General features: G+C 41.8%; 2 protein-coding genes and 1 long non-coding RNA gene across 3 annotated transcripts; all 3 read right to left on the bottom strand.

Annotated features, from left to right (window-relative positions):
* Positions 1 to 97,239: 97,239 nt before the first annotated feature.
* Positions 97,240 to 211,180, bottom strand: LOC121286122 (mucin-2-like). Its single transcript, XM_041203110.1, has 131 exons — positions 211,052 to 211,180; positions 208,961 to 209,042; positions 208,629 to 208,682; positions 202,582 to 202,641; positions 202,138 to 202,197; positions 201,526 to 201,585; positions 200,795 to 200,851; positions 199,480 to 199,542; positions 199,138 to 199,197; positions 198,525 to 198,584; positions 197,746 to 197,808; positions 197,407 to 197,466; positions 196,795 to 196,854; positions 196,015 to 196,077; positions 195,673 to 195,732; positions 195,060 to 195,119; positions 194,280 to 194,339; positions 193,938 to 193,997; positions 193,325 to 193,384; positions 192,545 to 192,607; positions 192,203 to 192,262; positions 191,592 to 191,651; positions 190,812 to 190,874; positions 190,470 to 190,529; positions 189,857 to 189,916; positions 189,077 to 189,139; positions 186,393 to 186,452; positions 185,614 to 185,673; positions 182,924 to 182,983; positions 182,144 to 182,206; positions 181,189 to 181,248; positions 180,409 to 180,471; positions 180,067 to 180,126; positions 179,454 to 179,513; positions 178,676 to 178,738; positions 177,721 to 177,780; positions 176,942 to 177,004; positions 176,600 to 176,659; positions 175,987 to 176,046; positions 175,207 to 175,269; positions 174,865 to 174,924; positions 174,252 to 174,311; positions 173,472 to 173,534; positions 172,517 to 172,576; positions 171,738 to 171,797; positions 170,783 to 170,842; positions 170,003 to 170,065; positions 169,661 to 169,720; positions 169,048 to 169,107; positions 168,268 to 168,327; positions 167,313 to 167,372; positions 166,534 to 166,596; positions 166,192 to 166,251; positions 165,579 to 165,638; positions 164,799 to 164,861; positions 164,457 to 164,516; positions 163,843 to 163,902; positions 163,062 to 163,121; positions 162,720 to 162,779; positions 162,107 to 162,166; positions 161,327 to 161,389; positions 160,372 to 160,431; positions 159,592 to 159,654; positions 158,636 to 158,695; positions 157,856 to 157,915; positions 157,514 to 157,573; positions 156,901 to 156,960; positions 156,121 to 156,180; positions 155,779 to 155,838; positions 155,167 to 155,226; positions 154,388 to 154,450; positions 154,051 to 154,110; positions 153,438 to 153,497; positions 152,658 to 152,720; positions 152,316 to 152,375; positions 151,704 to 151,763; positions 150,924 to 150,986; positions 150,582 to 150,641; positions 149,970 to 150,029; positions 149,191 to 149,253; positions 148,854 to 148,913; positions 148,241 to 148,300; positions 147,461 to 147,523; positions 147,119 to 147,178; positions 146,507 to 146,566; positions 145,727 to 145,786; positions 144,772 to 144,831; positions 143,993 to 144,052; positions 143,038 to 143,097; positions 142,258 to 142,320; positions 141,916 to 141,975; positions 141,304 to 141,363; positions 140,524 to 140,586; positions 139,569 to 139,628; positions 138,798 to 138,857; positions 137,844 to 137,903; positions 137,065 to 137,127; positions 136,723 to 136,782; positions 136,111 to 136,170; positions 135,331 to 135,393; positions 134,376 to 134,435; positions 133,596 to 133,658; positions 132,641 to 132,700; positions 131,861 to 131,923; positions 130,906 to 130,965; positions 130,126 to 130,188; positions 129,171 to 129,230; positions 128,391 to 128,453; positions 127,436 to 127,495; positions 126,657 to 126,719; positions 125,538 to 125,597; positions 124,758 to 124,820; positions 124,416 to 124,475; positions 123,791 to 123,850; positions 123,010 to 123,072; positions 122,668 to 122,727; positions 122,043 to 122,102; positions 121,263 to 121,325; positions 120,921 to 120,977; positions 120,308 to 120,367; positions 119,603 to 119,659; positions 118,337 to 118,731; positions 115,767 to 115,941; positions 115,426 to 115,658; positions 104,404 to 104,587; positions 104,083 to 104,293; positions 102,190 to 102,365; positions 100,110 to 100,179; positions 99,877 to 99,983; positions 98,128 to 98,227; positions 97,240 to 97,622 (listed from the first exon to the last, which is right to left on the bottom strand). Exons 1-131 carry the CDS (start codon positions 211,178 to 211,180, stop codon positions 97,442 to 97,444), a joined length of 9,270 nt encoding a protein of 3,089 aa, XP_041059044.1. The 3' UTR covers positions 97,240 to 97,441.
* Positions 211,181 to 212,944: 1,764 nt separating this feature from the next.
* LOC121285637 lies at positions 212,945 to 220,403 on the bottom strand. Its single transcript, XR_005944731.1, has 3 exons — positions 220,348 to 220,403; positions 218,805 to 218,864; positions 212,945 to 212,979 (listed from the first exon to the last, which is right to left on the bottom strand). It is a non-coding gene; the product is annotated as an uncharacterized LOC121285637 (long non-coding RNA).
* A 115-nt stretch (positions 220,404 to 220,518) lies between these two features.
* LOC121286120 (mucin-2-like) lies at positions 220,519 to 286,334 on the bottom strand. The gene is made up of 45 exons (XM_041203109.1): positions 286,286 to 286,334; positions 278,986 to 279,211; positions 274,143 to 274,260; positions 273,320 to 273,398; positions 273,073 to 273,164; positions 268,420 to 268,621; positions 266,365 to 266,485; positions 266,126 to 266,264; positions 265,907 to 265,999; positions 265,750 to 265,822; positions 265,236 to 265,373; positions 258,846 to 259,001; positions 257,866 to 257,960; positions 257,342 to 257,468; positions 253,707 to 253,953; positions 253,570 to 253,625; positions 253,374 to 253,459; positions 252,853 to 253,004; positions 251,771 to 251,909; positions 245,801 to 245,905; positions 245,481 to 245,672; positions 244,361 to 244,600; positions 244,110 to 244,266; positions 242,604 to 242,729; positions 242,062 to 242,203; positions 240,894 to 240,919; positions 235,309 to 235,356; positions 234,652 to 234,699; positions 233,957 to 234,016; positions 233,524 to 233,580; positions 233,346 to 233,408; positions 232,277 to 232,609; positions 231,990 to 232,049; positions 227,631 to 227,693; positions 227,336 to 227,425; positions 226,593 to 226,652; positions 225,860 to 225,916; positions 224,398 to 224,739; positions 224,109 to 224,171; positions 223,764 to 223,823; positions 223,145 to 223,204; positions 222,475 to 222,531; positions 220,979 to 221,320; positions 220,692 to 220,751; positions 220,519 to 220,622 (listed from the first exon to the last, which is right to left on the bottom strand). The coding sequence occupies exons 1-45, from the start codon at positions 286,332 to 286,334 to the stop codon at positions 220,519 to 220,521; spliced, it is 5,403 nt and encodes a 1,800-aa protein (XP_041059043.1).
* Positions 286,335 to 288,358: the final 2,024 nt, after the last annotated feature.

Genomic DNA, 288,358 nt, shown 5'->3' with positions numbered 1-288,358 from the left:
GGTGATAGTGACCATAGCTCAGTAACATTTAAGGTAGTTATGGAAAAGGACAAAGGTGGACCGTAAATAAAGGTTCTGAACTGGGGGAAGGCATATTAACATGTTAAGACAGGACCTGGCCGAAGTGGACTGGGAGCAGCTACGTGTAGGAAAATCTACAAATGAGCAGTGAGAATCATTCAAAAAGGAAATAGTGAAAGTGCAGGGCCAACATGTTCCCATAAAGGTGAAGGGTGGGACCAACAAGTCCAGAGAACCCTAGGTGTTGAGGAATGTACAAGATTGGGTAAGGTAAAAAAAGCAAGCTTATGGTAAATAGGAGGGCTCAAAACTGCAGAAGCCCTAGAGGAGTATAGAAAGTGCAGGGGGTTACTTAAAAAAGAAATTAGGAGAGTGAAGAGGGGACATGAAAAAACACTGGTGGGTAAAATAAAAGAAAATCCAAAGGTGTTTTATAAGTATATAAGGTAACCAGGGAAAGAGTAGGGCCCATTAGGGACCAAAGTGGCATTCTGTGTGAGGACACGGAAGACATAGATGAGGTTTTAAATGAGTACTTTATTTATTATACAGAAGGACAAGGTAGATATAGAAATCAGGGAGGGGGGCTGTGATATACTTGGATAAATTAGCGTTGAGAGGGAAGAAATATTAGTGGTTTTAGTGGGCTTAAAAGTGAATAAATCCCCAGGCCCAGATGATATGTGTCTCAGGCTGCTGTGGAAGGCAAGGGAGGAGGTTGCAGGGGCCCTCACATTAATCTTCAAATCCTCTCTGGCCACAGGAGAGGTGCCAGAGGACTGGAAGACAGCAAATGTGGTACCATTATTCAAGAAGGGTGTAGGGATAAACCAGGGAACTGTAGGCCAGTGAGCCTAATATCAGTGGCAGGGAAAGTTTTGGAAAAAATTCTGAGGGGCAGAATTAACCTCCACTTGGAGAGGCAAGGATGAATCCAGAATAATCAGCATGGCTTTATCAGTGGGAGATCATGCCTAACAAATTTGATTGAATTTTTCGAGGAGGTGACTAGTTGTGTAGATGAGGGCAGTGCAGTTGATGTAGTCTACATGGACCTCAGTAAGGTTTTTAACATGGTCTCACATGGGAGACTGGTCAAGAAGATATGAGCCCATGGGGTCCAGGGCAATTTCGCAAATTGGATCCAAAATTAGTTTAGTGGCAGGAGGCAGAGGGTGATGGTCAAAGGTTGTTTTTGTGACTGGATACCTGTGTCCAGTGGCATACCGCAGGGTTCGGTGCTAGGTCCCTTGCTGTTTGTAGTGTACATTAATGATCTGGACATGAATGTAAGAGGTGTGATCAGTAAGTTCGCAGATGGTATAAAAATTGGTGGTATGGTAAATAGCGAGGAGGAAAGCCTTAGACTACAGGATGATATAGATGTCCTGGTCAGATGGGCAGAACAGTAGCAAATGGAATTTAATCCTGAAAAGTGTGAGGTGATGCATTTTGGGAGGACTAACATGGCAAGGGAGTACACTATAAATGGTAGGACCCCCTAGGAAGTAGAGACGATCAGAGGGACCTTGGTGTGCATGTCCATAGATCCTTGAAGGCAGCAGGAGAGGTAGATAAGGGGGTTAAGAAGACATGTGGAATACTTGCCTTCATTAGTTGAGACATTGAATACAAGAGCAGGGATATTATGATGGAGCTGTATATGTGCAGTTCTGGTTGCCACACTATAGGAAGGATATGATTGCACTAGAAAGGATGCAGAGGAGGTTCACCAGGATGTTGCCTGGGCTGGAGAGTTTCAGCTATGAAGAGAGACTAGATAGGCTAGGGTTGTTTTCCTTATAGCAGAGAAGGCTGAGGGGGGACTTGATTGAACTGTACAAAATTATGAGGGGCATAGATAGGGTGGATAGGAAGAAACTTTAGTGGGAGGGTCAATAACCAGGGGCATAGATTTAAGGTAAGTGGCTGGAGGTTTAGAAGGGATTGGATGAAAAACGTTTCCACCCAGCGGGTAGGGGGTATCTAGAACTCACTTCCTGAATGGGTGGTAGAGGCAGGAACCATCACAACATTTAAGACATATTTAGATGGACACTTGAAATGCCATAGCATACAAGGCTATGGGCCAAATGCTGGAAAATGGGATTAGAGTAGATAGGGGCTTGATGACTGGCATGGACACTATGGGCCAAAAGGCCTCTTTCAGTGCTATAAAACTCTATGACTCTATGAGTAAGGTGCAAGATGGTCACAGTCGAAAATAAAGGCAAGAAAAGCAGGGCTGACTGTGGACCGACTTTCTGTCTCAGAGCTTTTTTTGGAGACAACAACAGAGGCAAAGGCTGCAGCTGGTGTAGTCAGCAGAGAGAAGAAGGCTGCGAGTCCTCTGTGAGCTACCAGGCAGAATGTAGTAGGGAGGACCTTCTTTGATTGAAGAGCCACATCCCATGGCAATCTAAAGACCCTGGAAGATTTATCCTGGTGAGGTCAGCCCATCAGAGTAGGCCTTGCTATTGAAAGTCAGTTCAGGAACTTTCAGAGGGCTGAGGGAGAGGATCTTCGATGGTCATTGGGCTCTATGGGTCAGTGAAACAGGGAGATGTGAATGCATTGGAAACTGTGAGTGACTGTGGACTGTTCTCTATTAAGACTGTAATTATGTGGAGAGCATGCTGTAAAGTACCTATAAACAGTGTGGGGTTATCAGTCATGTTAAGGCATTAATACAGGGCTTTATTTCTGTAGTTTAGAGTATTATTTGGCTACTAAATCATGTTTAGTGAAAGTTGGTTTTAGTTGTTTTGTTACAGTAAAAGTCTTAAAACTTGAAATCTTGTCACATGATTCCTTTGACTCGGTCACTGGTAATTCAAATCTGTTTTTAAAAGGAACAGATGGCATATGGTCTCTGGCTAAACTTATGATTTAAGTTTATACTATTTAATTGTTTTGGTTTTAGCTATTTGTGAGTATTGAAATATTTCTGTACTGCACTGTTAAACTAACTTAAAAGTCAGTAGGTCATGCTTAATTTAAAAGCTGCAGGCACTTTATGAATTAAATACATAATGCTAATTCATGTATTAACAGCTTCTGACTTTACATGGCTTTGCAGGCTTTCATTCTTTCCACAGAATTCTTACCTGATAATATTTCATGTAATCCACTGTCGAGTGACACATGGAGAAGGCAGCCACTGGATCTTTTAAGTAGGAGCAATGTTGTTTGGCGTAGTGTTCTGCAAGGCAAATTTAATAATGTTATTTTTCATCAGTATGCAATTTAAATACATAATTCAAATGTTCTTAATGCATAAAATAAATTAATCTATAATCTGTTAAAATAAACCTTTGATCTACATGCCCTCCCTTTCTGCATTACTTAGCTTCCTTTTGTCATGCTTTTGTCACACTTTGTATTGACATTTCTCCTTTATAAAATCTTACTTTAATATTTTTAATATATTCACTCATGTAGACTTGTCACACTGTAGTTTCATCCTCCCTTCAGTTCTATCTCCCAGCTCGAGCATCACCTATGATGCTGTGGTGATTTATCCTTCGACATAAACATGATGAAGAAATGTTTGCTTTGCAATAAACAGTTGAACAGTGCTGTGTTCAATGGGATTAGTGAGTGGCAGGACAGATGCAGAAAGAGATGAATCAAATGGAGGGTGAAGCACCAGGAAAGGACAGAAAAACCCACAGAATTTGGGAGACAGAGAGACCTGGAGACATTGGGAAACACTGGAAGAAAGATTAAGGAATTAGCCACCTACACTCACAAGGGACCAGGCATTGTTTTAAAAAGAGAGAACAATCAGGGCCTTTAAAAATCACAAGCTGAAAGAAATGAATTGAGGCACTTACAAACATTATGCCACCCTGTCCCCATGCTCACATATCCAATCCACAATCAAGATTTCAGGACACCGACCTGCTTTCCACATCCCAACGCTAACCTCCTACCAGTACTTCATATACTCATACTCCTTGCTTTCACTTTCTTTCCCAATGTGCACTACCACTTGCTCCAGCACTAAGATTTCCTATTCCCATTGCAATCTGCTCCTTCAATCTGAACACCGATGCTTCCTCTCCCTTTTCATTAACCACTGCACAGTATCACCTCTTGATAAAAACAAAAAAACTGCGGATGCTGGAGATCCAAAACAAAAACAGAATTACCTGGAAAAACTCAGCAGGTCTGGCAGCATCGGCGGAGAAGAAAAGAGTTGACGTTTCAAGTCCTCATGACCCTTCAACAGAACGAGTTCGAGTCCAAGAAAGAGTTGGAATATAAGCTGGTTTAAGGTGTGTGTGGGAGGGGGGGGGGGTGCGGAGAGAGAGAGAGAGAGAGAAGAGGAGGGGGTGTGTGGTTGTAGGGACAAACAAGCAGTGATAGAAGCAGATCATCAAAAGATGTCAACAACAATAGAGCAAAAGAACACATAGGTGTTAAAGTTGGTGATATTATCTAAACGAATGTGCTAATTAAGAATGGATGGTAGGGCACTCAAGGTATAGCTCTAGTGGGGGTGGGGAGAGCATAAAAGATTTTAAAATATTTAAAAATAATGGAAATAGGTGGGAAAAGAAAAATATATAATTTATTGGAAAAAAAAGGAAGGGGGAAACAGAAAGGGGTGGGGATGGGGGAGGGAGCTCAAGACCTAAAGTTGTTGAATTCAATATTCAGTCCGGAAGGCTGTAAAGTGCCTAGTCGGAAGATGAGGTGTTGTTCCTCCAGTTTGCGTTGGGCTTCACTGGAACAATGCAGCAAGCCAAGGACAGACATGTGGGCAAGAGAGCAGGGTGGAGTGTTAAAATGGCAAGCGACAGGGAGGTTTGGGTCATTCTTGCGGACAGACCGCAGGTGTTCTGCAAAGCGGTCGCCCAGTTTACGTTTGGTCTCTCCAGTGTAGAGGAGACCACATTGGGAGCAACGAATGCAGTAGACTAAGTTGGGGGAAATGCAAGTGAAAAGCTGCTTCACTTGAAAGGAGTGTTTGGGCCCTTGGACGGTGAGGAGAGAGGAAGTGAAGGGGCAGGTGTTGCATCTTTTGCATGGGCATGGGGTGGTGCCATAGGAGGGGGTTGAGGAGTAGTGGGTAATGGAGGAGTAGACCAGGGTGTCCCGGAGGGAGCAATCCCTATGGAATGCTGATAGGGGGGGTGAAGGGAAGATGTGTTTGGTGGTGGCATCATGCTGGAATTGGCGGAAATGGTGGAGGATGATCCTTTGAATGCGGAGGCTGGTGGGGTGATAAGTGAGGACAAGGGGGACCCTATCATGTTTCTGGGAGGGAGGAGAAGGCGTGAGGGCGGATGCACGGTAGATAGGCCGGACACGGTTGAGGGCCCTGTCAACGACCGTGGGTGGAAAACCTCAGTTAAGGAAGAAGGAGGACATGTCAGAGGAACTGTTTTTGAAGGTAGCATCATCGGAACAGATGCAACGGAGGTGAAGGAACTGAGAGAATGGGATGGAGTCCTTACAGGAAGCGGGGTGTGAGGAGCCGTAGTCGAGGTAGCTGTGGGAGTCGGTAGGTTTGTAATGGATATTAGTGGACAGTCTATCACCAGAGATTGAGACAGAGAGGTCAAGGAAGGGAAGGGAAGTCACCTCTTGACTTTATTTATTCCTGCATGTCCTCTCTTTCCTTTCTCCTTTCCCAGCTTTCCTCCTCCATATCCAATTGTGTTCCAACCATTTATCACTCACTCCTGTTATCTCCTGCATGAATCCCTTTTATCTTCCCTCTTTCCCACCCTTTCATACCATCTTTTGCCCCGAACACCCTTTCTTCCTTTCCGCTCTGCAATAACCCCCAGCTCCAATACTATCCCTCATTGTTACAAAATTCAGCCACACCTCTCCTCCAACAAACCTAACACAAACTCTCCTGGGTCTACTAAGCTAAACACTGACAACACCAATTCTACCAGATGCAACAATACCTGCTGCTTCCTGAATAGGAAAATTCCCTTTACTGTTTCAAAATCCCACAAATCTCGTTATAGTACAACGCCAGTCTACCTAGGACAGGTAATTTCTTCATACCTTTCTATGTTTATTCAGTTTTAAACAATTTAAGTGAAAAACATTTAGGGCCTGACATTTCAATTGTGGCAGGCAATTAGGCTCATATTTATAATGCAAAATACCTGTGAAAACTTGTGTTATAATTACAGCCTTTTTTTCCCCTCAGCGTTCATTTCTCTACTCTTTGCATCAAGATAATGCAGTTAGTAGAGAGAAGCTGGTGAAATATGGTGGACACCCAGATGCAATGTTGCAGAATGACAGGATAAAACAGAATCTCTCACTCTGCTGAAATCCAGTGATGTTGTCATGAGAAAGTGCTAGGTGAAGGCCAAGTTTTTTTTCCCTGTGGCTGTTCCTGTGCTTTTGCAAGCCATTGACCGAGAGTGATGTTTGTAGTGTGTTGCTCTCACTCAATCTCATGTATATCCACGGAAATCAGTAAACAGAGCAAAAGGGGGATGTAGAACCATAAATTGCAAGCAGGTCTTGAAACTCCTTATATGGATAATTCACAAATCATAACATTGCCTCAAAAAATCGTTCTATTTGACCAGTCAATTTCTATCTTACATTATTTGTCCAGAATACTGCGATCTAGACATATAACCAAGGTTAAGTTCGGTCGAAGGGTCATGAGGACTCGAAACGTCAACTCTTTTCTTCTCCGCCGATGCTACCAGACCTGCTGAGTTTTTCCAGGTAATTCTGTTTTTGTTTTATATAACCAAGGTTGATTGTTCTTTGAGTCAACTTAATTTGGCATAAAATAACCTGACTGAAAAAAAGTCTAAATGCTGATTTAAGCAAAAAGGATAGTTTGTGAGAAGATTTCTACTTGGTCAGATTTCAAATTGCAGCAATTTGTGACCATAAAGTTTTTTTATTTTAAAGAGGATGAGAAATTCACTATATCCATTCATTAGATGCTTTACTACAACATGGCTGAGTAAAATCAATTTTTGTTATAGGTTAGAGGATTTTCCATTTCATATTACCATTTTCTGAACTAACACATGGAGCTAGTATCTCTGTTTCAGGGCAAGCACTTTCAGCTTCCCAGGAATTAACAAAAGTAGGAGATGCCTCTTCCACAATGTTATATGCGGACAGGAAGTCATCATTTGCATTGTCATTGAAGGTGCCACATAGTCCTGTGAAACAGAAAATATACATCATCAAAAGAAAGTGCTAATTTGATAATAGTTTTCATGCTAATGCGATCACATCGTTAATTCATACCACTTTCAATTTGTACTGAAAGTGTCAGTCACTGCTCAGTTGATAGCACTCTCACTTCTTAGTCAGGAGGCTGTGGGTTCAAATCCCATTCCATAGACTTAAACGCATAAACCAGGCTGACATTTCAGAGTGGTACTGAGAGAGTTCTGCACTGTCAGAGGTGCCATATTTAGGATGAGATGTTAAACCAAGGCTCCATTGGCCCTCCCAGGTGGATGTGAGAACTCCCATGGCACTATTTTGAGTAAGAACAGGAGAATTTATCTTGATGTCCTGACCAATATTTAGCCCATGGCCAACATTATTCAACAATAAGATTATTTGGCCATTATTGCATTGCTGTTTGTGAGACATTGCAATATGTAAATTGGCTGCCATTTTTCTTACATTACACCAGTGACTGTAGCTAAAAAAAAATAGTGCTTTGTGGTGTCCTAAGGTCATGAAAAGTGCTACATAAAATGTAGGTCCCTTTTCAGAAAATACATATACCACAATAAATTATCTTCACACCCATACAGCCACACTAAAAGCCAAAAGCGCTTGACATTGATTGCAGCACACTTTATGAATGTCAAATTGGTAGATTTTAGGCATTGGGCAAGTCATTGTAAATTTTACAAGTTAAATTGTAAAAAAAAACTGGTAGATGCCTGAGGGCATTAAGCATAAAATGAGAGAGAGAGGGGGAGAGGATGGTGTGACAGACCATTTTCACTGTAAATGTTCAGGCTGCTTAAATGCAATATCATAAAATGCATGGAAAATATGAATAGCATAATCTGGAGCATAGCCAAATGCTTTTCCTAATTTTTTTACAGGCAATTATTTAAATGCATTTTGCAGGTAATAAACACGTAACCTTTTGTGCTTCCCTGGGCATCTTCAGGCAGTGATATGTAAAGCTGCATAATAGGAGATGTCTGTATTTGCATCTTCATTCCAGATTTTATTGCCACTTGAAGGAACATTGAAGACTGTTGGAATATTATTAAATCACCTGTATGAAGAAAAATAATTCAGGTTAGCTTCATTATTATTAATTCAGTAAATAGAATGAGATTATTTATTTTACCTCTTGCAAAGGGAAGTCCAACTTGATTCCCTTCAGAATAAACATTGCCATCATTTGTGAATGCATACCAGGTCTGCACAAGAGATAAAAAAATTATTTGCATGATTTCTGGCTCAGAAACACCACTGAAAGAAAAGGGCATGAATAAACAACATTACAAATTCTGCTGAAAAGAGAATCATGCTGCTGAAGGTTGCACTCATCAGGACAAATTCAAGAATACCAAATTTCAAATGATCACAACAATTTATACTACAGGGGAAAGGGGTGTTGATTGATTGGTTGGCAAGTTGACTGATTGGCTGAGGCATTGCCATGGAGAAATCAACAGGAACTATATGCTCCCAACTTCCCGGGTAATTCAAAAAAGGTGCAAGATATGAATATATTCCTTTTGGTCCCTGCATATAAATGTATGTCACTTCTAGCAAGTGTAAATTATCCGTGTTATGCTCATCTTATATTGATTGGTAGTGTAGCTATTAGCACACTCAGGATGGCTGGGCAACTGGTGACCAATCACGGAATCACCTCTAACAGTAGACATTTTGTTTTGGATTTTCTCCATGACAATGCCTTGGCTAATCAGTCAACTTGCCAACCAATCAGCACCCTTTTCCCCTGTAGTATAACTGTAGTAGTGATCATTTGAAATTTGCCATTCTTGCATTTGTCCTAATGAGTGCAAGACAAAAAGCTTCAGCAATATGTCTCTCTTTTCAGCAATATTCAAGTTCTGTACTGCCAAGCAACTGATTACAAATTCTCACCTGATTGTTGGTGAACACCACACGCTGTAAACATGACTGTTTAAATGCGACTTGACATGGCCGCAGCTCAATCTTTACAGTCCATGCTTTTGTCTGTGGATGAAAAGTTACAAAATACAATAGTCTGAACCCTGTCAAATAGACATGTAGGAATTAACATCTAATTAAAATCAAAATCTGAACTAGCCTGAATTCCAGTAGCTCAGATGTAAACCTATCACTAAATAATTTTTGCTTGTTCTTATCTCTAGGTTTATAAAAAGTGCTGCAGAGCGTCAATCATTACCATAGGAATAATTGTACCTTTTAGATTTAGTCAAAATATGAATTAAGTAGAATTCACAGCACAGAAACTGATGATTGGGTTCAGCAGGTCTATGCCAGTGTTTGTTGTCCACTTGAGCCTGCTCCCACCCTACATAATTATGCCCCATCAGCATAACTTTTATTTCTTTCTCCCTTATGTACTTAACTAGCTTCCTCTTAAATGCATCTATACTATTTGCCTCAACTACTCCAAATGGCAGCAAGTTCCATATTCTAATCACTTTCTGGATAAAAATGTTTCTCCTGAATTTCCTACTAGATTTATTAATAACTATCTTATATTTATGACCTAGTTTTGGATTCCCCTATGATTTTTTTATTTTCTCCCAAAGAGGCTTCTGCACACTATAAGGTTCATTTTCTGCTTGTGTGTCTCTGGCATGTGCTCAGAATTTTACATATCTATCATAAGATCGTGTAACTCTAATTAATGTTTTTCTACTCATTAAAATGAACAGGCAGGATTTGAGATATGTGCTGCCAGTATGCACTATAATTGCAAAAGTGTCTATGTTATCCTCTTTTTGTTATTTAATGGATGTGCCAAGACGTATTCAAAATGGATAAAATACAATATTTGGAAATAAACCAATTTTTCTAATTTCATACTCTCAATGTATTCTTATCTTTTCAATATTAAATGTAATGAAATCTCACGTACAACAACAGCATAGTAAGTGCAATCTCCTTTCAATGTGTAATATTTATTATCAAACGTTGTAAAATGGGATCCTTCTTCAATTTTGCATCTTCCAGGGCAACTGATATCCGAGCACTCCCACATTCCACTCTGACAAACACTAGCAAGGAAATGCAATAATTAGGCAGGCAACTAAACACTCCAATATTCTGCCAAAAATCTGACAGGTGAGTTGTTGAAAGGTGTGTGATCTGAATGGATATAATTACCATGAATGACAGGAAGCGTTTCTTATTTGTCCAGGATTATAAATCATTCCACCGTATTCACAGGGACATGCTGTTCTGCTGAGGCACCTGCCTGTGTCTCTTATATCATCAAGGACAGTGCCTGAAGCATAACATAAATGACTAAATTTATTTCCCCATGACAAAGGCAAAGAACGTGGCTTTCATTTAAAATGACAATTTGTTGTGACATTGCTGTCCCAGTGTTGTTGCAACAAATGGCAGATTTGAATGAGGTTACAGTTATTAAACCTACAAGCAGATCTCTTTAATACTTAGAGTATAGTAATGCATAAATATACAGTTTCCAACAAATTGGTTTACAATACTGCCCTTGCGTTGAAGTTAGATAACATTGTGTAAAATAAAAATTTAGACTCAGGGCCTTGACTCTGGTCCCGACCCTGACCCCAGCATTTGACATTCGATGAACTGGTTTAGTTTGAAATCACAGATTATATCCTCTGGTTTTGAACTGTTTCCTGTCTGCCCTATCAATTTCCATGGGCCTCCTTGGTTACAGCTTCGACTGTATAATGTGCAAGTTGCATTGACAACAAAGCACCTGCTGTATGTTGTGGGATCTGTACTTGAAGTACGTTACTGTTTAATCAAATATCAACAGTGCTATCAAGTAGCACTTGCTGAGCAATAACCTGCTCATTGACGCTCAGCTTGGGGTCCTCCAGGGTCACTCAGCTTCTGACCTCATTACAGTCTTGGTTCAAACATGGGCCAAAGAGCTGAGTTCCAGAGGTGAGGTGAATGTGACTGCCCTTGACATCAAGGCAGCATTTGACTGAGTGTCACATCAAGGAGCCCTAGCAAAAATGGAGTCAATGGGAATCAGGGGGAAAACTCTCCACTGGTTGGAGCCATACCTAGCACAAAGAAAGATGGTTGTGGTTGTTGGAGGTCAGTAATCTCAGCTCCAGGATATCAATGCAGGAGTTCATCAGGGTAGTGTCCTAGGCCCAACCATCTTCCGCTGCTTCATCAATGACCTTCCTTTCACCATAAGGTCAGAAGTGGGATGTTCGCTGATGATTGCACAATGTTCAGTGCCATTCACGACTCCTCAGATACTGAAGCAGTCTATGTCCAAATGCAGCAAGACCTGGACAAAATCCAGGCTTGGGCTGACAAGTGGCAAGTTACATTTGTGCCACAAAGGGCCAGGCAGTGACCATCTCCACCAAGAAAGAACCTAACCATCACCCCTTGACATTCAATGGCATTACCATCGCTGAATCCCCCCACTATCTACACCCAGAGGGTTACCATTCACCAGAAACTGAATTGGACTAGCCATGCAAATACTGTGGCTACAAGAGCAGATCAGAGGCTAGGAATCCTGTGGTGAGTAACTCAACTTCTGACTCCCCAAAGATAATCTGCCATCTAAAAGGCAGAAGTCAGGAGTGTGATGGAATACTCCCCATTTGCCTGGATGAGTGAGCTCTAACAACACTCAAGAAGCTCAATACCATCCAGGATAAAGCAAACTGCTTGATTGACTCTCCAACAAACATTCACCCCCTCGACCACCAAGGAACAGTGACAGCAGTGTGTACAATCTACAAGATGCACTGCAGAAACTCACCAAGGCTCCTTAGACAGCACCTTCCAAACCCATGACAGCTACCATCTAGGACAAGGGCAGCAGACACATGGGAGCACCACCACCTGGAAGTTCCTTTCCAAGCCATTCACCATCGACTTGGAAATATATTGTCATTCCTTCACTGTCGCTGGGTCAAAAGCCTGGAACTCCCTCCCTAACAGCACTGTAGATGTACCTACACCACAGGGACTGTAGCGGTTCAAGACAGTAGCTGACCACCACCTTCTCAAGGGCAAAGAGGGATAGACAAGAAATGCTGGCCCAGCCAGCAACATCCATATCCCATAAAATTAATTTTTTAAAAATCAAATATGGTGCATATTTTGCAGAAAAAAACAACAGCTTATACTGTTCTGTTGGGAGATATCCTTCTACCAAACCGCAACACACACCAGGATGGACAAATGGACCATTGTTCAATCAAAGGACACCATTTCTAATAAGACAATGCCTCAGCCCTGCACTTGTCTCATACTCAAGATTAAGACCAAAGGAATGACTGACTGTCTTTCTGTAGTAAAATGGAGTGTTCTGTACCTTTAAGAGAATGTAGTTAGTTGACCATATGACTATAGTGACCAATCGCTACACAGTGCAGACTACTTGGGTAACAGGAATTCTTGAGCTGGAAGTGATTGACGAAGCACACATGGTGTTAGTGCTCTGATCTTAAGTCCAATAAACTACCAGTGCTCTGAAAAAGAGTCATACAGACTCAAAACATTAGCTCTGTCTTTCTCTCCATAGATGCTGTCAGACCTGCTGTGTTTTTCCAGCATTTTTTGTTTTGGTTACAGATTTCCAACATCCACAGTATTTTGCCTTAAACTACCAATGTTTGTTTAGTTAATTGGTCTCTCTGCCTATATTGTTTCAAGCACCAACTAATGTGTTAATATCAAGGGCATAGCTAGCCACATAAAGCAAGCCTGATAACCAAAAACATAAATCTGGCAACGAGGATAAACCGGATCCATTGGCGGCAACCAAGAAAGCCATGTTAAGCCAGCTACTTTATTTTGCCACTACCTTGAAAGTTGTTTGAAAGCGCAGTTTCCTTAATCACCGAGTATGCCGTGGTTTGGACCACTCGACCCCGTTTCTGATGACTGGTCTCATTATGTTGAACATCTAGTGTTCTTTACCGCTAATGATATCGCAGGGGAGGGCAACTCTTTTGTCCACATGTGGGGAGCAAAATGTATGGGCTGATCCGCAGCCTCACGTCACCTAACACCCCCAATATGGAGACTTTTGATGTGTTAGTAACCATTGCAGAAAAACACCTGAAGCCAAAGCTCTCAGTCACTGTGCAGCGTTTTAAATTCAATTCGAGGAATAGGCTTCTAGGAGCAACAATCACTGGATTTGTAGCTGCCTTAAAGGAATTGATGCAATACTGTAAGTTCGGAACTTCAATTAAATGACATCTTGAGAGTCCGACTGATATACGTAATCAGGCCGATGATATTCAAAAGTGATTGCTATCTGAAACTAATCTAGACTTCAGTAAGGCATTAGAATTGGCAACAGTCATGGAGAGTGCTGTTAGAGACTCGGAGGCAATAAAGGTACACAAAATGGCGCCGTCCATCGTGTAGGGCGGGAAGGACCAGTAACAAAAGGCGCAAAAACATCATACTCCGCAGAAAGGCAGGGAAGGCCCACTAGATACAGACCATTGAAGAACAACAGTCCTACAGTGAAGACCCACAACATTAATGAGAGAAGTGCATCCAGGCAGCCTGCAGGCGATTGACAATTCAGAAATATCAAATACTTTTTCTGCCACTACAATGGTCACATAATGCGGTGCTGTCAAGATAGGCTGAGACAGCACTTTAAAAACAAAGGTAGAAATTGCAAAAGCTGCTTTGTTGAAGAACCAGAGGAAGCAGAATCTGACATCTATTCATTATACAACCTAAAAATGGGTAAAACTGAGCCAATCCAAGTTGTCCTAGAAAGCTCTAGGGAATTCATGACCATCAATACACCGAGAATTGTATCAAAATACTCGAGTACCATTTGGGGTCTCATTGGCATGTGCTACTTTCCAGTGTACATGGAAAATCTCCTTCAGGGACTGTGCCATGTCGTTGTTTATCTGAATGATGCCTTAGTCACTGGCCTAACTCACAAAGAACACATAGCTAATTTGGAGGAGGTACTGAAACACTTCTTACAACTGGGGTGTGCTTGAAGCGTGAAAAATGTTTTTTCCAAGCCAAAGAGATAGTTTATTTGGGTCAAAAGGTCGACGCGCAGGGCCTGCATCCTGTAGAAGAAAAGGTCAAGGCTATTTGAGAGGGACCTGCACCAAGATACACTACAGAACTAAAAGCCTTTTTAGGCATGATAAACTACTATGGGCTATTTCTCCCAAACCTATCAACCGTCCTGGCTCCATTATATGCATTGCTTAAGAGAAACAATAAATGGATTTGGCAAGCTCCGCACCAGGATACGTTTCTGAAGGTGAAGCAATTGTTAAGATCATTGGCTCTACTGGTCCACTTGGACCCAAAGAAAGAATCGATTTTAACTTGTGATGCATCCCTTTGTGGAGTAGGGACTGTACTTTCACATCAGATGGCGGATGTTTCTGAACAATCCATTGGTTATACATCTCACACGCTCAGTGCTAAAGAGCGATGATATTCTCAAATTGAGAAGGAGGGCTTGTCTGTTGTGTTTGGAAATTCCAACAATACCTCCACGGTTGCCATTTTCGTATTATATCAGACCACGAGCCCCTGCTGGGATTATTTGGAGAGGATAAGGCGATACCCCCTATCGCATCTGTTCACATCCAGAGATGGGCACTGATGATGGCTGCTTACGAATATACTTTTATTCACTGACCGGGAAGCCAGATCACACATGCTGATGCGCTGAGCCGCCTCCTCCTGCCAGATAACAACATAAAAGTTCAATTCTCCAGGAGCTTGTCTTAGCACTAAATTTTTTGGATTCCTCCCCTGTCCATGCCAAACAAATCTGTGAGTGGACAAGCTGAGATCCACTTTTATCTCGCATCCGGAGCAGATCTTGAATGGATGGTCAGACGAGCCAAAGTCTGATGATATGAAGCCCTATTTCAATCGCAGATATGAGCACACCTGCCAGGATGGCACATTGCTCTAGGGAGCAAGGATTATTGTGCCCCCGAGAGGGCGAAGGCCATTACTGGTCGAATTACATAGCATTCACCCTGACATTAGTAGGATGAAGATGCTTGTGTGCACCTACTTGTGATGGCTAGGGGTGGACGTGGACATCAAAACCCCAGTCAAAAGTTGTTCTCAATGCCAGCAGGTACAAAAGCTCCTCCCCTTAGCTCCATTGCATCCCTGGGAATGTCCAGAATGACCATGGTGCGTCTCCACGTCACCCACATGGAGCCCTTCTTGGGCATGATGTTCCTTTTACCAATTGACGCCGACTCTGAGTGGAAGGATATCTATGAAGTCCAGTCACCCATGTCTGCTGCCATCATAGACAGTTTGTGACAGCGTTTTGCAGTGCACGGATTACCAGAGGTGCTTGTGTCAGACAACAGGACTGCATTTCCCAGCGGGGAGTTCCACAGGTTTACAACCCTCAACAGAATAACTCAAATCAAAACCTCGCCTTACCACCCCACCTCTAATGGTTTGGCTGATTGGGCAATCCAAACTTTTAAGTCTGGGATGAAAAAGCTGAACGGGGATTCCATCAGCACCAGATTGTCATGGTTCCTGTTTGCATACTGGACGATGCCACACATGACCACTGGTGTTGCCCCCGCTGAATTACTAATGAGGAGACGTCTCTGTACCCATTTAAATCTTATCAGGACGAATTTAGGGGGAGGGTGGGGAGAAGCCAAGATGCCCAGAAGGCTAGACATGATGGCTATAATCATGAAAAAAATTTCACGGTGGAAGACACAGTTCTCGCGAAGAACTTTGGAGAGGGGCCCAATTGGCTATTAGGCGAAGTGACTGTCATGACAGGACCTCTTTCCTATAATGTGTCGGTAAATGGCCGAATAATTAGACGACACGTGGATCATCTCTGGAGAAGAGAGACAGACCCACAAGAACGAATGCAATCATCTTTTGTGTTTGAGTCTGCTCCATACATGGAAGAAATGTCACATGATTTGGTAGCACCAGTGGGGCCTATTGGACCGAGAGGGTTGAAGACACAAACTTGCCCACTTCCACCGAAGAGCATGGTGGACATTTGACCCCGAGAAAGGGGTCTTGGAAAAACCAGCTGAGGCCGTTGAGCTATGATGCTCAACACGTCCGAGGAAGCCTCCTGAGAGACTTGAATTGTAGTTATTTATGTAACTGAATACATGAAGGTTGTGAAGATTGTCGATTGTACGTTCAAGTAAAGGAGGAGGGATGTAGTAAAGTGGAGTGCAATGTACCTTTAAGAGAAATTAGTTAATTGACCATGTGACTATATTGACCAATCGTTACATAGCATTGGCTACCTGGGTAACAGGAAGCCTAGAGCTGGAGGTGATTGAAGAAGCACACATGATGTTAGTGCTCTGTTCTTAAGTTCAATAAATCACCATCCATTCTTAATTGGCACATTTGTTTAGATAATATCACCAACTTCAACACCTCTGTGTTCTTTTGTTCTTTTGTCTGTGACATCTTTTGATTATCAGCTCCCATCACTCCTTGCTTGTCCCTACAACGACACCACCCCCCTCCACTTCTCTCCCCCCACCCAACTCCCCCCCGCCTTAAACCAGCTTATATTTCACCCCTCTCCTTGGATTCACCCAGTTCTGTTGAAGGGTCATGAGGACTCGAAACATCAACTCTTTTCTTCTCCACTGATGCTGCCAGAACTGCTGAGTTTTTCCAGGTAATTCTGCTTTTGTTTTGGATTACCAGTAGTTGTTCAGTTAATCGGTCTCTCTGCCTATATTGTTTCAAGCACCAACTAATGTGTTAATATCAAGGGCGCAGCTAGCGTTCACTGGACGAAGTGAACCTGATTAACAAAAACATAAAACTTTCTTATTATTACCTTCTGGACATTCACAGGTATTCACGCACTGATCACATTGTTGCTGTGTTTCTGGGTCAGAGCAGGCTGGGACACACATGGCACCACATTCCTCATAGAACTGATTTTCAGGGCATTCAGGACTCACTGAAAGATAGGTTACATGGCTGTGTATATCTTGGATTTATTCAACGAGTGAACTAAGAATTTCAGTAATTTAATTACTTTTCTTACCACAACTAGCCTTTGACCTCCATCCTTTCCAATTTATTCCAAAGAAGATGTCTTCATAAATTCTGAAACAGTAAAGACTTTCAGTAAACTGAGTCACACAGCAAAAGTAATTGCATTTGAGAATTAATTACATTTCTATCATGATAATATTGTGGTGTTGGTTCAGGGGTAAAAAAACAAACACATCTGCACTGATTTGTAAACACATCTTAATTGCACAGCTACCAGGACTGATTCGCACCACTTCCAGCTTTAAGATTTCAAGTTATTATACCTCTCTTTGTCTGAATACCCTAGGAACACCAGACTAGGTATTCTGTACAGTGGGACAGACATTTCTCCAAACAAGAGCAACACAAACTGCTCTTCAAAAGACTTGTGTCTGTCATCCTCTGATGATTCCAATTCAGGGAAGCATCTACTTGTTTATTTAGATTATCAGAACACAGGGCTGTAACTAACTGAGGGCTATTGGAACCAAAGGAAATCACTGCCCCATCATCACAGTTATACAAGTAGTTGTTTGGTAGTAAAGAACTTGAGTATTGCTGAAAAAAGAGACACGTTGAAGCTTTTCATCTTGCATTCATCAGGACACTTTGCAAGAATACCAAGACACACAATAGTGATGTCCCTTTACGCCCAGTCTTACTTATGACCAGTTCTGCACAAGATAAATTGGCCAAATAGTGGAACAAATTGTTACAATGAGTTTTGAGCAAGTCTTCCACATACACGGTGAAGGACTCCTTCACATTTGCGCAGGTCATACAGGACTTGCATATCGATAGCAATACTGTGTCCATGTGCTCATTTGACATTGCTAACCTATTCACCAAAGTTCCACTTAAGGAAGCCACAGATATTTGTGCTGCAGCATTATATCGTGGTGATCTAAACCCGCCACCATTGTGCGAATCACAATTCATTGAACTTAAGAACTTGGCAACTCATGCAGTTGAGTTCAGTTTTAATGACACCATGTTTACCCAAACAGATTGTGTTGCCATGGGACCTCCTCAGGATCCAGCTCTCGTAAACATCTTTGTTGGGTTCCATGAAAAATGTGTCTTCGATGGAATGCCACCTAACCTCCTACACCTTGCATATTTCCGATATGCTATATCTAAATCCATAGCAGCATGTAATAATTTCCTTTAAATGCCTTAATGGGCTCCATCCTGCGCTCAAATTCACTTTTGAAATGGAGCAGTCAAATTAACTCCCTTTCCTTGATGTACTAGTTGAGAAATTTGCCAGGGGGATTCTTTACCACAGACTACCACAATTCTCCTTTCACTGATCAACATATGCATTGGGATTCTTGCAGTTTTACACGCTATAAGATTGGCCCTATCAGCAACCATGTAAACAAGGCTCACCATGTAAGCTTGATGCCGAAATAGGGCACATCAAAGACATCCTGTGGAATAATGGCTACCCTTATCAGATCATTTCATGCTGTATATCACGCAAGCTTATGATGGGTCTAAGACCGTTACTTCCGGTCCTGAAAAGTACCCAGTCTACCTCAGATTACCTTGGAAAGGCAAGGTATCTCAATAATTTGAGCAACAGATGAAACTAACTGTTTCATGTTGTTACTATGTAATAACAACACAAGTGGTATTCACCACTAACGGGATGCTGCTGCCAAGCCAAAAAGATGTTCTACCTATCACACAAATGAATAATGTGGTAAATGAATTTCAGTGCCAGTATGATGCTAGGTGTGTAGCATGTATGTCCCCAAGACTAATGGATTGTATCAAACAGCATGTCCCAGCTGCTGCTCGAAATGAGCAAGGTATGGACTGTACCCAACCAGCCTGTGCTTGCAAAACTCAAAACACAGATTTCAACATTAGACATAATTCTGTGATTGGACAACACTTGCTAAATAATCCTCAGTGCACTAAAAATTGCACTGACAACCAATTTAAGATTGTCAGTTGGGCTCACAGTATAGTGCATTTGTGGGCACTGCAAGTTAGATATATTAATACACAGGGCCCTGTTTTTTGCAGACAGAAAGAACATGTCCACACATTGCTCCTGTTCCAGCTAAACAAAATAAGTGACAGCCATTCGCTGACTCATTCCTCAGGACAATGCCTTGACCTCTAAAACTAGTTGTCACTGTTTAAAAATAAGGGGTTGCCCATTTAAAATGGAAATGAGGTAAAAAAATTTTCTCTCAGAAAATCATGAGTCTTTGGAACTCTCCTCCTGAAAAGACAGTGGAAGCAGAGTCTTTGAATATTTTTAAGGCACAGTTGGATAGATTCTTGGTAAGCAAGGGGATGATAGGTTCTTGGGGTAGGTGGGATGCAGATTTGAGGTTACTATCAGATCAGCCATGATCTTATCGAAAGGCGGAGCAGGCTGGAGGGGTCTACTCCTGCTCTTTGTTTGTATGTTTGTATGTACCAATCGGGGTGACACTGTCTGGTTTAAATTTCAAACAATGCTTGGCAGCTAGCTGTCAGTAATCATCAATTGGTACATTCTCCATGGCACCACCTCTATCAATCAGAGTTCACTTGCCAACCAATCAGCTGTCTCCTGTCATACAGTATAAATTCTTGTTTTCCCCTTTTATTGGTATTCTTATGAAGTGCAAGATGAAAAGCTTCAACATATTTCTTTTTTCAGCAATACATCATCACAGTGGTACACATAACTTTTAACCATGTTATTACAGAACAGAACCTAACACTGAGCTGTAACTTCCAACTAGTATCAGAGAGAGATGGCCCACATCTCTTTTGGGTGGATGGGGGTTCAGAGGTCGACGGGTTGGGGATGGCGTACGGGTCGGAGGTTGGGGTGGAGAGGGTTGGCGGTCGGGAATGGTGAGCTTGGAGGTCGGGGGTGGGTGTTTGGAGGTCAGGTGGTGGGTGGGGGTCGGAGTTCGGTGGATTGGGTGGTGGGTGGGAGTTTGGAGGTCGGGAGTGGGGGTCAGAGGTTGGGATGGGGGTTTGGAAGTCGAGGTTTGGGGGTGAGATGGAGGTCAGGTTGAGGGGAGTGGGCAGTGGGTGGGGGAGTCAGGGGTTGGGGGTGGGTTGTTGGAGGTTGTGGGGATGGGGTTTGGAGATTAGGAGGTTTATGAGATAGGTGGGGTTTGGATGTCAGGTTGGTCAGAGGTCAAGGGTTTAGAAGGTAGGTGGGGGGGCGTCAGGGGGTGGGGGTGTGGGATGATTGGAGGTTGGGGGTTGGGTCGTGGGAGGTCAGGGGTTGGGGCTGTCAGAGGTCAGGTGCTGGGGCCGTTAAAGATCGCAGGGTTGGAAGTCAGGTGGAGTCGGGGGGGGGGGGTCGGAAGTCGGCTGTGTGGGACGGTGGGGCAGGGTAGGAGGTTGGGGTGGTGGGGCGGTCAGAGGCCAGATTGAGTGCGTGGTCCAGAGTTCAGGGGTGTGGGATGTTGGAGGTTGGGAGGGAAAGGGGCTGGGGGTTTTCGGTGATCGGAGGTCAGAGGGCGGAGGTGGTCGGGCGTGTGGGGTGAATCCCATGTGGTTCGGACTGGGTGTTTACAAGAGTTATCCAGAAGTTAGAAGAGGTTTAAATTCTTCTAACGTTTTCTGGGTAACTGTTGGTGTAATCGTGGTGGAACAATCCAAAATTTGTGATTTAAATCGCATTTTTGGTTGGTTCCCAGCATGGGGCAATTGTCAGAGGAAGTTAGCACTTCTGGACAATTGCCATGCAAACCCTTACCTGGGAACATCTGAGAGGAATTCCCCAGTGCATTTTTGGTGTACCCTCCCAAATCTGACAATGGGGAGCTCGGTAGTTATGGCCCGCTGTATGTATTTTTTTCAACTTTATCCTTATTCACAGAATCACAGAATTGTTAAAGTGTAGCAGGAGGCCATTTGTCCCATTGTTTCTGCACCGGCTTTCTGCACATTTTAATTTAGTGCCAATCTCCTGCTTTTTCCCCATAACCCTGCACATTGTTTCTATTTAAATAACCATCCAATTTCTTCTTGAATGCCTCAGTTGAACCTGCCTCCACCACACCTCCAGGCAATGCATCCCAAATGCTAACTGCTCGCTGTGTGAAAAAGTTTTTTCTCGCCTCTCATTTTCTTCTTTTGCAAAACACTTTAAAACTGTGGCCTCTGGTTCTCAATCCATTTACAAGTGGGAATAGTTTCTCTCAATCTACTCTGTCCAGACCCTCATGATTTTGAAAATTTCTATCAAGTCTCCTCTTAGCTTTCTCCTCTCCAAGGAAAACAGTCCCAACTTCTCCAATCTTTCCTCGTAACTGAAGTGTCTCAACCCTAGAACTATTCCCGTAAACCTCTTCTGCACTGACTTCAGTGCATTCGTCTCCTTCCTATAGTGTGGCACCCAGAACTGTGCACAACACTTCAGTTGAGGTCTAACCAGTGTCTTATATAAGTTCATCATAACCTCCCTGCTCTTGTGCTCTATGTCCCTATTAATGAAGCCTAGAATACTGTATGCTTTAAAAACAGCTCTCTCTATCTGTCCTGCCACCTTTAATGGCTTATGTAAATATACACCCAGGTCTCTCTGCTCCGCCACACCCTTTAGAATAGTATCCTTTATTTTATACTGTCTCTCCATGTTATTTGTACCAAAGTGCATCAACTTACACTTCTCCGCACTTAACCTCATCTGTCACCTTTCTGCTCACTCCACCAATGTGTCAATGCTCTTTTGAAGTTCTACACTGTCCTCTTCACAGGTTACAATTCTCCTAAATTTGGTGGCACCTGCAAACTTTGAAATTGTACCCTGCACATCAAGATCTAGATCATTGATATATATCAGGAAAAACAAAGGCCCCATTACCGACCCCTGGGGAACTCCACTACAAACTTTCTTCCAGCCCAAAAAATACCCATTAACCATTGCACTCTGTTTCCTATCCCTTAGCCAATTTTGTATCCATGTTGCTACTGTCCTTTTTATTCCATGATCTACAACATTCCTCACAAGTCTGTATCGAACGCCTTTGGAAGTCCATATACACTATATCAATGGCCTTGCCCTCATCAGCCATCTCTGTTACCTCTTCAAAAATCTCCAGCAAGTTGGTTAGACAGGATTTTCCTTTAATAAATCCATGCTGATTCTTCCGAATCAATCCACATTTTCCATGTGACTATTAATTCTATCCCGAATAATTGTTTCCAAAATTTTCCCCACCACTGAAGTTAAACTGACTGGTCTGTAATTGCAGGGCAGATCTTTGCAACCTTTTTTGAACAACGGTGTAATGTTTGCAATTCTCCTGTCCTCCAGCACCTTCTCCAAATCCAGGGAACAGTGAAAGATTACTGCCAGTGCCTCTGCAATTTCCACCCTCGCTTCCTTCAATATTCTTGGATGCATCTCATTCGGTTCCAGTGCCTTATCAACTTGAAGTACAGACAGCTTATCAATTAACTCTTCCTTATCAATTTTAAGCCCTTCTAGTAACTAAGTTTCCTCCTCTGTCTCCATGGCCTGGGCACCATGGCCTGGTAAAGACAGAAGCAAAGTATTCATTTAATCCCTCAGCCATGCCTCTTGCTTCTATATGTAAGTCCCCTTTTTGGTCCCTAATCAGCTCTACTCCTCCTTTTACCATCCTTTTACTATTGATGTATTTATAGAATACTTTGGGATTTCTTTTTATGTTAGCCGCCAGTCTTTTTTCACAATCCCTCTTTGCTTCTCGTGTTTGCTTTGCTCATCCCTTCTCAACCTTCTGTATTCAGCTTGGTTCTCAATTGTATTTGCTACCTGACACCTGTCGTAAGCACACTTTTTCTTCTTTAACTTAATTTCTATCTCCTTTGTCATCCAGGGAGCTCTGGATTTGTTTTTCCTACTGTTCCCTTTTGAGGGAATATATCGTGACTGTGCCCAAACCATCTCCTCTTTGAAGGTAACCCATTTATCAACTACTGTTTTCCTGCCAACCTTTGGTTCTAATCTATCCGGCCCAGCTCTGTTCTTGCCCCTTTGAAGCCCACTCTGTGCCAGTTGATTATTCTTACTCTGGATTAACCAATGTCACTTTCCACATCATCCTAAACCTTATGTTACCATGGTCACTATCACCTAAATGTTCCCCCACTGTCACTTGATCTACTTGGCCCACCTCATTCCCAAGAACCAGGTCTAGCAGTCCCTCCTTTCTTGTTGGACTGGACACATACTGCTGTGGGAAATTCTCCTGAACACAATTTAGGAACGCTTGTCCCTCGCTGCCCCGTACACCACCACTATCCCAGTCTATATACGGGCAATTAAAGTTCCCCATTGTAACTGTCCTATGATGTTTACATCTCTGTAATTTCCTTGCAGATTTATTCTTCTACTTACTTCCCATGAGCAATGTAACCCTGATTTAGACTACAGTACTTGTTCCCTTACTCTGGCTCCAATTATTAATTTACTGTTCTCTATTTTAGTGCTATCTGCCTCTCCCAGCATTCCGTGCACCCTGGTATTACTTTCCAATATTCTCTCCTGGTTCCCGCACCCCTGCTGAGTTAGTTTAAACCCTCCCCAACAGCACTAGCAAGGAACTCAGTCCTGGCTCTGTTCAGCTGCAACCTGTCCGGCTTGTACAGGTGCCATCTCGCCCAGAGCCAGTCCCAATGCCCCAAGAATCTAAAGATCACCCTCCTGCACCATCTTTTCAGCCAGGCATTCATCTGTCTTATCTTCCTATTTCTGTACTCACTTGCACGTGGCATTGGGACTAATCCGGAGATTACTACTTTAGAGGCCCTGCTTGCTAATTTTCTGCCTAGCTCTCTAAATTCTGATTGCAGGATTACATCCCCCTTCCTACCTATGTCATTGGTACCAATGTGGACCACAACCTTTGGCTGTTTGCCCTCCACCACAAGAATATTGTGCAACCGTTCTGTGACATCCCCAACCCTAGCACCAGAGAGGCAACAAACATCCTGGAGTCACATTGACGACTGCAGAAAGGCTTGTCTGCTCCCCTAACTAAAGAATCCCCTATCAGTATTGCCTTTCCGCTCTTCTTCCTCCCCTCCTGTACAGCTAGGCCGCCTGTGGTGTCACAGGCTTGGTTCTTGCTGCACTCCTCTAAGGATCCATTGCCCTCACCGATATCCAGAATTGAAAACCGGTTAGGGAGCGGGACCTCTGGGGACTCCTGCACTACCTGCTTGTTTCTCTTAGACTGCCTGGCGGTCACCCATTCCCTATCTGCCTGCTTTCCCCTAACTTGTGGTGTGACCACCTCTCTGAATGTGCTATCCAAGTAGTTCTCTGCCTCACGGATGCACCTCAGTGACTTCAGCCACTGCTCAAACTCTGAAACGCGGAACTCAAGCTTGTGCAGCCGGTGACACTTTCTGCAAATGGGCTCATCTGGGTCACAAGAAGTGTCCATGACTCACCACATGCCACAGGATGGGCAGTCTGCTTGGCTGAGCTGTCCTGCCATACCTTAAGCTTAAATTTGTAAATCACTTCATTTACCTTAACTTTTCCTTGTTGACTGGCTTTCAGCAATTGTTACTCTAATTGTTTATCCATTCCACCAATTGGTGAAGTATTTACCTTGTTACAGGTAGATTAGTACATTGCCGTGATAATTCTTCAAATGTGGCACATGCGCATTCTTCCTTATTTCCACAAGCACATACATCCTTTTGGCATAATTTCAAGTATTCATTACCAAAGGTGGGGTTTGAAAAACATGTCAAAAAGTACCGAGATATGGGAGAGATGCAGCTCTGAAATAATAAAACACAAGGGAGAATCAGAAATTTGTGTGACATCCTTTCATTCTGTGGCTCCAACATAGCAATAAAATGGCGGCTGCTGCTAGTCAAAGTAATGCTGAATGAAAGCTCTGCTGATTTTGGCAACACTCCTTCACGCAACCTTAATAGTGACAGAAAACAATGTACTTCACTAAATTGAAGTAGGTTTGTTATATTTTAATATTCATGTAGATCAGCTCTTAGCAGTATGAGTACCCTAAAATTTGGCATGTTGATTGACCCTCCAATAACTGAATGCCCTGTAAAAATATTTGGCGCACTGAATAATAAAATTAATTTTCAAATGTAGTTGGTCTCCTGCAACAAATTTAAAAAGTGGAAGGGTTCAGTTGTTAGGGGCGAAGTATCGTTTTGTGCATTTATCTTGTGAAGGCGCAATGTGTTCATTTGTGCCACTGAGTTTTGAAGTTTATTTAACCTGATTGAAATTGGTCAGGTGGCTAGATGCCTGGTCACTATAGAAAAAGTTAAATGAAACTGAAGAGCAGGGGCCCAGTCAAATTAACCACTGGTTAACATCTGCAGAGTGTAGCTCTAAATACAAAGGTGGGGAATTGCCCCAGAGATGCTCCTGTCCCCCACCGTAACTTCACTGGAAAGCCCATGTACGTCAGCAGGGTTTCTGCCGAACCTCTGGCAACGTTACTGTGGAAAAGAGGGAGCAGCTGTGGGGATGTTCCAAGCTGAGTGTGGGATGAGGTGTGCAGCTGGAGTTGGTGAATGGGGTGGAGGGTTGAGCTAAGAGGGGATGAAATGCTCTGTTTGGGGAAAGGCTTTGCGTCTGAATGAGAATCATTAGTATTTTGTTGGTTGATCAAGGTTGGGCAATTCTTCAGAGGATACCTTGGCTCTGAACATCAATTGAGAGAATGAAGAGTTGTTTGTGAGGGGCTGATTCTGTGAGAACCAAGATAGCTTGATTGTTTTAACATTATGAGCAGAACTTTACATCCCGCAGGTGGTACCCGACTCGATCGGGCATAAAATACACTCATGCGATATTTCGGTTGACAAGTATGTGTGAGGGTTGGCAGCGTGCCTGCCGACATTTAAAGGACCTATTAAGGCCATTAAAGTTTTAATTAACATGGATGTTTCGCTGCCCGTCTAACATTATGGTTGGCGGGTGGGCAAATCGGCCAGGCAGCCTTTGGATTTTTTAGGAAACCTCATCCGCAGGCGGGATGAGGTTTCCAACATTAATTTTTTTAAAATGTTGACATCATTTTATGTTAGTGTGAGTGAGTAGAATGTTGGGACATTTTTTTCTGATTTTAAAAATCTTTAATTTTGAATTTAAAAATTGTTCAGTCCCCTGAGGCAGTTCCCTGCCTTCAGGGAGCTTTTAGTGTGAGCTCCCCTGCGCATGCGCAACTTCTGCGCTGGCACTCCTCCCGCCCTGACCCTGACAGTGCTGAGCTTCTCAGCGTGCCTTTCATGCTGGCTGTCCGTTAATTGGCTAGCCAGTGTGAAATCGCGTTTGGGGGCCGATCGTGGGTGGCGAGCCGTTTCCCAGCTGCTCCTGGGGTGGTCCGCTGCGCCCGCCTGATGACATGGAAATCCCGCCACATAAGACCATAAGTAACAGGAACAGGAGTAGGCTATTTGGCTCATCAAGCCTGCTCTGCCATTCAATAAGATCAAGACTGATCTGAATGTGCCTTAACTCCACTTTCCTGCCTGCCCCTCATCCCCCCCCCCACCCCCCCAACCACATAACCCTTAACTCCATTGTCAATTGAAAAGCTGTCTAACTCAGCCTTGAATATATTCAATGACCCAGCCTCCACTGCTCCTTGTGGAATAGAATTCCAAAAACTAGCGACTCACTGAGAGGAGAAATTCCTCCTCATCTCAGTCTTAAATGGGAGACTCATTATTTTTAAACTGTGACTTTAGTTTTAGATTCCCCAACAAGAAGAAATATCCTCTTAAAATCTACCCTGTCAAGCCCCTTCAAAATCTTACATATTTCAATAAGATCACCTTTCATTCTTTTAAACTCCATTAAGTATAGGCCCAATCTGTTTAACCTTTCCTCATAAGACTACCCCTTCATCCCAGGAATCAACCTAGTGAATCTTCCCTGAACTGTCCCCAATGCAGGTATATCCGTCCTTAAGTAAGGAGACCAAAAATGTACACAGTACTCTAAGTGTGGTCTCACCAATGCCCTTTCCATCTGTAGCAGGACTTCCTTACTTTTATACTCTATCCCCCTTGCAATAAATGTTAACTATCCATTTGCTCTCCCAATTACTTGCTGTACCTCCATGTTAACTTTTGTGATTCATGTAAATGACACCCAGATCCCTCTGTACTGCAGCATTCTGCAATCTCTCTCTATCTAAATAACATTCTGTTTTTCTATTCTTCCTACCAAAGTGGATAACCTGACATTTTCCCACATTATGCTCCATTTGCCAATTTTTTGCTCTCACTAAAGCTAACTATATCCCTTTGCAGACTCTTTGTAGCCTTCTCACAACTTGCTTTCCTACTTAACTTTGTATCGTCAGCAAATTTGACTGCAATACTGTCTATCCCTTCATCCAAGTCTTTAGTATAGATTGTAAATAGTTGAAGGCCCAGCGCTGATCCATGTGGCACTCCACGAGGCACATCCTACCAAACTGAAAATGACCCATTTATCCTGACTCCCTGTTTCCTGTTAGTTGGTCAATCCTCTATCCATGCTAATATTATCACCCCCAACACCATGGACTCTTATCTTGTGCAGTAACCTTTTTATGTGGCACCTTATCGAATGCCTTCTGGAAATCCAAACATGGTATATTTACAGGTTCCCGTTCATTCTTCCTGCTTGTTACTTTCACAAAGAAGTATAATAAGTTTGTCAAACAAGTTTTCCCTTTCACTAAATTGTGTTGACTCTGCCTGATTGTACCTAGATTTTCTACAACCTCCCGAATATGGATTCTAGCAATTTCTCAGTGACTTATGTCAGACTAACTGGTTTAGTGCTCCCTGCTTTCTGTCTCCATCCTTGTTGTATCTAGGGTTAATCAATGTGCTACCCTGCTTGTGGCAGCACAGTCTGGTGCTGTGGTCATGGTGTTGGCACTTCTTATAGCTGCTAAACCATGCACCTATGCTGTGCTCAAAATATCAAGTTCAGTTTACAGGAGGACATGTTATACGTTGCAAAGGTAAATACAGAAAAGTAGTGCAGTTAGCTGACTTTTCCAAGATGTGGGCTGCAATATCAAATCTGCCCAGAATGGCAGCATAATGACACCTCTGGTATTGAACTGGCAGACACAGGTTGTGAGTTCTTACCATGGCAAGTTATGAAATGGAATGAAAAAGATTTGATATTTTGTGGGTGATCGTAAGATGAAATGACTCTGAAAGTTGTCGGTTTGTTATTAAACCCCAAATGGTATGCTGATGACCTGGGGGATGCATTGGTGTCTTGTAAATGTCACTGGATTATTAATCGAGAGGCACAGGCTTATGCTCTGGGGACACAAGTTCAAATCCCACTATGGCAGCAGGTGGAATTTAAATTTGAATAATAAATCTGGAATAATCTAATGGTGACCACAAAGTCATTGTCAATTGTCATAAAACCCAACTGGTTTCACAAATGCCTTTTACGGAAGGAAATTTGCCGTCCTTACCTAGTCTGGCCTATATATGACTCTAAGTCCACAGCAATGCCTTTAACTGCCCTCTGAAATGGCCTAGCAAGTCATTGTATACAACTAATCTGTAACTTCATGGCCCGGCATATCCCCCACTCTACCATTACCATCAAGCCAAGGGATCAACTCTGGTTCAATGAACAGTGCAGGGGGGGCATGCCAGGAGCAGCACCAGGCATACCTAAATATGAGGTATCAACCTAGTGAAGCTACAACACAGGACTACATTGCATGCCAAACCGTGGAAGCAGCATGTGGATAGACAGGCCTAAGTGATCCCACAACCAACAGATCAGATCAAAGCTCTGCCACATTCAGTCATGAATGGTGATGGACAATTAAACAACTCACTGGAGATGGAGGCTCCACAAATATCCCCATCCTCAATGATGGGGGATCCCAACACTTCATTGCAAAATACAAGGCTGAAGCATTTGCTACAATCTTTAGCCAGTAGTGCAGAGTGGATGATCCATCTCAGCCTCCTCCGGAGGTCCCCAGCATCACAAGTGCCGGTCTTCAGATAATTCAATTCACTCGACATGATATCAAGAAACATCTGAAGGCAGTAGATACTGCAAAGGTTATGGATCCTGACAACATTCCAACAATAGTACTGAAGACTTGTGCTCCAGAACTTGCTACGCCCCTAGCCAAGCTGTTCCATTACAGCTACAACGCTGGCATCTACGCAGCTATGTGGAAAATTGCCCAGGTATATTCTGTCCACTAAAAGCTTGACAAATCCAACCTGGCCAATTACCATCCTATCAGTCCACTTTCATATGTCAGTAACGTGATGGAAAGTGTCATTGACAATGCCATCAAGCAACACTTACTCAGCAATAACCTGCTCACTGATGCTCAGTTTGGGTCTGACTAGGGAACTGAACTCCTGACCTCATAATAACCTTGATCCTAACATGGACAAAAAGACCTGAACTCTAGGGGCAGGATTTTACCGTCAGCGAGCGGAGGTGGGGCCCGCTCGCCAATTGAGGCCATTAACAGATCAATTAAACTAATTAGTGAACCTGCCCGTCCAACCTTAAGGTTGGCGGGCAGGCCAGAAGCCCAGACGGCAACTAGAAAATACATGAAACCTCATCCATGGGCGGGATGAAGTTTCATGTAGGGATTTTAAAATTTTAATGGAGTTTTTTTGGAAATTATGAACATGTCCCAACTCATGTGACATTGTCATGTGAGGGGACATGTAAGGGAATTTTATTTTTCTATTTTTAATATTTCTGAAAGTAGAGGCGATCTCCCTGAGGCAGCACTTAGCCTCAGGGAGATGAGTGCATTCGTCTGTGCACATGCGCAAAAGTGCGCACTCTCGATTTTTAGGGATTCCCCCCCCCCCCCCACCCACACAGGGAGCGCATAGCGCTTCCCTGCGGATGTCATTCTGGGCAGGCCAATTAAGGCGTAAAATGGCGCCGCACCTCTGATCGGGGGTGCCGATCGGAAGTGCACCTGCATGCACCCACCCATCAACATCCCCCCCCCAATAGGGGGAAAATACTGCCCTAGAGGTGAAGTGCGAGTGACTGCTCTCGACATCAAAGCAGCATTTGATCCTTGTGGCATCAAGGAGCCCTAGCAAACTGAAGTCAATAGGGATCAGGGGGAAAACTCTCCACTGGTTGGAGTCATACCTAGCACAAAGGAAGATGGTTGTGGTTGCTGGAGATCAATCATCTCAGCTCCAGGACATCACTGCAGGAGTTCCTCAGGGCAGTGTCCTCGGCCCAACCATCTTTAACTGCTTCATCAATGACCTTCCTTCCATCATAAGGTCAGAAGTGGGGATGTTTGCAGATGATTGCACAATGTTCAGCACCATTCACGACTCCTCAAATACTGAAGCAGTTTGTGTCCATATACAGCAAGACCTGGACAATATTTAGGCTTGGGCTGTTAAGTGGCAAGTAACATTCACGCCACATAGGTGTCAGGCAATGACCATCTCCAACAAAAGAGAATCCAACCATCGTCCCTTGATGTTGAATGGCATTACCATCACTGAACCCCCCACTATCAACATCCCGGGTGTTACCATTTATCAGAAACTGAACTGGACTAGCCATATAAATATTATGGCTACAAGAGCAAGTCAGGAGCTTGGAATTCTGCAGCGAGTAACACAACTCCTCAGTTCCCAAAGCCTGTCCACCACTACAAGGCACAAGTCAGGAGTGTGATGGAATACTCTCCACTTCCTCAGGAAGTTCGACACCATCCAGGACAAAGCAGCTCGCTTGACTGGCATCCCATCCACCACCTTAAACATTCACTCCCTCCATCAATGATGCACAGTGGCAGCAGTGTGTACCATCTGCATGATTCACCAAGGTTCCTTCAACAGCACTTTCCAAACCCGTGACCTCAACCACCTAGAAAGACAAGGGCAGCAGATGCCTGGGAGCACCACCACTTGCAAGTTCCCCTCCAAGTCACACACTATCCTGACTTGGAATTATATCACTGTTTCTTCACTGATGCTGAGTCAAAATCCTGGATCTCCCTTCCTAACAGCTTTTTGGGAGTTCCTACAGAACATAGACTGCAGTGGTTCAAGAAGGCAGCTCAATACCACCTTCTCAAGGGCAATTAAGGGATGGGCAATAAATGCTGGCCCACCCAGCAAAACCCACATCCCATGAATGGATGAAAAACTCCTATCTGCCCACCTTTGATGATTGAACCATGTAAATGGTTGACTCATTCTTCTCAGGACACTGACGAAGGAGCAGTAAATACTGCCTTCACATTGTAAACTGCAAATAAATATAAAATTAAATTCTTTGCCTTTTCCCGCAGCTCTGCTCCTAATTTAGGCCATAAAATTCAATGTGAGAGGTAAATATGTTGCAGATTGTCAATTCTTAGATTCATGTTCATTATTGGAAATTGCTCACAAAGGAAAGGTGACTCATTTTTACAATGACTGTGAAGAAATTGCTTTACAATGTTTAAAGTAATCTGATTGTAACTTACATTAGCTGTTGTGCATGTTGAACCTGTAGGTTGATCATCAACACATACATGACCCAGAACATCCAGCTGATTTACAACCATGATGTTATGTATAGCATCATCAGAATCTGCTCAAACCAAGGGAAAGATACCATAAGATGACAGGTGCTGCAAATCAATGAAATGCTAACAGAAATTTTATATTTCTTAGGAAATATTAAAAAATCATCTGTATCTATCTATTTATAATACCCTGTAGATTTAAAATCTGGTATCTGCACACACTTCCTACAATTTGACTTCCTATTATCACTTTTTTGCATTATGAATTCTATATCCATGTTCACTATGGACTTTGCCATGTAAACTTGTCTGTAATTACACATTGAGGCGAATTTTCTCCCTGTCAGGGGGGCGTTGGGTGGGTGCGGGTGCGCAGCCATTTTATGTGAGCGGGCCAGTTAAGACCCGCCCAGCGTGTCGCGCATCTGGAAGTGCTGAACGCTCCCTGTGCAGGCGGTGGGGGGGAGGAGTAGGCTGAATCAGGGCCTGCGCTCTTTTGCGCATGCGTGTGAAAAAGCGCAGAAATCTCCCTGAAGCACAGATCTGCCTCAGGGAGGTCAGTTCGATTATCAAAAATTTCAATAAATTAAAAAAAAATTTAAGACATGTCCCCTCATGTGACAGTGTCACATGAGCTGGGACATGTCAATGAATTTTATTAAAAACTTTTATTAAACATGAAATCTCATCCCGCCCATGGAAGTGGTTTCATGATAAATGCGAAGGCTGCCTGGCCTCTTCGCCTGCCCGCCAACCTTGAGGTTGGACGGGCAGCTCAGTTAATTATGTTAGTTGGTTTTTAAGTGGCCTTAACAGGCCTTTGACAGTTCAGCGGGTGTGCAGCTGACTCCGATGCGCACCTGCCGAACTGAGGATCTGAATGAAGTGCTGTGATGTCGGGACGCACGCCCAGTGTCACCACGTGTCATTTTACGTGTCAGCGAGCAGGGCCCGCCCCCGCTTACAGACCCAAAGATTCTGGCCAATGTGTCCACTGGATGGCCAATGCTGTTTTTCAATGCTCAGGCTCCATTTCTAAAAATGTTCATTTTGTCATATTGCTTTCTCTTGTGCTCTTTACGCAAGTTTTAGCTTTATGTTATCTTTTCCTTCCACACTGGTGTGTATTTTACACTGATTAATTATATTCTTAGCTTACTCACTGATATGTTACCCGACTAATACATTCTACATTCCAACATGTACATCCTTGCTCTTTAAAACAGCTTATCCCCTCTAGCTGTGAATAAAATCATAGGAAATCTGCAAGTACAATACTAAAATTTGGTTAATCTCTTTTGCGTCTTGGTGATCTTAATTACCAGTTTTGATTCCAGTTCCTTCTTGAAAACTCCCACAAAGGCCACAAGTTTGATTTTTGTATTTAGTATCAAGAGTTATCTGTGAATAAAAGATAAGAAATTCCAAATACCTAATGAAAATATACACGTTTTGGTAACTGAATTTCTTTCAGAAATAATTCTGTGAACAACCATCTGCAACTTGTGTATCTTGTGGACCAATTGCCTGGATTTGAATTGAAAGAATTCTGTGGTGATAGGGTTAGTGATGAATTAGCATCACTATAGCAGAATCTGAAAGGGTCAGCTATGGCTCAGTTGGTAGCAATTTGCCTCTGAGTCCGAAGACTTGGAAACAAGTCCCACTCCAAGACTTGAGCACAAATGAATTTCTGTATAGACAATCAAATGGTCCTTACAATGTTTTCAATTCAATTCCAAATTAATTTTGGGCACAGTACATTGCTCATTTATTATATTAAAAGGAATATAAATGAGTAATAGTGATAAAAGAAAGAAAATTACCCTATAAAAGAAATTTAACTTTAATTAAATATGTATTAAAACCTATTCCAATGCATTAAAATAAACAGCGAGTGAGTCCCACCATGGGTGCATAACCTCGCCCATACATCAAAGTCCTGTTAAAAGTTCTTACAGAGAAGGGCACAAACAAGTTTAGGAACTGATTTTACCTGCATCTAAGGGATTGTAGTCTTTACCCTGAATGCATCCACAGTAAAACTGAGACCATGGGTGATTCTCATTGTTCATGACACAGTTTACTTAAGTCAAAATTTTTCAAGAGCAGGTTTTATCGAGAAAGCTCTGTTTATCAAAAACCCTTCCTGCCTGGCTCCTTCACTATGTTCTCTGGCATCCCCCAAGATTCTATCCTTGGCCCCTTTATTTCTCATCAATATGCTGCCCCTCAGTGACAGGATCTGAAAACACTGTCAGTATCCACATGTACACTGATGGCACTCAGTTCTACCTCAGCAGTACTCTATTCAGCTCCCCCATTGTTGCTAACTTTCTGCTATATTGTCAGATGTGTTTTTTTGGTTGAGAAGTTAAGCTCAGGCTCTCTGTCCTCAAGAAGCCTGCTGAACTTGGTTGTTTATGTTCAAATATGAAGAATGGACATTTGAGTGAACTACTTGAGGGAGCACCCATGGCACTATGCAAGACACAGTACTTCACTTGCAGGAAGGTAGACATATATCAAATTTTTGCTTGAATTGTCCATATAAACCACAATAAAAATGCATAACAGGCTCTCTGCATTATCTTACCGACAATGAATCACGGTGATTCCAGATCAGAGATATTGTATGTTTTCTGTTTGAAATGCGTGTGTAAACTCCATATTTCTGGATAGTAATGATTTTATCATCGTACGGCAGTTTTATTCTACAAAACAATTGAGTGGAATCAATAACTTATTAGGAGTAAAAGAGAGTCTGACCCAGTTAACAAAAAACAACCCTTCTCTGCTACAAAGAGAAATATACATGAAACTGTCAGCTGTTTTATGTGCTTGGTTTTGTTCTAAGGGTTTAGCTTTGTGTAATAAAGACTCTCCAGATATTTGAGAAGCTTTGTATTACTATTATCTATTTCTAAGTGATAAGAATTTTCCAAGCTTTGATATTCAGCCTCCATAAAAATATATTGAAGAATAGGTAACTTGGGCTGAAGGTTTTGTAACTAAACCCACAATAGATCATATAAGGGCATCTGTGGAGGGAGAGACAGAGATAACGTTTCCAGTCCGTATGACTCTTCCTCAGACCTGAAGAAGAGTCATACAGATTCAAAATGTTTTTCTGTTTCTATCTCCACAGTTGCTGTCAGACCTGCTGAGTTTTTCCAGCATTTTTTGTTTTTGTTTCATATTTTCAGCATCCACAGTATTTTGCCTTTATTATTGATCATATGAGTATAGCTTACATCACATCTTTAACTCTAACTGTTTTATTCTCCGTAATAACAGAGACACCTTCAATTAGCATGTGAATGTGTTCCAGATTGCCATTTGATCCTCTGCGGATCTGTATGTTAAAATCCTCTGCAGGACCCTTGCACTGACGACTCAGTATGAAGTTGCACTTGGATGTGAAATAAAAAAAATCATCCTGAAAAGTCCTGAATGCTCCTCTCCCCCATGTGTAACAGCTCCCTAAAAGCAAAGAAGAAATAATTAGCTCTGATATTTTAGGGGCAAGAATTTCTCCTTTAATTAGGTTTAGTGAGATGCACAAATATGTTAATCAAAATAATAATGACCACTAACCAAAACTGTCATGTGGTGGTGTATTGTCCACAGACCTGGGAACAAGGGAATGCACAGAGCCATCTACACCTAATGTAGGAGAGACATTTAGACTTGTAAATGCGAAGCACAAAAATACATTTTATTTTGAAAATTATTACAATTAATACCATCTGTCTGAAGTGATCCAACTGTTAACTATTTCTTCAGTGAAATCTCAATGTCCCTTTATCAATATGTCCTTCTTAGAATCAAACATACTTCAGAGTCTTTAACTAATTGAGCCACAAGCCTGGTGTCTGCTGCAAGTGTGGTCTTAGTCCAATGGGAGATTGAAACTAAGCAGAACAAGTGATTCTGTTGAAGTTGGTGCATAAAAATGTGAACATCCAAAGTAAATAATTGAAGGAGAAGATCTAGCTCTTGTTTTAATTAAGTCTCTCATAATAATCTTAATGTTTCATTCGAGCTCCAGCCTCTATTAATCTGTGACCAAACAAGAATGCATGGGAGGTCTTCAGAATTAAATTAAATAGACAAGGCAATGCTGAATTGTTTACATCAGTTCTACACCTTTTTATAATTTTTTTAGATCTGGTGATGCCAATGTCTGAACTACTGAGTTTCTGCTCTTTCCTCCCTTCTAATAGGTTATTTTTAACTTTCATAGTTCACCTTGTGCACATCTTCTCTACTTTAAATTTTCCCCGAATCACATTACAGCAAAATTCATTCAGCTGAGATCATAAGCAAAATCCTAAGATCCATCACAAGACTCCAGTTGGTCTTCTGGCTGAGATCAGCGAATCAGCACAGTTCCCAATGAGCCACCAGGGGAATCTCATGTGATAAAATTGTGATTGTGATAAAACCTCTTCATAAGCATTCACGGTTTTATATGTTAATTTTGTTAGATTATCAAACCGAATATCGTAGAGAAAACAAAAATCTATAAATTAATCTTTAGCTAAAAAAACAGCAATAACTTGCTGGAAAGGTAGAGGTCTGAACTTTTAATTTGTCTGGTCCGCGTGATTGGTGGGCCTGGAAGCGGATGCGAAATGCACTTCCACCCGCAATCGGCTCGTGAACGCAATTTCACGCTGGCTGGCTAATTAACAGGCAGCCAGTGTAAAACGCATGCTGAGAAAGTCTCAGCGCTGCCGGGGACAGGTAGTGCAGGAAGAGGGTGGGTGCCGACAAAAGTGAGGTTGCGGGTGGGCGCTTAAGTGAGCTCCCTGAAGGCAGATGGCTGCTGCTGTGAGCTGCTTCAGGGACCTGCAGACCTGGACAGATTAAATGACGGAAAAAAATGCACCAAACTGTGTCCATACTGCACATTTAAGCACCTGACAGCAGAACTCAAAAAACATCAGTCCCCAGGTATCGAGGTTGCGGGTGGGCGCTTAAGTGAGCTCCCTGAAGACAGATGGCTGCTGCTGAGCTGCTTCAGGGACGTGCAGACCTGGACAGATTAAATGACAGAAAAAAATGCACCAAACTGTGTCCATACTGCACATTTAAGCACCTGACAGCAGAACTCAAAAAACATCAGTCCCCAGGTATCTTTTTTTGTTACGTTTTGCCCTAGACATTTCATCCCACCCTGGATCGAGGTTTCAGCCAGTCAGCAACTGTAAGAGTGGACAGGCCATGTAAAATTGATTTCAATTGTTTCCTTAATGAGCTTAACTGTTGGCAGGCATGCTTCTGACTGCTATGCGTGCCCACCAAGCGAAATATTGCACAAAGGCGCGATGATGTCGGGACGCACACCCAACATCTTCTTGCTTGATTTCATGCGCTGTCAGGTTGGGCGCACGCCCTCACAACCAGTGTAAAATTCTGGCCTCGGGAATTATATGGGTAGTAGTACACTAGGTGTCTCATAACATCAATCCTTTATTACCAGCCTTATTCCAAATTTAAAAGAATTGAATCTGAGTAACAGGAAAATTTATTCCCTCTTAGCAAGCTAAGGAAGTTCAACCCTGCAGATTGTCATTCCCTTGACTGTGTTGGCTGTCTAAGGGTTAGATCTGTTGTGTATTTCCTTGAATGGGACATGCCAAATAAGTGCCTCGTTCCCAGTGGGGTGGGGGAAACTAGTCGGGCAGGGTTGAGGGTTACACTGAGTTGACCCCAGAATAACAGGTGAAGTTATCAATGCTTTTGAAGCCAATGCACACCACAGTGTCACAGTGCTTCAGCACTTAATATGACTGCCTTGTCATAACATAAACCTGACCCCACCTCAGGCTGATAGATCCAAGTCAGTGCATTTAACTTTGTTCACTGCCTGCTGACACAGTGGAAGTACTCTCCAGTGTATTAATATAATGACTGAGAAATAGATGGTTCAAATTTGCACTGATTAATTTTGGAGTTTTGACCCAAGTTCAGATTTGAAGAGTCCTAAACTTGGATATCCTACAAACCACTTTGCAGCAATAACACATGAATTACAACAATTCACTTCAATAAAAACTGTTTTGCCATGCAATAGCTTAGTGCAGGAACATGTGAGAATTTTTAAACATTCTTTCATGTGATTTGGACATTGGTGGCAATGCCCATCACTAATTGTCCTTAAGGTGGTGGTGAGCCAACTTCTTGAACCGTTGCAGTCCATCAAGTGCCAAATATCCACGTTTCACAGACATGGGGTGGTGGTGGGTTGGGGGGTACGGGGGCTCAGAAACACACATTTTCTCTAAAAACCACACTGATTACAGGCAGCTCAGGAAGGGGTATAAGGGTTTCGGTTCACTCCCAAACCTGTCCTTAACAGACTTACATTCATAATGTTTGCCATGGGCCTCAAGAGCCTCTGGTCCTCCATCACCACATTTACTATTTGTGCATATGCGGTGCTTTAAATGCTTTTGGAAAAGAGATAATGAAGAAAGGAGAACACTTACTGCAGTGCATTAACTCATTGAAATTCTTTTGCTCATCCCAATGAACCACTAGCAAATTTAGCCAACTCAGTTTGCTGCCAATTCTTACATAAGTGAAGTAATGAATGTCCTGTTTGTCAACAAAACATGTGAGCGAACAAGTGAAAGGTTTTCATGGATCACTGGGTTTCTACAATTGTTTGGAGCAACTTTCAACCCACTGAATGATATTAAGGGATTTCCTTTCATTTCCATTAATGCGAGGCTATCTTTCTGCACATCCACACCCAGACTGCAGGAAGTATCTGTAATTCATTCATCCTTGTGCACGCCAGTCTTCCTGCACTCTCTTGGAATCAAGTACAAAGTGCTGTTGGCTTCTTGGAAACTAGAGGTATTAAAGACTGTGGTTTCTGACACTATTATGAAGGATCACCATCAGAAGCTGAGGAATGGAATAATGGGGCTCAATTCTGCACTTGCACTAAAATTCAGCAGGTCATTGACACACTGAAGGGAAAACATGGTGCCTAGATTAATCTGGGGACTCTCTCTGCTTTGTTCGCGGTGTCTTTTAGATTGTGGTAATCTGTTGTGTTCTGCACAATCACACTCTGAAAATGGCCTGGAAATTGAGGACACGGCCTGGGTGGAATTTTCCGAGCCCGCTGGCAGCGGGTGTGATAGGTGGCCTGTGTGGGAAAACATGGCGCGACCTGCTTCATGACGGTGGGAAGGCCAGGTCGTGATCATCCACTCAGCCCGCTGGCGGCAGGCCGCATTTCCCGCCATTGGTCGGCAGGGAGCTAATTATAATACATCAGCATATAATTAAAAGGCTATCCCGCCAGGCTCTCGAACCACGCCATATTGAACATCCATGTCGGCAGGATGTTACACAACAGCACGCAGGCAACGTGCACTTGGCGGCCTTCACTTTGGGAGAACTGAGGTGAGCGAGCAGCAGCGTTCTCCACAGCTCACCTGTTGTTTACAGACCTCAGGGGTGCCAGGGGGCGGGAGCAACTGAAGTCTGGCCCTGGAGGCGACTGCTGAGGGGGCTGAGTGTCCGGGGGCAAGTATTGGCCAGCCTCAGAGGTGACCATTGTTGGTGATGGGGTGGGGGGGGTGGTCAAGTGCTGCCCTGGTGCTGCACCCTGTGCACAGGCAATCAAGGTGGGGGGGCAGGGTAAACGAGGGAAGTGGCCACACAATAGGGACACCTGTATAAACTGACCATGCCTCTGCAACTGAGACAGATCAGGCGCAGCCACAGTGATATGATTAGGGCCGGGTGCCTAGCCTGCCCATCCATGCAAACAATGCAGAAGCACCAAAGGCCCACCTAACGCTCCATACCTTACCTCCCCCATTAACCCCAGCCCGCACCCACCCCCATCCCAAAGCCCGGCACAGTCTTCGAGTCCACCACCACTTTATTGGACCGCATTGCAGTTGGACTGTTCACGTTGTACAATCTTGTCGCTAACGCTGGCCATGTAGCAGTCACTGCTGGAGGCACTCATAGCACCTTGCAATCTCAGCAGCCTGCTTTGGACCAGTGTCCCCCATGTTGCAGGTTGAAGGGCAGTCATGCAGCGCACTCATCTCTGGCCATCCGAGGGGTGACCGGCACTCTCCGGGAAGTGTTAAGGGGTGGTCACACAGGGCCAGAAAGGTGCTAAGTACAGCTATGATAACCACACCTCTCCCTCTCTTTCATGCTGCAGAAGGACCACATCAAGATCATGGATCCTGGTGACCTAGCTGTATGCCCAATGGCCTACAGAAACCATAGAAGACGGAGGAGGGTGTGACTGAGGCTCCTGGCTGTGCAAAGGTAGGAGCAGCAACCTCATGAAGAAGGGGCAGCAGGGGTTCCTGCACATGCTGTCCAGGAGTGACAGCAACCCATGGCCTAGCGACACCCAGGGTCTATAGATGCCACCTGACATTCCTGCAGATGACTGAGAACCAGTGTCGCCAATGAGTGCGCATGTCTAGGGACCTGGTGGGTCACATCTGCCACTTAATGCAGGACTTGGTGCCAAGGGGACATGGAGGGCATCCACTGACATTGGCTGTGAAAGTGACCATGGCGCTTAATTTCTATGTCAGTGGCTCCTTTCAGGGCTCAACAGGTGATCTCTGTAGGATTACACAATCTGTCACCCACAAATGCATCCATGAGGCCACAGATGCCATCTTCTCCATGGCACACAATTTTGTGCATTTCGCCTGGGACTGGGACAGCGAGGATGCAAGGGCCATTGGATTAGCCTTGATCTAGGGTTTCCCACAGGTGCAGGGTGTGATTGACTGCACTCATGAGGCACTCAGGTCTCCATCGCTACACTCAGTGGACTACATCAACTGCAGGGGCTTTCACTCACTGAACATGCAGCTGGTATGCAACCACCAGAAATGCATCCTGTAGGTGTGCTCACGGTTTCCAGGGAGACGCCTACATCCTGAGTCGCTTGCAGATCCCTGCAGTCTTCTAGGGTCCACAGAGGTTGCAGGGTTGGCTCGTTGGGAACAAGGCTCACCCACAGAAGCCATGGATGATGACACACGTATGGCAGCCTCAGACTGCAGAAAAACGACGCTATAATGAGGCTCATGTAGCAGCTCGCAACTTGGTCAAGCAGACCATCGGGATGCTGACGATGCGGTTCTGGGACCTGGACCGGTCTGGTGGAACTCTGCAATATAGTCCGCAGTGGGTGTTATGCATCGTCGTCGCCTGCTGCACCCATTACAACCTAGTACTGCAAATGGGAAATGAGCTGGCTGAGGAGGTGGTGGAGGAGCTGGAGGTCTCCAGGGATGAGGAGGACGCCGACGGGGATGAGGGTCAGGAGGTCCTCGATGGTAACGATGATGGGGATGAGGCTCTCGCACTGGCTAGATGAGGCAGGCGCACTAGGGAGGCCCTCACAGCTGCCATATTTGTGCAGGATGATGAAACATGCAGTGAGGTGGCCTCATGGATCCTCATATCACTGTTGTGAATGTTTGACTCCAGTCTGGCTTATGGCAGTGCCACTACCCTCTGTGATAAAGCTCCTGTCATGGAAATGCAGTGGAGGCCCAAATAGTCACTCGATCACAGGGGGATGATGACAACATGCAGTGAGGACACTCCATAGATCTTCACATAGCCTCTGAGAATGTCTGACTCCTGTCTGGCTTGCGCTCCATGAGCAGGGCCATCTCAGAGATGCAGCCATGAAACTTTAGACGCATCTGATGCTTTGTCCACCTTCAGCAACAGAGTCCTTCAGGAGCTGATGCACAGCATCACTGGTCACAGATGCTGGTGTGATGGGGGTCAGCCCCACCTTAAAAGTGCTGAGAGCATGTTAAGAGTATGAGAGAACACTATGGCGCATGCCCACGACATTCTGACAGCAATGACCAGCACCACAGAGGTGCAGGCATCAGTAATGTTTCCAGGGAGTGTGAGGCTGGACCATCACTATGGTCTGAAGGCTGCACAGAGCACAGGGAAGTGGCCCTAGGTTGAGACACCTGCCATTTATCTTGTGCAGAAAGGTTTCACATCTGAGTGACAAGGAAACTGCTCGTCAGGACAAGAAGCCATAGTCAGGGAGACATTCTTAGGAGCTAATTGACAAAAGTGAACAGTATGTACAAGTGATCAACACCCGTGCCCAGGCTGTGCATCTACTTTTATCTCCTAACCCTGCTGCTACATCTTCGTGCTCCCTGGGCATCCACAGCAGAGGCAGAGACAGCCTGCTGACTGTCTGTGATGATTTTGTTGGGCGTTCTTTGGAGGGCCGAGACTTGGAGGGCCCCGGCCTGCTTTCGGGGTCTTATGGTGTGGCAGTGGCTCCCTCCTCGGTCTGTGAAGCTGGAGCTGCGGAGGTCACAGAAGGAAGGGATTCAGATGGATTGGACACTCCCGGAGTCACCTGGGTGGATGATCCTGGAGTGTGCATCTGCTGATCCTCCTCCCTATGGGTGCCCAAGGGCCCCTTGCCGTGAGTGGAAGAGGTAGCTGGAGCACCCAGCACCCCTCTTCTGTGCACACTGTTGGAGGCCAACTATGGTATTAGCAATGGGGTTAAGCCCACACAGCAGGGCAGGAGTTAGGTCGTGGACCACAGTCTCCATGGCTGCCGCTATCCTGCCAGTGTTGACCTCGGTGCATTGCAATGCTGGCACTATCACATCAGCCTGAAGACAGACGAACTCCTCCATCGTGCCTTGGAATCTGAGGAGTGCAGTAGATGTCCCTTCCTGATGTCCCTAGCTTGCCTTTGTTTCTCCAGCAACTGTGACATGATCAAGTCCAGAGGCTTGTCATCTGACTCGGACTCAGCAACATTCTGGCCTCCAGCGGTCCCCTGAGTGCTGGGATCCGGGAAGTCCCTGCCTCTGCCTGCTGTGGATCAGAGAGTGCGATGTTCTCACCAGATTGTGATCCCGAGGCCACTCTAAAGCTAGGCCCCACCGAGGTGTGTGTCTCGGCGCTGGTGGAGGGTGTGAGTGAGCTCTGTGACGGGTCTTCAGGGAGGGTGCATTCAGATTCCTTTCAGCGGTTTCTTCGGGGCTTATTTGGAGATCCTGGGTCATGGACTCTGTCGGCTGTTTGGCAGATGTGCCTGCGAAAGCAAGGGGAGATAATTAGTGCTTGGCAGTGGCCTGTGAAAGAGGACACATCACTCACGGCATAGTTGTCTGATGGATGTTGCACTGCTGGATCCTCACTTGGTAGAGTAGCGCCAACCTCGCCATCAGCACAGGACCGGTCCTGGTCATCGCCGGCCAGCTACATGGCTCTGTTTTCGAACTCTGTCAGGATTTTGATCTCCGGCATCCTTCCACCTGTCTGCGACCTTTCTCTCCTGTTGTGAGCCAGTTTGTCCTGCATGGATAGAGATGGACAGAGTGTATCAGAATGCCTGCCGACCAGATGATAAGTATGCCTGATCTGTGTGGTTGGTGAGTGGTCCCATGGATGGGATGAGGACAATGATGTTGTGTGTGAAAGAGTGAATGGTGATGTCTCTTGCACTGGCAGTGAGTGAGGGCCCTGTGGATGTATGATGGGTTTGTGAGTGTGTGAGTTGGGGGTGATGAGAAGAGTGACTTACCCTGGGTAGAACAGAGATCAATGATCCTTTTGCAGCACTGGGTGGCTGTCCTCCCTTGAAGGGCATTTGCGCTGACCTGCACTGCCACCACCTCCCAAACCAGGTTGGTGACTTTGCTGCCCACCCTGCGGCCAGAGCAGGGTTAGAGCATATCCCATCGGGCCTCCATATCATCCAGCAGTCGCTCGAGGGACCCGCCATTGAAGAGGGGGTGCTGCAGTCTTTTTTCCTTTGCTGGCCGTGTCTCCCGGGTAGCAGTGATGAGCTGCTGGTGATGAGTGCTTTGCTGGTTGCTGCCTTTTAAAGATGGCAGCCGTCGTGATGAACCAGCAGTGCGGTGGTGGGCGGGCGGGCATATGAGAGTCCACCCAGCATGGAAATGGTGTGTTTTGCTGGAATGAATAAATAATGAGGTGGGCTCAGGGCAATACGGTGTGAAAACCCACCATTTTCATTGGCGGGTAGGACTCCATTTTACCCGCCCGCTACAGCACTTAGTGAAATTCTGGGAAAATTCTGCCCTTGGTCTCACGAATGCCATGTATAGTTGAAGCATAACATCCTTACTTTAATGTTCAATTCCTCGCATAATAAGGGATGGCATTCCATTAGCCTTCTTAATTACTTGTTGAATCTGCATACTAACTTTTTGTGACTCATGCATTAGAACAATTGTATCCCTCTGCACCTTGGAATTCTGGAGTCTTTCTCCGTTTAAGTCACACTCTGTTCTTCCTGCCAAAGTGAACAACTTCACATTTTCCCTCATTATACTCCATCTGCCAGATTTTTCCCCATTTACTCAACCTACCTATATCTGCCTGCAACCTTCTGATGGCCTCTTCACAACATATTTTCCTACCCAGCTTTGTATCATCTGCAAATTTAGTTACAATACCTTCACTCCTCTCATCTAAATCATTGATATAAATTCTAAAAATTCGATGCTCCAGCATAGACGCTTGCAGGATTTCACTTGTTACATGCTGCCAATCAGAAAATGAGCCATTTATGCATACTCTCTCTTTTCTGCCAGCCAGCCAATCTTCTATACATTACCCCCTACACCATGAGCTTTTATTTTCCACAGTAACCTTTAATCTTGGAGTTTATCAAATTTCTTCTGGAATTTCAAGCACAGTACATCTACAGGCTCCCTTTTATTCACAGTGCAAGTTACTCCTTCAAAGTACTCCAATGAATTGGTTACACATGATCTACCTTTCACAAAACCATGCTGACTCTTCCGGATTACCTTGAATTTCTGTAAGTGCCCAGCTATAATCTCCTTACTGATTGATTCTAACACCTTCCCCAGAACAGACATCAAGCTATCTGGACTATAGCTTCCAGTTTTTTGTCTCCCTCCCTTCTTGAATAGAGGGGTTATATTTGCTACCAACCAGGCTGATGAAACCTTTCCAGAATCTAGCCAATTTTGGAAAATTAACACCAACACATCTACAACTTCATTAGCTGCCTCTTTTAAGACCCTAGGTTGAAGTCCATCAGGACCTGGAGACTTGTCAGCCTGCAACTCCATCAGTTTGCTCAGTACCGCTTCCCTAGTGATTGTAATTCCATCAATTTCCCCACTCCCTTCCACCTCTTGATTTACAGTAATTACTAGAATATTTGTTGCATCCTCTAAAGTGAAGAAAGAAGCAAAATATTTGTTAATTTCACCCGCCATTTCCTTATTACCTAATATTAACTTCCCACCCTAACTCTCTAAAGAACCAACACTCACTTTACTTACTCTTTTCCTTTTTAAATACCTGTAGAAAATCTTGCTATCCATTTTTACTTTTCTAGCTCGCTTCCTCTCATACTCTAATTTCTTTCTCCTGATTAACCTTTTGGTCATTCTCTGCCATTCTTTACATTCTGACCAGTCATCTGACCTGCCACTCATCTTTGCGCAAGTTATGTGCTTTTTCCTTAAGTTGATGCTTTCCTTACCTTCTTTAGTTAACCACGAATGATGAGTCCTCCCCTTAGAATATTTCTTTATAGTAGGATTATACTTATTCTGAATATTCTGAAATATCCCCATAAATGTCTGCCACTGCTCCTCTATTGATCAATCCTCTAACCTGGTTTCCCAGTTCACTTCAGCTAGCTTAGCTTTCATGCCCACATAGTTGACCTTATTGAAGTTTAAAATATTAAATATTGGTATTGTGTAATGTGCCAGGATTAGTTAATGACCTCAGAGTAAAGGCCTAGGTAGCAGCAACGACAATATAGTTGAATTTTACATCCAGTTTGAAATTGAGAATGACAGAATAACTGCTGCACCAGTGTCACCTTTGATTAAAATGCTACCAATCCTCCTTTACCTAGCTTCCAATTCTTCTTGAATGTTGTATACCCTCAATGTTTAGGACCCAATCCTTGTAACCCTGCAAGCATGTCTCTGTAGTGGCTATCAGATCACATTTATTTACTTCAGTATGCGCTATCAATTAGTTTACTTTGTTATGAATGCTACACGCATTTAGATACAAAGTGTTTAGTTTTGCCTTTTTGTTATCTTTGTAACATCTAGTCTTGATTGTTGGTGCATCCTTAGATTTTTTTCTCTCTGTCCCTTCCTGCCATTCTCTGACCCTCATTTCCCATATTACTATTTTGCTCTCCTGCGTGGACTCTACCCCATGATTTGCAACATCTAGCCAAGCTTGATCCCTCATGCACCTTGTTTAGTTTAAAGTCCTCTCTACTTCCCTAGTTACGCAGCTCGCGACATCACTCATCCCAGTGTGGTTCAGGTACAGACCGTTCCAATGGTATAGAGCCCACTTTCCCCAGTACGGATGTCAGTGCCCCACAAACTAGAACCCACTTCTCCCACACCAATCTTTAAGCCATGCATTCATCTCTCTAATCTTGTTTGTCCTATGCCATTTTGCACGTGGATCTGGTAATAATCCAGAGAATATTACCTTTGAGCACTGCTTCTTAATTTGGTACCTAGCTCCTCACACTGACAATGCAGAACCTCTTTCCTAGTTCTACCTTTGTTATTGGTACCTACATTGAGCATGACAATTGGATCCTCCCCCTCCCATTCCAAGTTCCTCTCCAGCCCTGAACAGATGTCCTGAACCCTGGCCCTGGGCAAGCAACATAGCTGTCTGGACTCTTGCTCTTTGCTGCAGGGAACATTGTCAATCCCCCTCACTATATTGTCCTCTACTACCGCTACATTCCTATTTGCTCCCTCTGCTTGAAAATTTTCCTGTACCATAGTGCCATGGCCAGCCTGTTCATCCACCCTGCAGATCTCACCTTCATCCACACAGGTTTTGAGCAGCTCAAACCTGTTTGAAAATTACAAAATCTGAGGCTCCTCCACTCCTGTCTGCTTGGTCCCTTTGCCTTCCTCATTCATGGTCACATCCTCCTGTTCACTGGCGTAGGGCAGAATTTTACGACAGTGGGAATTTACCTTCCCGCTGTTGTTAGCGGCATTTATAATGGCCCGCTGCATTTTACGGCCCCGTCCCCGTCCCCGCTGAAACGGAGCCGTAAAATTCTGCCCATAGACCTGATGGGCTGAATGGCCTCTTCTAGAATGTAAATACTTGTAGTTACACCTGATCATATTATACATACAAAACAATAATCATCATGCTTCACATATTTTCCACGTGCAACCCTTCAGAACACTTCATTCCTCTTTGAAAACAAAAGCCTGGTCAGAAGCCTCACATCCACAATTATTACCAGTTCCAGTGCAATTTAGTGTTTAGAACAGAAAGTAATGAGCATCAGTATAATATTTATGATAACAGCGGTCATATTGGTTTCCTGGAAATTTCTACCTGAGTATCAATGCAACTCACCAACACACTCAAATTTGTGACTTTTCAATTTTTCCTATTTTAAGAAGCTCTTGAGAGCCTGGGGTCTGAGATCTGTATGAAAATGAGCTTCTTAGGACAGAATGACTCTTGTCTCAATACAAAGATTGGGTAATGACAGCCTGCAACAGCCATTGTTGCAGACCAAGTAATCATATTTTTTGATTTTCCCTGAAACTTTTGACACATTTCAAGATAGAAGTCAACAGAAGTTGGGGTTATTTTGCCTTCCACAGGGGGTTTTGAATGTCTGATGAGTGTCTGGCTAGCTAGCAGTTCCAATTGTATTGATAGAACTACAACTGATCAAGATCCAGTACTTTGCATTTTTAATGCCTTCCTTTCAAGAGACATCCTGTTTGAAGTGGACCTTGACACCCCCAGGTGTGAAAATCCATGCAGCAGGTCTGCAACACAATTCATATGGAAACTTTCCAGAGAAGTGGCCAACTTACAGTATCAGATATCAGGTGACTCATGGCAGCCATTTTTTGATCAGTGCCTCTTCTTGTTTTATTTTTTTTAAACAGGTCTTCTTTAAACAGTTTAATATGTCTGTAGTTAGCTGATGAAGTTGTAGGTAGATCTCACTCAGTCGTAGTTTCCCCCCATTATGACAATATCCACACACATTTTTGGATGCCACCATTATAGAACAGGCATTAAAGCCATGGACAATGTAGGAGATAGATTCACCTGGGTGATGTCAGGATTGGAGAATTATAGTCATAGGGAGAAGATTTTTTAACTGGACAGGAGGAAGCTAATAGAAATTTTAATAAAGGCTGTTTTTTTTTGAATTGTAGAAGGCTTTTGATAGAGTTTATGGGAAAAGACCCGTTCCTCTGCTTGGGGACTGACTGTGTGTCCAATTGAGAATTGCCACTACAAGAATGAGGAAAGAGGATTTGAGAAATATCTTTAAAATAGACCATTGTTTGATAGAGCAATGCACTGCTACAAGAGTGCTTGGGACAGAAATCATTCTATCTTAAAAGGAAAAGTTGGATGACTACTTGAGCCAGAGATACAGAGCTATGTGGGGAGAGCAAGATTCTGGGATTAGTTTTGGGTTGCTCCAGAAAAAAAAACTCTGAAACGTTGGGCTTATATACTCTATTCAGTCAATGATCTGGGGGTTTCAGGCCTTTGTTTTGGGCTATTTACAGTGTGATGCTGTTTCTTTGAGTTTATCTTTATCTGGGGCCATATTAACTTCTTTGCAGCTGTCCATCCAATTTTATGAATTTTATAGATAGATATGCATGTAGTGGCAGATGAAACCATCAAGTGAGTGAAGACCAGCAATAAATTCTGTTAATCACCTCCATAGGTAGAAAAGGAATCTCATGATTTCAGAAGTAATGATAAGGTAAGGCTGATTGGAAAATGGCACTCAATGGATTGTCAGCCCATTATAGAGCCTACCAGGTTTACATTGTATTGATCTCAGTGTGTTGGAGAAGGAAGCAAGTCTTAACACAAAAGAGATTTCCCTGTATAATTGAATATTGTTAATGGGGCTCACTATGAGCTTACATTCTTGAGAAACAACAGCAGGTACAGAACAAAAACAGAATTACCTGGAAAAACTCAGCAGGTCTGGCAGCATCGGCGGAGAAGAAAAGAGTTGACGTTTCGAGTCCTCATGACCCTTCGACAGAACTTGAGTTCGAGTTCCAACTCGAACTCAAGTTCTGTCGAAGGGTCATGAGGACTCGAAACGTCAACTCTTTTCTTCTCCGCCGATGCTACCAGACCTGCTGAGTTTTTCCAGGTAATTCTGTTTTTGTTTTGGATTTCCAACATCTGCAGTTTTTTTGTTTTTAGCAGGTACAGAATATTGTTGACCCAGGGATGGGAAGCATTTCAAAACTACATCAGCTCATCTCCACATTAGGGAGTCTAGTGGAACCAGGGAAATGTTCCTCACCTCTATATAGAGTTAATTGGCCTGGATTCTGTGATTATAATGATGGTGAATCTGTCAGCATTCATTGCAATTACTCTGTGAAACTGGCAGCAACTTCTGATGCCCACCATGCACAATTAAAAACAGAAATCCAGAAATTGTTTACTGTGTCTCCCCACTCCACAGATTGTGCTGTTGACATCCTCACAGAAGGAAAGTTTCAAAGTTCCTCGATTTGATTTCCACTGTTTACAAAATTAGCTCGGTGTAAAATCCCTTGAAGAGGCTGTGTCTTGTTGAATGAGGTGTAACTGGGTTTTTAACTACATGTTAACTTCATAATTACTGCTGAACAACATATTTGGCCCTTAAAAAACTAACTTCTTATTTGTGCAATTTCAATTTTCTCCATTCCGAGCCTGAACTGCCAGTTATCTAACTATGTCATAATCTCAGGATGTAATATTAATACACCATTGTGTTCTCAAATGGACATTTATATCTTTCTTACATACACTTCTTTCCTTGAAGATAAACTGAGAAAATACTTTTTGAGACAAGGTGAATCATACATTGTTCAGCTACTTTAGTTAACAATGAGTTAACATATAGAATAGCAGTTGTATTCATAGCAGTTTAGTTTAATCATGGTTATACGCCTTTGCCTATAATAATGCAAATAATGAACATGCTATGTTTCCGCACACTAGCTGAACAAAATAGCTTCTAACTACCCATCTGGATGATATACATCAAAGCCTCACCAAAGCTTTCCCCAAAATTTAAATTTAATATTTTGTTTTGTGGCCTTTGTAGGACCTAACATTGCCCAGACAGATCTTCAGGGGTTCAGCCCAGAATCGGGGTCCAGGGCACCCAGAATCTAAAACCCACTCCTTGACAGCTGGCCTGCTGACCTCTGCAGTTATGCCGATATCAACTGTATGGGAGGTCCAGAAGAAGGTTTGGGGCACATGAGGTCTGATAATTGGAATCCCTGCCCCACCTCTTATGCTATGGATCTTGAAAGGGGTAGACTGCTGCTCCTCCCTTCAAACCCATTGCCAAAGTTTTAGTGCAGGCTCAGACTTCAGCCTTGTTTCTCTCTGTTCTGGCAGGCTTCCGCTGAGGTTATGAAAGGAGTTTGCTGGAATACAGTGGATATCCAGAACCTACATTACATTATAGGGGACCAAAAACAAAAATACCTGGAAAAATCAGCAGGTCTGACAGCAACTGTGGAGAGGAAGACAGAGTTAACGTTTCAAGTCCGTATGACTCTTTATCAGAACTAAAGAGAAATAGAAATGAGGTGAAATATAAGCTGTTTAAGGGGGTTCGGGAGGTGGAGCTGGATCTCAGCCTAGTGAAAAACCAAGCTAAATTCCAGCAAATAAATACTTAAACATATACAACTTTTAAACAAAGTATGGAAATTCCAGTTTTGAAATATAATATGTTTATAATTGAAAAAAGGATTTTCTTATCTACAATCCTACTTCTAACATTTTAATATCAACCTGAATTTATCATTTTAATTATTTCCTTTTCCTCTTGAATGCGTAAAAGGATAGACTCTTAAAACTCAAGCTTCAGTAGCCTCCATGACCAAACAAAATAGTAATTCATTCAATGGATAAGGCTGAGATTCCTTTCAATTTAAAATTTCACATTCTTTCCTTTTTTTACACAAGTGCACACCAAAACCACAGAACACATCATTTCATAAAGTTTTATCAAACGTTTTTCTCCATCAAGTACAGTATAGAAACACACCGATATGTTAGCATCAAGAACATCTGAAATGCATCAGAAATGCTTTATATACAACATAAGCATAGATTTAATTAAAATATGCAATTGATCTGCAATGTTATAGTGTAAGGTTCATTTTAAGTAATTTTAGCATTTAATTTGTAACTTTTTAAAATACATTCCAATTTTACGACAGGAGTATTGCATTAGGACAAGGTATGGAAATCTCAGAATGTACAGAAACAATTTCTGCAGCATTATTAATGCATGTTTCTCAATATTCCAGATAAGTTATCACAGAACCTTAAGCAAATGCATAAACCAAAACAAATTCCTATTAAAACAGTTAAGCACTTGGTTTCGGCTCAGTGACTTCTGAAAGACTACCTAGTCAAGTTCAAAATTCCTTATATAAATTGATGCTTTCACAAAACAATGCATGCATTAACAAGATACTATGCAATGTTAAAATTGTTTACAATATCATACATATAATCACAAATCTACACTTACAATATCAGCAAACATCGACCAGGCAGTGTTTTTCCCTTTGCTGCAATCCAAAAATGAATTGTGTGGAATATTCATGGAAAATATTTCTTACCTTTGAATGGGCTCAGAACCACAATAACAAGTAGTAAAGAGTGTTTCATTGCAACAGTTGAAGACTGAGAGAGAAATGACCATTCCAGTGACTTGCTTCCATTAACAGAATTTCCTTATTGAAGCCATTTATATTCTTGCAGGTAAGTCCTATTTGAATAGAATGAGGAAGTTAAAGAAATAAAGCTTTTTAACTTTAGGGAATATTCCCACCCTATAGGTATTTTAATGTGGTCAATTAATCATCTACCTAAAATAAACAGTTTTTTTAAATTATAAAAAAGCCAGGTACATTGCTTAACCACTAAAGATGCAGGGGCTGATTTCCCCTTTGGTGGGATTATGGATAACAACAGGAATTCCTATCACCAATGTAAAATTTAGTGAATGACCTGGAGATAGCTGATATATTTCTAGTCCAGCCACTGATAATATTTATTGGGGGAAATTATATTTTCCTCTCAGTCAATTCAAATTTGAAAATATTTCCATAGATCTACAGTGTTCAACTATGCACAGAGTACAAGTGACATGGTTTACATAGTTGTTTAAGTTTCATATTCAGCCACTAGCTTCTAATTGGCCAACACCTCTTAGTGGGTTGGGATTTCCATCTCCAGTGTTCTACATTTTGGGGAAAGACCACCGATGGCCAGTTAAGCGCCACTTGGGCACTTAATTCTGGCAGACATTCTCCAACAGAGGCAACATGGGGCTCCTGCCAGTTCTCCCAAGTGCTGGGCATGACCCCCATTGCCAAGATTAAATCCTGGCCAACATTTCAGGTTGATGATCTTTGCTGAGAATCATTTCCATTTGTCAGATTGTCAATGTATACCAACTGCTGATACAGACAAAGTAACTTAAACCCTGAGAACTCAAGTACAAGTTGGCAAGAGTCAAAGATTGGGAATGTGAAAATGTGTGCAGAGGAAGCTATTTGCCTAACTAGACTCACTTGACCCATTCCTTAAGAATAGAAGATTTAAGAAGGTGCTTAAGATGACTAAATAAATTAATAGAGTAGATAAAGGAAAACTAAGGACAATGATGTGTTTCTACACATTTAGGGCACCTAAATGTTCCAAAAGAACGTTCATCATGTGCAGCTTTTAATTTACAATAAGTTTAAAAACTGCAAAACTGTCAATGCAGGTTGCAGCAGCGTTTGATCTCCATAATAAATGACATTCAAAATAACATACAATTATCTTCTAATCACCCTGATAATATTCTTGATTGCTCAAATCTTATAATGGATTAAGTACAATAAGAACACATCCAAAAATTTGTTTCCAAATGTGATTGTGTCCAAAATGCATCTGTATTTGTTAAAGATCCAATTCAAATGACTTACTATGTGGAAAGGAGCTACAGGATGAATAGTTTTCAACTGGACAAATTTGGACAGTATATTGACGATACACAAAAGGGCCTATGGGACACATATACATCCAATTCATCAAGAACAGACCTCATATAGTATTGATTGCCAAGCTGAGTCTTGTATGATCTTTTTAGTTTTGTGGAAACAAAGACAGTTAATGGTCAAAGGGAAAATAGGATAGAGAAGTGGTCACCACTAACTTAAACGATAGGCAGAAAAAAATCCTTGAATTCTGTGATAGGCAGAAAAAAATACTTGAAAGTGAAAATAGATTGACGACATTACTGGTGGCTTTAAAATTAACGATGTACCAAGTGCATTAATATTTTTAGGTGCTAAAGTGATACAGTGTAACATGTGAATTGATAAGATATCAGTGCTAAATGGTAGAATGCAGCAAGAACAGTGAGATAGCTAAATGGTAACATTGTGTAAGCCATATTGCAAAACACTATGTAAATTTTAAATATTTTACAGATTCCTCACGTTATTATCCAAAGGTCATTAGAGTGAATGCTTTGGAGATGCTTCCACTGGATCACTCTATGAGGCAAAGGTCTTTCAGTCCATCAGTCAAGATGACATTCAGTTAATATTGACAGCCGTGCTTCAAGTCCCACTGCTGAATTTGTCTTGTCCTGAGAACGACACAGACTGGTGCATGGACCAACTGCTCTGTTAGCTTGCCACCAGCATAAGGCATGAGTTAAATCATTCCCCCTCCATGTCAATATTTATAGATCTGGATATTAATCGAGTGTAGAAAAAAACTTATGAAGTAGATTTTCAGCCAAAGGCTTATTTTCGCAAATTAGCTTCTGTTTTCAAAATGTACAAACAAGTGGCAAAAATGGTCCTGAAACCTCCTCTCTCCCTGAGCAGAACACTTTCATGTGCCTTCATACTAAATTGAACATTTGTATTACTGTAATAGAGTTATTCAAATATTACTGTAACATTAACTCTGTGATGGCACTCTTTGCCTGTATTTGTTTCTCACCACTTTTATTCTCTTGCCTTTCATCTTCAGTCTTTTACTTTAACTTCAATGTTGCTTTTTTGTATTTACTCCAGCCATTTAAGCGTATTTTTTGTTCATCTTTATTCTCCTATCTCCCTATTCTTACCATCCATTTTGGAGTTGGGAACGATGTTAAGACTTGCCCTTGGCTGAAAATTAGCTATAATGGCTGAGGTTGTAGAGATTGAAAGCAGATCAATCTTTGGAATGATAAGTAAATTCAAAGTGAAATATGCTCACCATTGACTATAAATTAATCTAGAGGATTCGGAAAGTTAAAATCTTTTCTGGTGTCTGGAAAACTTATTGGACTACTCTGGGAATTCTGTCATTTTCACCTTTAATAGTCTCAATGAAGCTCACAACAACAATAACTTGTATTTATTTAGTATCGTTAACATGGAAAACAACTGAAAGAGCTTCAAAGGAACATAATCAAAAATATTTTTGACATTGACCCATATGAGTAGAAATAGAAATAGGTGATCAAAAGCTTGGTCAAAGAGGTAGGTATTAAGGCGTGTCGTAAAGCAGGAGAGAGAGAGAGACAGAGAGCCTTACTGAGGGACTTTCAGAGATTTGGCCTGATGCAGCTAAAAGCAGGGCCACCAACGAAAACTGGGTCTGCACAAGAGGCCAGAATGGAGGAGTACAGAGATTTCAAGGGGTTGTAAGGCTGGAGGAGGTTACAAAAATTGAGGGGGGTGAGGATATGGAGGGATTTGAAAACAAGCATGAGAATTTTAAACTCAAGGTTTTTGCCAGTCTGCGAGCCAGCAAAGGGTGATGGGTCCAGGAACGTCGGGCGAGTTAAGATGCAGGCAGCAGCGTTTTGGATCAGTTTAAGCTTACAGAGGGTGTAAGGTGGAGAGCTGACTAGGCTTGCAGGAGACCTGCTGATGTCCTAGGAAGGTCCTCAAAACTTTGATTTGCTGAAGGTGATCAATTCTAAAATAATGGGCAGAATTTTATGTTCGTCAGTCGGACGGGCCCGACCGACTCGGCGGTGGGCGGGTGGCCAATTGCCGCTGGCGTAACAGGCTGCGTCGCCATTTTCCACGGGCGGGCGAATTAAGGCCCGCACCGCAGCTTTGCGACTCCCGTGGAGAACGGGAAAATAAGCGCAGGGACGGGTGGCCTCAGACTGCCGGTTCCAATAGGGAGCCAGCAGCCTGCATAAAGAGTGGCCAGGCAGCCTGCTTGAAGCAGTGCACCATGGCCACTCAGAGAGGTAGAAATGCTCCAAGGAGGGCAGAGGAGGAGGAGGAGCAGGAGGAGGGGGGCAGGCTGCAGGAGAGGCCAGCGGGTGGGCCAATGTGCACCCAGATTCTCGGATGCATGCCTTGCTGTCCTCCTGGAAGAGGTGGGCCAGCGACATGATGTGTATTCTGAGGATGGGAGGAGGAGGGCCCCCCATGTTACCAGACAGGCGTGGGAGGAGGTGGGCGAGGCTGTAAGTGCCCATGATGACATCAGACACACTGGCACACAGTGCTGAAAATGCTTCAATGATTTGCTGCGCTCCGGACGGGTGAGTACCATGTCTGTCTGGGCTATTTGAGGCAGAAGGCAGCCTTAGCCTTTGCCCACCACCCGAAGACCCCACCCCCATGTCTTGCTGCCGTTACTGCATAGGGCATCTGTCGCACGCTGGGTGGGCAAATGGGTACTGATAATGCTTACATCAGCCTTAGTGGTTGAGGAGAAGAAGGGCTTTCTGGGCAGCATATGTTGGTTTCTGTGGCATTTGAGTAGCTTGGGGGCAAGCTGCAGAGGAGGCCAGTAGACACATAGTCAGAACTCCAACACATGGCATATTGATGGTAATGACATGGTACAAGGGATGCCTCAAGGTCTTTTGGGCAAGTCCCATCTGCTGGCATCGGCGCCGCACCTATTTGATCCTCCTTTCCATGGGCGCAAGGACCCGTGTGCTATTCAAAGTGATGGACGCCGAATGTGTCCAAGGGGACTGTTGGGGGAGGGGTTTGGGACCAGCCGTACTATCTTCTGGGGACTCATCACTAGTAGTGTGGACAGGAGCCACTGGAGGCCTCAGATGGCCCACTGTGTTTGGGGTGTGGCGTGTGTGTGCAGACTACATGAGCGACCTGCCCCAATAAATCCTCTTATGTGTTTTACAGGCAAAAAGTAACCACAATGCCCGGGAGCACCTGAGGACTGGTGGTGGGCGCAGCCTCCTCCAGCACCTCACCCCATTCAAGGAGCAGGCCATGGAGCTGGGCAGGAGGCAGGAGGCCAGGGTGGCCAGGGACAGTGAGGCTGGGGTCCAGCAGGCAGATATTTGAGGTCCACAGTCCCATCCACTCTGTCTGCCTACCATCCAAACCACTGATGGTTGCTGTAATCGTTAATGCTGCAACACTGCTCATTCACAGACTGAGACATTCTGACGCCTGGGTCATACAGGAGGGACCCTCGTCCCCTTGAGGAATAGCCTCTCCACCACCTTCCAAAGTCACCTTATCCCATTTGTGACCACGATCACCATGGTCTCACATGCCATTGGATTGCCGCTGCACACCCAAAGACCTGTTCCATTTTTGGGGGTTTGGGACCTCCTGCACCCTTTCAGCCAGTGCGCCCCACATTACTCTGTCCAAAAGGTCCTCAGCACCTCAGCTGTGAACCTCATGGCACTCAACTTAGATGAATGTCATCACGTTACTCATCCCTGCGCCAAGGGGAAAGGTTGCCTTCTGGCCACCCGGTCTATACCCCTCCTTACAGAATGACGGGCAATAATATGACCTCTCAATCTCCTGAGCTTGGTGGAAAATGACACAACTGTTTGAGATGTTTCCTCAGCCCCGCAACTATCCAGGCAACAATGCATCCACATCAGATACCACTACACTCTCCCCACTCCTCTGATTCTTTACAGGCCATGTGCCATTTGTGAGGCCATCTAACCAGCCTGTTTGCATGTGCATTTAATGCTTGGGGCCTGTCTTGACTAATTTGGATGTCACCAATGTTCTTTTAAGGGTCTTTAAGGTGAGCTACTTATGAGGCTGGAGGGGAAAAGGGATGAAAGGTTGAACTGAATATACTAACTGATGCACTGTCCTTGTTGTTAATTTCAGTATCATCACCAGAGCGACCCGCACGTTGACACCGCAGCCCCCCCTCCACACCTGAGGGCCAACATTTGCAACTTGCAGCACATCATTTCAGCCACCAAGGCACCAGCACGGACACACACACCTCGGTGGGGACTTTACCGTCGGCTCGTGTCTCGGGTCACAGTGGAGAGGGCACATCACAATCGCTGGAGGAGATGGTAGGGGCAGAGAGTGCCGATGCCTCCAGCAGCCAGAGGGCTGCAGGGGGATGAGGCATATGCTGAGTCTGGCACTGATGACGTGCCTCTGGAGTTGTCCCCATTGCAGCAGCTGCAGGAAGGCAGCAGGAAGTGTATTTGCATCTGGCAGGGTTGCATGAGGGAATAGTTCAGTTGCTCTCTGCGAAGGAGGAGTCTAGGCAGAGTGCAACGAAGAATCTGCCCTCAGGGCAGAGCATCAGGATTCCTTCAATGAGAGATTGGTGACTCTCATAGAAGGGGCTTCCACCAAATGGATCAAAATATGATTGGGTTACACTCTGACCTGCAAGCCCTCACAGTGGTTCTGGCCACAGGTGGTGTTTTCCATTGTGGGAGATGTTGTGGACACCAAGCGCCAGCACTTGGTGCCCATGCATCTGCGGTGAGCAGGGAGGTAGATTTGGACCTCACGTCAGTGCAGCAGCTGCCTGTCGTCGCTGCGAGCTCCTCTCAGGGCACTCCAGATGAGGGCAGCAGTTCCTCCGTGCCTCTGCCAGTCAACGTTGCTTCCGTTGAGGCTGCGACAACTGGGGAGGTGCCAGTTCAGGCTCCACGGGCCAGAGGATGCCTGCCAAGGTCATCGAGGCCAATAGGACAGCAGTCAGCAGGCTGTCTCACAAGGCACTCTGAGTGATGAGGCGGCACCTGGACGTAGCACCCGAAAATGAAAACATAAGGCACCTTAGGCACTCCCCAGTTTTGTCACTGGTGATTTTGTGTTGGCCTTAGAATAGGGACCCCTTTTTGTAACATTGTCGAATAATCATGTGGGTTTTAATTGTGGACAGAATAAATTCCATCTTTGTTACCATGGCTGAGCGTCTTTTCATTGTGGTGTTTTTTTACATTTTCACATAATTATCATGAGCGTTAGAGTGGAGACTGATGTTTCTGTACTAAGGTCTTATTTGCAGCTGATCAGATGGAAGAGGTAGCACCTAAGTGCCACGTGTTCCAGGCAATGCTGCTCCTGCTGATCCATGTGTGTGGAGCCAGCTGAAAGTTCTTTGGATTAAATTGTCCCGGGTGTCCCTGCCTCCTTGGTGTAAATGCAAGTCATCGTTGTGGCCCTCATCATTGCCCTGTGCTTCCTCATCCTCTGAGGCACTGCTGGATTCATCATGTGCAGCCTCACCCAGGGCATCAAGGCCTTCATCATCAACTGTATCCCCACCATTCCAGCACAAAATTGTGCAGAGCGCAGCATGCTACCACTATCACAGAGACACAATCTGTGGGGTACCGGAGTGCGCCCCCTGAGTGGTCCAGGCAATGGAAGTGCATCTTGACAAGACCAATGGCTCTCTCCACCACAGCCCTTGTGGAGGCGTGGCTCCTATTGTACCACTGCTCAGCTTCTGTTCTTGGATGGCGGAGAGGCATCATGTGGCACCTTCTGATGGGATAGCCCTTGTCACCCAGCAGCCAACCATCTAGCCGAGCCAGAGCACTGAAGAGCCCCGGCACCTGGGAGTGTCTGAGGATGTAGGCGCCTTGGGAGCTGCCTGGGAACCTTGCACAGGCTTGCAGAATCTGCATCCTGTGATCACACACTATCTGCACGTTCATGGAGTGTTGATGAAGGCACCGAGCTCACCTGCTGGCGCCTTGATGGCCACATGTGTACAGTCTATAGCACCCTGGACACGGGGGAAGCCAGCAATGGCCGCAAAGCCTCTGGTTCACTGTGCCTGACTTGTCTGGTTGCAGCAGAAATGGATAAAGGTGGATACCCGTCTGACAGAGCATCTGTAACCTGCTTGACACAAGTGTGGACAGCTGATTGGGAGACACTGCCAAGATCACCCACCAAGCCCTGGAAGGAGCCAGAGGCATAGAAGTTGAGGGCAACTGTGACCTTCAGAGCCGCTGGCATGGGGTGTCCTCCCACACAGTTAGGGGAGATCTCAGGGCCAATCATCTGACAGATGTAATTGACTGTCTCCCTTGAGAGTCGGAGCCTTCTTCAGCACTGCACCTCAGTCATATTGAGGTAGCTGCTTCAGCGCCTGTGTACCCTGGCAGCAGGATAGTGGTGTCGTCTGTGGCCCCTTCCACCTTGGACAACCTCTTGACCCTGCACCCCTTGTGCCTGCGCCTGGACACCCAAAGGTGCCTCCTTTGATTGCCCAGTCCTGGCCTCCTCCTGATTCTATCCCTCCCGTCCTCAGGGGAGCTGCCTCCATTGGAGAGATCAGAACCCATAGCCCCGGGCTAAATGGAGGCCTCCAGAAGGCTGCAAGGCTGAAAAAGAATGCTGTCTGCAGAATGCTTTCACTTTACACAAAAACCTCTTGGACATCGATGAGAACTAATAACAATCACATAGGTATACTTTAAACACTTTTATCAATTAAAACATTGTGCAAAACATGAACAACCTTAGCCACCTTGCCCCTCATAACTCTGTAATTGGCTTTGCTTAAATTTGCGATCTGAGTTTCAGATTTAACAAGATCACTGTCAAATTTATCATGAAATTCTTACATGTTATGATCACTCTTTCCCAGCGGATCCTTTACTGTAATATTAAGATGAATTAACATTCATTGCTTGATACTAGATCTAAAACAACCATTTTTCCAGTTGATTCCTTGACATATTGGGCTGAATATTTTGGGAGAGGACCAAATCCTGCTGCTGGGTCTGAAATTAGAGCCAACATTGCATTGGCAGGAAGTGGGACCCTGGTGCGAAATTTTGCTGGCAGTAGCCAAATAACAGGTGCCATCAGGGCCACCATCCAATTGAGGATACCACCCTACCTCCTAGAGCTGTCAGCCCAATCAGGCAGTTTAGCAGACTCGGCAGTGTTACCCCAATGCTGTGGTGCCCTCGAAGAAAGGTAAGTTCTTTAGAGGAAGCCGGGCCAAGCAGACAAGCCCTGGTGATCAGGGAGGTAGGGTTTTTCTGGCAGTGGTGCCTTGGACGTGGACACAGCCAAAGCCACTGAAGCCCCTCTATGGGCCATGGCACACCCATCAAGGAAGACCCCCCTTCTGGAACCAGCTCGGAGGCTACCAGGATTCATGGGCAGTCTCCCCATGCAGCAGCAGGCATTCTGTGGCTGGCAAAATGTGGGTAGGGACAGGAGGTGGCCCATTATTGGGAAATTAATTGCTCCAATTGGCCAGCCAGTGGGCTATCTTTCAATCACTCTCCCCTGCCTGATGCCTTCCTGTTGCATAGCCAGACTCCAAAGGGCTGGGAAAATTCAGCCCATTGTTCCAGAAAACTGTCTCAAATACTTTCCATGAACTTGTTCCCCCAGCTACTTTGACCAATTTATTTTGCCCGGTCTGTGTGAAGGCTAAGACCCCTCCGCCGCCATGATTATTGCATTACCCATGTTACATATATACAGATCTAATTGCCTGATTTGCACTCTCTCCAACACTATAGCCACTGTTAGTGGAGCCTATAAACTACTTTCAATAGATTTTTCTGCCCTTTATCATTTCTTAGCTCCACCCTTACTAATTCTCCATCCTGATTTTCAGGACTCAGACCCTTTCTCATTATTTTCTTTATCCCATTCTTTGTTGTCAGGGCTGCCTCATTTCCTTTTCATTTTCCCTATCTTTTCCAAACCAATTTTTCAATACCTTGGAATATTTACTGCTCAACCTTGGTCACCTTGTAACCTGATCTCACTAATGGTGATGAGATCAAACCCATTAATCTCTGTTGTGCCATTAGTAATTTAGATATGCTGCCCTTGAATAGACTATAGTCAGAACTTTTCCCTTGATGGGCAGGTGGGCCCGACTGACTCGGATGCGCGCAAAAGAGTGCACTTCTCCCTGGGGCAAAGTCCTGCCTCAGGGAGATCGCTGAAAGGCAGTGAAACAAGAAAAATAAAAAAATTTAAAAATCATTAACATGTCCTCCTCATGTGAAAATGTCACACGAGATGGGACATGTTAACGAAATAGACAAAAACTTTAATACACATTTTTAATTCCGATATCAAACCTCATCCTGCCACTGGATGAGGTTTGCAAAAAAAATCACTTACCTGCCTGCACGTTGGGCCCATGCGCCGACCCAAAGTTCACACGGGCCCCTCAAAATCCTGGTCGACTGGTCACTTATTGGCCTTAACAAGGAATTTAATTAATGGCGGGCACGCGTCACGCTGCATAGCGCGCCCGCCGACCGAAACATCGTGATGCTGCGCGCTGATGTCGGGACACTCGCGCGACATCAGCATGCGACATTTTAAACGCTGACATGCAGGCTCTGCTACCCACACGTCAGCCAGAAGATTCAGCCCTATGGGCAGGATTTTCCCCTTGGTAATTTGGGGGCGGGGCCCACTTGCTGAGGAGAAAATGATGCGGGATGACGTTGGGAGGAATCCCTGACATCATCCCAGTCCCTTTAAATTTTCAGGAAGGCGGGCGGACAGTGAAATCAGCTGTCCGCCCGCCGACCTGTCAATGGTCAATTGAGGCCATTGACAGGCTCATTAAGATAATTAAAGACCTGCCCGTTCAACCTTAAGGCTGGCAGGCAGGCCAGGAGCCCCAGTGGGCTGCAGATTATTCATGAAACTTCATCCACTGGCGGGATGAAGTTACATGTCCGTTTTTTAAACATTTGATAAACTTTATGTGTTTATTATTAACATGTTCCATCTCGTGTGATATTATCACATGAGGGGGACATGTTAATAATTTCAATATTTATCTATTTTTAGACTTTACTTACCTGTCATGAATCTCCCTGAGACAGGACTTTGTCTCAGGGAGCAGTGTATATGTGCGAAAGAGCACACTTTGACAGATGGGGTATCCCTACTCCCCCGCCACCCCCACCCCTCCCCCCTTCCCCGCACAGGAAGCGCATAACTCAAAATGGCAGCGGGCCCCATTTCGGTGGCGGGGGTCGGCTGTCTGCCCGCTGCCGAGCTGGTGGGGCCCACACGCCATCCGAGGGCAAAATTCTGCCCTATGTGTGTGTTTGTGTGTGTATGTGTGACTTAATTTAATTAAAGGCAGCTGGTCTGAAGGCTTTGATGTATTAGAAGAGAAGCTAGGTTTGAAATGCTAAATAAATAAACATGGCTGAAGTTTTAGAATGTGAGGTATAAAGGAAAATTTGTACTTTTCAATAAACCAGAGAGGTTTGAATTTCAAAGGAGAGTGTGAAATGTTACAATTAGCCAGAAGAAGCCAAACAGTGTGTTTATTTTTCCCAACACTTACTGATAAAATTGGTACTATGGAAGATTTTTATTGTTAGTAAGGTAAAGTCCAAAGACATATTGAAGCAATGAAATTTGCATTCAAAGGGGAAAGTATGTATAAAGGTGAGAAGGCTATGTGTAAGCAGAAGGAATTTTAAGATCTAACAAGTGTGAAAAGCCTCCAGCCTCTATGTACCAAGCTGCTGCCTACAGGAACCGAAGCTAAGGGAATTCATTATGAATATCCCTGTCTAGAGCATTGTGTGCTTTGCCTGGGCCTGTTAAAATCTATTTTATTTTACAGTTGCCTTAACGGAGATGTAACTGGGAGTCAGATTAATTAGGGGAGCTAGGAGTTATTATAGTAGTAATTTGCAGAGCTATGCATGTGCTTAAAATTATTTAATTTATTAATAAATGTTAATTTAGTTTTTTACAAAACCTCTAAGACTTAGTGGACTGAATTCCAGGCACGCATCTCAAAATAAAAATAAAAATTGCAAAACAGTTGAGGCAGTTGTTTCAAGTTTCCCTCTGGAACTTGAGTAGCTTAACATTTACCATCCACTGTGCCATAACATAGTTTAAAGCCTTATCAGTGGGGTTGGGATTTCAGGTTGCAGAGGTTATAACTGTCAGCGTCCAGAAGTCCTGCACTTCCATTAGCAGTGCAGAGAGCATAGAATACCTAACTAAATTTTTCAAATTTATAGATATTTGTAGTAGGAGTTAATATTACGTTAATATATTTACTCCTTTACATATGACCATTAACGTAAATTCAGTGTGTCTTTTAATATTTTAAGTTTGAGCTGAAAATATTTTTAAAAATCTGTCTGGATGTTTGTAGATCCCTGGACCTGCCAGCAGCCTAATTTAGGCCAAAGGGAACAATATTTTTCTTTATTGGGATGTGGGCATCATTGGCAAGGCATTTGTTGCCTGCCCCTAATTGCCCTTGAACTGACCTTGCTAGGTCATTTCAGAGAGCAGTAAGAGTTAATGTGGGTGTTGCTGTGGAATCACATGTAGGCCAAACCAGGTAAGAATGACAGATTTCCTTCCCTAAAGGTCATTAGTGAACCAGATGGGTTTTTACAACATTGATGATAGTTCCATGGTCACCATTACCGAGACTAGCTTTACATTCCAGATTTATTAGCTGAATTCAAATTTCACTGACTGCAGTGGTAGGATTTGAACCAATGTTCCCAGAGCATTAGTCTAGGTCTCTGGGTTATTAGTCCAGTGATATTCCCAATTTGCCACCATCTCCCTTTATTATATGATTTTGAAAATATTCAGGTGTTTAACCTGCATTGGTAATGTTGTCGGCTTTTGTGGTGATGATGCTGCAATCTATTGTTTAGTGTTGAGGGTGTGGTTGAGTGGAGTGGAGTGGAGTGGGGTGGGGTGGAGTGGGCTAGCAATGTATTTCTCTTATACTGTGGACTGTTTCACAAACAGCTATAAATCTTTGCATTGGCTTTCCAGGTGGATGCCTGTTTCTCCTTACTTCTGACACTAACAGAATGACTTGACTCATGTCGCATTCCAATAGCAAGACTTTTCATTTCACCCAAAATCCCACAAACTAAAAGGACGCAGTAAAGTCAGTGGAAGTGGGCATCTAGTAATGAACCCTGACTTATATTGCTTTGGAAATTTGTTTGATTGAAATGGAGGTCCTGGCCCATGTGCTGTGAAGACTCATTAGGGATTCCAATTCCATTGGTACATAAACTGTTGTCATTTTACCACTGTTCACTTTCCACTCAGCAAAGAAATGCTAATAGGGAAGGTCCAGGTGGCTTTCAAGCAATTTTGTGAAGGGCACACCTGCAAATGTTGGCACATTCTTGTCCTAACCTCTAAAAGATAATGTGTGGAATTGTCTGGTCCCGTTGGCTTCGGTGTCATGGTGGATGGCGGGGGTTAGGGGAACAATATGGCAAGAAGACTAAAAATCAGTTACACGCCATCGTGAAACCAGTTTGCAATCATCCCCTCCACTGGCAGGCTGTGTTTCCCACCCCTGCACATGGGAAACCTGATTTCAATACTTTAGCATCACATTATAAATCCTGCTCGCCAGGATCATCCCCCCATGCCAAATTTACCGCCAATGTCCGCATGATTTCAGAATGGCGTGCTTCACGACAGCCTTTAAAAGGCGTACACTTGGCGAGCTGAACTTTGAGGGTAACTCGGGGGTGACCCTTGTGCAGTGCTCGTGAGCATCGCCTGTAGGTCGTCAAGGAAGAGGCGCAGCCCATTTGTGGGGGGCACAGGCAAGTCGCTTTTCCTGGCTGGCTTTCAGTGCAGGTCAAGGGCTCGAGTGCAGGCCAGGCCAGGGGATGTGGGGGTAAGGCAGTAAAGATTGAAGGAAGTACATAAGCAGGGGGTTGGTGGGAGGAGGTGTAGAAAGCAGCCATGCACTTGGAAAAGCTTGTCAAAGGTGAGCATTCCTCCGCAGCTGAGACTGTTCAGTTACAGCTCCATTGACATGCTTGGAGTCGGGCCTCTGAAGCTTTTCTGCCCACTTAAGCAATGCAAAAGCATGAATGTGTCACCAAAAGCTCCAGAACCTTTCACCCCTCGGTCACAGACTGCAAATTAATGTGCATTTTAGGGGGCTGCAGGGCAATTGGCTGATTGGGCAGGTTGTAGAATCCTCTTGCGAATAGTAGCCATGGTGCAGTCACTGGTGGAGGTGCTCACAGCCCCTTGCAATGTCTTTACTAAGGTTTGGATCGGTATCCATTATGGTTCAGGCTAACAATGCAGCCTTGCAGTGCCGGTTAGGAGAATGCCTGTGCCTGAGCTGAGAGCACAGCATGCAGTCCAGTGGCCAAAGCTACCGCCAATCAGTAAAGCGGAGTGGGGCAGAGTTGGGTAGGGTTTTGGACAGCCAATGAGTGTACTACACAGTGACCATACAAGTGGTGGCCAGCACTCTCTTACATGCGTGAAGGGGCCTTCAGACATGCCTGAGAGAGGTTCTGAGGATGCTTATGCTAACCCACACGTCTCTCCCTTTGAGCCTGCAGGAGGAGAACATCAGGATCATGGAGCCTGGTGATTTAGAGGTATACCTCATGGCTTACAGAGAACAGAGAAAGAACAGCAGAGGCACCTGGTTTGGCAAAGGGAGGAACACCTCCCTCAAGGTGAAGGGGTGGCAGGGCCTGCTGCGCATGCAGCTGAAGATCCCCAGTGAGCTGTCACTCATAGGTCCCGGGTCTATCGACAGCACTTGTTATTCCTGCAGATGACTGAGAACCAGTGTCGCCGAAGACTGTGCATGTCTAGGGAACTGGTCAGTCACATATGCCAGCTGTTGCAGGATTTGGCCTCATGGGGACATGGAGGGCATCAACTGCAATTGGCCTTGTAAGTGACTGTGGTGTTCAATTTTTAAGCCAGTGGATCCTTCCAGGGCTCCACAGGCTCCACCTGTGCGGGATCTCACAAGCCTCTGCCCACAAGCATATCCAGGAGGTCATGGATGCCATCTTCACGAAGGAACAGAACTTTGTACATTTCAACCAGGATCAGGTAAGCCAGGAAACAAGAGTGCTCGGATTTGTGCAGATCTCTGGTTTTCCACAGGTGCAGGGTGCAGTTGACTGCACTCACGTGGTGCTTAGATCTCTGTGGTAACAAGCAATCAACTATGTCAACTACAAGGACTTCCACTCGCTGAACGTTCAACTGGTGTGCGGCCACCACAAATGCATCCTGCAGGTCTGTGCATGATTCCCAGGGAGTGACCATGACTCTTACATCCTTAACAGGTCTTGGATCCCTGACATCTTCCAGGGTCCAGAAAGACTGCAGGGCTGGCGTCCCAGGGACAAGGGCTACCCACAGAGAATGTGGCTGATGATACCTGTGCAGCGGCCTCAGACCTTAGCAGAGAGACGGTATAACGAGGCTCATGCTGCGACTTGGACTTTGATGGAGCAAATGATAGGCATTTTGAAAATGAGGTTCTGGTGCCTCGACAGGTCCAGTGGAGTATTGCAATACAGTCCACTGGGGGTGTCACACATCATTGTAGCTTCCTGCGCGCTACACAACCTGGCACTGAAACGGCAGGAGAACCTGGCTGAGGAGGAGATGGAAGAGCTGCATGTCTCCTCCGTTGAGGAGGACGTCAAAGGGGATGATGGTGATGAGGCCATCACACTGGTCAGATGAGGCAGATACGCTCGGGAGGCCCTCAAATCCCAAGAATCGTGGAGGATGATGACAAGATGCAGTGAGGATAGTGCTGACATCCTCACCTGCATTTCTGAACATTTGACTCCTGTGTGGCTGATGGCAGTGCACATACCCTCAGTGCTCAGGCTCATGTCATGGAAATGCAGCGGAGGCCCTAATAGTCGCTCAATTCCCAGAAGGATGATGACAAGATGCAGTGACGGCACTCCATAGATCTTCACATAGCCTCTGTGAATGTTTGACTTCTGTCTGGCTGAGGGCAGCTTGCTTGCACTCTGTGATCAGGGTCATATCATAGAGATGCTGCCATGGAACTTTAAATGCACCTGATCCTTTGTCTGCTTTCAGCACCTGACCCCTTCAGGAGCACAGCAGCATAGGTCACAGATGCTGAAGAGATGTGGGGCCAGCCCCACCTCAAAGATGCTGAGGGCACACACAGAGAATGAGTGAACTCTGTGACGGCTGCTCACGACATTCTGACAGCAATGACAAGCACCATCGAAGTGCAGGCATCAATAATGTGTCCAGTGAGCGTGAAACGGGACGATCACTTTGGTCTGAAAATTACACACTGCACAGGGAAGAGGCCCTGGACTGAGACACCTGCCTTTATCGTGTGCAGAAAGGCTTCATATCTGAGTGACATGAGCATTGCTCACCAGAACAAGGAGCCAAAGGCAGGGAGAGGTTGTTGAGAATTTATTTACAATAATGAGCATTAGGTACAAGTGATTAACACCCATGCTCAGGCTGTGCACCTTCATTTTCTTAACCTTCCTACCTCTGCTGCCATATCTTGGTGCCCTCCCGACATCCACAGCGGAGGTGGAGGCAGCCTGCTGAATGGTACGCCTTGTCTGTGATGTCCTTGTTGGGCATGTTCTGGAAGGCCAAGACCTGAAGGGCACCAGCCTGCATTGGGTGTCCTGCTGTGGGCCAGCAGTGCCCTCCTCGGCCTGTTGAGCTGGAGCTGCAGGGGTCACAGGAAGAGAGAAATTGGGTGTGCCGGATATCCCCGGGCCATCCAGGCTCCGGGGTGTCAAGCTGCTGATCTTCCTCCTTATGGGTGCCCGTTGGCCCCTGGCTGACTCCTTGAGGAAGAGGGGAAGCTGGTGTGAGATCGAGCTGCCCCTACCCCCTCTCATATTGACACTGCTGGAGGCCAACTATGGAATCAAAGATGGAGTTCAGCCCCGGCCTCCAGTGTCCTGGACCAAGGTCCATTGAAATCTGATAATGGGTCAACAGGCTCCTGCTGATCCCCTTGGGATAAATTCTGAGACCTGATGAACCTAGTTCCAAAAAACTATGGAATATGACAGCAGAGAGATGAAATTCCATTTTTTCCTCCCTAGGATTGATTCTATGGCAAATGTAATCAAAATATCAGATGCAACACCAATTTTCAAAAATTTAATGGTTTGGCTATATCAGTGAGTAGGGCATATTTTTGTGTAAGACATGAGTAACTAAACTTTCTTCTGCTGTTGTTGCTTCAACTATGTTGTCCACCTGCTTATTGTTCTATGGGGAGAAACTAGTATGTTGGAGAAAAATAAAGTGTATGTACAGAGGAATAATTGATCATTACAGGTGAGCAACCTGTTCTTGCATTAATAGCTGTATCGAACCTCAATCTGGATTAGCCTAAATTTGATAACTTTGAGTATAAAACATCGTTAGACGCTTGTCCCAAGTAAGATATACACTATTTTCCATATATCCCGAAAGCAGGAAATAAATGGCAGGATTTTCCCCTTATTGTACTAAGTGCAGTGGCAGATGTGAGAAACAGCATTTTACCTGCTGGCCGCAATGGTGGGTTTTTGCGCCATATTGTCCACTTCCTGCCGTATTAATTATGCATGCATGGGAAACACGCCGGATTGCGGGTGGGTAGCCTCTGATTTGTCAGACATGCCATGAGCTCACCACTTCCTCACTCTGGGTGCCGTATTTAAACGGCACCTGTGCACAGTTTTTACAATGTTTGAATCCCACATATGACCGAGTTGGCCCCAAAAGGGAAGAAAACAGCTGCGCCCAAATTCAGTGGCACCTGCTGGACACAGCCTAGGCCTGCCTCAAAGTCCTCTACCCCTGTGATGGCTGGAGGGGGTCCAACAATATTATTAGGAGGCAGTGACAGCAGTGGTCAGTGCCAACGCAGCACACAGGTCAGCCACCCAGTGCAGAAAGATGAATGATCTCATCTGTGCCGACAGGGTAAGTCAATCATTTCATCATTCTGAACTCACACACTCACATGCCCATTACACATTCACTGACATCTCACATGCTGCCAGTTCAAGGGCCATCACCACTCACTGTCTCACACACACCCTCACATCTCCATCTGGTCTCATATCCTCTGCAGTTTGTGTCCTCATCCTGTCCGTGGCTGTACTCGCCACCCTCGCCAGGCAGGCATCCTTACCGTTCGCCCTGCCATGCGCCTGCTCAAACTCTCCACCTGTCTTTGTGTGCGAGCTTGTGCTGCATAATCAGAGGGAGAGGCCTCAGACCGGGGAGGAAGGGGTGGTGGTGGAGTGACCAAAATCATGGTCCTCACTCCCTACAAAAATTGAGCCATTGAGCTGGCCGGAGAGGACGTGGGCCATGCCTGTGGTGGCAGAGAGGTGGGCGGTGCACACCCAACTGAGGATCCTGCACCATCTCATCCCTCAGACAACTATACTGTCAGTGCATTGTCCTGTTTTACAGTTGCTTGCCTTGCACTAATTATCTCTCTTTTCTTTCATAGGCACCTCTGGAAAGTGCCCAAGGGTATCCACAAGCCAGGCTCTCAGCTCCAGCCCCAGTGACACCTCGGGTGAGGAACCTCAGGACAGCACCCTTGCAGACCTGTCACAATGTTCACCCACACCCTCCCACATCACACAGACACAAATCTCGGTGGGACCTAGTCCTAGAGCAGCTTCAGTGTCACAGTCTGGTGAGTACAGCATAGAATCTGGTCCAAAGCAGACAGAGACAGGGATATGCAAGATCAGCAGCACTTGGTGGACTTTGGAGGCCAGGGATCTGCAGAGTCTAAGTCAGTCTCCGGACTCTGTCATAAATTAGTTGCCGGAGCTGCAGAGACAATGACGGGAACATCAGGACTGTCAGCTGCATTCCTCAGATTACAATGGTCAATGGAGGAGTCCATCCACCTTCGCTCTGAGGTGATAGCGCCAGCATACCAACGCATCGAGGTCAACACTGGTAGGATGGTGGCCATCATGGAGACCTTGGTCCAGGACATCGCTCCTGCACTGCTGCAGGAGTAGCACTCTATCACTGTAGCCATTGGTGGTATCCATCAGTGGCTATGCAAGAGGGGGGCAGGGCAGCTAGCTCTCACTCTATCTGCCTCTTCTCATCAAGGAGTCAGCCAGGGGTCCTTGGGCACTCATTGGAAGGAGGACCAGCAGCTGGACACCCCAGGGCCATCCACCCAGGTTACTCTGGAACCGACCAGCTGATCCCAATCCCATGTTCCTGTGACCCCGTCACCTCCAGCTCCACAGGCTGAGGAGGGTGCACCTGCCCCACAGCAGGGCTCCCAAGGCAGGCTGAGGCCCTCCAGGTCTCAGCCTTCCAGAGGATGCCTGCCAAAGTCGTCACAGACAGCAGGGCGTAGCAGTCAGCAGCCTTCCTCTACCTCAGATGTGGAAGTTGGGTATGCAGCCAGAGGTGGAGGTAGGGTTAGGAAACTTTAAAAAAGCTAGGAGCACAGTGAAGGCATGGGTGTTCCTAACATGTATATTATGTTCACAAATATAAATAGAATCGCACCCATTTCACTCATCTCGTGTGCCTCCTTTTTATGGTGAACTGTGTTGCAGTCAATCAGGTGATAACATGGCCCCTCCCCCCACTTATCGCAGACGTCACTATCATGGGCCTCTCGTCTGTGTAGTGGGCTTCCGTATCACCACAGTGTGTGCCCCTGTTTCAGATCATTCCCAACATCAGTGGTGCCTCGACCTTAATGTAAGTGTGCTTGTGGAAGGGACCTCGTTCACATGCTTTGCAGGGTCATGTCATGTTTGTTCTTCACTGTTAGATTGAGGCAGAGGTGCTCTCCTATCTCACCTGCATTCCTGGAAGGTGAAGATGTTGTGTACAAGGAGAGATGCATTTACGCATGGAGAAGGGTCATATATCGTGCAACTTCATGTGCACTGTCATCCGGCAGGATTTTCATGCTATGAGCCCTTACTCAGGCCTCAAGCATGCTCCTGTTTGCCAACCGCATTCCCGACTTTCTAAGTGTACATCTGCCAAGCTCACAAATAAGTGGGGGCACCTTGCCACCTCAAGGTGCCGAAGCTCTGCCCCTCTCAACCATTTTATTGCAATGGTGCTTGACCCTACAGCCTTGAGTGTTTCTCAAGCTGTATTTGTCTGTGCTATGGCCAAAAGGCTCTCGTCGCAATGTTGGGATGCATTACTGTCTGCCCTATCACCTAAACACTTGCTGAGATCAATGATGCTAATTGCAAATAGTGGTATTTGTTGGTCAATAGAACCTTTGAGCATGCTCTGGAAGCGCACATTGTAGCTTTAGTCAATATTGAGGGGACCAATTGGATAAGAGCGAGGATGCACTGCGTCATTGCTGCAGGTTGGGAGATGGTGGTGCTGAGCTCTCACTGCCAGACCAGCTTGGATCTTTCCTGTGTGAGTGCGAAAACCCCTCCCATCATCCTGGAGGAGCTTAATGTTCAGGTTTCCCTCCCTCCAAGAACCTCTCAATCCTCCTCCTGTATTCCTTATTCCCATCGTGATTGTGGTGGATATCCGTTTGTTAGCCCCTAAACATTTTGAGGTGGATGTGCCTACATCCTGTGTGGACCTCACCCCTCCCCATCTTGAGGCTACTTACACAGTTAAACATGTACTCCTCCCCACACCCTTGAATGCTCAACAATGTAAACTGAAGTGCTTATTCACTCAGCAATCCTCCCATTCTGGCCCCCAGTGGCTTATGTTGTTATGTAACGTACTTTTTCCCCACCCTGGTACTGAAGATACTAGCCCCCGCAACCACCTGCCCCTCACCAAGTCATGCATCTGAGTGCAACCTTCCCCACTCTTACCTCCCAGTGGAGCCCTTGCCCTGCAGCCCCTTCTCATGCCTCAGGCCTGTTTTCCCCCCTTCCCCAGTGGAGCCCTTGCCCTGTGGCCCACTAAAAGTTACCCCCACCTTAGCTCTGGTCTAGTAGGTAGACATCTGCTATGATAACCCTCTGAATGCGATGTGGTGCTGCCTGCGAAGCCTGGCGCTGAATACCATGAGCGCTGTGCGGTGCAATGTTGGTGAACAAACCGAGAAGTCAGGTTGCCAGGTGCAAGTCTCTTATATACCGTTGTGAAACACATCGTTCTAATTGCATGCCGACGTTCCCTGATGGAGCGGCGTGGGGGATGATTCTGGCGAGCAATCCTTATAATGAGATGCAAATACATTGAAATGACATTCCTGACATGCCACAGCGGGAAATTCGACCCGCCGTTGAAGGCTGCTGCAAATAATTGCAAACTGGTTTCACAACCATGTGAAACCAATTTCTGTCCTCGTGATATTTTCCGCCTTGTCCGCCATGACACCTGCCGTGGGCGGGAGGGAAAAGTCCTGGCTAAAGTCTGGAATTTAATGTGAAAGCATTAGCCCTGCTCAACCACTGGAAATTCAGGAGTGAGTCTGCTTCCACTGTTCCTGGAAGCCATAACTAGATTTTGCAATCGTCAGGTAATTAGTTGCCTGAGGTTGTGGCTTCCTCCTCCTTGAGGTAGGATGTCCCAATGCCAAGAGCAGACAGCCAATCAGAGGGCCGGCAGCTCTTCAGTCCCAGCAGCACAATGGGGAGTGGTGGCCTGCAGTAGGCCCAAGACCAGAGGCAGTGCTGGAAGACCACAGTTAAAGTAAGTGGGGCGGACTTTCTGGAGCCAGTCAGGCAGACCTTGATGAGAGAGGTGGAGGGTTGATTGAGAGGCCGGGGTAGTGCAGTGGGTGGTGGGTGTTCGTCAAGCAGCCCTTATCACAAAGGGGGCTTCCTTTCATGGTGTACAGAGTACCGAACAGGAGGTATTCCTAACCTCACAGTCAGGCTGCCAGGTATAACTGGTGTCCTTGCCACTTAAGGGCCTCTACCATCTGGAAGGATAAGGGCAGCACATACATGGGAACATCACCACCTGGAAGTTCCCTTCCAAGCCACTCACCATCCTGACTTGGAAATATATTGCCATTCCTTCACTGTCATTGGGTCAAAATCCTGGAACCCACTCCCTAACAACACTCTGGGTGTACCTACACTACATAAACTACAGCGGTTCAAGAAGGCAACTCACCACCACCTTCTCAAGGGCAATTAGGGATGGGCAATAAATGTTGGTCTAGTCAATGATACCCACATCACATAAATGAATTTTTAAGGGTCACCCACCATGTACCCAATGTTGGTAACATACCAGTGGAGATGGTGGGTGATAACCATGGCAACCCCTGCCATCTCACCCAATTTTATGCCTTCACACACCACAGTCTGCTCCCATTTGGGGGAGGGGTTGGGGTGGGAGTGGTGGTGGCAGGTTGGTGCTATAAAACCCTGACAAGAGAATGTAAAAGGGCTTTAAAAATATATTAATCTGTAAACAGATCTTATTTTTCATTCATTTCATAGTTTGTTAGCTTTTTATTATAAATATTCTTTCCAGCCATAATTCACAGTATCTAAAGGTGACCTTGAGTGTTACAGATGATGGCACAGAAGGATATCAAAGAGATTTATGCTGTAACTGGTCATGCATTCAGAGAGAGTTCAAGTAAATTCGATTGCCAGTGATCATTAACTATGAAACTGAAATCAGTTCCTTGATCTGGAATTAATTTTCAATACTTTAATCGCTTGGGTTTAATGCGGAAATAATCTATTTAGTGCACGAATGTTTAAATACCTATTTTGACATATGTTACCGTTTCTAGTTTTAATTATTCCTCACTTGACTTCTTTAAAGAGACAATTATGCTAAAATGAAAACTGTGCTACTTTTCTTAAACTAATGGTGACTGAATAGAATTAAGTTACCAAGTTTACCATTACAATGAAAGAATATGAAGGAATAAGACTTTTTTTCAATGTGGAACTGAGGTCATGATGAAACAAAGATTACAACATTTTATAACCTCAAGTTTTATTGATTGTCCTTTTCCATTTAATTCCTTTTTCATAAACAAAGACTTGATTATGAAATAGTGGCCTGTAAAACCCATTAAAACTTTGTTAAATATAAACCCAATTTACGTATCTTTCTAAAGCTTCAGTAAGCTATGTTTAACTTGAACTAAATATAGGTACAACGTGCATTTCTAAGCACTTTTAAAATTATCTAATTTAGAAGAACATTTATCCATTGTACTGTTTTGAAATATGATGGTCAACAAAGTGTTTCTCTTATTTTTCACAAAAACTTCATTAACATCATGGGATTGATTATCTGTTGTTTTTATCAATGTTGGTAATACAGTGATTGAAACTATCGGTAATGAACCTGAATTAACGTTGACATTGTTTGGGCCTCACCTCTCGCACCCTCTGCATCTTCTCTCCTGTTATTTTTGCTACCCAACATGTACTTTCATAGTCTCCACTCTCCAGCACCAACGCATCATTCCTGCTCCCTCCTCTCCAACATTGGTGATCCATCTTTCATCTTCAACCTCTGACTCTCAGTACTTCTGACTTATTATGCCCTCCCTGCTTTTAGAAGGCTCCTTTGATCATGCTTTTGCCCTCCGCCAATTCCTCTCTTCCCTTTTTCCTCCTGCACTTGTTTTCCAAAACTTTGTAACTTCTCTGAGACATCTCTCTGTACAAGGAATGCTATAGAAATATAAACTGCTGTAAAAATGTTAAAGATATACCTATACCATTCTAATAAACGTGGAGAATGCAGGACGGGTTTCTTGAAAGAAACAGTGAACTTTATTAACGGACACCAGGGGAGACTACATGCTTGTTCCAAGACCAAGGCTAAAAGGTCTAAGCCCTAAGCTTCCCCACGCTTAGGGCTGATTGGTCTATATAGTCACATGAACCCCATAATAACAAGAAATGTTTTAACTTACAATCATTACATTCCTCTCCTTTTACTTTTGTTTTACCTTCATACTTACAAACATCTTAACCCATATTTTATACAATTCATGCCATTATAAATTTATCTTTGAGGAGGTTATCAGATTCGGGTAGAGCATCACAACTCTACAGCTGGAGGTTCTTCCATTGGATCGACTTGCACAGGAACTGCAGCTTCAGGGACATTCCTAAACAATGGCAGTTCAGAATTATTTACTTTAACAGGGACATCAGGTATGTCTATTCTTTGTTAATCTGGTACCTCAGGGGTTGAAGTTTCGACTTCAATTTCAGGTGGATTAATTGGTTGTTGGAGGGTTTCTCCACTTCTGAGATCATCCATGTGTTTCCAAACAATCCTGTTTTCCACTTCTACCTGATAAGGTAATGGTCCTGTTTCAGAGACGATTGTACTAGGGACCCATCTCAGTCCAGTTGCAAAATTTCATACAAAAACTGTCTCTTCCACAGTAAACTCTCGATGTTTACTGTGAATGTCATGATTCACTTTCTGACTACCCTGGTTTCTCTGCACCTTCCTCTCTAAATTAGGGAATATTGGTCTCAATCTAATGCGAAGTCGGTGCTTCATCAACAACTCTGAAGGTGTTAAACTGGTGGTCTCATGAAGAGTTGTGCAATAACTGAATAGGAATCTTGAAATTTGTGTTTCCAATATTTCCTCTGATAGTTTCTTCATGTTTGTTTTAAAGGTTTGTACTGCTCATTCTGACAAGCCATTAGACAAGGGATAGTACGGTGCTGTTCCGGCATGTTCAATCGCATTTAGGTTTACGAATCTTTGGAATTCAGGGCTAGTGAAAGCTATACTATTGTCTGACACAATAACTTCAGGTAAACTATGAACACAGAAACTCTGGCGCAGTTTTTCAATGGTTGCAGGCAAAGTAGGTGGTCTCACTTCAAACACGTCCATCCATCTGGAGTGTGTGTCAGTAACCACAAGGAACATGGTACCTAGAAATGGACCGGCATAGCCTATATGTAGTCTAACCCAGGGTTGACCAGGTGACTCCTACAGATGCAGTGGAGCTGAAACGGGCAACTTCTGCTGTTGCTGACACTGACATTTTTTCACCATTTTTTCTATATCACTGTCTACACCTAGCGAGCATTTTCATTTTCAAAATACCAAGATGTGCACTATGATGTTTTTCTAATTATGGTTCTCCTCCTTGGACAGGATAATGGCTCTTGCTCCCCATAACAAGATACCATCTTGACAACTCAGTTCGGATCTACGTACAAAGAATGGTTTTAATTCTTTAGGAGCTTGTGCATTTCACCATCCTTGTAATACTTGCTCAAGGCCTCTTGCTTAAATTGGATCCCAATTTGTCCAATTCTTTATCTGTCTCATGCAGACTGGTGAGGAGTCCAGGAAATTTAATGCAAGTACTACCTCTTGAGATATTGGAACATGTGTAATCCTACCTGGCAAAGGGAGATGACTGAGGATGTCATCATTTTCTATATGAACACTCGGTCGCTGCATAAAAGTGTACTCGTATGCCGACAAAATTAAAGCCCATCTTTGAATTCTAGCTGAAGTTATTGAAGGGATTGCCTTATCTTCACGAAACAAACCCAACAGTGGTTTGTGATCTGACACTATTGTGAAGTGTCGATTGTGCAAATATTGATGGAGCTTCTTTACTACAAATACAATTTATAATCCCTCTTTTTTCAATTTGTTAGTATTCTTTTTCGGCTGCAGGAAGGATCCTGGATATATATCCTATCAGTCCTTCAGATCCATCCTCCAACTTGTGTGACAGGTACAGAGATGATGCCTTTCCTGAAGAGGTATTGCTTCTCCTGGAAATGTTTTTAACTGAGCAGCGGTTTTCCCCAATGGCTGGGAACCTTCTCTGAGGTATTTTAAGGTGTTATCTCCTGCCACTGTGGTTGATGCTCCTGTGTTCACCTCCATGAGCAGAGGCTTTCGATTTACTTGAAGTGTAACAGTGAAAGGTTCAGTTTTCTTGGCCTTCAGATTGTGTAGGGAATAAACGTCAGCCTCAGTAACTTCAGGCTCATTTATATTGTGCATTTCATTTAACTTAACATGATGTCTGAATGGCCAACTTGATCAAGTCCTGCATTGTTTAACAAAAGCCCTTTTTGTGGCAGCAGTGGCATTCTGCCTCTTTAAATCTACAGACTTCAGGTGCATGATTTCCCCCACAATGGTAACACTTTAACTACTGGGTTACTGGTGAGCTGCTTCCAGCATTTCTTTTTGTTTTTCTAGTGTTAGGGACTGTATCCCACTCACTGAAGCCTCCCTGATCTTTGGCAGCAGGTTCCCACCCTAGGTGCAAAACGTCGCCATGTTGCACACTCTGCAGAGCCTGCAAGTCCCTCTCAGCACTCTCCATTGGTCGTGCTATCTCCATGGTGCGCTTCAGGTCTATCTCAACTTCTGCAAGCAAGCGGCGCTGAATGGCATTGTCATTTATGCCGCAAACTAAACAAACTCACAACATGTTGTTTAAAGTATTACTGAAGTCACAGTGCTCCATCAAATTTGCAATGTACATTGCAATAGACTCACCATGGGCCCTTACTCGAAGATTAAACTTGAATCTTTATATGATCAAAGACGGTTTAGGCTGAAAATGTCCTTTCACTAGGTCGACTAGCTCTGCAAAGAATCTGGAATTTGGCACATTCTGAGCCATCAAGCTACAGATTAAGTTCTGGATTTTGCTCCCGCAGACTCTCAGGAGAATTGCCTCTGTTTCTCCTCTGCCATTATTTCATTGGCTACAAAGTAGAACCCTAATAGCTCAGCTCTAGTCCTCAACAGATGAGTTGTACGGGTCAATTCTGCCAAAGTGAGACATTGCTGGAGAGTATACTTCTTTTCTTTCCTTAAAATATCAGAATGCTCAGAGTCATGAGGTGAAGTGCTGTGTCGATGCTATTTATCGTAATAAACTTGGAATGCAGGACAGGTTTCTTGTGGGAAACAGTAAACTTTAACAGATTTCAGAGGCGACTACATGTTTGTTCCAAGATCAAGGCTAAAAAGGCTCCGCTCCTAAGATTCCCTGTGCTTAGGGCTGATTGGTCTATATAGTCAGATGCTCCCCATAGTGGTAAGAAATGGTTTAACTTACAATTATTACAACCATCCATGCTTATGAGCAACTATATATATCGGGCAACTAACCCTAACCATTTGCCATTAGTTGCTATTGCAACTTGCTAATTTGCTATTAGGAGACAATGACAACATATTAGATATGCCAACTACTTTGGGTGGTTCAATAAGTTATATGCATCTTGTTATCCTATTTGTAATTAAATCCCTCCTTGGATTATTTTGTGCCTGTATCTGGTTTGAATCCACAATCTGTCATTGTTAACAATTACCTGTTCTGAATTAGAATCCCATCCACGCTCAGCAATACTGTCCCTCCTGCATTTCCTGGTTCTTTGATTATAAATTTGGGGATGATGGAACAAGCTTTGGTTTAAATCCCACACAATCCATCTCTACATCTCTTTTCACATTAAGTCCTGTTAATGATACTCTAGGGCGTAGAACAGAGCTCCAGTCCATCATTTGTTATTTTATTTACTGCCTATATTAACAGGAGCATATGACTTAGGAACAGGAGTAGGCCATTCAGCCCTTCTCACTTGCCCCACTATTCAATGAGATCTTGCCTGATCTGGCTGTGGTCTCAACTCCATTTGGCTGTCGACCCCCCCATAACTCTTGACTCCTTTGTCTATCAAAGACCTGTCTAACTCTGCCTTGAATAAATTCACTGACCCAGCCTCCACTGCTTTCTGGAGAAGAGAATTCCACAGATAGGACTAACTTACTAGTTCCTGTTCTATCTTGATGCATCTGGAAAACTGAACATCATCCAAGACTTATGATCCATGACCAAAGCGACAAATGATCTTATATCAACTGTGTGCCAGACTTTCACCCACCGAAAACCCAAAGGCCCAGTATGGATTATGGTGTTTTCCAGTCTGAAAAGTGGTTCCTCCAAACGGTGGTTTTACACCAGGACTCATTGTCCTTTAAGGTGACAATGATTAACTTCTATTATCAAACTACAGGAGAAGTTAAAAAATACATTGGACAAAGATGCCCCACTTTGCCCTCTTAGACCAAAGAGTAAATATGCTAAGTTGTTGTTGTACAATTGATATTCTCTACAGCAGGTTTAGAATAATAAAAATACAGCACACACAAAAAAAATCGAATTGAGTGTTGAGTGCCAATATTTGGCCTATGCTGGCAGGAGGGTGTTTACATCTAATTTTCTGCCTGGTGGCCCACCTCCGAATTTGAACAGACTACGGGCAAATAAAATAAGAGGATATTTGGTGGAAGCAGCATAAATCCAGAGAAGCTTTTAATTGCAGGCACTGCTACAGCAGATACATATGGGCAGCATGACATTTGATGCTGAAAGAATGGATGGTCAGGTGTTCCAAAAGAAGATGGGGCTATATGAGAGCTGCAGGCCATGGTGTTGTCAAAGGGCAGGTATTGAGGGATGTTGCCCACTCAGTCAATGCAGTCACCCAAGCCCTTTACCCTGGCTCTAAGTAAGAAAGAAATTTGCAAAAGCAATGTACTGTGGGGAAGCCCGATAGGGGGGAGGGTTTGGGGGGGAAGTACTAAGTGGCGGGGAAGGGGTTCCAAGGAGGGAAGGAGTTTCGGGGGGGAAGGAGTCTTGCAGTGGAAGGAGTTCCAAAGGGGGAAGGAGTCCAGAGAGGGGAAGGAATCCAGAGTGGGGAAGGATATCCAGGTGAATGTGTAAGGGAGGGCTCTGATGAATCCATGACTGCCTCATGGGAAGCGAAATGAGGGTGGGCGTGGTACAAGGGAATGGTGAGAATGTCCAAGGGCAGAGTGAGGCAGTAGAATAAGAGGGTGGCAGTTTGATGGTATTGGTTAAAGGGACAGTAAGGGTGGTTGGTAGGGACTTAGAGGCAGACACAGACCCTGGATGTTGGGAAGGAGGAGGTCGGGCAGGTTTATGTGGATGGGGGTGGGATTTTCGGAAAGCAAGGGAATGTGTGCATTCACCGGGACATCCGCGAAAGAAAAGGGTTGTGGCTGGTAGGTAACGGAGGGGAGGTGGAAGGGGTTGCCAGTGGGGTCAGGGCGACAGTGATGGGGGAAAGGAAATGGGTGACTGGAGGAGGGGAAAGGATGGGGGAAGCAAAAGAAAAACTGTAGTACTACCATGCTGGCTAAACCAACAGTGAAACGAGAGTCGTGGTGGGTGAGATCAGGTGCTGCAAGGGGGTGCGATCAGTGGGTGGGTGGAGATGCAGGTCGGCTCAGATGGACAACTGAAAGAAAACCCCAGCAGGCAGCATTGAAAATGTGCAGGACAGTGCGATGAGTGTGACACGAGAAGGATCTGCATGTGTGGGAGAGTGCTTGGACGAGTGTCCCAAAACCCCTGTCACACATACACACACTCTCTTTCCTCCAGAATCACTTGTGGGCCAGCTGCGTGCAGCTGAACTGCATCTTGTGGGGAGTGGGGCGTGGGGTGGGGATGCAGTAGGAGGATTCATGAAGCCTGTCAATGAAGCTGAAAGACAACATTACACATTATTAAGTGAAAGTGAATAATTTTCCAGATTGTAAATTGATAAAATGTGTTCACCCGTGCAACCAACTGTGATCAGAATTTCTTAACTTTTCAACACCTTAGACTTTTAGTTGCTGCCCTGACATCCGTAGCAGGAGCAGAGACAGCCTGTGCAATTGTTGGCCCTGTTGCCTCTGATGCCTTTGGTGTGGGTCCTCTGGAGAGCCAAGGCCTTGAGGAGCCCCGGCTTGCTTTGGCTGTCCTCCTGTGGGTCAGCTGCTCCCTCGGAGGGAGCAGTGGATGAGGTTGAAGGGCTTATAGGCAAAAGGGACTTGGACAGAGAGTACAGCCTCTGCGATTCCTGAGTGGATGACCCAAGGACGTCCAGCTGCTGCTCCTCCTCCCTTCAGATGCCTGGAGCCCTGGCCTGACTCATTGACGGGAAGGAGCACCCAGGGGGACATTGAGGCGCCCAGCTTCCCTATCACATCGCCACTGCAGGAACTCCCCCCAAGTCTTTCACAGTGGAGTGCTGGTCTGGACACATCTCCATGCTCTGCTAAGAGGCTTTTGCCATCCTCCACATGGAGACCTCCATACGTGCACATATGGGCACCTCTTCATCAGAGAGCAGGTGGACGCACTCTTCTGACTCACTTGCCACCCTGTTGAGGGCTCCCAACAGCTCTACATGATGTTCACCCACCTTTTGCTCAATCTCCAGGATGAGTTGGAAGGCCAAATCCAGAGGCTCGTCATCTGACTCAGGCCTTGCAGACGCCTCTTCCCCAGCAGTCCTCCAAGTGCCAGGGAGCTTGGCTGAACCAACCTCTTCCTCCTGCAGGCACGGGTCCATGCGGTGACCACCAGATTATGAAACTGAGCCTGTTCTAGATCTAGGTCCCACCAAGATGTGTGTCTCTATGCTGGTGCAGGGTGTGACTGGTCTTCCAGGCTGCTTATTTCCAGTTCTTCAATGGAGGAGGTGTCCTCTTAGCTGGAGGTGAGGACGCGGATGGAGCTGAGGGACAGGCTTCTGAAGGTGTTGGTTGCTTGTCAGAGCTCCCTCTGAACCAAAGTAGAGATAATTAGTGCATGGCAGCAGAGTCAAAAACAGGAGAGAGAGCACTCCCATTTCTGTTAAGAGAGGGATGATGTGGTGCAGGATCCTCACAAGGGTGTTCACCACCGACCTCACCGTTGCCACGGGCATAGTCCACATTCTTCACCAGTCAGCACGATGGTATGCTCCTCAAAGTGAGTAAGGAGCCTAATGTGGGATACTCCACGCCCGATCTTGGACCTCTCCCTGCTGTCCTCAGCCAGCCTCTCCTGAATGAAAACAGATGGGGAGAGTGTGAGCAGGACACTTGGCACTGTGTGGAATGTTTGTGTGGTAAGTGGAGACATGGATGGGATGAGGACACGGGTTCCACAGGATATGAGCCTGATGAAGATGTGAGGATGTGTTTGAGAGTTAGTGGTGTTGTCCCTTGAGGTGTGAGATCCCTGTGGGTGGTTTTTTTTTAATTCATTCATGGGATGTGGGCTTTTCTGGCTGAGCCAGCATTCCTAATTGCCCTTGACAAGTTGGTGTTGAGCTGCCTTCTTGAACTGCTGCAGTTCATGTGGTGTAGGTGCGCTCACAATGCTATTAGGGAGGGAGTTACCAGGATGTTGACCCAGCGACAGTGAAGGAATGGCGATATAATTCCAAGTCAGGATGATGAGTGATTTGGAGGGGAGTTTCCAGGTGGTGGTGTTCCCATCTATCTGCTGCTCTTGTCCATCCAAGTGGTAGTGGTCTTGAGTTTAGAAGGTGCTGTCGAAGGAGCCTTGGGTTTGTGAGTGTGGAGTTGAGAGTGAAACGAAGAGTGACTTACCCTGGTGGAATATGAAGAGACCATTCATCCTGTAGTGGCACTGGTGGTTGTCCTCTTTTTCAGGGCATTGGCGCTTAACACCACTGCTACTGCTGCTGTCCATCTTGCAGCCAGTGTGGGGGTAGAGGACATAACGGCAGGCCTCCATTGTATCCAAAAGGTGCTCAAGGGATGCGTCATTAAACCGGGGAGGAGGAGCTGCAGTCTTACTGCCTTTCGGGGCCGTGTCTTCTTTGCAGTAGCCGTGGGCTGGAAGCACTGAAAGCTGTGCATGTGGCTGCACTTTAAATATGGCGCCTGATGTGATGAGGTGGTGAGCTGATGACCTGGCAGGTGAATGAGAGCCCGCCCACCATTGAAATGGCGTGTTTCCCAGGAATGCATAATTAATGAGGCGGGATTGGGACGGTGTAGCGTGAGGAGCCCCCATTGCGGCCAATGGATAAAATGTCGTTTTACCCGCCCGCTACCGCACTTAGTGCAAACCTGGGATGATTCCACCCAACGTTTCAGGTTGATGACCCTCCATTATTTCAGATTCTCTAATGCTGTCAGAAGTGTTGAGTATTTGGAGCATTCTCAGTTAAGAAAAATATGCTGGTTTCAGAAGAAAGACAAGGACAAATGTGATTTGCAATTTTGCTTGCATTTCTTACAGGATCCATCAGCTTTGATTGATGTGAAGTTTCCTGATGTTGCCATGGGCACCTTGGAGATTGTTTTTCTGTCTCAGGTACTTGTCCAGTCCTTTTGATGGACTTTGGAGAATCACTGCAAGTGTGGTTGATTTGTTCCTGGGGTTTGATTCTCTATGAAAAGAATTCTTAGCCTACACATTTAATATCCACATCTCTTAAATAACCATCATCTCAACGAACAATTTTCTACTGCAGACACCATATTGAGAGACAATATGCCATCAGTGGAGTATTTGCAAGGGGCTTTCTGCAATTTTATAACAAAAGAATTACAGACTGCAATGGGCAGTGCTATGCACACTTCTTTACAATTTCTTTCAATGTTCTGAGGATTGTTTAGAAAAAAATAAATGTTGCAATTATCATATTTTTAGGTCTTTAGTGACGAGATTTTCTCGATCTGAATTAACTTCAACAGCACGTTACAGTTTCCTCTGCATTAGCTTCCAGTTCAGGATTTGTGGAAGACAGTTACCCCCGTCTTCTTTTCAGTTATCTTTTGCATTTTTTACTGCCCCTATACCAAGAAGCTGCCACATTTATTTGCCTGTATCTCCATTTGTTGGCTGGTTTTCTCATTAGTATAATACTTCACTGCAGCAGGAGGTTTGTCCGCTAGGTAATTGAGTGTGCTAATTTGACACTACGGTAAAATAATCTGGATTTTTGCAAGATTGATGCTGAAGCTGCAATTAGTGTTGTGGATGCTCCATCACTGAGCACATTTTTGATGTCTCAGAGAATTAAGGGATATAGGGAATGGGCAGAAAAGTGGAGTTGAGGCAGAAGATCCTCCATGGTCATAGTGAATGACACAGGAGGTTTGACGGGGCCACATGATCTGCTCCTGATCCTATTTCTTAGGTCTTATAAAGGAATTTACCCCAGTGAGACTGAGGGCAGAATCATCCCAGGTTTGCATTAAGTGCAGAAGTGGGCGGGCAAAAGGACGTTTTACCTGCTGGCCACAATGGCAGCTTTTCATGCCATATCATAGAGTTATAGAATCATACAGTTATACAGAAAAGAAACAGACCCTTCAGCCCATCGTGTCTGTGCTGGCCACCAAGCATCTATCTATTCTAATCCCATTTTCGAGCACTTGGCTCTTAGCCCTGTATGCTATGGCATTTCAAGTGCTCATTTAAACACTTCTTAAATACTTCCATGCCATCATGTCTCTGCTTCATCACGCTGGGCACCTCATTTCAAGTGCAGCTGCGCGCACACCTCTCAGTGCTTCCATCCCACGACTGCTATAAAGAAGCCATGGCCCCGAAAGGCAAGAGGGACCAGTTTAGTGAAGCGTCCCTTGAGTGCCTTTTGGATGTCATGGAGGCTCACCGTGATGCCCTCTACCCCAGCTCTGGCCGCAATAGAGGCAGCAACATTACCACTCCAGCTTGGTGGGTGGTGGTAGTGGTGATCAGTGCCAATGCTGCACAGAAGAGGTTGGCCATCCATTCAGAAAAAGGGTGAATGATCTCATTTGTGTCACCAGGGTAAAGCAACCACATCATCACTCTAAACTCAACACAGTCTCAAGGCCATCACACATTCACTGGCATCTCACTGCCAGCTCGAGGAACATCACCACTCACTCTCACACACACGTCCTCACAGCTCCATCTAGCCTCATCTCCTCTGGAGACTGCCTCCTCTGCCCTCACCATCTTGAGACAACTGGCACAGATCAGCATGTGCCCCCCTATGCCCCCCCCACATTCTCGGATATCCCCCTTCTCAATACAGCCCTTGTCCTGCAGCCTCTTCCCTTGCTTGAGGCCACTTCTCCGCCTTCCCCAAGAAATCCCTAGCCCTTCAGCTGTTGAAAAGCTGGTCTGGGAGGTAGAGACCTGCCCATAAGCCCCCTAAAAGTGATGTGGTGCTCTCTGCAAAGCCTGGCGTTGATGACTGCGAGTGCTGCCTGAATCAAGATAGGCAAACAAACTTCAAAGTCTTGAGCGAAGTGCAGCTCACCAGCTGCACGTCGCTTATGTTGTGATGCTCCAGTGTGGGGGGGCTGTTCTGGTGAGCCGGGTTGATAATGACATGCAAATGTATTATAATGAAGGTCCAATGTCTGATGGCAGGAAATGCGGCCCACCTTTCACGAGCAGAATGGACAATTGCAAACTAGTTTCACAACGTTGTGAAACCGATTTTTGTCCTTCTTGCCATATTGTCTGCTCTCGCTGGCAGATACGCCCAATGCCAGCGGGCACGGGAAATTCCACCCTGAGACAGACCTCAATGTCTGAAAGTCAGGGTAACTCGGAAACTATTCCCAGAGTGTTCCATATTTTCTCAAAAGGTTTATTGAACTTGTTTAAGATGCAGGAAATTAAATATCATAATTTGATAAAGACTCTTCCTCCTGGCATTTTCAATTTTCCTATAAACGTTTGATTTTAATGATATGATTTGCCCATCAATGTTACCACATCAGAGAGAAATTTTAGCTTTGTTCTTAACAATAAGTGTAATCAACGATTTCATCATAAGGAAGGGTTGCCAGCTTAAATTTTTGGACAAAATCATTTCTTTGTATCTGTTTCTAGATTAATATCTTTCTGGTAATGATATCCCAGTGCCGCCAACTAATTAAATAGAGAAATTTGGCTTTGTTTATTTTCTATTCTATGCCAATGTTCTATCTGATAAGTGACAAATATATGCCAGAGTATCAGAATCTTGCTTCAGTGCATTCCTTTAAAGCAAAGCAATTCACTTGTTGCAATGAAAATCATTAGGAAGTTCTGAGGAACAAAGGGACCTTGGCGTGTGTGTCCATAGATCTCTGAAGGTGGAGAGGCAAGTTAGTGGGGTGGTGAAAAAGGCGTATGGGACACTTGCCTTTATCAATCGAGACATAGATTACAAAAATAGGGAGGTCATGTTGGAGTTGTATAGAACCTGTGGTGAGGCCACAGCTGAAGTACTGTGTGCAGTTCTGCTTGCCACATTATAGGAAGGATGTCATTACACTGGAGGGGGTGCAGAGGAGATTCACCAGGATGTTGCCTGGGATGAAACATTTAAGTTATGAAGAGAGGTTGGATAGACTTGGGTTGTTTTCGTTGGAGCAGAGAAGACTGAGGGCGACCTGATCGAGGTGTACAAGATTATGAGGGGCATGGACAGGGTGGATAGGGAGCAGCTGTTTCCCTTAGTTGAAGGGTCAGTTACAAGGGGATATAAGTTCAAGGTGAGGGGCAGGAGGTTTAGGGGGGATGTGAGCAAAAACGTTTTTACCCAGAGGGTGGTGATGGTCTGGAATGCACTGCCTGGGAGGGTGGTGGAGGCGAGTTGCCTCACACCCTTTAAAAAGTACCTGGATGAGCACTTGGCATGTCATAACCTTCAAGGCTATGGGTCAAGTGCTTGCAAATGGATTAGGTAGGTAGGTCAGGTATTTCTCATGTGTCGGTGTGGACCCGATGGGCTGAAGGGTCTCTTCTGCACTGTGTGATTCTGTGATTAACACAGTTGGCACAATTTAACAATTTTGCCTATTAATTTAAACTGCTACAGAGGGCTAAACATTAGAAGTATGTCACCATGGATTGAGTTAAACAGTGCCACAAGGAATGGGTCAGAGCAATGCTCTCTTGCCCTTGACATCCAGTTAAAAATGGTAGTGAGCAATCAACAAATGATGGAAGGAGGAAATTCTCTCTCTTCAGCCATGGAACGGATGCAGCAACTGAGGGCAAGAATGAAAGCTGCAAATTGTGCAAATCTCTTCAGGCTGAAACACTGAGTGGATGATCTTTTTCCATCTCTTCCAAAAGACACTCCCTCACCACCCCACAACCCATCTTTGATATCAATACTAATGCCTGGTCAATTTGCTTCACTTCATATAACATTAAGAAGCCCCTGAGTGCACTAGATACAGCAAATACTTTAGATTCTGACTTCTCAATTGCAGTGCTGGAGGCGTGCACATCAGAACCAGCAGTGCCCTGAATTGTACGGTGATAGCTTGATTAGGGAACAACTGGTTCTGGAAGCACTTGGCCATACCTGGGCAAGTGTCTCCATTGTCAGGTAGATGCAAGTGTACTACATATTCTGCCATTTAGCTTGGTTATGATCCTTGCACCTACCTGGAAATGTGGAAGCTTACTCAGGTATGACCTATCCACAAAAAAACAAGACTAATTTGACTTGGCAAATTATTGTTTGATCAGCCTCTGCACATCATTAGCAAAATGCTAGAAGTAATTATCAGCAGTGCATCAAGTATGCATACTTCTGCTGAATTCTGGTTCCACATGATTTGACTTCAACTGCTTTACAACTTTTCCACTTTTGAATTCCGATCTGTTTCTATGCTACCACAATTGCCAAGTCTCCACCATTAATGTCCTTGGGATGGTTAACTGGAAAGTCACATAACATGATGGGTAAAAGACCAGGGGAGAGGCTGGGTACTCTGTGATGAGCATCTCACCTACTGATTCTTCAAAGCTTCTGTATAAGACTCAAGTCAGGAATATGATGGAATACATACCACTCCTTTGGTGAATTGTTATGACGCTGGACTTTGCAAGAAGGTTATGTTTTAAAATTCCTCCTTTAACTTAAGATAAAACTTGTAATTCCCAAAGTACCCCAGCTCATAGAGTATGTTTTCTGATTCCCATGGGGGTGAAACTCAAACAGAAACCTTTTGGAATCAAGTAACAGTTTTCGCCTCAATAATTTACAGAAATGGGACAATTGCTTTGTGAATTGCAGGGAAAGAAAGAAAGGGACTACTGCTGTGTAGAGAGAAAGAGAGAGAGACAATGCAGTTTCTACTGTGAAGAGCAGAGAAGGACTGATTTGTGTTAGTAAACAGGCAGGATGCTTGTAAGTGTTGGTTTCTTGTTTGAAAGGAAGAGAACAGAATCAACAGGACCTTCGGGGATTTAAGGAACAAGGAGCTGCCGTGGTGGGCCTTGCTCTGGTGGAAGCTGGCCCTAGAAAACTCAGGCTGAGTGGAATAACTTTTGGAGGATACTGGAAGTTTTGGCCTAGTCTGGCAGGGAGAAGTGAACCTGCTGGACTGCCATGAGTAACTTTGGACTTGTTGTTTAATGTTATGTATCTGCTAGAAGTGTGATGCATAGCAAAAGAGGTCATAAGATGTACCTTCATTGCATTAGTAAGTTAATGCACAAGTATCTTTCCTTTGGCTTAATGTATTGGTTGCATGTTAAGTAATGTCTGATTTATGGTGCTTTTAGGTTGTTACAGTAAAAGTCTTAAAATCTGGAATCTTGTCTGACAGTTATTTCTGTTGATCGTTTGGGAAATTCATCTCTATTCAAAAATTATTGATCACTTTGGGAATTGTAAAGAAGAAGTTTAATTAACACCATCCTGAGGAAACAGCTGGCTTGTCTTTGAACTCAATATCCACAACCTCCATTAGGGGCACATACCTTGGTTGCAGTATGAACTGAAACAGGATGTGCAATAACAATTCACTGAGCTTACCTTGAGAGCATCTTCCAGCTTTTTGACCTCTATCACCACAAAGGACACAAGCAGCAAGATCTTTGGAACAGTATGACTTGTAAGCTCCCCTCTAAGTCACACACCATGCTGACTTAGACAGATACATACATAATAATTTCATAATCAGCATTGGGTCAGTATCCTGGGGCTGGATTTTTCCGGTTGGGTCCCGACCCTGAGGTCAACCTTAATACTGGATCAGGAGCTCAGAGATGGCCATGCAGGACTTAGGTTGTCATCTTCCTAGAAGTGATCAAATAAGAAGCTGCCTCTGGGAGCCCCACCCAACTAAAGACAGCAGGTGGTCAGAGGATGTGGAGGCCTGCAACCTCACTGGTAGAGATAGGCATTGTTGAAGCAGGCGGGCAGCGGAGAGCGTCTCAACATGGGGGTGCCCTCGGTTGCCTGCAGAGAAGTTAACAAACAGAGGCCTGAAGCTGTTAGGGCCACCAAGGTAGAAAGGAAACCCTTCTGCAGGAGTAGTGACAAATTAGATTGTGGCATTTGATCTCAACAGTCATGTTTTGGGGGATTGATCCTATGGCCTGGATGACCACCTGGACTGCCACTGGGAAGCCAACCCCAGTGAGTTGGCATCTAGTAGGGGCCACTCTGACTGTGGGAAAATACTGGAGCTGTTGCAAAATGGCCCCTCAGTGGGATCTGAGTTGCCCTAATTGGCTGCACATCTCTGGGAGTAGGTCCAAGCCTGCCCCTGGGCAAGTCCCTGGAGGTGGGAATGCTTCAGGGAGTCACCTTGATAAGTCTCCCCTATTTTCACAGCCCTTCCACCTCCAACCCTATCTCCATGAAGTTGGAAAATTTCATCCCTGAAATTCCCAACCTATCGAAATATCATATCAGCTCAAGAACTCAAGGAAAGGATCACCCAGCACAATCACAGGTTAACTGGGATGGGCAATTACCAGCATTGCCCACACACGTAGAACAAATTAAATAAACTTCCTTCCTTATTGTAAAAACGATTATTGATTTTCTTGACTTGAACTGTGAGCATAGATCTGAGAGACATAAACAGAAATTAGGCCCAAGAAAATTTACTCCTCCTTGACAGAGTCACTGATATGTGAAAGAGTCTATCAGCAAAATCGATTAACGTTGGTTCAATTTAAAAAGAGACTGTTTAAATATCTATTTGTGAGTAGTATCCTGGGTCATAGGGACAGAGGTGGATTGAAATGATACGATTCCACAGGAAACAACTTCACCTAGCTCAACAAAGGCCACCATTCTGGTACTAACAGGCTACTGGCTCCTTGCCAGTCCTCCAGTTAAAGCGTTCGATTCTGGCTAATAAAACACAAGAGAATCATCCATGGCCTAGAGGTAGTTCAAGCCATGAGGCTACAGGTAATGCTGTATTATCTTGCAATATATAACCTGAGATCTGTAGCTGCAGAAAAGCAAGAGGCCTTGGGCAGGAAGGCCAATGTCTGTGTCCCATCCCTTCTGGCAATAACATGGATTATCCTCCCCTTCCCTCAGTGGGGATGGTGACTGGCTACATGCTGGGCAATAGAGGTTGAGAAACCTGGCTGAGTTCCCTGTCTTGTATCATGGGGCAATGATAGAAAACCTACTGATGTCCCATATGTAGGGAAAGAATCTTCAATGTACAATTCTGCCTATTCTCAAATCCCAGAAGTGGTCGATTATCTCACTGAAATATGGTTGACAGACTTTGGATTTCATTTTAGTCACCACCAGGAGGTTTGATGACTACTGCCGTGTGTTGCAGTGCTTAAGTCCCCAATGCACCCCTCTCCCACCTCACACAACCCTTCCCCTATCTTTTCCTGAAAGATGATTATGAACTGAGGCTGGATTAGAATTAATTTAAAAATATTTAAACTGACCTTGTCTTCAGCGGTTTAGGCTCTGGACTGAATCCCTTTGATGGAGGCCCACTTTCATTCTTCAGCTTCAAACTTTCACTAGTTCCTTTTTTTTCATGAATTCAAAGATTAAAATTAAACTAAAACTTAAAGAGCAGGCGTGTAATGAAACTGGAGCTAGTGCAGAGGTGACAAGGGAGATGAGAGCTAAAGAAAATATTAAAAAAAGCTAGCAAATAATATGGGGAAATAGTGAGGGCCTCTATGTATATAAAGATTATAAAGAATAGGGATGTTTAGAAATATTGTGGAAAATATGCTGCGAATGATTTGGACTTGGGCATAAGGCACACAATATTGAAGCTTTTTGCTGACAGAAGGAACAAGCTAAGTGGGACTGAAATACTTTGAGAGAAGATATAAATAGTTTAGAAGAATGGGCACAGTGGTGGCAGATAAGTTCAGTATGGAGAAGTCTAAGTTATACTTTGTTTTAAAAGGCAAAACAAGGATTGGGAACAAAATCCACTCAATGGAAAAATGCACATTGTTCCTTGAAAATGTAAATGCAGGTATGTAAAGCTATACAAAAGGTCAATAGCATTTGATATTTTATAAATGAGGCTATAGAGTACAAAAGCAAAGTGGTAATCATAAATTTGTAAATGGCAATATTGAGGTCCTAGTTAGAGTGCTGTGTGGAGTTTTGGGCACTCCATCAGGGAATTAACATTAAAGACATGGATTCATCAGGATGTTGCCAGGGATGGGAATTATAGTCATAAGGAGTGACTGGACATATTCGGGCTGTTTCCTTGGCAACAGAGAAGCCTAAGTAGAGATTTAATACCGGTCTTTTGAAATATGAGGGGATTTGACAGTATGAAAGATAGTCAGTGCTTAGAGTCATCAATGTAAAAGTTCACACACTTTGAGGAGAGAGATTGCCAGAAATGACTTTTTGCAGAGCCGAGTTAAGTGTTAGTGATTTCAAGTAAACTAGTATCTGATACGAAGAAAATAAATAATTGCTACTCCCTTGAAGCAGAAGTCTTGTGCCTCAGTAGGTAGCACCTTTGACTCTTGAGCCACAGGTCTGATTTCAAACCCACTCCAGAGCTTGTTGCCCACAAAAAGAATGTTCCTGATGTGGGTCAGCAGGTTAATAATCAGTTTGCTGATCAGGTTTATTTCCCTACTGTTGCCCAAAGGGCAAAAACATGTGTGTGAAGATATCAAACAAACTATTTCCTTGTGCAATATGAGCTTCTTGGATGTTGTTTATTTGAGATCAAGTGGCATATACCAGTCTATCATAGCTGTACTTTTAATTGGGTCAATGCAATTATAGAATTACATTTTATAAAGAATCATCATAAGATCAGTATCATGAATATAACAAGATAATAAAGTTGGGATGTAAAAAGCGTAAAGAATCTGAATTATTTCCAACTGAATGCTTGAGTTTGTTTTTTCCCCATATTGAGGGTTGACTTTTATATCAGCACTTTTAATATGCTGGAAATTCTTAGCAGGTCATGGTATCTGTGGAGAAAGAAACAGAGTTAACATTTCAGCTCAAACTTCTGACGAAAGGTCATTGGCTTAAAATGTTAACTGCTTCTCTCTCTATAGATGCTGCCTGACCTGACTATTTCCAATAATTTGCTTTGATTTCATATTTCCATCTTCCACAACACCTTGCTATTTTACTATTACAATTATTAGATTTATGCTTTTGTTGCTAATACTTTATGTACCTTACCTCTCCTGAAGGTGTTGGATCCTTGCAGGGGCACCATTTAACCTCCTGCACAGCCATCATTCACTTGTGAGCCACATTGTGAGTGATAATGAGTGTTGGATACTGCACTCCTTTGCAATGGAAGCTGGTTTAACTGTGGTGAGCTCAGTGAGTTGGGTGAGCTGCCCACATGTGTTGCAAATAGGGATCATTAGGTAGCAACCAGGAATATGAACACTGTTTTCCTTTTGCTTTTCTCCATTCTCTAAGCAAGGGTGTTGAAGCTAATTAAGGTCACCATGCCTGAGATTCAGCTAACTCTACATAGACTTGGTTAATCCTGATCTCTACTAGTTTTCGTTGCTCAGTAATTCAATGGTTAAGCTCACACAGCCAATGAGGGAGCTGCTCTCACGAATTATGCAATTTTTTATATTTGTTCATGGGACGTGGGCATCGCTGACTAGGCCAGCATTTATTGCCCATCCATAATTTCCCTTGTTGAGAGGACATTTAAAGGTCAATCACATTGCTGTGGGTCTGGGGTCAGTAGGCCAGAACAGGTAAGGACAGCAGATTCCCTTCCCTGAAGGACATTAATGAACTAGATGGGTGTTTACAACAATCAGCAATGGTTTTGTGGTCATCATCAGAGTTTTAATCCCAGATTTTTATTGGATTCAACTTTCACCATCTGCCGTGGTGGGATTCTAAGTGCATTGAGGACCCTGGTGGTCATTAATGTGTTATATAAATGCATGTCTTTCATTTTTAAATACATGCCTTTAATGTGCCTGCAATATTTAATGTTTGCAACTTTAATATAAACATCTGTGTGTCTTTATACAATGTACAATTATTCTTCTAAAATGACAAACATCGGTGTTCAATAAAACATTCTTCGTTCAAATAAATGTCAAATATTTAGGATAGAAACTGTTAAAATCCCCAAATCCCAAGGGAAATGGCTTTTGCTGGACTAGCTTAACCTGACATGGCTCTTTGGAGGCATGCATGAATGATTTACTTGTTGCAATTGACTTTTTGTGGAGAGGTAGCTTGTGATCAGAATATTAAGTATTTTATTGCCAAGAAGTTGTACTTTGTATCCAAGGTAGTACACATGACTTCAGAAAATTGGTCAGCGATTCAAAATATGTAGTTAATACTATTTATTTTAAAACTTGTTTTAAAGGACAAATATGGCAATTACACCAGTAGGCAACTCATATCATTTCAGATAAAATTTTTGCAACCCAATTTTAGCCTGCTTCAGTATTATGGAATCACTCAGGCGGACTGCAGTAGCCTTGTGTCACCCTGCGTATTCCTATGTTCCTATTAATAGGTTTTGCATGTAATGTTTTAATGTTCCCATTAGTGCTCCAGGAATCTGTAATAAACTGACGTAAACATAGAAAGTCCTTGTAGTTTAGAAATGTTGGCACCACCGATACATTTTAAGATAAATGTTAGCAACTAAATTAAGAAGAAGCCTCGAGTAAGTACCGATCAAGATACAGTGACTTGAAAAGCACCGCCATCGGTTTCTGACACAAAAACAGGCTCGGCTCTTGTTTTCAGTCTCCAAGGGGGAAATCAGGCCCCAGGTCCACAAAATTCAAACCAGACAAACCAATAAATCAATAATAGAGCAAGTATAACAGTAAAAGAGTTGACTTTCCAGGCAACCTTTTTTGGTGGGCACATTTAACTTTATTTACATGACAGCAGCAGCAACTACATGCGTGCATCAAACTCTATAACTAAAGAAGAACTCTTTCCTAGAGGTTCCCTGTGCTGCTAATTCATTGGTTTACACAGACCATGTGATCTCACAACACAGGATTATTCTTAAAGCTACAGCCCTACATTTATCCAAACTATAATTACTACGTTCCTCCCCCTTTACCTTTTCTGCACATTTCGTATTTACAAGGATATTTATCTCATGACATTACAATATTTACACAGGTCATGAAATTACAAGTTCAGCCTTTCAAGTGCTTTCCTTATCCATGTGGAACGTCGTAGCTCCACAATGTCCGATTCTTTTGCAGGAACCACATTCTCTGGAACTGCATTAACATCAGGTACCTCATTAGGTATATGCAGCTCAGTGTCTTCCACTTTGACAGAGACGTTGGGCATGTCTATCTTTGGTTGAGCAACTTCAACAGGAATAGGTTCAGCAATGGTTACAGGTGGAACATCATTTTGTTGGGTAATCTTCATTCTTCTTAAATGATCCACGTGCTTACGGGTGATCCGGCCCGCCACTTCCACATGATATGACAATGGTCCGGTCACAGAACTTACTTTACCAGGTAACCACTTCGGTCCTCCACCAAAATTCTTTACATAAACTGCTTCTCCAACAGCAAATTGTCACCCACGACTATGCAACTCATGAGTCACTTTTTGATTCACTTTACTTTTCTCCACTTCCTCTTCCAAATTGCTAAGTATCAGGCTTAGTTTTGTTCAAAGACGGTGCCTCAACAATAATTCTGCATCCTCTTCCTACGTGTCATCTTCTTTTTACCACAGAGTTTAGCCTCAGCCTTCTCTTTGACTTCACTGTTCGCCAGACTTTTCTCAGGTGCAATCCCAACTTTCTTAATTCAATAGTTGAGCTACCCATGACTTAATTATCTACTCGTATCTAGGAAAGTTCTACGACTTTTGCTTTCAAGGCCTCTTTAGCTTCATTTAGATGATTCTTCACTCTTCTGTCTCCTTCTTGTATCTGTTGGCTTCCTCCTGGAACCTTGAACATTGCTGCGTCTTCTCTGCCAACTGGTTTTTCAGTTTGTTCAGAGTGACATTAAATTCTTCCTGTTTCTCTTCATAATTTTTCAGAGGTACAAACTTTGACCTGAGGGGTCTTTGACATGTGTGAATGTCTTTCAACAGGTTTTCCTTTTCTTTGCAAAGCCCACCCACTTCACCTTGAATTCTGTAATTCAGCAGAGTCCTCTTGAGTTTCTTCTGCTGTTCTTCCATGTTGGTGATTAAGACAGACATTTCTTCAGGTTGCTGAATGCTTAGAACTCCTTTATCATCCAGTTGCGGTCCTTGGACTCTCCAAGCTCTTTCTGATGTGCTTTGTTCCTTTTTCAAGACAAGAACTCTTCCTGCTTCCTTTTGAAATCTCACTGGTCAACCAAGGTTAATTTCCCTCAACCAATTTGGACTTAGAAGGCTTGGCCCTCTGCCTTCTAATACCATCATGGCTAGTTGTGTTGTTTGGTGTCTATAATGAACAGTACAGGGTGATACCTTTTTCCTGGATTTCTTCACCTATGTACGTTTCCAACTTCGCAGATGTTTGTTCCAAATTTAATTGTTGATCACCTTTACTTAAATATCTGAAAGAGTGTTCTCCTATTATAGAGGTAGAAGCACCCGTGTGGACTTCCATTTTTTTAGGGTTTACCATTCACTTGCACTGTGACAATAATTGGCTCTGACTTCCCAACTTTCATGTTAATAAGGAATAAATATCAGAATTAGTTGTTCCTGGCTCTTCCACATTATATGCTTCCTTAGACTTCATTTGTTGCCTGGAAGCCTGTTTTAATCTCACTTTGCAATGTTTCAATATGTGTCCACTTCTGTGACAAAAATAACACTCTATCTTTTTAAATTGTCAATTGTTAGGAGTATGATTGTTTCCATGTCGATAAAAGCTAGTTTTTGACTTTGCTGCTAAGCTGTTTCCTCTAATTTTTCGGTTAGCTGTTTCCCACTTCGCGATGGAGTCCCTGCTTTTCGTGCCACTTTCGGCTGACCGTTCCCACCCAGCTAGGAGAATAGTGCACCATGAATTGCTTACAGCAGTTTCCATCGCTAGCGCTATTTCTAACGTTTCATTAAAATCAAGGTTCACTTCAGCCAGTAATCATCGCTGATACCATCCCCCTTCACACCACATACCATATGGTCCCTGAGCATATCATTCCGGGTTTCACCGAAATCACAATATTCCAGTAGTTGTTTTAATTTCATCACATAGGCAGCAATGGTCTCTCTCGGGGCTCTATTCTGTGAATTGAACCTGAACCTTTGCATTGTAACTGAGGGCTTGGATTGGAAATGTCCCTTCATGAGATCAACTAATTCACTGAAAGTCTTCGAATCTGGGGCACTGGGGTCTGTCAAGCTTTGAATTAAATGGTAGGTTTTGCTCCCACAAATACTCAGGAGATTAAAACAAATTGTTAATAATCAGGCTTAGTTTTGTTCAAAGATGGTGCCTCATCAATAATTTTGCATCCTCTCCTCTTTTCCGTCCCTGTGATTTTGTTGGCTTGAAAGTAGAATGCAAGACGTTCTATATACTGAGACCTGTCATCTGTGGCTGGTTCGAAGGGATCAATTCTGCCAAACTGTGGCAGCTCAGATGAGTATATCTTCCTTTCTTTTTAATTATCTTAGATACTCACAATTGCTGGGTGAGGGATAGTACCAGATCTGATTTATGCTCATTGCCAGTTTGTTATAGAGTTGATTTTCCAGGCAACTTTTTTAGGTGGACACATTTAACTTTATTTACAAGACAGCAGCAGCAACTACATGTGTGCATCAAACTCTATAGCTAAAGAAGAACTCTCCCCTCGAGCTTCCCTGTGCTGCTAACTCATTGGGTTACACAGATCATGTGATCTCACATCACAGGATTATTCTTAAAGCTATCGTCCTATGTTTAGCCAAACTATAATTACTACGTCGCTTGGTCTTCAAAAGTCTTATTGCAGGGTTTACGGGTGGCATGTGGCCCTAAATCTGCATATTGTTATTCATACTCTAAATAACACCAGACGTGACTTTAGGGTCATTGTATAAAGTATTGAAGGAAAAGTAAAGGTAGAAAATCCACTTGTTAGCAACTGAAAGCAAATGTGGGAGCTTGGACTAAAAAGCAGTCTTAGTAGACACAGAAATTTCTCACTGTTCCATGCATCATGCTCACACACCTCTTGCATAGTTTAATCATGAATTAGCTTTACACGTTCAATTTTTGCTTCAAACTAAATTATAACTCAGAATAAAAAGAGAGAGTTTGGTTATTTGAAAGGATGTTTATTGATTCACATTTCTAATAGTACAGTCACTGACAGGTTTCAGAAAGTAAAAATTCAAAGATGCTACCAGCTATTGCTGAAAATAGCGCTAGTACCATGTGATGCTAATGAGAATTTTAGGATACTTTTTGGTAATGGATCTGATTTACCAGTAATATGGTAATACAGAGCAATTTAGACTAAGACAGCTTTCTAGATAGGTTATTGAAATTATGACTTTTAGTTCATAACAAGTATCATTGCAACTGCTGGCCATTCTCATTTTCATCACCTTCACACATGCATGACTTGATGTCGATATACTTATATGTCCTGGTAGCTCCATTCCTACACTGTAGTTTCACTGACTTCTCTTCTGTCTCCCTTTCACGGCAGCACTGACAAAAATGTGTCAAGGCATTTGTATCAAAGTTAAATCTGGAAAACAAAATTACATTGTGTTGTAAACATTTCCAATGAACACAAATGGGGATAACCATATTAGCTGATAAACAATACATTTATTGACATGACAGCTTTCAATAGGACTTATACAGACACAGGGGAAAAAAAGGACAGATGGAAACATCTAGCCATGCATACACAGTTTGTGAATGGAAGTACCAGGAAGACACAAGTGTGACCAGTTTTACTCTTAGAATGTACAACTTGCTACCACATGGAGTAGTTGAAGTGAATTGCAGAGATGCATATAAGAAGAAACTTGGAAATACATGAGGGAGAAATGAAAAGAAGAATATGTTGTTACAGTGAGATGAAGTAAGGTATGAGGAAGCTTGAGTGGAGCATAAATACCAGCACAGGTCAGTTGGGCTGAATGGCCTATTTCTGTGCTATAAATACTATGGAGTTTGAAAGGGGATCAGAGACATTTTACACTGCCTTATATCAGTAAGTATAAGTAACTTAACAATCAACTTACTTAGTGATTGAAAAGCATTCCCCTTCACATTGGTTTACATTAACATTTGCTTCACAATCATCCTTGACAATTTTTTTAGTATATGGCCTGGCCTTGCAACCTGCAAAGGAAAAGAAAGTTAGCAACTCGTTCACAAAACACTAGCCAGTGATCAAATAACTTTATCACACCATAAATAGAAATCTTAGGTCTTTTCAATACAATGTTAGTATACATCTGCTCTTGTGTTAGAATTCTTTCTTCCCCCAGCCAGTTATATTGCCTCATCAAATACCTTGCTTTTCTGACTGAATGATGAACACCACTTTCTGCGTGAAAATGAGGGAAATACTTAATAAAATTGCACCATTGGGTATTCGTCAATGCACAATTTTAATCTCAAGATCACCACTCAATGAGAGAGGGGGTGGTGGGGAGACAAGAAAATCAGATAGACATACCTGTACTCTCTCAGTTGAAGGAGAGATGGTGTATAACATAAATGAAATATAATTAATGGAAAGACATTAATTAAGAAGAGAAGTCAACCTGAATAAAAATGCCATTAGTAGAATTTAGTGCAACCAGGACTTTGATAAGTATCAACTGTGAACCTGATGCATTGGGCCGGATTTTCATGGAGGAGGTTGGAAGCTTATGTCGTGAAACTTCCACACCTGGTAGACCATCTCATTTAAAGGAGCCACCGCCCACCAGATTTTAATTCTGGGGATGCATTTTAATTCTGGGAATATGGAGTTGGGATGAAATCAGGCCTGCCACACTGGAGGTTAGGTCTGAGGCAATAATGGAAGTAGGCAGATGGCCAGGCCAGCATGCTGGAATGCCTCCCTGTGTTCACTGGGACATTGGCCCAGTTTTAATGATGAAGGTCAGGCCCAAAGCCCCTCCCACAACCAAGCTGCCTCCATATCCTCATGTCACTTCCATGGCCGCCATAACCCTTGCCACCTCCATTCCTGTGATACCCCTTTGCCACTTCTATCAGTGAGGTCTGGCTGAAAAATGTTCCATCAGGGAAAGGAATGGGGATTGCTGATTTTCACCAGGAGATATGATGCTCTTGACCCCTAATCTTAAAACTAAAAAAACGCTGAATCTTTTAACATTTTATATATTATTGCTTTCATGTTTAGCTTGTTCCATATTGAACCCAGTTTCAGAGATGTCGGAGAGCTATAAGGATGTCCAGATTCATTTAGCTCTTTGAAAATTTCTGCAACATAGAGGCAGTGAAATGTGTTTAATTTTTGTAATGCCTTCCTTATGTAAGCATATGGTTAGAAACCAATTAAACTTTCCCTATTAGTTATGTTCATTCATCAATTATCAGATATTAGTTTTCTGGAAGCTGAAGGCAATATGGAGTACGCAAGTGTGGAATGGTCTTCAAAATACATTGTCACCTCAACTATCTTGAAACTATTTAAAGACTGTATAAAGGATGGCTTATGTAAACTGCTTTATTCATAAATACAAAATATAATTCTTTAAATTTATTTGGCTGTGATCTATTCACTAAATTCTGGGGTTCCCTCCCTCAACCTCTCCACCTCAATACTTCTCCTTTAGGCACTCATTAATACTTTGGCCATGCTTTTAGATCCCATTATGTTGCTTTGTGTCAAAATTTATTTGATAATGCTCCTGTGAAGTGCCCTGGGATGTTTTTGTTGCTGCAGGTTGTTGTTGTGGTGAAAGACATTATTAATAAATTATCTCATCCTCATTGAAAATAAACCAAAATACCTTTACATGAAGCAACACATTTAGTACCATCTTCTGCCAACTTCTTTCCATCTGGACAAAAGCATCCTTCTTGAGCAGAGGGAAATTTTATCCCAGGCTGAACCATGCTGAAAAGTGATGAGGTATTTTTTAAAGATTATGAGTAGCATTATAAAAAAAAAGTATTTTTTAAAGTTCTAACTTTAAAAAGAATTGTTAAAAAACAGGCTATTTACAGTTGGGAATATACTTACTCATTCACACAATAATCGTCTCCCCTTCCCTGACATGGCTTATAAACTAAATCTCGGCGACACGTGTAGTCTTGAATTTAAAAAAAGCATTTAGTGTAGAAATTAATAATGTGAATAATTGCAGTAAAGCCATTGCATAAAGCATTCAATTAACAGCTAAAAGAATCACAATGTCTTATGTATTATATGCATAATAAAATTACATAGTAATAAGCTTCCTCTTTGGTTTATATTAAATTGTGTGTTTTGAATCAGGTTTCTTGAAGAATGGCAGACAAATAACTCCTGGATAAAGTTAGAAACCAGCAATCATAAAGATGACTGCACTTGGTAATGTAAATCAGAAACCAGGTGATAGAAAGCCATACACTACATACACATGTGCATACACATACACACACTCAACATCTATGATGAAGAAGCTATTAGTCTATCATGTCTAGAATATTAGTTCAGCATCAATCAGAAGCCTTCAATTTTTTCACAGTGCTCTTTTTTTCCTGTGATTTATAGAAATGTTGGATAGTTAGAGACAAAGGTTTTTAATTTTTTGACATTTGGGTTGTGAGATAAGCTGGTGTTTTAATTATGTTATCAGAAAGACTAAGGTCCCCATTGCATTATCTCAAAGACTAAGGTCTCTATGCTGTATCTTGCAATAAGGTCAGAAACAAGTGTACAGTTACATAATTTTACTTTTAACTCATTCATGATTAAAGATGTCACTTGACATTCCAAATTATACTGACTGGTCTGGAGCTATGTCCTTTGTTGTCATGTTTCATGTGGGAATGGGTAGTGATGTCAAAGTAGCAGTGTATGGTAAGCAAGCGACATTGCAGTATAATTCTAAGTATTCGGCGCACAGATGAGATTATACCTGAATGTGATACAGGCCACCTAGTTAGACTCTGATTATGAGAACATCAGGTAACGGAATTTTTTTTCTCAGTATTCTATTCAACTCTCATGTATCTCGGTGTTTGTAATTATAATGGATTTTTTTCACTCTTTCACAGGATGTGGGTGTCGCTGGCTGGGCCAGCATTTTGATAGCCCATCCCTAATTGCCCTTGGGAAGGTAGTGGTGAGCCACCTTCTTGAACCATGCAATCCATGTGGTGTAGGTACACTCACAGTGTTGTTAGAAAGATTTTACATTAAAAGTTATTAATCAGGGTTCCCACTGTCCCTGAAAAGCTGAGTTTGTAGAGTCAATGGAAGGGCACCTAATTTGCATGGGGTGGAGAGGGCACAAGTGGCACAATATCTCTAGTGTCCACCTGCCCATGAGAGCAGAAAATCTGGCAATTGCCATTATGGACATGCAGTGAATACTCATGTCTCTGCCCATGAACACAACTTTGTGTTTCTTGGCTCAGTCAATCAGACCTTATAATAGATTCCAGTAACTTCCCCACAACAAACATTAGACTAAAATGTCTATAATCTCCTAGGTTAACATTTCTACTCTTCTTAAATAACAAAGTGATTGGCAATTTACCAATCCAAAAGGGACAACTCCTGAATCAGAGTTTAGGAAAATCACAACTAGAATATTGACAATTTCTGAGCAAGTCTCTGGCAGATTCATTGTCAGGTCCTGGAGATTTGTTTATCTCATTATTCTCTCCATTGCCTTTTTAAACTTATATTAAATCTAATAAGTTCACCCTTTAATTTATTTTTAGCTTTTTTCTCATTTCTCTGCTACTCTGTCCTGATCCTCCACTGATCAAGCATTTAAACAAATAATATTTATTTGGAGGACTCCCCTGTGGATTCCACTGACACCCAACTGGAAGCTGTTATCTCACCTTGGCATCTGCCAATTTCCAATGTGTTCTGCCCATCTCCCATTGGCATAATGATGTGAATTTGGTAGAATTTGCAAGGAGATTTATGGTCCATATGTCACTATCATACCAACTATCATTTTTATTTTATGGGAATCTGATTTGGAGTAGGATTTGTCTACAACCATCCAATGTGAAGAAAATAATTCTCCTGGATTTACAAGTACTTCTTTGTTATTTTCTAGAATAGGTATTTGGTCATTTTCCAGATTTGAAACACTTACCACATTGTTTATTTGTGAAAGGTCTCCAATTAACACATATGCCTATACTTGCACAAACTGTAGCAGCAGCTTCCAGGCTAGAACAATCAACAGTGGAATTTATCTGGCAATGGTCAAAGTGACAAGTCTTGATGTACTTTTCAAGGTTGATCTTCTTTCTGCATTGTTCAAATGGCCTGAATAGTAATAAAGAGAAACATGCTTAAAAATTGTGAACGATCCATTTTCTTCTAATTCCTATAAAATAAGTTTATCTAAATTTTTAAGTTTCTGATGCTTGTTGCAACTAGTCAATATTTAATTGGAAAGCTATTTTCTTCACAGCTTTGCTTGAATGTAAACCGCCATTTACTGGTTATGTAATATAACAGATTTCTGTGACTTTAAGTGCACCTACACACATAACACATAAGTTGGCCTAAATAGCCAAGTGGTTATGGTACTGGGCTTGTAACCCCAAGATCAAGAGTTCAAATCTCACCATGGCAAACTATGAAACAATGTAATTTCATCTGAATAGGATCAGATGGAAAATGTGTTTGTACTCGAAAGAGTTACACACATACACCAATGTAGCCTATTTAAGGCTACAACTACTTTTCAGGGATTCTGGAATTTTAAGCTGACTCCAGGAGCAAGTTGGCAGGCAGTGAGTGTGTAAAATTGGGCACCATGGAAGCATGCCATGCCTCTTGCCCACCCACCCCTACGGGTATTTACCCTTGGTGGGGGACATCAGGTGGCTCACTCACTCTTGGGCGCATTGAGGCCAATTAGTGTCCAATTAATGACCACTTAAGGGTCTCCTCCTGCCGCCTCTGGGATTTTTCCTGTGGTGGGGAGGCCCATGCCAAGTATCTAGATCGGGAGGTAAAATCTGGTGGCCTTTTTGCCAGTTGGGTCAACGTGCTTTGGAGGCCCTCCCTGAAGGGCCTCCCACTCCCTTCACTGCATTTTACCACTTGTTGGCCAGAAGATCTCGGAGGTGGGACTCCCTTTGCAATGGGGGCAGAAGTCACACCTCAAGTCAATCAACAGCTCGATGGCCATTAAATGGCTGTGGGTCAGACTGGCCAAGCAGGGGCAGGCCCATGTTTGGATTTTATACTGGAGGCAGGGCTACCATACCACCCTCCACCCCATTCAAAATTAAGCCCGAAATGTCTAAATTTCTGCATGAGCATTGAGAGAAGGAGGAATTTATGTAAATTGGTATTGATATTAAATCAATAATGAATTAATAGTCTAAAACACACATTAGGAAGGATGTCAAGTGCTTGGCGAACATAGAGGTGTTTTACTAGAATGATACCACTGAAGAGAACATCAGTTATAGGGGCTGAATAGAGAAGCTGGGATTATTCTCCTTTAGAGCAGAGAAAGCCCAAGGGAGAATTTAATAGAGGTGTTCAACATTATGGGAGCTTTTGATAGATTAGATAGGGAAAGATTATTTCTACTGCCAGGAGGGCTGGTGATCAGGGACACAGATAATGACAATTGGCAAAAGAACCAGGAGTCATGAGAAGAGTTATTTTTACACTATGAGTTGTTATGATCTGGAATACACTTCCTGAAAAGTCAAATTGCATGAAGAATTCAAGCTGCAAAAGTCAGTAGAGATCTTTTAAATATGTGCAAGAAATTTAAGGAAATCCAGGGCAGCTAAGTAAGCACATGAGGGAGGAAGGAATGAGGTTATGCAAATGGTTAAATGTAGAGGGGTAGGGAACCTTATGTGGAACATAAACATAAACCAGTAGAGATCAGTGGGGTGAATGACCTGTTTCTCTACTCCAGACTCGATGCAATTTGACATAATTTAATACATTTGTAGATTGTCTTTCAGGTAGCTTTTTTGAAAAGAAAAATTGGAAGAATGAGTTTGCTTACTTTCCTCCAATGATATCACAGATTGTATTCTCAGGTCTACATGTTGGTGCAGGAGTAGGTGGGATACAAGGAACATTAGGAGGAGGTACTGAACAATAAGGTTTATTGGGATCATCAACTCTCCAGTCATATGCAGTGCTGGGGCAGCAGTCAGGTGGTTCGACTTTCCCATTCTTTCTTGTGCATTTGGATTGGGAGTGTGAGCAGGATCCTAAGACCAGAAAAAGATGATGCAGCGTGTTATGTAGCAAAGTTCATATTACTAACAAAATTACCCAATATATAATTTTATATAAGTCTATGTAGTCACAGAGCACATACCGCATTGGCCTTGGGTGTTATTAAAGAAGTATTGTTCTGGCACTCTGATCCGAAAGTTATTGCGGACAGCAGTAATAAATGTTCGAATATCAGGAATAGAAATATGTGTGATGCTGCCCAGATTAATAATATCAAATCCCTTTGCCTTGTAGGGAAGACTCACTTCTTTTTTGTTGACAGTTAACTGTGAAAGTAAATAATACAAATTTAGGAGAACTTTGCAAGCTACAAGAAAGAAAGCCAAATCAACATATTTTATTAATGCAGTATAGCCTATGTTTCAGGGCAATTAGTAGGATTGGAATCTCCTCCAACTGGGAAATTTATGGAATAAAAAAATCCAAACACACGGACATGTTTTGACCTCATGTTTGGAACTATAAAACACAAAAGTCCATCAGCAGCCAACAGCACAGGGCTGAGCAGCAAGGAGTTAATTCGGACAATGGCTGGGATTTTCTGTGCCCGCTGCCATTGCACATGTTCGATGGCGTGAGCGGACAATATGGCGCGAGTTTAGAGTGATGAGATGGTCGACTTACTCTGGCAGCACGGATGAGATAATTAATTCTCTATCTGCTCTGGATGGCCAACCTTTTCTGTGCAGCATTGGCAATGATCACCACTGCCACCACCTGCCATGCTGGATCGGTAGTACGGGTGCCCACCCTGTGGCCAGAGAGAGGGTAGAGGACATCACGGCGGGCCTCCATGGCATCCAAAAGGCATTCCAGTGATGTGTCATTAAACCTGGGGACTGCAGTCATTTTGCATATCTTGGACATCTTCCCCACAGTAGTCGTGGTCTGGAAGCACTGAGATGTGTACATGCAGATGGACTTTAAATATGGTGCCTGGTATACTAAAGTGGTGAGGTGATGGTGTGGCAGGCGAATGAGAGCCCACCAGCCATGGAAATGGCATGTTTCCCAGGAATGCATAAGTAATAAAAACAAAAAACTGCGGATGCTGGAAATCCAAAACAAAAACAGAATTACCTGGAAAAACTCAGCAGGTCTGGCAGCGTCGGTGGAGAAAAAAAGAGTTGACGTTTCGAGTCCTCATGACCCTTCAACAGAACTAGGTGAATCCAAGGAAGGGGTGAAATATAAGCTGGTTTAAGGTGTGTGTGTGGGGAGGGGGGGTGTTTGGATGGGGGGAGAGAAGTGGAGGGGGGTGGTGTGGTTGTAGGGACTATCAAGCAGTGATAGAAGCAGATCATCAAAAGATGTCACAGACAAAAGAACAAAAGAACACATAGGTGTTGAAGTTGGTGATATATATCTAAACGAATGTGCTAATTAAGAATGGATGGTAGGGCACTCAAGGTATAGCTCTAGTGGGGGTGGGGGGAGCAGAAAAGATTTAAAAATAATGGAAATAGGTGGGAAAAGAAAAATCTATATAATTTATTGGAAAAAACAAAAGGAAGGGGGAAGAAATGGAAAGGGGGTGGGGATGGAGGAGGGAGTTCAGGACCTAAAGTTGTTGAATTCAATATTCAGTCTGGAAGGCTGTAAAGTGCCTAGTCGGAACATGAGATGTTGTTCCTCCAGTTTGCGTTGGGCTTCACTGGAACAATGCAGCAAGCCAAGGACAGACATGTGGGCAAGAGAGCAGGGTGGAGTGTTAAAATGGCAAGCGACAGGGAGGTTTGGGTCATTCTTGCGGACAGACTGCAGGTGTTCATGGGCCCCAGCTATGCCTGTCTCTTTATGGGGTATATGGAACATTCCTTGTTCCAGTCCTACTCCGGTCCCCTTCCACAACTCTTTCTCCAATACATCAATGATTACTTCGGTGCTGCTTCATGCTCTCATCAGGACTTGGAAAAATTTATTAATTTTGCTTCCAATCTCCACCCCTCCATCATTTTCACGTGGTCCATCTCTGACACTTCCCTTCCCTTCCTTGACCTCTCTGTCTCGATCTCTGGTGATAGACTGTCCACCAATATCCATTACAAGCCTACCGACTCCCACAGCTACCTTGACTACAGCTCCTCACACCCCGCTTCCTGTAAGGACTCCATCCCATTCTCTCAGTTCCTTCGCCTGCGTCACAGCTGTTCCGATGATGCTACCTTCAAAAACAGTTCCTCTGACATGTCCTCCTTCTTCCTTAACCGAGGTTTTCCACCCACGGTCGTTGACAGGGCCCTCAACCGTGTCCGGACCATCTCCCGTGCATCCACCCTCACGCCTTCCCCTCCCTCCCAGAAACATGATAGGGTCTCCCTTGTCCTCACTTATCACCCCACCAGCCACCACATTCAAAGGATCATCCTCCGCCATTTCCGCCAACTCCAGCATGATGCCACCACCAAACACACCTTCCCTTCACCCCCCCTGTCGGCATTCTGTAGGGATTGTTCCCTCCGGGACACCCTGGTCCACTCCTCCATCAGCCCCTACTCCTCAACCCCCACCTATGGCACCACCCCATGCCCACGCAAAAGATGTAACACCTGCCCCTTCACTTCCTCTCTCCTCACCGTCCAAGGGCCCAAACACTCCTTTCAAGTGAAGCAGCATTTCACTTGCATTTCCCCCAACTTAGTCTACTGTATTCGTTGCTCCCAATGTGGTCTCCTCTACACTGGAGAGACCAAACATAAACTGGGCGACCGCTTTGCAGAACACCTGCGGTCTGTCCGCAAGAATGACCCAAACCTCCCTGTCGCTTGCCATTTTAACACTCCACCCTGCTCTCTTGCCCACATGTCTGTCCTTGGCATGCTGCATTGTTCCAGTGAAGCCCAACGCAAACTGGAGGAACAACAACTCATCTTCTGACCAGGCACTTTACAGCCTTCCAGACTGAATATTGAATTCAACAACTTAAGGTCCTGAACTCCCCACTCCATCCCCACCCCTTTCTGTTTCTTCCCCCTTCCTTTTGTTTTTTCCAATAAATTATGTAGATTTTTCTTTTCCCACCTATTTCCATTATTTTTAAATATTTTTAAATCTTTTCTGCTCCCCAACCCCCACTAGAGCTATACCTTGAGTGCCCTACCATCCATTTTTAATTAGCACATTCGTTTAGATATATATCACCAACTTCAACACCTATGTGTTCTTTTGTTCTTTTGTCTGTGACATCTTTTGATGATCTGCTTCTATCACTGCTTGATTGTCCCTACAACCACACCACCCCCCTCCACTTCTCTCCCCCCACCCAAACCCCCCCCACACACCCCTTAAACCAGCTTATGTTTCAGCCCTTCCTTGGATTCACCTAGTTCTGTCGAAGGGTCATGAGGACTTGAAATGTCAACTCTTTTCTTCTCCGCCAATGCTGCCAGACCTGCTGAGTTTTTCCATGCATAAGTAATATGTTGGGTTTGGGATGATACGGTGTGAAAACCTGCCATTGCTCCGAGATTCTGCCCAGTGGCTCATTAAAAGGGTTTGGACACTGACTGATTGTATCGTGGAACAATGGTACCAGGGAAATGCCATTGTCTGCCTTTGACTCATGCAATTAAGAGTCTGATTATCCAATACAGTGGCACAAAGAGCATGTCATCATTACAATACAATCAAAGGATGGTACTGCCACTAAGGTCTGCACCATAAACAATAGTACTGGAATCTGGCTTTGCAACTACGATTGGTTCCTCCCGAGAAGAGGAGAATTAACCTTGGAGCCAGGTGCTATTCTTGTGTTACCTCAAGCAGCAGGAGAATTGTTCATACAATAGAAACTGATAATATTTGTCTGGGATATATCTCCCAAGGAAAAAACCTATCTTGTTTCAACCAGCATGATCTAATCACATTCATCTGGACTCTGCGTGTAAGAGTGCTGACTACCAGACATTGGAGCAGCACTAACAATAGGAAATATGTTTGATATGTCTGTGCTTAATTATTATAAAAAGAGCATATCGAGAGTGTTTTTGCTACAGTTGCAAGAAAGGTCAGGGCTGATTACCTTGACTCAGGACCTAGAATCAACATCGGACAGACCAGCCATGGTGGGGGTTGTAAGTGATTTCAGCCAAATTGTAGCAATATTGGCCTGGGGCTTTCGTAAGGGTTTGGGCAAGTGTGGTGTTTTTGCCGGTAATCTGTAAATGTTTTTTCTCCAGCCATATCATTGTAAGATTGGCCTGTGAGTTTTGGAAAGTTTTGGGACAAGATGTTGTGTTTTGCCTGTATTTTGTAAGTTTTAAACCGAATTGTGGTGACTTTGTGTTTGGATTAGCTGGGAATTGGATTGCCAATTTCAGCCAGCCGCAGGAAGTTTTGTACTGAGGGCGGGTTGTTTTAATTTTGGGGTTTTCCTGTGTTGCTTTTAACTAACGTTAGGAGTATCTGTATTAGGGACATTAGTGTGTGCAATAAAACATCAAAATCTTGATTGAGCTGAACATTGTGTCTCTGTAATTATGTTTTTTATAAATCCTAAAATCTAAGAACTGTTTAAGGGGGGCTACGGGAACCCCTGCAAACTTCATTAACTGGAGCTTATGAATCAAACAAAGTGAGAGATAGAAATGAGATACACCAGATGAGTAATGACAGGGGGCTGTCGTGATGTTTAATACTCTTAATGCTTTGCTATATTGGTCATTAGTTTAACATAGTGATAGTACTGTTTTTAAATCCCAGGATCTATTGTTCTAACAGCAGACGGGAATCCAGAAATTAAGGTTATTTTGATCAGTACTTGTTTCATGATAGATTTAATATGGTGGTAAACACTTTGAGCGGAATCGTCCCAGGTTTCCACTATGGGCCATATTGCCCCAAGCCCATTGCATTAGGAAACACCATGGCAGGCGGGCACTCATTCGCCTGCTATGCCATCACCTCACCGCTTCATCACGCCGAGCTCCATATTTAAAGTCCAGCCACAAGCACACATCTCAGTGCTTCCAGCCCAGGGCTACTGCAGGGAAGATATCCACAAAAGGCAAGAAGACTGCAGCACCCAGGTTTAGTGACGCATCACTGGAACAACATTTGGATGCCGAGGAGGCCACCGTGATGACCTCTACTCCTGCTCTGGCCGCAGGATGGGCAGGAGTGTGACCAACCAGGCTTGGGAGGCGGTGATAGCTGTGATCAGGGCCAACACCCTTCAAAAGAGGACAGCCACCCAGTGGCACAAAAGGATGAATGATCTCCTCCGTTCCACCAGGGCAACTCAATCTCCTCATCATACTCAACTCACACATTCACAAAACCATCATAGATTCACAGGAATCTCACTCACTGCCAGTACAAGGGACATCGCCATTCACTCTCTCACACACACCTTCATCATCCTCATCCAGTCCATGGGATCACTCAGCTACCACACATGCCAGGCTTACTTACCTTCAGGCATGGCAGGCATCCTGCTTACACTCTCTCCATCTCTATTCATGCAGGACAAGCTGGCACACAACAAAAGGGAGAGGTCACAGACCAATGGAGAAATGTCTGAAATCGAGGCCCTCACAGACCTTGAAAACCGAGTCTTCCAGCTGGCCGGCGAGGAGCTGGACAGTGCTGACAGTGAGGTCGGTGCTGCTCTACCAAGTGAGGATCCAGCAGTGTAACATCCATCAGATAACCATTCTGTGAGTGATGTGTCCTGTTTCACAGGCCACTGCCATGCACTAATTATCTCCCCTTGCTTTCACAGGCACTTCTGGGAAACAGCCGACAGAGTCCATGGGCCAGGGCCTCCAATCAAGCCCCAAAGAAACTTCTGAAGAGGAATCAGAAGGCACTCCCCCTGAAGTGCTGTCACAACACTCATCCACACCCTGCACTATGCAGAGGCACACACCTCGGTGGGACCTAGCTTTACAGAAGCCTCAGGATCACAATCTGGTGAGCACATTGCACTGTCTGATCCACTGCAGGTATTGGCAGGGACTTTCCAGGTCCCCAGCACTCGGAGGACTGCTGGAGGCCCGAAATCTGCTGAGGCCGTGTCAGATGACGAGCCTCTGGACTCGGTAATGTCAAAGTTGCTGGAGCTGCAAAGGCAAGCTCGGGAACATCAGGAAGGGATGTCCGCTGCACTCCTCAGATTGCAAGGCATGATGGAGGAATCCATCCACCTTCAGACTGAGGTGATAGCGCCGATGTGCCAATGCACCAAGGTCAACACTGGTAGGATGGTGGCCGCCATGGAGACCTTGGTCCAGGATGTCACTCCTGCGCTGCTACACGGTCTTAAATCCATCGCTGAAGCTATATTTGTCTCCAACAGTGTGTATGCGAGAGGGGTACTGGGCAGCGCGATCTCACTCCAGCTACACCTTCTCCTCAAGGAATCAGTCAAATGCCCTTGGGCACCCATCAGTGTACCCCCGCCCCCCGCCCCCCCGGGGCCGTCCATCTAGGTAACTTCGGGAGTGTCCGGCCCATCCACATCTGATCTTCCTGTGACCTCCGCAGCTCCAGCCCCACAGGCCGAGGAGGGAGCCACTGCCACACCCGGAAAGCAGGCCGGGGCCCACCAAATCTGGGCCTCCAGAGGACGCCCGCCAAGGTCATCACAGACAATATCAGTCAGCAGGCTGCCTCCACCTCTGCTGTGGATGTCCAGGGAGCACCAAGATGTAGCGGCAGGGTTAGGACAGTTAAGGAGAATTAGTTGTGCAGTCTGGGCACTAATGTTAATCACTTGTACATAATGTTCACTATTATCAATAAACTCCCAAGAATGTCTCCCTGCCTGTGCCTCCTTGTTCTGATGAGCAGTGTTCTTGTCACTCAGATGTGAAACCTTTCTGCACAAGATAAAGGCAGGTGACTCAGTCCAAGGCCTCTTCCCTGTGCTTTGTGCAGTCTTCAGACCACAGTGATGGTCCGGCCTCACACTCCCTGGACACATTATTGATGCCTGCAACTCGATGGCGCTTGTCATTGCTGCCATAACGTAGTAGGCAGGCATCACAGAGTTCTCTCATTCTCTCTGTGTGCTCTCAGCACCTTTAAGGTGGGGCTGGCCCCCATCTCTTCAGCAACTGTGACCAGTGTTGCTGTGCTCCTGAAGAGCTCAAGTGCTGAAGGCAGGCAAAGCAGCAGATGCTTTTAAAGTTTCATGGCTGAATCTCTTTGATGTGACCCTGATCACAGTACGCAAGCGAACTGCCCTCGGCCGGACAGGAATCAGACTTTCTCAGAGGCCATGTAAAGATCTATGGAGTGTCCTCACTGCATCATCATCCTCCACAAATCTAACAACTGTGAGGGCCTCCGAGTGCACCTGTCTCATCTAGCCAGCATGAGGGCCTCATTTCTGTCATCATAGCCATCAAGGACCTCCTCACCCTCATCCCCATTGGTGTCCTCATCAGCGGAGACCTCCAACTCCTCCATCTCCTCCTCAGCCAGCTCATCTCCCCGTTGTAGCACCAGGTTGTAAAGGATGCAGCAGGTGAAAATGAAGCGTAATGCCCTCTGTGTTGCAGGACTCCACCAGACCAGTCCAGACACTGGAACCTCATCTTCGCATCCTGAAGGTGTACTCGAGCACGAGCTTCATTATACCTTTGCTCTGCTGCAGTCTGAGGCTGCCAAACGGGTGTCATCAGCCATGTCTTCTGCAGGTAGGCCTTGGCCCCGAAGAGCCATCCCTGCTGTGGACCCTGGAAGACTCCTGGGATCTGTGACCAAATGAGAATGTAGGAATCATGCACACTTCCTGTAAACCGTGTGCACACCTACAGGATGCATTTCACATGGTTGCACACCAGCTGCACATTCAGCGAATGGAATTCATTGCAGTTGACATAATTGACTGCTTGTTGTGACGGAGACCTGAGCACCACATGAGTGCAGTCGATTGCACTCTGCACCGCTGGGAAACCCGAGATCTGGGTGAATCTAATCGTTTTTGCATCCTGGCTGTCTTGGTCCTGGGTGAAATGCACAAAATTGTGTGCCCTCGTGAAGATGGCATCCGTGACCTCATGCATTTGTGGGTGGAGGCTTGTGAGATCCCACAGAGGTCACCTGTTGAGCCCTGAATGGAGTCACTGGCATAGAAATTGAGCACCGCAGTCACTTTCACAGTCATTGGCAGTGGATTCCCTCCATGTCTCCGTGGCGCCTAATCCTGCAGCAGGTGGCAGATATAACTGACCAGTTCCCTAGACTGAGCAGTCTTTGGCGACACTGGTTCTCAGTCATCTGTAGGAATGAAAAGCGGTGTCTATAGACCCTGGGTCTAGCTAGGCACCGACTAGCGATGGCTCACTGTGGCTCATCAGCAGCATGTGCGGGAGCCCCAGCCACCACCCCTTCTTCCTGAGGGTGCTGCTCCTGCATCTATAGAACCAGGCGCCTCAGCTGCTCTCTTCTCAGTCATTTTCGCTCTCTGTTAGCCACAAGGCATATAGCTAGATCACCAGGCTCCATGCTCCTGATCTACTCCTCCTGTAGAATGAAAGAGAGAGACGCTTGGGTTAGCATGGGTTAACCTGCCTTGGTTAAGCCTGAAGTCCCTTAAAGATTCCAAGAGAGTTCTGGCCACCACTTGGATGGCCAGAGATTAGTGCACTGCATGGCTGCCCGAAACCACGCCCACCTCCGCCCCACTCCAACCGATTGGCGGCATTTGCCCATTGGGCTGCATGCTGTGCTCTCAGCTCAGGTGCAGGCATTCGCCTAACCTGCACTGCAAGGCTTCCCTGTTAGGTTGAGCCATGGGGTAGACTGGTCCAAACTGGATGCTGACATTACAAGGATCTGTGAGCACCTCCAGCAGGTGACTGCTCCATGGCCAGTTTCAGCAAGAAGATTGTACAACATGTGCAGTCGTCCAAATGTTCTGCAATCCACTAAAATGCTCATGATTATGCATCTGTGCCAGGGGGGTTGAAAAGCTCTGGAGCAGTTGGTGACACTTTGGTGCCTCTGTGTTGCTTGAGTGGGCACATAAGCTAGAAGCCCAACTCCGATCATATCAAAGTGGCTGCGCCTGAACAGTCTCAGCTGCAGAGGAATGGTCACTTTATACAAGGATGTTCCTAATGTGTTGCCGCATCCCTTGCTCACCACGCCACTCCCCCCACCCACCATGAATGATTATACACTACATTCAACTGCATGGCAGCATTTGCCCCCCGACCCCCCCAAAGTCACTCAACCCTGGGGCAACTCTTGACCCCTCCCTGCTTCAAGTTGCCTCAATCTCAGGGAAGCCCTGCCCCACTCCCAAAGTTGCCTCAACCTTGCAGTCCAACAGGCGACCATGGTGAGCACTGCACAACGTTGCTGTGTACTCACCTCCGAGTTCCCCTCAAAGTGCAGGCTGCCAAGTGCATGCCTTTTGTATGCTGTTGTAAAATGCATAGCCGTGTTTTCCAGCTGACGTGGACAAACGATCCAGCGGTGGGAGGGGGGAGCGATTCCGGTGGGCTGGCCTAATAATGATATGCAGATGTATTATAATGAGGTTCCCGGCGTCCGATGATGGGAAATGTGGCCAGTCATTGGCAGACTGAGCGGCAGACTGAGCACTCACACCACTGAACGTGCCCAACACCAGTGGGCACAGAAAACCCTGGCCTCATGTCAGTGGACTAACGATATGAAGGATGGATGAAATTAACTGAAATCATGTTGCATAATTTATATTCTAAATTCTAAAATAGGGCCCGATACTAACACCAATCTACATTAGTCTAGTATTTGATAATGATAAATAATTTCAAAAAGTACTCTTTAACATGAGGAAACAGGAGTGACTTTAGTACATAATTTATATTAAAACTGTGACTGCACTACAAAAGTACTTCATTGGTTGCAAACTGCTTTTTGGATGCCCTGAGGTTGTGAAAGGTGTTATATTAATGCAAGTTTGTCTGTTGTCTGTTTGCTCTAAGCTGTCACAACAGTGCAGTGCTGAATGAATGTTGCATTGTCAGGGTTGCATTCTTTTGAATGAGGTGTTGAACTAAGGTCCCATCTGCCTGCTCCATTCGTTCTGGTGAATACTAAAGATCCCATGCTACTGTTTAAAGAAGGGCAATGTGTTCTCCAATGTCTTGTTCAGCATACTTCTCTTAGCCAATAGTAAATTAGTCTTTCTATGATGCATGTTTGCCTGCATAATAGGAACTACTACACTTCATGAATGAGTGAAAGAAAGGTGCTCTCATATGTTTCTGAGTAATATATAAACATAAGTTTTTTTCTTAAGGAACAGGGTAAAGGATTGCTGGAGAAAGGAGAGGGTGTATTGGTCTGACGTACGTGGGCCTTTCAAAAAACTAGTTCATAGTGGTTTAGGCTTTCTTGGAAGATGCTATCCGAGATATGTGAGTTAATAGAAATCCTCAGTGATTCCATTTGTTCTACCTGTAGCTATGCAAATGTCAACAACTATTAATTTCTGGATGCTGACTGAGCCTTTCCAGTTATCAGGAGATATTTTCTGGCACTGGATAATTCTTTTGTCTCTACTCCTAAAAGCATTAAATGATACTTGAGTATGGTTCCAAAGTCTCTGCTGCCTTTTCTAAGTAACCATTCAAATTTATGATTCTGTCAGTGCACGTTTGAAAGCTACCTAAATGTGAGTGCACCACAGTTAAGCCCATTTATGTTCTAAAAGTTCATACTGTCAACTGTCAAACAAGAATTACTGATAGCAATCTGGAGCAGGACACTGGCTACCCATTCCCTTTCTGTAATCCCTATTACCACCATCTGACTAACTAGGCAACTAGTTTTATGAACTTCTGCTTTGTATGACTCCAGGCAATTTGCTGGTCCATCCATTTCTACAGAGACAGTTGAAAGGGCACCAACAAATTTATTTCATTTTTGGGTTTCTGAAGAATAGTCATATTGGGCTCGAAACTTTAACTATTTCTCTCTCCACAGATACTATCTGATTTGTTGAGTTTCTCCAGAACTTTCTGCTCTTATTTCTGATTTACAGCATCTGCAGTATTTTGCTTTTAAATCTATTTTATTATTGGCTTCCTAAATGTGTTAGGCTTAGATTATAGATTTAATTGATAGTATCTGATCATAATCCGCTGTACTCTAAAGCACTTACCACATACTGATCCCCAGTTGAAATAGCTACAGTATTTCCATTGTAAAATATAACTAGCCCTTTTGGACAAGATTTAGGCACACTGGGCCAGCAAAAATAATTGTCCAATAGAATTCTTAAATTGTATTTTGGAACTTGCTCTTCAACAAGAATATATGTGCAATTCTCAAAGAAGTCGTATTGCAGGCCATCAAATGTACGATAATGTGGCTCTCCCCATACTTCACATTCACCTAAAAGTTAGAAAAAGATAGAATTTCAATATGGCAGTAAAGCAAGAACGCTACAATTTTCCAAATGGGCATTTAACTTAAATTGCTGAACAGAGAAAGGATACTAACAATCACATTCCCATTTCTCACAACAGCCATTTTTAGTTCGGACTTTCACAGGCTCCATGCCACTCCTGCATGTTGGTTTATTCTGTGGTGATGGACATGTCATGTTTACTGTCAAATAGGTATCTTCTCTCAAACAAGTAATTTTGGAGCAACCTTCCTCCCAAGTTTCATTGCACTAGAAAGAAAATGAGCAAAAGTTCATAGAAAACTTTAAGTTGGTTTAATTATTAAGCATGGAAACTATGCTTATCCCTACTTGTACTCTAACTAGCAACATTAGCAGTTTGTACACAAGAGTAAAAAGCTGCCTATCAAATTCAATGCTATCTCTGCTTATTAGTATTTGCTTATTAGAATGCCTGAAAATAACTGAATAATCATTGCCATTATCTGATGTGGTTTCTGTTTATTTTATCCATTTTTAAATAATCTTTTCTGCTTGGAATAAATTGCTTTGTTGTGCTTTTTCCTGCACCTTCATTCATCATAATCAATTCTTGTTTTCTCTGCTCCTCCATCTACTACTGGGCACCACAATACTGTCCTCCTATGGCAGACTTGGGTACTGCTGCCATACCTGCCATTACACAGCAGCACAACATTCACGGGAATACAAAAACTTAAACATGAAGGCATACAAATCATCTGGCACAGGTACATTCATTAAAAACTACACCACTCTTCCTCTGAAGGAGTCTGGATAAAAATACTACCCCAGTATCTGCAAGACTTCCTTCTCATGAGGCTTTCCCTTTAATGCCCCCTTAATGAGTGCAGGTGCCCCAAACTTCCTCCTCTGTCTAGCCTGGCATCCAATAGATCACCATCAGGTGCAACTGAAGCATGCCAATGACAAATGATGAAGTGTTAAATGGAACTTCTTGACAGAGCACTGCAATATACTCCAGTTAATATTACTGCCACACCCCCAGAGAGGAAAACTGGGACAATGATCCTTTTGGAAAATTGTTGGGGAGATGTTCTATTTTTCAGTGCCACCTGTTCCTCTCTCCATCCTTTCACACAGTAGGAGCACAAACTGGTAAATCATGCTCTCCATCCATTGATTGTAAAGGTTGGAAAAGCAGGGGCAGACAATGTGCAATTTCCTGATGTGTGCTAGAGGCACAAAAATGGTGTCTACCTTAATGATGTTGAAATGACTGGCTCTTAGAAACCCAGTCAATGCTAAACAGGTAAAGAAATAAACAGGGATGTTCCACTTCAGCGAATTTGAGCCCAAAGATGCAGCCCTGACACCAGCTGATCTTCTAGTTGGCATGCCATAGTTTTTTTTTAATTCATTCATGGAATGTGGGCATAATTGGCTAGGCCAGCATTTATTGTCCATCCCTAATTGTCCTTGTTCATCAGAGAGCATTGCTGTGGGTCTGGAGTCCCATGTAGGCCAGACAAGGTAAGGAGAGCAGATTTCCTAAACCATTAGTGAACCATATGGGTCATCATCATTTGACTTTTAATTCCTGATTTTTCCACTATCTACTATGGTGGGATTTAAACCCAGATCCCCAGAGCATTATCCTGGATCTTTGGATTACAAGTCCAGCAACAATACCACTACACCATCACCTACTCCCAAGGTGAGCTGGCTTCCACTGAGCAATGTAGCCAGAGTGTTGCACAGCTTAGAAGCTCAAATAACTTACTTAGCTAGCAGGTGTCTGATTGCCGTTTTGGGGATCATTTCAGAGTTCAGTGCATTTCATTTTTCAATTTCCCTCCCATTTCTCTTAAGAAATGGTGGCCCCTCCTGGGGTTGGTTTTACAGGTGCTGCAAGTCTTCTGGTGCCTTGTTAAAGCAGTTACTTCTGTTATATTTTTGTTATTGCCCTGTCATTCTTACGTACAACTGTGGATCTCAACCTCCATCTCATTTCCACTATAGGGTAGCTTGCAATCTCTATTGCAAATTGCACCAATTTTCTCCATAATTCTCACTCTATCCATGTGGAGTCTATCTTCCAACAATCCCCTAGGAAAGCTTTATGTTCAAGTGCTATGCTACAGCCCTTCATTAACATTTCCACTCTATCCAGCTTTTTGCCTTACTTATTCTCCTGAAAGTGGTGTATCCAGGGATATTAAGTTCGCAGTTCTGTTCAAATATAAGCCATGTTCCTGTGTTAGCTAATAAATCATATTTCTCTATTGTTATTAATATTTACAATACCCTAATTTTATGTTTAAGGTTATGTGTATTTATGCGTACTAATCAATCCCAATTCCAATTTATTTGGAACGTTGGTCCTTATTCTTTTTCTTGGTTTTCTGCCTAAATTCTTTCATTAGCATTCCTTCTTCCAACAGTGTTTTTTTCTCTGTCATCATTTCATAATTTCCTTCTTTCCCTTTGTAATAATGTTTTCTTTCCATTTATTTCAACAAAGTCTTCTGCTTCTGTGATAACAGTTTTATAAGTCTTTACCGTGAGTCACAAACCTAGACTTTCCCCAGAACAATCATCAAAACACAATGAAGTTGAAATTAAAAATTATTGCTTCCAATGTCATTTATATTGACTATCAGAACTCCTGCAATGAGAAGCTTACTTTTCTAAGAGGCAATCGATTACAATAACATCCCTCGTCACTTGTCGTTGAGCTAATTATTGATGTTGGATAAACTGTGCTCGGGATCGAAGGCGTTACAGACTCACAGCAGACTCGAATTCTATAGTCCAAACACATCATGGCGTTCAGAGAAGTCTCTTCATTGAAACTGCAAATCAGTCCCTTCTCTACATCGCAAGTGACATTGTCCTTTGTTTCACTGATTGGACGCTGTGGGAATTTGACAGCTTCACATTCAATGTGGCTTATTTTATTAGTGAAAATAGGGCACAATTTGTCACGTATTGGCTCCAGTAATTCGGAATCATTTTTGTCAAAAATAGATGGCGTTTTTCCATTAAACCAGTCAGACCATGCACCATTGCAAATCACTCCTGTAGGAAAAGATAGTGACAAACTTAATATGGAATATAAATAGGCAGCTGACAAAATCGTTTCCAAATGTTGACTGAGATGAACAGACTGTTAGGTGGAACAAAGATGAAAGTAGGAGGGAAAGAAGAAAACTTTCCTGTTAATCTGGTTACAGTACAACATGAACAATTTTTAAAGCACTTATGAGTAGTGCCCAACAGTAAACACAGTTGTTGTTGCTATCACTGTTATACTAATTCGCACTGAAGAACAAGAAAAGCAATCAATACCACAACACTGCAAATTTCAGGCATTGGAAAGAGTATTTGAAAAGAGAATTGGGATCCAGTATTACAAACCTGAGACGAAGATCATCCTCTCCCAAGCCAACATGTTGAGCAGGGAGTTGACAATTACTCAAAACCAGCCCTGCTGGGCAGGAGATGTCATATAAATGCCTGATACTAGCTCCAAAAGCTTCAGCTGGAACTTGGTCGCATCAGGAGACTCCCAGGAGGGAAGCAGAAACACTTCAAGGATGTCCTCAAAGCATCCCTGAAGAGCTCAAATATCCCGGTGGATCCATGGGAGTCTCTGGCCTGTGACTGACCAAAAATGGAGATGTTTGGATTGGGAAGACATCGGACACAACGAGAGATTCATCGCAGAGACCAACTAGAGTCAATGGAAGGAGCACAAGCACCTCCAAACAAGTCATCCATACGACCATCCAAACAACAACTGCCACGCATGTGGCAGAATCTGCAGACGTTGCATTGGACTTATCTGCCATGGCAGAGCTCCTCGAACCGGAATGGAAGCAAGTCATCCTCAAACCCGAGGGAATGTCTGACAGGCAAGAGGGAGATATTGAAAGAAAGCATCACTTACCAGTTGTAGAACTGGCTGTAGACACAGTTGTTGTTACGGTTGATGGAGTTGGCACTTCTGAAGGTAAAGGAAAACATTGAAAACTGCTGCACTCTGATTGCAAATTCAGCAGCATTGATACAGTTCCAGCATTTGGTTATTTAATTGACAATAAGGAATAAAGAATGAGGAAAGTATTGACAACAGCTACTGACTACCCCAATGAAATTCGAGTACAAAGGACCAAAATTAAACTGGAGAAAGACAAATCAATATTTGCATATTTGGTTTTATTTCAAAACTATTCTTTAAAGTTACAGGTGAAAGAAGAAAATGGAAGAATATGAACAATTGAAGGATTCTAAGGGGAACATCCTTTGACAAGATATATTTTTGAACCCACTGGCTTTGAAAAAGATGCTGTCTATCACCATCAACGTGCAAAGAACATTTTCCATCTTATGTAAATGTCAGGCAATTATTTAGGAAAAGATTTGCTAAACATTGGTGAGCAAGTAGACTCCATGAGAGAACGGTGCATACAGAAACATGGATAAAACGTATTTCCTCATGTGCACATTCTGATTGAGCTTCATCTGAACGTGTCAGTTATCAACCAGTTCACTCTGAAAGTTCTGGATTAAATATCGACAAGTGTGAAGCAATGGACACCCATTGTCATGACATTGGTTTTGCTACTGTATATCGAAAGAAGCCATCACTCACCTGGTGTGGAGCTGGTAGTGGAGCTGGTTGTAGCTGATTTCACTGTTGTCGTGGTCACTTCTGAAGAACAAGAGACATAATCATATCCACTGCAATACAACATAAAGGCTAATCGTGTTCCACCGTAAGATTTTTTTTATTGGCTTTGCTGCAAATATGATGTGTAGAATAGTACATCTGGATTCTGATGTCTACATATATTCAATCACTTCCACCCACATAAGGTCCACATGACTGAACGGACTGACATTGCCTAAAAGGCGAATTTGAGAACAACGCACTGGTGTGAACACTCATGCACACAAGAGTTCCCCTCAGCCCCGGACTCTGAGCGATCTTCATTCAAGGAGTAAAAATTCCATCCATTTCCCGTTGTAAAGTAAGGTCACAGTATCTACCAGTGATAAAATTCCAGCGTGTGCTGAAAGAAGATCACTTATTTCTATAGTGTAAAAGCAAAATACTGTGGATTTGGAAATCTGAGACAAAGCCATAAAGTACAATAAATACGCAGCAGGTGTTGGCAGACTTGCTGAACTTTTCCAGCAGTATATTTTTAATGCACTTGTTTGCTGGTCTTGCTGATGCTCATCAAAAGAGGGGCTTTACTTACCTGGTGTGGAGCCAGTCGTGTACCCAGTTGATTTTGGTTTCACTGTTGTAGTGACCCCTTCAAGGGAACAAGAAAAGTAATGAAAACCACTTCACCATGACATAAACACCACAGTTTTCATGTAGTTTGATCATAAAACTATTACATTGATCTTGCTACAAAAGTGATGGTTACAAAACTAACTGATGATTCAGATTTAGTAAATTTTCAACCATTTACGTCGAAAAGGCAGCGTGTACAAGACTGAATGAATGGACGTTGATTTCTTGAAATTTGCAAATGAGAAAAGTATCCCAGTGTGAACAGAATTGCTGGTGAATATTGAAAGGAGACATCACTTACCTGCTGTAGTAGTTTTCTCAGTCACAGGTGTGGTAGTTGTTTCCTGTGTTGTTGTTGACACTGCTGACAAGAAAATAACATTCAAAATCAACGAATTCCAATTCCAAATCCTACAAGATTGAGAGTTTTACAATTGGGATACATTACTGATATTAAGGCACAAATCTTGAGGAAATTGGTAACAGAAAAGGAGAAATGTAGGACAACATATTAGACACTCATGAACTAACCAAAAATGGGGACCATAAATGTGACAGCAGCAAGTTAGCATTTGTAAATGCTTCAAATGCATTACTTCATGATCATATTCTAAAACATTAATAAAGTCAAGAGCATAGCAAAGGTAAATTCTTTTCACAATATTTGGCAATGATTGCAATAAAATTCAAAAGTGTTCAGCCTGCGAGAAATTTAAAGTGGAAATGTTACAGTTTAGTAACAGGGTGGAAAATCGTAATGAAAACGTGTGAGGGAATACGTAGCAACTATAGGAGACAGATTTGAGAACAAGTGTCCAAATTTGCAGTTAAAACTCTTTAAACATTCATTATTTAATTCTTCCGATGGGAAATACTCCTCCAGGAGAACTTGTCACAACGGCGCATTTGTAATTGTTAGCTTCATCTGAACGTGTCAGTTATCACCCAGTTCACTCTGGAAATTCTGGACTAAACATTGACAAGTGTGACGTAATAAATTTCCATTGTCTGGAAGTTGTGAAATTAAGGTAGCATGTGTCACTGGTATTGCAACTGTATATTGAAAGAAGTCATCACTCACCTGGTGTGGAGCCAGGAGTGGTCCTGGTTGTAGTTGATATTCCTGTTGTCGTGGTCGCTTCTGAAGAACAAGAGACATAATCATACCCACTGCAATACAACATAAAGGATAATCGTGTTCCACTGTACGATTTATTTTATTGGCTTTGCTGTAAATATGATATGTAAAATAGTACATCTGGATTCCGATGTCTCCATATATTCAATCACTTCCACCCACATACGGTCCACATGACTGAATGGACTGACATTGCCTAAAAGGCGAATTTGAGAACAGTGCACTGGTGTGAACAGTCATGCACACAAGAGTTCCCCTCAGCCCTGGACTCTGAGCGATCTTCTTTCAAGGAAGAAAAATTTCATCCATTTCCCGTTGTAAAGTAAGGTCACAGTATCTACCAGTGATGAAATTCTAGTGTGTGCTGAAAGAAGATCACTTATTTCAGTAGAGAAAAAGCAAAATTCTTGATTTGGAAACTCAGATTTGGAAATCTGAGACAAAGCCATAAAGTACAGGAAATACGCAGCAAATCTTAGCAGACTTGCTGAAATTTTCCAGCATTATCTTTTTATTGCACTTGTTTGCTGCTCTTGCTGATGCTCATCAAAAGAGGGGCTTTACTTACCCGGTGTGGAACCAGTCATGTACCCAGTTGTTGTTGCTTTCACTGTTGTAGTGACCACTTCTGGGGAACAAGAAAAGTAATGAAAACCACTTCACCATGACATAAACACCACAGTTTTCATGTAGTTTGACCATAAAACTATCACATTGATCTTGCTACAAAAGTGATGGTTACAAAACTAACTGATGATTCAGATTTAGTAAATTTTCAACCATTTACGTCAAAAAGGCAGCGTGTACAAGACAGAATGAATGGACGTTGATTTCTTGAAATTTGCAAATGAGAAAAGCATCCCAGTGTGAACAGACTTGCTGGTGAATATTGAAAGGAGACATCACTTACCTGCTGTAGTAGTTTTCTCAGTCACAGGTGTGGTAGTTGTTTCCTGTGTTGTTGTTGACACTGCTGACAAGAAAATAACATTCAAAATCAACGAATTCCAATTCCAAATCCTACAGGATTGAGAGTTTTACAACTGGGATACATTACTGATATTAAGGCACAAATCTTGAGGAAATTGGTAAGAGAAAAGGAGAAATGTAGGACAACATATTAGACACTCATGAACTAACCAAAAATGAGGACCATAAATGTGACAGCAGTAAGTTTAGCATTTGTAAATGCTTCAAATGCATTATTTCATGAAAATATTCTAAAACAGTAATAATGTCAAGAGCATAGCAAAGGTAAATTCTTTTCACAATATTTGGCAATGATTGCAATAAAATTCAAAAGTGTTCAGCCTGCGAGAAGTTTTAAGTGGAAATGTTACAGTTTAGTAACAGGGTGGAAAATCGTAATGAAAACGTGGGTGAGAATAAGTAGCAACTAAAGGAGACAGATTTGAGAACAAGTGTCCAAATTTGCAGTTAAAACTCTTTAAACATTCATTATTTAATTCTACCGATGGGAAAAAATCCTCCAGCAGAACCTGTCACAACAGCGTATTTGTAATTGTGAACTTCATCTGAACGTGTCAGTTATCACCCAGTTCATGCTGGAAATTCTGGACTAAATATTGACTAGTGTGACGTAATGGACTTCCACTATCTGGAAGTTGTGAAATTAAGATAGCACGTGTCACTGGCATTGCAACTGTATATTGAAAGAAGTCATCACTCACCTGGTGTGGAGCCAGGAGTGGTCCTGGTTGTAGTTGATTTTCCTGTTGTCGTGGTCGCTTCTGAAGAACAAGAGACATAATCATACCCACTGCAATACAACATAAAGGATAATCGTGTTCCACTGTACGATTTATTTTATTGGCTTTGCTGTAAATATGATATGTAAAATAGTACATCTGGATTCCGATGTCTCCATATATTCAATCACTTCCACCCACATACGGTCCACATGACTGAATGGACTGACATTGCCTAAAAGGCGAATTTGAGAACAGTACACTGGTGTGAACAGTCATGCACACAAGAGTTCCCCTCAGCCCTGGACTCTGAGCGATCTTCTTTCAAGGAAGAAAAGTTTCATCCATTTCCCGTTGTAAAGTAAGGTCACAGTATCTACCAGTGATGAAATTCTAGTGTGTGCTGAAAGAAGATCACTTATTTCAGTAGAGAAAAAGCAAAATTCTTGATTTGGAAACTCAGATTTGGAAATCTGAGACAAAGCCATAAAGTACAGGAAATACGCAGCAAATCTTAGCAGACTTGCTGAACTTTTCCAGCATTATCTTTTTATTGCACTTGTTTGCTGCTCTTGCTGATGCTCATCAAAAGAGGGGCTTTACTTACCCGGTGTGGAACCAGTCATGTACCCAGTTGTTGTTGCTTTCACTGTTGTAGTGACCACTTCTGGGGAACAAGAAAAGTAATGAAAACCACTTCACCATGACATAAACACCACAGTTTTCATGTAGTTTGACCATAAATCTATCACATTGATCTTGCTACAAAAGTGATGCTTACAAAACTAACTGATGATTCAGATTTAGTAAATTTTCAACCATTTACGTCAAAAAGGCAGCGTGTACAAGACTGAATGAATGGACGTTGATTTCTTGAAATTTGCAAATGAGAAAAGCATCCCAGTGTGAACAGACTTGCTGGTGAATATTGAAAGGAGACATCACTTACCTGCTGTAGTAGTTTTCTCAGTCACAGGTGTGGTAGTTGTTTCCTGTGTTGTTGTTGACACTGCTGACAAGAAAATAACATTCAAAATCAATGAATTCCAATTCCAAATCCTACAGGATTGAGAGTTTTACAACTGGGATACATTACTGATATTAAGGCACAAATCTTGAGGAAATTGGTAAGAGAAAAGGAGAAATGTAGGACAACATATTAGACACTCATGAACTAACCAAAAATGGGGACCATAAATGTGACAGCAGCAAGTTAGCATTTGTAAATGCTTCAAATGCATTATTTCATGAAAATATTGTAAAACATTAATAATGTCAAGAGCATAGCAAAGGTAAATTCTTTTCACAATATTTGGCAATGATTGCAATAAAATTCAAAAGTGTTCAGCCTGTGAGAAGTTTTAAGTGGAAATGTTACAGTTTAGTAACAGGGTGGAAAATCATAATGAAAACGTGGGTGAGAATAAGTAGCAACTAAGGGAGACAGTTTTGAGAACAAGTGTCCAAATTTGCAGTTAAAACTCTTTAAACATTCATTATTTAATGCTTCCGATGGGAAATACTCCTCCAGGAGAACTTGTCACAATAGCTTATTTGTAATTGTGAGCTTCATCTGAACGTGTCAGTTATTACCCAGATCACTCTGTAAATTCTGGACTAAATATTGACTAGTGTGACGTAATGGACTTCCACTATCTGGAAGTTGTGAAATTAAGATAGCACGTGTCACTGGTATTGCTATTGTATATCGAAAGAAGCCATCACTCACCTGGTGTGGAGCCAGGAGTGGACCTGGTTGTAGTTGGTTTTCCTGTTGTCGTGGTCACTTCTGAAGAACAAGAGACATAATCATACCCACTGCAATACAACATAAAGGATAATCGTGTTCCATTGTACGATTTATTTTATTGGATTTGCTGTAAATATGATGTGTAAAATAGTACATCTGGATTCCGATGTCTCCATATATTCAATCACGTCCACCCACATACGGTCCACATGACTGAATGGACTGACATTGCCTAAAAGGCGAATTTGAGAACAGCGCACTGGTGTGAACAGACACGCTACCTTTTCGATGTAATTGGTTGAAAATTTACTAAATCTGTATCATCAGTTAGTTTTGTAACTGTCACTTTTGTAGCAAGATCAATGTGATAGTTTTATGGGCAAACTACATGAAAACTGTGGTGTTTATGTCATGATGAAGTGGTTTTCATTACATTTCATCTACACAAGAGTTCCCCTCAGCCCCGGACTCTGAGCGATCTTATTTCAAGGAATATAAATTTCATCCGTTTCCCGTTGTAAAGTAAGGTCACAGTATCTACCAGTGATGAAATTCTAGTGTGCGCTGGAAGAAGATCACATATTTCACGAGTGTAAAAAGAAAATACTGTGGATTTGGAAATCTGAGACAAAGCCATAAAGTACAGGAAATACTGAGCAGGTGTTGGCAGACTTGCTGAACTTTTCCAGCATTATCTTTTTATTGCACTTGTTTGCTGCTCTTGCTGATGCTCATCAAAAGAGGGGCTTTACTTACTCGGTGTGGAACCAGTCATGTAGCCAGTAGTTGTTGGTTTCTCTGTTGTAGTGATCCCTTCTGGGGCAGATGAAATGTAATGAAAACCACTTCACCATGACATAAACACCACAGTTTTCATGTAGTTTGACCATAAAACTATCACATTGATCTTGCTACAAAAGTGACGGTTACAAAACTAACTGATGATTCAGATTTAGTAAATTTTCAACCAATTACATCGAAAAGGTAGCGTGTACAAGACTGAATGAATGGACGTTGATTTCTTGAAATTTGCAAATGAGAAAAGCATCCCAGTGTGAACAGACTTGCTGGTGAATATTGAAAAGAGACATCACTTACCTGCTGTAGTAGTTTTCTCAGTCACAGGTGTGGTAGTTGTTTCCTGTGTTGTTGTTGACACTGCTGACAAGAAAATAACATTCAAAATCAACGAATTCCAATTCCAAATCCTACAGGATTGAGAGTTTTACAACTGGGATACATTACTGATATTAAGGCACAAATCTTGAGGAAATTGCTGAGAGAAAAGGAGAAATGTAGGACAACATATTAGACACTCATAAACTAACCAAAAATGGGGACCATAAATGTGACAGCAGCAAGTTAGCATTTGTAATGCTTCAAATGCATTATTTCATGAAAGTATTCTAAAACATTAATAATGTCAAGAGCATAGCAAAGGTAAATTCTTTTCACAATATTTGGTAATGATTGCAATAAAATTCAGAAGTGTTCAGCCTGCGAGAAGTTTAAAGTGGAAATGTTACAGTTTAGTAACAGGGTGGAAAATCGTAATGAAAACGTGGGTGAGAATAAGTAGCAACTAAAGGAGACAGATTTGAGAACAAGTGTCCAAATTTGCAGTTAAAACTCTTTAAACATTCATTATTTAATTCTTCCGATGGGAAAAACTCCTCCAGGAGAACTTGTCACAATAGAGCATTTGTAATTGTGAGCTTCATCTGAACGTGTCAGTTATTACCCAGTTCACTCTGGAAATTCTGGACTAAATATTGACTAGTGTGACGTAATGGACTTCCACTATCTGGAAGTTGTGAAATTAAGATAGCACGTGTCACTGGTATTGCTATTGTATATCGAAAGAAGCCATCACTCACCTGGTGTGGAGCCAGGAGTGGACCTGGTTGTAGTTGGTTTTCCTGTTGTCGTAGTCACTTCTGAAGAACAAGAGACATAATCATACCCACCGCAATACAACATAAAGGATAATCGTGTTCCATTGTACGATTTATTTTATTGGCTTTGCTGTAAATATGATGTGTAAAATAGTACATCTGGATTCCGATGTCTCCATATATTCAATCACTTCCACCCACATACGGTCCACATGACTGAATGGACTGACATTGCCTTAAAGGCGAATTTGAGAACAGCGCACTGGTGTGAACAGTCATGCACACAAGAGTTGCCCTCAGCCCCGGACTCTGAGCGATCTTCTTTCAAGGAATAAAAATTTCATCCGTTTCCCGTTGTAAAGTAAGTTCACAGTATCTACCAGTGATGAAATTCTAGTGTGTGCTGGAAGAAGATCACATATTTCACGAGTGTAAAAAGAAAATACTGTGGTTTTGGAAATCTGAGACAAAGCCATAAAGTACAGCAAATACTGAGCAGGTGTTGGCAGACTTGCTGAACTTTTCCAGCATTATCTTTTTATTGTACTTGTTTGCTGCTCTTGCTGATGCTCATCAAAAGAGGGGCTTTACTTACTCGGTGTGGAACCAGTCATGTAGCTAGTTGTTGTTGGTTTCACTGTTGTAGTGAACCCTTCTGGGGCAGATGAAATGTAATGAAAACCACTTCACCATGACATAAACACCACAGTTTTCATGTAGTTTGACCATAAAACTATCACATTGATCTTGCTACAAATGTGATGGTTACAAAACTAACTGATGATTCAGATTTAGTAAATTTTCAACCATTTACATCGAAAAGGTAGCGTGTACAAGACTGAATGAATGGACGTTGATTTCTTGAAATTTGCAAATGAGAAAAGCATCCCAGTGTGAACAGACTTGCTGGTGAATATTGAAAGGAGCCATCACTTACCTGCTGTAGTAGTTTTCTCAGTCACAGGTGTGGTAGTTGTTTCCTGTGTTGTTGTTGACACTGCTGACAAGAAAATAACATTCAAAATCAACGAATTCCAATTCCAAATCCTACAGGATTGAGAGTTTTACAACTGGGATACATTACTGATATTAAGGCACAAATCTTGAGGAAATTGGTAAGAGAAAAGGAGAAATGTAGGACAACATATTAGACACTCATGAACCAACCAAAAATGGGGACCATAAATGTGACAGCAGCAAGTTAGCATTTGTAAATGCTTCAAATGCATTATTTCATGAAAATATTCTAAAACATTAATAATGTCAAGAGCATAGCAAAGGTAAATTCTTTTCACAATATTTGGCAATGATTGCAATAAAATTCAAAAGTGTTCAACCTGCGAGAAGTTTAAAGTGGAAATATTACAGTTTAGTAACAAGGTGGAAAATCGTAATGAAAACGTGGGTGAGAATAAGTAGCAACTAACGGAGACAGATTTGAGAACAAGTGTACAAATTTGCAGTTAAAACTCTTTAAACATTCATTATTTAATTCTTCCGATGGGAAAAACTCCTCCAGGAGAACTTGTCACAATAGAGCATTTGTAATTGTGAGCTTCATCTGAACGTGTCAGTTATTACCCAGATCACTCTGGAAATTCTGGACTAAATATTGACTAGTGTGACGTAATGGACTTCCACTATCTGGAAGTTGTGAAATTAAGATAGCACGTGTCACTGGTATTGCTATTGTATATCGAAAGAAGCCATCACTCACCTGGTGTGGAGCCAGGAGTGGACCTGGTTGTAGTTGGTTTTCCTGTTGTCGTGGTCACTTCTGAAGAACAAGAGACATAATCATACCCACTGCAATACAACATAAAGGCTAATCGTGTTCCATTGTAAGATTTATGTTATTGGCTTTGCTGTAAATATGATGTGTAAAATAGTACATCTGGATTCCGATGTCTCCATATATTCAATCACTTTCACCCACATAAGGTCCACATGACAGAATGGACTGACATTGCCTAAAAGGCGAATTTGAGAACAGCGCAATGGTGTGAACAGTCATGCACACAAGAGTTCCCCTCAGTCCCGGACTCTGAGCGATCTTCTTTCAAGGAATAAAAATTTCATCCATTTCCCGTTGTAAAGTAAGGTCACAGTATCTACCAGTGATGAAATTCTAGTGTGTGCTGAAAGAAGATCACTTATTTCACGAGTGTAAAAACAAAATACTGTGGATTTGGAAATCTGAGACAAAGCCATAAAGTACAGGAAATACTGAGCAGGTGTTGGCAGACTTGCAGAGCTTTTCCAGCATTATCTTTTCATTGTACTTGTTTGCTGCTCTTGCTGATGCTCATCAAAAGAGGGGCTTTACTTATTCGGTGTGGAACCAGTCATGTAGCCAGTTGTTGTTGGTTCCACTGTTGTAGTGAACCCTTCTGGGGCAGATGAAATGTAATGAAAACCACTTCACCATGACATAAACACCACAGTTTTCATGTAGTTTGACCATAAAACTATCACAGTGATCTTGCTACAAAAGTGACGGTTACAAAACTAACTGATGATTCAGATTTAGTAAATTTTCAACCAATTACATCGAAATGGTAGCGTGTGCAAGACAGAATGAATGGACGTTGATTTCTTGAAATTTGCAATTGAGAAAAGCATCCCAGTGTGAACAGACTTGCTGGTGAATATTGAAAGGAGACATCACTTACCTGCTGTAGTAGTTTTCTCAGTCACAGGTGTGGTAGTTGTTTCCTGTGTTGTTGTTGACACTGCTGACAAGAAAATAACATTCAAAATCAACGAATTCCAATTCCAAATCCTACAGGATTGAGAGTTTTACAACTGGGATACATTACTGATATTAAGGCACAAATCTTGAGGAAATTGGTAAGAGAAAAGGAGAAATGTAGGACAACATATTAGACACTCATGAACTAACCAAAAATGGGGACCATAAATGTGACAGCAGCAAGTTAGCATTTGTAAATGCTTCAAATGCATTATTTCATGAAAATATTCTAAAACATTAATAATGTCAAGAGCATAGCAAAGGTAAATTCTTTTCACAATATTTGGCAATGATTGCAATAAAATTCAAAAGTGTTCAGCCTGCGAGAAGTTTTAAGTGGAAATGTTACAGTTTAGTAACAGGGTGGAAAATCGTAATGAAAAAGTGGGAGAGAATAAGTAGCAACTAAAGGAGACAGATTTGACAACAAGTGTCCAAATTTGCAGTTAAAACTCTTTAAACATTCATTATTTAATGCTTCCGATGGGAAAAACTCCTCCAGGAGAACTTGTCACAATAGAGCATTTGTAATTGTGAGCTTCATCTGAACGTGTCAGTTATTACCCAGTTCACTCTGGAAATTCTGGACTAAATATTGACTAGTGTGACGTAATGGACTTCCACTATCTGGAAGTTGTGAAATTAAGATAGCACGTGTCACTGGTATTGCTATTGTATATCGAAAGAAGCCATCACTCACCTGGTGTGGAGCCAGGAGTGGACCTGGTTGTAGTTGGTTTTCCTGTTGTCGTAGTCACTTCTGCAGAACAAGAGACATAATCATACCCACCGCAATACAACATAAAGGATAATCGTGTTCCATTGTACGATTTATTTTATTGGCTTTGCTGTAAATATGATGTGTAAAATAGTACATCTGGATTCCGATGTCTCCATATATTCAATCACTTCCACCCACATACGGTCCACATGACTGAATGGACTGACATTGCCTTAAAGGCGAATTTGAGAACAGCGCACTGGTGTGAACAGTCATGCACACAAGAGTTGCCCTCAGCCCCGGACTCTGAGCGATCTTCTTTCAAGGAATAAAAATTTCATCCGTTTCCCGTTGTAAAGTAAGTTCACAGTATCTACCAGTGATGAAATTCTAGTGTGTGCTGGAAGAAGATCACATATTTCACGAGTGTAAAAATAAAATACTGTGGTTTTGGAAATCTGAGACAAAGCCATAAAGTACAGCAAATACTGAGCAGGTGTTGGCAGACTTGCTGAACTTTTCCAGCATTATCTTTTCATTGCACTTGTTTGCTGCTCTTGCTGATGCTCATCAAAAGAGGGGCTTTACTTACTCGGTGTGGAACCAGTGATGTAGCTAGTTGTTGTTGGTTTCACTGTTGTAGTGAACCCTTCTGGGGCAGATGAAATGTAATGAAAACCACTTCACCATGACATAAACACCACAGTTTTCATGTAGTTTGACCATAAAACTATCACATTGATCTTGCTACAAAAGTGACGGTTACAAAACTAACTGATGATTCAGATTTAGTAAATTTTCAACCAATAACATCGAAAAGGTAGCGTGTACAAGACTGAATGAATGGACGTTGATTTCTTGAAATTTGCAAATGAGAAAAGCATCCCAGTGTGAACAGACTTGCTGGTGAATATTGAAAGGAGACATCACTTACCTGCTGTAGTAGTTTTCTCAGTCACAGGTGTGGTAGTTGTTTCCTGTGTTGTTGTTGACACTGCTGACAAGAAAATAACATTCAAAATCAACGAATTCCAATTCCAAATCCTACAGGATTGAGAGTTTTACAACTGGGATACATTACTGATATTAAGGCACAAATCTTGAGGAAATTGGTAAGAGAAAAGGAGAAATGTAGGACAACATATTAGACACTCATGAACTAACCAAAAATGGGGACCATAAATGTGACAGCAGCAAGTTAGCATTTGTAAATGCTTCAAATGAATTATTTCATGAAAATATTCTAAAACATTAATAATGTCAAGAGCATAGCAAAGGTAAATTCTTTTCACAATATTTGGCAATGATTGCAATAAAATTCAAAAGTGTTCAGCCTGCGAGAAGTTTAAAGTGGAAATGTTACAGTTTAGTAACAAGGTGGAAAATCGTAATGAAAACGTGGGTGAGAATAAGTAGCAACTAAAGGAGACAGATTTGAGAACAAGTGTCCAAATTTGCAGTTAAAACAAGTTAAACATTCATTATTTAATTCTTCCGATGGGAAAAACTCCTCCAGGAGAACTTGTCACAATAGAGCATTTGTAATTGTGAGCTTCATCTGAACGTGTCAGTTATTACCCAGATCACTCTGTAAATTCTGGACTAAATATTGACTAGTGTGACGTAATGGACTTCCACTATCTGGAAGTTGTGAAATTAAGATAGCACGTGTCACTGGTATTGCTATTGTATATCGAAAGAAGCCATCACTCACCTGGTGTGGAGCCAGGAGTGGACCTGGTTGTAGTTGGTTTTCCTGTTGTCGTGGTCACTTCTGAAGAACAAGAGACATAATCATACCCACTGCAATACAACATAAAGGCTAATCGTGTTCCATTGTAAGATTTATGTTATTGGCTTTGCTGTAAATATGATGTGTAAAATAGTACATCTGGATTCCGATGTCTCCATATATTCAATCACTTTCACCCACATAAGGTCCACATGACAGAATGGACTGACATTGCCTAAAAGGCGAATTTGAGAAAAGCGCAATGGTGTGAACAGTCATGCACACAAGAGTTCCCCTCAGCCCCGGACTCTGAGCGATCTTCTTTCAAGGAATAAAAATTTCATCCATTTCCCGTTGTAAAGTAAGGTCACAGTATCTACCAGTGATGAAATTCTAGTGTGTGCTGAAAGAAGATCACTTATTTCACGAGTGTAAAAACAAAATACTGTGGATTTGGAAATCTGAGACAAAGCCATAAAGTACAGGAAATACTGAGCAGGTGTTGGCAGACTTGCAGAGCTTTTCCAGCATTATCTTTTCATTGTACTTGTTTGCTGCTCTTGCTGATGCTCATCAAAAGAGGGGCTTTACTTACTCGGTGTGGAACCAGTCATGTAGCTAGTTGTTGTTGGTTCCACTGTTGTAGTGAACCCTTCTGGGGCAGATGAAATGTAATGAAAACCACTTCACCATGACATAAACACCACAGTTTTCATGTAGTTTGACCATAAAACTATCACATTGATCTTGCTACAAAAGTGACGGTTACAAAACTAACTGATGATTCAGATTTAGTAAATTTTCAACCAATTACATCGAAAAGGTAGCGTGTACAAGACTGAATGAATGGACGTTGATTTCTTGAAATTTGCAAATGAGAAAAGCATCCCAGTGTGAACAGACTTGCTGGTGAATATTGAAAGGAGACATCACTTACCTGCTGTAGTAGTTTTCTCAGTCACAGGTGTGGTAGTTGTTTCCTGTGTTGTTGTTGACACTGCTGACAAGAAAATAACATTCAAAATCAACGAATTCCAATTCCAAATCCTACAGGATTGAGAGTTTTACAACTGGGATACATTACTGATATTAAGGCACAAATCTTGAGGAAATTGGTAAGAGAAAAGGAGAAATGTAGGACAACATATTAGACACTCATGAACTAACCAAAAATGGGGACCATAAATGTGACAGCAGCAAGTTAGCATTTGTAAATGCTTCAAATGAATTATTTCATGAAAATATTCTAAAACATTAATAATGTCAAGAGCATAGCAAAGGTAAATTCTTTTCACAATATTTGGCAATGATTGCAATAAAATTCAAAAGTGTTCAGCCTGCGAGAAGTTTTAAGTGGAAATGTTACAGTTTAGTAACAGGGTGGAAAATCGTAATGAAAAAGTGGGAGAGAATAAGTAGCAACTAAAGGAGACAGATTTGACAACAAGTGTCCAAATTTGCAGTTAAAACTCTTTAAACATTCATTATTTAATGCTTCTGATGGGAAATACTCCTCCAGGAGAACTTGTCACAATAGAGCATTTGTAATTGTGAGCTTCATCTGAACGTGTCAGTTATTACCCAGTTCACTCTGGAAATTCTGGACTAAATATTGACTAGTGTGACGTAATGGACTTCCACTATCTGGAAGTTGTGAAATTAAGATAGCACGTGTCACTGGTATTGCTATTGTATATCGAAAGAAGCCATCACTCACCTGGTGTGGAGCCAGGAGTGGACCTGGTTGTAGTTGGTTTTCCTGTTGTCGTAGTCACTTCTGAAGAACAAGAGACATAATCATACCCACCGCAATACAACATAAAGGATAATCGTGTTCCATTGTACGATTTATTTTATTGGCTTTGCTGTAAATATGATGTGTAAAATAGTACATCTGGATTCGGAAGTCTCCATATATTCAATCACTTCCACCCACATACGGTCCACATGACTGAATGGACTGACATTGCCTTAAAGGCGAATTTGAGAACAGCGCACTGGTGTGAACAGTCATGCACACAAGAGTTCCCCTCAGCCCCGGACTCTGAGCGATCTTCTTTCAAGGAATAAAAATTTCATCCGTTTCCCGTTGTAAAGTAAGTTCACAGTATCTACCAGTGATGAAATTCTAGTGTGTGCTGGAAGAAGATCACATATTTCACGAGTGTAAAAAGAAAATACTGTGGTTTTGGAAATCTGAGACAAAGCCATAAAGTACAGCAAATACTGAGCAGGTGTTGGCAGACTTGCTGAACTTTTCCAGCATTATCTTTTCATTGCACTTGTTTGCTGCTCTTGCTGATGCTCATCAAAAGAGGGGCTTTACTTACTCGGTGTGGAACCAGTCATGTAGCCAGTTGTTGTTGGTTTCACTGTTGTAGTGAACCCTTCTGGGGCAGATGAAATGTAATGAAAACCACTTCACCATGACATAAACACCACAGTTTTCATGTAGTTTGACCATAAAACTATCACATTGATCTTGCTACAAATGTGATGGTTACAAAACTAACTGATGATTCAGATTTAGTAAATTTTCAAGCATTTACATCGAAAAGGTAACGTGTACAAGACTGAATGAATGGACGTTGATTTCTTGAAATTTGCAAATGAGAAAAGCATCCCAGTGTGAACAGACTTGCTGGTGAATATTGAAAGGAGACATCACTTACCTGCTGTAGTAGTTTTCTCAGTCACAGGTGTGGTAGTTGTTTCCTGTGTTGTTGTTGACACTGCTGACAAGAAAATAACATTCAAAATCAACGAATTCCAATTCCAAATCCTACAGGATTGAGAGTTTTACAACTGGGATACATTACTGATATTAAGGCACAAATCTTGAGGAAATTGGTAAGAGAAAAGGAGAAATGTAGGACAACATATTAGACACTCATGAACTAACCAAAAATGGGGACCATAAATGTGACAGCAGCAAGTTAGCATTTGTAAATGCTTCAAATGCATTATTTCATGAAAATATTCTAAAACATTAATAATGTCAAGAGCATAGCAAAGGTAAATTCTTTTCACAATATTTGGCAATGATTGCAATAAAATTCAAAAGTGTTCAGCCTGCGAGAAGTTTAAAGTGGAAATATTACAGTTTAGTAACAGGGTGGAAAATCGTAATGAAAACGTGGGTGAGAATAAGTAGCAACTAACGGAGACAGATTTGAGAACAAGTGTACAAATTTGCAGTTAAAACTCTTTAAACATTCATTATTTAATTCTTCCGATGGGAAAAACTCCTCCAGGAGAACTTGTCACAATAGAGCATTTGTAATTGTGAGCTTCATCTGAACGTGTCAGTTATTACCCAGATCACTCTGTAAATTCTGGACTAAATATTGACTAGTGTGACGTAATGGACTTCCACTATCTGGAAGTTGTGAAATTAAGATAGCACGTGTCACTGGTATTGCTATTGTATATCGAAAGAAGCCATCACTCACCTGGTGTGGAGCCAGGAGTGGACCTGGTTGTAGTTGGTTTTCCTGTTGTCGTGGTCACTTCTGAAGAACAAGAGACATAATCATACCCACTGCAATACAACATAAAGGCTAATCGTGTTCCATTGTAAGATTTATGTTATTGGCTTTGCTGTAAATATGATGTGTAAAATAGTACATCTGTATTCCGATGTCTCCATATATTCAATCACTTCACCCACATAAGGTCCACATGACAGAATGGACTGACATTGCCTTAAAGGCGAATTTGAGAACAGCGCACTGGTGTGAACAGTCATGCACACAAGAGTTCCCCTCAGCCCCGGACTCTGAGCGATCTTCTTTCAAGGAATAAAAATTTCATCCATTTCCCGTTGTAAAGTAAGGTCACAGTATCTACCAGTAATGAAATTCTAGTGTGTGCTTAAAGAAGATCACTTATTTCACGAGTGTAAAAACAAAATACTGTGGATTTGGAAATCTGAGACAAAGCCATAAAGTACAGGAAATACTGAGCAGGTGTTGGCAGACTTGCTGAACTTTTCCAGCATTATCGTTTCATTGCACTTGTTTGCTGCTCTTGCTGATGCTCATCAAAAGAGGAGCTTTACTTACTCGGTGTGGAACCAGTCATGTAGCCAGTTGTTGTTGGTTTCACTGTTGTAGTGAACCCTTCTGGGGAACAAGAAAAGTAATGAAAACCACTTCACCATGACATAAACACCACAGTTTTCATGTAGTTTGACCATAAAACTATCACATTGATCTTGCTACAAAAGTGACGGTTACAAAACTAACTGATGATTCAGATTTAGTAAATTTTCAAGCAATTACATCGAAAAGGTAGCGTGTACAAGACTGAATGAATGGACGTTGATTTCTTGAAATTTGCAAATGAGAAAAGCATCCCAGTGTGAACAGACTTGCTGGTGAATATTGAAAGGAGACATCACTTACCTGCTGTAGTAGTTTTCTCAGTCACAGGTGTGGTAGTTGTTTCCTGTGTTGTTGTTGACACTGCTGACAAGAAAATAACATTCAAAATCAACGAATTCCAATTCCAAATCCTACAGGATTGAGAGTTTTACAACTGGGATACATTACTGATATTAAGGCACAAATCTTGAGGAAATTGGTAAGAGAAAAGGAGAAATGTAGGACAACATATTAGACACTCATGAACTAACCAAAAATGGGGACCATAAATGTGACAGCAGCAAGTTAGCATTTGTAAATGCTTCAAATGAATTATTTCATGAAAATATTCTAAAACATTAATAATGTCAAGAGCATAGCAAAGGTAAATTCTTTTCACAATATTTGGCAATGATTGCAATAAAATTCAAAAGTGTTCAGCCTGCGAGAAGTTTAAGTGGAAATGTTACAGTTTAGTAACAGGGTGGAAAATCGTAATGAAAAAGTGGGAGAGAATAAGTAGCAACTAAAGGAGACAGATTTGACAACAAGTGTCCAAATTTGCAGTTAAAACTCTTTAAACATTCATTATTTAATGCTTCCGATGGGAAATACTCCTCCAGGAGAACTTGTCACAATAGAGCATTTGTAATTGTGAGCTTCATCTGAACGTGTCAGTTATTACCCAGTTCACTCTGGAAATTCTGGACTAAATATTGACTAGTGTGACGTAATGGACTTCCACTATCTGGAAGTTGTGAAATTAAGATAGCACGTGTCACTGGTATTGCTATTGTATATCGAAAGAAGCCATCACTCACCTGGTGTGGAGCCAGGAGTGGACCTGGTTGTAGTTGGTTTTCCTGTTGTCGTAGTCACTTCTGAAGAACAAGAGACATAATCATACCCACCGCAATACAACATAAAGGATAATCGTGTTCCATTGTACGATTTATTTTATTGGCTTTGCTGTAAATATGATGTGTAAAATAGTACATCTGGATTCCGAAGTCTCCATATATTCAATCACTTCCACCCACATACGGTCCACATGACTGAATGGACTGACATTGCCTTAAAGGCGAATTTGAGAACAGCGCACTGGTGTGAACAGTCATGCACACAAGAGTTCCCCTCAGCCCCGGACTCTGAGCGATCTTCTTTCAAGGAATAAAAATTTCATCCGTTTCCCGTTGTAAAGTAAGTTCACAGTATCTACCAGTGATGAAATTCTAGTGTGTGCTGAAGAAGATCACATATTTCACGAGTGTAAAAAGAAAATACTGTGGTTTTGGAAATCTGAGACAAAGCCATAAAGTACAGCAAATACTGAGCAGGTGTTGGCAGACTTGCTGAACTTTTCCAGCATTATCTTTTCATTGCACTTGTTTGCTGCTCTTGCTGATGCTCATCAAAAGAGGGGCTTTACTTACTCGGTGTGGAACCAGTCATGTAGCCAGTTGTTGTTGGTTTCACTGTTGTAGTGAACCCTTCTGGGGCAGGTGAAATGTAATGAAAACCACTTCACCATGACATAAACACCACAGTTTTCATGTAGTTTGACCATAAAACTATCACATTGATCTTGCTACAAATGTGATGGTTACAAAACTAACTGATGATTCAGATTTAGTAAATTTTCAAGCATTTACATCGAAAAGGTAGCGTGTACAAGACTGAATGAATGGACGTTGATTTCTTGAAATTTGCAAATGAGAAAAGCATCCCAGTGTGAACAGACTTGCTGGTGAATATTGAAAGGAGACATCACTTACCTGCTGTAGTAGTTTTCTCAGTCACAGGTGTGGTAGTTGTTTCCTGTGTTGTTGTTGACACTGCTGACAAGAAAATAACATTCAAATTCCAATTCCAAATCCTACAGGATTGAGAGTTTTACAACTGGGATACATTACTGATATTAAGGCACAAATCTTGAGGAAATTGGTAAGAGAAAAGGAGAAATGTAGGACAACATATTAGACACTCATGAACTAACCAAAAATGGGGACCATAAATGTGACAGCAGCAAGTTAGCATTTGTAAATGCTTCAAATGCATTATTTCATGAAAATATTCTAAAACATTAATAATGTCAAGAACATAGCAAAGGTAAATTCTTTTCACAATATTTGGCAATGATTGCAATAAAATTCAAAAGTGTTCAGCCTGCGAGAAGTTTTAAGTGGAAATGTTACAGTTTAGTAACAGGGTGGAAAATCGTAATGAAAAAGTGGGAGAGAATAAGTAGCAACTAAAGGAGACAGATTTGACAACAAGTGTCCAAATTTGCAGTTAAAACTCTTTAAACATTCATTATTTAATGCTTCCGATGGGAAATACTCCTCCAGGAGAACTTGTCACAATAGAGCATTTGTAATTGTGAGCTTCATCTGAACGTGTCAGTTATTACCCAGTTCACTCTGGAAATTCTGGACTAAATATTGACTAGTGTGACGTAATGGACTTCCACTATCTGGAAGTTGTGAAAATAAGATAGCACATGTCACTGGTATTGCTATTGTATATCGAAAGAAGCCATCACTCACCTGGTGTGGAGCCAGGAGTGGACCTGGTTGTAGTTGGTTTTCCTGTTGTCGGAGTCACTTCTGAAGAACAAGAGACATAATCATACCCACCGCAATACAACATAAAGGATAATCGTGTTCCATTGTACGATTTATTTTATTGGCTTTGCTGTAAATATGATGTGTAAAATAGTACATCTGGATTCCGATGTCTCCATATATTCAATCACTTCCTCCCACATACGGTCCACATGACAGAATGGACTGACATTGCCTTAAAGGCGAATTTGAGAACAGCGCACTGGTGTGAACAGTCATGCACACAAGAGTTCCCCTCAGCCCCGGACTCTGAGCGATCTTCTTTCAAGGAATAAAAATTTCATCCGTTTCCCGTTCTAAAGTAAGTTCACAGTATCTACCAGTGATGAAATTCTAGTGTGTGCTGAAAGAAGATCACATATTTCACGAGTGTAAAAACAAAATACTGTGGTTTTGGAAATCTGAGACAAAGCCATAAAGTACAGCAAATACTGAGCAGGTGTTGGCAGACTTGCTGAACTTTTCCAGCATTATCTTTTCATTGCACTTGTTTGCTGCTCTTGCTGATGCTCATCAAAAGAGGGGCTTTACTTACTCGGTGTGGAACCAGTCATGTAGCCAGTTGTTGTTGGTTTCACTGTTGTAGTGAACCCTTCTGGGGCAGATGAAATGTAATGAAAACCACTTCACCATGACATAAACACCACAGTTTTCATGTAGTTTGACCATAAAACTATCACATTGATCTTGCTACAAAAGTGACGGTTACAAAACTAACTGATGATTCAGATTTAGTAAATTTTCAACCAATTACATCGAAAAGGTAGCGTGTACAAGACTGAATGAATGGACGTTGATTTCTTGAAATTTGCAAATGAGAAAAGCATCCCAGTGTGAACAGACTTGCTGGTGAATATTGAAAGGAGACATCACTTACCTGCTGTAGTAGTTTTCTCAGTCACAGGTGTGGTAGTTGTTTCCTGTGTTGTTGTTGACACTGCTGACAAGAAAATAACATTCAAAATCAACGAATTCCAATTCCAAATCCTACAGGATTGAGAGTTTTACAACTGGGATACATTACTGATATTAAGGCACAAATCTTGAGGAAATTGGTAAGAGAAAAGGAGAAATGTAGGACAACATATTAGACACTCATGAACTAACCAAAAATGGGGACCATAAATGTGACAGCAGCAAGTTAGCATTTGTAAATGCTTCAAATGCATTATTTCATGAAAATATTCTAAAACATTAATAATGTCAAGAGCATAGCAAAGGTAAATTCTTTTCACAATATTTGGCAATGATTGCAATAAAATTCAAAAGTGTTCAGCCTGCGAGAAGTTTTAAGTGGAAATGTTACAGTTTAGTAACAGGGTGGAAAATCGTAATGAAAAAGTGGGAGAGAATAAGTAGCAACTAAAGGAGACAGATTTGACAACAAGTGTCCAAATTTGCAGTTAAAACTCTTTAAACATTCATTATTTAATGCTTCCGATGGGAAATACTCCTCCAGGAGAACTTGTCACAATAGCGCATTTGTAATTGTGAGCTTCATCTGAACGTGTCAGTTATCACCCAGTTCACTCTGGAAATTCTGGACTAAATATTGACTAGTGTGACGTAATGGACTTCCACTATCTGGAAGTTGTGAAATTAAGACAGCACGTGTCACTGGTATTGCTATTGTTTCTCGAAAGAAGCCGTCACTCACCTGGTGCGGAGCCAGGAGTGGACCTGGTTGTAGTTGGTTTTCCTGTTGTCGTGGTCACTTCTGAAGAACAAGAGACATAATCATACCCACTGCAATACAACATAAAGGATAATCGTGTTCCATTGTACGATTTATTTTATTGGCTTTGCTGTAAATATGATGTGTAAAATAGTACATCTGGATTCCGATGTCTCCATATATTCAATCACTTCCACCCACATACGGTCCACATGACTGAATGGACTGACATTGCCTAAAAGGCGAATTTGAGAACAGCGCACTGGTGTGAACAGTCATGCACACAAGAGTTCCCCTCAGCCCCGGACTCTGAGCGATCTTCTTTCAAGGAATAAAAATTTCATCCGTTTCCCGTTGTAAAGTAAGTTCACAGTATCTACCAGTGATGAAATTCTAGTGTGTGCTGAAGAAGATCACATATTTCACGAGTGTAAAAAGAAAATACTGTGGTTTTGGAAATCTGAGACAAAGCCATAAAGTACAGGAAATACTGAGCAGGTGTTGGCAGACTTGCTGAACTTTTCCAGCATTATCTTTTTATTGCACTTGTTTGCTGCTCTTGCTGATGCTAATCAAAAGAGGGGCTTTACTTACTCGGTGTGGAACCAGTCATGTAGCCAGTTGTTGTTGGTTTCACTGTTGTAGTGAACCCTTCTGGGGCAGATGAAATGTAATGAAAACCACTTCACCATGACATAAACACCACAGTTTTCATGTAGTTTGACCATAAAACTATCACATTGATCTTGCTACAAAAGTGACGGTTACAAAACTAACTGATGATTCAGATTTAGTAAATTTTCAACCAATTACATCGAAAAGGTAGCGTGTACAAGACTGAATGAATGGACGTTGATTTCTTGAAATTTGCAAATGAGAAAAGCATCCCAGTGTGAACAGACTTGCTGGTGAATATTGAAAGGAGACATCACTTACCTGCTGTAGTAGTTTTCTCAGTCACAGGTGTGGTAGTTGTTTCCTGTGTTGTTGTTGACACTGCTGACAAGAAAATAACATTCAAAATCAACGAATTCCAATTCCAAATCCTACAGGATTGAGAGTTTTACAACTGGGATACATTACTGATATTAAGGCACAAATCTTGAGGAAATTGGTAAGAGAAAAGGAGAAATGTAGGACAACATATTAGACACTCATGAACTAACCAAAAGTGGGGACCATAAATGTGACAGCAGCAAGTTAGCATTTGTAAATGCTTCAAATGCATTATTTCATGAAAATATTCTAAAACATTAATAATGTCAAGAGCATAGCAAAGGTAAATTCTTTTCACAATATTTGGCAATGATTGCAATAAAATTCAAAAGTGTTCAGCCTGCGAGAAGTTTTAAGTGGAAATGTTACAGTTTAGTAACAAGGTGGAAAATCGTAATGAAAAATTGGGAGAGAATAAGTAGCAACTAAAGGAGACAGATTTGACAACAAGTGTCCAAATTTGCAGTTAAAACTCTTTAAACATTCATTATTTAATGCTTCCGATGGGAAATACTCCTCCAGGAGAACTTGTCACAATAGCGCATTTGTAATTGTGAGCTTCATCTGAACGTGTCAGTTATCACCCAGTTCACTCTGGAAATTCTGGACTAAATATTGACTAGTGTGACGTAATGGACTTCCACTATCTGGAAGTTGTGAAATTAAGACAGCACGTGTCACTGGTATTGCTATTGTATATCGAAAGAAGCCATCACTCACCTGGTGCGGAGCCAGGAGTGGACCTGGTTGCAGTTGGTTTTCCTGTTGTCGTGGTCACTTCTGAAGAACAAGAGACATAATCATACCCACTGCAATACAACATAAAGGATAATCGTGTTCCATTGTACGATTTATTTTATTGGCTTTGCTGTAAATATGATGTGTAAAATAGTACATCTGGATTCCGATGTCTCCACATATTCAATCACTTCCACCCACATACGGTCCACATGACTGAATGGACTGACATTGCCTAAAAGGCGAATTTGAGAACAGCGCACTGGTGTGAACAGTCATGCACACAAGAGTTCCCCTCAGCCCCGGACTCTGAGCGATCTTCTTTCAAGGAATAAAAATTTCATCCGTTTCCCGTTGTAAAGTAAGTTCACAGTATCTACCAGTGATGAAATTCTAGTGTGTGCTGGAAGAAGATCACATAGTTCACGAGTGTAAAAAGAAAATACTGTGGTTTTGGAAATCTGAGACAAAGCCATAAAGTACAGGAAATACTGAGCAGGTGTTGGCAGACTTGCTGAACTTTTCCAGCATTATCTTTTTATTGTACTTGTTTGCTGCTCTTGCTGATGCTCATCAAAAGAGGGGCTTTACTTACTCGGTGTGGAACCAGTCATGTAGCCAGTTGTTGTTGGTTTCACTGTTGTAGTGAACCCTTCTGGGGCAGATGAAATGTAATGAAAACCACTTCACCATGACATAAACACCACAGTTTTCATGTAGTTTGACCATAAAACTATCACATTGATCTTGCTACAAAAGTGACAGTTACAAAACTAACTGATGATTCAGATTTAGTAAATTTTCAACCAATTACATCGAAAAGGTAGCGTGTACAAGACTGAATGAATGGACGTTGATTTCTTGAAATTTGCAAATGAGAAAAGCATCCCAGTGTGAACAGACTTGCTGGTGAATATTGAAAGGAGACATCACTTACCTGCTGTAGTAGTTTTCTCAGTCACAGGTGTGGTAGTTGTTTCCTGTGTTGTTGTTGACACTGCTGACAAGAAAATAACATTCAAAATCAACGAATTCCAATTCCAAATCCTACAGGATTGAGAGTTTTACAACTGGGATACATTACTGATATTAAGGCACAAATCTTGAGGAAATTGCTGAGAGAAAAGGAGAAACGTAGGACAACATATTAGACACTCATGAACTAACCAAAAATGGGGACCATAAATGTGACAGCAGCAAGTTAGCATTTGTAATGCTTCAAATGCATTATTTCATGAAAATATTCTAAAACATTAATAATGTCAAGAGCATAGCAAAGATAAATTCTTTTCACAATATTTGGCAATGATTGCAATAAAATTCAAAAGTGTTCAGCCTGCGAGAAGTTTAAAGTGGAAATGTTACAGTTTAGTAACAGGGTGGAAAATCGTAATGAAAACGTGGGTGAGAATAAGTAGCAACTAAGGGAGACAGATTTGAGAACAAATGTCCAAATTTGCAGTTAAAACTCTTTAAACATTCATTATTTAATGCTTCCGATGGGAAATACTCCTCCAGGAGAACTTGTCACAATAGCGCATTTGTAATTGTGAGCTTCATCTGAACGTGTCAGTTATCACCCAGTTCACTCTGGAAATTCTGGACTAAATATTGACTAGTGTGACGTAATGGACTTCCACTATCTGGAAGTTGTGAAATTAAGACAGCACGTGTCACTGGTATTGCTATTGTTTCTCGAAAGAAGCCGTCACTCACCTGGTGCGGAGCCAGGAGTGGACCTGGTTGTAGTTGGTTTTCCTGTTGTCGTGGTCACTTCTGAAGAACAAGAGACATAATCATACCCACTGCAATACAACATAAAGGATAATCGTGTTCAATTGTACGATTTATTTTATTGGCTTTGCTGTAAATATGATGTGTAAAATAGTACATCTGGATTCCGATGTCTCCATATATTCAATCACTTCCACCCACATACGGTCCACATGACTGAATGGACTGACATTGCCTAAAAGGCGAGTTTGAGAACAGCGCACTGGTGTGAACAGTCATGCACACAAGAGTTCCCCTCAGCCCCGGACTCTGAGCGATCTTCTTTCAAGGAATAAAAATTTCATCCGTTTCCCGTTGTAAAGTAAGTTCACAGTATCTACCAGTGATGAAATTCTAGTGTGTGCTGGAAGAAGATCACATATTTCACGAGTGTAAAAACAAAATACTGTGGATTTGGAAATCTGAGACAAAGCCATAAAGTACAGGAAATACTGAGCAGGTGTTGGCAGACTTGCTGAACTTTTCCAGCATTATCTTTTCATTGTACTTGTTTGCTGCTCTTGCTGATGCTCATCAAAAGAGGGGCTTTACTTACTCGGTGTGGAACCAGTCATGTAGCCAGTTGTTGTTGGTTTCACTGTTGCAGTGAACCCATCTGGGGCAGATGAAATGTAATGAAAACCACTTCACCATGACATAAACACCACAGTTTTGATGCAGTTTGACCATAAAACTATCACATTGATCTTGCTACAAAAGTGACGGTTACAAAACTAACTGATGATTCAGATTTAGTAAATTTTCAACCAATTACATCGAAAAGGTAGCGTGTACAAGACTGAATGAATGGACGTTGATTTCTTGAAATTTGCAAATGAGAAAAGCATCCCAGTGTGAACAGACTTGCTGGTGAATATTGAAAGGAGACATCACTTACCTGCTGTAGTAGTTTTCTCAGTCACAGGTGTGGTAGTTGTTTCCTGTGTTGTTGTTGACCCTGCTGACAAGAAAATAACATTCAAAATCAACGAATTCCAATTCCAAATCCTACAGGATTGAGAGTTTTACAACTGGGATACATTACTGATATTAAGGCACAAATCTTGAGGAAATTGGTAAGAGAAAAGGCGAAATGTAGGACAACATATTAGACACTCATGAACTAACCAAAAATGGGGACCATAAATGTGACAGCAGCAAGTTAGCATTTGTAAATGCTTCAAATGCATTATTTCATGAAAATATTCTAAAACATTAATAATGTCAAGAGCATAGCAAAGGTAAATTCTTTTCACAATATTTGGCAATGATTGCAATAAAATTCAAAAGTGTTCTGCCTGCGAGAAGTTTTAAGTGGAAATGTTACAGTTTAGTAACAGGGTGGAAAAACGTAATGAAAAAGTGGGAGTGAATAAGTAGCAACTAAAGGAGACAGATTTGACAACAAGTGTCCAAATTTGCAGTTAAAACTCTTTAAACATTCATTATTTAATTCTTCCGATGGGAAAAACTCCTCCAGGAGAACTTGTCACAATAGAGCATTTGTAATTGTGAGCTTCATCTGAACGTGTCAGTTATCACCCAGTTCACTCTGGAAATTCTGGACTAAATATTGACTAGTGTGACGTAATGGACTTCCACTATCTGGAAGTTGTGAAATTAAGATAGCACGTGTCACTGGTATTGCTATTGTATATCGAAAGAAGCCATCACTCACCTGGTGTGGAGCCAGGAGTGGAACTGGTTGTAGTTGGTTTTCCAGTTGTCGTGGTCACTTCTGAAGAACAAGAGACATAATCATACCCACTGCAATACAACATAAAGGCTAATCGTGTTCCATTGTTAGAATTATTTTATTGGCTTTGCTGTTAATATGATGTGTAAAATAGTACATCTGGATTCCGAAGTCTCCATATATTCAATCACTTCCACCCACATAAGGTCCACATGACTGAATGGACTGACATTGCCTAAAAGGCGAATTTGAGAACAGCGCACTGGTGTGAACAGTCATGCACACAAGAGTTCCCCTCAGCCCCGGACTCTGAGTGATTTTCTTTCAAGGAATAAAAATTCCATCCATTTCCCGTTGTAAAGTAAGGTCACAGTATCTACCAGTGATGAAATTCTAGTGGTGCTGAAAGAAGATTACTTACTTCACGAGTGTAAAAACAAAATACTGTGGATTTGGAAATCTGAGACAAAGCCATAAAGTACAGGAAGCACTGCGCAGGTGTTGGCAGACTTGCTGACCTTTTCCAGCATTTTCTTTTTATTGCACTTGTTTGCTGCTCTTGCTGATGCTCATCAAAAGAGGGGCTTTACTTACCCGGTGTGGAACCAGTCGTGTACCCCGTTGTTGTTGGTTTCACTGTTGTAGTGACCCCTTCTGGGGAACAAGAAAAGTAATGAAAACCACTTCACCATGACATAAACACCACAGTTTTCATGTAGTTTGACCATAAAACTATCACATTGATCTTGCTACAAAAGTGATGGTTACAAAAATAACTGATGATTCAGATTTAGTAAATTTTCAACCATTTACGTCAAAAAGGCAGCGTGTACAAGACTGAATGAATGGACGTTGATTTCTTGAAATTTGCAAATGAGAAAAGCATCCCAGTGTGAACAGACTTGCTGGTGAATATTGAAAGGAGACATCACTTACCTGCTGTAGTAGTTTTCTCAGTCACAGGTGTGGTAGTTGTTTCCTGTGTTGTTGTTGACACTGCTGACAAGAAAATAACATTCAAAATCAACGAATTCCAATTCCAAATCCTACAGGATTGAGAGTTTTACAACTGGGATACATTACTGATATTAAGGCACAAATCTTGAGGAAATTGGTAAGAGAAAAGGAGTAATGTAGGACAACATATTAGACACTCATGAACTAACCAAAAATGGGGACCATAAATGTGACAGCAGCAAGTTAGCATTTGTAAATGCTTCAAATGCATTATTTCATGAAAATATTCTAAAACATAAATAATGTCAAGAGCATAGCAAAGCTAAATTCTTTTCACAATATTTGGCAATGATTGCCATAAAATTCAAAAGTGTTCAGCCTGCGAGAAGTTTTAAGTGGAAATGTTACAGTTTAGTAACAGGGTGGAAAATCGTAATGAAAAAGTGGGAGAGAATAAGTAGCAACTAAAGGAGACAGATTTGACAACAAGTGTCCAAATTTGCAGTTAAAACTCTTTAAACATTCATTATTTAATTATTCTGATGGGAAAAACTCCTCCAGGAGAACTTGTCACAATAGAGCATTTGTAACTGTGACCTTCATCTGAACGTGTCAGTTATTAGCCAGATCACTCTGGAAATTCTGGACTAAATATTGACTAGTGTGACGTAATGGACTTCCACTATCTGGAAGTTGTGAAATTAAGATAGCACGTGTCACTGGTATTGCTATTGTATATCGAAAGAAGCCATCACTCACCTGGTGTGGAGCCAGGAGTGGAACTGGTTGTAGTTGGTTTTCCTGTTGTCGTGGTCACTTCTGAAGAACAAGAGACATAATCATACCCACTGCAATACAACATAAAGGATAATCGTGTTCCATTGTACGATTTATTTTATTGGCTTTGCTGTAAATATGATGTGTAAAATAGTACATCAGGATTCCGATGTCTCCATATATTCAATCACTTCCACCCACATACGGTCCATATGACTGAATGGACTGACATTGCCTAAAAGGCGAATTTGAGAACAGCGCACTGGTGTGAACAGTCATGCACACAAGAGTTCCCCTCAGCCCCGGACTCTGAGCGATCTTCTTTCAAGGAATAAAAATTTCATCCGTTTCCCGTTGTAAAGTAAGTTCACAGTATCTACCAGTGATGAAATTCTAGTGTGTGCTGGAAGAAGATCACATATTTCACGAGAGTAAAAAGAAAATACTGTGGTTTTGGAAATCTGAGACAAAGCCATAAAGTACAGGAAATACTGAGCAGGTGTTGGCAGACTTGCTGAACTTTTCCAGCATTATCTTTTTATTGCACTTGTTTGCTGCTCTTGCTGATGCTCATCAAAAGAGGGGCTTTACTTACCCGGTGTGGAACCAGTCGTGTACACAGTTGTTGTTGGTTTCACTGTTGTAGTGACCCCTTCTGGGGAACAAGAAAAGTAATGAAAATCACTTTCACATAAACACCACAGTTTTCATGTAGTTTGACCATAAAACTATCACATTGATCTTGCTACAAAAGTGATGGTTACAAAAATAACTGATGATTCAGATTTAGTAAATTTTCAACCATTTACGTCAAAAAGGCAGCGTGTACAAGACTGAATGAATGGACGTTGATTTCTTGAAATTTGCAAATGAGAAAAGCATCCCAGTGTGAACAGACTTGCTGGTGAATATTGAAAGGAGACATCACTTACCTGCTGTAGTAGTTTTCTCAGTCACAGGTGTGGTAGTTGTTTCCTGTGTTGTTGTTGACACTGCTGACAAGAAAATAACATTCAAAATCAACGAATCCAATTCCAAATCCTACAGGATTGAGAGTTTTACAACTGGTATACATTACTGATATTAAGGCACAAATCTTGAGGAAATTGCTGAGAGAAAAGGAGAAATGTAGGACAACATATTAGACACTCATGAACTAACCAAAAATGGGGACCATAAATGTGACAGCAACAAGTTAGCATTTGTAAATGCTTCAAATGCATTATTTCATGATCATATTCTAAAACATTAATAATGTCAAGAGCATAGCAAAGGTAAATTCTTTTCACAATATTTGGCAATGATTGCAATAAAATTCAAAAGTGTTCAGCCTGCGAGAAGTTTTAAGTGGAAATGTTACACTTTAGTAACAAGGTGGAAAATCGTAATGAAAACGTGGGTGAGAATAAGTAGCAACTAAAGGAGACAGATTTGAGAACAAGTGTCCAAATTTGCAGTTAAAACTCTTTAAACATTCATTATTTATTCATTCTGATGGGAAAAACTCCTCCAGGAGAACTTGTCACAATAGAGAATTTGTAATTGTGACCATCATCTGAACGTGTCAGTTATTACCCAGATCACTCTGTAAATTCTGGACTAAATATTGACTAGTGTGACGTAATGGACTTCCACTATCTGGAAGTTGTGAAATTAAGATAGCACGTGTCACTGGTATTGCTATTGTATATTGAAAGAAGCCATCACTCACCTGGTGTGGAGCCAGGAGTGGAACTGGTTGTAGTTGGTTTTCCAGTTGTCGTGGTCACTTCTGAAGAACAAGAGACATAATCATACCCACTGCAATACAACATAAAGGCTAATCGTGTTCCATTGTTAGATTTATTTTATTGGCTTTGCTGTAAATATGATGTGTAAAATAGTACATCTGGATTCCGATGTCTCCATATATTCAATCACTTCCACCCACATAAGGTCCATATGACTGAATGGACTGACATTGCCTAAAAGGCGAATTTGAGAACAGCGCACTGGTGTGAACAGTCATGCACACAAGAGTTCCCCTCAGCCCCGGACTCTGAGTGATCTTCTTTCAAGGAATAAAAATTCCATCCATTTCCCGTTGTAAAGTAAGGTCACAGTATCTACCAGTGATGAAATTCTAGTGGTGCTGAAAGAAGATTACTTATTTCACGAGTGTAAAAACAAAATACTGTGGATTTGGAAATCTGAGACAAAGCCATAAAGTACAGGAAGCACTGCGCAGGTGTTGGCAGACTTGCTGACCTTTTCCAGCATTTTCTTTTTATTGCACTTGTTTGCTGCTCTTGCTGATGCTCATCAAAAGAGAGGCTTTACTTACCCGGTGTGGAACCAGTCGTGTACCCAGTTGTTGTTGGTTTCACTGTTGTAGTGACCCCTTCTGGGGAACAAGAAAAGTAATGAAAACCACTTCACCATGACATAAACACCACAGTTTTCATGTAGTTTGACCATAAAACTATCACATTGATCTTGCTACAAAAGTGATGGTTACAAAAATAACTGATGATTCAGATTTAGTAAATTTTCAACCATTTACGTCAAAAAGGCAGCGTGTACAAGACTGAATGAATGGACGTTGATTTCTTGAAATTTGCAAATGAGAAAAGCATCCCAGTGTGAACAGACTTGCTGGTGAATATTGAAAGGAGACATCACTTACCTGCTGTAGTAGTTTTCTCAGTCACAGGTGTGGTAGTTGTTTCCTGTGTTGTTGTTGACACTGCTGACAAGAAAATAACATTCAAAATCAACGAATTCCAATTCCAAATCCTACAGGATTGAGAGTTTTACAACTGGGATACATTACTGATATTAAGGCACAAATCTTGAGGAAATTGGTAAGAGAAAAGGCGAAATGTAGGACAACATATTAGACACTCATGAACTAACCAAAAATGGGGACCATAAATGTGACAGCAGCAAGTTAGCATTTGTAAATGCTTCAAATGCATTATTTCATGAAAATATTCTAAAACATTAATAATGTCAAGAGCATAGCAAAGGTAAATTCTTTTCACAATATTTGGCAATGATTGCAATAAAATTCAAAAGTGTTCTGCCTGCGAGAAGTTTTAAGTGGAAATGTTACAGTTTAGTAACAGGGTGGAAAAACGTAATGAAAAAGTGGGAGTGAATAAGTAGCAACTAAAGGAGACAGATTTGACAACAAGTGTCCAAATTTGCAGTTAAAACTCTTTAAACATTCATTATTTAATTCTTCCGATGGGAAAAACTCCTCCAGGAGAACTTGTCACAATAGAGCATTTGTAATTGTGAGCTTCATCTGAACGTGTCAGTTATCACCCAGTTCACTCTGGAAATTCTGGACTAAATATTGACTAGTGTGACGTAATGGACTTCCACTATCTGGAAGTTGTGAAATTAAGATAGCACGTGTCACTGGTATTGCTATTGTATATCGAAAGAAGCCATCACTCACCTGGTGTGGAGCCAGGAGTGGAACTGGTTGTAGTTGGTTTTCCAGTTGTCGTGGTCACTTCTGAAGAACAAGAGACATAATCATACCCACTGCAATACAACATAAAGGCTAATCGTGTTCCATTGTTAGAATTATTTTATTGGCTTTGCTGTTAATATGATGTGTAAAATAGTACATCTGGATTCCGAAGTCTCCATATATTCAATCACTTCCACCCACATAAGGTCCACATGACTGAATGGACTGACATTGCCTAAAAGGCGAATTTGAGAACAGCGCACTGGTGTGAACAGTCATGCACACAAGAGTTCCCCTCAGCCCCGGACTCTGAGTGATTTTCTTTCAAGGAATAAAAATTCCATCCATTTCCCGTTGTAAAGTAAGGTCACAGTATCTACCAGTGATGAAATTCTAGTGGTGCTGAAAGAAGATTACTTACTTCACGAGTGTAAAAACAAAATACTGTGGATTTGGAAATCTGAGACAAAGCCATAAAGTACAGGAAGCACTGCGCAGGTGTTGGCAGACTTGCTGACCTTTTCCAGCATTTTCTTTTTATTGCACTTGTTTGCTGCTCTTGCTGATGCTCATCAAAAGAGGGGCTTTACTTACCCGGTGTGGAACCAGTCGTGTACCCCGTTGTTGTTGGTTTCACTGTTGTAGTGACCCCTTCTGGGGAACAAGAAAAGTAATGAAAACCACTTCACCATGACATAAACACCACAGTTTTCATGTAGTTTGACCATAAAACTATCACATTGATCTTGCTACAAAAGTGATGGTTACAAAAATAACTGATGATTCAGATTTAGTAAATTTTCAACCATTTACGTCAAAAAGGCAGCGTGTACAAGACTGAATGAATGGACGTTGATTTCTTGAAATTTGCAAATGAGAAAAGCATCCCAGTGTGAACAGACTTGCTGGTGAATATTGAAAGGAGACATCACTTACCTGCTGTAGTAGTTTTCTCAGTCACAGGTGTGGTAGTTGTTTCCTGTGTTGTTGTTGACACTGCTGACAAGAAAATAACATTCAAAATCAACGAATTCCAATTCCAAATCCTACAGGATTGAGAGTTTTACAACTGGGATACATTACTGATATTAAGGCACAAATCTTGAGGAAATTGGTAAGAGAAAAGGAGTAATGTAGGACAACATATTAGACACTCATGAACTAACCAAAAATGGGGACCATAAATGTGACAGCAGCAAGTTAGCATTTGTAAATGCTTCAAATGCATTATTTCATGAAAATATTCTAAAACATAAATAATGTCAAGAGCATAGCAAAGCTAAATTCTTTTCACAATATTTGGCAATGATTGCCATAAAATTCAAAAGTGTTCAGCCTGCGAGAAGTTTTAAGTGGAAATGTTACAGTTTAGTAACAGGGTGGAAAATCGTAATGAAAAAGTGGGAGAGAATAAGTAGCAACTAAAGGAGACAGATTTGACAACAAGTGTCCAAATTTGCAGTTAAAACTCTTTAAACATTCATTATTTAATTATTCTGATGGGAAAAACTCCTCCAGGAGAACTTGTCACAATAGAGCATTTGTAACTGTGACCTTCATCTGAACGTGTCAGTTATTAGCCAGATCACTCTGGAAATTCTGGACTAAATATTGACTAGTGTGACGTAATGGACTTCCACTATCTGGAAGTTGTGAAATTAAGATAGCACGTGTCACTGGTATTGCTATTGTATATCGAAAGAAGCCATCACTCACCTGGTGTGGAGCCAGGAGTGGAACTGGTTGTAGTTGGTTTTCCTGTTGTCGTGGTCACTTCTGAAGAACAAGAGACATAATCATACCCACTGCAATACAACATAAAGGATAATCGTGTTCCATTGTACGATTTATTTTATTGGCTTTGCTGTAAATATGATGTGTAAAATAGTACATCAGGATTCCGATGTCTCCATATATTCAATCACTTCCACCCACATACGGTCCATATGACTGAATGGACTGACATTGCCTAAAAGGCGAATTTGAGAACAGCGCACTGGTGTGAACAGTCATGCACACAAGAGTTCCCCTCAGCCCCGGACTCTGAGCGATCTTCTTTCAAGGAATAAAAATTTCATCCGTTTCCCGTTGTAAAGTAAGTTCACAGTATCTACCAGTGATGAAATTCTAGTGTGTGCTGGAAGAAGATCACATATTTCACGAGAGTAAAAAGAAAATACTGTGGTTTTGGAAATCTGAGACAAAGCCATAAAGTACAGGAAATACTGAGCAGGTGTTGGCAGACTTGCTGAACTTTTCCAGCATTATCTTTTTATTGCACTTGTTTGCTGCTCTTGCTGATGCTCATCAAAAGAGGGGCTTTACTTACCCGGTGTGGAACCAGTCGTGTACACAGTTGTTGTTGGTTTCACTGTTGTAGTGACCCCTTCTGGGGAACAAGAAAAGTAATGAAAATCACTTTCACATAAACACCACAGTTTTCATGTAGTTTGACCATAAAACTATCACATTGATCTTGCTACAAAAGTGATGGTTACAAAAATAACTGATGATTCAGATTTAGTAAATTTTCAACCATTTACGTCAAAAAGGCAGCGTGTACAAGACTGAATGAATGGACGTTGATTTCTTGAAATTTGCAAATGAGAAAAGCATCCCAGTGTGAACAGACTTGCTGGTGAATATTGAAAGGAGACATCACTTACCTGCTGTAGTAGTTTTCTCAGTCACAGGTGTGGTAGTTGTTTCCTGTGTTGTTGTTGACACTGCTGACAAGAAAATAACATTCAAAATCAACGAATCCAATTCCAAATCCTACAGGATTGAGAGTTTTACAACTGGGATACATTACTGATATTAAGGCACAAATCTTGAGGAAATTGCTGAGAGAAAAGGAGAAATGTAGGACAACATATTAGACACTCATGAACTAACCAAAAATGGGGACCATAAATGTGACAGCAACAAGTTAGCATTTGTAAATGCTTCAAATGCATTATTTCATGATCATATTCTAAAACATTAATAATGTCAAGAGCATAGCAAAGGTAAATTCTTTTCACAATATTTGGCAATGATTGCAATAAAATTCAAAAGTGTTCAGCCTGCGAGAAGTTTTAAGTGGAAATGTTACACTTTAGTAACAAGGTGGAAAATCGTAATGAAAACGTGGGTGAGAATAAGTAGCAACTAAAGGAGACAGATTTGAGAACAAGTGTCCAAATTTGCAGTTAAAACTCTTTAAACATTCATTATTTATTCATTCTGATGGGAAAAACTCCTCCAGGAGAACTTGTCACAATAGAGAATTTGTAATTGTGACCATCATCTGAACGTGTCAGTTATTACCCAGATCACTCTGTAAATTCTGGACTAAATATTGACTAGTGTGACGTAATGGACTTCCACTATCTGGAAGTTGTGAAATTAAGATAGCACGTGTCACTGGTATTGCTATTGTATATTGAAAGAAGCCATCACTCACCTGGTGTGGAGCCAGGAGTGGAACTGGTTGTAGTTGGTTTTCCAGTTGTCGTGGTCACTTCTGAAGAACAAGAGACATAATCATACCCACTGCAATACAACATAAAGGCTAATCGTGTTCCATTGTAAGATTTATTTTATTGGCTTTGCTGTAAATATGATGTGTAAAATAGTACATCTGGATTCCGATGTCTCCATATATTCAATCACTTCCACCCACATAAGGTCCATATGACTGAATGGACTGACATTGCCTAAAAGGCGAATTTGAGAACAGCGCACTGGTGTGAACAGTCATGCACACAAGAGTTCCCCTCAGCCCCGGACTCTGAGTGATCTTCTTTCAAGGAATAAAAATTCCATCCATTTCCCGTTGTAAAGTAAGGTCACAGTATCTACCAGTGATGAAATTCTAGTGGTGCTGAAAGAAGATTACTTATTTCACGAGTGTAAAAACAAAATACTGTGGATTTGGAAATCTGAGACAAAGCCATAAAGTACAGGAAGCACTGCGCAGGTGTTGGCAGACTTGCTGACCTTTTCCAGCATTTTCTTTTTATTGCACTTGTTTGCTGCTCTTGCTGATGCTCATCAAAAGAGAGGCTTTACTTACCCGGTGTGGAACCAGTCGTGTACCCAGTTGTTGTTGGTTTCACTGTTGTAGTGACCCCTTCTGGGGAACAAGAAAAGTAATGAAAACCACTTCACCATGACATAAACACCACAGTTTTCATGTAGTTTGACCATAAAACTATCACATTGATCTTGCTACAAAAGTGATGGTTACAAAAATAACTGATGATTCAGATTTAGTAAATTTTCAACCATTTACGTCAAAAAGGCAGCGTGTACAAGACTGAATGAATGGACGTTGATTTCTTGAAATTTGCAAATGAGAAAAGCATCCCAGTGTGAACAGACTTGCTGGTGAATATTGAAAGGAGACATCACTTACCTGCTGTAGTAGTTTTCTCAGTCACAGGTGTGGTAGTTGTTTCCTGTGTTGTTGTTGACACTGCTGACAAGAAAATAACATTCAAAATCAACGAATTCCAATTCCAAATCCTACAGGATTGAGAGTTTTACAACTGGGATACATTACTGATATTAAGGCACAAATCTTGAGGAAATTGGTAAGAGAAAAGGAGAAATGTAGGACAACATATTAGACACTCATGAACTAACCAAAAATGGGGACCATAAATGTGACAGCAGCAAGTTAGCATTTGTAAATGCTCCAAATGCATTATTTCATGAAAATATTCTAAAACATTAATAATGTCAAGAGCATAGCAAAGGTAAGTTCTTTTCACAATATTTGGCAATGATTGCAATAAAATTCAAAAGTGTTCAGCCTGCGAGAAGTTTTAAGTGGAAATGTTACAGTTTAGTAACAGGGTGGAAAAACGTAATGAAAAAGTGGGAGAGAATAAGTAGCAACTAAAGGAGACAGATTTGACAACAAGTGTCCAAATTTGCAGTTAAAACTCTTTAAACATTCATTATTTAATTCTTCCGATGGGAAAAACTCCTCCAGGAGAACTTGTCACAATAGAGCATTTGTAATTGTGAGCTTCATCTGAACGTGTCAGTTATCACCCAGTTCACTCTGGAAATTCTGGACTAAATATTGACTAGTGTGACGTAATGGACTTCCACTATCTGGAAGTTGTGAAATTAAGATAGCACGTGTCACTGGTATTGCTATTGTATATCGAAAGAAGCCATCACTCACCTGGTGTGGAGCCAGGAGTGGAACTGGTTGTAGTTGGTTTTCCTGTTGTCGTGGTCACTTCTGAAGAACAAGAGACATAATCATACCCACTGCAATACAACATAAAAGCTAATCGTGTTCCACTGTACGATTTATTTTATTGGCTTTGCTGTAAATATGATGTGTAAAATAGTACATCTGGATTCCGATGTCTCCATATATTCAATCACTTCCACCCACATACGGTCCACATGACTGAATGGACTGACATTGCCTAAAAGGCGAATTTGAGAACAGCGCACTGGTGTGAACAGTCATGCACACAAGAGTTCCCCTCAGCCCCGGACTCTGAGCGATCTTCTTTCAAGGAATAAAAATTTCATCCATTTCCCGTTGTAAAGTAAGGTCACAGTATCTACCAGTGATGAAATTCTAGTGTGTGCTGGAAGAAGATCACTTATTTCACGAGTGTAAAAACAAAATACTGTGGATTTGGAAATCTGAGACAAAGCCATAAAGTACAGGAAATACTGAGCAGGTGTTGGCAGACTTGCTGAACTTTTCCAGCATTATCTTTTTATTGCACTTGTTTGCTGCTCTTGCTGATGCTCATCAAAAGAGGGGCTTTACTTACCCGGTGTGGAACCAGTCGTGTACCCAGTTGTTGTTGGTTTCACTGTTGTAGTGACCCCTTCTGGGGAACAAGAAAAGTAATGAAAACCACTTCACCATGACATAAACACCACAGTTTTCATGTAGTTTGACCATAAAACTATCACATTGATCTTGCTACAAAAGTGATGGTTACAAAAATAACTGATGATTCAGATTTAGTAAATTTTCAACCATTTACGTCAAAAAGGCAGCGTGTACAAGACTGAATGAATGGACGTTGATTTCTTGAAATTTGCAAATGAGAAAAGCATCCCAGTGTGAACAGACTTGCTGGTGAATATTGAAAGGAGACATCACTTACCTGCTGTAGTAGTTTTCTCAGTCACAGGTGTGGTAGTTGTTTCCTGTGTTGTTGTTGACACTGCTGACAAGAAAATAACATTCAAAATCAACGAATCCAATTCCAAATCCTACAGGATTGAGAGTTTTACAACTGGGATACATTACTGATATTAAGGCACAAATCTTGAGGAAATTGCTGAGAGAAAAGGAGAAATGTAGGACAACATATTAGACACTCATGAACTAACCAAAAATGGGGACCATAAATGTGACAGCAGCAAGTTAGCATTTGTAAATGCTTCAAATGCATTATTTCATGAAAATATTCTAAAACATAAATAATGTCAAGAGCATAGCAAAGCTAAATTCTTTTCACAATATTTGGCAATGATTGCCATAAAATTCAAAAGTGTTCAGCCTGCGAGAAGTTTTAAGTGGAAATGTTACAGTTTAGTAACAGGGTGGAAAATCGTAATGAAAAAGTGGGAGAGAATAAGTAGCAACTAAAGGAGACAGATTTGACAACAAGTGTCCAAATTTGCAGTTAAAACTCTTTAAACATTCATTATTTAATGCTTCCTGATGGGAAAAACTCCTCCAGGAGAACTTGTCACAATAGAGCATTTGTAACTGTGACCTTCATCTGAACGTGTCAGTTATTAGCCAGATCACTCTGGAAATTCTGGACTAAATATTGACTAGTGTGACGTAATGGACTTCCACTATCTGGAAGTTGTGAAATTAAGATAGCACGTGTCACTGGTATTGCTATTGTATATCGAAAGAAGCCATCACTCACCTGGTGTGGAGCCAGGAGTGGACCTGGTTGTAGTTGGTTTTCCTGTTGTCGTGGTCACTTCTGAAGAACAAGAGACATAATCATACCCACTGCAATACAACATAAAGGATAATCGTGTTCCATTGTATGATTTATTTTATTGGCCTTGCTGTAAATATGATGAGTAAAATAGTACATCTGGATTCCGATGTCTCCATATATTCAATCACGTCCACCCACATACGGTCCACATGACTGCATGGACTGACATTGCCTAAAAGGCGAATTTGAGAACAGCGCACTGGTGTGAACAGTCATGCACACAAGAGTTCCCCTCAGCCCCGGACTCTGAGCGATCTTCTTTCAAGGAATAAAAATTTCATCCATTTCCCGTTGTAAAGTAAGGTCACAGTATCTACCAGTGATGAAATTCTAGTGTGTGCTGAAAGAAGATCACTTATTTCACGAGTGTAAAAAGCAAAATACTGTGGATTTGGAAATCTGAGACAAAGCCATAAAGTACAGGAAATACTGCAGCAGGTGTTGGCAGACTTGCTGAACTTTTCCAGCATTATCTTTTTATTGCACTTGTTTGCTGCTCTTGCTGATGCTCATCAAGAGAGGGGCTTTACTTACCCGGTGTGGAACCAGTCGTGTACCAGTTGTTGTTGGTTTCACTGTTGTAGTGACCCCTTCTGGGGAACAAGAAAAGTAATGAAAACCACTTCACCATGACATAAACACCACAGTTTTCATGTAGTTTGACCATAAAACTATCACATTGATCTTGCTACAAAAGTGATGGTTACAAAAATAACTGATGATTCAGATTTAGTAAATTTTCAACCATTTACGTCAAAAAGGCAGCGTGTACAAGACTGAATGAATGGACGTTGATTTCTTGAAATTTGCAAATGAGAAAAGCATCCCAGTGTGAACAGACTTGCTGGTGAATATTGAAAGGAGACATCACTTACCTGCTGTAGTAGTTTTCTCAGTCACAGGTGTGGTAGTTGTTTCCTGTGTTGTTGTTGACACTGCTGACAAGAAAATAACATTCAAAATCAACGAATTCCAATTCCAAATCCTACAGGATTGAGAGTTTTACAACTGGGATACATTACTGATATTAAGGCACAAATCTTGAGGAAATTGCTGAGAGAAAAGGAGAAATGTAGGACAACATATTAGACACTCATGAACTAACCAAAAATGGGGACCATAAATGTGACAGCAGCAAGTTAGCATTTGTAAATGCTTCAAATGCATTATTTCATGAAAATATTCTAAAACATTAATAATGTCAAGAGCATAGCAAAGGTAAATTCTTTTCACAATATTTGGCAATGATTGCAATAAAATTCAAAAGTGTTCAGCCTGCGAGAAGTTTTAAGTGGAAATGTTACAGTTTAGTAACAGGGTGGAAAATCGTAATGAAAAAGTGGGAGAGAATAAGTAGCAACTAAAGGAGACAGATTTGACAACAAGTGTCCAAATTTGCAGTTAAAACTCTTTAAACATTCATTATTTAATGCTTCCGATGGGAAATACTCCTCCAGGAGAACTTGTCACAATAGCGCATTTGTAATTGTGAGCTTCATCTGAACGTGTCAGTTATCATCCAGTTCACTCTGGAAATTCTGGACTAAATATTGACTAGTGTGACGTAATGGACTTCCACTATCTGGAAGTTGTGAAATTAAGATAGCACGTGTCACTGGTATTGCTATTGTATATCGAAAGAAGCCATCACTCACCTGGTGTGGAGCCAGGAGTGGACCTGGTTGTAGTTGGTTTTCCTGTTGTCGTGGTCACTTCTGAAGAACAAGAGACATAATCATACCCACTGCAATACAACATAAAGGATAATCGTGTTCCATTGTACGATTTATTTTATTGGCTTTGCTGTAAATATGATGTGTAAAATAGTACATCTGGATTCCGATGTCTCCATATATTCAATCACTTCCACCCACATACGGTCCACATGACTGAATGGACTGACATTGCCTAAAAGGCGAATTTGAGAACAGTGCACTGGTGTGAACAGTCATGCACACATGAGTTCCCCTCAGCCCCGGACTCTGAGCGATCTTCTTTCAAGGAATAAAAATTTCATCCGTTTCCCGTTGTAAAGTAAGTTCACAGTATCTACCAGTGATGAAATTCTAGTGTGTGCTGGAAGAAGATCACATATTTCACGAGTGTAAAAAGAAAATACTGTGGTTTTGGAAATCTGAGACAAAGCCATAAAGTACAGGAAATACTGAGCAGGTGTTGGCAGACTTGCTGAACTTTTCCAGCATTATCTTTTTATTGTACTTGTTTGCTGCTCTTGCTGATGCTCATCAAAAGAGGGGCTTTACTTACTCGGTGTGGAACCAGTCATGTAGCCAGTTGTTGTTGGTTTCACTGTTGTAGTGAACCCATCTGGGGCAGATGAAATGTAATGAAAACCACTTCACCATGACATAAACACCACAGTTTTCATGTAGTTTGACCATAAAACTATCACATTGATCTTGCTACAAAAGTGATGGTTACAAAAATAACTGATGATTCAGATTTAGTAAATTTTCAACCATTTACGTCAAAAAGGCAGCGTGTACAAGACTGAATGAATGGACGTTGATTTCTTGAAATTTGCAAATGAGAAAAGCATCCCAGTGTGAACAGACTTGCTGGTGAATATTGAAAGGAGACATCACTTACCTGCTGTAGTAGTTTTCTCAGTCACAGGTGTGGTAGTTGTTTCCTGTGTTGTTGTTGACACTGCTGACAAGAAAATAACATTCAAAATCAACGAATTCCAATTCCAAATCCTACAGGATTGAGAGTTTTACAACTGGGATACATTACTGATATTAAGGCACAAATCTTGAGGAAATTGCTGAGAGAAAAGGAGAAATGTAGGACAACATATTAGACACTCATGAACTAACCAAAAATGGGGACCATAAATGTGACAGCAGCAAGTTAGCATTTGTAAATGCTTCAAATGCATTATTTCATGATCATATTCTAAAACATTAATAATGTCAAGAGCATAGCAAAGGTAAATTCTTTTCACAATATTTGGCAATGATTGCAATAAAATTCAAAAGTGTTCAGCCTGCGAGAAGTTTTAAGTGGAAATGTTACACTTTAGTAACAAGGTGGAAAATCGTAATGAAAACGTGGGTGAGAATAAGTAGCAACTAAAGGAGACAGATTTGAGAACAAGTGTCCAAATTTGCAGTTAAAACTCTTTAAACATTCATTATTTAATCACTCTGATGGGAAAAACTCCTCCAGGAGAACTTGTCACAATAGAGCATTTGTAATTGTGACCTTCATCTGAACGTGTCAGTTATTACCCAGATCACTCTGGAAATTCTGGACTAAATATTGACTAGTGTGACGTAATGGACTTCCACTATCTGGAAGTTGTGAAATTAAGATAGCACGTGTCACTGGTATTGCTATTGTATATCGAAAGAAGCCATCACTCACCTGGTGTGGAGCCAGGAGTGGAACTGGTTGTAGTTGGTTTTCCAGTTGTCGTGGTCACTTCTGAAGAACAAGAGACATAATCATACCCACTGCAATACAACATAAAGGCTAATCGTGTTCCATTGTTAGATTTATTTTATTGGCTTTGCTGTAAATATGATGTGTAAAATAGTACATCTGGATTCCGATGTCTCCATATATTCAATCACTTCCACCCACATAAGGTCCACATGACTGAATGGACTGACATTGCCTAAAAGGCGAATTTGAGAACAGCGCACTGGTGTGAACAGTCATGCACACAAGAGTTCCCCTCAGCCCCGGACTCTGAGCGATCTTCTTTCAAGGAATAAAAATTTCATCCATTTCCCGTTGTAAAGTAAGGTCACAGTATCTACCAGTGATGAAATTCTAGTGTGTGCTGAAAGAAGATTACTTATTTCACGAGTGTAAAAACAAAATACTGTGGATTTGGAAATCTGAGACAAAGCCATAAAGTACAGGAAGTACTGAGCAGGTGTTGGCAGACTTGCTGAACTTTTCCAGCATTTTCTTTTTATTGCACTTGTTTGCTGCTCTTGCTGATGCTCATCAAAAGAGGGGCTTTACTTACCCGGTGTGGAACCAGTCGTGTACCCAGTTGTTGTTGGTTTCACTGTTGTAGTGACCCCTTCTGGGGAACAAGAAAAGTAATGAAAACCACTTCACCATGACATAAACACCACAGTTTTCATGTAGTTTGACCATAAAACTATCACATTGATCTTGCTACAAAAGTGATGGTTACAAAAATAACTGATGATTCAGATTTAGTAAATTTTCAACCATTTACGTCAAAAAGGCAGCGTGTACAAGACTGAATGAATGGACGTTGATTTCTTGAAATTTGCAAATGAGAAAAGCATCCCAGTGTGAACAGACTTGCTGGTGAATATTGAAAGGAGACATCACTTACCTGCTGTAGTAGTTTTCTCAGTCACAGGTGTGGTATTTGTTTCCTGTGTTGTTGTTGACACTGCTGACAAGAAAATAACATTCAAAATCAACGAATTCCAATTCCAAATCCTACAGGATTGAGAGTTTTACAACTGGGATACATTACTGATATTAAGGCACAAATCTTGAGGAAATTGGTAAGAGAAAAGGAGAAATGTAGGACAACATATTAGACACTCATGAACTAACCAAAAATGGGGACCATAAATGTGACAGCAGCAAGTTAGCATTTGTAAATGCTTCAAATGCATTATTTCATGATCATATTCTAAAACATTAATAATGTCAAGAGCATAGCAAAAGCTAAATTCTTTTCACAATATTTGGCAATGATTGCAATAAAATTCAAAAGTGTTCAGCCTGCGAGAAGTTTTAAGTGGAAATGTTACAGTTTAGTAACAGGGTGGAAAATCGTAATGAAAAAGTGGGAGAGAATAAGTAGCAACTAAAGGAGACAGATTTGACAACAAGTGTCCAAATTTGCAGTTAAAACTCTTTAAACATTCATTATTTAATTATTCTGATGGGAAAAACTCCTCCAGGAGAACTTGTCACAATAGAGCATTTGTAACTGTGACCTTCATCTGAACGTGTCAGTTATTACCCAGATCACTCTGGAAATTCTGGACTAAATATTGACTAGTGTGACGTAATGGACTTCCACTATCTGCAAGTTGTGAAATTAAGATAGCAGGTGCCACTGGTATTGCTATTGTATATCGAAAGAAGCCATCACTCACCTGGTGTGGAGCCAGGAGTGGAACTGGTTGTAGTTGGTTTTCCTGTTGTCGTGGTCACTTCTGAAGAACAAGAGACATAATCATACCCACTGCAATACAACATAAAGGATAATCGTGTTCCATTGTACGATTTATTTTATTGGCTTTGCTGTAAATATGATGTGTAAAATAGTACATCTGGATTCCGATGTCTCCATATATTCAATCACTTCCACCCACATACGGTCCACATGACTGAATGGACTGACATTGCCTAAAAGGCGAATTTGAGAACAGCGCACTGGTGTGAACAGTCATGCACACAAGAGTTCCCCTCAGCCCCGGACTCTGAGCGATCTTCTTTCAAGGAATAAAAATTTCATCCGTTTCCCGTTGTAAAGTAAGTTCACAGTATCTACCAGTGATGAAATTCTAGTGTGTGCTGAAAGAAGATCACTTATTTCACTAGTGTAAAAAGCAAAATACTGTGGTTTTGGAAATCTGAGACAAAGCCATAAAGTACAGGAAATACTGAGCAGGTGTTGGCAGACTTGCTGAACTTTTCCAGCATTATCTTTTTATTGCACTTGTTTGCTGCTCTTGCTGATGCTCATCAAAAGAGGGGCTTTACTTACCCGGTGTGGAACCAGTCGTGTACCCAGTTGTTGTTGGTTTCACTGTTGTAGTGACCCCTTCTGGGGAACAAGAAAAGTAATGAAAACCACTTCACCAGGACATAAACACCACAGTTTTCATGTAGTTTGACCATAAAACTATCACATTGATCTTGCTACAAAAGTGATGGTTACAAAAATAACTGATGATTCAGATTTAGTAAATTTTCAACCAATTACGTCGAAAAGGTAGCATGTACAAGACTGAATGAATGGACGTTGATTTCTTGAAATTTGCAAATGAGAAAAGCATCCCAGTGTGAACAGACTTGCTGGTGAATATTGAAAGGAGACATCACTTACCTGCTGTAGTAGTTTTCTCAGTCACAGGTGTGGTAGTTGTTTCCTGTGTTGTTGTTGACACTGCTGACAAGAAAATAACATTCAAAATCAACGAATTCCAATTCCAAATCCTACAGGATTGAGAGTTTTACAACTGGGATACATTACTGATATTAAGGCACAAATCTTGAGGAAATTGGTAAGAGAAAAGGAGAAATGTAGGACAACATATTAGACACTCATGAACTAACCAAAAATGGGGACCATAAATGTGACAGCAGCAAGTTAGCATTTGTAAATGCTTCAAATGCATTATTTCATGAAAATATTCTAAAACATTAATAATGTCAAGAGCATAGCAAAGGTAAATTCTTTTCACAATATTTGGCAATGATTGCAATAAAATTCAAAAGTGTTCAGCCTGCGAGAAGTTTAAAGTGGAAATGTTACAGTTTAGTAACAGGGTGGAAAATCGTAATGAAAAAGTGGGAGAGAATAAGTAGCAACTAAAGGAGACAGATTTGACAACAAGTGTCCAAATTTGCAGTTAAAACTCTTTAAACATTCATTATTTAATGCTTCCGATGGGAAAAACTCCTCCAGGAGAACTTGTCACAATAGAGCATTTGTAATTGTGAGCTTCATCTGAACGTGTCAGTTATCACCCAGTTCACTCTGGAAATTCTGGACTAAATATTGACTAGTGTGACGTAATGGACTTCCACTATCTGGAAGTTGTGAAATTAAGATAGCACGTGTCACTGGTATTGCTATTGTATATCGAAAGAAGCCATCACTCACCTGGTGTGGAGCCAGGAGTGGACCTGGTTGTAGTTGGTTTTCCTGTTGTCGTGGTCACTTCTGAAGAACAAGAGACATAATCATACCCACTGCAATACAACATAAAGGATAATCGTGTTCCATTGTACGATTTATTTTATTGGCTTTGCTGTAAATATGATGTGTAAAATAGTACATCTGGATTCCGATGTCTCCATATATTCAATCACTTCCACCCACATACGGTCCACATGACTGAATGGACTGACATTGCCTAAAAGGCGAATTTGAGAACAGCGCAATGGTGTGAACAGTCATGCACACAAGAGTTCCCCTCAGCCCCGGACTCTGAGCGATCTTCTTTCAAGGAATAAAAATTTCATCCATTTCCCGTTGTAAAGTAAGGTCACAGTATCTACCAGTGATGAAATTCTAGTGTGTGCTGAAAGAAGATCACTTATTTCACGAGTGTAAAAGCAAAATACTGTGGATTTGGAAATCTGAGACAAAGCCATAAAGTACAGTAAATACGCAGCAGGTGTTGGCAGACTTGCTGAACTTTTCCAGCATTATCTTTTTATTGCACTTGTTTGCTGCTCTTGCTGATGCTCATCAAAAGAGGAGCTTTACTTACTCGGTGTGGAACCAGTCATGTAGCCAGTTGTTGTTGGTTTCACTGTTGTAGTGAACCCTTCTGGGGAACAAGAAAAGTAATGAAAACCACTTCACCATGACATAAACACCACAGTATTCAAGTAGTTTGACCATAAAACTATCACATTGATCTTGCTACAAATGTGATGGTTACAAAACTAACTGATGATTCAGATTTAGTAAATTTTCAACCATTTACATCGAAAAGGTAGCGTGTACAAGACTGAATGAATGGACGTTGATTTCTTGAAATTTGCAAATGAGAAAAGCATCCCAGTGTGAACAGACTTGCTGGTGAATATTGAAAGGAGACATCACTTACCTGCTGTAGTAGTTTTCTCAGTCACAGGTGTGGTAGTTGTTTCCTGTGTTGTTGTTGACACTGCTGACAAGAAAATAACATTCAAAATCAACGAATTCCAATTCCAAATCCTACAGGATTGAGAGTTTTACAACTGGGATACATTACTGATATTAAGGCACAAATCTTGAGGAAATTGGTAAGAGAAAAGGAGAAATGTAGGACAACATATTAGACACTCATGAACTAACCAAAAATGGGGACCATAAATGTGACAGCAGCAAGTTAGCATTTGTAATGCTTCAAATGCATTATTTCATGAAAATATTCTAAAACATTAATAATGTCAAGAGCATAGCAAAGGTAAATTCTTTTCACAATATTTGGCAATGATTGCAATAAAATTCAAAAGTGTTCAGCCTGCGAGAAGTTTTAAGTGGAAATGTTACAGTTTAGTAACAGGGTGGAAAATCGTAATGAAAAAGTGGGAGAGAATAAGTAGCAACTAAAGGAGACAGATTTGACAACAAGTGTCCAAATTTGCAGTTAAAACTCTTTAAACATTCATTATTTAATGCTTCCGATGGGAAATACTCCTCCAGGAGAACTTGTCACAATAGCGCATTTGTAATTGTGAGCTTCATCTGAACGTGTCAGTTATCACCCAGTTCACTCTGGAAATTCTGGACTAAATATTGACTAGTGTGACGTAATGGACTTCCACTATCTGGAAGTTGTGAAATTAAGATAGCACGTGTCACTGGTATTGCTATTGTATATCGAAAGAAGCCATCACTCACCTGGTGTGGAGCCAGGAGTGGACCTGGTTGTAGTTGGTTTTCCTGTTGTCGTGGTCACTTCTGAAGAACAAGAGACATAATCATACCCACTGCAATACAACATAAAGGATAATCGTGTTCAATTGTACGATTTATTTTATTGGCTTTGCTGTAAATATGATGTGTAAAATAGTACATCTGGATTCCGATGTCTCCATATATTCAATCACTTCTACCCACATACGGTCCACATGACTGAATGGACTGACATTGCCTAAAAGGCGAATTTGAGAACAGTGCACTGGTGTGAACAGTCATGCACACGTGAGTTCCCCTCAGCCCCGGACTCTGAGCGATCTTCTTTCAAGGAATAAAAATTTCATCCGTTTCCCGTTGTAAAGTAAGTTCACAGTATCTACCAGTGATGAAATTCTAGTGTGTGCTGGAAGAAGATCACATATTTCACAAGTGTAAAAAGAAAATACTGTGGTTTTGGAAATCTGAGACAAAGCCATAAAGTACAGGAAATACTGAGCAGGTGTTGGCAGACTTGCTGAACTTTTCCAGCATTATCTTTTTATTGTACTTGTTTGCTGCTCTTGCTGATGCTCATCAAAAGAGGGGCTTTACTTACTCGGTGTGGAACCAGTCATGTAGCCAGTTGTTGTTGGTTTCACTGTTGTAGTGAACCCATCTGGGGCAGATGAAATGTAATGAAAACCACTTCACCATGACATAAACACCACAGTTTTGATGTAGTTTGACCATAAAACTATCACATTGATCTTGCTACAAAAGTGACGGTTACAAAACTAACTGATGATTCAGATTTAGTAAATTTTCAACCAATTACATCGAAAAGGTAGCGTGTACAAGACTGAATGAATGGACGTTGATTTCTTGAAATTTGCAAATGAGAAAAGCATCCCAGTGTGAACAGACTTGCTGGTGAATATTGAAAGGAGACATCACTTACCTGCTGTAGTAGTTTTCTCAGTCACAGGTGTGGTAGTTGTTTCCTGTGTTGTTGTTGACCCTGCTGACAAGAAAATAACATTCAAAATCAACGAATTCCAATTCCAAATCCTACAGGATTGAGAGTTTTACAACTGGGATGCATTACTGATATTAAGGCACAAATCTTGAGGAAATTGCTGAGAGAAAAGCCGAAATGTAGGATAACATATTAGACACTCATGAACTAACCAAAAATGGGGACCATAAATGTGACAGCAGCAAGTTAGCATTTGTAAATGCTTCAAATGCATTATTTCATGAAAATATTCTAAAACATTAATAATGTCAAGAGCATAGCAAAGGTAAATTCTTTTCACAATATTTGGCAATGATTGCAATAAAATTCAAAAGTGTTCAGCCTGCGAGAAGTTTTAAGTGGAAATGTTACAGTTTAGTAACAGGGTGGAAAATCGTAATGAAAAAGTGGGAGAGAATAAGTAGCAACTAAAGGAGACAGATTTGAGAACAAGTGTCCAAATTTGCAGTTAAAACTCTTTAAACATTCATTATTTAATCATTCTGATGGGAAAAACTCCTCCAGGAGAACTTGTCACAATAGAGCATTTGTAATTGTGACCTTCATCTGAACGTGTCAGTTATTACCCAGATCACTCTGGAAATTCTGGACTAAATATTGACTAGTGTGACGTAATGGACTTCCACTATCTGGAAGTTGTGAAATTAAGATAGCACGTGTCACTGGTATTGCTATTGTATATCGAAAGAAGCCATCACTCACCTGGTGTGGAGCCAGGAGTGGAACTGGTTGTAGTTGGTTTTCCTGTTGTCGTGGTCACTTCTGAAGAACAAGAGACATAATCATACCCACTGCAATACAACATAAAGGATAATCGTGTTCCATTGTATGATTTATTTTATTGGCCTTGCTGTAAATATGATGAGTAAAATAGTACATCTGGATTCCGATGTCTCCATATATTCAATCACTTCCACCCACATACGGTCCACATGACTGAATGGACTGACATTGCCTAAAAGGCGAATTTGAGAACAGCGCACTGGTGTGAACAGTCATGCACACATGAGTTCCCCTCAGCCCCGGACTCTGAGCGATCTTCTTTCAAGGAATAAAAATTTCATCCATTTCCCGTTGTAAAGTAAGGTCACAGTATCTACCAGTGATGAAATTCTAGTGTGTGCTGAAAGAAGATCACTTATTTCACGAGTGTAAAAACAAAATACTGTGGATTTGGAAATCTGAGACAAAGCCATAAAGTACAGGAAGTACTGAGCAGGTGTTGGCAGACTTGCTGAACTTTTCCAGCATTTTCTTTTTATTGCACTTGTTTGCTGCTCTTGCTGATGCTCATCAAAAGAGGGGCTTTACTTACCCGGTGTGGAACCAGTCGTGTACCCAGTTGTTGTTGGTTTCACTGTTGTAGTGACCCCTTCTGGGGAACAAGAAAAGTAATGAAAACCACTTCACCATGACATAAACACCACAGTTTTCATGTAGTTTGACCATAAAACTATCACATTGATCTTGCTACAAAAGTGACGGTTACAAAAATAACTGATGATTCAGATTTAGTAAATTTTCAACCATTTACATCGAAAAGGTAGCATGTACAAGACTGAATGAATGGACGTTGATTTCTTGAAATTTGCAAATGAGAAAAGCATCCCAGTGTGAACAGACTTGCTGGTGAATATTGAAAGGAGACATCACTTACCTGCTGTAGTAGTTTTCTCAGTCACAGGTGTGGTAGTTGTTTCCTGTGTTGTTGTTGACACTGCTGACAAGAAAATAACATTCAAAATCAACGAATTCCAATTCCAAATCCTACAGGATTGAGAGTTTTACAACTGGGATACATTACTGATATTAAGGCACAAATCTTGAGGAAATTGGTAAGAGAAAAGGAGAAATGTAGGACAACATATTAGACACTCATGAACTAACCAAAAATGGGGACCATAAATGTGACAGCAGCAAGTTAGCATTTCCAAGTGCTTCAAATGCATTATTTCATGATCATATTCTAAAACATTAATAATGTCAAGAGCATAGCAAAGGTAAATTCCTTTCACAATATTTGGCAATGATTGCAATAAAATTCAAAAGTGTTCAGCCTGCGAGAAGTTTAAAGTGGAAATGTTACAGTTTAGTAACAGGGTGGAAAATCGTAATGAAAAAGTGGGAGAGAATAAGTAGCAACTAAAGGAGACAGATTTGACAACAAGTGTCCAAATTTGCAGTTAAAACTCTTTAAATATTCATTATTTAATTATTCTGATGGGAAAAACTCCTCCAGGAGAACTTGTCACAATAGAGCATTTGTAATTGTGACCTTCATCTGAACGTGTCAGTTATTACCCAGATCACTCTGGAAATTCTGGACTAAATATTGACTAGTGTGACGTAATGGACTTCCACTATCTGGAAGTTGTGAAATTAAGATAGCACGTGTCACTGGTATTGCTATTGTATATCGAAAGAAGCCATCACTCACCTGGTGTGGAGCCAGGAGTGGACCTGGTTGTAGTTGGTTTTCCTGTTGTCGTGGTCACTTCTGAAGAACAAGAGACATAATCATACCCACTGCAATACAACATAAAAGCTAATCGTGTTCCACTGTAGGATTTATTTTATTGGCTTTGCTGTAAATATGATGTGTAAAATAGTACATCTGGATTCCGATGTCTCCATATATTCAATCACTTCCACCCACATACGGTCCACATGACTGAATGGACTGACATTGCCTAAAAGGCGAATTTGAGAACAGCGCACTGGTGTGAACAGTCATGCACACATGAGTTCCCCTCAGCCCCGGACTCTGAGCGATCTTCTTTCAAGGAATAAAAATTTCATCCATTTCCCGTTGTAAAGTAAGGTCACAGTATCTACCAGTGATGAAATTCTAGTGTGTGCTGAAAGAAGATCACTTATTTCACTAGTGTAAAAGCAAAATACTGTGGATTTGGAAATCTGAGACAAAGCCATAAAGTACAGGAAGTACTGAGCAGGTGTTGGCAGACTTGCTGAACTTTTCCAGCATTTTCTTTTTATTGCACTTGTTTGCTGCTCTTGCTGATGCTCATCAAAAGAGGGCTTTACTTACTCGGTGTGGAACCAGTCATGTAGCCAGTTGTTGTTGGTTTCACTGTTTGTAGTGAACCCTTCTGGGGCAGATGAAATGTAATGAAAACCACTTCACCATGACATAAACACCACAGTTTTCATGTATTTTGACCATAAAACTATCACATTGATCTTGCTACAAAAGTGACGGTTACAAAACTAACTGATGATTCAGATTTAGTAAATTTTCAACCATTTACATCGAAAAGGTAGCGTGTACAAGACTGAATGAATGGACGTTGATTTCTTGAAATTTGCAAATGAGAAAAGCATCCCAGTGTGAACAGACTTGCTGGTGAATATTGAAAGGAGACATCACTTACCTGCTGTAGTAGTTTTCTCAGTCACAGGTGTGGTAGTTGTTTCCTGTGTTGTTGTTGACACTGCTGACAAGAAAATAACATTCAAAATCAACGAATTCCAATTCCAAATCCTACAGGATTGAGAGTTTTACAACTGGGATACATTACTGATATTAAGGCACAAATCTTGAGGAAATTGCTGAGAGAAAAGGAGAAATGTAGGACAACATATTAGACACTCATGAACTAACCAAAAATGGGGACCATAAATGTGACAGCAGCAAGTTAGCATTTGTAATGCTTCAAATGCATTATTTCATGAAAATATTCTAAAACATTAATAATGTCAAGAGCATAGCAAAGGTAAATTCCTTTCACAATATTTGGCAATGATTGCAATAAAATTCAAAAGTGTTCAGCCTGCGAGAAGTTTTAAGTGGAAATGTTACAGTTTAGTAACAGGGTGGAAAATCGTAATGAAAAAGTGGGAGAGAATAAGTAGCAACTAAAGGAGACAGATTTGAGAACAAGTGTCCAAATTTGCAGTTAAAACTCTTTAAACATTCATTATTTAATTCTTCCGATGGGAAATACTCCTCCAGGAGAACTTGTCACAATAGAGCATTTGTAACTGTGAGCTTCATCTGAACGTGTCAGTTATTACCCAGTTCACTCTGGAAATTCTGGACTAAATATTGACTAGTGTGACGTAATGGACTTCCACTATCTGGAAGTTGTGAAATTAAGATAGCACGTGTCACTGGTATTGCTATTGTATATCGAAAGAAGCCATCACTCACCTGGTGTGGAGCCAGGAGTGGACCTGGTTGTAGTTGGTTTTCCTGTTGTCGTGGTCACTTCTGAAGAACAAGAGACATAATCATACCCACTGCAATACAACATAAAGGATAATCGTGTTCCATTGTACGATTTATTTTATTGGCTTTGCTGTAAATATGATGTGTAAAATAGTACATCTGGATTCCGATGTCTCCATATATTCAATCACTTCCACCCACATACGGTCCACATGACTGAATGGACTGACATTGCCTAAAAGGCGAATTTGAGAACAGTGCACTGGTGTGAACAGTCATGCACACATGAGTTCCCCTCAGCCCCGGACTCTGAGCGATCTTCTTTCAAGGAATAAAAATTTCATCCATTTCCCGTTGTAAAGTAAGGTCACAGTATCTACCAGTGATGAAATTCTAGTGTGTGCTGAAAGAAGATCACTTATTTCACTAGTGTAAAAGCAAAATACTGTGGATTTGGAAATCTGAGACAAAGCCATAAAGTACAGTAAATACGCAGCAGGTGTTGGCAGACTTGCTGAACTTTTCCAGCATTATCTTTTTGTTGGACTTGTTTGCTGCTCTTGCTGATGCTCATCAAAAGTGGGGCTTTACTTACTCGGTGTGGAACCAGTCGTGTACCCAGTTGTTGTTGGTTTCACTGTTGTAGTGACCCCTTCTGGGGAACAAGAAAAGTAATGAAAACCACTTCACCATGACATAAACACCACAGTTTTCATGTATTTTGACCATAAAACTATCACATTGATCTTGCTACAAAAGTGACGGTTACAAAACTAACTGATGATTCAGATTTAGTAAATTTTCAACCAATTGCATCGAAAAGGTAGCGTGTACAAGACTGAATGAATGGACGTTGATTTCTTGAAATTTGCAAATGAGAAAAGCATCCCAGTGTGAACAGACTTGCTGGTGAATATTGAAAGGAGACATCACTTACCTGCTGTAGTAGTTTTCTCAGTCACAGGTGTGGTAGTTGTTTCCTGTGTTGTTGTTGACACTGCTGACAAGAAAATAACATTCAAAATCAACGAATTCCAATTCCAAATCCTACAGGATTGAGAGTTTTACAACTGGGATACATTACTGATATTAAGGCACAAATCTTGAGGAAATTGGTAAGAGAAAAGGAGAAATGTAGGACAACATATTAGACACTCATGAACTAACCAAAAATGAGGACCATAAATGTGACAGCAGTAAGTTAGCATTTGTAAATGCTTCAAATGCATTATTTCATGAAAATATTCTAAAACAGTAATAATGTCAAGAGCATAGCAAAGGTAAATTCTTTTCACAATATTTGGCAATGATTGCAATAAAATTCAAAAGTGTTCAGCCTGCGAGAAGTTTTAAGTGGAAATGTTACAGTTTAGTAATAGGGTGGAAAATCGTAATGAAAAAGTGGGAGAGAATAAGTAGCAACTAAAGGAGACAGATTTGACAACAAGTATCCAAATTTGCAGTTAAAACTCTTTAAACATTCATTATTTAATGCTTCCGATGGGAAATACTCCTCCAGGAGAACTTGTCACAATAGCGCATTTGTAATTGTGAGCTTCATCTGAACGTGTCAGTTATCACCCAGTTCACTCTGGAAATTCGGGACTAAATATTGACTAGTGTGACGTAATGGACTTCCACTATCTGGAAGTTGTGAAATTAAGATAGCACGTGTCACTGGTATTGCTATTGTATATCGAAAGAAGCCATCACTCACCTGGTGTGGAGCCAGGAGTGGACCTGGTTGTAGTTGGTTTTCCTGTTGTCGTGGTCACTTCTGAAGAACAAGAGACATAATCATACCCACTGCAATACAACATAAAGGATAATCGTGTTCAATTGTACGATTTATTTTATTGGCTTTGCTGTAAATATGATGTGTAAAATAGTACATCTGGATTCCGATGTCTCCATATATTCAATCACTTCTACCCACATACGGTCCACATGACTGAATGGACTGACATTGCCTAAAAGGCGAATTTGAGAACAGCGCACTGGTGTGAACAGTCATGCACACGTGAGTTCCCCTCAGCCCCGGACTCTGAGCGATCTTCTTTCAAGGAATAAAAATTTCATCCATTTCCCGTTGTAAAGTAAGGTCACAGTATCTACCAGTGATGAAATTCTAGTGTGTGCTGAAAGAAGATCACTTATTTCACTAGTGTAAAAGCAAAATACTGTGGATTTGGAAATCTGAGACAAAGCCATAAAGTACAGTAAATACGCAGCAGGTGTTGGCAGACTTGCTGAACTTTTCCAGCATTATCTTTTTATTGCACTTGTTTGCTGCTCTTGCTGATGCTCATCAAAAGAGGGGCTTTACTTACCCGGTGTGGAACCAGTCGTGTACCCAGTTGTTGTTGGTTTCACTGTTGTAGTGACCCCTTCTGGGGAACAAGAAAAGTAATGAAAACCACTTCACCATGACATAAACACCACAGTTTTCATGTAGTTTGACCATAAAACTATCACATTGATCTTGCTACAAAAGTGATGGTTACAAAAATAACTGATGATTCAGATTTAGTAAATTTTCAACCATTTACGTCAAAAAGGCAGCGTGTACAAGACTGAATGAATGGACGTTGATTTCTTGAAATTTGCAAATGAGAAAAGCATCCCAGTGTGAACAGACTTGCTGGTGAATATTGAAAGGAGACATCACTTACCTGCTGTAGTAGTTTTCTCAGTCACAGGTGTGGTAGTTGTTTCCTGTGTTGTTGTTGACACTGCTGACAAGAAAATAACATTCAAAATCAACGAATTCCAATTCCAAATCCTACAGGATTGAGAGTTTTACAACTGGGATACATTACTGATATTAAGGCACAAATCTTGAGGAAATTGGTAAGAGAAAAGGAGAAATGTAGGACAACATATTAGACACTCATGAACTAACCAAAAATGTGGACCATAAATGTGACAGCAGCAAGTTAGCATTTGTAAATGCTTCAAATGCATTATTTCATGATCATATTCTAAAACATTAATAATGTCAAGAGCATAGCAAAGGTAAATTCTTTTCACAATATTTGGCAATGATTGCAATAAAATTCAAAAGTGTTCAGCCTGCGAGAAGTTTAAAGTGGAAATGTTACAGTTTAGTAACAAGGTGGAAAATCGTAATGAAAACGTGGGTGAGAATAAGTAGCAACTAAAGGAGACAGATTTGAGAACAAGTGTCCAAATTTGCAGTTAAAACTCTTTAAACATTCATTATTTAATTATTCTGATGGGAAAAACTCCTCCAGGAGAACTTGTCACAATAGAGCATTTGTAACTGTGACCTTCATCTGAACGTGTCAGTTATTACCCAGATCACTCTGGAAATTCTGGACTAAATATTGACTAGTGTGACGTAATGGACTTCCACTATCTGGAAGTTGTGAAATTAAGATAGCACGTGTCACTGGTATTGCTATTGTATATCGAAAGAAGCCATCACTCACCTGGTGTGGAGCCAGGAGTGGACCTGGTTGTAGTTGGTTTTCCTGTTGTCGTGGTCACTTCTGAAGAACAAGAGACATAATCATACCCACTGCAATACAACATAAAGGATAATCGTGTTCAATTGTACGATTTATTTTATTGGCTTTGCTGTAAATATGATGTGTAAAATAGTACATCTGGATTCCGATGTCTCCATATATTCAATCACTTCTACCCACATACGGTCCACATGACTGAATGGACTGACATTGCCTAAAAGGCGAATTTGAGAACAGTGCACTGGTGTGAACAGTCATGCACACGTGAGTTCCCCTCAGCCCCGGACTCTGAGCGATCTTCTTTCAAGGAATAAAAATTTCATCTGTTTCCCGTTGTAAAGTAAGTTCACAGTATCTACCAGTGATGAAATTCTAGTGTGTGCTGGAAGAAGATCACATATTTCACAAGTGTAAAAACAAAATACTGTGGATTTGGAAATCTGAGACAAAGCCATAAAGTACAGGAAGTACTGAGCAGGTGTTGGCAGACTTGCTGAACTTTTCCAGCATTTTCTTTTTATTGTACTTGTTTGCTGCTCTTGCTGATGCTCATCAAAAGAGGGGCTTTACTTACTCGGTGTGGAACCAGTCATGTAGCCAGTTGTTGTTGGTTTCACTGTTGTAGTGAACCCTTCTGGGGCAGATGAAATGTAATGAAAACCACTTCACCATGACATAAACACCACAGTTTTGATGTAGTTTGACCATAAAACTATCACATTGATCTTGCTACAAAAGTGACGGTTACAAAACTAACTGATGATTCAGATTTAGTAAATTTTCAACCATTTACATCGAAAAGGTAGCGTGTACAAGACTGAATGAATGGACGTTGATTTCTTGAAATTTGCAAATGAGAAAAGCATCCCAGTGTGAACAGACTTGCTGGTGAATATTGAAAGGAGACATCACTTACCTGCTGTAGTAGTTTTCTCAGTCACAGGTGTGGTAGTTGTTTCCTGTGTTGTTGTTGACACTGCTGACAAGACAATAACATTCAAAATCAACGAATTCCAATTCCAAATCCTACAGGATTGAGAATTTTACAACTGGGATACATTACTGATATTAAGGCACAAATCTTGAGGAAATTGCTGAGAGAAAAGGAAAAATTAGGACAACATATTAGACACTCATGAACTAACCAAAAATGAGAACCATAAATGTGACAGCAGCAAGTTAGCATTTGTAAATGCTTCAAATGCCTTATTTCATGAAAATATTCTAAAACAGTAATAATGTCAAGAGCATAGCAAAGGTAAATTCTTTTCACAATATTTGGCAATGATTGCAATAAAATTCAAAAGTGTTCAGCCTGCGAGAAGTTTTAAGTGGAAATGTTACAGTTTAGTAATAGGGTGGAAAATCGTAATGAAAAAGTGGGAGAGAATAAGTAGCAACTAAAGGAGACAGATTTGACAACAAGTATCCAAATTTGCAGTTAAAACTCTTTAAACATTCATTATTTAATTATTCTGATGGGAAAAACTCCTCCAGGAGAACTTGTCACAATAGAGCATTTGTAACTGTGATCTTCATCTGAACGTGTCAGTTATTACCCAGATCACTCTGGAAATTCTGGATTAAATATTGACTAGTGTGACGTAATGGACTTCCACTATCTGGAAGTTGTGAAATTAAGATAGCACGTGTCACTGGTATTGCTATTGTATATCGGAAGAAGCCATCACTCACCTGGTGTGGAGCCAGGAGTGGAACTGGTTGTAGTTGGTTTTCCTGTTGTCGTGGTCACTTCTGAAGAACAAGAGACATAATCATACCCACTGCAATACAACATAAAGGATAATCGTGTTCCATTGTACGATTTATTTTATTGGCTTTGCTGTAAATATGATGTGTAAAATAGTACATCTGGATTCCGATGTCTCCATATATTCAATCACTTCCACCCACATACGGTCCACATGACTGAATGGATTGACTTTGCCTAAAAGGCGAATTTGAGAACAGCGCACTGGTGTGAACAGTCATGCACACAAGAGTTCCCCTCAGCCCCGGACTCTGAGCGATCTTCTTTCAAGGAATAAAAATTTCATCCATTTCCCGTTGTAAAGTAAGGTCACAGTATCTACCAGTGATGAAATTCTAGTGTGTGCTGAAACAAGATTACTTATTTCACGAGTGTAAAAACAAAATACTGTGGATTTGGAAATCTGAGACAAAGCCATAAAGTACAGGAAGTACTGAGCAGGTGTTGGCAGACTTGCTGAACTTTTCCAGCATTTTCTTTTTATTGTACTTGTTTGCTGCTCTTGCTGATGCTCATCAAAAGAGGGGCTTTACTTACTCGGTGTGGAACCAGTCATGTAGCCAGTTGTTGTTGGTTTCACTGTTGTAGTGAACCGTTCTGGGGCAGATGAAATGTAATGAAAACCACTTCACCATGACATAAACACCACAGTTTTGATGTAGTTTGACCATAAAACTATCACATTGATCTTGCTACAAAAGTGACGGTTACAAAACTAACTGATGATTCAGATTTAGTAAATTTTCAACCAATTACATCGAAAAGGTAGCATGTACAAGACTGAATGAATGGACGTTGATTTCTTGAAATTTGCAAATGAGAAAAGCATCCCAGTGTGAACAGACTTGCTGGTGAATATTGAAAGGAGACATCACTTACCTGCTGTAGTAGTTTTCTCAGTCACAGGTGTGGTAGTTGTTTCCTGTGTTGTTGTTGACACTGCTGACAAGAAAATAACATTCAAAATCAACGAATTCCAATTCCAAATCCTACAGGATTGAGAATTTTACAACTGGGATACATTACTGATATTAAGGCACAAATCTTGAGGAAATTGCTGAGAGAAAAGGAAAAATTAGGACAACATATTAGACACTCATGAACTAACCAAAAATGGGAACCATAAATGTGACAGCAGCAAGTTAGCATTTGTAATGCTTCAAATGCATTATTTCATGAAAATATTCTAAAACATTAATAAGGTCAAGAGCATAGCAAAGGTAAATTCTTATCACAATATTTGGCAATGATTGCAATAAAATTCAAAAGTGTTCAGCCTGCGAGAAGTTTTAAGTGGAAATGTTACAGTTTAGTAACAGGGTGGAAAATTTTAATGAAAAAGTGGGAGAGAATAAGTAGCAACTAAAGGAGACAGATTTGAGAACAAGTGTCCAAATTTGCAGTTAAAACTCTTTAAACATTCATTATTTAATACTTCCGATGGGAAATACTCCTCCAGGAGAACTTGTCACAATAGAGCATTTGTAACTGTGAGCGTCATCTGAACGTGTCAGTTATTACCCAGTTCACTCAGGAAATTCGGGACTAAATATTGACTAGTGTGACGTAATGGACTTCCACTATCTGGAAGTTGTGAAATTAAGATAGCACGTGTCACTGGTATTGCTATTGTATATCGAAAGAAGCCATCACTCACCTGGTGAGGAGCCAGGAGTGGACCTGGATGTAGTTGGTTTTCCTGTTGTCGTGGTCACTTCTGAAGAACAAGAGACATAATCATACCCACTGCAATACAACATAAAGGATAATCGTGTTCCATTGTACGATTTATTTTATTGGCTTTGCTGTAAATATGATGTGTAAAATAGTACATCTGGATTCCGATGTCTCCATATATTCAATCACTTCCACCCACATACGGTCCACATGACTGAATGGACTGACATTGCCTAAAAGGCGAATTTGAGAACAGTGCACTGGTGTGAACAGTCATGCAAACATGAGTTCCCCTCAGCCCCGGACTCTGAGCGATCTTCTTTCAAGGAATAAAAATTTCATCCATTTCCCGTTGTAAAGTAAGGTCACAGTATTTACCAGTGATGAAATTCTAGTGTGTGCTGAAAGAAGATCACTTATTTCACTAGTGTAAAAGTAAAATACTGTGGATTTGGAAATCTGAGACAAAGCCATAAAGTACAGTAAATACGCAGCAGGTGTTGGCAGACTTGCTGAACTTTTCCAGCATTATTTTTTTATTGTACTTGTTTGCTGCTCTTGCTGATGCTCATCAAAAGAGGGGCTTTACTTACCCGGTGTGGAACCAGTCGTGTACCCAGTTGTTGTTGGTTTCACTGTTGTAGTGACCCCTTCTGGGGAACAAGAAAAGTAATGAAAACCACTTCACCATGACATAAACACCACAGTTTTCATGTAGTTTGACCATAAAACTATCACATTGATCTTGCTACAAAAGTGACGGTTACAAAACTAACTGATGATTCAGATTTAGTAAATTTTCAACCAATTACATCGAAAAGGTAGCATGTACAAGACTGAATGAATGGACGTTGATTTCTTGAAATTTGCAAATGAGAAAAGCATCCCAGTGTGAACAGACTTGCTGGTGAATGTTGAAAGGAGACATCACTTACCTGCTGTAGTAGTTTTCTCAGTCACAGGTGTGGTAGTTGTTTCCTGTGTTGTTGTTGACACTGCTGACAAGAAAATAACATTCAAAATCAACGAATTCCAATTCCAAATCCTACAGGATTGAGAGTTTTACAACTGGGATACATTACTGATATTAAGGCACAAATCTTGAGGAAATTGGTAAGAGAAAAGTAGAAATGTAGGACAACATATTAGACACTCATGAACTAACCAAAAATGAGGACCATAAATGTGACAGCAGTAAGTTAGCATTTGTAAATGCTTCAAATGCATTATTTCATGAAAATATTCTAAAACATTAATAATGTCAAGAGCATAGCAAAGGTAAATTCTTTTCACAATATTTGGCAATGATTGCAATAAAATTCAAAAGTGTTCAGCCTGCGAGAAGTTTTAAGTGGAAATGTTACAGTTTAGTAATAGGGTGGAAAATCGTAATGAAAAAGTGGGAGAGAATAAGTAGCAACTAAAGGAGACAGATTTGACAACAAGTATCCAAATTTGCAGTTAAAACTCTTTAAACATTCATTATTTAATGCTTCCGATGGGAAATACTCCTCCAGGAGAACTTGTCACAATAGCGCATTTGTAATCGTGAGCTTCATCTGAACGTGTCAGTTATCACCCAGTTCACTCTGGAAATTCGGGACTAAATATTGACTAGTGTGACGTAATGGACTTCCACTATCTGGAAGTTGTGAAATTAAGATAGCACGTGTCACTGGTATTGCTATTGTATATCGAAAGAAGCCATCACTCACCTGGTGTGGAGCCAGGAGTGGACCTGGTTGTAGTTGGTTTTCCTGTTGTCGTGGTCACTTCTGAAGAACAAGAGACATAATCATACCCACTGCAATACAACATAAAGGATAATCGTGTTCAATTGTACGATTTATTTTATTGGCTTTGCTGTAAATATGATGTGTAAAATAGTACATCTGGATTCCGATGTCTCCATATATTCAATCACTTCTACCCACATACGGTCCACATGACTGAATGGACTGACATTGCCTAAAAGGCGAATTTGAGAACAGCGCACTGGTGTGAACAATCATGCACACGTGAGTTCCCCTCAGCCCCGGACTCTGAGCGATCTTCTTTCAAGGAATAAAAATTTCATCCATTTCCCGTTGTAAAGTAAGGTCACAGTATCTACCAGAGATGAAATTCTAGTGTGTGCTGAAAGAAGATCACTTATTTCACTAGTGTAAAAGCAAAATACTGTGGATTTGGAAATCTGAGACAAAGCCATAAAGTACAGGAAATACGCAGCAGGTGTTGGCAGACTTGCTGAACTTTTCCAGCATTATCTTTTTATTGCACTTGTTTGCTGCTCTTGCTGATGCTCAACAAAAGAGGGGCTTTACTTACCCGGTGTGGAACCAGTCGTGTACCCAGTTGTTGTTGGTTTCACTGTTGTAGTGACCCCTTCTGGGGAACAAGAAAAGTAATGAAAACCACTTCACCATGACATAAACACCACAGTTTTCATGTAGTTTGACCATAAAACTATCACATTGATCTTGCTACAGAAGTGATGGTTACAAAAATAACTGATGATTCAGATTTAGTAAATTTTCAACCATTTATGTCAAAAAGGCAGCGTGTACAAGACTGAATGAATGGACGTTGATTTCTTGAAATTTGAAAATGAGAAAAGCATCCCAGTGTGAACAGACTTGCTGGTGAATATTGAAAGGAGACATCACTTACCTGCTGTAGTAGTTTTCTCAGTCACAGGTGTAGTAGTTGTTTCCTGTGTTGTTGTTGACACTGCTGACAAGAAAATAACATTCAAAATCAACGAATTCCAATTCCAAATCCTACAGGATTGAGAGTTTTACAACTGGGATACATTACTGATATTAAGGCACAAATCTTGAGGAAATTGGTAAGAGAAAAGGAGAAATGTAGGACAACATATTAGACACTCATGAACTAACCAAAAATGTGGACCATAAATGTGACAGCAGCAAGTTAGCATTTGTAAATGCTTCAAATGCATTATTTCATGATCATATTCTAAAACATTAATAATGTCAAGAGCATAGCAAAGGTAAATTCTTTTCACAATATTTGGCAATGATTGCAATAAAATTCAAAAGTGTTCAGCCTGCGAGAAGTTTAAAGTGGAAATGTTACAGTTTAGTAACAAGGTGGAAAATCGTAATGAAAACGTGGGTGAGAATAAGTAGCAACTAAAGGAGACAGATTTGAGAACAAGTGTCCAAATTTGCAGTTAAAACTCTTTAAACATTCATTATTTAATTATTCTGATGGGAAAAACTCCTCCAGGAGAACTTGTCACAATAGAGCATTTGTAACTGTGACCTTCATCTGAACGTGTCAGTTATTACCCAGATCACTCTGTAAATTCTGGATTAAATATTGACTAGTGTGACGTAATGGACTTCCACTATCTGGAAGTTGTGAAATTAAGATAGCACGTGTCACTGGTATTGCTATTGTATATCGAAAGAAGCCATCACTCACCTGGTGTGGAGCCAGGAGTGGACCTGGTTGTAGTTGGTTTTCCTGTTGTCGTGGTCACTTCTGAAGAACAAGAGACATAATCATACCCACTGCAATACAACATAAAGGATAATCGTGTTCAATTGTACGATTTATTTTATTGGCTTTGCTGTAAATATGATGTGTAAAATAGTACATCTGGATTCCGATGTCTCCATATATTCAATCACTTCTACCCACATACGGTCCACATGACTGAATGGACTGACATTGCCTAAAAGGCGAATTTGAGAACAGTGCACTGGTGTGAACAGTCATGCACACGTGAGTTCCCCTCAGCCCCGGACTCTGAGCGATCTTCTTTCAAGGAATAAAAATTTCATCCATTTCCCGTTGTAAAGTAAGTTCACAGTATCTACCAGTGATGAAATTCTAGTGTGTGCTGGAAGAAGATCACATATTTCACAAGTGTAAAAAGAAAATACTGTGGTTTTGGAAATCTGAGACAAAGCCATAAAGTACAGGAAATACTGAGCAGGTGTTGGCAGACTTGCTGAACTTTTCCAGCATTATCTTTTTATTGTACTTGTTTGCTGCTCTTGCTGATGCTCATCAAAAGAGGGGCTTTACTTACTCGGTGTGGAACCAGTCATGTAGCCAGTTGTTGTTGGTTTCACTGTTGTAGTGAACCCTTCTGGGGCAGATGAAATGTAATGAAAACCACTTCACCATGACATAAACACCACAGTTTTGATGTAGTTTGACCATACAACTATCACATTGATCTTGCTACAAAAGTGACGGTTACAAAACTAACTGATGATTCAGATTTAGTAAATTTTCAACCATTTACATCGAAAAGGTAGCGTGCACAAGACTGAATGAATGGATGTTGATTTCTTGAAATTTGCAAATGAGAAAAGCATCCCAGTGTGAACAGACTTGCTGGTGAATATTGAAAGGAGACATCACTTACCTGCTGTAGTAGTTTTCTCAGTCACATGTGTGGTAGTTGTTTCCTTTGTTGTTGTTGACACTGCTGACAAGACAATAACATTCAAAATCAACGAATTCCAATTCCAAATCCTACAGGATTGAGAGTTTTACAACTGGGATACATTACTGATATTAAGGCACAAATCTTGAGGAAATTGGTAAGAGAAAAGGAGAAATGTAGGACAACATATTAGACACTCATGAACTAACCAAAAATGTGGACCATAAATGTGACAGCAGCAAGTTAGCATTTGTAAATGCTTCAAATGCATTATTTCATGATCATATTCTAAAACATTAATAATGTCAAGAGCATAGCAAAGCTAAATTCTTTTCACAATATTTGGCAATGATTGCAATAAAATTCAAAAGTGTTCAGCCTGCGAGAAGTTTAAAGTGGAAATGTTACAGTTTAGTAACAAGGTGGAAAATCGTAATGAAAACGTGGGTGAGAATAAGTAGCAACTAAAGGAGACAGATTTGAGAACAAGTGTCCAAATTTGCAGTTAAAACTCTTTAAACATTCATTATTTAATTATTCTGATGGGAAAAACTCCTCCAGGAGAACTTGTCACAATAGAGCATTTGTAACTGTGACCTTCATCTGAACGTGTCAGTTATTACCCAGATCACTCTGGAAATTCTGGATTAAATATTGACTAGTGTGACGTAATGGACTTCCACTATCTGGAAGTTGTGAAATTAAGATAGCACGTGTCACTGGTATTGCTATTGTATATCGAAAGAAGCCATCACTCACCTGGTGTGGAGCCAGGAGTGGAACTGGTTGTAGTTGGTTTTCCTGTTGTCGTGGTCACTTCTGAAGAACAAGAGACATAATCATACCCACTGCAATACAACATAAAGGCTAATCGTGTTCCATTGTTAGATTTATTTTATTGGCTTTGCTGTAAATATGATGTGTAAAATAGTACATCTGGATTCCGATGTCTCCATATATTCAATCACTTCCACCCACATAAGGTCCACATGACTGAATGGACTGACTTTGCCTAAAAGGCGAATTTGAGAACAGCGCACTGGTGTGAACAGTCATGCACACGAGAGTTCCCCTCAGCCCCGGACTCTGAGCGATCTTCTTTCAAGGAATAAAAATTTCATCCATTTCCCGTTGTAAAGTAAGGTCACAGTATCTACCAGTGATGAAATTCTAGTGTGTGCTGAAACAAGATTACTTATTTCACGAGTGTAAAAACAAAATACTTTGGATTTGGAAATCTGAGACAAAGCCATAAAGTACAGGAAGTACTGAGCAGGTGTTGGCAGACTTGCTGAACTTTTCCAGCATTTTCTTTTTATTGTACTTGTTTGCTGCTCTTGTTGATGCTCATCAAAAGAGGGGCTTTACTTACTCGGTGTGGAACCAGTCATGTAGCCAGTTGTTGTTGGTTTCACTGTTGTAGTGAACCGTTCTGGGGCAGATGAAATGTAATGAAAACCACTTCACCATGACATAAACACCACAGTTTTGATGTAGTTTGACCATAAAACTATCACATTGATCTTGCTACAAAAGTGACGGTTACAAAACTAACTGATGATTCAGATTTAGTAAATTTTCAACCAATTACATCGAAAAGGTAGCATGTACAAGACTGAATGAATGGACGTTGATTTCTTGAAATTTGCAAATGAGAAAAGCATCCCAGTGTGAACAGACTTGCTGGTGAATATTGAAAGGAGACATCACTTACCTGCTGTAGTAGTTTTCTCAGTCACAGGTGTGGTAGTTGTTTCCTGTGTTGTTGTTGACACTGCTGACAAGAAAATAACATTCAAAATCAACGAATTCCAATTCCAAATCCTACAGGATTGAGAGTTTTACAACTGGGATACATTACTGATATTAAGGCACAAATCTTGAGGAAATTGGTAAGAGAAAAGGAGAAATGTAGGACAACATATTAGACACTCATGAACTAACCAAAAATGGGGACCATAAATGTGACAGCAGCAAGTTAGCATTTGTAATGCTTCAAATGCATTATTTCATGAAAATATTCTAAAACATTAATAATGTCAAGAGCATAGCAAAGGTAAATTCTTTTCACAATATTTGGCAATGATTGCAATAAAATTCAAAAGTGTTCAGCCTGCGAGCAGTTTTAAGTGGAAATGTTACAGTTTAGTAACTGGGTGGAAAATCATAATGAAAAAGTGGGAGAGAATAAGTAGCAACTAAAGGAGACAGATTTGACAACAAGTGTCCAAATTTGCAGTTAAAACTCTTTAAACATTCATTATTTAATGCTTCCGATGGGAAATACTCCTCCAGGAGAACTTGTCACAATAGAGCATTTGTAACTGTGAGCGTCATCTGAACGTGTCAGTTATCACCCAGTTCACTCTGGAAATTCGGGACTAAATATTGACTAGTGTGACGTAATGGACTTCCACTATCTGGAAGTTGTGAAATTAAGATAGCACGTGTCACTGGTATTGCTATTGTATATCGAAAGAAGCCATCACTCACCTGGTGAGGAGCCAGGAGTGGACCTGGTTGTAGTTGGTTTTCCTGTTGTCGTGGTCACTTCTGAAGAACAAGAGACATAATCATACCCACTGCAATACAACATAAAGGATAATCGTGTTCCATTGTACGATTTATTGTATTGGCTTTGCTGTAAATATGATGTGTAAAATAGTACATCTGGATTCCGATGTCTCCATATATTCAATCACTTCAACCACATACGGTCCACATGAATGGACTGACATTGCCAAAAAGGCGAATTTGAGAACAGCGCACTGGTGTGAACAGTCATGCACACAAGAGTTCCCCTCAGCCCCGGACTCTGAGCGATCTTCTTTCAAGGAATAAAAATTTCATCGGTTTCCCGTTGCAAACTAAGGTCACAGTATCTACCAGTGATGAAATTCTAGTGGGTGCTGGAAGAAGATCACATATTTTACGAGTATAAAAAAAAAATACTGTGGATTTGGAAATCTGAGACAAAGCCATAAAGTACAGGAAATACTGAGCAGGTGTTGGCAGACTTGCTGAACTTTTCCAGCATTATCTTTTTATTGTACTTGTTTGCTGCTCTTGCTGATGCTCATCAAAAGAGGTGCTTTACTTACTCGGTGTGGAACCAGTCATGTAGCCAGTTGTTGTTGGTTTCACTGTTGTAGTGAACCCTTCTGGGGCAGATGAAATGTAATGAAAACCACTTCACCATGACATAAACACCACAGTTTTGATGTAGTTTGACCATACAACTATCACATTGATCTTGCTACAAAAGTGACGGTTACAAAACTAACTGATGATTCAGATTTAGTAAATTTTCAACCATTTACATCGAAAAGGTAGCGTGCACAAGACTGAATGAATGGACGTTGATTTCTTGAAATTTGCAAATGAGAAAAGCATCCCAGTGTGAACAGACTTGCTGGTGAATATTGAAAGGAGACATCACTTACCTGCTGTAGTAGTTTTCTCAGTCACATGTGTGGTAGTTGTTTCCTTTGTTGTTGTTGACACTGCTGACAAGAAAATAACATTCAAAATCAACGAATTCCAATTCCAAATCCTACAGGATTGAGAGTTTTACAACTGGGATACATTACTGATATTAAGGCACAAATCTTGAGGAAATTGGTAAGAGAAAAGGAGAAATGTAGGACAACATATTAGACACTCATGAACTAACGAAAAATGGGGACCATAAATGTGACAGCAGCAAGTTAGCATTTGTAAATGCTTCAAATGCATTATTTCATGAAAATATTCTAAAACATTAATAATGTCAAGAGCATAGCAAAGCTAAATTCTTTTCACAATATTTGGCAATGATTGCAATAAAATTCAAAAGTGTTCAGCCTGCGAGAAGTTTAAAGTGGAAATGTTACAGTTTAGTAACAAGGTGGAAAATCGTAATGAAAACGTGGGTGAGAATAAGTAGCAACTAAAGGAGACAGATTTGAGAACAAGTGTCCAAATTTGCAGTTAAAACTCTTTAAACATTCATTATTTAATTCTTCCGATGGGAAAAACTCCTCCAGGAGAACTTGTCAAAATAGAGCATTTGTAATTGTGAGCTTCATCTGAACGTGTCAGTTATTACCCAGATCACTCTGGAAATTCTGGACTAAATATTGACTAGTGTGACGTGATGGACTTCCACTATCTGGAAGTTGTGAAATTAAGATAGCATGTGTCACTGGTATTGCTATTGTATATCGAAAGAAGCCATCACTCACCTGGTGTGGAGCCAGGAGTGGACCTGGTTGTAGTTGGATTTCCTGTTGTCGTGTTCACTTCTGAAGAACAAGAGACATAATCATACCCACTGCAATACAACATAAACGCTAATCGAGTTCCATTGTAAGATTTATTTTATTGGCTTTGCTGTAAATGTGATGTGTAAAATAGTACATCTGGATTCCGATGTCTCCATATATTCAATCACTTTCACCCACATAAGGTCCACATGACTGAATGGACTAACATTGCCTAAAAGCGAATTTGAGAACAGCGCACTGGTGTGAACAGTCATGCACACAAGAGTTGCCCTCAGCCCCGGACTCTGAGCGATCTTCTTTCAAGGAATAAAAATTTCATCCAGTTCCCGTTGTAAAGTAAGGTCACAGTATCTACCAGTGATGAAATTCTAGTGTGTGCTGAAAGAAGATCACTTATTTCACGAGTGTAAAAACAAAATACTGTGGATTTCGAAATCTGAGACAAAGCCATAAAGTACAGGAAATACTGAGCAGGTGTTGGCAGACTTGCAGAACTTTTCCAGCATTATCTTTTCATTGCAATTGTTTGCTGCTCTTGCTGATGCTCATCAAAAGAGGGGCTTTACTTACTCGGTGTGGAACCAGTCGTGTAGCCAGTTGTTGTTGGTTTCACTGTTGTAGTGACCCCTTCTGGGGAACAAGAAAAGTAATGAAAACCACTTCACCATGACATAAACACCACAGTTTTCATGTAGTTTGACCATAAAACAATCACATTGATCTTGCTACAAAAGTGATGGTCACAAAAATAACTGATGATTCAGATTTAGTAAATTTTCAACCATTTACGTCAAAAAGGCAGCGTGTACAAGACTGAATGAATGGACGTTGATTTCTTGAAATTTGCAAATGAGAAAAGCATCCCAGTGTGAACAGACTTGCTGGTGAATATTGAAAGGAGACATCACTTACCTGCTGTAGTAGTTTTCTCAGTCACAGGTGTGGTAGTTGTTTCCTGTGTTGTTGTTGACACTGCTGACAAGAAAATAACATTCAAAATCAACGAATTCCAATTCCAAATCCTACAGGATTGAGAGTTTTACAACTGGGATACATTACTAATATTAAGCAACAAATATTGAGGAAATTGGTAAGAGAAAAGGAGAAATGTAGGACAACATATTAGACACTCATGAACTAACCAAAAATGGGGACCATAAATGTGACAGCAGCAAGTTAGCATTTGTAAATGCTTCAAATGCATTATTTCATGATCATATTCTAAAACATTAATAATGTCAAGAGCATAGCAAAGGTAAGTTCTCTTCACAATATTTGGCAATGATTGCAATAAAATTCAAAAGTGTTCAGCCTGCGAGAAGTTTAAAGTGGAAATGTTACAGTTTAGTAACAAGGTGGAAAATCGTAATGAAAACGTGGGTGAGAATAAGTAGCAACTAAAGGAGACAGATTTGAGAACAAGTGTCCAAATTTGCAGTTCAAACTCTTTAAACATTCATTATTTAATTCTTCCGATGGGAAAAACTCCTCCAGGAGAACTTGTCACAATAGCGTATTTGTAATTGTGAGCTTCATCTGAACGTGTCAGTTATCACCCAGTTCACACTGGAAATTCTGGACTAAATATTGACAAGTGTGATGTAATGGACTTCCACTGTCTGGTAATTGCGAAATTAAGGTAGCACGTGTCACTGGTGTTGCTATTGTATATCGAAAGAAGCCATCACTCACCTGGTGTGGAGCCAAGAGTGGAACTGGTTGTAGTTGATTTTCCTGTTGTCGTGGTCACTTCTGAAGAACAAGAGACATAATCATACCCACTGCAATACAACATAAAGGCTAATCGTGTTCCATGGTGAGATTTATTTTATTGGCTTTGCTGTAAATATGATGTGTAAAATAGTACATCTGTATTCCGATGTCTCCATATATTCAATCACTTCCACCCACATAAGGTCCACATGACTGAATGGACTGACATTGCCTAAAAGGCGAATTTGAGAACAGCGCACTGGTGTGAACAGTCATGCACACAAGAGCTCCCCTCAGCCCCGGACTCTGAGCGATCTTCTTTCAAGGAATAAAAATTTCATCCATTTCCCGTTGTAAAGTAAGCCCACAGTATCTACCAGTGATGAAATTTTAGTGTGTGCTGAAAGAAGATCACTTATTTCACTAGTGTAAAAGCGAAGTACTGTGGATTTTGAAATCTGAGACAAAGCCATAAAGTATAGGAAATACGCAGCAGGTGTTGGCAGACTTGCTGAACTTTTCCAGCATTATCTTTTTATTGCACTTGTTTGCTGCTCTTGCTGATGCTCATCAAAAGAGGGGCTTTACTTACCCGGTGTGGAACCAGTCGTGTACCCAGTTGTTGTTGGTTTCACTGTTGTACTGACCCCTTCTAGGGAACAAGAAAAGTAATGAAAACCACTTCACCATGACATAAACACCACAGTTTTCATGTAGTTTGACCATAAAACTATCACATTGATCTTGCTACAAAAGTGATGGTTACAAAACTAACTGATGATTCAGATTTAGTAAATTTTCAACCATTTACATCGAAAAGGCAGCATGTACAAGACTGAATGAATGGACGTTGATTTCTTGAAATTTGAAAATGAGAAAAGCATCCCAGTGTGAACAGACTTGCTGGTGAATATTGAAAGGAGACATCACTTACCTGCTGTAGTAGTTATCTCAGTCACAGGTGTGGTAGTTGTTTCCTGTGTTGTTGTTGACACTGCTGACAAGAAAATAACATTCAAAATCAACGAATTCCAATTCCAAATCCTACAGGATTGAGAGTTTTACAACTGGGATACATTACTGATATTAAGGCACAAATCTTGAGGAAATTGGTAAGAGAAAAGGAGAAATGTAGGACAACATATTAGACACTCATGAACTAACCAAAAATGGGGACCATAAATGTGACAGCAGCAAGTTAGCATTTGTAAATGATTCAAATGCATTATTTCATGAAAATATTCTAAAACATTAATAATGTCAAGAGCATAGCAAAGGTAAATTCTTTTCACAATATTTGGCAATGATTGCAATAAAATTCAAAAGTGTTCAGCCTGCGAGAAGTTTTAAGTGGAAATGTTACAGTTTAGTAACAGGGTGGAAAATCGTAATGAAAACGTGGGTGAGAATAAGTAGCAACTAAGGGAGACAGATTTGAGAACAAGTGTCCAAATTTGCAGTTAAAACTCTTTCAACATTCATTATTTAATGCTTCCGATGGGAAATACTCCTCCAGGAGAACTTGTCACAATAGCGCATTTGTAATTGTGAGCTTCATCTGAACGTGTCAGTTATCACCCAGTTCACTCTGGAAATTCTGGAATAAATATTGACTAGTGTGACGTAATGGACTTCCACTATCTGGAAGTTGTGAAATTAAGATAGCACGTGTCACTGCTATTGCTATTGTATATCGAAAGAAGCCATCACTCACCTGGTGTGGAGCCAGGAGTGTACCTGGTTGTAGTTGGTTTTCCTGTTGTCGTGGTCACTTCTGAAGAACAAGAGACATAATCATACCCACTGCAATACAACATAAAGGCTAATCGTGTTCCACTGTACGATTTATTTTATTGGCTTTGCTGTAAATGTGATGTGTAAAATAGTACATCTGGATTCCGATGTCTCCATATATTCAATCACTTTCACCCACATAAGGTCCACATGACTGAATGGACTAACATTGCCTAAAAGCGAATTTGAGAACAGCGCACTGGTGTGAACAGTCATGCACACAAGAGTTCCCCTCAGCCCCGGACTCTGAGCGATCTTCTTTCAAGGAATAAAAAATTCATCCATTTCCCGTTGTAAAGTAAGGTCACAGTAGCATCAGTGATGAAATTCTAGTGTGTGCTGAAAGAAGCTCACTTATTTCACTATTGTAAAAACAAAATACTGTGGATTTGGAAATCTGAGACAAAGCCATAAAGTACAGGAAATACTGAGCAGGTGTTGGCAGACTTGCAGAACTTTTCCAGCATTATCTTTTCATTGCAATTGTTTGCTGCTCTTGCTGATGCTCATCAAAAGAGGGGCTTTACTTACTCGGTGTGGAACCAGTCGTGTAGCCAGTTGTTGTTGGTTTCACTGTTGTAGTGACCCCTTCTGGGGAACAAGAAAAGTAATGAAAACCACTTCACCATGACATAAACACCACAGTTTTCATGTAGTTTGACCATAAAACAATCACATTGATCTTGCTACAAAAGTGATGGTCACAAAAATAACTGATGATTCAGATTTAGTAAATTTTCAACCATTTACGTCAAAAAGGCAGCATGTACAAGACTGAATGAATGGACGTTGATTTCTTGAAATTTGCAAATGAGAAAAGCATCCCAGTGTGAACAGACTTGCTGGTGAATATTGAAAGGAGACATCACTTACCTGCTGTAGTAGTTTTCTCAGTCACAGGTGTGGTAGTTGTTTCCTGTGTTGTTGTTGACACCGCTGACAAGAAAATAACATTCAAAATCAACGAATTCCAATTCCAAATCCTACAGGATTGAGAGTTTTACAACTGGGATACATTACTAATATTAAGCAACAAATATTGAGGAAATTGGTAAGAGAAAAGGAGAAATGTAGGACAACATATTAGACACTCATGAACTAACCAAAAATGGGGACCATAAATGTGACAGCAGCAAGTTAGCATTTGTAAATGCTTCAAATGCATTATTTCATGATCATATTCTAAAACATTAATAATGTCAAGAGCATAGCAAAGGTAAGTTCTCTTCACAATATTTGGCAATGATTGCAATAAAATTCAAAAGTGTTCAGCCTGCGAGAAGTTTAAAGTGGAAATGTTACAGTTTAGTAACAAGGTGGAAAATCGTAATGAAAACGTGGGTGAGAATAAGTAGCAACTAAAGGAGAGAGATTTGAGAACAAGTGTCCAAATTTGCAGTTAAAACTCTTTAAACATTCATTATTTAATTCTTCCGATGGGAAAAACTCCTCCAGGAGAACTTGTCACAATAGCGTATTTGTAATTGTGAGCTTCATCTGAACGTGTCAGTTATCACCCAGTTCACGCTGGAAATTCTGGACTAAATATTGACAAGTGTGACGTAATGGACTTCCACTGTCTGGTAATTGCGAAATTAAGGTAGCACGTGTCACTGGTGTTGCTATTGTATATCGAAAGAAGCCATCACTCACCTGGTGTGGAGCCAAGAGTGGAACTGGTTGTAGTTGATTTTCCTGTTGTCGTGGTCACTTCTGAAGAACAAGAGACATAATCATACCCACTGCAATACAACATAAAGGCTAATCGTGTTCCATGGTGAGATTTATTTTATTGGCTTTGCTGTAAATATGATGTGTAAAATAGTACATCTGTATTCCGATGTCTCCATATATTCAATCACTTCCACCCACATAAGGTCCACATGACTGAATGGACTGACATTGCCTAAAAGGCGAATTTGAGAACAGCGCACTGGTGTGAACAGTCATGCACACAAGAGCTCCCCTCAGCCCCGGACTCTGAGCGATCTTCTTTCAAGGAATAAAAATTTCATCCATTTCCCGTTGTAAAGTAAGCCCACAGTATCTACCAGTGATGAAATTTTAGTGTGTGCTGAAAGAAGATCACTTATTTCACTAGTGTAAAAGCGAAGTACTGTGGATTTGGAAATCTGAGACAAAGCCATAAAGTATAGGAAATACGCAGCAGGTGTTGGCAGACTTGCTGAACTTTTCCAGCATTATCTTTTTATTGCACTTGTTTGCTGCTCTTGCTGATGCTCATCAAAAGAGGGGCTTTACTTACCCGGTGTGGAACCAGTCGTGTACCCAGTTGTTGTTGGTTTCACTGTTGTACTGACCCCTTCTAGGGAACAAGAAAAGTAATGAAAACCACTTCACCATGACATAAACACCACAGTTTTCATGTAGTTTGACCATAAAACTATCACATTGATCTTGCTACAAAAGTGATGGTTACAAAACTAACTGATGATTCAGATTTAGTAAATTTTCAACCATTTACATCGAAAAGGCAGCGTGCACAAGACTGAATGAATGGACGTTGATTTCTTGAAATTTGAAAATGAGAAAAGCATCCCAGTGTGAACAGACTTGCTGGTGAATATTGAAAGGAGACATCACTTACCTGCTGTAGTAGTTATCTCAGTCACAGGTGTGGTAGTTGTTTCCTGTGTTGTTGTTGACACTGCTGACAAGAAAATAACATTCAAAATCAACGAATTCCAATTCCAAATCCTACAGGATTGAGAGTTTTACAACTGGGATACATTACTGATATTAAGGCACAAATCTTGAGGAAATTGGTAAGAGAAAAGGAGAAATGTAGGACAACATATTAGACACTCATGAACTAACCAAAAATGGGGACCATAAATGTGACAGCAGCAAGTTAGCATTTGTAAATGATTCAAATGCATTATTTCATGAAAATATTCTAAAACATTAATAATGTCAAGAGCATAGCAAAGGTAAATTCTTTTCACAATATTTGGCAATGATTGCAATAAAATTCAAAAGTGTTCAGCCTGCGAGAAGTTTTAAGTGGAAATGTTACAGTTTAGTAACAGGGTGGAAAATCGTAATGAAAACGTGGGTGAGAATAAGTAGCAACTAAGGGAGACAGATTTGAGAACAAGTGTCCAAATTTGCAGTTAAAACTCTTTCAACATTCATTATTTAATGCTTCCGATGGGAAATACTCCTCCAGGAGAACTTGTCACAATAGCGCATTTGTAATTGTGAGCTTCATCTGAACGTGTCAGTTATCACCCAGTTCACTCTGGAAATTCTGGAATAAATATTGACTAGTGTGACGTAATGGACTTCCACTATCTGGAAGTTGTGAAATTAAGATAGCACGTGTCACTGCTATTGCTATTGTATATCGAAAGAAGCCATCACTCACCTGGTGTGGAGCCAGGAGTGTACCTGGTTGTAGTTGGTTTTCCTGTTGTCGTGGTCACTTCTGAAGAACAAGAGACATAATCATACCCACTGCAATACAACATAAAGGCTAATCGTGTTCCACTGTACGATTTATTTTATTGGCTTTGCTGTAAATATGATGTGTAAAATAGTACATCTGGATTCCGATGTCTCCATATATTCAATCACTTCCACCCACATACGGTCCACATGACTGAATGGACTGAGATTGCCTGAAAGGCGAATTTGAGAACAGTGCACTGTTGTGAACAGTCATGCACACATGAGTTCCCCTCAGCCCCGGACTCTGAGCGATCTTCTTTCAAGGGATAAAAATTTCATCCATTTCCCGTTGTAAAGTAAGGTCACAGTATCTACCAGTGATGAAATTCTAGTGTGTGCTGAAAGAAGATCACTTATTTCACTAGTGTAAAAGCAAAATACTGTGGATTTGGAAATCTGAGACAAAGCCATAAAGTACAGTAAATACGCAGCAGGTGTTGGCAGACTTGCAGAACTTTTCCAGCATTATCTTTTTATTGCACTTGTTTGCTGCTCTTGCTGATGCTCATTAAAAGAGGGGCTTTACTTACCCGGTGTGGAACCAGTCGTGTACCCAGTTGTTGTTGGTTTCACTGTTGTAGTGACCCCTTCTGGGGAACAAGAAAAGTAATGAAAACCACTTCACCATGACATAAACACCACAGTTTTCATGTAGTTTGACCATAAAACTATCACATTGATCTTGCTACAAAAGTGATGGTTACAAAACTAACTGATGATTCAGATTTAGTAAATTTTCAACCATTTACGTCAAAAAGGCAGCGTGTACAAGACTGAATGAATGGACGTTGATTTCTTGAAATTTGAAAATGAGAAAAGCATCCCAGTGTGAACAGACTTGCTGGTGAATATTGAAAGGAGACATCACTTACCTGCTGTAGTAGTTTTCTCAGTCACAGGTGTGGTAGTTGTTTCCTGTGTTGTTGTTGACACTGCTGACAAGAAAATAACATTCAAAATCAACGAATTCCAATTCCAAATCCTACAGGATTGAGAGTTTTACAACTGCGATACATTACTAATATTAAGGTACAAATATTGAGGAAATTGGTAAGAGAAAAGGAGAAATGTAGGACAACATATTAGACACTCATGAACTAACCAAAAATGGGGACCATAAATGTGACAGCAGCAAGTTAGCATTTGTAAATGCTTCAAATGCATTATTTCATGATCATATTCTATAACATTAATAATGTCAAAGGCATAGCAAAGGTAAATTCTTTTCACAATATTTGGCAATGATTGCAATAAAATTCAAAAGTGTTCAGCCTGCGAGAAGTTTAAAGTGGAAATGTTACAGTTTAGTAACAAGGTGGAAAATCGTAATGAAAACGTGGGTGAGAATAAGTAGCAACTAAAGGAGACAGATTTGAGAACAAGTGTCCAAATTTGCAGTTAAAACTCTTTAAACATTCATTATTTAATTCTTCCGATGGGAAAAACTCCTCCAGGAGAACTTGTCACAATAGCGTATTTGTAATTGTGAGCTTCATCTGAACGTGTCAGTTATCACCCAGTTCACGCTGGAAATTCTGGACTAAATATTGACAAATGTGACGTAATGGACTTCCACTGTCTGGTAGTTGTGAAATTAAGGTAGCACATGTCACTGGTGTTGCTATTGTATATCGAAAGAAGCCATCACTCACCTGGTATGGAGCCAAGAGTGGACCTGGTTGTAGTTGATTTTCCTGTTGTCGTGGTCACTTCTGAAGAACAAGAGACATAATCATACCCACTGCAATACAACATAAAGGCTAATCGTGTTCCATTGTAAGATTTATTTTATTGGCTTTGCTGTAAATATGATGTGTAAAATAGTACATCTGGATTCCGATGTCTCCATATTTTCAATCACTTCCACCCACATAAGGTCCACATGACTGAATGGACTGACATTGCCTAAAAGGCGAATTTGAGAACAGCGCACTGGCGTGAACAGTCATGCACACAAGAGTTCCCCTCAGCCCCGGACTCTGAGCGATCTTCTTTCAAGGAATAAAAATTTCATCCATTTCCCGTTGTAAAGTAAGGTCACAGTAGCATCAGTGATGAAATTCTAGTGTGTGCTGAAAGAAGCTCACTTATTTCACTATTGTAAAAACAAAATACTGTGGATTTGGAAATCTGAGACAAAGCCATAAAGTACAGGAAATACTGAGCAGGTGTTGGCAGACTTGCTGAACTTTTCCAGCATTATCTTTTCATTGCACTTGTTTGCTGCTCTTGCTGATGCTCATCAAAAGTGGGGCATTACTTACTCGGTGTGGAACCAGTCATGTAGCCAGTTGTTGTTGGTTTCACTGTTGTAGTGAACCCTTCTGGGGAACAAGAAAAGTAATGAAAACCACTTCACCATGACATAAACACCACAGTTTTCAAGTAGTTTGACCATAAAACTATCACATTGATCTTGCTACAAATGTGATGGTTACAAAACTAACTGATGATTCAGGTTTAGTAAATTTTCAACCATTTACATCGAAAAGGTAGCGTGTACAAGACTGAATGAATGGACGTTGATTTCTTGAAATTTTCAAATGAGAAAAGCATCCCAGTGTGAACAGACTTGGTGAATATTGAAAGGAGACATCACTTACCTGTTGTAGTAGTTTTCTCAGTCACAGGTGTGGTAGTTGTTTCCTGTGTTGTTGTTGACACTGCTGACAAGAAAATAAAATTCAAAATCAACAAATTCCAATTCCAAATCCTACAGGATTGAGAGTTTTACAACTGGGATACATTACTAATATTAAGCAACAAATATTGAGGAAATTGGTAAGAGAAAAGGAGAAATGTAGGACAACATATTAGACACTCATGAACTAACCAAAAATGGGGACCATAAATGTGACAGCAGCAAGTTAGCATTTGTAATGCTTCAAATGCATTATTTCATGAAAATATTCTAAAACATTAATAATGTCAAGAGCATAGCAAAAGTAAATTCTTTTCACAATATTTGGCAATGATTGCCATAAAATTCAAAAGTGTTTAGCCTGCGAGAAGTTTTAAGTGGAAATGTTACAGTTTAGTAACAGGGTGGAAAATCGTAATGAAAACGTGGGTGAGAATAAGTAGCAACTAAGGGTGACAGATTTGAGAACAAGTGTCCAAATTTGCAGTTAAAACTCTTTAAACATTCATTATTTAATGCTTCCGATGGGAAATACTCCTCCAGGAGAACTTGTCACAATAGCGCATTTGTAATTGTGAGCTTCATCTGAACGTGTCAGTTATCACCCAGTTCACTCTGGAAATTCTGGACTAAATATTGACTAGTGTGACGTAATGGACTTCCACTGTCTGGAAGTTGTGAAATTAAGGTAGCACGTGTCACTGGTATTGCTATTGTATATCGAAAGAAGCCATCACTCACCCGGTGTGGAGCCAGGCGCGGCCCTGGCTGTAGTTGATTTCACTGTTGTCGTGGTCACTTCTGAAGAACAAGAGACATAATCATACCCACTGCAATACAACGTAAAGGCTAATCGTGTTCCATTGTAAGATTTATTTTATTGGCTTTGCTGTAAATATGATGTGTAAAATCGTACATCTGGATTCCGATGGCTCCATGTATTCAATCACTTCCACCCACATAAGGTTCACATGACTGAACGGACTGACATTGCCTAAAAGGCGAATTTGAGAACAGCGCACTGGTGTGAACACTCATGCACACAAGAGTTCCCCTCAGCCTCGGACTCTGAGCGATCTTCTTTCAAGGAATAAAAATTTCATCCATTTCCCGTTGTAAAGTAAGGTCACAGTATCTACCAGTCATGAAATTCTAGTGTGTGCTGAAAGAAGATCACTTATTTCAGTAGTGTAAAAGCAAAATGCTGTGGATTTGGAAATCTGAGACAAAGCCATAAAGTACAGTAAATACGCAGCACGTTTTGGCAGACTTGCTGAACTTTTCCAGCATTATCTTTTTATTGCACTTGTTTGCTGCTCTTGCTGATGCTCATCAAAAGAGGGGCTTTACTTACCCGGTGTGGAACCAGTCGTGTACCCAGTTGTAGTTGGTTTCACTGTTGTAGTGACTCCTTCTGGGGAACAAGAAAAGTAATGAAAACCACTTCACCATGACATAAACACCACAGTTTACATGTAGTTTGACCATAAAACTATCACATTGATCTTGCTACAAAAGTGATGGTTACAAAACTAACTGATGATTCAGATTTAGTAAATTTTCAACCATTTACATCGAAAAGGCAGCATGTACAAGACTGAATGAATGGACGTTGATTTCTTGAAATTTGCAAATGAGAAAAGCATCCCAGTGTGAACAGACTTGCTGGTGAATATTGAAAGGAGACATCACTTACCTGCTGTAGTAGTTTTCTCAGTCACAGGTGTGGTAGTTGTTTCCTGTGTTGTTGTTGACACTGCTGACAAGAAAATAACATTCAAAATCAACGAATTCCAATTCCAAATCCTACAGGATTGAGAGTTTTACAACTGGGATACATTACTGATATTAAGGCACAAATCTTGAGGAAATTGTTAAGAGAAAAGGAGAAATGTAGGACAACATAGTAGACACTCATGAACTAACCAAAAATAAGGACCATAAATGTGACAGCAGCAAGTTAGTATTTGTAAATGCTTCAAATGCATTATTTCATGATCATATTCTAAAACATTAATAATGTCAAGAGTATAGCAAAGGTAAATTCTTTTCACAATATTTGGCAATGATTGCAATAAAATTCAAAAGTGTTCAGCCTGCGAGAAGTTTAAAGTGGAAATGTTACAATTTAGTAACAGGGTGGAAAATTGTAATGAAAACGTGGGTGAGAATAAGTAGCAACTAAAGGAGACAGATTTGAGAACAAGTGTCCAAATTTGCAGTGAAAACTCTTTAAACATTCATTATTTAATTCTTCCAATGGGAAAAACTCCTCCAGAGGCACTTGTCACAACAGCGTATTTGTATTTGTGAAAATGCCATTGTTTGCAGATTCAGAACACTGAACTTTTCAAAAAATTCCTTCGCAAGGAATTGGCTTTGGGTCTAAAGGACTGAACTTTTGGACCTGAATTGTCTGTGCCAAAGTTGATCTAGGCGTAGTTGCAAGTGTAATTGAAAAGAATATTTGAATCCAGTATTACAAACCCGAGACTAAGGTCATCCTCTCCCTAGCTAATATGTCGAGCAGGGAGGTGATAATTATTCAAAACCAGCTCTGCTGGGCAGGAGGTGTCATATAAATGCCAATTACAAAAGCTTCACCTGCATCACGGTCGCAGCAGGAGACTCCCCAGAGGGCAGCAGAAACACTTCAAGGATGTCCTCAAAGCATCCCTGAAGTGCTCAATTATCCCGGTGGATCCATGGGAGTCCCTGGCCTGTGACTGACAAAAATGGAGAGGTTTCATTTGGGAAGACACCGGACACATCGAGAGATTCGTTGCAGAGACAAGATCGAGTCATCGGAAAGAGCACACACAGCTCCAAACAAGTCATCCACATGACCCTCCAATCACCATTTGCCCTGCATGCAGCAGAACCCGCAGATCGTGCATTGGACTGATCTGCCATGGTAGGGCTCCTCGAACCAGAATGGAAGCAAGTCATCCTTGAACCCGAGGGACACTCTAACAGGCAAGAGGGATATATTGAAAGAAAGCATCACTTACCAGCTGTAGAACTGGTTGTAGACACAGATGTTGTTATGGTTGATGAAATTGGCACTTCTGAAGGGAAAGGAAAACATTGAAAACCGCTGCGCTCTGACTGCAAATCCAGCAGCACTAATACATTTCCAGCATTTGGTTATTTAATTGACAATAAGGAATAAAGAATGAGGAAAGTATTGACAACAGCTACTAACTACCTCAACTAACTTTGAGTACAAAGGACCAAATTTAAACAGGAAAAAGACAAATCAATATTTGCATATTTGGTTTTGTTTCAAAAATATTCATTGAAGTTACAGGTGAAAGAAGAAAATGGAAGAATATGAACAAGCACTGCATTCTAAGGGGAACATGCTTTGATAAGATATATTTTTGAAACCACTGGACTTCGAAAAGGATGCTGTCTATCACCATCAACGTTCAATGAACATTTTCCATATTATGTAAATGTCAGGCCGTTATTTAGGAAAAGATTCGGTAAACATGGTGAGCAAGTAGATTCCATGAGAGAACGTTGTAAACAGACACATGGATAAAACATATTTCCTCATGTGTATATTCTAATCGAGCTTCATCTGAACGTGTCAGTTATCACCCAGTTCACTCTGGAAATTCTGGACTAAATATTGACTAGTGTGATGTAATGGACTTCCACTGTCTGGAAGTTGTGAAATTAAGGTAGCACTTGTCACTGGTATTGCTATTGTATATCGAAAGAAGCCATCACTCACCCGGTGTGGAGCCAGGAGTGGACCTGGTTGTAGTTGATTTCACTGTTGTCGTGGTCACTTCTGAAGAACAAGAGACATAATCATACCCACTGCAATACAACATAAAGGCTAATCATGTTCCATTGTAAGATTTATTTTATTGGCTTTGCTGTAAATATGATGTGTAAAATAGTACATCTGGATTCTGATGTCTCCATATATTCAATCACTTCCACCCACATAAGGTCCACATGACTGAACGGACTGACATTGCCTAAAAGCGAATTTGAGAACAGCGCACTGGTGTGAACACTCATGCACACAAGAGTTCCCCTCAGCCCCTGACTCTGAGCGATCTTCTTTCAAGGATTAAAAATTTCATCCATTTCCCGTTGTAAAGTAAGGTCACAGTATCTACCAGTGATGAAATTCTAGTGTGTGCTGAAAGAAGATCACTTATTTCACGAGTGTAAAAGCAAAATACTGTGGATTTGGAAATCTGAGACAAAGCCATAAAGTACAGGAAATACGCAGCAGGTGTTGGCAGACTTGCTGAACTTTTCCAGCATTATCTTTTTATTGCACTTGTTTGCTGCTCTTGCTGATGCTCATCAAAAGAGGGGCTTTACTTACCCGGTGTGGAACCAGTCGTGTACCCAGTTGTTGTTGGTTTCACTGTTGTACTGACCCCTTCTGGGGAACAAGAAAAGTAATGAAAACCACTTCACCATGACATAAACACCACAGTTTTCATGTAGTTTGACCATAAAACTATCACATTGATCTTGCTACAAAAGTGATGGTTACAAAACTAACTGATGATTCAGATTTAGTAAATTTTCAACCATTTACATCGAAAAGGCAGCGTGTACAAGACTGAATGAATGGACGTTGATTTCTTGAAATTTGCAAATGAGAAAAGCATCCCAGTGTGAACAGGCTTGCTGGTGAATATTGAAAGGAGACTAATTATAGACATGTGTGAAGTAATGCACTTCCAGTGTCTGGAAGTTGTTGAAAGAAGACAGCTCGTGTCACTGGTTTTGCTACTGTATATCGAAAGAAGCCATCACTCACCCGGTGTGGGGCCAGGAGTGGACCTGGTTGTAGCTAATTTCACTGTTGTCGTGGTCACTTCTGAAGAACAAGAAACATAATCAAACTTACTGCAATACAACATTCAAGATATGTGGAAGAAGGTGTAGGGGGGACGTGAAGAAGAACTTTTTTACGCAGAAGGTAGTGGGTGTCTGGAACTCACTGCCCAAGTTGTTGGTTGAGGCAAAAGTGTCTGTGCGGTAACCACCAGATTGTGAACCCGAGCCTGCTCTAGATCTAAGTCCCACTGAGGTGTGTGTATCTGCGCTGGTGGATGGTGTGGCTGTGACGGGTCTTCCAGGCTGCTTATTTCCAGCTCTTACATGAAGGAGGTGTTCTCGTGGCTGGACTTGAGGTCCTGGATGGAGCTGAGGGGCTGGCTGGCTGAGAGTGTCGGTCACTTGGCAGAGCTCTCTGTGAACCAAAGTGGAGGTAATGAGTGCATGACAGCAGAGTCAAAAACACGAGACCGAGCATTGACAGTTTTGCTACGAGAGGATGATGTGGTGCAGGATCCTTATGTGGGTATTTGCCGCCGACCTCACTTTTGCCACAGGCAGTGTCCAAGTCCTCATCAGTCAGCACAATGGCATGCTCCTCAAATTTAGTGAGGGGTTTAATATGGGCCACTCCATCCCTGGTCTGGGGCTTCTCCCTGCTGTTGTGAACCAGCTTCTCCTGCATGAAAACAGATAGAGAGAGTCTGAGCAGCACACGTGGCACTGCATGGAATGTGTGTGTGGTGAGTGGAGCCATGGGCGGGATGAGGGCCCAAGCTCCAGAGGATATCAGCCTGATGGGAGATGTGCGAGCATGTGTGAGAGTTAGTGGTGTTGTCTCTTGTGGTGTGAGATCTGTGTGAATGTGTGATGGGTTTGTGAGTGTGTGAGTTGAGTGATGAGGTGGAATGGATAAGAGCATTCATCCTCTTCTTGCACTGGACGGCTGACCTCCTTTGTGCTCTGGTGGTGCTGACTGCTGCTGCCACCACCTCCCAGACCGGACTGCTGACTCTGGCGGGCCTCCTGTGGCCAGAGCAGGGGTAGAAGACATCATAGCGGCCTTCCGCTGTGCCCAGCAGGCACCCCGGAGAGGTATCACTAAATTTGAGGGCTGCTGTCACCTTTGCTTTCGGGGCCATCTGTCGCCAGGAGCAGTCCTGGTCTGAAGACACAAAGTAGGCTGCATTTTAAATATGGCGCCAGGAACGAGGAAGCGGTGAGGTCATGGCGTGGCAGGCTAATCTGAGCTTGCCTGCCAGTGATTCAGCATGTTTCCCACGAATGCATTATTAATGAGGCAGGACGTGCCGGGAAGGGGACGATATGGCGTGAAATCCTGCCATTGTGGCCGGCAGGTAAGACGTCATTTTTCACAAACGCTACCAACAGTTATGAGGTTCTTGCAAGCTGTGTGAGTGAGAGCGGAGACTGCAGGGAGGATGAGTGAACTGGCCATGGCACCATGGTACGGGAGCCATTCAAGTGGTGGGAGGAAATAGGAACGTAGTAGTGGTAGGGGGATAGATACTGTTCTCTGCAGCTGTGAGCGTGAGTCCTGAAGGGTGTGTTACCTACTCATTGCCAGGGTTAAGGACATCTCCTCAGGGCTGAAGAGGAACTTGGAGTGGGAGGGGAGGGATCCAGTTGTCGTCATTCATGTTGGTACCAATGGCATTGATAGGACTAGAAAGGAGGTTCTGCTGAAAGAATTTGAACAGTTAGGAGCTAAATTAAAAAGCAGAACCTCCAAGGTAATAATCTTGGGATTACTATTTGAGCAACTGGCAAACTGGCTTAGGGTAAATAAAGTCAAGTTAAATGCGTGGCTCAAAAACTGGTACGTGAGGGATAGTTTTCAGTTCATGGGGCACTGGCACCAGTATTGGGGTAGGTGGGAGCTGTTCTGGGCTTCACCATGCAAAGAGCACGGATACTAGAGTAATTAATTAATAAATTAAATAAAATACAATAGCGATGCAGGGCGGGTCATCCCTGAAGGATGCACCGAAGGAAGGATGTTCCCGATGGTGGGGGAGTCCAGAACCAGGGGTCACAGTCTGAGGATACAGGGTAGACCATTTAGTACTGAGATGAGGAGAAATTTCTTCACTCAGAGAGTGGTGAGCCTGTGGAATTCGCTACCACAGAAAGTAGTTGAGGCCAAAACATTGTATGTTTTCAAGAAGGAGTTAGATATAGCTCTTGTGGCGAAAAGGATCAAAGGATTTGGGGAGAAAGCGGGAGCAGGCTTTTGAGTTGGATGATCAGCCATGATCATAATGAATGGCGGAGCAGGCTTGAAGGGCCGAATGGCCTACTCCTGCTCTTATTTTCTATGTTTCTATGCTGGGACCAGTGTCCTGATGCATCAAATAATTGGAGCTGTAGGGAGGGCTTTAAACTAAATAGAGGGGGGAAGGTTCTGGAGAGGAGATATGTAGACTTGCAAAGCAAAAAGATATGGCAGTATTGCAGGGCAACTATTCAGAATAATGATATCCAGAGTGTGACAGGAAGGGGCAGAGTGTACAAACATTAAAAAGAAACAGCAAATACGATCAAAGGGAGGGAAATGGTAAAAAGGCAAAATTAATGACTCTTTACTTAAATGCACATAGTATTCAGAACAAAATAAATGAATTAATGGCATAAATAAAGGTTACTGGATATGACCTTATAGCCATTATGGAGACATGGTTACAAGGAGATCAAAGCTGGGTACTAAGTATTAAGGGGTACATGACTTTTCGAAAGGACGGGGAGGAAGGAAAGTGTGGGGGGGTAGCTTTGTTAGTATGAGATGGAATAAGTATGATAGCAAGAAATGATCTTGGATCAGAAGATACAGAATCTATACGGGTGGAGGTAAGAAATAACAAGGGAAAGAAGACACTGGTGGGAGTAGTCTATAGGTCCCTTAACAGTAGCTATACTGTAGGACAGAGAATAAATCATGAGATAATAAGGACATGTAAAAAAGGCAGTACATTAATCTTAGGTGATTTTTTATCTTCATGTAGATTGGGAAAATCATATTGGCAGAGGTAGCCATGAGCAAGAATTCGTAGATTGTGTTCAGGACAGTTTCCTAGAACAATATGTTGTGGCTCCAACCAGGGGTCAGGCTATTTTGGATCTGGTAATGTGTAATGAGGCAGATTTAATAAATGATCACAGAGTAAAAGATCCCCGAGGAAACAGTGACCATAATATGACAGAATTTAGCATTCAGTTTGACAGTGAGAAACTTGGTTCGAAAACAACCGCGCTAAACTTAAAAAAGGGTAATTACTAAAGGAATGAGGGCAGAGTTGTCTGGAGTGGACTGAGAAAGGGGTTTAGCGGAAAAGACGGTTGATGAACAATGGCAGACGTTTAAAAAAATAGTTCATGATTTGCAACAAAGTGAGGAAGAAAGATTCTAGGAAGGGGATAAAACAACCATGGTTAACCAAGGAAGTTAAGGATAGTATCAAATTGAAAGAAAAAAACATACAATGTAGCAAAGATTAGTGCTAAGCCAGAAGATTGGGAAAGTTTTAAAAACAAACAAGAGATGATCAAAAAATAATAGAGGGAGAAAATAAACTTTGAGGGCAAACTAGCAAGTAAAATAAAAATGGACAGTAAGAGCTTCTTTAAAGATATAAAAAAGAAGAGAAAGGCTAAAGTGAACATAGGCACCTTAGAGAATGAGGCTGAAAAATAATAATGGCGAACCAGGAAATGGCATCAGTCTTCACGGTAGAAAACACTAATAGCATACCAAAAATACTAAATCATCAAGAGGCAAAAGTAGGGGAGTTGGGGGAGGAAATAAATACAAAAACTATCGCTAGAGAAAAATTACTAGAAAAATTAATGGGGCTGAAGGCCGATAAGTCCCCTGGACCTGATGGGTCTCATCCTAGGATATTAAAAGAAGTAGCTACACAAATAGTGGATGCACTGGTAGTAATCTTCCAAAAATCCTTAGATTCTGGAACAGTTCCAAAAGAAGACAGTGGCATAGTGGTAATGTCACTGGATTTGTAATCAAGACACTCAGGCTAATGCTTTGGGCACATGGGTTCAAATCCCATCATGCAGCTGGCGAAATGTAAATTCAATTGTTTAATAAATCTAGAATCAAAAGCTAGTCACAGTAATGCTGACTATCAAACTATCATTGATTGTTGTTTTTAAAAAAAACCATCAGGTTCTCTTAAGTCCTTTAGGGAAGGGAATCTGCTGTCCTTAGCTAGTCTGGTCTACATGTACCCCAGACTCACAGCAATGTGGTTGTCTCTTAACTGTCCACTGCCCTCTGAAAGGGCCTAGCAAGTCACTCAGTTCAAGGACAATTAGGAGTTGGTAATAAATACTGGCCTTGCCAGCAACATCCAAATCCCATGAAATAAAAAATAATGTCCTTCTGTGTGCTGGTTCTTGCTGACAGGAGGGTGAGGCCATATTCTCAATAAAAACAGGCATGGATAAAGACAGCTAAGGAAGTGAGCAGAAGCAGAGTGGCCTCTCAAAACCTGGATTCCATACTCCAAAAGATTCAGTGACCTTAGAAGATTGAACACGACAAGTGGCATCTTATTTTCAGGTGCCAAACCCTACACTCTGACTTCCCCAGCTTTCCCCTGCACAGCACTCTTCAGACCAACACACCTTTGCAGCTCTACTCATTCTTCTCTCTCCAGGAGCCTTGTCACCCTCTTCTTATTGAAATCTCGCACCCATGCTCACGGTCACCTCCACAAATATTGTCGTAGCATCCTCTCTGCATAATCCATTTCTTTACTTCTCTGCTTTCTCTCTTTGTAGAAGAAAGCGCACAACTCTAGGGAGAGGCAGAGAACTGGGATAGGCACTTCAGTAATAGCCACCTGGATGACCACTGGCAATGCTTTCCCACTGGGGCCACAGTGAAGGAGGTCTTGTTTCAGGATGCTTCAGATATCAGCAATGACCTGCTGTGTGAGGCCTGGTGCTCTGACATGTCAACAGGGCTGATCCTCTGCCTGTGGACCCTGTGTTGAGGGAAGTGCCTCCTTTGAGTTGCATCTCTGTGCCATCCCCTCTGCCCTGTGGAGTGATGGGCATGGGGCTGAGGAAAAAGGCAGTTGACGATGCTCCTGGTGTTGCTCCTGCTGCTCCTGGTTCTGTTGGAGTCACTGATCCTCTTGTTCATCATCAGAGATTCAAGGTAGAACTGCATAGGTTGCTCCCATGCCATAGTGAATGCCAACAGCAGGGAAGATAAGATCGAGATGAGTAAAGCTCAAGTGAGAACAATAGCTTTGAGCAAGTTACAAATCACCTATGAAGCAGCGAAGAATGGTTCTCTGAACAAGTGTTGTCAGCTCAAGCCTTTCAGATAAGCAGCACAGCATCCACCTAGGCTCACTGTTTAAAGGCTTTCCAGCCTCTTAGCTTCATTTAGCTCCATATTGTACTCTCACTTTGCTGATACTGGCTAGATCAGAAGACCTATGTGCTAGCTCTTAAAACCAGAATTCTGGGATAAATTCACAATTAAGTGTCTATTTAAATATCGTAGCCAATAGCGCCACATGGGTTTCCTGCTTGTCTGCAAACGCAAAGGGAATAAACACAGAAGTGGACAGGATCATGCTGTGTCATTGCCAACTCCCCTGGCCACACCAGCCCGTCTTAGCAACTAAAATTCTGCCAAATTTGACAACATGCAGAGTTACCATCAACATACAACTGAAAAATTATATTTCTTTTAAACAGTCAGGCATTATTTCAAAACTGTTGACTAAAAGCTGAGAACCAAGCAGAGACTAAGAGAGACAGAGATGTACACAAACATGGACACAGCATTCCTCCTCAAGCACAGTCTCTGATCTAGCTTCATTCAAATAGTTATGATTGAAACTGCACCTCCCTGCAAGTTCAGGGCTAAATGTCCACAAGTGTAATATCCTTCCACTATCTAGGGCTGATGAAAACAAGGTGACTTGTGACGCTTGGTTTTGCTACTACATCTCAAAAGAAAACATCACTCACCCGGTTTGGAGCCAGAAGTTGACTCAGCTGTAGTTGCTTTCCTTGTAGTGAAACCTTTTAAAGAAGAAGAAAATAATTCAAAACCACGACACTATAATGTAAATTCCTGTAGAGTTCCAGCATAAGACCATTTTGTTCATTTTGCTACAAATGTGATGTTGGAAAAAATATCTGCAGATTCAAATTCCTTTAAATGTTGAGCCATTTCCACCCAAAAGGGAAGTGTCTACTAGACTGAACTAATGGACCAACATTGCCTGACGCTTGAATTTGAGATAACGCACTGGTGTGAACAGGCTTGCTGGTGAGTATTGAAAGAAGACGTCACTTACCTGTTATGGTTCCTATTTGGTGAGCAGTGACAGCTACAACAAGAGAAAAAAACATCAAACCACTGAACACCAATTTCAAATCCTGCAGGATTGAAAAATTCACAATTATTGAAAACACTTTATTGATACTGAAGTACAGAGAAAGAGGAAAAGTTTTCCCTATGATAACAAGGTAACTTATTTATCTTTCTTTCAAGTAGTAAAAGTAAACACAAACATGGAATGAACAAGACAATATTTACATAATTGATTGTGTTTTGAAAGAACTATTTCAAGCTGCTGGACACAAGAAGAAACAAGAAAAATATTAACAATTACATGTCAACGGGATCATCTTTTGACCTTATATGATAATGATTCTACTGAAATTTGAAAATATGCAGAGTTTGACTGTCAACATGAAATGCAACCTCTACATTTCATGCAATTACCAGACCATAATTTCAAAAATGTTAAGTAAATGTTGGTGAGCATGTAGAGTATAAGAGAGACAGAGGTATTCACAATCATTGCCATAGCATTGCTCCTCAGGCGCAGACTTTGATTTAGTTTGATTCAAATAGTTAAGATTGAAACTAATTCCCTCTGGAAGGAATGGGCTAAATATCTAAAAGCGTGAAATAATGTCCTTTCACTGTCTGGGATCTTATGCAACAGCAACACTGGTCTTGCTACTGTATATCTCAAGAAGCCATCAGTCACCCAGGGAGGAGGCATTATTGGAATTGGTTCCAGTTGCTATCTCTGTGTATAAATACCAACTGTCAAGAATTTTTGCGAAAGATGTGCTTTGTCAGTGAAATTCAGGCTCACTCACAATTTTGTGAGGGTGCTCAAAACGTGGGATTTTTATTACTCCTTCAGTCCCTTCACTGTCGCTGGGTCAAATCCTGGAACTCCCTCCCTAACAGCACCGTGGGTGTATCTCCACCACATGGATTGCAGCAGTTCAAGAAGGCAGCTCACAACCACCTTCTCAAAGGCAATAAATGCTGGCCTATTCATTGAAGCCCACATACTGTGAATGAATTTTTTAAGAAGTCCTTGTGCACCTGATCCATTGGCCTCTTGCTTGGAACTAGACTCAGGAGAGCTGGGGGCTCGGGCTGCATCACTAATGGCACACCATTTCAGTGCATTAGTGGTGCACCATCATCTGATTGGTCCCATGCTGCCTTTTGCAACAAAGCTGTAATTGCTAAATCTCTGTAGAAAAATGGAAGACATAAAGTGAAACAGCAGTTTCAATTCATGTACTGGAGCTTATCCAGTATGTTTCGGTCAATGGCTCCCATGCTGTAAATGAAGATGCTACTTAGCAGCAAAGATCAGCTGTTGGTATTCACATCATTACAGTGAGAATAACCATGTACATGTTCTCAAAAAGACACAAGTACTTAAGCAGCAGGAGTAGGTCATATGGCTGTATTGCCCCTCGAGACTGCTCCGCCATTCAATAAGATCATGGCTGATCTTTTTGGGCGCAAATTTGGTTTGAGTAGTGTCATTTGTAGCAATACTAGGAAGGCTTGGTACTGCTTATCTAGTATAGGCTGCACTGCCAGCTGCTTCCTATGTGGTCAGCACGATGTAGAAGGAAGGACGTGCACAGGTGCGCCAGCTGTGTGCGCCGGGCAGCTATGATTGGATGATATCCTGTCCTCTCATAGTCTAACCAGCTGATGTGACACAAGAATTGCAAACTTGGATTAGGCAGATCTTGTCTATATATGTATTTCTCACTAAAGCAAAAATAGGCAAGATGCCCCCTGAACAGGAGCTGTTTAAAGAGTCACTCAACAAGTTGCATATCAGGTGCTGTTCACTTATGTGTGCTCAGGCAGAGTTGGCGGAAACACTGGGGAGCATTTGTAGAAGTGTTTTTTGGCAGTTGCTGATTACAGTCAGAGAGGAGAGAGGAATATTGGACCTTGGTACGGGGATAGTTGTTCCTCTTAGTCTCTATTACGACAGCAGATGAAACGGAGAAGAATGGGTGGGAGCTCTTCAAGGATGGAGTAGAAGAATATCACTCCATCAAAGGCCCTACATACTATGACTCTTCTGGGAGTAATACATCTACATTTGCACAATCCAGGAGCAATGCTGAGGAAGCTCTGATTTATCAAGGAGTTCTTCATGGAGCTGTGTCACCTCCTTCAGACAAATCTGGAGCCTCACACCAGGTGGAGGTGGCCTCCCAGTGGCTATGAAGGTCATCGTCACCCTCACTTTTGACAGCCCTGGGTTTGTCCAGTCGTCAGCAGGAAACATTGGCAATATCTCACAATATGTGGAGTATGTTGCTGCATGGGTAAGGTAGCAGGGCTATATACATTAAGCATGGGAACTTCATTCTCTGCTTCCTCATGAAAGAAAAACAGGCTGAAAGCATGCATGGCTATGCTAGGATAGCACTATTAGGCAATGTGTAACAAAGCCTAATCACTCTTGTTGAAAAAAAGATTTCAATCACATCGCATCTGGTTCTTCTGCAAATCGCCTTAAATCTGTCTCCTCTGATTATTAATCCTTTGGCCACTGGAAACAGTTTCTCTTTATTTACTCTATCAAAACTAAGAAGACTGAGAAAGCTCCAGAAGGATCTGGGACTCTGAGCTGAGACCATTGCCAGGATTTTGCCCTCGCCGGAGCGGGCTTGGCGGAGGGGCGAGCAGGAGCAGCCGGGGAGTCGGCCACCGGCCACAATTGGACCGCAATCATGATTTCATGCTGGGCAGGCCAATTAAGGCCCGCCCAGTGTGAAATGCGTGACGCAGCACTCAGCGTCGCCTGTGTGTTGGGGGGAGGAGGGCGAACGGGGGACTTTGCGCATGTGCGCGGGAATAACTCTCTGAGGCATTGAGCTGCCTCAGGGAGCTGACGATTTAAAAAATTTAAAATAAAGAATTTTAAAATCTTAAAAAACATGTCCCCTCATGTGATTCCATTATGTCATGTTATGAATGAAATTTAAATATTTATATTTAATTTTTACTTGCTATCGGAAACCTCATCCTGCCCATGGATGAAGTTTCCTAAAATTTCTAAAGGCTGCTTGGCCTTTTCACTTGCTTGCCCACAGTAAGATTGGATTGGCAGCAACAAATTGAACTTAATTATGGCTTAAATGGCCTTACTAGGCTTTTTAAATGTCGGCGGGCGTGCTGTCAACTTCTGTGCGCGCCCACTGACCAAAATATCACACGAGTGCACAATGACGTCAGGGCGCTCGCCCAGTGTCATCGCGCACACTTTATGCTCGTTTGGGTCGGGCGCGCGGCCACCTGATGAGTGAAAAATTCTGGCTCATGTGTGTATAAAAAATCCTGTAAGTCCTGAGATATTTGCAAGTAATGTAAATTAACCTGTCATAAAGTTGCAACTACTGTCATCACTACATTGCTCTGCAATAAATCAGACATCTAAGAAATACAGAAAAGCAACCGAATACATAACAGCAAGATTTTAACTCATTTAAAAACAAACCAGTCAGTGTTAAAATTGGGTACAATTTTTGTCAAGAAATTCTGCCCGTTAGAGATTAAATAAACTGCTAATACATTTTATGAACTGACTGTTAATCTATATTTGTTTATGTTGTATAAAATTGCAACATTTGACGTTTAAGAGTTTGCCTCTTGATTTACGATGATAGGATTGGGATGTCTGTAGTGACTCCTTCTGAAGAACAAGAAAATTAATCAAAACCACTTCCATTCAGTGTAAACTCCTATGGTCTCCCAGTACAGTTCCACCATCAGACTATTTTATTGGATTTGCTGCAAAAGCATTGTTGAAGAAAACATCTGCAGGTTCAAGTGTTAAGAAATTTTCAACTATTTACACTCAAAAGCAAGTGTCGACAAGACCAAACTAATGGACTGACATTGCCTGAAAGGTGAATTCAAGAAAAGTGTGATGAGACTTGCTGGAGTATATTGAAAGAAGACATCACTCACTTGTTTTAGTAATGAGCTGAATAACAACTGTTGTTGTTTCATTTGAAGTTGTCCCTCCTGAACAGAAAGAAAATCATTCACAATGATTACTGACAAATTTCATAATCCTGCAGTATTGATAATTTCACCAGGAGGCTATTTTATTGATTCTATAGTACTAATGAGGAAACAATTTTTTCAATAACAGGATTAACAGATTCTTTCAAGTGAACAAACATGAAAGTGACAAGACAGCATTTGTGTAAATGGCTGATTCAAAAGAACTCATCCAACATACTGGATGAAGGAAAAAAATGGAAATCATATGATTCACTCAAATGTCAGGAAAATATTGCTAGCTGGTGAAGAGGTAGAGTGGGTTTTCCACAGATCCTGTTGAATGTAATGACAGGACCAGACTACCATTGTTTGTCCCTGTCTCCAACCACAGACAACCAGTCAGCCAGTTTGAGAGGCTAGCTGCCGTTAAGCTTTAAACCCTTACACCAGGCTCTTGCAGGCAGCAGAGCCAGGTGAGCCAGGAAAAATCAGGAAGGCAGGGAGAGGGGGAGAATTGTGGTGTGGGGAGGGGGAGGGAGGGGGGATCGCAGTGGGAGGAAGATCAAAGTCTAGAGCCAGGGAAGTTGGAGGAGGCTAGTGGGAGTGGATTGTAAAGGAAGATCATTCATTTTGGGGGAACTGAGGTGAGTGAGCAGCAGCATTCTCCACATTTCGCTTGTTGTTTACAGGCCTCAGGGGTGGCGAGTGGCGGGGGCAATTGGTGCTTGGCCCTGGAGGTGGGGGGCGGGGGGTATCCGGGGGCAAGTGCTGGCCAGCCTCGGAGGCGACCGTTGTCAGTGGAGGGGCATGGCGAAGTTGGGGGGGGGGGTCAAGTGCTGCCATGGCGCAGCACAGGCAATCAAGGTGGGGGGCAGGGTAGGTGACGGAAGTGGCCATGCATTAGGAACCTGTATAAACTGACCATGCCTCTGCAACTGAGACAGATCAAGCACAGCCACAGTGATATGATTGGGGTCAGGCTCCTAGCCTGCCCGCCCATGCAAGAAATGCAGGGGTACCATAAGGCCACCAAGTGCTCTATACCTTAACTCCCCCCTCCACCCCCATCCTCGCTGGCACAGACTTCGAGACTGCCACCTTGTTATTGGGCCACGGAACAGTTGGACTGCACATGTTCTACAATCTCCTCGTCACTGCTGGAGGCGCTCACAGCCCCTTTGCAATCTCAGCATTTCAGTTTGGATTGGACCTGGTTTGGACCAGTGTCCCCCATATGGCAGGTTGACAGGGACAGCCATGCAGCGCACTCATCTCTGGCCATCTGAGGGGTGACCAGCACTCTCCAGGAAGCATTAAGAAGCGGTCGCACAGGGCCAGGAAAGGTGCTAAGTGCAGCCATGATAACCACGTCTCTCTCTCTTTCATGCTGCAGGAGGACCACATCACGATCATGGATCCTGGTGACCTAGCTGTATGCCTGATGGCCTACAGAGAGTGGAGAAGATGGAGGAGAGACTGAGGCTCCTGGCTGTGCAAAGGCAGGAGCAGCAACTTCATGAAGAAGGGGCTCCAGCACACGCTGCCCAGGATCGACAGTGAGCCGTGGCTGGTCGGCGCCTAGCAATGCCCAGGGTCTATAGATGCCACCTGTCATTCCTGCAGATGACTGACAACCAGTCTCGTTGACAACTGCACATGTTTAGGCACCTGGTGGCTCACATCTGCCACTTACTGCAGGACTTAGCGCCAAGGGGACATGGAGGGCATCCACTGCCAGTGGCTAAGAGTGACCGTGGCACTCAATATCTATTCCAGTGGCTCCTTTCAGGGTTCCACAGGTGATCTCTGTGGGATTTCACAACCCCCCACCCACAAATGCATCCATGAGGTCACAGGTGCTATCTTCTCCATGGCACACTACTTGGTGCATTTCGCCTGGGACTGGGAAGCCAGGTTTCAAGCCTTATTGGATTCACCCTGATCTCGGGATTCCCACAGGGTGCAGGGTGTGATTGATTGCACTCATGTGGTGCTCAGGTCTCTGTTGCTGCACAAGATGGATGACATCAACTGCAAGAGCTTCCAAGCACTGAATGTGCAGCTGGTAAGCGACCACCAGAAACGCATCCTGCAGGTGTGTGCACGGTTTCCAGAAAGTGTGCATGATGCCTACATCCTCATTCAGTCACAGGTCCCTGGAGTCTCCCAGGGTCCACAGAGGCTGCAGGGTTGGCTCCTTGGGAACAAGGGCTACCTGCAGATACGGTGACTGATGACACCCATGCGGCAGCCTCAGACTGCAGCAGAACAACGCTATAATGAGGCTCATGTAGCTGCTTGCAACTTGGTTGAGCAGACCATCGGGATGCTGAAGATGAGGTTCTGGTGCCTGGACCGGTCTGGTGGAGCCGTGCAATACTATCCACAGAGGGTGTCATGTATCGTCGCTGTCTGCTGCGCCCTTTACAACCTGGCACTGCAGGATTGAAGAGCTGGCTGGGGAGGAGATGGAGAAGCTGGAGGTCTCCTCCGATGAAGTGGACGCCAACGGGGATGAGGGTGAGGGGGTCCTCTGTGGTGACAATGAAGGGAATGAGGTTCTTGCAGTGGCTAGATGAGGCAGGCACTTGGGAGGTCCTCATAGCTGCTAGATTTGTGGACGATGATGACGACATGCAGTGAGGTATCTCCATAGATCCTCACAATGCAGTTGTGAACGTTTGACTCCAGTCTGGCTTATGGCAGCACCAATAACCTCTGTGAGAATGCTTCTGCCATGGAGATGGAGTGGAGGCCCTAATAGTCATTTGATCGCAGGAGGATAATGACAACATGCAGTGAGGACACTCCATAGGTCTTCACGTAGCCTCTGAGAATGTCTGACTTCTGTCTGGCTGAGGGTAGCTCGCTTGCTCTCCACGATCAAGGCCATCTCAGAGATGCAGCCAGGAAACTTTAGACACATCTGATACTGTGTCCGCCTTCAGCACCTCAGCCCTTCAGCAGCTGGTGCACAGCGTTGCTGGTTGCAGATGTTGGTGTGTTGGGGGCCAGCCCCACCTTAAAGATGCTTATAGCACACATTGAATGAGAGAACTCCGTGGCACCTGCCCACTATATCCTGGCAGCAATGACCAGCACCACTGAGGTGCAGGCATCAGTAATGTTTCCAGGGAGTGAGAGGCTGGACCATCACTGTGGTCTGAAGGCTGCACAGAGCACAGAGAAGAGACTGGACTGAGACAACTTCCTATTATCTTTTGCAGAAAGGCTCATTGGAACCACAGGCAGGGAGACATTCTTAGGTGTTTATTGGCAATAGTGAGAAGTATGTACAAGTGACCAACACCCGTGCCCAGGCTGTGCAACTACTTTTACCTAACTTTCCTAACCGTGCCACTACATCTTGGTGCTCCCTGGACATCCACAGCAGAGGTGGAGGCAGCCTGCTGACTGTGACGCCCTGTCTGTGATGATTTTGGCAGGCTTTCTCTGAGGGGCTGAGACTTGGTGGGTCCTGACCTGCTTTCAGGGTCTTGCTGTGTGGCAGTAGCACCGTTCTCGGCCTGTGAAGGTGGAGTTGAGGGGGTCACAGTATGAGAGTCGGAATGGCTGGTCACTCCCAGAGTCACCTGGGTGGATGGGCCCAGAGTGCACCTGCTGATCCTCCTCCCTATGGGTGCCCGAGGGCCCCTGGCTGACTCAGTGAGGGGAGGGGGCAGCTGGAGTGAGATCGAGCTGCCCAGCACCCCTCTCGCATACACACTGTTGGAGGCTGGCTATGGCATCAGTGATGGAGTAAAGCCCATGCAGCGGTGCAGAAGTGACGTCCTGGACCAAAGCCTCCATGGCAGCTGCCAATCTACCAGTGTTGACCTTGGTGCATTGCAATGCCGATACTATCACCTCGGCCTGAAGACAGATGGACTCCTCCATTGTGCCTTGTAATCTGAAGAATGCAGTGGACATCCCTTCCTGTTGTTCCCGAGCTTGCCTTTGCAACTTCAGCAACTGTGACATGACCAAGCCTTGAGATCCATCATCTGACTCAGACTCAACAATGTTCAGGCATCCAATAGTCCTCTGAGTGCCGGGGACCTGGGAAGTGCTTGCCTCCACCTGCTGTGGATCAGAAAGTGCGATGTGCTCACCAGATTATGATTTCAAGGTTACTCTAAAGCTAGGTCCCATTGAGGTGTGTGTCTCTCTGCGCTGATGGGGGATGAGAGCTGTAATGGGATTTCAGGGAGGGTGCCTCCAGCTTCCTCTTCAGAGGTTTCTTTGGGCTTGATTGGAGGCCCTGGGTCATGGACTCTGTCGGCTGTTTGGCAGGTGTGCCTGCGAAAGCAAGGGGAGATAATTAGTGCTTGGCAGTGGCTTGTGAAACAGGACACATCACTCATGGCACGGTTGTCTGATGGATGTTGCACTGCTGGATCCTCACTTGGTAGAGCACCTCCAACCTCACCTTCAGCACAGGACTCGGTTATCGCCGGCCAGCTGGATGGCTCTGTTTGCGAATTCTGTCAGAACTTTGATCTCCGGCATCCCTCCACCGGTCTGTGACCGCTCCCTCCTGTTGTGAGCCAGTTTGTCCTGCGTGGATAGAGATGGGGAGAGTGTATCAGGACGCCTGTCGGGCCAGATGATAAGTATGCCTGGCCTGTGTGGGTGGTGAGTGGTCCCATAGACAGGATGAGGACAGTGATGGTGTGTGTGAAAGAGTGAATGGTGATGTCCCTTGCACTGCAGTGAATGAGGGCCCTGTGGATTTGTGATGGGTTTGTGAGTGAGTGAGTTGGGAGTGATGAGAAGAGTGACTTACCCTGGTGGAACGGAGGAGGCCATTCATCCTTTTACGACACTGGGTGGCTGTCCTCCTCTGCAGGACGTTTGCACTGACCACCGCTGCCACCGCCTCCCAAGCCAGGTTGGTGACATTGCTCATTGCTCCCATCCTGTGGCCAGAGTGGGGGTAGGGCACATCCCTGTGGGCATCCACGTCATCCAGCAGTCTCTCGAGAGACCCGTCATTGAAGCGGGGTGCTGCAGTCTTTTTATCGTTGCTGGCCTTGTCTCCCGGGCAGTGGTGGTGAGATAGTGGCGATGAGTGCTTTTTAGCGGCTGCCTTTTAATGATGGCGGATGGTGCGATGTGACAGTGGGGTGATTGCGAGCGGGGGAATGAGAGCCCACCCGCCATGGAAACTCATATTTCCCAGGGATGAATAAATAATGAGGCAGGCTCGGGAAGATACAGTGTGAATACTGGCCATATTCGTCGGCATGTAGGACTCCATTTTACCCTTCTGCGACCACACTTAGTGCAATTCTGGGAAAATTCTGCTCGGACAAACTGTGTCCAACAGGTTGTTGGCAATGTAGTTACCCCCAAGTCCAGCAGTGCTAATCACCCTTTAGCAAGTCACTTTCTGGGGACCTGGAAAACTTGGCCAGCCAGAGATCAACTTAAAATTGTGGTTAAATATGAGGCACATGGCATCATTGTAATATTTAAATGGCCAACACACCTCCAGCAAACAAGTTAGCTAACCACCCCATGTCTCAACACAGTTTCAATGAGAAGTGGGCAGATTGTATGCGAGCTGGGGTCAGAGGTCAGATTTTCAATAACTATTGCAAGGGGTTAAATACCACACAAAGAGGATCATGAATAAATATGGACATAGGATTGCTTCTCAGTTAGTGGCTCTGATCTAGTTTCATTCAAATAGTCATGTTTTACACCTGTCTGCTTCAGAACAAATGGACTAAATATCCACAATGATGAGGTAATGGGCTTCCAATGTCTGGAAGTTGTTGAAAAAACACAGATCGTGTCACTGGTTTTGCTACTGTACATCGAAAGAAGCCATCACTCACCCGGTGTGGAGCCCGGAATGGAGCCGGTTGTAGTTGATTTCACTGATGTCGTGGGCACTTCTGAAGAACAAGAGACATAATCAAACCCACTGCAATACAACATAAAGGCTAATCGTGTTCCACTGTAAGATTTATTTTGTTGGCTTTGCTGCAAATATGATGTTTAAAATAGTACATCTGGATTTCAATGTCTCCATATATTCAATCACTTCCACCCACATAAGGTCCACATGACTGGATGGACTGACATTGCCTAAAAGGTGAATTTGAGAACAGCGCACTGGTGTGAACACTCATGCACACAAGAGTTCCCCTCAGCCCCAGTGTCTGATTGACCTTCTTTCATGGAATAAAAAAATTCATCCATTTCTCTTTGAAAAGTAAGGTCACGGTATCTACTAGTGGTGAAGTGATGAACTTCTAGTGTGTGCTGAAAGAAGATCACTTCTTTCACTCAAGTAAAAGCAAAATATTGTGAATGCTCGAAATCTGGGACTAAAGCAGAAGGTGCTGGAAAAAAATACAAAAATACCTGGAAAAACTAAGCAGATCTGACAGCATCTGCGGAGAGGAACACAGTTAACGTTTTGAGTCTGTATGACTTCATCAGAACTAAGAAATATAGAAATGAGGTGGAATATAATCTGGTTGAGGGGGGTGGGACAGGTAGAGCTGGATAGAGGGCCAGTGATAGGTGGAGGCAAAGAAGAGATTGCCAAAAGATGTCATAGACAAAAGGATAAAGGGGTGTTGACAGTGGTGATATTAACTGAGGAATGTGCTAATGATGACATTAACGGTAGAAAGCAGGACAAGCAAGGTACAGATAGCCCTAGTGGGGGTGGGGTGGGGGGAAGGGATCGAAATAGGCTAAAAGGTAGAGATAAAACAATGGTTGGAAATACATTTAAAAAGAATGGAAATAGGTGGGAAAAGAAAAATATATAACAAAAAATATATATATATATATAAAAAATTATAAATTAATGGATAAAGGGGAATCAGAAAGGGGGTGGGGATGGAGGACAGAATTCATGATCTAAAGTTGTTGAACTTAATATTAAGTCCAGAAGGCTGTAAAGTGCCTAGTCAGAAGATAAGGTGCTGTCCTCCAGTTTGTGTTGAGCTTCACTAGAACATTGCAGCAGGCCAAGGACAGACTTGTAGGCATGAGAGCAGGGTGGAGTGTTGAAAGGGCAAGCGACAGAGAAGTCTGGGTCATGCTTGCGGACAGACCAAAGATATTCCACAAAGCAGTCATCCAGTCTGCGTTTGGTCTCTCCAATGTAGAGGAGACTGCGTGGGAAGCAGTGAATGCAGTAGAGTAAATTGAGGGAAGTGTAAGTGAAATGCTGCTTCACTTGAAAGGAGTGTGTGGGCCCTTGGACGGCGAGGAGGAGGAAAGCAAAGGGTCAGGTGTTGCACCTCCTGCGGGAAATACACAGCAGATGTTGCCAGACCTGCTCAATTTTTCCAGCACTATCGTTTTATTTCACTTCTTTCCTGGTCTTGTTGCTGTTTATCAAAAGAAGCTTTTACTTACCCGGTGTGGAGCCAGTAGTGGACCCGGTTGTAGCTGGTGTCTCTATTGTAGTCAACCCTTCTGAGGAACAAGAAGAATAATGAAAGTCAATGCACCACAATGTAAATAACAAAGCTTCCTATATATTGTAAACATAAAACCAACACATTAATCTTGCTACAAAAGTGAAGTTCACAAAACTAAGTGATGATTCAGATTTGAGTAAATTTTCAACCGTTTATATCGAAAAGGCAGCATGTGCAAGACTGAACGAATGGACGGAGATTTCTTGAAAGCTGGAAATGAGAAAAGCATCCCGGTGTGAACAGACTTGCTGGTGAATATTGAAAGGAGACATCACTTACCTGCTGTAGTAGTTTTCTCAGTCACAGGTGTGGTAGTTGTTTCCTGTGTTGTTGAAACTGCTGACAAGAAAATAACTTTCAAAACCACCGAATTCCAATTCCAAATCCTCCAGCATTGATAATTTTACAACTGGGATACATTATTGATATTAAGGCACAAATCTTGAGGAAATTGGTAAGTACAGCTACTCATTAGGTATCATAATTGCTTTATCTGCTTTATGTTATTAAATAAGTATGAATTAACATGAAGATATTATGAACTGGCAAATATCTTTCTCACTTACCCGAAGTGGAGGTTGTACTGGTAGTTGCTGTGCTCACACGTGACACTGGCTCACAGCAAATGCGAACTTGGTAATCAAAACAAAATCTTTTCTCCTCCATAGCACTTTTAGAGACTGCACAGGTGAACCCTTTGTCTTTGTCGCATGTCACATTATCTGGTGACTCGCTTATTGGTCTCTCAGGCTGATCAACAAATTGACACTGAATGTTAGTGATTACTTCAGAAGGGAAGGAACAATATTCATTAGCTTTGGGGTTAAGCAATTCAAAATCGCCTGGGCTGCCCTCAGAAGGTGTATGTTCATTAATCCAGGGTGACCATTTGCCATGGCAGACGATCTCTGTAAGAGAAAAGAGGAAATGTAGAAGAACATATGACACACTCATGAACTTACCAATGGGGACAATAAATGTGACAGCAGCAAGTCAGCATTTGAAAATGCATCAAATGAATTTTTTCATGATAATGCTTTGTAACATTAATTATATCAACACCAGAGCAAGGGAAAATCTTTTCACAATATTTGGCAATGTGTCCAATGGAATTGAAAAGTGTTCAGCATGCGAGCAGCTTGAAGTGGAAATTTTACAGTTTAGTATCAGGGTGGAAAATCTTAATGAAAATGTGTGTGAGAATAAGTAGCAACTAATGGAGACAGATGTGGGGAGGAGCGTCCAAATTTGCAGTTAAAACTCTTAAAACATTCATTATTTACTTCTTCCGATGGGGAAAAACTCCTCTGGGAGAAGTTGCCACAACACCGTTTTTGTAATTATGAAAATGCCATTGTTTGTAGATTGAAAACACTGAACTTTTCAAATAATCCCTTCCCAAGGAATTGGCTTTAGGTCTAAAGGACTGAATTGATGGACCTATATTGTCTGAGCCAAAGTTTATCAAGGCAGACTTGTAAGAGTAATTGAAATGAGAATTGGGATCCAGTATCACAAACCTGAGACCAGACTAAGGTCATCCTCTCCCAAGACAACATGTTGAGCGGGTAGGTGACAATTACTCAAAACAAGCTCTGTTGGGCAGGAGATGTCATTTCTTTGCCTGACACCAGACTCCAAAAGCAACTACTCTACCTGGAGCTAGGTCACAGCAGGAGACACCCAGAAGGGCAGGAGAAGCACTTCCGGGATGTCCTCAAAGCTTGCCCTAGAGGTCAGACCTCCCTGTCAATCCATGGGAGCCCTTGGCATCTGACTGACCAAAATGGAGACGTTTCATTTGGGAAGACACCGCACAGATCAAGAGACTCGTCGCAGAGACAAACTCGAGTCAGCGGAATGAGCACACACACCTCCAAACAAGTCATCTACACGACCCTCCAAACACCATCTGCTCTGCATGTGGCAGAACCTGCAGATCATGCATTGGGTTTAATTGCTATGATGGAATTCCTCAAACTGGAATGGAAGCAAGTCAACCTCAAACCCAAGGGACTGTCTGACAGGGGAAAGGGAGATATTGAAAAAAAGCATCACTTACCAGTTGTAGAACTGGCTGTAGACACGGTTGTTGTTACTGTTGATGGAATTGGCACTTCTGAAGGAAAGAGAAAACATTGAAAACCGTTGCACTCTGACTGCAAATTCAGCAGCATTAATAGGGTTCCAGCATTCGCTTATGTAATTGACAATAAGGCATAAAGAATGAGGAAAGTATTGAAAACAGCTACTGACTATCTCATCTAACTTCAAGTACAAAGGACCAAACTTAATCAGGAGAAAGACAAATCAATATTTGCATATTTGGTTTTGTTTCAAAAATATTCTTTAAAGTTACAGAGGAAAGAAGAAAATGGAAGAATATGAACAATCGCTTCATTCTAAGGGGAACATCCTTTGATAAGGTATAAATTTGAAACTACTGGACTCTGTGAAAAGGATGCTGCCTATCACCATCAATGTGCAATGAAAATTTTCCATAATATATAAATTTCAGGCTGTTAGTTAGGAACAGGTTTGGTAAACATTGGTGAGCAAGTAGATTCCATGAGAGAACGGTGCAAAGACACATGGATAAAACATGGATAAAAGTTCTGGACAAAATATTGACAAGTGTGAAGTAATGGACTTCCACAGTCTGGAAGTTGTTGAAACAAGTCGGCCCGTGTCACTGTTTTTGCTACTGTATATTGAAAGAAGCCATCACTCACCTGGTGTGGAGCTGGGAGTGGAGCTGGTTGTAGTTGATTTCACTGTTGTTGGGGTCACTTCTGAAGAACAAGAGACAGAATAAAACCCACTGCAATACAATATAAAGGCGAATTGTGTTCCACTGTAAGATTTATTTTATTGGCTTTGCTGCAAATGTGATGCTTAAGATAGTACATCTGGGTTCAGATGGCCCCAAATATTCAATCACTTCCACCCACATCAGGTCCACATGACTGAATGGACTGGCATTGCCTAAAGGTGAATTTGAGAACAGTGCACTGGTGTGAACACTCATGCACACAAGAGTTCCCCTCAGCCATGGCCCCTGATCTACCTTCTTTCAAGGAGTAAACATTTCATCCATTTCCTTTGGAAAGTAAGGCCACAGGATGTACCCGCGGTGAAGTGATGAACTTCTAGTGTGTGCTGCAAGATGATCACCTCATTCACTCGAGTAAAAGCAAAATATTGTGAATGCTCGAAATCTGAGACTAAAGCAGAAAGTGCTGGAAATACACAGCAGATGCTGCCGGACCTGCTCAATTTTTCCAGCACTATCTTTCTATTTCACTTCTTTCCTGGTCTTGCTGCTGTTTATCAAAAGAAGCCTTTACTTACCCGGTCTGGAGCCAGTAGTGGACCCAGTTGTAGTTGGTGTCACTGTTGTAGTCAACCCCACTGAGGAACAAGAAGAATAATGAAAGCCACTGCACCACAATGTAAATATCATACATTTCCTGCATATTGTGGGCATAAAACCAACACATTGCTATTGCTACAAAAGTGAAGTTGACAAAACTAAATGATGATTCATAACTGAGTAAATTTTCAACCATTTACATCGAAAGGGCAGCATGTACAACACTGAATGAATGGATGGAGATTTCTTGAAATCTGCAAAAGATAAAAGCATCCCGGTGTGAACAGACTTGCTAGTGAATATTGAAAGGAGACATCACTTACCTGCTGTAGTAGCTTTCTCAGTCACAGGTGTGGTAGTTGTTTCCTGTGTTGTTGTTGACACTGCTGACAAGAAAATAACATTCAAAACCACCGAATTCCAATTTCAAATCCTACAGTATTGAGAATTTTACAACTGGGATAATTATTGATATTAAGGCACAAATCTTGAGGAAATTTGTAAGTACAGCTACTCACTAGGTATCATGATTGCTTTATCTGCTTTATGTTATTAAACAAGTATGATTTAACATGAAGATAGTATGAACTGGCAAATAACTTTGTCACTTGCCTAAAGTGGAAGTTGTACTGGTGGTCGTTGTGCTCACTGGTGACACTGGCTCACAGCAAATGCGAACTTGGTAGTCAAAACAAAATCTTTTCTCCTCCATAGAACTTTTAGACACTACACAGGTGAGCCCTTTGTCTTTGTCGCATGTCACATTGTCTGGTGACTCACTGATTGGTCTCTCAGGCTGATCAACAAATCGACACTGAATGTTAGTGATTACTTCAGAAGGGAAGGAACAGTATTCATTATCTTTGGGATCAAGCAATTCAGAATCGCCTGGGCTGCCCTCAGAAGGTGTATGATCATTAATCCAGGGTGACCATTTGCCATGGCAGACAACCTCTATAAGAGAAAAGGAGAAATGTAGGAGAAGATGAGACACTCAAAAATGTGGAGCATAAATGTGAAAGCATTAAGTCAGCATTTGAAAATGCTTCAAATGAATTTTTTCATGATAATGCTCTGAAACATTAATGATATCAACACCAGAGCAAGGGCAAATCTTTTCACAATATTCGGCAATGATTCCAATAGAATTGAAAATTATTCAGCCTGCAAGCAGCTTGAAGTGGAAATTATACACTTTAGTATCAGGGTGGAAAATCTTAATGAAAATGTGTGTGAAAATATTTAGCAACTAAAGGAGACAGATGTGGGGAGGAGCGTCCAAATTTGCAGTTGAAACTCTTAAAAAGTTCATTCTTTAATTCCTCTGATGAGGAAAAACTCTTCTGGGAGAACCTGTCACAACAGAGTTTTTGTAATTGTGAAAATGCCATCGTTTGCAGATTAAGGATACTGAACTTTTCAAATAATTCCTTCCCAAGGAATTGGTTTTGGGTCTAAAGGACTAAACTGATGGACCTGCATGGCCTGTACGAAGGTTGATCAAGGTGCAGTTGTAAGAGTAATCCAGTATCCCAAATCTGAGACTTAGGTCATCCTCTTCCAAAACTACATGTTGAGCAGGGAAGGGACAATTACTCAAAACCAGGTCTGCTGGGCAGGAGATGTCATTTATTTGCCTGGCACCAAACTCCAAAAGCAACTGCTCTACCCGGAACTAGGTCGCAGCAGGAAACTCCCCGGAGGGCAGTGGAAACACTTCTGGAATGTCCTTAAAACTTGCCCTGGAGGACAGACCTCCCAGTCAATTCATGGGGGTCCCTGTCGCGTGATGGGCCAAAATAGAGACTTTTCATTTGGAAAGACACTGGGCACATCTAGAGATTAGTTGCACAGACAAACTCGAGTCATTGGAAAGAGCACACACAACTCCAAACAAGTAATCTACATGACTCTCCAAACACCTTCTGCTCTGCATGTGGCAGAATCTACATATCAAGCATTGGACTTAACTGCCATGGTAGAGCTCCTCGAAACGGAACAGAAGCAAGACATCTTCGAAACCGAGGGACTGTCTAACAGGGGAGAGGAAGATAATGAAGAAAGCATCTCTTACCAGTTGTAGAACTGGCTGTAGACACAGTTGTTGTTGATCTTGATGGAATTGGTACTTCTGAATGAAAAGGAAAACATTGAAATCTGCTGCACACTAATGGCAAGTCCAGCAGTGTTTATAGAGGTCTAGCATTCGGTTATTTAATTGACAATAAGGCATAAAGAATGAGGGAAGTATTGACAACAGCGACTGACTATCCCCCCTAATTTCGAGTTCAAAGGACCAAACTTAAACAGGAGAAAGACAAATCAATATTTTCATATTTGGTTTTGTTTCAAAAATATCCTTTTGATTTACAGATGAAAGAAGAAATTGGAAGAATATTTAACAATCATAGCATTCTAAGGGGATCATCCTTTGTTAAGAAATGTTTTTGAAACTACTGGACTCTGAAAAAGATGCTGCCTATCACCATCAACGTGCAATGAAGATTTTACATATTATATAAATGTCAGGCCATTAGTTAGGAAAAGATTTGGTAAACATTGGTGACCAAGTAGATTCCATGATAGTAAGGGGCATACAGAAACATGGATAATACATATTTCCTCATGTGCACATTCTGATCGAGCTTCGTCTGAACTTGTCAGTTATCACCCAGTTCACTCTGGAAGTTCTGGACTAAATATTGACAAGTGTGAAGTAATGGACTTCCACTGTCTGGAGGTTGTTGAAACAAGATGGCTCGTATCACTGGTTTTGCTACTGTATATCAAAAGAAGCCATCACTCACCTGGTGTGGATCCGGGAGTGGAGCTGGTTGTAGTTGATTTCACTGTTGTCGTGGTCACTTCTGAAGAGAAAGAAGAACAATCAAAACCACTGAAGTTCAATTTCAAATCCCACAGTATTCAAGTTCCACCAGGAGGTTATCTTATTAATACTAGTGTACAAAAAATGAGGAAAAAGTTTTTTTTCTAAACCACAGCAATAATAAAAATGAGCTTGTTTCTCTTTCTTTCCATTGAACAAAACATCAGCAAAAGCATGGGAAAGACAACATTTGCAAAATCAGTTGTGTTTCAAAAAAACTATTTTAAACTTCTGGACAAAAGAAGAAAAGGGAAAAATATTAATAATACAATGTCAAGAGGATCATCCTTTGACAGGATTTGATAATGATTCTCTAGGAAATGAAAATTGTGTAGAGTATCATCATCAACCTAAAATGCATACTTTACATTTCATTAAATTTCAGTGGATTATTTCTAAAATGTTCAGTAAATGTTGGAAAGCAAGCTGAGCCTAAGAGGAACAGAGGTGTACATAGACATGGACATAACATTTCTCTTCAATGCTCACACTCTGATTGAGGGTCATTCAAGCAGTTCATTTTCAACCAATTTCCTCTTGGAGGAATGGGCTAAATGGCTACAGGGAATGAAATAATGCCCTCCCACTGCCTGGGAGTTGTTGAAGCAAGATGGCTTTTGTCTCTGGTTTTGTTGCTATATATCAAAAGGAGCCATCACTCACCTGGTGTGGAGCCAGTAGTGGATCCAGTTGTTGCCTTCACTGTTGTAGTGACCCCTTCTGAAGAACCAGAACAATAATCTGAACTAGAACCTGAATAGTTAATTATTCCAGTGGAGTTTTATCATTGGTTTTACTTCAAACGTGACATTCACAAAATTGTCTGAAGAGTGATTGTTTTTAAATTTTCCACAATTTTTGCTCAATAGACTGGAGTGGATTGACATTGTCTGAAAGGTGAATTTGAGAAAAGTGTGAGCAGACTTGCTGGTGAATATTGAAACAAAACTTCACTTACCTGTTGTAGTAGTTTTCCCATTAACAGATGCGGTGGTTGTTGCTCTTGGTGTAGTTGTCTCTGCTGAACAAAAGTGAAACGTTCATGATCAATAGAGAAAACTCCAAATTTTGCAGAATTAAGATAGTTTTACCATTAGGTTATATTATTATTGCTAGAGAATAACGAATGGTGAAACAATACTTTTAACTACCACAATAGTCATAGTGTCATAGAGTTATCCAGCACAGGAGCAGGCCCTTCGGCCCATCCTGTCCATGCTGGCCATCAAGCAGCTTTTCCATAATAACTAGATTCCTTTTCTTCACACACTGACAAGTTAAAAAAAAACTAACATAAACACTCTTTCAAGTTTCAATCAGAAAGATTTCAATCATTTCCCTTTGAAAAGAAAGGGCCCATTATCTAGAAGTGATGAAATAACGGGTTTCTTGTCTGTGGGAGTTGTTGAAACTGGTTGACTTATTTTATTTCTCTTGCTACCACTGAACAAAGCCATTGCTCACCTGGTGTAGGACCAGTAGACCATAAGAAAATAAGACATACGAGCAGAAGTAGCACATTCAGCCCATCAAGTCTGCTCCGCCATTCAATGAGATCTTGGCTGATCTGATAGTCCTCAATTCTATTTTCCTGCCTTTCCCCCTTAACCCCTGATTCCCTTACTGATTAAAAATATATCTCAGCCTTGAATATACTAAGCAACCCAGCCTCTATAGCCTTCTGCAGTAAATAATTCCACAGGCTCACTCCCCTCTGAGAGAATAAATTTCTCCTCATCTCTGTCATAAATGGGTGATCCCATACTCTGAGATTATGCCCTCTGGTGCTAATCTGTCCCACAAGGGGAAACAACCTCTCAGCATCTACCCTGTCAAGCCCTCTAGGATAGGTTTTAATAAGGTTACCTCTCATTCTTCTAAACGCCAACGAGTACAGGCTGAACCTACTCAACCTCTCCTCATAAGAAAATCCCTCCATACCCAGAATCAACCTCATGAAACTTCTTGGACTGCCTCCAATGCCAGAATATCTTTCCTTAGATAAGGGGATCAAAATTGTTGACAGTATTCTAGGTGTGGTTTAACTAGTGCCTTGTATAGCTTTAGCAAGGCTTCCATATTTTTAAGCTCCATTCCCTTTGAAATAAAGGTCAACATTCCATTTGCCTTACCTATTACCTGCTAAATTTGTATGTTAGTTTTTGGGATTCATGAACGAGGATCCCCAAATCCCTCTGTGCTGTAGCTTTCTGAAGTCTTTCTCCATTTAAATAATATTCAGATCTTCTACTTTTCCTGCCAAAATGCATAACCTGACATTTTCCCACATTATATTCCATCTGCCAAGGTTTTGCCCACTCACGTAACCTGTCTATATCTCTCTGTAGACTCTCTGAGTAATCCTCATCACTCACCGTCTCACCTATTTGTGTGTCATCCACAAACTTGGTGATAGTATATTCACTTCTCTCATCTAAGACATTAACATATATTGTAAATACTTGCGGCCCCAGCACTGATCCCTGTGGCACTCCACTAGTTACAGGCTGCCATCCTGAAAATGCCCTGCTTATCTCAACTGTCTGTCTTCAATTAGTTAGCAAGTCCTCTAACCATGCTATTATCCTACCCGCAACACCATGGGCTCTTATCTTATTAAGTAGCCTTATGTGCGGTACCTTATCGAACGTGTTTTGGAAATCCAAACATATTACATCTACTGGTTCCCCTTTAACTGTCCTGCTTGTTACCTCCTCAAAGCATTCTAATAAATTTGTCAGGCATGATTTCCTCTTCATGAAGCCCTGCTACTCTGCTTGATTATATTATGCATTTATAAATGCTCTACTATTACAACCTTTATAATAGACTCTAACATTTTCCCAATGATGAATATTAAGCTAACTGGCCTAGAGTTACCTGTTTTTGTCTCCCTCCCTTTTTGAATACGAGCTTTACGTTTGCAGTTTTCCAGTCTTCTGGGACGTTTTCAGAATGTAAAGATTCTTGGAGGGTTACTAGCAGTACATTCACTATTTGTGTAGCTACTTCCTTTAATATCTTTAAATGCAACCCTTCAGGTCCAGGGGACTTATCGGCCTTTAGACCCTTTAGTTTCCCCAGTAATTTTTCTCTAGTGATAGTTATTCTATTCATTCCCTCCTCCCGTTTTGCCCTTAATTATTTAGTATTTTTGAAATGCTATTAGTGTCTTCTACCATGAAGACTGATGCAAAGTATTTATTCAACTCCTCTGCCATTTCCTGGTTCCCCATTATTATTTCTCCAGCCTCATTCTCTAAGGGGCCTGTTTTCACTTTGGCCTCTCTCTTCATTTTTATACATTTAAAAAAACTCTTATTGTCTGTTTTTTATATTACTTGCTAGTTTTCCCTCAAAGTTTATTTTCTCCCTTTTTTGTCATCTTCTGTTGGTTTTAAAAGTTCCTTAATCTTCTGGCTTAGCACTAATCTTTGCCACATTGTTTTATTTTCCTTTCAATTTGATACTATCCTTAACTTCCTTGGTTAACCATGGTTGCTTTATCCCCTTCCTAGAATCCTTTTTCACTGGGATATATCATTGTTGTAAGTCTGTGTAGTGGATCTGGTTGTAGTTGGTTTCACTGTGGTATTAATCCTTTTTGAAGAACGAGCAATGGAATGTTAAAACACTACAATAGAACCTAAATACCTATTTATTTTTGCTGACTCCCGCTATCAGACTCTTCTATTGTGTTTTTCTTCCCAAACCTGATGTTGAAAAATCTATCTGCAGATTCAGAAGCTTTTAAATTTTTAACCAAAAAAAGTGAGTGCCTACAAGATTGCACAAAATATACTGGCATTGGCTGAAAGCAGAATTTGGCAAATGGGTCTAGTGTGTACTTTTATGAAGAATTTTAACAATCACATCATGACAAAGGAAGCATCCTTTGACAAGATATGTTACTGAATCTACTGCAATTGATAAAAAAAAATCCAGGAGATCAGAATCAACTCGCAATGCAGATTTTCCATTTCATTAAAATGTCAGGGTGTTTTTTAAGAAAAGGTTCTGTAAAAGTTGGTGATCAATTGATACTAGGAGAGATTGATGTATACACAAAAATTGTTACAACTTTTCTCCTCATGTGCAGACTCTTATTGAGCTTCATTCAGGTAGTTCAGTTGACAACCAATTCACTCTGGCAGATATAGGCTAAATATCTGGAAGATGTTGAAACAAGGCAGCTGGCGTTTGCTCCTGTATATCAAAAGGAGCCATCACTCAGAGGATGGGAACCAGTAGTGGACCTGGTTGTTGTTGGATTCACTGCTGTAGTGATTACTTCTGGAGTACAACAAACATAGGCCAGAATTTTATGCCGGTGGGATTTTACACTCCTGCTAAAGTCAATGGAGCTTTGAACGGCTTGCTCTGTTTTATGCCCCACACCACCACCACTACTAAAATGGGGCAGTAAAATTATGCCCATATTCAAACCCATAGCATAAACATAAAGGCACTGTAAGATTTATTTTATTGGCTTTGCTGCAAATATGATGTTTAATATAGTACATCTAGATTCAGATGTCTCCAAATATTCAATCACTTCCACCCACATAAGGTCCACATGACTGAATGGTCTGACATGGCCTGAAAGGTGAATTTGAGACTGGCGACTGGCACACTGGTGTGAAAGATGCTGCACACTTCAGTTCCCCTCAGCCATGGCCTCTGATCTCCCTTCATTCATGGAATAAAAATTCCATCCATTTCCCTTTGGAAAGTAAGGCCACAGTATCTACCAGTGGTGAAGTGATGAACTTCTTGTGTGTGCTGAAAGAAGATCACCTCTTTCACTTGAGTAAAAGCAAAATACTGTGGATCTGGAAATCTGAGACAAAACCAGAAAGTGCTGGAAACATCCAGCAGGTGTTCCCAGACCTGCTCAATTTTTCCAGCACTATCTTTTTATTTCACTTCATTCTTGGTCTTGCTACTGCTCATCAAAGAGGCCGTTATTTAACAGGTGTGGAGCCAGTAGTGGACCCAGTTTTAGTTGGTTTCACTATTGTAGTCAACCCTTCTGAGGAACAAGAAGAATAATGAAAGCCACTGCACCACAATATAAATATCATAGCTTTCCTATAGATTGTGGGCATCAAACCAACACACTGATCTTGCTACAAAAGTGAAGTTTACAAAACTGAATGATGATTCAGATCTGAGTAAATTTTCAACCATTTACATCGAAATGAAAGCGTGTACAAGACTTAATGAATGGACGGAGATTTCTTGAAAGTTGCAAATGAGAAAAGCATCCCAGTGTGAACAGACTTGCTGGTGAATATTGAAAGGAGACATCACTTACCTGCTGTAGTAGTTTTCTCAGTCACAGGTGTGGTAGTTGTTTCCTGTGTTGTTGTTGACACTGTTGACAAGAAAATAACATTCCAAATCATCAAATTCCAATTCCAAATCCTACAGTATTGAGAATTTTACAACTGGGATACATTATTGATATTAAGGCACAAATCTTGAGGAAATTAATAAGTACGGCTACTCACTAGGTATCATGATTTCTTTATCTGCTTAATGTTGTTAAGCAAGTTTGATTTAACCTGAATATATTATTAACTTGTCAAGTTGCTCACTTACCAGAAGCAGAGGTGCTTATTGTGCTCACTGGTGACACTGGCTCACAGCAAATACGAACTTGGTAGTCAAAACAAAATTTTTTCTCCTTGAAAGCACTTTTAGAGAATACACAGGTGAGCCCTTTGTCTTTGTCGCATGTCACATTGTCTGGTGACTCGCTGATTGGTCTCTCAGGCTGATCAACAAATCGACACTGAATGTTAGTGATTACTTCAGAAGGGAAGGAACAGTGTTCATTATCATTGGGATCAAGCAATTCAAAATCGCCTGGGTTGTCCTCAGAAGGTGTATGTTCATTAATCCAGGGTGACCATTTGCCATGGCAGATGAGCTCTGTAAGAGAAAAGGGGAAATGTAGGACAACATATGAGACACTCATGAACTAACCAATGGGGACCATAAATGTGACAGCAGCAAGTCAGCATTTGAGAATACTTCAAATGAATTTTTTCATGATATTGCTCTGAAACATTAATAATATAAAGAGCATAGCAAGGGCCAACCTTTTCACAATATTTGGCAATGATTCTAATAGAATTGAAAAGTATTCAGCCTGCGAGCAGCTTGAATTGGAAATTATACAGTTTAGTAACAGAGTGGAAAATCGTAATGAAAATGTGTGTAAGAATAAGTAACAACTAAAGGAGACAAATGTGGGAAGAAGTCAGCAAATTCACAGTTAAAACTGTTGAAACATCAATTATTTTTTTATTCTTCCGATGGAAAAAACTCCTCCAGGAGAACTTGTCGCAACAGTGTTTTTCTAATTGCAAAGTGACCCTTTCTGAGGAACAGGAGAAATAATGAAATCCCCTTCACCACAGTGTAAATACCATAAATTTCCTATAGAGTTTGACCATAAAACTATCGCATTGACCTTGCTACAAAAGTAATGTTTACAAAACTAATTGATGATTCAGATTTAAGTAAATTTTTAACCATTTACATCGAAAAGAATGCGTGTACAAGACTGAATGAATGGATGGAGATGTCTTGAACGTTGCAAAAGAGAAAAGCATCCCGATGTGAACAGACTTGTTGGTGAATATTGAAAGGAAACCTCACTTACCTGTTGTAGTAGCTTTCTCAGTCACAGGTGTGGTAGTTCTTTCCTGTGTTGTTGTTGATACTGCTGACAAGAAAATAATATTCAAAACCACTTAATTCCAATTCAAAAGCCTGGAAGCAAGTCATCCTCAAACTGTCTAACAGGGGAGAGGAAGATATTGAAAGAAAGCATCACTTACCAGCTGTAGAGCTGGCTGTAGACACAGTTGTTGGCACTGTTGATGTAGGTGTCACTTCTGAAAGAAGAAGAAAACATTGAAAACCGCTGTACTCTGACTGCAAATCCAGCAGTATTAATAGAGTTCCAGCATTTGGTTACTTAATTGACAATAAGGCATACAGAATGAGCAAACTATTTCATCACCACATAGGCCCCATAATTTTCCAATATAGTTTGCCCATAAAACAACTGGAGTGATGTTGATGCAAAAGTAATGCAAACAAAATTAATTGCAGATTCAGATTTTCGTAAATTTTCAAGCACTTCCATCCAAATAGATGCCTGCTGAAGATGGAATAAATGGACTGGCATTGCCTGAAAGCTGAATTAGAGCAAAACAATGAACTGATGTGACAGGCCAGTGATGAATATTGAACAAAGACATTACTTACTGGTTGTTGTAGTTCTCTCAATAGCAGTTGTGGTGGTTGTTCCTTTTGGTGTAGTTGTCACTTTTGAACAGAAAGAAAAGAAACTGAACTCCAATTTCAAATTCTGCAGTATTAAAAATCTCAACAGCTGGCTCTTTCTTGATATTAATGTACAAAGAACGAGGAAAAATATTTTTACTACAGCAATAACTGGATGAGGAATTTTCTCGTGTGTCAAATAACAAAAGCAAACATCAATATGATAGTGACAAGACAACATTTTATCATTGATTACATTTCAAAGGAATGATTTCAAAGTACAGGACAAATGAAGAAAAGAGCAAATGCTTAGTTTTGTTTCTTTACACTTGACGGAAAGTCAAATATGTCGATCTTGTTATTGCTGGTTAAAAAAAAATGAATAAAATTTGATAACCAAATAGCGACCACGGGGCTCAATTTTGACTCTGTATATGTGAATGGGTTTTGAGTGAGTTGAAATTAGGTGCTAAGAGAGGCAGTGGTATACAGAAACATGGACACTGCAGGAACAGACTCTGATCTAGCTTCTTTCAAGTAGTTAACCTATCAACCAGTTACGTCTGTAAATATCTACAAGGGTTAAAGCAGTGGAGTTTCACTGTGTGGGAGTTGTTGAAATATGATAACTTGAGCCACTAATCTTGCTATTGCATTTCGAAACAGCCATCACTGACCTGGTGTAAACTTGGTTGTAGTCAGCGTTATTGTTGTGGTGACCCCTTCTGTAAAACAAGAAAAACAGTCAAGACAACGACACTATAATCTCAACATCTGATTGTTTACCTCTCATTGTATCTTCTGTTAGCATTGAAGTGATTTTATCCTTAAGCACTCCAACTATTCCTCCCCCTTCCTTGATCTTTCCTCTAGACGTTATAACAAGATATATTTCGTTTCCAGTCCTTACCATCTTGCATCCTAAATATTTTATATTCCAACATGACTACAGCTAATGAAGTACTTTTTGAAGTGTAAAGTGCTTTGAGATGGCCAGTGATCATGAAAGGAGTTATATAAATGCCAGTATTTATTTTCTGTCTTTTTACATTTCATTCAAATGTCAAGGCATTATTTCAAAAATAATCAGTAGAAGTTGGGAAGCAAACAGGTTCTAAGAGAACACAAGTATAGATATACCATTCTTCCTCTGGCACACACTCTGATCTAGTTTCGTTCAAATAATTACATTTCAACCTATTCACTCTGGAAGTTATGGCCTAAATATATAAACCTGTAAAGTAATGGATTTTACTATCTGGGAGCTTTTGAAATAAAGTGACTGACTGTTCTCAATGGTCCTCTACTGTATCTTGAAAGAAACCATCACTCACCTGGTGTGGAGCCAGTAGTGGGCCTAGTTGTAGTTGTCTCCTTGATACCTTCTCGGGCAGAAGAAAGATAGTTAAAACTACTAGGCTAGAAGCTAAATTCCTGCATTGTTTTTGTAGAGTTACACCATAAGACTAGCTGGTCCTGCTGCAAATGCCATGTTGAAAAGACTATTTGCAGATTCTGATTCCTTTAAGTTTTCAACCATTCTCACTGGTTGGAATGGGCATATGGTTTACAATTGTTATCTACTGGACTGGTATTGTCTGGGGCCAAAATTCAATAAATGGCACTTGTACCAAGAGTCTTGCTTACGTACATGGAACATAGACATCACCCAGCAATTGCAGAACTGGCAGTAGACCCGGTTGTGTAATAGATCTGGAAGCTGTTGCCTTTTCTTTATCAACTCTGTTTATGCAAGACATTTGTCATTGCTGCAAGTTCTTGAAGGCCCGTAGCCAGTGAAAGAGAAGGTGAATTTTTATTTGGCCAAATTGAAATGATAAATGGAAGAAGTTATGTGCAGGAGAAAATGCTCTGGAATGGCTTTGAGGTGTTCAGATGCAATAATGGAGATACAATTGGCGTAATTTCATGAATAGGGGAAAGTATTCTTCCCCCTGGGACATTGTTGCAATACAAGATGATTTGTTAACTCTCAATTCCGTGGGCTGCATTTTACACAGGGTGGGGGGAAGGGGGGATGGGTTGTGGCGGGGGACGGTGGGATTGGTACAGCTCTCACCCATGAAGGAATGTTGGCTGGAAGCCAACACATGCTGAGGAAGTCTGGTCACAAGCTAATACATGCTGCGGGCAGGCTAAATTCTTTAACAGTGGCATTTCCACACCTGAATGGGAGGAAGACCTGTCCTCAGGAGCTGCTGGCTGATAGTGGGCACTGCCAGGGCTGCAGAGAGAAACCCGAAGAGGATCATGGCTGCTCAGGATAGACATTTCCCAGGTGGCCATTTCCACTGAACGTGAATATTTTTATGTTACAGAAGACAGGGTTCATGATGTTGGTTTATGAAAACATAATAGTATGCATGTTGGATGGAAATGTTTATAGATCATAATGTTCAATTTCTTTTTTACTGCAGGAATTGGCTATACTGCTGAAACAATGAAATGATGAACTTCCACAGGCATTGAACACATCTGTGTAAAAGCCCTTAATCATGCATTCTGAGGTTGTGCGCACCCGAATGCACATAAAATTGCGTGAAATGACATTGAGTGTGCATCCGATGTCATCACACAGGTGTGCAATATTGAGGTTGGCAGGCACGTGCAGGAGTCGGAACTGCACCCACTGACAATTAAAGGGCCAATTAAGGCTATTAAAAAGCTTATTGACCGTGATTTTATATTGCCCGTGTGATTTCTAGCTTGTCGCACGGGCAAAACAGGTATGCGGAAATTATAAACAAAAACAGAATTACCTGGAAAAACTCAGCAGGTCTGGCAGCATCGGCGGAGAAGAAAAGAGTTGACGTTTCGAGTCCTCATGACCCTTCGACAGAACTTGAGTTCGAGTCCAAGAAAGAGTTGAAATATAAGCTGGTTTAAGGTGTGTGTGTGAGGGGCGGAGAGATAGAGAGAGAGAGAGGTGGGGGGGGTGTGGTTGTAGGGACAAACAAGCAGTGATAGAAGATCATCAAAAGATGTCAACGACAATAGTACAATAGAACACATAGGTGTTAAAGTTAAAGTTGGTGATATTATCTAAACGAATGTGCTAATTAAGAATGGATGGTAGGGCACTCAAGGTATAGCTCTAGTGGGGTTTTTTTTTTATATAATGGAACTAGGTGGGAAAAGGAAAATCTTTATAATTTATTGAAAAAAAAAGGAAGGGGGAAACAGAAAGGGGGTGGGGATGGGGGAGGGAGCTCACGACCTAAAGTTGTTGAATTCAATATTCAGTCCGGAAGGCTGTAAAGTCCCTAGTCGGAAGATGAGGTGTTGTTCCTCCAGTTTACGTTGGGCTTCACTGGAACAATGCAGCAAGCCAAGGACAGACATGTGGGCAAGAGAGCAGGTTGGAGTGTTAAAATGGCAAGCGACAGGGAGGTTTCATTTTCTCATCCGTGATTGGGATATAAGAGCAGCAACAGTACTTTCTCTGTCATTGCCAGTTCATTGCTGTGTGAGTACAGAGTTGTCCCAGAGTTTCTTAGCATCTTGTTTGATTGTCAAGCCTGCCTTTCAGCATCTCAGATCCTCATCTTCCCTGGAAGGTTCCCCTGAGTATTGCAGTACAGCGCTCCTTCAAGGCACTGCTCCTCTGCATGCCATCTAATGGGGCTAGTGTATTCCGCTGGTGGAACATCCACTGAAGAGGAAGGGAGGGGCAGGAGGGAGAGGAGGCCGCTGGGCGTGGTCAATGTTCCAGGGACAGACCTTTAAGAGGAGAGACATGGGCTCAGTTGGTGCAGGGCCAGCAGGGAGGCCAAGGCAGGAGGGCACACCAAAAATGCAACTACCCAGCATCTAGAGTATTCAGGCAGCGATCTAACTACCTCCAGAGGTCTGAGGTCCAGTCCTGCAGGTGGCTCCGCTTCTCCAGGGACACAGTGGCAGCAATATGTCACATGATAGGTCCGGAAATCACCTCCAGCGGCATGGGTGGACACCCCATGCTGGTTTCTTTGAAGGTCACAGTGGCTCTAAACTTCTATGTATTTGATTCTTTTCAGGGCTTAGTGGGGGATCCGTGCAGCTTTTCTGAATCAGCTGCACATAGCTGTGTCAAGCTTATGACTGATGCTATCTTTGGACACATCCGCAAATTCATCCACTTCTGGACAGACGAGGCGAGCCAGGCAGAGAGAGCACAAGGCTCTGCTGCGATGGCTGGGTTCCCCCATGTCCAGGGTGTAATAGATTGAACTCATGTAGCCATCAAGGCGCCAGCAGGTGAGCCTAGAGCTTTGGTCAACATAAAGGGGTTCCACTCAATGAATCGTATGTGACCACAGGACATGGATTCTCCAAGTTTGTGCCCGTTACCCTGGGAGCTCACACGATGCTTACATCTTGCGGCACTCACAGGTACCAAAGTTGTTCATGGCTCCTGCACAAGTGGATGGATGGCTCCTGGGTGACACGGGCTATCCCTTGAAGAGGTGGCTGATGACCCCACTCCATTACTCAAAAATTGAGACTGAGGAGAGATACAACAGGAGTCATGCCTCCACAAGGGCGGTGGTGGAGAGGAGCATCAGGCTGCTGAAGATGCGCTTCAGATGACTGGATCGGTCAAGGGGGAGCACTGTAGTATCCTCCAGAGCACGTCTCCCTCATAGTCGTTGCATGCTGTGCATTGCACAACCTGGCTTTAGCAAGGGGGGACCTAGTGGAGGCTGAGGAAAGTGATGGCTCAGAGGAAAAGCCTGGGGAGGCGTGGGGAGAGGACCTCGAGGCAGAGGCCAGGAACCTTCTTGGGGACAGGGATGCTTTGATCAGGGATGCTTTGATCCAGTGAGCCTTCTGCTAGGCGTCCAAGGCATCAATGCCTCATCAAGCCAATAGCATTGTCTCCTTTGCTAACAATCAATAAATGAGAACCCAACCCAGTGCGCCAGTGCCACACACTGCCATTCTTTTACAAGCCTGTGCTGCATCTGGCACCTATTCATGCCATCCGGCCAACTCAGTCCATATGAGTAAAATAAATGTTTATGTTACATCACATGAACAAACAAAGAACAAACAAAGTGTCCATCCCTAACACAAATGTCAAAATAATTAATGCAAATAATGCCACTCCGTGACATGCCCCTGCTGTGCTAAAGGTGTCTTTAACTGCGGGTGCTGCATCTTGGGTCCCCCCCACTTTCTGACAATGGCGTTGGAGGCAGCCAGCTGACTCTGCTGTCCTGGTGGCCCTAATGACCTTGGCGGTCGTCCTCTGGCTGCTGGAGCCTGAGCAGGCTCTGCCTGGCTGGGCACCCCCCAGTTGCCACGGCATCATCAGATGGCAGAGGGGTGGAGGAACTGGTGCCCTCATCTGCAGCACCCTTGAGGGGAGCCCACAGAGACGACAGGCAGCTCCTCCACCAGCATGAGCTGCATTTGTACCTCCCTGCTCACCATTGATGGAAGGGCACCCAGCAGAGAGATTAGGTGCCTCATGCATTTCTCACACTGGCAGTGAGCTCTGCCTCACCATGACCAGAGGAGTGAGCTGGCCAGTGGCATTCTAACTTCCATGCAACGCTTTCGTGCTTCGTGTGGATGCACAGATTTGGCACTCCTCCACCCGTTCTGCGGTGCTCCGCAGTATTATGACTGCTTTTCTCCTGACAGGGAAAAATAGAGAGACTCATTATTGTTCTGCCTCCCTGAAGGTCCTTTCCTGGAACCTCCCCACAGCCCACCCAGGCATTAGATGATCCGTGTCACTGGGGCACATCTCACCCTGCAATACACTCAGGCCAATCATGCTGACATCCCAGCCTTGGCAGGGCAGGCTTCAGTGCCAGTTGGCATACATAGTCCTAGACCCCTGAATGTTCCGAGCAATGGGCACCCACCTAAAGTTCCTTGCACAGGTCCATGCCACCTATGCATTTACCCTTGCTGACCGCAGAAGGTCAGTGAACATTTTATGTCACTGAAGCCACATGTGGCACACCATGTCGTGCCCACTGACCTGGCGGCGACCTCTGTCCAGGTCTTCTTGGTCAGGTGGGACAGCCTTCTCTTGCCATTTCTGAGCATTAGTATATGTTGCCTGGCACTCACCTCCTCGAACAGCACTCCCAGGCACTCATCTAAGAACCGGCTGGGGGGGGGAGGGCAAAGTGCCCACCTGACTTGCCCTCCTGTCTTCCATGATGTCCAGGTTCTGAGGCCATGACCACACACCAGTTATCTTAGATAGCTTCTAAACAGCTCCTTCAGCCTCCCCCACAACACCTGGCAGCCTTCAGGGAGCTGCCTGTTCCGTTTTTGAATACCCCATTCGGCCCGGCATCTGATGCGTTCCCGCCCTCGCACATGGGAAACGGATCCGGCAGTCATGTTTAACACTGGGTGGGCCTTAATTGGCCAGCCCAGTGTAAGATCGCGTACACAGCGCGACCTTGGCTGGGAGCGGGTTTTATACCCACTTCCACCGCGCCAATTGCAGGCGCAACCTGAGGGTAGAATTCAGGCCAAAGCCTTGTGTAAAAACGTAAAAGAGCTGATCACGTAACAGACATTGAACTCATGGTCGTATCATCTGTATTCATGAATAACAAGAAAGAGATTCAAAGTGCCAAAGGTGGCACTTGCAGATTCTTACCATATGCCCATTCTAGTGGCTTCCTCCAAGATGACCTTGGAGCTGCATAAGTTCCATTGCCATCACTCATTCTTAAGATATCATTAATTCTTTTGTTTATGAAGAGTTCAGATACCTATTTGCAATGTCAAGCTTTAAAGTGTGATTTGAAAATTAAGTTGGGGGCATGCTTTGCTAACCATTGTATTGATATAAAGCAACAAATTATTCTTAAGGATACTAGCATCTAGCAATTCATTGATCTACTATGTCACACATTTTAACTGTTTGCAAAAATAAATCACTTACATGTAAGATTTCCATTGCGGCATTTACTGTAAACAAAAGAATAAAAAATTTCACAACATTGTCTCAACCCCCTAGCCCACCCTGCTCCCAGTGTAAGTACAGTCACTGCAAGAAACACAGAAATTCTTGCAATCCCACAAACATCATGGAGTCAAAACGGATGAGTGACTTCATAAACTAGATATGCAATCATGTAATACATTTGTAGAACGATTGCATAAATGTGTCTTGAAGGTAAAAAAGAACATTTTTGCTCTAATTCTTATCAACAAAAACAAAATGAATTATTTTCATTAGATTCACTTTTTTGAATTGAATTGTAGCCCATTGGAATATATATAGATGCTATTGATATTTTTCTCTGTAATGTTGACAAGGATGATGGAGTCAAATCAAAAAGCTTTACTGATTCACCTGTTATTCCCTCCTGATCTAGGTCACTAAATGCACTGCATCTGCCCTGACCTGAACCACTTGGAACTTTGGATTCACATTATTAGCACAGTGATGACATGCCCTTGGCATGTTCTATTCTCAGAATCTGGGACACAAAGACAGCCTATGGCAGCACAACCGATCAGTATCTCATGGCCCTCTGGCTTCTGTCAAAGACAGGAGATGGAAGGTCACCAGCCTAAGAATTTAGTGCCTCCTTGTGGGGAAAGAAAAACTCATGTTTTCAGGCTTCCAGCTGGTCCTTTCAGGTCCTCCAATGTGATGGGGAGGTACGAGGGTCTCTTTTAGTATACATCCATATGGGCATCCTAGCAACATTCCTAGAGTGAATTGAACCAAGAATGACATTATGTCCTTCTCCCCTTACATCCATTCCAAAACAATTCCTGCACTAATGTCGGTGAAGGTTTTGGATATCCCTGTGGAAACCCTGGAAATTTCAGGGCAATAAGAAGTAGATGCCGAACTGGTATCACTTTACCTCTCTTTTATAGTTGGAAAATCAATGGTTCCTGGTGTGCATGGGGGAGAAACATCAGTCAGATAAATTGATGCACCAAAACTTTGCAGCCAGGAAAGACCACCAACCCAAGCAATGCTCACCCTCCTCAGCTACTAACGGGTAGGCATAGGAAAAACAGTGCACCTAATTTGATTATGTCACAAGCAGAGTTTGATGAAATAAGAAAATGCATCATTATAGATACTTTACCATTCTTCGCAGTCATTCCTTGTTACTTCACCTGGTTGCAATATCTGTCCATTATAGTAACATGTGCAATCAGGTAACTTAACGCACTTCATGATATTTTCATCCAAATAAGGAGCACTCACTGGGCACTTTGCATAACAACCTATATTAATTAACAAAAAGTAACATGTGATGATAAGATTTTTGAAATACATAGTCAATGTTAAACCTACTTATGCTTATTATTGCATATTTCATCCATGTTCACCGTAAGTCATGGAGTCACAAACTTTGTTCTCCATTCAGGATAAATAGCTATTCTAAGTGAAAATCAGAACTCAAAATTATCAAATCTGCTGAATACTGAATAAATTAAAGTTATTTTGTTTCATTGAAGTTGTCAGAAATGCCTTTTTGCATTTTTATCAAGTTGTAGAATATATATGACAAAAGTGGTAGCATAATGATTTTAAATCCAAGAAATACCAATTATGAACCAAATGTAAAATATCTAAACAGGAATATTATCTGATGATATAAAGGGAGAATAATGTAGTTTAAACCTTCAAGTATGGCAGAGAACTTCTTTCCAACATAATGGTCCGAACATGTTCTGGTTGTTAACGTTCCACATGGTTGATAATGCCAACTGCATTCATCAGGATTGTTATAATAGTCACAATACACAGCTGCAAAACAGAAGTTAATATATAATCACATTAATTCTGTTTAGTCAACTAAAGCAAGTTACATAATCTATGAATGATTCACAGGGATGTACGATACAGAAATTGCCATTCAGCCTGTTTATTATAAAAACAGAAGAAGCTATTTGGTCCAAAGATCTGGATACATGTTTCTTTTAGAAAAGGTAGTTTTATCTTCTTAATTCGAGGTCATGTTGTTTATCTATATTTCTTGAAACCAAGTATTTCTCTCCCTTTTAAAATCCTTAATTGATGTTATTACCACATTTTTCTGGGACAGTGCTTTCCATATTCTCAAAACGCTTGAGGGAAGAGCTTTTTCTGGATTCACTTATCCTGTCTAAGTTACATTTTTGTACTGGACTTGTCTTTGTACTGGATTCCCTAACCAATTCCCTTTATTATTTTAAGCACCATGGTTGGATCATCCTTTAGCCAACCTATCTGTCAGGACAATATAAGCCACATAAACCACATCTAAGTCCCTTTATTGCAGGGAACATGCTGATAAGCTATCACCATACCCTTTCCAAGGCTAGTACATCCTTGTTAAAGTGGGAAGCCATATCTGCACACCAGAGTTGAAATTTAACTGGAAGAGAATGGTGGGTTTGGCTCAGATATTTTGGGTGTTAAAGTGTCGGGCATCTGTTTACCGAGACTGGCGGGCTGTTTGAGTCGGTAAACAGATTCCTGACCCTGCCTGCTGACAACTAACAGGCCTATTAAGGCCAATAAAGTAATAATTAAATGAAATTTTTCACTGCCCATCCAACCTTACGGTTGGCAGGCAAAAAGGCCAAACAGCCTTTGGATTTTTTATGAAACTTCATCCACAGGTGGGATGAGGTTTCCAACAGCAATTAAAAAAAAATTTTAATTTCATTTATAACATGTGCCTGCTCATGTGACAGAGTCACATGACGGGACATGTTTTTAACATTGCTAAGTTTTTAATTTTTAAACCTTCAGCTTCCTGAAACAGCTCTTTGCCACAAGGAGCTTTCAATGTGCGCACCCGCGCATGCGCAAACTTCCGCGCTTGCACTCGTCCCGGCTCAGCCCCGGCAGCACTGAGCGCTGCAGCGTGCGTTTCACGCTGGCTGCCCGTTAATTGGACAGCCAGCATGAAATCGATGTCGGGGCCCGATTGCGGGCGGTGGTCAGCTTCATGACCGCTCCCGGGCACACGCCCTGCGCCCACCCGACAAAAATCCTGGCTTATATCTTTTCCTTTACCCTGTATATATTATTTTTACTGTGATACCACATTTGAGCAAATACATGTAAATATACATATATACTATGTATATAAAATAATCGCAATAATGTTCCTCAATTCGTAATAGCGCATATCCTTACGGCACAGGTCTGGGGTTCTCCAGCGAATACAAACGCCAGCTTTGTTACAAGCTTCTGCATACACTGCTACAGCGGTACAGAAACCCAGATGTTTCCCTTCCAAGTCACAGGCACAAGCTTCTTGGACACAGGCTTCATAGAATGGAGTTGGGTCAACCTGATGAGTGTTAGGACACAGTGTCAGAAGCAACAAGATATCTTGAAAGAGGATACACTCTAGTTACTAGTAACACATTTGATAATAAACTTACCTTTTTATGGCATGCTTGAAACACCGTATCCTTGATTATGCTACACTTCCTTTGAGCCCATGCTAAACAGTATGGGTTTCTGTCACAAGGAAAAGTTTGATTCACTGCATTTGAACAGGACATTGTTGACTTCCAGCTGTTTCCAAATTCCAACACGTTTGCCACTACAGAGTTTCCTTTTGTTGTTAGATCATCTACAACATCACCATTGAAATTTCCACAAAGACCACATATTTTGTTCTGAAATAAATGTGTACATACATCTTAATATATTCTAATATATAATAATTTAAAAGATCGTAATCACTATAATAGTGACATTTCTTTTAAGCATTCAATGGCAAGACAACTTTAAAGTAGTTCCCCAAATGGATATGAAATCAGCAGATCTGCTGCTCCTCGTACCGGTTGGTGCCACCATGAGGCCATTTTGAGGCTGGGGCTTCCTGCCACCAACAAATTTTGGGTATCAAACGGACAGCTCTGCTGCAGCTGATCGGTTCTCGGGGAAGTGGAAAATTGGCCAGCTCCGACACTCAGTTGGCCGGCAGGATAGGCCTGGGAGGGAAGCTGATCCCAGGCTAGGTCCCAAAGGATCGGCAGTACTAGCACCCACACTTAACATTCTGCCATCAGCTCCTGGGGCGTAATGCTCAAGTAAATTTCAGCTAGGAAATTCACATTCACAGAATAACCAATTATATCATTTTCAACTGTTCATTCTTCACCTGTCCAAAAAGACACTAACTCCTGTGTGTCACAAGATTCAGTGAACTGCCTCGATTCATCTTCACTGGTACTTCTGGTTACTTTACCTTAAGGTACTTCACCTTACTTTAACACATTTGGTGATGGAAATTACAATTCTACATCACATTCCAAAGAAAAACAAATTATATGAATTGTTTTTTTTCCTCAGGCATGCTGAGTTCAACATTCTATAATCTTTTTCATTGTAATGGTCTACAGTATATTGTACATAATATGGGAAGTAGCACATTTGTTTCTGCAAACAAACATGTCCTTTGTGCCTGAAATGGTTGTTCTTTCCTAATATATTTTCTACACTAATAAATTAGTCCAAATGAGGAAATATTAGTACTTTGAACGATGCACTTACCTTCCATCTTGGATCCAGTGTGATTGAAACTCTTGTGCGTTTGTCCCATATCACAGTGATCCCATTGGAAAATGTAAGGATTAGATAGAGTCCAACAGTGTGAAGTGAATAGGAATCATCTGCGCACTGGGTTTGACCATGAGAATTCACAGTTCTAATCACTCTGCCATCAGTTAGTTTCAATTCTTTATCCTGAAGAAATCCCAATGATTTAGAATGTGTGATCACGATAGGCATGTTAGAAATAAAGGCAAATATTGTAACACAATGCCAGCTACAGCATTTTAGTGACTGCAGATTGATGAACTGAGAACACATACCTCAAATAAAATTCTGATAATTCTTGAACACGTCACTCCTCTTTCACAGCATGGAACACTGTCTATTAATATTTGGATTGTGCCTTTTCCTTGATTGCACCGATCCTGCAGTGAACAACAAAGGGAATTTGTGTGATGGCACACTAACATTGTTTAATAATTAAGCTAATTTTATAATTAGTGGGTTATAACATTTCATTATAATGAATATTGCATCATCAATAATGCTTAAATCTTCACAATAAATGAAGGCCCTGGCTAAATAAAACACAAATACCATTACCTATTTGTACACAATCAAATTGTCTTCTCCTCTATGTTGCACTGTAATTTACTTGCAATTAGTTGCAAGTGCAGAAAATGACTCTAGGAAAACCTGAATTGATCAATTCAGTATGATTTAGGTGCCCTGAAATTTTATGAAATGGCCTCACACATAAAGGGCGACAAAATAAATTCCTTTTATATCCGAAGTTTCAAGGAAAGAACTTGCATCTGTATCATTTCCCATGACATCTGTATGACATCTATACATGGCTATAGACTGTGATCAAACGTTTTACCAGAAACTATGGGTTCATTATTTTTAATATCTATCATTGATTGTTAACAATACTCATGGCCCAGAATTTGCAGTCATAATGGTGATTGCACAATGTTCAGCACCACGTGCAGCTCCTCAGACACTGAAACAGTCCATGTCCAAATGCGCCAAGACCTGGACAATATCCAAGCTTGGGCTGACAAGTGGCAAGCAACATTCGCGCCACATATCTGTCAGGCAATGACCATTTCCAACAAGAGAGAATTCAATCATGGCCCCTTGATATGCAATGATATTACCATTGCTGAATTCCCCACTATCAACATCCTGGGGGTTACCATTAACCAGAAACTGAACTGGACTTGCCATACAAATATTGTGGCTACAAGAGCAGGTCAGAGGCGAGGATCCTACAGCAAGTAACTCACCTCCTGGCTCCCCAAAGCCTGTCCACCATCTACAAGTCACAAGTCAGGAGTGTAATGGAATACTCCCCACTTGCCTGGATGAGTGCAGCTCCCACAACACTCAAGAAGCTTGACACTGTCCAGGACAAAGCAGCCTGCTTGATTGGCATCACATCCACAAACATTCACTCCTTCCACCATCAACACACAGTGGCAGCAGTGTGTACCATCTACAAGATGCACTGCAGGAGTTCACCAAGGCTCCTTAGACAGCACCTTCCAAAACCATGACCACTACCACCTAGAAGGACAAGGGCAGCAGATAGATGGGAACACCAACACCTGCAAGTTCCCCTCTAAGTCACTCACTATCCTGACTTGGAAATATATTGCCTTTCCTTCACTGTCGCTGGGTCAAAATCCTGGAACTCCCTTTCTAACAGCACTGTGGACATACCTACAGCACATGGACTGCAGCGGTTCAAGAAGGCAGCTCACCACCATCTTCTCAAGGGCAATTAGGGATGGGCAATAAATGCTGGCCCAGTCAGCAAAGCCCACACCCCATGAATGAATAAAGAAAAATGATGGTGAAGCTGTTAGCGTCACTGTCGTTTAGCTATCAAACTGATTGCAATTTCTGATGTCAGCATATTCAAAGTGAAACACAGAAATCTAGAAGTTGCTGTCAATTATTCCCTACTCCTTCACAGGGTAGGCCATTGAACCTGCGGATGGAAATCTTTAGGAATCATTTGAACTGATGTGATCTTCCCCTTTTACACTGTAATGTCAATGTAAATAACCTCAGAAAAAGTTATACCTTATTGAATATTTTTTTTTACTCTGAGCTGCCTTCTTGAACTGCTGCAGTTCCTGTAGTGTAGGTGAACCCACAGTGCTGTTAGGAAGGGACCTCCAGGATTTTGACCCAGTGACAGTGAAGGAACAGTGATATTTTTCCAAGTTAGGATAGTAAGTGGCTTGGAGGGGAACTTCAAGGTGGCGGTGTTCCCATCTGTCTGCTGCCCTTGTCCTCTTGATGGTAGTGGTCATGGGTTTGCAAGGTGCTGTCCAAGGAGGCTTGGTGAGTTCCTGCAGTGCATCTTGTAGATGGTACATGCTGTTGCCAATGTGAGTGGTGGAGGGAGTGAATGTTTGTGGATGGGATGCCAATCAAGTGGGCTGCTTTGTCCTGGATGGTGTCAAGCTTCTTGAGTGTTGTTGGAGCTGCACTCATCCAGGCATCTGGAGAGTATTCCATCGCACTTCAGACTAGTGCTTTGTAAATGGTAGACAGGCCTTGGGGAGTCAGGAGGTGAGTTACTTGCTGCAGGATTCCTAGCCTCTGACCTGTTCTTGTAGACACCTTGTGTATATGACTAGACCAGTTCAGTTTCTTGTCAATGGTAACCCTCAGGATGTTGATAGCAGGGGATTCAGCAATGTTAATGGCTTTGAATGTCAAGGGGCAATTGTTAGATTCTCTCTTGTTGGAAATGGTCATTGCCTGGCACTTGGGTGGCGTGAATGTCACTTGCCACTCATCAGCCCAAGCCTGATGTAATTTTATTTTAAATGGTGTACTACAACCTCTTTGGCCACGAAAAGCTAATTTTATATTTGTTGAATTATACATTTCTAAATTGTGAAACAAGTTCCATTGTTTTTTCATATAATAAAAATTATTAATTTTTAAATTTTGTTTTTGATATTTCTGTTTCTACCTTATTCCCATTTGTATGTCCCAAGCTTTATTTCACACTCTGTAAAATCTATAAATAGTAAATGCTATTCAGTGTATTTTATATATTCTGATTTGCTGTATGTGAAAATTCTTCAATGTGATTGGATGCATAGCCTTTTGGACACCTTGAGATCCCCTAAGTTGTTGCCAAGATCAAACTAAGGCCAGCATAGGGGAAATTCACAGCATAGACATCATTAGATATTTGTGAGTAGCTTTCTATGAGTTCAGCAGCAAACTTCACTGCTGACTGCCAAATCCAGGCCTCTCATTCAGAGTTCTTTCAAAGCTGAATGCGAGTTATTCTCCTCAATAAAAATGACCAAGTCTATGTATAGAGAGTTATCTGTATCAATTACCTTTCCTTCATCATAAGGTCAGAAGTGGGAATGTTCACTTATGACTGTATAGTGTTCAGTTCCATTTGCAACTCCTCAGATGTTGAAGCAGTCCCTGCCTGCATGCAGCAACCTGGGTAGGCTTGGGTTGATGAGTGGCAATTAACATTTGCGCTACAAAAGTGTCAGGCAATGACTATCTTCAACAAAAAAGCAAATCTAACCATTGCTCCTTGACACTGAATGGCATTACCATTGCTGAAGCCCCCTCAGTCAACATCCTGGGGTTCATATTAACCAGAAACGTAATTTGACCTGCTATATAAATACTATGACTACAAGAGCAGGTCTAGGCTGGGAATTCTGCATAAGTAACTCACCTTCTGACACCTGGAAGCCTGTCCACCATATTTAAGGCACAAGACAATATTATGATGGAACATTCTCCACTTGCCTGGGTGAGTGCAGCTCCAACAATGTTCAGGAAGCTCAACACCATCCAAAACAAAGCAATCCATTTGATTGGCACCCAAGTGGCAGCAGGTACATGGGAACATCATCACCTACAAGTTCCCCTTCAAGTCACAAACCATTCTAGCTTGGATATTTCATTGGTCCTTCAATGTCATTGGGTCAAAATCCTGGAAATCCCTCCCTAACAGCACTGTACGTGTACCTACACCACATGGGCTGCACAGATTCAAGAAGGCGGCTCACCACCACCTTCTCAAGGGCAGTTAGTGATGGGCAATAAATGCTGGCCTTAATTGCCAGTGATGCTCACATTCCATAAATGAATGATAAACAATGTCTCTAGCTACCTATTAAATTCTTGTCATACTTAAGGTAAACTGATTAACAACTGATTAATCAAAAAGAGAGCTATCTGTATCAATGACCTTGCACACAAAGGGATTTGTGAAAATGTTCTAACCAATGAAAATAAATCCTTTAAAGTTTTACATTCTAGAACAAATAAGGAATCACCCAGATGGCCATGTGTATTAGTATATGCAACTAGTGTAATGCTAATCCATACATGGCAAATAGTTTCCAGTTCATTTTGCTGATTTATTCCGAGGTAGACAATCTTGTGGCAGTGCGTCCTACAAAATAATTTTCATGTCCCTGGACCAGTGAGCAACAGGGGTGGTATGGTGGGCTGGTGTGGTGGGGTGGGGGGTTTAGGAAATGCATTCAGGACTAATTATTCAGTCACTTCCTTTGTAAGGCCTGTGTTTGTAAAAGGAGAAATTTAGTTGCACCATACAGAAAGGCTAGCCAACACTTAAGTGTCAGCTATGGCTCAGTGGTGCGCAGACTGATTAACATCTGTGATCAGTTCGAACTGACCTTGGGAGCCAAGGTAAATCACAGCAAGAAGGAGGCTATATTCTTTGGGAACTGGGCTGTACGATCCTTCAACCCCTTCACCATCAGGTCAGATTGCCCAAAGGTGCTGGGGAAATGGTTCCGAGGGACCAGGGCATGTGTTAGAAACTGGGAGGAGTGAGTAGCTAAGGTATAAAAAAAACAGCCATCTGGGAGCAACGCTCCCTCTCCATTGCGGGTAAGAACCTGGTCATCAGATGTGAAGCACTTTTTGTGTTGCTGTACGTGGTGCAAGTCTGGCCCATTCCTCACTCCTATGCTGTGGCAATCACCCGAACCATCTCCCACTTTATCTGGAGGTCAAAAATTGGCCTTGCTCGCAGGGATACGATTTACAAACCTCTACATAAAAGGGGAAAAAAGTGTCCAACGTAGCCCTCATCCTGATGGCCATCTTTGTGTATGGATGCATCAAGCTGTGCATAGACCCTCAGTACACAAACACCAAGTGTCACTATGTGCCAAGGTTCTACATGTCCCCAGTGTTGCGAAGGATGGGTCTGGCCACGCAGCCGTGGAACGCTCCAAGTAGTTGGACTGTGCTGTACCATCTGTCCCTCGTGGAAAAATTTATGCAGAGAAACACCTTTGACCACAAGTCCATCTGGCAGTGATCTGCTTGTAATGCCCTAGAGGCACTGCAGGTAAAGGAGATGGTGGATCCTGTTGGATGGTTCCCTGAGCAGACTGTCAAAGTCACTTGGCAGAATGCCTCATCGCCAGAACTTTCCAACAAGCACCAAGATGTAGCTTGGTTGCTAGTTCATTTACTTCCCACTCCAAAAACTCGGACACAAAAATCTATGCTGACAATCCAGAGCAGTTTTTAGGCAATGCTTCACTGTTGGAGGCGTTGTCTTTCAGAGGAAACATTAAACTGAGACTGTGAATGCAACATAACATAGTACTATTTTGAAGAAGAGCAGAGGAATTATTTCCAGTGTCCTAGCCAATGTTTATCCCATAATCAACATAACTAAAAACAGATTATCAGGTCATTATCTCATTGCTGTTTGTGAGACCTTGTGTGCAAATTGGCTTCTGTGTTTCTTATATTATAATAGTGCCTACACTTCAGAAGTACTTAGTAAGCTGTTAATTTGAGAAAGGTGTTGCAATGCAGCTAAGGTGGGGGTGGGGGAGGGGCAGTGCAAGTCCACTGTTCTGTCATAAAAGTTTAGAACCTTCCTTCTCTGAATGTTATCCTCAAAGCATTTTCAAATAAAACGTAGCTAATTCAATTGTGATATGCCTACTGCCAGCACGTATGACAAAATCAGGGGTCACTGCCCTCGGAAACTCAAATTATCTCCATAAAACATGAGGAGATCTATCATGTATAGTGGAACATTATTTACAAATTTGGGCTCTGTCTAGTTTGTCATATTTTAGCATTTGTTATGGTGCAGTTCATTTTTAATGAACATACATATATAATATTTAGAATTCCATACCACAGATCAGCAGAAATACAAGAACTCTTTGTTTTTTAGCCAACAAAAACAATATGTTGTAACACAACCCATTCCCAATGTAACTGACCTCAACCAAAGTATATTCACAGTTTCCATCAAAGCTGTATCTTTTTCCATCAAAGGTTACATAGTGGCCATCTCCATAAACTAGGCAGTCCTTTGGACATGAATTCTTGGTGCACTCCCAGGTTCCAGCCTTGCATGTGCTGCAATATAAAAAATACTTAAGAGTGCTGCTCACAGCTCTGGTCTCCTAACTACAAGAGGGATATATAGGCACTAGGGAAGATGCAAAAAAAGAAATTAGAAGGATGATATTGGAATTGAGAGATTATAACTATCAGAAAAGACTGAATAATCTGGGCTATTTTCTCTAGAAAAAGGAAGGCTGAGGGGTGGCCCCATAGAGCTCTTTAAAATGATGAAGGAGTTGACTAATAGATGTTTCCATTTGTGGGGAGTCCAAAACTGGGGTCCATAAGCAGAAGATAGTCATTAATAATTCCAGAAGGGAATACAGGCAGGTTTTGGCCCAGTGATGACATCCCTACTTCTGGGCCAAAAGCTCCCGGGTTCGAGTCCCACTTCAGGACCTGATGGCCAGGGAAGTTGCATTCATAATGTGGCCAAACAGGTTAATTATCAGCCTGTAAATCCTTTCAATATGCTTGATGGCAGGCAGTAAGAGTGGGAGCATTTCCTGGTCAGCCATCCTAAAGAAGGCAACAATAAACCACTGCAGTGCTTTGCCAAGCATAATCATGGACCAATCCAAGAGAGGTCCATGGTTGCCAATGCTTTCTTGGGGCATGGTACCTGAAGACGGAGGGGGAAGGGGAATGCAGGAGAAACGAGTTTACTCAGAGTGTGGTTAGAATACAAAACCTTCTACCACATGGAGTAAATTATGCAAATAGTCTATAAGGAGAATCTGGATAATTATATAAGGGAGAAAGGAATATAAAGATATACCGATAGGGTAAGATGAAGTAAGATGGGAAAAACATGCACACCATATGCATATAGCCATTGGATGAAATGGCCTGTTTCTGTGCTGTAAATTCTATGTAGCAACAACAGTATTATGCAAAAATAAACACTTCATTTGTTCAGTAATGTTGGTTAGCTTTTCGAATTGTTTAATCTCACCAGTTATTGCAATCCCTTAAAATTGTGATTCCAGGAGCGTAACTTTCTCCTCCAAATGAACAAGGACACTGTTCAGGAGCAACACATCTTCCAGAGTCATCTTCCACAAGATTATCAGGGCAGACACAGCCAGGGACACAGTTGCTATTAGACTTTTAGCAAAGAAATAAATAAATTTCCTTTCAACTTGGTGTTAAATCCATTGAGAAACAAACAATGCAAATTTACATGAATCCATAACGATAGGTTTTACACAGCCGGGATGAAATATTATGATACCAATACAAGAACAATATTCTGCATATTTTAAATATTGCACATATTCCATTCCATTGGGTGTATGAGTGAGCCAGATAGTGAGGTGACATTGCATTGGAGTTCATGGAACAGCAAAACATAAAGTAATAATAGTTTTAGCTAATACTGAGTATTTGTTGTATTTAATATTGACAGTTTAGAGTAATTGCACATTGCAAATTGCAAGAGAACATTAAAATGTTGAATGTATAAACATTACTCACACATGGCTTATTGTATTCTTTGCAGGTCTTTGCACAAAAGTTGTCCACATTTCTACAGTCAAAATATGCTTTCCCATTCAGGCATCCTAGAAAAGAAAGATTCTAAATGTTGGCTTAGAAATAAACATCTGTTTTGATGCAAAGTTTAAAGCCTATTTATATTGGTGGCACTGGAAGGATAAAAGCAATTGCTCACCTGGACTGGTGGTTGCCGGAACTGTCGAACAGTAAGGCTTCCCATTTTCACAAATGCTGAATGAAATAGCAGAGTTATATTTTTATACATGTTTTCTTATTTACTCAATATTTGTAGGAAATAACAAAGGTACTTACCAGATTCGACCATTCAGAGGAATGCTTTGTCCTTTTTTGATAGCCATGCCATCAATATAACATGAGCAGTCTGATTTATCAATACAAGCCCCAGTATTGTCCATGTACTTTCCCTCAGGACAGCCACAGCCATAAACTGGAACATCCTTAACTTCACAGGTGTAATCGTACTGGGATAGTGATCGACAGGTGCGGTTACAGGCCCTCATGTCATTCTCAAAGACCTGAGTGTTGGCACATGGTGTATCTGTTTAGAGAAACAACATAGATTTTAATGAAGCATATAATGCACTTAAACCCCAATAAATATATTTCTCATTAATACCCTTTAACTGGCAGAGAATGGAAGGACAATTGAACTCAGCAAAATAAGCATACAATCTACACAATATCAAAATTAATCTCCATGGCATAAGCTTACTTATCTTTCAATTAGATGTCATGAAGGTTAGTTTTTTTTCAGGAGTTTACAACAAGAAAATAAAGTGGCAAATGTGGATGACCCCAGCTTCAATTGGCTACAATTTTAAATCATGCCTAGGTGTTTTGTTTCACTTTTTAAAAATAAATATGAAATAAAAATATAGCATCAGTAATGGTTACCATGAACCTGCCAGATTGTTGTGAAAACCCATCAGGTTCACTGATGTCCTTCAGGGGAGAGAATTTGCCGTCCTTACCCAGCCTGACCTATATGTGACTTCTGATCTGCATGAATGTGGTTGACTCTGAACTGCCCTCTGAAATGGCTTAACAAACCATTCAGTGGTATTTAGGATGGTGGCTCACACCACCACCTTCTGAAGGGTAGTTAGGGATCGACAATAAATGCTGGCTCTCCCAGTGATACCCACATCTCATGAGTGAATAAAAAAAAGACTTTTCATGTGTGTGCACACATGTGTGAGTTGTGTACACGTTTTGGTATCATATATTTTGAAAATGGATGAGCTCTTGTGATAAAAATGTAAGGGAATTATGACTTTACATACTTATACTTTGATGCACAGGAGCTAATTACCTCACAGTCCTTGAATGGCTATTCTTATGCACCGATGGAAGATTTGAAGATTTCATAACAGTTTATTTTAAAACCTGCATCGAACTCCATTTATATTAACTAATAAATGCAGGTGTCTTAAAAGAAATTTAACCAAATAAATAGAAATTGAGGTAGCCCACAGTCATTCATACAGATTGGATTTCTCAGGAAACTCATTTCCATATGGTGGTGTGAGAGAAACCTGCTAGTGTGACTCTGCTTGTGTGAGGTTTTGCTTTCGATTTATGCTCATTCTTGTTCAGATATTTTTTCTAGTTAAATTTAAGAGACTGGCTTGGTCAATGATAACTGTCTCCTAGCTTTCCAGTAAAGAAGAAAGAGATTGCATTTATATAGCATTTTTGTGACTTTTAGATTTCCCATTGTGCTTTACAGTCAATGAATTACTTTTGAAATCTAGTCACTGTTGTCATGTAGGTCAACTTGCACCCAGCAGTATATTGGACAGCATATCAGGGACAACTCTTCTACTTTTCTCTGTATAATACCATGGTGGAAAATAAGCTGGCCATGAATTTCACAAAACCACAGAATTATTACAGTGCAGAAGGAGGCCATTTGGCCCATCATGTCTGCACTGGATCTCTGAATGAGCATTTCACCGAGTGCCATTCTCCTGCCTTCTCCCCATAACTTTGCACATTGTTTCTTTTCAAATGATCATCTAATTCCTTCTTGAATGGCTCGATTGAAACTGCCTCCAGCACACTCTCAGGCAAGGCATTCAGACCCTAGTCATTTGCTTTTTCATCAGCCCTCTCTGTGATCTCTTCAAAAAAACTCCAGCAAGTTAGTTAAACATGATTTTCCCTTAAGAAATCCATGCTGGCTCTCCTTAATTAACCTGCATTTGTCCATGAGGCTGTTAATTCTGTCTGAATCATAGTTTCTAGAAGTTTCCCCAACACTGAAGTTAAACAGGTTGGTCTGATGTTGCTGGGTTTATCCTTACCCTTTTTTGAACAATTTACTCAGTGTCGGCAACAAAGAAACAGCAGAAAAGGGCTATAGGAACAGTGAAGGGACAGGAAATCAGACGGAAGATGGAATTATCGGGCCTCTGCCCTGAAGATTGGATTTGTGCAGAGGGGGGTAGATGAAAGCCCCTCCTGTCCCTAAGAGATTTGAATGATGGGATGTCACTCACTGGAATTTGAGCAGTTCACACCTCCTGAGCTCCCAGGGATTTGGGCAATTGACAGGTATTGGTGTCCAGCTCAATTGAAGGAGGAAGGGCACAAAGAGGGAATGTGCAGGCCTCACTGGGCGGGGAATACCCTCCAAGACTTGAGGCAGCAGAAAAGTCCCTCTCAGAAAGGGACTGATTTCTGTAGCCTTTTGGATTTGAGCTGACTTCTGCCTCCAGTGGCTATCAGGAGTTTTAGCTTGAATGAATCCTTCCCACTCCTAGAGGATGCTCAAACTGCACCCATTCTGACTGGATACTGATTTATGTAAACTTGTCAAGCCTTTATTAATCCTACATCCTTCAATGACATCATGAAGGAGGTGACCGGTGCAGTGAGATTGAAGAATCAACTCCGCCAATTCTGGCCCTGATTTTTGCCACGATGGAAAGACACTCTGTCATGGCAAACAGTACTGAAATTCCCAAAATTTCTAAGTCTCATCCCTGAATGCGGCATCTCCAATCTTCACGGGGGTGGGACTGGAGTTGGGCCAGGATCGCATGAACCATGGAGGCAGCTGGCCATTTAAATCACCGGCTGCCTCCACTGACTTCCGTGTTTTGAACACTAGCTGCAAGAACCCTGGAGTGCACAGACCAGACCAAGTAATTGAGGTCTGTTCTTGGTGGGTTAATTTAGATAGCCAGGGCACCTCTTTGGAAAGATAAGGTACCCCTTTGGCTTGGGTCATGGAGCACCTTTGGAAGAGGTAAGGCACCCTCTTGGGGATGTAGGAACCCTTTGGGAAAGTAAAGCATCCTTTAGGATTGTTAGAAATAAACATGATTATATACTTTTTACATACCAACTTGTTGGAACTGTCAAGCTGTCAAGGAACTGTCAAGGAAGTGTCCATGTGTCCAGGAAGTGTCAAAGCTGTCCAGGAAGTGCCTAAGGATTCTAGGTAAGTTGCCATGAAGTGGGTAGGGTCAAAGAGTGGTGGGTGGGGCTCTGGGTTGGAATGAGTTGGCACTAAGTTCACATAGGGGCTATGAAGATCTGGAGAGAGTGGGTAGAGGAGCATGGATTGGCATGGGGGTATGAGGGGCCATGGGGAGGTTGGTGAGGGCATGGGTTGGCATGGATGGGGCATAGGGAGCATGTGGGGGTGAAGGTTGAGGGCTGGAAGGGTGATATTTGTTTAATAATATATTTTATTGATTTAGGCACAGTGCTGGAGCACAGAGGCAGGCCTTGCACCCAGCCCGCCTCCAGCCCCTGCACTCATTCAGGGATTGCCCGACTACCATTTCAGCCCATCCCGAAGACCAAATATGTGACCTGCGGTTGGACATTTTTAAAGGTCAAGTTCGCTGAGCCAGGGATGAGAATCTGGGCCTCAGGTTCTACTTTCTTAAATGGTAAGCAACATTGCAACTTACTGCAAATGTTTCTTCTCCAGTTTTTCACGATGATACCATGAGCAGCACATTCATGAACATACACTCCCAATCCTGCACACAGGCAGTCATTGATGTTCTCACAGGCACAGGTAGCAGCTACACACATCTAAATAAGTAAAGAAGTTAAAAATTTAAGCAGTAATATTTCATAACAATAAAAAAAATCAAGTGGGGTAATTAACTCATAAATTCATATCCACCATTGTGTTGTTTAACACAAACTTATACAATCTACAAAACTAAACCTGGTTAAATTTCCTCTTCCTAAAACTGACACTCTGGGAGAAATCATATCACCTGTAGTGCCATCCTGTCTGAGATTAGATAACTCTATACAGAATGTGCACTAAACCTGGGATCTTTCTGTTCGTTATGGATTAGTTACTCAATGGATAAGCTCAACCAGCCAAGGCGAAAGCATGCAGGATTACTATTTGACAACTTTTACTTTATGTTGAATATGAAATGAACTTCATAAACTTTGACTCTGAATCAGTACTTACCTCATAATAATGTACAGAGTCGATGGCAGAATGACATATGGAAAAGGGACCATTAGGATCTTTTATGGAGCGGCAGTTATCTTTTGCATATTTTTCTGAAATAATAGTTCAGAAGCACAACTTTTATTGTAAGGAAAAATACTTGATTTAAAGATATTCCTGCAAATTGCTCACAATTTTTCCATGCACAATCTAGAATTTTCTGCATGCAATAAAACAGATTTAACACCGTTCCTCTGTCAAAGTATCTAGAGCATTAAAACACAACAAAGAAATAGGTTATGCATTTGTAGGCTAATATTGGCAACAGTCATTTCATCGGGTCCTGACAGCCTATGGGCCCACTGCACCTGTGGATGTGTGGTGGGCAAGTAACTGTAAGGAGTCAGGAATAGGTTGTCTGCCAAAAAGACAGGTCAGGAAAACCCATGCCAGAAAACCCTTTGCTGCTGTGCCAGGGAGGGAGTCTTTTTATGATGATGTCCAATTAGAGCTGGAATTTCTAATGAAACAAACGATTTTTAAAAAAATGCTGAACCATTTACTAGTTTCATTTGTACACACTATTCAGCTTCTTCGTAAACTGAGAATATTTTAACATATAAAGACTTCTTTAAATGCGCCTGTGTACCTAAGAAAATCAGATCAACTTGAAGGCTATCATCAAATGGCCACAGTCAGCTGAAACATGTTGTCCTCCTTGCTACATTCTGGGCCGTGGTCAGGTTTGTGAGCTGGATCAGTTTCGGTTGAAATTATTTATAAAGCAGAAGAAACTTGCTTAACAAAACGAACACTTGGATTTCCACAATCACTTGTGTTGGTTTGGCTGACATCACTGATCAAACTAGCAGATACTACAGTGTTTATGTTTTTAGAGCAGGCCTCAGGTATAAATTAATTGTTATAATCTTACAAAAGGGAATGCAAAACAACTGTAACTATATTGTAATCAGAAGGGCATCAGAAAAGATAATTACCATTTTCTGAACTGACACAAGGAGGAGGTATTATTGCATCGGGGCAACTGTCCTTAAACTTCCAGGAATTAGCAAAAGTAATGGGGGTACTTTCCACAATGCCACCTTGAGATAGAAAGTCATCTTCTGCATTATCATTGAAGACGCCACATAAACCTGAAGGAAAAGAACACAGGTCATCACAAGAGAGTAGTTACCTCGGGTATACTCCTTCCTGGTTTGGGAATGACTTTGACCCAATAGTATATTTTGGTAAGAGGTGTCTATATATTCTTAAGTTTGTGATCTAATGATGCCCATTTCATTTCAAGCAAAGTTTGGATGATTTACATAATTTTATTCACAGTGATCTACTTTGCAATCATGTAACTCTAAGCTTTAACACGGCTTTAATGACTGTGAAAACAATTTGTTGTCAGCACCTTTTATTTCAAATTGGTTCAATTTGCACCATTATATAGTAGTTGAAAATCAATATAAGGTTATTAAATATGCTCCCTGTTTAACTCTGCTTTTAATGCTATTTTGTAAATATGATATTTGAAGCAAACAGATGCTTGTATATCACAGGGTTGGCATGTATTACGGATGCACTTATAGCCAAGTTGTATAATCTAACTGTGGATCTGCTGTGCTGTTTCTCATGATGTACCAGGATAACACTGATATGAGTGGTGATGGGGGGTGGTGGGAGCTGATTAGGATTTATAGTGTGACGGGCACATCCCAGAAAAAAGGGCCTCGAGTTTCCTGTGGATTTTGCCAGACTCCAGGGCTTGTAAGGGAAAGAAGCTGCACTATACAAGACTAACGGCATCAGGGAACAGGAGCTGAGATTCCTTACATTGGGAGTTTTCACTTATCAAGTTTAGATGGCAGAGTATTGTCAAGTGAGCTAAAACATACCAACATCAAGGTGGATTTGGGCCCCACCATTGATGAAGGTGCAGGGGGTGAGGGACACAGGGACTGGGATGATGTGGAGAAAGCCCACCCCTCCACCCCCCAAAGAAATTGCATGTGGGTTTTAAAGCAGTGTAGGGATGGTCAAGAGAGAACAGTAAAATGTGCTATGGGAGATAACACCCATAGTCCAATGATAGGAAGGCCCTGGATTTTCCAACAGTGTCATAGATGTATCTATGCTAACGCTGAACCTTGCTGCTCCCATGCCATTTAGGTGCCCCGCTCCCCAACCCTGTAAGCAGGATCCAGAGTCCCGCATGGTGTGTTGCCTGCCCGGTGCCAGGGTGAGGGACATCTCTGACTGGCTTGAAAGGATATTGGAGAGGGAAGGGGAGGATCCAGTTGTAGTGGTCCACATCGGGACAAATAACATAGGTAAGACTAGGAAAGAGGACCTGTTTGGGGATTATCAGGAACTAGGAACTAAATTAAAGAACAGGTCCTCAAGGGTTATTATCTCTGGATTACTACCTGAGCCACGTGCAAATTGACATAGGGACGCGATAATAAGGGAAGTAAACACGTGGCTAAAGGAGTGGTGCAGAAAAGAGGGATTCCATTTCATGGGGCACTGGCATCAGTATTGGAAGAGGGGGATCTGTACCGTTGGGATGGTCTCCACCTGAACTGATCTGGGATCAATGTTCTAACGAAAAGGGTAAACAGGGTGGTCAACAGGACTTTAAACTAGAAAGTTGGGGGTGGGGGGGAGGGTAAAACTCCAAGAAGTATGACTAATGGGAAACAAAGCAGCGGGTTAGCATGTAGGGGGGTGGAGGGGGGGGTGGTGGGTGGATTCAACTTCATAGAAAATTATGAAAAAACTGAAAAGAAAGGAGAGGCTATTAAAGTCCCCAGAACACAAAATAGGACAGAGTGTTTGGAAAGGGCTAGGAATCTAACTTCAAGCACATCAGATAAAGGGACAACAATGAGAAAGGGGACGGGAAATACAGGACTGAAGGTGTTGTATCTGAATGCCCGCAGTATACAAAATAAGGTAAATGAGCTCGTGTTGCAGACTGAAATTGGCAGGTATGATGTGGTGGGCATTACGGAGACATGGCTGCAAGTAGATCAGAATTGGGAGCTAAATTTCCAAGGATATACATCCTATCGAAAAGATAGGCAGGTTGGCAGAGGGGGTGGGGTTGCTTTGCTAGTAAGAAATTAAATTAAATCGATAGCAAGAAATGACATAGGGTCAGATGATGTAGAATCTGTGTGGGTAGAGTTGAGGAACTGCAAAAGTTAAAAAACCATAATGGGAGTTATGTACAGGCCTCCGAACAGCAGTCAGGATGTGGGGCACAAGATACACCAGAAGGCAGAAAAGGCGTGTAAGAAAGGCAAGGTTACAGTGATCATGGGGGATTTCAATATGCAGGTAGACTGGGAAAATCAGGTTGGCAGTGAATCCCAGAAAAGGAATTTGTGGAATGTCTTTGAGATGGCTTTTTGGAGCAGCTTGTGGTGGAGCGCACTAGGGAACAGGCAATTCTAGATTTAGTGATGTGTAATGAGGCAGATTTGATAAGGGAGTTTAAGGTGAAGGAACCCTTAGGAGTAAGTGACCATAATATGATAGAATATACCCTGCAATTTGAGAGGAAAAAGCTGGAATCCAATGTAACGGTGTTACAGTTGAATAAAGGCAACTACAGAGGCATGAGGGAGGAGCTGGCCAGAATTGACTGGGAGATGAGCCTAGCAGGAAAGACAGTGGAACAGCAATGGCAGGAGTTTCTGGGAGTAATTTGGGAGACACAGCAAAAATTCATCCCTAGGAAGAAGAAGCATACTAAAGGGAGAACGAGGCAACCATTGCTGACAAGGGAAGTCAGGGACAGCATAAAAGCTAAAGAGAAAGCATACAATGCGGCAAAGAGCAGTGGGAAACCAGGGGATTGGGAAGCCTACCAAGACCAACAGAGGACAACTAAAAAAGTAATAAGGAGGGAGATGATTAAATATGAGGGTAAACTAGCCAGTAATATAAAAGAAGATTGCAAGTATTTTTTAGATTTTTAAGGGTAAGAGAGAGGCAAAAGTGGACATTGGGCTGCTGGAAAATGCGCTGGAGAAGTAGTAGTGGGGAACAAAAAAATAGTGGAGGAACTGAATAGGTATTTTGCCTCAGTCTTCACGGTGGAAGAAACGAGTAACATCCCCAAAGTTCAAGAGAGTCGGGGGGGCAGAGGTGAGTATGGTGGCCATTACCAAGGAGAAGGTGCTAGGAAAACTGAAAGGTCTGAAGGTGGATAAATCACCTGGGCCAGATGGATTACACTCCAGAGTTCTGAAGGAGATAGCTGAAGAGATAGTGGAGGCGTTAGTGGTGATCTTTCAGGAATCACTGGAGTCAGGGAGGGTCCCAGAGGACTGGAAAATCACTAATGTAACACCCCTGTTTAAGAAGGGAGTGAGGCAAAAGACAGGAAATTACAGGCCGATTAGCCTGACCTCAGTCGTTGGTAAGATTTTAGAGTCCATTACTAAGGATGAGATTTCAGAATTTTTGGAAGTGCATGATAAAGTAGGGTAAAGTCAGCATGGTTTCATCAAGGGGAGGTCATGCCTGACAAATCTGTTAGAATTCTTTGAGGAGGTAACAAGTAGGTTAGACAAAGGAGAGCCAATGGATGTTATCTACTTGGACTTCCAGAAGGCCTTTGACAAGGCGCCACACAGGAGGCTGCTCAGTAAGATAAGAGCCCATGGTGTTAGAGGCAAGGTACTAGCATGGATAGAAGATTGGCTGTCTGGCAGGAAGCAGAGAGTGGGGATAAGGGGGTCCTTCTCAGGATGGCGGCCGGTGACTAGTGGAGTTCCGCAGGAGTCAGTGTTGGGACCACAACTTTTCACTTTATACATTAATGATCTAGATGAAGGAACTGAGGGCATCCTGGCTAAGTTTGCAGATGATACAAAGATAGTTGGAGGGACAGGTAGTATTGAGGAGGCGGGGAGGCTGCAGAAGGATTTGGATAAGCTAGGAGAATGGGCAAAGAAGTGGCAGATGAAGTACAACGTGGGGAAGTGTGAGGTCATGCACTTTGGTAGGAAGAATAGAGGCATAGACTATTTTCAAAATGGGGAGAGAATTCAGAAATCTGGAGTGCAAAGGGACTTGGGAGTCCTAGTCCAGGATTCTCTTAAGGTTAACTTGCAGGTTGAGTTGTTAGTTAGGAAGGCAAATGCAATGTTGGCATTTATTTCGAGAGGACTAGAATATAAAAGCAGGGATGTTCTGCTGAGGCTTTATAAGGCTCTGGTCAGACCACATTTAGAATATTGTGAGCAATTTTGGGCCCCGTATCTCAGGAAGGATGTGCTGGCTCTGGAGAGGGTCCAGAGGAGGTTCACGAGAACGATCCCAGGAATGAAAGGCTTAACATATGAGGAACGTTTGAGGACCCTGGGTGTATACTCGATGGAGTTTAGAAGGATGAGGGGGGATCTGATTGAAACTTACAGAATACTGAAAGGCCTGGATAGAGTGGATGTGGGGAAGATGTTTCCATTAGTAGGAGAGACTAGGACCCAAGGGCACAGCCTCAGAGTAAAGGGAAGACCTTTTAGAACAGAGATGAAGAGAAACTTCTTTAGCCAGAGAGTGGTGAATCTATGGAATTCATTGCCATAGAAAGCTGTGGAGGCCAGGTCATTGAGTGTATTTAAGACTGAGATAGATAGGTTCTTGATTGGTAAGGGGATCAAAGGTTACGGGGAGAAGGCGGGAGAATGCGGTTGAAAAATTATCAGCCATGATTGAATGGCAGAGCAGACTCGATGGGCCGAATGGCCTAATTTCTGCTCCTATGTCTTATGGTCACCCCACTGTTCCCACAAACACGAGCTGAGACAGCTGGAGCAAATATACTCACTCGTATATAGCACATGGCATGTAGCATTTCGCCTGGTGAGTTAAAGCTGCAAGGAAGAGGAGGAAGGTGACCATATTTACTGAGGGAATTTAGGAAGAAGTTTATAATGAAGAGTGATATGACTGAATTTTCAGTGGGTCCTAGAACATAGATGGCCAGCCTGAAATTTGGAAGGATTTTGCTGCTTATGCTGGGTCTCTGCAGGTTTTGGGGGGTTGGAGAGCCCCTGTAGAATTGTAGGGCATAGTGTTTTATTTACCCACTATAAGTAGATAAAGTAAAGATACCAGAGCTAGATGACTAAATCTGCATAGGTGAACAATATGCTTTGGAATTCTCAGTATAAATAAAAATGTCAATGCTGTAATCATTTAGAATGGTTGAAAATATAAAGATTCTAGTCACTATTATTCTGTGAGTCTGACTGTCTTATCTGTCTCTTTTTCTCATTCTGACTTTCTCTCTCTCTACTTCTCCAACTGGGTATCTTTCATATTTTGCTTTGGCCCAACTCTAACCTCTGTTTCTTTCTCACAGTCCCTTTTGCAGTTTCTCTGCCTACCTTTTCCTTTGTGCTGAGGATATGGTCCCATTGTATTGGCCCCTGAACCACTGCTTGACAAGATATGTGGGTCTCAAATTAACACTGACCTGGAGCAAAACTAATTAACATTTAGTGAACTCTCAATATGTGCCGCAAAGTGTGCAGTTGGGAGCACACTGTGGTCATGAGGGTATGTATGATATTCAACTGTTTGCAAATACTTAATGTTGGGATGACATCAGAACATTTGCTTGCATTTTGGCAGCAGGTAATATCTTTGTTGATGCATTATCAAGGTGAACATTGGTATCATTCTGCCTCATCAGGCTTACTAGTCTACTACTTTTCTTCCAGGAATGCGGTAATTTCCTTAAATAGATCGGATGTTAATCAGATGGTCATTTATCTGACGTTTTAATGCTCCCTTGTTACCTGTAAGCAATAAATAGATCTATTTGTCATATAGTTCAAAATGCAGTTCCTGCTTGAAGCATTTGCTGATGACAGCCATTTCATCCACTTTAGTTGGCTCAAATACTAAAAAGACTGTATTCCACTCGCTCCTGTTGAAACTTTACTCAAAGGGCTGCAATTCATCTGTTGTGCCCTATTCTGTTTTAAAGGGATGTGTGGGTTTTCAAAAAATGAGCCACGCTTTCAGATTTAAGTCAAATCCACTGACAACTAGCCTTGCAGTTATTCATTGCTCAGCCTGCCTGCCTCTCATAAGTGGCCCAAACAGATACTCGCCACCCATAGGGGAAGGGCTAGCGGGCCAGGGGAAAAGATGGAAAATCAATTACTTTTGAACATGCTCAGTCATCAGCTGCCCACAGTATTATGGAATCTACCCTGCATTATAAATAGGTAGATTCTATTCCCAGCATGTGAAGTCAGGACTATTACTGAAGCACTCCTAAAGATGTATTTAAAGATGTAATCCTGTCATTAAATTAAGTATGCATTTAAATGAATATATCATATTAGCCATACCTTTCGTAATTTCTTTTAAATCCTCAGACAGTGAGATGTAAAGCTGCATAGCAGGAAATATCTGCACTTGCATTTTCAGTCCAAATGTTGTTACGACTTGAATGTACATTGAGGATTGCTGAAATATTGTTATTCCTCCTGTTTTAAAGAAAATATACTGATTCAGCTCACATTAAACCATTTATTTAGTTATCTTTATCCAGCTGAAATGGTAAGGAATACTGGGACTGATTTGCACTCTCGCCAACAGTTGAACTTATCCCAGAGTTAATGAGCTTAAGCCATAGCATGCTATGCTGAAAGGGTGGGAAAGGCAGAAAACTTCATCACATGTGAAAAGTATTTCGACATGTACTTGATGTCCTGTAACCAGCATGGTTGCTTACCAAGAACTGGAAAATGGGATTGGATTGGGTGGTTGTTTTTCAACCTGCATTGACACAATGAGTAAAATGATCACCTCCTGTGCCATAAGTTTCTCTTACTTCTATGAACAGGGCAAAACATTCTTTACCTGTTCTCAGAGGCATTGTGACCACATTTTGATCAAGATGTATTTTGCCATCATTGGTGAATACAAAGGAAGTCTATAAAAAAAGTATGCATTAATCATTAATCATTTTAGTGAACATAGTGGCAGAACTAAAATTAATCGTTTTACAAATTCTTACCTGATTCTTAGTTAAGGTAACACGCTGCAAACACGACTGTTTAAATGCTGCTTGACACTGGTGGATTTCTACCATGATGGTCCAGTCCTCTGTCTATTGAAAAAACATTGCAAAATGGAGAACTCAGAAATGTCTCAAGCAGGTATTATGCCTATGGCATTAATTATACATTTGTTTCAAAAATTGATTATAAATGAGATTAAAACGTAGGAAACATACAGAAACAGCATAATATGAGCATTCGCCTATCATGCAATAATAATTATTATCAAATGTTGTGACGCAAGTTGCTTCTTCAATTTTGCATCTCCCGGGGCATTTAAGATGGGAACATGACCAGGCTCCAGATTCACAAGTGCTAAAATGAAAATACAAAAGAAATAATTGAGATTTTGTTCTAAAATATTTGAATTTTTGAGTGTAAATCCTACATATATGATGTACAGTGCAAAGCGTACCATGACTGACAGGAAGTTGTCCTTGTTTTTCCCGATTCATAAATCTCTCCATCATGTTCACAAGGGCATTCTGCTTTCTTGATGCATGTGTTTCTTCCTCTGATGTTATCAAGGACAGTGCCTGAGATACATTAAAATACATGTCTAAGTACTTTCTCCTATTCATACTAAAACTCTCAACTTTGCTTTAATTGGATTTGTAAGTGTAAATTATTCTTTGGTGACATTCCTAGCATTATTTCACTGAATGTTGTTTTTCTTCACTGTTGGGTCAATCAGGAAAATAAGAAATTCTCTCAAATCACCATTCTAAAATCATTTGTTCGTTATTTGTACCTTGTGAGTAAAAGTGGGAAGGTACTCGCACCCTGCTATGTAATCAATTGCTGACCCATGCATGAGAGTTACACGCTTAAGAGTTGACTTAATCACTGATTTTCTCTCCTTCCCTTTGGAAGAATGTTTTATCCCTTTGTAACGCTCCCTCATGCAACATTTAATAAGATAAAGGTGATTGTCAAAGGTTCAGCGTTAAAGATGTGGACATGTCTATGTGGTCAAAATCCCTTGGAATGTGGGTTCATGCCCAAAAGGGCCCACCAGTGTCATCCATGCTGTTTGAGTTTGCTGGGTACTTAATTAGCACAGAGAAGTCACTCCTCACTGTGGAGGAATATCCATCACCACTTGCCAATGTGAGTGAATTATCTGCCAGCTGTATGTTTTTATATTAACACTGGCTATGACCCTCTTTAACCCTCTGTGTAAGGGGCCTGATCAATAGCGTTTCAAAAAAATACTAACCTTTCTTTTCTTTGGGGGCCTGGGCACTTCCCTGGCTTGGAGCCCACCCATAGGACCTAAAATCACCTCATTTTCATCCCACTTTCCAGCACCTGGTCTGTCGCCTTGCAGGTTACAGCACTTCAGATACAGATCCCGGCACCTTTTAAATGAGTTGAACATTTCAGCCTCAACCACCAATTTAGGCAGTGAATTCCAGATGCCCACCACCCTCTGGGTGAAAAATATTTTCTTCATGTCCCCTCTCATCCTCCTACCAATCACCTTGAATCTATGCCTGCTGGTAATTAACCCCTCAGCTAGGGGAAACAGCTCTATCCTGCTCCCTATCTAGGCCCCTTGTAATTTTGTACACCTCAATTAGGTCACCCCTCAGCCTCCTCTGTTTCTGAAGGTGAAAACACCTCATCTCACTTTGTGCAATGTTCACATATACACCAAGTCCAGAATGAGCCAATGGAGAAGGAGCAATCAGCACCAGAGATCTCCACTCTTGCTTCTTCCCCTGACAATATTTGCCTTGCATGTGAGTTGGGGCTCCCGACATTCAGAAGGAAAGCTGGCAACTCTGAGAAAAAACTGAGACAATATGGAACTGACTCCTGGCCCATATGGTGGATGAGGGAGGGAGGCGTTCTTTCCTATTTTCCAATGAACTTACGGGAAAGGGACCAGTGGATCCCCCATGCATCTCTATCTCAAGGAATTTCCACCTCCTCGCTCCTGCCATAGCATCACTAAACTTCTTGGTTGATCTTATATTTTAGCAAACATTCAAAGAAATCTATTTGGAAATTATATTGTGGCATGAAAGCCAGATTGAGTGTGTCAATGAGAAGGATGCAATGCTTAAAATACATGGTAGATCACTCACATAAATGTTTTATGTTAAAGTAATGTTAAGGTACAAGTAAAAGATGACATTGTTTTCAATTAATATGATTACCCTCTGGACAATCGCAGGTATCCACACACAGATCGCACTGTAGCTGAGGTTTCGGATTAGAGCAGGTTGGAATACACACCGGGCCACACTGCTTGTAAATCTTAGTTGCAGAACACTTGGGCTTTTCTGAAACAGAAAAGCATTTTTTTTTCCATTTTGATTACTGATGATACTAATATGTGATGAAACTCAGGTACAAATAATCTTGTTTGCTTTACCCGAGTGAAAATTTTCATTGAGCATTAATTTCAAGGCATGTGTCTTAACTGAGTGTTTAATTGCCCTGATTTCCACAGATAACTTACCACATCCAATTTGTGTCCTCCAATCCTTGTAGTGCTGAAAAAGTTCTTTACTACATTGCCGTGCCAGCTCTTCAAGAGTAGCACATTCACACTTTAATTCTTTACAAGTGCAAAGGTCTGCAGAACACATTTTCACGTACTCGTCTGTAATTTGGTTCTCAAAACAGGAGAAGAAGGAGGAAGAGATTGGCACTTCACATAACTAAAAATGAAAATAGAAACACAATAAAAGTATGCACAGAAAAATCCCACTGCTCCAATCTCAAGTAACTGTGTTGTCTACAGTACAAAGACATATCTGTGGTGAAAGGGCTAAAGAGGAGGTTAGCTATGAAAGGTGGCCATCCAGAATAGAGAAAAAAGAATAGTGACAATATCTAAATATTCTGTAATTTTGTCTCATCATGTTTGGTAATCAAAGTATTTATATGGAGATTAAATTAATATTGCAGAGTTCTAAATATGGCCTCCTCAATCCTGTGGTGTGAATCCCCAATAAGGATGCCTCTGATTACCTTCCTCACCCCCGACCCTACTTCAAGCCCATTTTCTTCTGCAATCACCTCTGGAGAAAAATTCACTGCCAATTCTCATGACTGCAGGTGAACTTTGAACTCTCGACCCTTTATGCTCTCTTTGGCATGATACATCTGCCACTTTTGATTTGCCCAGCCAGTCTCTCACCTCATTTGAGAATGAGCTTTTTTAAGAATCAAATGGCAATGACCTTGAACTCACTGTCAATGAAGGTGGTGGAAGCAGAGACAATCAAAATTAAAAGGAGATTGGATAGGCACTTGAGGGGAATAAACTTCCAAGGCTATGGGGATAGAGCAGGGGAATGAGATTGACTGGATTGCTTTATAGAGGGCTGGTATGGATTCAATGGACCAAATGGCTTCCTTCTGTATCTTACCGACTCTATGGGCAGGATTTTCTGGTTGTCCGGTGGGCTCGGTGGGGGTGAGTGGGAGCAGTCTTGAATTGGACCACCGCCTGCGATCGGGCAGTGATCACCATTTCACACTGGCCGGCCAATTAATGGCCAGCCAGCATGAATCATATGCTGCAGCACTGAGCGCTGCCTGTGTGTGTGTGTGTGTGTGTGTGTGTGTGTGTGGGGGGGGGCGGGGGGGGGGTGGGGGGGTGGGGGGTGGTGGGGGTGAGGAGGAGGGCGAGTGCGGAAGTTCGCACGGATGTGCGCACAGTAAAAGTTCCCTGAGGCACAGAGCTGCCTCAGGGAGCTGAAGCTTTTTGAACATAAAAAATAAAGGATTTCAAAATGTTAATAACATGTCCCCAAGTGGGGGCATGTTACAAATTACTTTGAAAGCTTTAAATGATTTTTTAAATCACTGATCAAAGCCTCATCCTGCCCATGGATTAGGTTTCGCAAAAAACCCAAAGGCCCCTGGGCCTTTTCGCCGGCCTGCTAACCATAAGGTTGGATGGGCAGCGAAAAATTTCATTTAATTAGAGCTTTAATGGTCTTAATAGGCTTGCTAATTGTCGGTAGGCACACTGGTGACTCCCGCATGCGCCTGCCGACCGAAATATCGCATAAATGCACGATGACCTTGGGATGCTCGCCTGACGTCATCGTGCGTCATTTTATGCTCGCTTGGGTTGGGTGCACAGCTGCCCGAGGAGTGCAATATTCTGCCCTGTGACACTATGACCTCCACCATTAAAGCTCTTGTTTCTAGCAAAACCTTTATCCTCTTCAAACTTGTTCATTTCGCTCATGTCCAAGATGCATAAACTTGAGTATGCCTTGTGCTCAACTGATTTAGCGAGCCATCACCAGATTTGGCTTCACTATATCGAGCTCTACTGCACCTCAGTCTACTCTGTCAAAAGCATCCAGTACTCTGTGATCATCTTAGAGAGAAAAGATAATTCCTTTCTCCCAACTACCAACTTTCTTCCCAACAATACTCTCCCTGCAGAATTCATCTGCATTTCTTACAAGAACAAGGAGCTCATGGATTTCTTTGTCATTAAGAGTGATACCATTCATTCAATTGGTTCTGCTTCTGCTCTCTTGACCAGTAAGCCAAATCTACCCGCTGTCCCATCGGCATCTTAGTCCTGAATATGCCCCTGTCTCCAGGTTTCTCCCACATCCCTCTGGCTTCTCAAAGATCATCTCATCCATGAGACCCACCTCCTACTCCCTTGACCCCATTCCCACTAAAATCTTGATCATCTAACTTGCTGATTCTTATTTCAGCTCATGTTGTAAAGGGTTTCCTCACATCAGAACCTATTCCCCCAACAAAACCACTATCATCAACCACCTCCTCAAAAAAACCTTTGCCCTCCCTAAGGACTGTCCCATTTCCAACCTTCCAAATTTTTTAATGTTCTTTAACATGTTGTTGCTTTCCAGATCTGTGCCCCACTTTTGCATTACTTCCTGTTTAATTCTGCCAATTGGGATTCTGCCTCTCGTGTAGCACCATGATTGTCAACAATATTCCTTAAGTTTGTGGCATTGGTTCAACTTTCTTTCTTGTTATTCATGACATCTCTGTAGCCTTTGAAATGGTTGATAACAACATCCTTCTCCAATGCCTCTCCTTCATTGTCTTGCTCATTGGGGCTGCCCTCGCTTGTTTTAATTTTACCTATCTGGTTGTAACTACAGCATCTCTACTAATTGTTTCGCTTCTCATCCCTGTGCTACTAGCAGTGGAACATGAATCCATCGTTGGCCTCCCCCTCATTTTCCTTATATACAAGTTCATCCTTGCCAAAATTATCTGAACATTGGAGACAAGTTCCACATGTACCCTTATGATACCCATCTCTATACCTCTACCAGTTCAATTGACCACTCCAATGCCTCTGCAATGTCAAACTACTTGTCCAAAATCTAGTCTTGGATGTGTGATTATTTCCACCAGCTAAAAATTTGAAGCCCAAAACCATCATATTTTCCCACAAATTCCATGGGCTGGAATTTACAGCTGCCCACTCCACCTAATAGTGAGCTGGAGGAGGAAGGCGCATGTAAAATATGAATGGATGGGTAGCCTACCACCTTCCCAGCCACCCTGACCCATTCCCCGTAATATGGGAGGTGGGCAAGGTTCCCACTAGCCCTCACGCCCATGGGTCTATTGAAGCCTTTAACTGCTCAATTAGGTGGCAATTAAGGGACTCAATACGCTTCCACTGCCATAGTACACAGGGAAGTGGAAGGTGGGTGAGAATGGGAAGGCCATTATTTCACCAAAGTTGGTGAAAGGGCAGGAAGAAGGGTGGGGTTACCTTCTTCATCAGGTACCTTGTGTGCGTCGAGTGCACCCTTCCTAAAGTCATAACCCCCCCCCCCCTGTGCTTTGCCCCCTCCCTAAGGTGCCTAATTGCTTCCTGTCCACGAAACCCCAGGCTCACCTTGTTCAGTGTCCATGACTCTTTATCATGGGGCTCTCTGCAGTCCCAGCACTGCCCACTATTCTCTTCCTGCATTGCTGGGATTACAAGAGCTGCCAGCCAATCAGCTTGGCTGGCAGCTCTTGAGGGTGGGACTTCCTTTGACTGAGGGGTGGAAGTCTGGCCCTCAGCTTGTTAATGTCATTCACTGTATGATAGCTGCGGGGTGACATTTTTTAAGTCAGTCGCAAACCAACTGACTTTCCTTCCAGTGAGCTGAAGAGTTTGCTCCCACACCCTGAAAAATTCAGCCCCCATACCTTCTCATCCTTCTAAACAACTACTGTCAGATTGATGAAGACTGTTCACAACTTTGACATGTAAATGGATTGAAAGCTAAGCACAAATTCCAACTATCCTTAGCATTGTCTACTTCTATCACTGCAATACTGCCAACCTTTCTTCATTACCTTAACACATTTGCTGCTGAAACCCTCATCTATGACTTTGTCATTGTTAGACTTAACTTCCTCAATGCCTTCCTGGCTAGTGTCTCAATCTGCTTATCCAAAACCCTGCAGCCTGTATCCTACCTGATACAAAAACTCACTGACTTTCGCCCATTATCTTTGTGTTAACTGATCTACAATGGTTTCCAGTATCCCATGCCTCAAGTTTGAAACTCTCATAATTGTGTTAACATACTCCTGTGGCTTCACCCCACCTCATCCTCCCTTGACCCTAATTTGGCTTTGGTTAGCCACCAAGCAGGCCGCTTTCCAGACCTAGATCTCAACTGTGAAGCCCATGTTCAGCCTTGTGAAGGTCAGTCTGTCTCAGTCCTCCAGGCGTTATTGGCGACAGTATAACTTGGTCAGCTCAGTATTGGGAACTGCTGATCTAGGAAGTCTTTGCACTGGCCTATCATTTACCTTGCAAGGATTGGACAAACTTTCTGCCTCTTACAAATCAATACAAATGTTGGCAGAAATGGCTGACAGTTGACTTAATCAGGTCTTCCCCTTTTCTATGGGGGCTCCACTGGTCTTCCATTGAGATTGCAATAGGAAAGCAGCACAACCCTCTTCAAAATTTGTGAGTCTGATGTTTCATCATTGGTTAGATATGAGGACATGTGTCTTTTTCATAACTGACATGCTCTCACCTCAATAAGCAGAGTGAACATAAAATAAAATAACTTGTTAAATGTGCTACCAAAAGATCAAAGTTGCTCTGCTGTCTTTTTGCAGTTTGTCCCTGTTATTAACTTACAGGGTTTGTTGGACATGATGACTCCTTAGTGGGTTTGCTATAACAAGTGTGTCCCAAAATATCCAGCTTATTTGCATCAAGAAAATCTGGACCTGTAAAACAATGGTGTGACAAATAAGCTCAGCAAATGGTACAAAACATGTTAGCAATGACATTTGAGCTGACACATTACAACTACAAAACAAGAAGCTTGACTCATTCTAGCAAGAGGAAAGCCAGTTATTGTTTTAACATTTCTTCTTCTTACCATAAATGGTTTTGGTGCCTTCTTCAAATTTTCCACATAGGCCACAGAGTTGTCCTTTATAACTACTGTCTAGAGTTAGCTGCAAACAAAAGTAAATGTAATATTTTAGAAGTAGCTATATCTAAAAGATACCTAGAGTGACAGTTCTAATTCTTATGGGGGACAATACGAATTGCAGTTCATTATTATTATGTAAGGAAGTGTTTTTCAAAACATTTTTCCCTCTTACTGCAACTAGTTTGCATGAAATTGCACATTCCTGAAAGGTATATTTTAATTATTTTACTTTGCCCAACTAGTAACATCATTAAAGTTTCAAACTCTGAGCGGTCATGCATAGGGTTTTGCAGTTCACGCTGATGACTGTTCCCTTCTCATTCTGCTGCTCCTGAATTCAAAGGGGTCTTTGCTGCTCCCTCTCAAACAGGGGCTTCATTGGTTGTCTGCAGATTTGCTCCAGCAACACTTCCTCCTTTGCCTCAGAGAACGTATAGACCTTACTAGACATTTCTAATTGAAGAACCCTTCATCCTCTGCTCCCCAGCCACTTTGGTGGATGGCTGCCTCTTTAATCCGTTGCATGCATTTAAATCCTGCAGCAGCTTTCGAGTTTCCTTTTATACCCTCAGTGGGCAAGCTTCCAATGATTAGCAATTTTCCTGCTTGGACTCTAAGCTTTTCAAACAAAGCACATGTTCTATCCTCAAGATAAATATGTGTAAATAAATTGTGCAGTTTCCCATTTATCCACTTCATTTGCAGTGTATGTACAAGCTGCTGTTCACAAAAAACAATGTGAAGATATCTTCCATAATAAATTTACCGATAATGCATCTTGATGGTTCCAGATCAAGGATATGGTGTGTTTCCTGTTAAAAATCCGTGTATAAATTCCATATGGATGAATGCTTATCACCTTGTCATCAAATGGCACTGTTACTCTGTAAGATAAATATTCAATTAAAAATGTAGCGAGAACAGTATTACTAATGCAATAATGAACGCTTCCATATGATCCAATGGAACTGAGATAATGAAAAATTATAGATAATGATTGTCATGAACTGATAAGACCCAATATTTGCAAAGATTTTGCTTTCACATTTATGAATACTCATTTATTTTCTCCCTGGTTGATTTATTTCCTATGCTTGGGTAGTTTTACAAGTTTCCAAGAGAATAGATATAAGGATGAAAAAGCATCCAAAAAAATTTTCAATGCAAGATAAATTCTGAATGAGGAACAAAATGGAAAATAATTACTTCTATAGTGTTTGGGAAAGGTTCTACCATACCGTTAGGGCACAAGAATGCCTTAGTAGCTTGTGGTGAGACACAAACCTGAAAGATAGAGTGGAGAAATATGAAGGGAATTGGTACAATTCTTGGTGGGTGTTACAGGCCAAGAAACAGTGGAGATGAGATAGGGAGGCAGATGTACAAACAGCACAAACACATGTTATGATATCTGTAGAGACTGGTCTGTTTGTCTCTCTCTCTCCCTCTGCATGCCTACATTCCTATCTCGGTCTCTCTCCCCTCTTCCATCTATTTCTGTGTGTTTAGGTCTTCTGAGTCTCTGTTTCTCTGATCCAGTTTCTCTACCTCTTCTAAGGAATTTATCAGTGGTAAGCTATGCTAATTTTAGGAGCCTGTTTGATGGCTCCGTCAACCAAGTGGATGAATGGATGACACAAAAGGATTTCATGTTTTAAGACATTTACTGTAACAAATAATTGAGCACTATTTTTATAGGCCGTTTACATTTTAAACTACAAAACAGAACTATTAACACACTGAAAAAAAACACTATCAAACATACATTACACTGTCCTTTACGTAGACATTCTCCCAGAATCAGTCCAAAATGATTCTTAGCTCCCAAGGGCTTACTTCCGATCCTTTGCTTTCCCAGCCTGGAAGATTTTAATTCTAGAACTGTTAATCATGGTGCAACTTTTCCTGGAGACTTCACCCTCTAGCTAAAGCTAAGCAAATCTTCTAGCCTCATTTCAACTTCCCATTAATTTGATCTTTCCAATCCAAGCAAGAGCTCCCACCCACATTCCTGCACAGTGAACCATAGAAACTTTCGGCCTCTTGCTGCTGTCTCTTTCCCGCACCCTGGCAGACTAATCTCTCTGTGATATTCAGTGACATTTTAGAAAAGTCTATAAGTCAATATAATAATCACTTCCTCTAAACCCTTCCCATCTCAAAGCCCAACATCATGGCAATATGAATCACATGGGCTTTGTATCCAGGCGACGATACTGATTATCTATCCCTGAGAATCCGGCTCTCTTTTATTTTGGAAGTAAATGGATAGTTTAAAGCACAACAGTTCAGAGTCCCAAAATATAATAATCTTAAAAACCTCATAATTTTAACAATATCTGTGAGAACTTCTGGGCAAGAATATTGTGTTACTTTACTAATCATAAGAAAAGAGCTTGGATTTTGTAGTTCCAGTAGTGGTGAATGGCAGGGACCAGTAACTTGAAATTTAGACTGATTGTCCATATATTATGCTGATTTTCACATTTTTTTCAGCTAATAATAGTAGGTGCAGAGTCTGCTTGGGAGATTCTGCACTATAAATTAACAATCCCTTTAACCTAAAGCATCTCTCCACAAGTATATCTCAACTTGCAAACAGTGGGGTCTTTTTAAATGAAGCAAACTCTCTACCGTAATACACAGATACATGCTGAAGGCAGAGTAGGAGAGAAAGAGACTGAAGAAATGTATCACTCTCCTTTCTCTCCTTCATAGGAAGAACTGTTAACAAAAAGCAGCTGCTCTCTCTTATCTATCTCTGGGTCTCTCCTTCCCAATGTCTAGGGTCTTTGTGGGTCTTTCCCTACATCTCAGTCTCTCAGGATCTGGTTCTCCCTCTTTCTGTCACAGTGTGTGTCTAAGGTTTCTCTCTCTCTTTGGTGTTTGAGTCTCTTTCCCTCTCTCCTTAATGTGCATGTGTCTCTGTTAGTCTCAATTTACCCTCTTGTTATGTTTCCCTCTCAGTTTGTTTTTATCTGTCAGCTTCTCTTTGTTTCTTTCTCTCTGCCCAGCATCTCTGCCCCAGTTTATCTGCCTCAGTGTCTCTCCTCTCTCTCAGCTTCTGTGTCTCTCCTTCTGTCTGTCTGTCTCTCTCCGTCCCTCTGCATGCCTACATTCCTCTCTTAGTCTCTCTCCCCTCTTCCATCTGTCTCTGTGTGTTTAGCTTTTCTGAGTCTCTGTTTCTCTGATCCAGTTTCTCTACTTCTCCTAAGGAGTTTATCAGTAGTAAGCGATGCTAATTCCAGGCACCTGTTTGATGGCTCCAACAATCAAGTACAGTGATAATTTCTTTCATTTATTATTGGAAACAAGAGTTGTCATTAATTGTCCCAGTCAGTGTCACTAAGCTAGGGGGCGGTGGTGGGGGGATGCGGGAGAAGGAAAATTTTGTCAACAGTGCGTCACTCCTGATGGCCTAACCCTAAGTATGCACTACTTCAACTCTGTTTTCTTTTTGCTGTTTCCCACATGATTTCAATGAAAATTTAAAGTGCTGGTAGCATGCAGGGGAAACATGCTCAATCCGGCAGTGCGAATGTTGTTGGTTGGTGAAACCCACTGCCAGCTGACAATACTGCAGCTACAGATGGGCTATAAAGGAGCCTCCTGGTGAACCAGGGGTCTCTGCATTATGGCCATAGCTTTCCTGCTCAACTCCATTTCCATTAACATTTGACTTGAGAGCACAAATGTGGCTTGGGTGCTTTTGAAATTAAAATTTTGCTTGTAAATATTTCACATTGCATTGATCCCACTTTATTCAAAAACACGTCATCCTTATTTGTTGAGATTAGCTTAGTCAGAGTGCTATATGAGAATTCATGGCATGCAAATGTATTACAAGTATGAAACTACCACCAGGCCAGCGTAAGGGTCGACACACCACTGATTTATCTCTGCATCTCAGTCTGTTGTTCGGCAATGGAGATTTTGCATCTCGCCTAATGAAGGCACCGAATGCCATATTTTGCACTCTTGTGGCTTCAAAAAAGCCCTCACCCACCCCTCCCCCACACCCCCCACCCCCAACCCCATGGGAATTCAGAATCGTGAAAAAGAATCCTACACTGATCTCTCAGCATCATGTAACTGCTGTGAGACTAATCAAAATCATGATTAGAAAGGTACAGAGAGACAGCAGCATTTAAAAATCATAAGCAGTTCATCCAACAGGGGATTTAAATTGTTTTAAAAATAACAGAGTAACATCAAGTGGAATGAGTATTTACAGGACAATGGACAGGGGCCCTTGGCAACTATAAAATGTTGAAGATACTTGTTCATTTTTAAATGTGGACGTAGTATTTTGTTGTAGGAAAATAGACATTTACACTTTCTATGATATTGTAATTGCTGGACTACTAATTTGATATTTAAAAATCTTTAAAAATTGCTGCATTTTACTAAAACAGTGAAACAAGGTTAATATTACAGCATTATATTGGTGTTAATGCCATTAAAGCTTGAATTAAAAATGGAGAATGGGACTATGGTCATTCACCCTCCTTGATAGCAACAAGTTTAATTGAAACCAAGAAGTGGCCCAAAAAGGCTGTTTACTGTGTACTTAAAGACATTTCAATAAACAAACAAACATTGGTGCTTTTCCACTGCTTTCTTTTATCACAATACTGAAATAAGCTTAGTTTTTACAATTATTCAATTATGTTGATTTTAAGGGTGAATTCTGAAAATAATTGCATGAAATATGAACCTTAAAATTACAGGCAAATAAAGCATTAATATTCAGCATATTATTCATCCCTAAATAGAGATTAGATAAAAATTGAATAGTTTTGACAGAATAATGTACTTTAAAACGCGCATGAGTATTAAAGCCTCAAATGTTTGGTATTCAAGTGATAAAGTAATCATAACGAATGTGGAAATGGTATTCATCCTAAGGCAGGAGAGTTGCCTTATCAGAAACTATTTTATATTTTCAGTCAGGGAAAGGGGATTATTGGTTAGTGCTGCACTGGATTTATAACCATGGAAACTCCTTGCTCAGTTCAACAAATAACTATGAAAAGTACAAATAGCAATGTAAAAGTGTGTAGAAGTTGCATTATGTCAGAACGCATGGTCATTTGATTCGCTTTTATTTGAGAAGGCATCCGATTTGGACAATGATGTCTCAGTCAAATTCCAAATCGAAGGATTACAAGTTTAATCTTTATTTTCTGAAAGCACATTGTGTTACTGATGTGATGAGGATTATAAATCTTAGTTTTTGCTCATCTTTTCCCTACACATGTTTGAAGTATGGGGAATGGGGTGAGAGAAGAAGCTTCTTCTGAATTATTCCAGAAAAACTAAGTGCAGTTCCAAAGTGAGAGCGAGGGGAATTTGTATGCTTCTAGCATGAGATGGTGTCTGAATTTATTTTATAGAAACACGGTTTGCTCTTTTCTCTGATATCCTTAAGTATTTCAAGCTCTAAGGTCCACCATGGACTTTTCATCTCCTGTTTAAATAAAGGCAATTGGTCCAAGATGTTCCCTTGGCACGATCACTGGGTGTTCAAAGTTTGTTGAAGTGTTTAAAAATTGATAACCATGCAGAAAAGGGTTTAAAAGTATTTATATTCATAATAAAACATTCACCTGCCTTTGAGCTCAAGACTGGTCTCAAGGGGAGTGTCTTCAGTTTGTGACGGCATTAGGAGCACATGGTTTTGCACCTCACTGTGAGGTGGAGCAGATCGTTTTGCCATTGGGCCATGCTGCAGCAAGAAGTTGAAATTCTTGCTACAACCCATGGACCAGGTATGTTCAAATTTCTCAGTAGAGTCAGTGGCATATGCCACCGCTTCACTTCTGATTGCAAAATCTGGGCCAGTAAAGAAATGCAGGTGGTCAATGTAAGATTTGAATAAAGATCAGGTAATATATTTTGTGAAATAGAATAGACAGTGTACACTTATTGGAAAGATACTGGGTAAATTTTCAAACTGATGCCAGAGCATAAAACTAGCATTACGGCTTGGCAGCCCACTATAGAATTTGGCCTATTTTCTTTTCCGTTGATTCCATAACACCTTTGCCTTATCTGGTTTTATTTTAAATTTCTCATATGTGATTTGTGTCTTGGTCATGTCCATTCAATAGAAGTAAGGTGTTAATTTATGCTTAAGTTTCTTGCATATCCTACTGCATAAAGAAAAACCTACCAATGCCATTTTAATATTGAATGCAAAAGCTCGTCATGCCAAAATGTTAGGTGCTTAGATCGAACAGTAAAAAGGTTATTCCCTGTACAGATAACTGTTTGCAATTCATGAGTTTGTATTTAGGAAACCAATACAAATAAAACTTACATCACATCTTGAACTGAAATTGTCCCATTCACCATCAGGATTATGGCCTCTTCTATCTTGAGGTAAATGTGTTCCAGATTACCATTTGACCCTCGGCGGATTTGGATGTTGAAATCCTCTGAGCCACTTGCGCAATGGCGACTCAGAATGTAGTTGCAAGTTGATGTAAAATGGTAAAACGTGTCATCAAATGTCCTGAATGCACCATGGCCCCAAGTGCTGCAAAGATCTGAAATACAGTTATAATGTCATCCTCTTTTATCATAATAGATGAATACTGCAGTATGATAGATGGGGTCCTGTTTATTATTGTACTTTATAATGTCAAATACAACGGGGATTGATTTTAACTTCATCTGCCTGGGAAAACCGGGTGTATAGAGAATTACAGTCACTCAGGCAATTTACTTATTGTACTACCCGTGATTTTAACCCGCAAGGGCACCAACCTGGTGAAAGCCTTCTTTACATATGCATATAAGGACCCAGTGATGTTGTTAGGCCCAGCTCAGGCCTGAACAAGGAACCTGCTCTGACTTTCCTGCCAGGTTTAATCATGCCAGAAGAAGATCAAGCCCCAGAAGGGACAGAGAAATCTTTTTCTTCTTTTTTGTGGGAGTGCTCATCTTGGCTTCACAAGGAGTGCTTAGGCCCTCCCTGCCACATACACAACTACCCCTTTCCCCCAGCATCCCATGATGTCCAGCACACGGGACCTTCATGAGACATTCCCAGCACCCGATCCTGATGTCTACCTTTGGTAGTGGGTGGAAAATTGGAGTACGAAATGTTCCACTCTTTTTCATGTGAAATAAGTGAGAAGTCAGAAACCTGTGATTTGCTTGAGGCCGAGGCCATCAAAATAGCCTGGGCCTGATTTCTGCAGGAGGTGGTGAGGTTCCAACTCAATTTCATGCAACCCAAACCCACCAGGAGTTCAAATCTGGGCTAATATCTCAACAAAGGAAATAATGTGGAACTTACTGCCATTGTTTACTGTTCTTGTTATTTCTTGCAGAGATCTGGGCACAAACCAATGACTGTGATCCTCCGTACCTGGTTTAGAATGAAACATTTATACCGAAGTTTGTTTTTTCAGAGCCTGTTTACTTTTACTTTCTAGATCAATTATCTACTTTGGTAGGTTATAAAAAGTAAATGTAATGTCTTGTTCTAGTGGTTAGAATACTTATTTTAGATTAAAATAATTAAAGAAGAAACTAAGACTTTGGGCTGGAGTTTCATCCTTGAGGTGGGTAGCAGGAGTTGGGAAATGTTCTATCTCAGTCCACCCACCACAGGCGAAAGTGTCCGCAAAGAGGGGATTTTCATTGCTGGGGTGGGGGGGCATGGGAGTGGTCATGGATGCAGGCTGCAGTTGGGCCAGCCAACCCAGGTAAGAGAATATTCAGGGGGGACCATAGGGGCTGCCAGGTGCCATTACAGGCTGTTGAAAAAGTCCGCCTTGGTACTGTGAGACTTTGCCCCTGTTATAATGATAAAAGTAAGGCCCTCTAGCCCTCAGCTCTCACACCCCCTCAACCTCCTCACACACTCCTCATGCCTTATCCATGCCACCCTATGCCCCTTCACCACTTCCCACGGCCCCTCATGCCTCCCCAATGCAAGGTATGCCCCTCAGGTTAATCGATTTCTAGGTTCTCAGCCAAGCCTCATTTTGTATTCTTGGCTGAGAGTCCAATAATCTCTTAGAGCACTAAAGCACCTGAGCCCAGGGAAAAGACTACATGATTGACAGCCCTGGCTCTGTGATCTATGCTGTCAACTGCACAATGTCTATTTACACAAAATAAAGAGGTTTCAAGTACTTGAATTTTCTGTGATTGATACTTTGAAGGATTTCATTACTTCATTGTCCTGAAGTAAAAAGGAGGGCTTTTTTTTTAAAGAAGTTGGCAAGTTATCAATGAATGAACATTTAAAAATTTTTTTCACATATCCTACTGTCACTATAACGCTCATTAGTTCTATGCAGCGTGTTTGTAGGTAAATGGACACGGAAGAGCTATTGCTTGGCATGGGGAACATGAGGGGTCATGGGGTGGGTGGGGGACATGCTTTGGCATGGGGGGACGGCATGAGGGGGAACTTTTGAATGAATAATATTGAAGAATGTTCAATGTTTCTCCTCATCGCAGCATATTTTATACTAATCTAAGGACCTCACGTGTTGCACTATTATTCCAGTTTGACCTTTCTACTTTGGCCTTCTAATTCAATAAAAGCCACTGGCCTAAATCTTACGTTCTTTGCAAGTTCGTAATCAGCAGGTCAGGAAGCAGATGTGAAATGTGTTTCCGGCTGTGATCGGCCCCTGAACACAATTTCACATTGGCTAGCCAATTAAAGGTCAGCCAGTGTGAACCGTGTGCTGAGAAAGCCGGGAAGAGGGCGGGTGCCGAGAAAAGTGAGGGCGCGGGTGGGCGCTTCTAGCAAGGTCCCTGAAGGCAGATAGCTGCTGCAGAGCTGCAGATCTGGACAGATAAATGACAAGAAAAAAGTGCAGAGAGCTGTGTTTTAGCAGAGCATTTAAGCACCTGATAACAGAACTCAAAAATACGTCAGTCTCCAGGTATCTTTTTAAATTATATTTCAGCCTGGATATTTCATCCCACCCTGGATTGCGGTTTCAGTGAAAATGCGAAGGCTGCCTGGCCGATTGGCCCTTCAACCATAAAAATGGACGGGCCATGTAAAATCAATTAAAATTGCCTCCTTACTGTTTCTAATTTTCAATGCCAAGCCACTAAAGTATGACAATTAAATCAGAGATTATTTTTAATTGAAGAATAAAATTACAAAGTGATATTGATAGATTAAGTGAATTGGCAAAAATGTAGTGATCAGGTACTGAAAATAATCAAGATGACTAATGGAATTCAGGCCTTTATATCTAAAGAGATAAACTACCGGGGTGGAGGAGGTGTTTGCGGTAGAAGTTATACTTCAGCTTTGCAAAGTGCTGGTTAGATCATACCTGGAGTATTAAGATCATAGAACTCAGGAACAGGAGTAGACCATTCGTCCTTTCAAGCCTGCTTCACCATCCGTTAAGATCATAGCTGATCTGGTTGTGCGCGCAACTCCACCTTCCTGTCTCTCCCGGCCCATAATCCTCACTCCCTTGTCTATCAAAAATCTAACTCATCCTTGAATTAATTCAATGATCCAGCCGCCATTGCATCCTGGGAAAGAGGATTCCACATACTATTGACCCCCTGAGGGAAAAAATTCTTCCCTTATTCTTAAACGATGTCCTCGACGAGAGGAAACATCCTCCCATTGTCCACCCTATCAAGTGCCCTCAAGATCTTATGTTTCAAACTTTTCATTTATTGGCCGATTCATAGACTATAAGAGAGGTTATGTTGGAACTATATTAAACATTAGTTAGGGTGCAACTTGAGTACTATGTGCAGTTCTGGTCACTTCATTACAGAAAGGGTGTCATTGCACTAGGGAGGGTACAGAGGAGATTTACGAGGGTGTTGCCAGGACTGGAAAATTGCAGCTATTAGGAAGGATTGGATAAGCTGGGACTGATCTCCTTGGAACAGAGTAGGCTGAGGAGAGATTTGATTGAGATCTACAAAATTGTGAGGGGACTGGATAGAATGGGTGGGAAGGGCACATTTACTTTAGCAGAGAAGTCAGTCACTAGAGGGCATAGATTTAAAATGATCAGTAGAATGATAAGAGGGGAGATGAGGAAAAATCTTTTCATCCAGAGAGTTGCAGGGGTCTGGAACTCACTGCCTGAAAGAGTAGTTAAAGCAGAAACCCTCAACTCATTTAAAAGCACCTGAAGTGCTGTAACCTGCAGGGCTACAGATCAAATGCTGGAAAGCGAGATTAGGCTGGATGGCTTATTTTTTGGCTGGCACAGGCACAATGGGCTAAGTGGCCTCTTTCTGTGCCGCGAACATTTTATGATTCTAAGATTACCTCTTCTTCTAAACTCCATCTAGGCCCAACTTGTTCAAACTTTCTTCATAAGATAAGCCCCTCTTCCCAGGAATGAGTCAAGTGAACTTTCTCTGAACTGCTTCGAATGCAATTAAATCATTTTTTTCAAATAAGGAGACCCAAACGTACAGATGTGGTTCCACCAAGGCCCTGTACAGCTGCAGTCCTACTTTTACACTCCATTCCCCTCGCAATAAATGCCAACATTCCATTTGTCTTCCTAAACACTTGCTGTACCTGCATGCTAACTTTTTGTGATTCATGTACCGGGACATCATACCCCACCCCGTACCACAGAGCTCTGTAATCTCTCCCTATTCAAATAGTATGCTGCTTTTGCATTCCTTCTGCCAAAGTGGACAAGTTCACAATTTCACACATTACACTCCATCTGCCAAATTTTTGTCAACTCCCTTAACCTATCCATATCCCTTTGTAGACTCTCTGCCTCCTCTTAACAAATTACTTTCCTACTTACCTTTGTGTCATTGGCAAATTTAGCTACCATACCTTTGGTCCCTTCGTCCAAACCATTGATAATAGATTGTACTGAGTACCAACCTTAGGGTGGACATATTGGCCTCTGAGGGAGTGCAGAATCGGTTTACCAGAAAAAGTTCAAGGGTTAAATTATTTAAAAAGGAAAAATTATTCAAACTAGGGTCCTATTTCCCAGAATTTAATAAGTTAAGAGGCTATTTGACTAGTTCTAATGTTATTAAGAGGAACAGATGGGTAGATAGAGAAAAGCTATTTCTGCTTCTGTTGGGGTATCTAGGACTGGGGCATAGTCTAAAAATTAGAGAAAGAAGTAATACTGCAGCAAAATTAGAAAACACTTCTACATACGAAGAGTGGTAGAAGTTTGGAACTCACTTCCACAAATGGCAATTTATGCTAGATTAATTGTAAATTTTAAATCTGAGATTAATAGATTTTTGCTAACCAAAGATATTAAGGGATATGGGGCAAAGGTCGGTATATGGAGTTATGTTGCCAATCAGCTAAGATCTCATTAAATGACAGAACAAGCTCGAGGGGCTGATTTGCCAACTTCCATTCCTAGGTTCCTTTAATATAACTCCAAAGAGCTCCAGCAGGATGCAATGTGGGAATTTATTGAGTTTAGGATCTGAGTGGTTAGGGGTTGCCAGAGACTTCCTTGGATGAATCTCAGCTAGTACTACTGCCTACCAATGACTTAAGAAAATCACAATGCAATATGAGATTATTTATTGAAATCTGGTCTTTTGCGTTCCTGTTTCTTTTGATGTATGGTGTTCTCCTTTTCCTCCTCAAGACTGAACTTTTCCAATAGCTGCAAGTGCTGCTGAATGTCATTAGCTATTTTAAATGGGCAGCAATGTGTGCAGCTAACAGGCAGCCATTTTGCAGAGATGTCCAGTCCCCTAAAGAAATGGGTTAAACACCAAACAAATGGCTAAACCTGCAATGCGATTTGAAAGGTTTGTGGTGTGAATAAACCACCAAGTGATGTCACACGGATAAGGTTAAGGTTGGCCGAATGTAATTACAACATATTTCAGGGTCATAAATAAAAGTTTCAAAAAAATCTGGACAACATGCTGTGGTAAAATGGCTGAAACCTGGCCCTAGAAAATAAACAAGACATTTTCATCATAGTAAAAGGCCTTTCAGAACTGAAAATCTTGCTTGAAATTAAACATAACTTTTGCGCTATCAACACGGTAACAATAAGAGGATAACTGTGCTTTACTTTATTAGTAGTTGCAAAATGATCATATTATGTTTAAATGTCAGCCTACCATGATTGAGATTGGAATATATTCCTGTAAATTGTGTGGCTGAGACATCCCCTGGAAATTGATTAACAATGATTATTTAATACTAAAACACAAATGTTTAATCATGTCATTAATTTTGTAAAATTCTTCCAAAGTTTTAATTATTCTGCACACTGTTATTTCAATGTCAGCTATTGTGTCATCAATGAAGAAGTTTCTGAAAGCATGGAGCAAAATATTGCTTTAGTACCTTGGTGTTACAGTATGTTGTGTCGCAGAGCTAAAGGAAATGCTGGCAGAAGTAGCAACTGGGCCTGTATAAGTCCACACCTGCACTTCAGAGGGAGAAACTTAAAGGCTGAGTCTTGCCAGATACTTGTGCCTAGTCCTTTGCAGTTTAATTTGCAGACAGTATTGACAAAGATCGAGAAGGAGATCATGTGCAAATGCTCTTAGAGGAGAGTGGAAGAAGGATGACCAGAGATTGCTTTGCAGTGTACCTGTGTTCTTTGCTGATTTTGCTATTTAAGCAAAATGAAACTTAAAATGTTACAAAAGAAACATTTGCCGACTCTGTATTTTCAATCAGACTCTGGGCAAAAATATTCTATTCCTAGATGTAAGCATGTGATTAACATTGGAAAATAGACAAAATTGCTTTTTATAATAATGCTCTTGTTTGCTGTTTTATCTGAGATGTTTACCCAACCTTTAATGCATGGAAAATTAATTCATGTGCACTGATCTTGGCAAAAATAACATTGTACATAATACCAGCATGCTCCTATCCATATATATACCACAACAATTTTAAAATGTTTGAACTTTACTTACCTTCACAGAGGGACAGAGCCCATAGAACAACTAATACAAGCTTCCCCATTGTATTAGTTTGGGACTGGAGTAGACACCGTCATTCCAGTGAATTATTCTCTCCAGTAGAGAGTTTATTCACTGGATCCATTTATATAGCTCTTCTCTTCACTCTCATTTGAATAGAACAAGGAAGTTGAAAGCAATTGTTTGCTAAACGTTTTGAGGTGTTTAACCCTTTGGGTACTGAAACATCATTTCAGCCTCTTCGATCTGCACACATTTTGGTATTCAATGTTACATTGAGCATCCCATTTGTCATGAAGTTTCATTTTCTTTGCATGTAATTAAGCATATTTTATGTGACGGGTTTTTATTGCAACAGGTTCAGAGTTCGAGGGTTTTACTCTTGGCATGTGGGCTTGGCAGGGACGGATGGCGGCTGTTGGGAAGCCGACTGCCGACTGCGAATGGCAGCGCACCGCAATTTCACGTTGTGAGGCCAACAAAAGCCCACCCAGCGTGAAAAGCGGCTGGAGAATCAGTGAGAAGGGGCAGGCGGGGGGCGAGGGCACGATGTCCACCGGGTCCAATGGCGACCCAGCAGCAGATTCGAAACCGGCCCAGGCTGCCACGGAACGGCGCTGAAGTCTCTCCATGGATCCCTTTGTGGTTGGGCACAGCAGGCGGGAGGGCAGGTCGGCGGGGCAGATAGCCCCGCGTTTCTCGGATGAGAGCCTCGCAGCCTTCCTGGAGGAGGTTGCAGCCAGGAGGGAAACCCTTGTCCCCAGTGGTGGGAGAAGGAGGCCCCCATATCTCACCAAAAAGTCTTGGGAGGAGGTGGCATCCAGAGTCAGCAGCCACGACATAGTGAGGTGCACATGGGTGCAGTGCTGGAAGCGCTTCAATGACCTGCTGCGATTGGGAAGGGTGAGTACCGTGTTGGCATGGGTCACTTTGCAGAACAATTAAGAACTGCCCATCCCCCTGTGGACCTCAGGGGTATTAAAATGTGAGTGGGAAATGTCAATGAGGCAGGAGCTGGCCATGGGGGTGAGCCCTGGCTGCTTGGACTGGGTGTCTTGTGACTCCAGAGCCATGAATCGGCTGTGCCCTGCGAGGTTTTCCTCAGGTGGGATTGGCCAAGCTGCAATGGCGCTGCAGGTAGAGAGTGGACTAATCAATGCTCCTCTATCCTTTCAGGAGAAGACATCCCATAACAATGCTGAGAGGTCATGGACTGGTGGGGGACCCCCACACCTCCTAATCCTCAAGTGGTATGAGCAGGATGCCCTGGAGCTCAAGAGGCGCCATGCACCTTGGCCAAGCAGCTGTGGTGAGGTTGGGGTGCCAGACGAAGGTGGGAGTGCAGGGCACTGAGGTGAAAATGTCAGCTGTTGCAACCATTTAGTGTAGTCTCTATATTGATGTGAGCCTCGAAACTGGAGTCCCCATTGATAATCGAAAGACAAGGGCACCATGATGTGTGTCTCTGTTTCAGCAGGGTGCCAGGCATGCACAGTGACAGTGTCATAACTTAAACTAACGACATGTCCTTCTTATCTGTTTTAGGCTCACCAGCAGGTGGTCACTATGAGGAGCCTGAAGGCCCACCCCTGACCGCAGAGGACCATCATGCTCAGCACACACCTGCATCACACCCTCTCTGTCAAGCAGGCACCAGCAGATACCAGCACCTCGGAGGGCATTAGATCACCGTCTAGTATCTCATTGGTGAGGGCACTTCACACTCACCTTAGGTGCAGGCGGAGGCAGAGAGTGCCCAGGGCACTGGCAGTTGGAGGACTGCAAGGGATCAGGAAAATGCTCAGTCAATGGTTGATGTTGGGCCTCTGGCCATTAGGCAGCAGATGCTGGAAGTCCAGCAGGGTGTGCAGGAGGGTCTGGTGGAGATACATGAGGGAATACAAGCCATGGTGTCCACTGTGGAGGAGTCCCTGCAGAGCATGATCACTGCGTTGACCCTCCATGGAGAGAGTGGTGACCTTCATGGAGAGGCTGCTCCAGGGACTCAATCAGGGATTCACTCGGACTTGCAAGCCCACATACCGGCAATGACCTCAACTGGTCAGT

The sequence above is a fragment of the Carcharodon carcharias genome, chromosome 13 (genome assembly GCF_017639515.1).
Source record: "Carcharodon carcharias isolate sCarCar2 chromosome 13, sCarCar2.pri, whole genome shotgun sequence".
NCBI lineage: Eukaryota > Metazoa > Chordata > Chondrichthyes > Lamniformes > Lamnidae > Carcharodon > Carcharodon carcharias.
The sequence above is the reverse complement of the archived record's forward strand: the minus strand, read 5'-3'. Positions and strand labels throughout refer to the sequence as shown.

Excerpts from the sequence above, each read along its gene's own strand:
- LOC121286122 (XM_041203110.1), bottom strand. The coding sequence starts at position 211,180 with ATGACCTTCATAGCCACTGGGAGGCCACCTCCACCTGGTGTGAGGCTC. Across the intron at positions 208,683-208,960 it reads CCAAATAGGAACCATAACAG|GTTTCACTACAAGGAAAGCA; the intron begins GTAAGTGACGTC and ends CTTCTTTAAAAG. Across the intron at positions 146,567-147,118 it reads CACGACTGGTTCCACACCGG|AAGTGACCACGACAACTGGA; the intron begins GTAAGTAAAGCC and ends CTTGTTCTTCAG.
- LOC121286120 (XM_041203109.1), bottom strand. The coding sequence starts at position 286,334 with ATGGGGAAGCTTGTATTAGTTGTTCTATGGGCTCTGTCCCTCTGTGAA. Across the intron at positions 266,000-266,125 it reads GCTCATATTATGCTGTTTCT|ACAGAGGACTGGACCATCAT; the intron begins GTATGTTTCCTA and ends TTTTTTCAATAG. Across the intron at positions 223,205-223,763 it reads CACTACTGGCTCCAGACCGG|AAGTGACCCCAACAACAGTG; the intron begins GTAAGTAAAGGC and ends CTTGTTCTTCAG.